Raw genomic sequence first — 288,358 nt, forward strand, 5'->3', positions numbered from 1 at the left:
TATGGGGAAAGTCATCACAATTTTTGGGGGTATTACTATGTATTACAGAAGTAGAGAAACTGAAACTTAGAAATTTGCTAATTTTTCCAAATTTGGGGTAAATTTGGTATTTTTTTATGCAAAAAAATTTATTTTGGGACTTTATTTTTCCAGTGTCATGAAGTACAATATGTGACGAAAAAAAAATCTCAGAACGGCCTGGATAAGTCAAAGCGTTTTAACGTTATCAGCACTTAAAGTGACACTGGTCAGATTTGCAAAAAATGACCTGGTCCTTAAAGTGAAATAAGGCTGTGTCTTGAAGGGGTTAAATGAAATCAATCTGTGAAAGTACAGTGCCTCTTTAACTCTGCAGAGTTTGCCGCAAAGGAACCTTTGGCTCCATGCCTTCCTAGCATATCCTCACCCTCTTAACACCTTGAGTACCACCACCCTACATGTATTGCGGAAGTGAGTGTTTTAAATATGGTGCAAACAGCAAAAACCTAGGACTAATCTCTGCGACCCTGCAATCACATACATTTAACCCTGTAGATGCCATGGTCCGGCTCCCATGCGACAATCAGGGGAGCCGTTCCTTCTCTCTGATGCGCTGTGTCTCTCTAAAGAAGCCCAGCGTATCAGAGCTGCAGTACCTATGGAGGCCTATTAAACTACAGTCTAAGCTAAAATAAATCTGAAAAAATCAGAATATAAAAAGTTAAATCACCCTCCCTTTCTTCAGAATTAAAATAAAGATGAATAAAAAACATAATGATCATGGGCATCACCGTGTCCCAAAACCCCTGTACCATAAGGGGAATGATGCCAATTTGCCTTTTTTTTATCACTTCACTTATCCAAAATGGTATCAATAAAAACTACAGTGTCCCGCAAAAAATGAACCCCTACAATGCTCTGTAGACATAACTATAAAAAAGTTATGGGGGGGGGGGGGGGTCAGAATATGGTGATGAAAAGCAAAAAACTTTTTTCAAAGTTTTTATTTTTTGAAGTATTAAAACACAAGAAAAACTATATAAATGTGGTTTCATTAAATTTATACTGACCCGGAGAATGAAGGGCACAGGTCAGTTTTACTGCATAGCGAACCACCTAGAGACAAAATCTGCTTCCCACTACCATATTATATGATGGCATTAGAAAGTGCAACTTGTCCCACAAAAAACAAAGCCCTCGTACTGCTATGTGAACACAAAAATAAAAAAAAGTTATGGTTTCAGGAAGACAGGGAATAAAAATTAAAACTCCAAAACCTCTGGTATTAATAATGATGTGTCTGCTATGCAGCTTAGTGCCCTCCAAATACTGCATTGTGAACCAACTTTTTACAGTGGCTCAAGCTGGTGCTGGATGATAAATTTGGTGCATATGACTAGACACTTTTGTTTAACTTTATATCAAGTATTGGCTTACGGTACTTTGCAACAGATTTTTACATCAGAAATGTGGTGCAATTTTGTCCCAAAATTACACACAAGACAATGTTGTTTCCCAAAAAAATCATGTCACTTTTTCCATTAAGCATCAACATTTGTTTCAGCTTACAAGGTCTAGGTGGACTCACATTTGTAAATTTGAACCAGTGCCTCACAGTAAATAGTGCCATACACATAGGGGCATTGGGCATTTTTGAAGTCATTTTTGATTGAGTCTGCTTTCAAAAGTAGCGAGACCTGTGTAAAATCACAAAGTTGTAGAAATGGCAGGCTGAGACTTACTATTAAAGCAGAAAACAGGCATGCAGAGCTTCCTATGCCCCCCCCCATGGTATCATTCAGTAAATAACACAATATAGAGTAGACATATAGGGCCATAACAAAGCAACCCATACAAATAGTACCATCCTATGTGAATCTGTGCCATATAGAGATTGCCCCAATTATGACCAGATTACAATACTTACCTAAGCTCAGTGCCATGCAATGCTTAAAAACTATGGGGGAGATTGATCAAACTGGTGTGAAGTAGAACTGGCATAGTCGCCCATAGCAGCCAATCAGATTCCACCTTTCATATTTCAAAAGAGCTGTGAAAAATGAAAGGTGGAATCTGATTGGTTGCTATGGACAACTATGGCTACTTTCACACTGGCGTTTTGGCTTTCCGTTTGTGAGATCCGTTCAGGGCTCTCACAAGCGGTCCAAAATGGATCAGTTTTGCCCTAATGCATTCTGAATGGAAAAGGATCCGCTCAGAATGCATCAGTTTGCCTCCGTTCCGTCTCCATTCCACTTTGGAGGCAGACACCAAAACACTGCTTGCAGCGTTTTGGTGTCCGTCTGACGAAACTGAGCCAAACGTCCGTGACGTCCTGACACACAATGTAAGTCAATGGGGACGGATCCGTTTTCTATGACACAATCTGGCACAATAGAAAACAGATCCGTCCTCCATTGACTTTCAATGGTGCTTAAGACGGATGCGTTTTGGCAATGTTAAAGATAATACAAACGGATCTGTTCTGAACCTCCCAATCATGTGCCAGTAACAAGTACCCCCATAGATGCCCCCAATCATGTGCCAGTAACAAGTACTCTCATAGATGCCCCCCAATCATGTGCCAGTAACAAGTGCCCCCATAGATGCCTCCCCAATCATGTGCCAGTAACAAGTGCCCCATAGATGCCTCCCCAATCATGTGCCAGTAACAAGTGCCCCCATAGATGTCTCTCCAATCATGTGCCAGTAACAAGTACCCCCATAGATGCCCCCCAATCATGTGCCAGTAACAAATGCCCCCATAGATGCCTCCCCAATCATGTGCCAGTAACAAGTGCCGCCATAGATGCCTAACCAATCATGTGCCAGTAACAAGTACCCCCATAGATGCCTCCCCAATCATGTGCCAGTAACAAGTGCCCCCATAGATGTCTCTCCAATCATGTGCCAGTAACAAGTACCCCCATAGATGCCCCCCAATCATGCGCCAGTAACAAGTGCCCCCATAGATGCCTCCCCAATCATGTGCCAGTAACATGTGCCCCCATATCATGTGCTTAGGCCTCTTGCACACAAATGGTTTTTTTTTCTGTTTCCATTCTGTTTTTTTTTGTGTACCGTTTGCGGAACAATTCACTTCAATGGGTCCGCAAAAACAACGGAAGGTACTCAGCATGCATTGCGTTTCTGTATTTCCGTTCCAAGATAGAACATGTCCTATTATTGCCCGCAAATCACGTTCTGTGGCTCCATTCAAGTCCATGGTTCCGCAAAAAAAACGTTTTTGCAGAACCATCTATTGAAAATGTTATGCCCAACCCAATTATGTACTAACTGTTTAAACATTATTGTATGCTTCCAGGTTCCAATCCTCAAAAAACAGATAACAAAGGGAAACCCTAACGGATTTCCGGAACGGAAACACTACTGAAACAAAAACCCGGAAAAATTGATCTGTTAAAAACGGACCTCAGAATACTGAAAAAGCCATACGATCGTGTGGAAGAGGACTTACTTTGTAGTGATCACAAGGTAAAGGGGTTGTCCCACGAAAAACATTCTAGTTTTCAAGCCTGCACCTGGATCTGAATGCTTTTAGAATTGCATGTAATTAAAAATGTATTATCACTACTGAATTATTCAATAAAATGTATGTGTATAGTGCCACTTATTTTCTTATTTCTTTGTCCTGCTCACTGAGAAGGCCGCACATGCTCAGTTTCATCCTTTACTGCCTCCTGAGCTGTGATAGGGAGAGCATGGACACGCCCCCTGAGCTGCAGCAGAAAAGACACTCCCCCTGAGCTTTCAGCTTGATATAAATCTATCAGAGCAATGAATGGGGAGATCTCTGGACCCATGGGAGGTACAGGGCTGGTTCTAGCTGTGTTAGAAAGGTATTGTCATGTACTATATGATAACTCATTTTATTTTTTTAGCTTAATCATGGGATAACCCCTTTAAGTCAAGATTTCTTTTTTAATTAATGTCTGAAGCTTTACTCTGATTTGTGCACTGTGGTAGCTAGAATTTACATTCTCTTTTCTAGAGAAAAAGTACTTTTAATCCATATCCAAATGAGAAGCTAAGTGCACTGAGGGCGTACTCAAGCCACTCTGCAACTTTTCTCCAGCCGCCTAATTGATTGACAGGGTCAGATTACTGCATAGCCATCTCCCCTGGCCATACGAATTAAGGAAAGGGGCTGTCAGGAAAAGAAGGAGCAGGAACATGGGTGCACAGAGCATCTTGGGCCCGCTTCCCAATGCACTTAAAAGGTACTTTAGAGAGACTTTTGATATGTCATAGTGACCTATTAAAGGGGTTATTCTGGAAAATATAATGATGCCATATTCTCAGGATAGGTCATCATTATCACATCAGTGGGGCTTCAAGTCCCAGCATCCCAATCTGATCAGCTCTTTAAGGGTACGGCTGCCCTTACGGAAGCCCTGATGAGAGATACAGGCTCCTGGCAACTTCCCAAGCACAGCGCTGTACATCATATAGTGGCAGTACTTGGTATTGCAGCTCAGCCCTATTGACTTGAATGGGGCTGAGGTGCAACTATGCCACGGGACCCATGTACAGTGATGTCACTGGCCTAGAGAAGAGGCTGCAGCGCTCAAGGCCTCTTCTAACAGCTGATCGATGAGGGTCCCAGTTGATGCACGTCTGCAGATCTGATACTGATGACCTATCCTGAGGATAAGTAATAAATATCTTTTCCTGAATAAGCCCTTTTAAATGTTTTGATTGGTAGGGGTCCAAGGGCTGAAACCCCCACCAATAACCAGGAGGAGGAGAAAGAAGCACTCACACAGAAAGCTGTGTCTCCTCACTGCAGGAGACAGACTCAAATACTTTCTATTGAGCTTATCTTCAGCAGCGAGGATACAGAGAACGCTCTGTGTAGTCGCTTTCTCCTTGTTTTACTGATCAGTAGGGGTCTCAGTTAGAGATGAGCGAATTTCCGCTTATGAAATTCGTTCACACTTAGTTTTTTGGTTAAAGGTTTATTGCGTTATGGATTCCGTTACCACAGACCATAACGCAATTCTATGACGGAATGCCTTTAGAGGCATTCCGTTATTCATTCTGTCCTAATAGAAGTCTATGGGCTGCCTAATGGATCCGTCCAGTTTCCGTTATGCAGGGGAGTCCTCTCCCCTTACTGACCAACCATTTTTCTTCCTTTTTTCATTGTTGCCTTCCAAGAGCTATAACTTTTTTTATTTTCCCATCTAGGTAGCTGTATGAGGGCTTGTTTTTTTATGGGACAAGTTGCAGTTTTTATTGGTGTCATTTTGGGGTACATATAACTTTCTGATTAACTTTTATTAACTCTTTCTGGGAGGGAGATAGGGGAAAAAACTGTATAACAATATAAAAAGAGATTTATATTGACGGAACTCTATGCCAGAAAAGAAAAACGCAAGTGTTAAAGTACTCTTACATGCAAAGCAAGATATTTCAAGCCCTTATTTGTTATAATTTGGATGATTATGGCTTATAGCTTATGAAAACCCCAAATTCACAATCTTCGAAAATTAGAATATTGTGAAAAGGTTCAATATTCTCGACTCCATGTCACACTCTAGTCAGCTAATTAATCCATTAAAACTGCAAAGGGTTCCTGAGCCTTTAAGTTGTGTCTCAGTTTAGTTCAGTAGGAATCACAATCATGGGAAAGACTGCTGACCTGACAGTTGTGCAGAAAACCATCATTGACACCCTCCATAAGGAGGGAAAGCATCAAAAGGTAATTGCAAAAGAAGTTGGATTTTCCCAAAGTGCTATATCAAAGCACATTAATAGAAAGTTATGTGGAAGGGGCAAGTGTGGAAGAAAAAAGGTGCTCAAGCAGCAGGGATGACCGCAGCCTGGAGAGGATTGTCAGGAAAAGGCCATTTAAAAATGTTGGGGACTTTCACAAGAAGTTGACTGAGGCTGAAGTTAGTGCATCAAGAGCCACGACACACAGACGGGTCCTGGACATGGGCTTTAAACTTTCATATTCTTCTTGTCAAGCCTCTCCTGAACAACAAACAACGTCTGAAGCGTCTTACCTGGGCTAAAGAAAAAAAAAAGAACTGGTCTGTTGCTCAGTGGTCCAAAGTCTTCTTTTCTGATGAGAGCAACTTTTGCATCTCATTTGGAAACCAAGGATCCAGAGTCTGGAGAGGCACACAATGCAAGATGCTTGAAGTCCAGTGTGAAGTTTCCACAGTATGTGTTGATTTGGTGAGCCATGTCATCTGCTGATAGTGGCCCACTGTGCTTCATTCATTAAGTCCAGAGTCAACGCAGCCCTTTTGCCATTTCAAGAAAGAAAGGGCAAAAGAAAGAAAAAATTGCCATATACGGTAATTATGTTGGAACATTTACTCTTAGGCTGGGTTCAGACCTGAGCGTTTTACAGCGCGTTCCTACGCGCTGTAAAACGCTCAACAAGGAGAAACCAATGCTTCTCTATCAGCATGGTTCTCACCTGGGCGTTTTACAGCACGTACAATCGCGCTGTAAAACGCCCGACGCCCCAAGAAGTACATGGGCTTCTTTGGGGTGTCTTGTCGCGCGTTACCGTACATAGACTTCCGGGGACGCGCGTCAATGGGCGTTCGCTTGTCTCTGTATGCGCGATTGCAGACGCCCGTACAATCTCGCATACAGAGCGCTCCATCGCGAATTCTCAGGTGTGAACCCAGCGTTATAACTCTGATTTGCTATTCCTTTATTATTCCTACTAAAAGTTAAGAATGACTTTATAGTAGTTTGCAATGAAGGTCATAATGGATGTTCCCAGTTGGGTGTGTGTCCCTGCTCAGTATGACACCGGCAACAGTGATTGGATATTGTCAGACTGTGCAGGGACACATTCACAACTGGTATCACCTGAACGACATTTATTGCAGACTGCTGACAATTTATTCACAAACTTTGAGTAGGAATAAATCAAAGAATGGCACAATTTACCGTTATAAAAATAGATGTGCAGAATTGTTATTACATGGGGCAAGTAGTTACTAAAACAGACTTTTCCGGAGCTGCGACAGGTCCTCTTTAAAAGAAAAGAGAATCTGCCATACTTGAGAGCGCGATATGATAGAGGGAGAGATGCTGAGATCGGTGATATATAGGTTTATATGAGTTGCAGCAGGATTGCTCAGTAAAACGAGTAAATCTTAACAGGACTCCTAGGAGAGACCTGAGAGGTTCCATTTAAATGAAGCAATGAGAATGGGGAATACCTTAGCCACTTCTTTAGGATTTATGGAATTATTTAGGAGAGTCCCGTTGGCCTTTCAGTTCTATAGTTTGAGGTTGTGACATTGTCTCCAAGAACCTACAGTATGTTTTTATTCTATTAGTTACCAGGTGTTCATTTAATGGGAAGCCTCACAAATAAAAGGGACACATTTAATTTCTGCAGTTTCTCACACACAGTAATAGCACCACACAGGATGTGCAAATAAATTTAGTAATCAGCAACTGTAAATGGTTTTAACAGCTAAAAGAGATTTTTACAGTGTATAACAGGCATGCTTGGTATATATTACTTTCTTTACATACAAGGGAAAATGTAATGTCAAAAGAAGCACAGCTTTAAATGGAGAAAATGGATAGTTAATACTACAGTATAAATATTCACAGTATAATTTTGAGCACGGTTAGTGTAAAAAAAAAGAGAATTAAAAACCAATGCAGAAGAAAAGTATATGTGATGAGGGAAGGCATGTTATTATAACATTGTATTCATGTCAGTTGTCCAGAAGGCCACACACATCGACAATTGGGCCATAGAGAGAGCCGCTACTGAAGAGCTTCTTATTGCTGAAAATCAATTATGATATGTTCACACATGGCAGATTAGTGGCAGCAACCTCGGTGACTATCCAATTTCTGTAAACGAGGCATGCCCACCCTTATAAGATCCTGTTCTCATACATGTTGAAAGCAGGAGAATCAGCTCCCACCACAAGGAATTAAGAAGAAAGTCAAAAGATTTATAGTGAGATGAACAATGACACCTTAAAGGGAAACTGTTAAGTTGTACATGCAGTCCTGTCTGCAGGCAGCATGTTACAGAGAAGATAAGCAGACTGATAAATATATTTGTGTTGAAAAAATAAATAAAAATAAATCAGATTACCATATTTTAATGATTCAACCCCCTCTTTCTATGCTTAGGAGTCCAGTGGGCGGTCTTATCAGTAACTGAAAGCCTCTCCTGTATGACTGTACATAGAGATAGCGGTCAATCACTGAACAGGAACACCCACTGGACTCCTAAGTGTAGAAAGAAAGTGCAGAGGTTTAAATGAATGAAATACAAGATAAACTAAATATTTTCTATATATATATCTCAATCTGCTCAGCTCCTTTTGCCTTTTGCTCAATAGCATGCAGCCTACAGAGTGGACATGTTCAACAAGACAGGTTCCCCGTCCAACACCATTTTACTGTTTTAGATCATCTCATCAATGTATATAAAAATTTGAATAACTCTTTGAATACATGGCATTACTTATATGCACTGACTATCTGGAGCTTCATTCACAATTCTGCGGTCTTCAGAGCTGAAACCTCTCCCTGCTGATTCCAAGTCTGATTTGCAACAGTAATCTGATGTAAGAAAAGCTACCCCACTGCATTCTAGGAACCCAGCTCAGGGATATGCGTTAGGCCAAACATGTGGACTATTTCCAGTGACAACCGGCAAAACTGTGTAACTTCCGGTAAGTACAAGATCAGAAATGCAATGCCATTCACTAAGATACTCAACCTTTTATATGAATTATTTCTAGATATAAATTGTGTTCAATGTCGGACATACCCTTTCCAGGAAATCTCAGATATTTGATGCAATCATAATACTACTTATCCTTCCTAACATTACTCAGTATACAGGAAATATAGATCCTTTATTTGCCTGAATTGCATATAGCATGAAGTACAATTCTCTGGAAAACAGATAAACAAAATGAAAAATCCCAAAGGCGCAATATAAAACTCGAGGAGCTTGTGATGGTTTCTTCTACAAAATGTTGGAAGGATTTAAAACAGGAGTGGACTGTTGTGGCCAGAAACCTCTGTGGCTTTTTACAGCTCATCCCGGATCCTTTTGTCCGTAGTTTTGATGTTTAAGTCCAGGTTGTCCACCTTTCCTGTCAAGCGGCCAATTATATCATCCTGGTCATCAATCTCAGACTGCAATCCGAGAGCTAGATTTTTCAGCCGACCCAAGCCTAGAGACATGTCATCTGTAAAATAAACCAGAGTTTAAAGCGACCATTTATTATTCTTTACGGTAAGAGCAGTGAGAATATGGAACTCTCTGCCTGAGGAGGTGGTGATGGTGAGTACAATAAAGGAATTCAAGAGGGCCATGGACGTATTTCTGGAGCTTAATAATATTACAGGCTATAGCTACTAGAGAGGGGTCTTCCTCTGGATCAACTTGCGGGATAACAGGCCGAACTGGATGGACAAATGTCTTTTTTCGGCTTTATGTACTATGTTACTATTAGGAAGTAGCTGGTAATACTCTCCAACTTAAGTGCCCCCACTTTGGACTAGTCTACTTTTCAGTCTTGTTAAAAAAAAAAATCCAGCTTGGTGACCCCACTATAGCGGTCATAAGTCCATATTGCAAGGGGCCAGAAAGTAGAGACTGGCAAGGGACCTGGGAAGTATTGAAATCGGAGGACCAGCGAGGCGATCATAACTTATATCTTATTTTACTACATTGTAGGCTGATTGCTAATCCCAGTTAGCTGGCAAACACTGTTTAATTATACATTGTTTTACATAATTTCACAAAGGCAAACCAGGAGGGTAAGGCTATGTTCATATATGCACTGAAAGCACTTTTCTAAATTCTGTCTTATTTGTAGGGAAAAATGGTATTATTTTTCCAGCCAAACAGAGGCTTCTTTCACACTGGCGTTAGGATTGTCCGGCAGGCTGTTCCCCTGCCAGATCCGTATAACGTTTGCACACGTGTGCTGCAAGAAGTCTGCCCTGGCCCCATTCACTGGGGACAGGTCGGAGATGCGGCCACAGCACAGCAAACTTGTCGAGAGGTGGCCGGACAAAAACCACAGCGTGCACAGGGGAGGTGTTATCTTCTTAAAATAACCTGAAACCATGAAAATGCAGTCCAATCTGCAGGCTGCATGTTATAGAGCTGACAGATTGATATATAGTGTTGTAGGAAAACATTAGTAAGACTTGTAAATTTAAATTAAATACATTTAAATCTTTGCTATTTCTGACTACAGTTGTACATGTGCAGGTGTTATCAGTTATTGATAGTATTCGCTGTGTAAGTGTGTACACAAAGATAGCTGTCAGTCACTGATAGCTGTACACAGGGGAGGTGTTATCAGTGATCGCATTCTCTGTGAAAGTGTGTATACATAGATAGCTGTCAGTTAACGATAGCTGTACATGAGGAAGGTGTTATCAGTGAATGATAGTATCCTCTTTGTAAATGTGTATACATAGATAGCTGTCAGTCACTGATAGTTGTACACAGGGGAGGTGATATCGGTGATTGATAGCATTCTATGTGTAAGTGTGTATACAGAGATAGCTGTCACTCACTGATAGCTGTACACGGGGATGATCTTAAAGGGACACTGACAGGCCCAATAACCATAATTAGCTGTACATATGCATGCACAGGTCTTCTAATGTGCATTAAAAACATATAAGTATCCCCCCTGTCCACATTATGAATACAGTAAACTCACGTTTTATAACCTGAAGTAATCGCTTTTCTTTCTGCCCAAGGGGCGGGGTTTCAGCTCCACTTGCGCCCAGCCAGCATTAGCCCAACTGCCGTTTTGAAGCGCCGCTCAGCTCATCAATATTCACTTCGCTGGGCGGCTTCTGCTGTCCCCGACCTTCCGAGATCCGGCGCATGCCCAATAGAAAGATATGGGCATCAGACTCGCTTTCAGCTTCTGCCCATGCGCCCGGCACCCATAGCTTTCTATTGGGCATGCGCCGGATCTCGGAAGGTCGGGGACAGCAGAAGCCGTCCAGCGAAAAGTGAATATTGATGAGCTGGGCGGCGCTTCAAAACGGCGGTTGGGCTGATGCTGGCTGGGCGCAAGTGGAGCTGAGACCCCGCCCCTTGGGCAGAAAGAACAGCGATTAGTTCAGGTTATAAAACATGAATTTACTGTATTCATAATGTGGACAGGGGTTATACTTATATGTTTTTAATGCACATTAGAAGACCTGTGCATGGATATGTACAGCTAATTATGGTTATTGGGCCTGTCAGTGTCCCTTTAAGTTCATAAAAAGCAAAGGCTTAAATGTATAAATGACTAGTTTTACTGAATATAAAATAGTTATAAAACTATATATCAATCTGCTCAGCTCATCCTGCTTTACAAGATGTTGACTGCATGCAATTTCATGGTGATAGGCTCGCTTAAAGTACAGTTACAGGAGTAAGGACAATGCCAATAATTTTACGTATGTATATCTTTCATGATCAGTTAGAAAAACATGGTTACCCAAATTATTGTCCATTTTCTGGTGGTAGCCTCTCAGAGCTGGATGTTTTTGTTGATACTCAGAGCTGGTTGCACCTAAACCTCTGTTAGTATCTAGAAAAAAAAAAAAGGAACAAGTACATGAGTATACCATGCAAATAAAACTTTACAATACAATCATCTACTTTATTCCATGATAGATAAACTGGGAGCTGGTTTGTATATAAGTGAACAGTGCACACAGTTGTCAGAATGCAAGCTCCATGTTAGCACTTAAGTCACAAAGATCACAAGGAAACGATAGAACAAATGCAATAACCCAATTCTTCCAAAAATAGGCTCAAACTCCTTTCAGATTCCGAACTGTGGGCTTTCTTCATTGAAAACTACATTTAAAGTGTGCAGATGTAGTTTCTGATCATGTGGGCTCCATTTTGGATCTGGTCATATTAAACTTCATTTTGTTTCTGTTAGAGCCAATGCGGCCTGTGAATGATCTAAAGATTTGTTTAGTGTGAATATATTTTCAAGGTTGATTGGGATTCTGATTCATTGCTAATCTGGAATGCCAACAGATGAACAAGAGGTACACAAGTGACCCTTTAGGCTACTTTCACACTAGCGTTCGGGCGGATCCGTTCTGAACGGATCCGCTCATAATAATGCAGACGGAGGCTCCGTTCAGAACGGATCCGTCTGCATTATTTTTAGCATAGAACAGCTAAGTGTGAAAATAGCCTAGTACGGATCCGTCCAGACTTTCAATGTAAAGTCAATGGGGGACGGATCCGCTTGAAGATTGAGCCACATTGTGGCATCTTCAAACGGATCCGTCCCCATTGACTTACATTGAAAGTCTGGACGGATCCGCACGGATCCGCACGCCTCCGCACGGCCAGGCGGACACCCGAACGCTGCAAGCAGCGTTCAGCTGTCCGCCTGTCCGTGCGGAGGCGAGCGGAGCGGAGGCTGAACGCCGCCAGACTGATGCAGTCTGAGCGGATCCGCGTCCATTCAGACTGCATCAGGGCTGGACGGCTGCGTTCGGGTCCGCTCGTGAGCTCCTTCAAACGGAGCTCACGAGCGGAAACCCGAACGCTAGTGTGAAAGTAGCCTTATACTGCGCATGTCCTGGCTACATTCCACTAGGGAGTGGAGTTCTTTGTTCAATCTGTCTAAAGCTGTACCCCTTTAGGGAAAAGGTCAAAGCTCATCCTACAGGTCGTGTTTTTTCCTCAATGAAACAGGGCTTCCCAGCTGATGTGCCGCTGTCAGATGATGTCAACTCACAATGACGTCAATAACTTCATTCTGGATGTAGTCAGGACTCCAGTTGAAGTGTTGATGTCATTGTGTATTATGTTCTATCCTTTGTATATAGATAAGTGCAAAAGAAGGATGTTATATCGCCATATGTACTGTATATACTATTGTTATTATATTTAATAAAATCATACTATTAACATTCAATTAAAGTGTAGTTGTAGTTTCAGTTAAGAGTCTATTTAAGGAGCATCCAATCCTGAAGTCTTGCTCTTAGGTCATCAATATTAGACTCCCGTCACCCCTGCCGATCAACTGGTTGAAGAGAAGGCCACGTTCCGTGTGAGCGCAGCTTTCCCTTCATCATTTACTTGCTCGCCGTCGACTTCACAGTGGTGAGCAGGTGTAATTACAAGCCGTATGATTTACTTCAATGGGATGACTCCTTTCTATTCAAGTGTATAGGAAGGAGCAGTCCTTTTGAAGTGAATGGGAAGGCTTGCAATTACACTTGCTCACCGCTGTGATGTCGAAAGTGAGCAGGTAAAGAATGAAGGCAAAGCAGCTCTTCTTTTCAACCAGCTGATTGGCAGGGGTGCCGGGTGTCAGACCCCTGCCGAACTGATATTGATGACCTATCCTGAGGATAGAACAACACATAGTGCAACAGCACTCTACAAACCAAATAAAGTACAAAGACATATTACATTGCAAATGCTATGCTAATAAATTAGAGATGCTTGGCAAATATATTTTGTACAAAAATATTTGAGCCCGTCTGCCGCATGTCAAGGCAATCTCTATAAGATTGGAACCTAACACTAAAGTTCACCTGTTATGTGCCATGACAGCGACCATGAAGTTCAGGAGGTGTAGGTTCCACATGCATGCTGGCCCCTTTTGGTTAATATCTTTGTGGTGCCAAAATGGCCTCCATTGAATCCAGGGACTACAAGTACCAACATGCATGCCGAGCAAACTATATGCGCATGATAATTAAAATCAGCATGTGAGGCAAAACAGGCTACAGGAGTGCACGACCAAAAAGGAGTCAGCCACGTCTCCCATATAAACTACAAAGGAAAAGGGGATAGGTCATCAATAGAATCTCAGAAAACCCCTATAATGTTAGATCTAATTTCATAGGAAGCAGATTAACTCTCAGCATGTTTCTGCAGTATGGGAAGACACCAAAGAATGAAGAGAAAACCCATGCTAACACAGTGAGAACATAGAAATGCAGACATTCCTCTGGTCTACTAAGGTTACTTTCACACTCACGTTTGGTGCGGATCCGTCTTGGATCTGTACAGACGGATCCGCACTGATATTACAATCGCATGCATCCCTTTGTATTATCTTTAACATTGTCAAAACTGATCCGTCTTGAACACCATTGAAAGTCAATGTGGGACGGATCAGTTTTCTATTGTGCCAAATTGTGTCAGTGAAAATTGTCAGTGAAACGTTTGCCTCCAGAGCGGAATTGAGGCAGAACGGAGGCAAACTGATGCATTCTGAGCGGATCCTTTTCCATTCAGAATGCATTAGGGCAAAACTGATCCGTTTTGGACCGCTTGTGAGAGCCCTGAACGGATCTCACAAACGGAAACCACTGATAATACAACCGCATGCATCCGTTCAGAACGGATCCGTTTGTATTATCTTTAACAATGCCAAAACGGATCTGTCTTGAACACCATTGAAAGTCAATGGGAGGACGGATCCGTTTTCTATTGTGCCAGATTGTCAGTGAAAATGGATCCATCCCCATTGACTTACATTGTGTGTCAGATCGGATCCGTTTGCCTCCGCATCGTCAGGCGGACACCAAACCGCTGCAAGCAGCGGAACGGAGGCAAACTGATGCATTCTGAGCGGATCCTTATCCATTCAGAATGCATTAGGGCAAAACTGATCCATTTTGGACCGCTTGTGAGATCCCTGAACAGATTTCACAAACGGAAACCAAAACGCCAGTGTGAAAGTAGCCTAAGTCACCATGCTGAGAACAGGTAGATGTCTAACCCACGTAAGTCATCTGCTTGTGCCAGCTGCCTCAAGATATGATAATTTATCAAACTGTCCTTCTGGATCTTAAACTAACAAATGTGGAGTAAAGAAATGATATTATAGTGAAGGTATACATAGAGCCGTTCCCTCAACACTTGGCTCTTCACAAGATCGCCTTTGGTATCAGTGGAGGATAAAAACAGCTATCGAGCTATTTTAGTACAAAGATGTTCAAGGTTTAGTATAGTTTTACCTAGCTAGGGGAAAAATTTCAGCAATCCTGCATATTTTACCTTCAGCGAAATCAAACCCGGTTTAATGAGTAAACAGAGCTAAACCTGATGTAAGCAGTACGTACTGCAACACATAGGCCAGGGCTGTGATATAAAGACTTCATTACTTTTAACCTATGTGGAATGCAACCTTAGGGATAATGATTCTGTACAGCAAAGTCCACTGAAAACAATGCTTTCCAAATGGCTTTGGAAAAGTAGCAATCCAAAACTGACAGCCCTCACTACCAGTCTCCAGGTGCGACTGCTACCTCTGTGCACCCAATAGTTACACATATGATAAAAAGTTGAAAATGTCTAAAAGTCAATATCCTCTTCCACCAGATCCCCCCCCCCTTCCCATACCTTTCTGTGCATTCTAAGTGGACCCTCCTTCGCACCCCAAAGCATCTCCTCATGTTTGTTTACAGGCAGAAAGTCCTTGACCTGAAGCTTCTTATCCGGGTACCCACCAGGTCCATGATTCCAAGCCCAGTCTTCTTAGCTAGTGCTATTCCCACCCGACACGACACCCTCTCTGCTTCTGACAACCTCCCACTCCTTCCTGAAAGGGCCATCTTGAAAAACCCAGAGCCTAGCATTTACATTTTGTAACGCAGACACTGGCCATCACGTACAGTACAGTGACATCCCATAAGACGTCCCGCACACTACACAGTGCTGAACATTGCATGAGCTCTCCTTCCATGCCATCTCCCACAGAGGCATGTTAGCGGCGAAGTCCCGTTCAGTTTACAGTATTGACCAGCACATGTGCAAGGGCTCTTGTGCATGTGCTGTTCACAGATGTGCACTGAATGGGACCTTCCTCTGTCGAACTGGGTTGAGCTCTCCTCACATAGAAGGATGTCCCGTTCAATGCACAGCGCATGCGTAACTGAGCGCCAAGCCCCGCATTCCTCCTCTTCCCATTAACTCAAGTCAACGGTGAGGAGCCGTTGAAACCCCTTGCTCTGAAGAGAAGGCTGCAGGGATTGAACATGACGTCACTGGAAGGGAAGAAGCCTGCTTCACGTGGATCAGGAAAACGGCATTACATATGGAAAGCATGTCACTGCATAGTGTAAATGATGAGATAATCAGCCAGACTGGAGAACCCCTTTCATGACTACTTGAGGTCCTGGTTGCTTGGCCTACTGTTATTTTGCAGGACATATAGTCCAAAATATTACTCACCTAGAGTATCGCGCTTCAGCAGGTTCGGATGTGTGGCTTCATACTTGTCTTCTTGTTCTTTGCTTATTGACATGGCATCCTGTAATCTAAATGTATAGGATGATGAAAACATGTTATTATAAGTACCAAATATGTGGTCTTTTTCGATTTCTGCTACATTAATACTTGGAAACAAAAAGGCAGTACCAGGTCTAGGCACTGAATGTCTCATTTGACTAAATGGCCAGGCAGGACAAGGTGGTCTCATATAAAAGGGGTTCTACAGGATTAGGCGCAAATGGAAGCTTTCTTTTAGAAACCACACCATACATGTCCACGGATTGTGTCTGGTTTAGCAGCTGAGATCTAGAGAAGTGAATAGGGCTAAGCTGCAATACCACACTTACATAAGTTTTTTTTTTTTTATCCTATTCAACCCTATTTAAGGACCTTTAGAATTTGAGTGGCTGTGGATGTGGCCACAGTATCCCCATTGGCCAATTAGCTCACCTGAATCCAAAATTATGGCGCACTCGAGTAGCTAAAAGATGTCCTATATTAGACGGTTTTACTGTTTCCCTTTAAAGATCTAGTCACGTGGCGTATACACTGTGGATTTTCTGTAACGAATTTGCATGCAGAAAATCTGCAGCATATTACAGTATCAACAAATATCATCCACACGTGGTCAGAAAAACAAACAAACAGAAGTTGCACGTAGCTTGGCCAACGGTTCAGATTATAAATCCGCAACATGTCAATTTATGCTGTAAAATTCTGTCATGGATTTCACAATATAAGGGTGGAATCTGCTGCAAACAGAGTGTTTTTACGCCATATATTCCACAATTTAATCTGCACCATTTGGTGTGGATTTTGCTGCTGCTGATTTCTGCCACATACTCTACGGACCCGTCCTGAAAGGATGCATGCTAAAAGTCTTCTGCAGCAAGGGCAGCGTACTATAATTTAGGCAAGCTATAAGACGCCTGAATAACCTAGAGGTTTAATTGTATGAGGCTGTCCAGGATTTTGATATTGATGTCCTATCCTCAGGATAGACAATCAATATCGGATCAATTAGCAGTTTCAGAGTAGCTCAGGGAGTCAGCGCAAGAACTACACCGCTCTGACTGCAGCACTTCAATGACAGCAGCACTCTCGTTACCAGCTACTCCAACAACTGTCAGACCCCCGTCGATCTGATATCGACAGCCGATCCAGAGGATAAGCCATAACTATTGAAATTCTAGAAAAGTCTATGTAATGTGTATTTGATGACAGCTGATGAAAAAACTTTTCAGAATATTACATGGAGCACGGTAACCCTGCTATGTTTTTATAAGTCTCCAACATTCCTTTCCATGCCATAGGCTGCGGAAAAAATAGTGACATAGGCTGCGGAAAAAAAACTGGTTGCTTCTTTTATCACTGATGTCACTATTAAAGGGGTTATCAGATATCTAAAATATCCCCCCCAATGCTCGGGCCCTTTGTATGGATTATAGTTACCTGCTCCCCGGCACCCATATTGCTCCAGATCCCTGCACGGCCGCCGCTGCCTCTCCCCATCGCTCAGATCAAAACATCTGGCGACAGGGGGGGAGCAGCCAATAGCAGGCCGCGATGGAGACGAGCCCACATGAGGGATATTTTAGATATCTGATAACGCCTTTAATCTAAACTTTCAAGTATTCCTACTTTAAAGGGAACCTGTCACCTCCAAAAGTGATAGAAAAACGGCCAGCATTACCTTATAGCAGCCCCCAGTATGTAACTGATCATGTGTGTGAGCCAGAAATTCGTTAATCCATACTTTTTTGTAATCACCCTGAGCGCTCTGTCTGCAGTCAGGCTTGAAGTCAAGGGGGCAGCGGCCTCCTTGCTTCAAGCCAAGCAATGCCCGCCTTTTCCCCACCCCCTCCTGACTATGATTTACATATTAACTATTCCTTGGGATTGTGCCAGTCTGGCGCCCGTGCCGCTTGTGACTGCACAATCCCATCTCGGGCTCCCAGTAGTCAGCCGGGCATAATGTTGTAACTGCGCATGCGCCGGCCGGCTCGATTCAGCGCGCGTCGGCAATAATCAGCGTGCTCGCGTCGGGGAGTTATATTCACAGTGCGAGCGTGATCACTGGCTTGCCTGTGAATATAACTTGCGGGCACGAGTGTGCATGCTGATTATTGCTGGCGTGCGCACCGAATCGAGTCGGCCGGCGGACGCGCAGTTACAACATTATGCCCGGCTGACTGGGGGAGCCCGAGATGGGATCATGCAGTCACAAGCGGCGCACCGTGCAGGCGCCAGGCTGGCACGATCCCAAGGAATAGTGAATATGTAAATCATAGTCAGGAGGGGGCGGGAAAAGGCGAACATTGCTTGCCTTAAAGCAAGGAGGCCGCTGCCCCTTTGACTTCAAGCCTGACTGCAAACAGAGCGCTCAGGGAGACTAAAAAACCCTTTTTCTCAAGTAAGGATTGATGAATTTCTGGCTCACACACATGATCAGTTACAGACTGGGGGCTGCTATAAGGTAATCCTGGCAGTTTTATATAACTTTTGGAGGGGACAGGTTCCCTTTAAACAAACATTTAACCTCATAAAATGCTATGCCGACACATCCTTGGAGGACAAAAAAAGAAAACATGTTTTGCATTAAAGTAAGACTGCATTTTTAAAATATAAATAATTAAATGTATAATATATTAATTTACTTGCTGCTAGCCGTGTAGTCATAGGCTCCATTCTGAGGTGGGGTCTCTGCAGGTTTGGCTTTAAAGTAATTTGTGAAGCCACTGAAGATGCTTTTTATGCTATTGATATGCCGTTGACTGGTCTTCATATCTTGTTCCATTTTGTCCACCATTTTTTCTGTGCGTTTCAAAGCTTCTCCTTGCCGCACTAGCTCCTGTGCAGAAAGAAAACAGATAGAGGGTAAGATTGTCCAGTTTCCCTGGGCGGACACGGGTACTGCTTGACTCACCCTGGTGCCTCTGTCCTGCGGCAGATTCCCACTGGCCCTCCTTTACTCTGGAGTAGAAGGCCGCACCACCAGAGTCCTGTGTCCTCTGTTGCAGGCCAAAGCCTGCACTTGTCTCCTAGGTCTCCTCCCAGGGCACTCATGTTCTCCTCGGCTCTTATGGGGCCAGAACACATGCATCCTAAACTGAATTTTTCCCTGGGAAGAGGTGCTTGAGCAATAGGTTTACTAGCTTGCTAGATCCTGCCAAGGTGCACTAAAATCTGCTTGTCTGCCTGTGTACCAACTTCTGCCTGATTCCCAGATTCTGATTCTCACTGTGCTGCCTGCCCTGACCTTCGGACTGTTCCGCGGATTTGCAGAAACTCTGCCTCCCCTGACACAGGCACACTACAACTCCATTCACACCTGGACCTCTGTTCTCATTATTGGTGAGGGTCCCAGAAGTCAGACCCCCAGCAATCATACATGTTATGCTATTTCTCTATTATTTCTACTAGAAGCTTATGAATGAGTTGCCGGCTGTCTGTTATAAAGGTCCAGCTGGGTGTTACTGGTCTTGGATGTGTCCCTGCACAGTCTGACACTATCCAATGAGTGCCGTCAGTGACAGACTGTGCAGGGACACCCCCACCCAAACTGGTGACACCCTCACTGCAGACTGTTGGCAATGCACTCATTACTGAAAGTACTAATAATCAGAAGAAAGGCAGGAAGAAGAAGTCTTTTCCTTTTCCTAAGAATGTGTTTTAATGCTGCAGTCAGCGAATAGCAAACACACACAACAAACAGGAAACCGTCTGCCGTGACAGTAACCGGATAAATAGTAGATTCAAATGTGAATAACACCAACGGTTTTCAGAGGAATTGTCACCTACAGATTTGAGATCCCAGAGATTTTCTGACTTTTACTTTTAAATTAACGCCATAAATTAAAGGAACAGATTGAGCATCAATCTGGGAACATGAGCTGGGCTTGTAACCATGAGGCACACGTCTGTTGGTTGGCATGAAGGACCTCCAAAGTACTGCCAAGATGACAACCAACGACTGCCTTCCATCTGCATCCCTTACACTAGTTTGTGTCACAGAAAAAGGGACCAACAACTGGCAGAAAGTGTTCTGAAGTGAATCATGGGTGTATGGACCCGTCACCTCTCCCTACAGAGAAACTGCTTTCATTGCCCCTGTAATAACCAATCTGGAGCATCTGGTCTTATCACTATGTTGTGTCATTCCTCTGCTATTCCTGCTTTATGAATGAATTGTCAGCAGTCTGTAATAAAGGTCCATCTGGTCAGGACTGACTGGATAGTGTCAGACTGTGCAGGGACACCCCCCCCCCCCAGCTGGTAACACCCAGAAGGACCTTTGTAATAAAGTGCTGGCAATTCATTCATAAACTATAGCAGGAATAATAGAGGAATGGTGCAACTTACAGCCATATGAGTAGATGCTCCAGAATTGTTATTACATGGGGAATGCATGTAGTTACTAAAACAGACAAGTCAGGAGCGGTGATCGGTCCTCTGTGGACAGTAAATCTAGACTACAATATGGCTGTGCTGGCGGTAGGGATTTAGCTCCTCACATACTGTAGAAGGGCAAGAGACTCAATATCACTGACATTTTTAACATAATAGGGCAATTTTCACTAATACATTTATTTGACAATAAAAATTTGAAATACAGTTAGTAATGGGCCAGATCTTTAAAGGGGGTGTCCAGCTTCTAGCACACTTGTATCTATGTCCTGGACAGCGCTGTACATAAAATAGAAGTAAAAAAAGAGGTACTGGCTTGTTCCCTTCCAGCGCCGAGGGCTCAGTCCACAGCGTGTAAACTTTGGAACAGGGTCATGTGCACCACTGTTGCCAATCAATGGCCTTAGTATTGACGTGTCCAGTACACACTAGAGATGCACTGCAGTAAGACGGCCGGTACACACTAGAGATGCACTGCAGTATGACGGCCGGTACACACCAGAGATGCACTGCAGTATGACGGCCGGTACACACCAGAAATGCACTGCAGTATGGCGGCCGGTACACACCAGAGATGCACTGCAGTATGACGGCCGGTACACACCAGAGATGCACTGCAGTAAGACGGCCGGTACACACCAGAGATGCACTGCAGTAAGACGGCCGGTACACACCAGAGATGCACTGCAGTAAGACGGCCGGTACACACCGGAGATGCACTGCAGTATGACGGCCGGTACACACCAGAGATGCACTGCAGTAAGACGGCCGGTACATACCAGAGATGCACTGCAGTATGACGGCCGGTACACACCAGAGATGCACTGCAGTATGACGGCCGGTACACACTGGAGATGCACTGCAGTATGACGGCCGGTACACACTGGAGATGCACTGCAGTATGACGCCCTGTACACACTAGGGATGCACTGCAGTATGACGGCCGGTACACACTGGAGATGCACTGCAGTATGACGGCCGGTACACACTGGAGATGCACTGCAGTATGACGGCCAGTACACACTGGAGATGCACTGCAGTATGACGGCCGGTACATACTGGAGATGCACTGCAGTATGACAGCCGGTACACACTAGAGATGCACTGCAGTATGACGCCCTGTACACACTAGGGATGCACTGCAGTATGACGGCCGGTACACACTGGAGATGCACTGCAGTATGACGGCCGGTACATACTGGAGATGCACTGCAGTATGACGGCCGGTACACACTAGAGATGCACTGCAGTATGACGGCCGGTACACACCAGAGATGCACTGCAGTATGACGCCCTGTACACACTAGGGATGCACTGCAGTATGACAGCCGGTACACACTAGAGATGCACTGCAGTATGACGGCCGGTACACACTAGAGATGCACTGCAGTATAAATCACCTAGTGACCTAGTGTATAAAAGAAAAAACATTCTATATACTTTATAGATATAATGATGCCGTCTCTAATCACTATTTTTCAGATCTTCCCCAGCTAGTGTTCTGGTCTGCTGCATAATTCACACTTCAGTGCCTCTGTATCTTAGGCTACTTTCACACTTGCGTTTGGAGCGGATCCGTCTGGTATTTGTACAGACGGATCCGCTCCTATAATGCAGACGATGGTATCCGTTCAGACGGAACCGTCTGCATTATATTTTACTAAAAAAGTCTAAGTACAATTTGTATTCAGACGAATCCGTCCAGACTTTACATTGAAAGTCAATGGGGGGCGGATCCGTTTGAAAAATGCACCATATTGTGTCACCTTCGAACGGATCCGCCCCCATTGACTTCGGGTGTCCGCCTGCTGAGCGGAGGACACACGGTGCCAGACAGATGCATTATGAGCGGATCCGCATCCACTCAGAATGCATTAGGGCTGGACGGATCAGTTCGGGGCTGCTTGTGAGAGCCTTCAAACGGAACTCACAAGCGGAGCCCCGAACGCTAGTGTGAAAGTAGCCTTAAGTTAAAAGAAGATTGGATTACACTTACCGGTAATCAGTTTTCTTTGAGCCTATGACAGCACCCCTGGAGAGACCGCCTCCACCTCCTCAGGGCAGGAAACAGGAACCAGAACCGCCTTTTAAAAGGAGGGATCATCCCCTCTATCTCCAGTCCTTTTCTCAAGAACTAAGAAACAGAACATCTTAACAACCTAACAATATATCCATTCCATATGTGGAATTATATACATAACAAAAAAGTGTGAAACAACTGAAAATATGTCATATTCTAGGTTCCTCAAAGTAGCCACCTTTTGCTTTGATTACTGCTTTGCACACTCTTGGCATTCTCTTGATGAGCTTCAAGAGGTAGTCACCTGAAATGGTTTTGACTTCACAGGTGTGCCCTGACAGGTTTAATAAGTGGGATTTTTTGCCTTATAAATGGGGTTGGGACCATCAGTTGTGTTGTGGAGAAGTCAGGTGGATACACAGCTGATAGTCCTACTGAATAGACTGTTATAATTTGTATTATGGCAAGAAAAAAGCAGCTAAGTAAAGAAAAACGAGTGGCCATCATTACTTTAAGAAATAAAGGTCTGGGTTTTAGTTGGGCAGGGAGGGTTGGTTTCCTGTTTATGATTTATTGGATGGGAAAGGTGGTTCTGTACCAGATATACTTTGTAACTAGATTACATGATTTTATGTGCTTCTTGTACCATGGTTTATGTTACTTGTGATACTTATGTAAGTAACTATCTGCCCGATCGTGTAATGCTATGGTATTTTTGTCATCAACTGTTGCATGTATGCTGTACAGAAGGTCTTCCTTTTGCTTTTTTTGTGATTTTCAGAAAAATCAAATAAAAATTATCTGATTTAAAAAAGAAATGAAGGTCAGTCAGTCCAAAAAATTGACAAGCGCTACAAAGAAGCTGGCTCACATGCGGACCGCCCCAGGAAAGGAAGACCAAGAGTCACCTCTGCTGCGGAGGATAAGTTCATCCGAGTCACCAGCCTCAGAAATCGCAGGTTAACAGCAGCTCAGATTAGAGACCAGGTCAATGCCACACGGAGTTCTAGCAGCAGACACATCTCTAGAACAACTGTTAAGAGAAGACTGTGTGAATCAGGCCTTCATGGTAGAATATCTGCTAGGAAACCACTGCTAAGGACAGGCAACAAGCAGAAGAGACTTGTTTGGGCTAAAGAACACAAGGAATGGACATTAGACCAGTGGAAATCTGTGCTTTGGTCTGATGAGTCCAAATTTGAGATCTTTGGTTCCAACCACCGTGTCTTTGTGCGATGCAGAAAAGGTGAACGGATGGACCTGGTTCCCACCGTGAAGCATGGAGGAGGAGGTGTGATGGTGTGGGGGTGCTTTGCTGATGACACTGTTGGGGATTTATTCAAAATTGAAGGCATACTGAACCAGCATGGCTACCACAGCATCTTGCAGCGGCATGCTATTCCATCCGGTTTGCGTTTAGTTGGACCATCATTTATTTTTCAACAGGACAATGACCTCAAACACACCTCCAGGCTGTGTAAGGGCTATTTGACCATGAAGGAGAGTGATGGGGTGCTGCGCCAGATGACCTAGCCTCTACAGTCACCGGACCTGAACCCAATCGAGATGGTTTGGGGTGAGCTGGACCGCAGAGTGAAGGCAAAAGGACCAACAAGTGCTAAGCATCTCTGGGAACTCCTTCAAGACTGTTGGAAGACCATTCCAGGTGACTACCTCTTGAAGCTCATCATTAGAATGCCAAGAGTGTGCAAAGCAGTAATCAAAGCAAAAGGTGGCTACTTTGAAGAACCTAGAATATGACATATTTCCAGTTGTTTCACACTTTTTTGTTATGTATATAATTCCACATGGGTTAATTCATAGTTTTGATGCCTTCAGTGTGAATCTACAATTTTCATAGTCATGAAAATAAAGAAAACTCTTTGAATGAGAAGGTGTGTCCAAACTTTTGGTCTGTACTGTCAAATATATATATATCTACAGTGGATATAAAAAGTTTACACACCCCTGTTAAAATGTCAGGTTTCTGTGATGTAAAAAAAAAACAAACGAGACAAAGATAAATCATTCCAGAACCTTTTCCACCTCTTAAAGTGCTTCTGTCACCCCACTAAACTTATTTTTATTTTATTTTTTTGGGGTACTTCTAATCCCTATACTGAGATATATCTATACATTATGTTATTAATCATTTTCGTTCAGTAGATAATGCAAAAAACATACTTTTATAATATGCAAATTACCTGTCTACCAGCAAGTAGGGCGGCTACTTGCTGGTAGCAGCCGCAAAAAACCGCCCCCTCCTCCTGTTGATTGACCGGGCCAGCAGCGATCTCCTCCTCCGGCCAGCCCTGTCTGCATTTCAAAAATCGCGCGCCTGTCTTGATTCGGCGCAGGCTCTCAGAGAAGGAGGCTCGCCTCCTCAGCACTCCCTCAGTGCGCCTGCGCCGATGACGCCACCGAAAGAGAAGATGTCATCGGAATTATAAGTACCCCCAAAAAAAAAAGAAGAGTTTAGTGGGGTGACAGAAGCCCTTTAATGTGACCTATAAACTGTACAACTCAATTGAAAAACAAACTGAAATCTTTTAGGTAGAGGGAATAAAAAATATAAAAATAAAATAATATGGTTGCATAAGTGTACACACTCTTAAACTAATACTTTGTTGAAGCATCTTTTGATTTTATTACAGCCCTCAGTCTTTTTGGGTATGAGTCTGTCAGCATGGCACATTTTGACTTGGCAAGATTTGCCCACTCTTCTTTGCAAAAACACTCCAAATCTGTCAGATTGGGAGGGCATCTCCTGTGCACAGCCCTCTTCAGATCACCCCACAGATTTTCAATCGGATTCAGGTCTGGGCTCCGGCTGGGCCATTCCAAAACTTTAATCTTCTTCTGGTGAAGCCATTCCTTTGTTGATTTGGATGTATGCTTTGGGTCATTGTCATGCTGAAAGATGAAGTTCCTCTTCAGGTTCAGCTTTCTAGCAGAAGCCTGAAGGTTTTGTGTCAATATAGACTGGTATTTGAAACTGTTCATAATTCCCTCTAGCTTAACTAAGGCCCCAGTTCCAGCTCAAGAAAAACAGTCCCAAAGCATGATGCTGCCACCACCATGCTTCACTGTGGGTATGGTATTCTTTTGGTGATGTGCAGTGTTGTGTTTGCGCCAAACATATCTTTTGGAATTATGGCCAAAAAGTTCAACCTTGGTTTCATCAGACCATAACACCTTTTCCCACGTTCTTTTGGGAGACTTCAGATGTGTTTTTGGCTTGGATGTTTTTATTCGTAAAGAAAAGGCTTTCGTCTTGCCACTCTACCCCATAGCCCAGACATATGAAGAATACGTGAGATTGTTGTCACATGTACCGCACAGGCAGTACTTGCCAAATATTTCTGCAGCTCCTTTAATGTTTCTGTAGGACTCTTGGTTGCCTCCCAGACCAGTTTTCTTCTCGTCTTTTCATCAATTTTGGAGGGAACGTCCAGTTCTTGGTAATGTCACTGTTGTGCCATATTTTCTCCACTTGATGATGACTGTCTTCACTGTGTTTCATGGTATATCTAATGCCTTGGAAATTCTTTTGTACCCTTCTCCTGACTGATACCTTTTAACAATGAGATCCCTCTGATGCTTTGGAAGCTCTCTGTGGACCATGGCTTTTGCTGTGGGATGCGACTAAGAAAACATTTCAGGAAAGACCAACTAGAGCAGCTGAACTTTATTTGCGGTTAATCAGAGGCACTTTAAATGATGGCAGGTGTATGCTGACTCCTATTTAACATGATTTTGAATGTTATTGCCTAATTCTGAACACAGCTACATCCCCAGTTATAAGTGCACACTTATGCAACCACGTTTTTTTTGTTTTCTTCCCTTCACCTAAAATATTTCAGTTTGTTTTTCAATTGAGTTGTACAGTTTATAGGTCACATTAAAGGTGGAAAAAGTTCTGAAATGATTTATCTTTGTCTGATTTTTTTACATCACAGAAACCTGACATTTTAACAGGGGTGTGTAGACTTTCTATATCCACTGTATATTACGATTATGTTAGTAATAGAGTATTCTATTGATTATTTTTACGATTAATCGAGTACTCCAATAAGAAAAACCTTCTTAAAATAACTTATTTCTTTATAAAAACAATATTTTTATTTCTTACAGTGGTATAGTACATAATTGCACACACAAGGCTTCTTTCACTGCTGCAATATACATTCAGTCAGAAGAACAGCCAGAATGTACCATATCGGGTATAGCTGGATTATCTGCCAGCTGCTGCAGCGATTGACTAATGGCGTCCGGCCTTGTTACAGCAATCAAGCTGGGTTTTGGCCAGAAAAAAAAAAAAAGAAAAAAAAAAAAAAAGCTTTGGACGATAGCCAGCATGTATGCCGACACAAGGCCAGATGGCTTTGGACCACATTATAGTCAATGAGAGCATATAGCTGGTTGTATCCAGCAGGCTATTCTTCTGCCAGAATGTGTATCTAAGGTTATGTTGTGAACTCCGGCAGTGTGTTCCGGTGGAGGAACATTGTGCCGGAGTTCACTGGCTGCATCTGTCATAGCTGGATGCCCATTGACTGTAATGGGGATCCGGACAAAAAATGCTGCACAGTGACACAGCATTTTGATAAGACCCCTCCCAAATCAGTCAGCCTTGCCCTCAAATCAGTCCCCCCATGCCGCAAGCCCGCATCAGACCCCCATGCCACCATGATCAGAACCCCAGGATGCCACCATCAGACCCTCCCTTACTGCAATCAGAGCCAGACCCCCATGCCATACATTGCCATGTCCCCCACTCCCATCAGATCAGACCTTCCATGGCATGTCCCCCAGTGCCCCCATGATGGCACTGCCATCAGCCCCTCCATGCCATCCAGATTGCCATGATGTCCCCCTTCGCCAGTGCCTCCATGCCATCCACCATGTCCCTTCATGCCAAATCACAGGTGCCCCCCGCCGCTAACTATATAATTACCTTTCCTTGCAGTGCAGAGTGCGCTGACACATGGAGTCTGCAGGAGACGCGTCTTTATCCCAGCATGCACTGGGAGGGACCTGACATCACACACAGCGTCAGCCAGCGCACTGACGATGTGTGCACCCAATGCCCTGGCCAGTGCAGCGCGGAGCCGTCGGGAGGCCACGGAGCTGTGAGTGAGAAGCTCCACTTCACTCACGCTTCGTGGTCACGTGATTTCAACAAATCCTCGATGCAGGGAGGCTGCTTCGTGGATTTTTTTGCCTCCATTACATTGATTAATCGTTTCAGCCCTAACTATATACCTCTATACAAATTTTATATAGGGATGGGAATTAACCGGGTGCTGTCATAGGCTCAAAGAAAACCGATTATCGCTAAGTGTAATCCAATCTTTCTTTTTCGCCTATGACAGCACCAGTGGCGTACATAGACAAGTAAGGGCCCCATAGCAAGGATCAAACCGGTATCCCCCCCAAGGACATAAGTGTTTCTGCCTAATCAATTTTCAATGATCCTTGGGCCATTTTTCCACTGTCTCATTTGCTAAAAGTTGTTCTTTTAGAACAGGGATGCCCAACTCCCCAACCTGCGGCACCCCAGCTGTTGCAAAACTACAACTCCCAACATGCCCCAATAGCTGTAGGCTGTCTGAGCATGCTGGGAGTTGTAGTTCTGGAACAGCTGGAGGGCTGCAGGTACAGCATCCCTGCTTTAGAGGGTAGAGTCACCTCCAATGGAAGAGGAGATGATCCCAACTAAGACTGGGCCCCATCTTGCCCTGGGCCCCATAGCAGTCGCATAGTTTGCCGCTATGGTAGTTACGCCCCTGGACTAGCACCCCTGGAGAATAGGCAAGAATTTGTCTATGGTGGGACCATAGCCTCAATAACCAGGCACTCAGGTGCATATTTTTCACCTCTGGGTGAAAAACTGGAGCTTGGGACAGAAGCTCCTGAGAGTCTTGAAGCACCCATTTTTGCAGAGCCAGGAATATCACACCCTTCTCGGCCAAATGGGAGCTATAATTATTACCGTATAAATAATATATATATATACACACACACACACACACACACACACACACAGAAGAACCCTGCTTCGGGTATATTTCATTTAATGTTTTGGAGTGTCATTAAAAGATATTGACAGTATCCCCCATAAGGGTGACCTCTATAGCACCCGCCCCCTCAACAGTGAACTCTACAGCCCCCCACCCCTTAACATTGTCCCCCTCACAGTGCCCTGCCTCCTTAAAATGGGACCTCCACAGCAGCCCACCCCCTTAACTTTGACCTTCAAAGCAGCCTGCCCCTTTAACAGTAAATTCCACAGCACCCCACCCCCTTGACAGTGACCTCTACATCACCTCGCCCCCTTAACACTGACCTCTATAGCAGACCATCCCCTTAACTGTGACCTCCACCGTTCACTGCCCCCTTAACCACCTCAGCTCCCCTAGCTTAAACCCCCTTAATGACCAGGCCACTTTTTACAATTCTGCACTACACTACTTTCACTGTTTATTGCTCGGTCATGCAACTTACCACCCAAATGAATTTTACCTCCTTTTCTTCTCACTGATAGAGCTTTCATTTGGTGGTATTTCATTGCTGCTGACATTTTTACTTTTTTGACATTAATCGAAATTTACTTAAATTTTTGCAAAAAAATGACATTTTTCACAAAAAAAACTACATTTCTATATACATTTTTCTCAAAATGTATTGTTCTACATGTCTTTGATAAAAAAAATGCAATAAGTGTATATTTATTGGTTTGCGCAAAAGTAATAGCGTTTACAAACTATGGTACAAAAATGTGAATTTCCGCATTTTGAAGCAGCTCTGACTTTCTGAGCACCTGTCATGTTTCCTGAGGTTCTACAATGGCCAGTCAGTAGAAAACCCCCACAAATGACCCCATTTCGGAAAGTAGACACCCTAAGGTATTCGCTGATGGGCATAGTGAGTTCATAGAAGTTTTTATTTTTTGTCACAAGTTAGCGGAAAATGATGATTTACTTTTTTCTTTTTTTTTTCTTACAAAGTCTCATATTCCACTAACTTGCGACAAAAAATAAAAACTTACGTGAACTCACTATGCCCATCACGAAATACCTTGGGGTGTCTTCTTTCCAAAATGGGGTCACTTGTGGGGTATTTATACTGCCCTGGCATTTTAGGGGCCCTAATGCGTGAGAAGTAGTTTGAAATCCAAATGTGTAAAAAATGACCTGTGAAATCCTAAAGGTGCTCTTTAGAATTTGGGCCCCTTTGCCCACCTAGGCTGCAAAAAAGTGTCACACATGTGGTTTCGCCGTACTTGGGAGAAGAAGGGCAATGTGTTTTGTGGTGTATTTTTACATATACCCATGCTGGGTAAGAGAAATATCTCTCTAAAAGACAACTTTTCCCATTTTTTATACAAAGTTGTCATTTGACAGAGATATTTATCTCACCCAGCATGGGTATATGTAAAAAGACACCCCAAAACACATTGTCCTACTTCTCCCGAGTACGGCGAAACCACATGTGTGACACTTTTTTGCAGCCTAGGTGCGCAAAGGGGCCCAAATTCCTTTTAGGAGGGCATTTTTAGACATTTGGATTCCAGACTTCTTCTCACGCTTTAGGGCCCCTAAAATGCCAGGGCAGTAGTAATACCCCACATGTGACCCCATTTTGGAAAGAATACACCCCAAGGTATTCCGTGAGGGGCATGGCGAGTTTATAGAAGTTTGTTGTTTTTTTTTGGCACAAGTTAGCAGAAATTGATTTTTTTTTTTTTTTTCTCACAAAGTCTCCCTTTCCGCTAACTTGTGATAAAAAGTTCAATCTTTCATGGACTCAATATGCCCCTCAGCGAATACCTTGGGGTGTCCGAAATGGGGTCACATGTGGGGTATTTATACTGCCCTGGCATTTTAGGGGCCCTAAAGCGTGAGAAGAAGTCTGGAACATAAATGTCTAAAAATTTTTACGCATTTGGATTCCGTGAGGGGTATGGAAAGTTCATGTGAGATTTTATTTTTTGTCACAAGTTAGTGGAATATGAGACTTTGTAAGAAAAGAAAAAAAAAATAAAAAATAACATTTCCGCTAACTTGTGCCAAAAAATAAATAAAAAATCTTCTATGAACTCGCCATGCCCCTCAAAAGTTATCTTTTTATAGCGCCGCATCGATTTTACGGTGTTTTTGCAGTGATCAGAAAAAAAATAATAATTCTGTCACTGCGGTGGGGCGGATTGAATGCAGGTGTGCGCACAAGATCAGGCCTGATCAGGCGAACACTGCGTTTTTTGTAGAGCCTATAGAATATGTCCTTTTCTTGTCCGCAATTGCGAACAAGAAAAGGCATTTTCTATATAGTTCTGGCAATGTGTGGATCCGCAAAATGCGGAAAGCACATTGCCGGTGTCCGTGTTTTGCGGATCCGCGGTGTCCGTGATTTACGGATCTACAAAACACATACGGACGTCTGAATGGAGCCTTACGGGGGGGGTGATCAATGACAGGGGGGTGATCAGGGAGTCTATATGGGGGGGTGATCAGGGGTTAATAAGGGGTTAGTGACGGGGGGGGGGGGGGGGTGTAGTGTAGTGGTGTTTGGTGCTACTTTACAGAGCTGCCTGTGTCTTCTGGTGGTCGATCCAAGCAAAAGGGACCACCAGAGGACCAGGTAGCAGGTATATTAGACGCGGTTATCAAAACAGCGTCTAATATACCTTTTAGGAGTTAAAAAAATATATAAAATTATCGCCGCTGGCAGGCTGTAGATGCATTAGTTTACCTGGCGATCCTGTGAACGCGCGAGCCTGTGTGCGCGCGGTCACAGGAAATCTCGCGTCTCGCGAGAGGATGAGCTGGCGCGCCCAGGAGGAATTACAGGACCGTCGCCAGGACGCGATCCTCCGTACGGCGGTGCTGTAGTGGTTAAGAGAGACCTCCATAGCACCCTCCCCTTTAACAGTGACTGCCACAGTACCCCGCTGCCTTAAAACTGACCTCAACAGTAACCTGCTGCCTAAACAGTGACCTCCACAGCGGCTGCCCCTTTAATAGTGGCCTCCACAGTCCCCTGCCCCCTTAACAGTGACCTCCACAGCGGCCTGCTCCCTTAACAGTGACCTCCACAGCGAGTGCCCCTTTATTAGTGACCTCCACAGTACCCCGTCTCGTTAACAGCGATTTCCATAATAACCCGCCCCACGGCTTTTCTCTTAGCGTCTGACAACAATCGTCCAATCGAATTCCTTTTCTTACCGGGCATTAATCTTTTTAATTGACAGTATATAAAACCCCACTGAATTAGTATACACTTAAGGTCATGTGAGGTACATCAGCCTCCACAACAATGTTGGCTAAGCGTCACAATAGAAATCATTAACTCACACATAAGCCGTCTTATACTAAGAATGTCCTCCGTTGCCTATAGCAACCAATCAGTGCTCATATTAATGACCTGTAGCAAAATAGAAGCTGAGCTGTGATTGGTTGCTATGTACAACCTGATGAATATCCAGACTAAGTGCCACAACAGCCAACAGACAATGGCTCCTGTAGGTTCGGCGGTTAGGTTACTAAGTGTATTTTTTGGCAAATAATTGGAAAGGCAGGGTGAAAATTTCCTCTCAAAACATAGTCTATGAGGTTCCCCAAGTCACAGTAGGCGGCTGTGCAAAATTTTGTGATTGTAAATGCGACGGAGCAGATTCCTTTAGCGGACATACATACATACACTCAGCTTTATATATTAGGTTTAATACTGGTGGAAAAAAGTGAAACTAGCCAATCTGATAAGAGTCACTTTCCTGAGCCATGTTTTGGAAGATGGCAAATAGCCAATCACGTGCCCTGAACAAATACATTCAGGAAATGCATAAACATTCACACTCTGGAAGTGGAGGTCAAGCTAATGTACAAAGGCATGCAACTTCTCCCCCTGGCCAACAATGGGGGCAATTATCAGGAAGGAGCAGACACATAAATCACAGGCAGCAGCAGATCATCCTGTCTAAACCATGATTCTCTACAGGGATGAGCAATCACAGCAGCGATCACTCATCCCCATACAGCGGAGGAGATCTGTGCATATAAACGCAGCTCTCATCTCCTGTAACAAGTAGGCAATTATTGGGACTGAATAGATTGTTTCTGATAGTTGCCTGCTGTGTTGGCCTGTAATAAGGGGCCTTTAATATCTGTTCTAAACAAAACAAAGGGTTTGAGAAGATGTAGAGGTAGGAGACCCCAAAAGGTCTAAGGGGATGTTCACACAGCGGCTTTTTAAGCAGAATTTTCGCGAAGAAAGCCACAATGAAATTTTGCAGCCTTGCCGATAAGGGCCAAGTCCTTTCTCAGCAAAGCAATGGCTTTAAGCCGCGGCTCCGCAATCCTCAGCGCTGCCTCCCATTGAGATATATGGGAGGCAGAAAGGACGCGGCCGCTGGTGGGTTTTTAACGTGACTGTCTGCGCCAAAATTCTGCTTAAAAAGCCACCATGTGAACGTCCTCTAAGAGTGCATGGTGTAATAAACAGGGCACAAAATCTGCAACAGGGATTCTGATGCAAAACGGTTTGTATTGCAGATTTCGGAGCAGAATTTCACCTAGCATTGAAGCCCCTGGAGTGGGCGCCATTCTTAAAATCCCTACTACCGTCACATATAGTAATATAGCGGTAGGCTAGTGGTTAATAATGGGTTATTTAGGTTAAATTTAATTTATTTTTTCCTTTGACATGTTGTATGACTGATATACCCGCTGCCTTGCCTCCTCAGGGGCGGGCCCAAGCCCACAGGAATTTTGGTGGGTATTAAAAGGGAACCTGTCACCAGTTTTATGGTGTCCTAACTAAGAGCAACATAAATAAGTGACTTATTCTCTTAACAAAATGCTGGGTCACTTTCTTTAATTGACCCAGTCAATCTGCCAACATCTTGTATTGAAAAGCTCCAGCTGATAATGATGAGTCATGAATATTCATGAGCTCCTGACTCTCCCCGCCCACCTGCTGCTGATTGACAGTTTGTTTCCATAGGAATCAGCAGCAGGTGGGCAGGGGAGTGGCTATAGCTCTGAATGAAATATACGCTGGACTCAATAACATCACGCTGGACTCGAATCAGCTCATTAGCATGTGGCATCTTTGTGTGTATATTATGAGGCAACCATCTGTCCCACCAGTAAGTGAATACATCTAAGGTACTTTTTAGTAGTTAATGATTGTATATAATTAGTTAGATTATAATCAAATATCCACATGACAGGTTCCCTTTAAGTCTGTAATGGTGCTCTCCTTGTGAGAATGGCACATATTTATTAGGAATTTTAGGACATTTTATAATCTCTGTCACATACCTAACTGTTTTGCAAGCCCTCATGTAGGTGAGACTCGTGCTCATTTAATTTTCCAATTCTTAAAGGGGTTATCCATCTGTCTGTAACTGACGACCTATCCTCTGGATAGGTCATCGGCATCTGATTGACCCCAATCTATTAGATGCTGATGACCTATCCAGAGGATAGATGATCACTCTAAAAAAAAAAAAAAAAAAAAAAAAAAAAAAAAATTTTCATAAGGCTGCTTTCACACTAGCGTTCGGGTTTCCGTTCGTGAGCTCCGTTTGAAGGAGCTCACGAGCGGACCCGAACGCAGCCGTCCAGCCCTGATGCAGTCTGAATGGAGGCGGATCCGCTCAGACTGCATCAGTCTGGCGGCGTTCAGCCTCCGCTCCGCTCGCCTCCGCACGGACAGGCGGACAGCTGAACGCTGCTTGCAGCGTTCGGGTGTCCGCCTGGCCGTGCGGAGGCGTGCGGATCCGTCCAGACTTACAATGTAAGTCAATGGGGACGGATCCGTTTGAAGATGCCACAATGTGGCTCATCTTCAAGCGGATCCGTCCCCCATTGACTTTACATTGAAAGTCTGGACGGATCCGTCCCAGGCTATTTTCACACTTAGCTTTTTTTAGCTAATATAATGCAGACGGATCCGTTCTGAACGGAGCCTCCGTCTGCATTATTATGGGCGGATCCGTTCAGAACGGATCCGCCCGAACGCTAGTGTGAAAGTAGCCTTATAAGGTGTAGACATGAGCGAAGTTTTGAAAAATCAGATACAGCTGCTTGGCTGAACTTCAGCAAGAAATTCTATTCGTTGCGAATTACTTGCTCCTGGTCACCACCGCTGCTTCTCCCCATGCACGGATGAAAACATCCGGTGTCGGGGACGAGCAGCCAACGGCAGGCGGGGACGAGCCTCCCTAGCGTCACCTGCGATTCTAGGGAGGCTCATCCCCGTCCCCATCGCCGACCAGGAGTGGGGTAAGTATATTCCCTGTGAGGGGACAGGAATATGGGGGGGGGACGGGGGGGGGGGCAGTTTTTAGTATTGGATAAACCAATTGGATAAGCTGTTCAGGGGTTAATAAAAATTAAAAAAAATGATACTCACTTCATCCACTTGCTTGTGGAGAGGCCATCCGCTCCTGTCTTGATTGAAGAAAACCCACCAAAGGACCTGCAGCGAGTGTGATGACCTCACCACGTGATCACGCCACAAGCGGACGGCCTTTCCGTGAGCAAGTGGATGAGGTGAGTATAATTATTTTTTTCTTAACCCTTGATTAACCCCTGAACAGCTTAATGTGAGTCACAGATGCCGCGATCATCATTGAAGGTAGCATCTAAGGGGGTAAAAATTGATTAGTTACCGAGAAACGCAAGGAAATTCGGGTTTGTGGCGAATCTAATTTTTCCTGAAATTCGGATCAAAGTCCACCTCGCTCAACACTTATAGGGTGTAGAGAAAGGAGGTGCCTGCGTGTTTTTACGGCTATGTACAAAGAGGCCACTCACCTCAGCAGTTTCCACCCCGACTTTCTCCGACTCATAGATCAAGGACACAGATCTATTGCTGCTGTCCACTGCCGACTGCGCCCTCCTCATCACTTCTTGCTGCAGGGACCTCTGCCTGTCTGCCTCCTCCCGCCTTCTCCTATCCGCTGGGGATTCATAGGGGTCCTCTTCACTGTTCCACTTGACAGGCTTGAAGTCCTCATCCTCCTCTTCATCGAAGGGGTTATAGTTCCTAGACATGACGATGAATCTGCAGTGTGGAAGAAGACACAAGTCACGTGACATGAAGCCCCTCAGACCACACATGTACATCAGTGACGCTGTATAGGCATCTTACCGGTAAACAACCCCGGCTGACAAGCCTACAACACCCCGGAGCTCAGCACCTGCTGCTCGCCTGACCGTTCTAGCTCACTTCCGCCCTTCTGCTGACGTCACCACAGTCTGTAGAGTCAACTTCCGCCCGCACTGCTGTACCGTAAAGCGAGTAAAAAAAAAAAAGAGAGAGAATACGTTGGTGCTGGCAACTGAATACGGTAATTGCTGTCATTAGATGTGTGTATATACCTCTGCTTAATCCATGTTTTTGTATAGATACCGGAAGTAGCTTCCTGTATGTCGCCCGGATACAGTTGCCACGGTAACGAGGGATGGAAGCCCTCCTCCTCTTCTTTACTGGTCATGTGATCTGGTCATGTTGACGTCATCTGACGGCTCCGGGAGAAACATGGCGGCCAAGGGGGGCAGCAGTAACTCTCGGGGGTTTTATTTTAACACAGTGCTGTCCCTGGCCCGCTCCCTGGCAGTGCAGCGGCCGGCGGCCTTGGAGAAGGTGAGGCGGGAGCGCGCTTTTGGGGAGGTGTTGGCTGCAGGGGGAAAGTTACTGAAGGAGTCCCCCTCCCGGGGCAGAGGAGTCCTGGGGAGGGGGAACTGGTGCGTGACTGACATTAACCTCTTACTTGCCGGACTTGTTTCCATTCCGGCTGTCAGAGTGGGAGGAGGGAAGCTGTGTGCCTGTCACTGACTGCCATTACCTGTCACTGGGCGAGTCCATTCATGGCTTGCACTCGTCAGGGAGTATCACCTCCTAGAGTAAAGATCTGGTCTGGATCAGATGCTATGATGAAGATCTGATTGTTTATAGGGGGTTTTTGACCCCTATTTGTCTAAAAATTGTAATATGCAGACCCCCGACTGTTACTGGACCCCAGGACGCGGAGGCGACCCTCCCCCTGAGATTGCTAGTCTTGCTTGCGGATGCAATACATTTTTCACTGAAGATTCATTCATTTCTAGGGGTCAGGGCTGCGTGAAAAACGTAGAATATAGAACATGCTGCAATTTTTCACTCAGCGCAGAACTGATGCGTGAAAAAAACTGCTCATGTACACAGACCCATTGAAATGAATAAGTTAGGATTCAGTTTCGGGTGCTATGCGTTCATGTTACGCATTGAACCCGCGTGGAAAACTTGCTCGTGTGAGAGGGCCTAAGGCCTCATTCATACTGCTGTAAGTGGTTTGTGGCCTGCAAAACACGGTTACCGGCTGTGTGCATGCCGCATTACGGTGCAGTCCCATTGACTTCAATGGCTCCGTGCTCCGAATGTTGTGGCAAAGCATAGGACATGGGCCTATATTTGGTGGCGGAGCTCCATGGATTCCTTCGGTGTGTCTCCGCATCCATGCGGCCACGCTCAAAAAAACATAGGACATGTCCCATTTACTTCACCACAACATGTGGAACACCGTCTCACAGGAGCTCTCGTGCCTTTGCAAAAAGCTGATCGGCGGGGGTCCCGGGTGTCAGACCCCCACCTATCCTGAGAATATGTCATAAGTATAAAAATCTCAGAAAACACTTTTAAGGTTTCTACGCTTTTTCCCCCATCATGCTCAACAAGGGGGCGGAGCTTCATGGGATAGTAGGTGGGGCCTAAGATGCACAATTTGTTGCTGTAAATTCACAAAATTTCTAGCTTAAAAATCTTTCTCAAAGTAAGGCCTAATTCACACATCGGTGATTGTGAGCCAAAACCAGGACTGGAGCCTCCACAGACAGAGTATAATGGATTTCTTTGTAAAATGGTCACAAGTCCCTGTTTTTTTAACTCTCCGTGCAACAGTATAGTCACACATCCGGATTTATGCTGTGTCCACCAGTTAGGCAGGGCGAGTCAGGGGCTGTGCCAGGGTCTCCTGCCCGAGCAAGTACTAACATTTCCGGGTGTAAACGTTAGTGAACAACTACGCCAGCTGCAAGAACTGCCACAGATGCACCTGATTTATAATTCGGCCCGCGCCTCATCATAAAGTAGACAAACCTAACAGCAACGCAGGGGGAAAACTAATACTGGCGTAAAAAGCCTCACTGTGATAATAAGGCCTAAGCCAACCAATGGAGTCCTAAGTGTCTATCCCTGCACCAGATGTATCATCCAGCCCAAGCACCTGTCTGGTGCAGGTCTCCAAATCCTGTCTAACTTTATGCCATTTTTAGGATTAGTAAATCTGGGCCATCATTTTTACGCAGTGCGTGGATGAGAATTGAGGGTTTTCTTGGAGTAGATTACTGATGACCTCAGGATAGTCCATCAGTCGGTGGAAGTCTGACTGCTGGCACCTCACAGCATACCCAGTACAGCGCTGTAAATTGTATAGTGGCTGTGCTTGGTATTGCAGCCTAGGCCCATTCATTTGAATGGGTCTAAGCTGCGCCTAGGCCATGTGACATCACTGGCCTCTTCAAGCAGATGATCAGTGGGGGTCAGACCCTATTAGATATTAACGACCAATCCGGAGGGTAAGTCATCAATATTCTCCTCTCAGAAAACCCCTGTAAATCTCATCCATATTACTACTACTGTAAAATGCTGCAGATTAAACACCTGCAGCTACGCAGCGGAAGAGCCTACATAGTGTCATACTTTGATGCTACACGCTAGGCTGTTCCAAAACCACATCTCCAATCATCCTGATAGCTGCAAGCTGTCAGGGCATGATGGGTGTTGTAGTTTTGCAACAGCTGGAGAACCACAGGTTGGGGAACATTACACATAACCCTCTGTATCTGTTTTTGTCTGGCGTGCTCCAGTTCCTCCTCCTGTTGACTACCAGGCAAGGAGCCATTTTATGAAGTGATGCAGAGCATGTGTGCAGCGCGCCCTGTGCAAGTCTATAGGAGACGCAGAGAGGGCCAAGTGAGCAAGAGCTAATCTGTTCTGGAGACCGCTGCTATACTACTAGAATATCTGAATTACACGTTGCAGGATTAAAGCAGTGAATCGGCCATTGAAGTTTTATGGGGTGTTAGGATATATAGGTATGCATCAGATTTCTCCAGGTCACTTGCCTTGCTGGGTTTAGTTGCTTGCTGTTATATAATACAACTGCCGGCTGCAAAATGTGAATGCTCGGTATCTGTGATGGTGATAAAACCCTTCCAGTTTGACATGTGATATGCAGCAAGTGTGCCCTGACCATGCCCTCATTCATCTCATCTCATTACAACGTAAAGGCTGTGCCTAGTGTTAATGTGATTACTGGCGTGCTGCTCTAGTGCTTGTAAATGCCTTTCTTATATATATATATATATATATATATATATATATATATATATATATATATATATATATATATATATATATATATATATATATATATATATATAATTATAGTATTGGGCAGAACGTGAAATTATAAAAGCGCCATGTGCCTCTCATCTGTTGTCATCTGGGCACTGCTGATGAGGTGACTGGTCACTGTGCTCTTGGACAAAAAAAATCACAGAAAAAATAAAAAACATAGAAGCCCAATGGCTTAGGTAGGTTTAGCGTAGGACCCGCCTGACCTGAGACCACTTTGGCGCTTGGTAGGCAGGCTCAGATGTGTTTTGATCAAAATACAGTACAGACCAAAAGTTTGGACACACCTTCTCATTGAAAGAGTTTTCTTTATTTTCATGACTATGAATATTGTAGATTCACACTGAAGGCATCAAAACCAACAGTCTTGAAGGAGTTCCCAGAGATGCTTAGCACTTGTTGGCCCTTTTGCCTTCACTCTGCGGTCCAGCTCACCCCAAACCATCTCGATTGGGTTCAGGTCCGGTGACTGTGGAGGTCAGGTCATCTGGCGCAGCACCCCATCACTCTCCTTCATGGTCAAATAGCCCTTACTTTCAAAGTTTTCCCAATTTTTTGGCTGACTGACCTTCATTTCTTAAAGTAATGATGGCCACTCGTTTTTCTTTACTTAGCTGCTTTTTTCTTGTCATAATACAAATTCTAACAGTCTATTCAGTAGGACTATCAGCTGTGTATCCACCTGACTTCTCCACAAGGAAACTGATGGTCCCAACCCCATTTATAAGGAAAGAAATCCCACTTATTAAACCTGACAGGGCACACCTGTGAAGTGAAAACCATTTCAGGTGACTACCTCTTGAAGCTCATCAAGAGAATGCCAAGAGTGTGCAAAGCAAAAGGTGGCTACTTTGAAGAACCTAGAATATGACATATTTTCAGTTGTTTCACACTTTTTTGTTATGTATATAATTCCACATGTGTCAATTCATAGTTTTGATGCCTTCAGTGTGAATCTACAATTTTCATAGTCATGAAAATAAAGAAAACTCTTTGAATGAGAAGGTGTGTCCAAACTTTTGGTCTGTACTGTATATAGTTAAGAACTTTAATTACAAATACAAAATAAAATAAAAAATAAATTGGAGGTAGTATTACAAATACATAAACTGTGTGACATAGGTCCCCTGTGGTAGGGAGTCTAGAATCCTAGTCTCGTATAGGGAGGCCGCTGTGCCAGACACAAGGCTTTCTACTTCCGTGATAACTTGGGTATTATCTTCAGATGTTATTCCATTCGGAATTCTCCACTACACCGTGATCTGTGTGGAGAGAATGGTTTTACCGTAACACTGTACCGTTGATGTCTATGTAGCTAATCCTATCGCAAACACATGCTATTAGGATACAGTGTTGTCAGTATGCATTTGATTTTCTCTGACCTAGCATTAAAGCTTAGGTGGGTATATGCAGTGATATCCAAATAGGTATATGAAGATAATGTCCGTATCAAATACTGAGCAGTGTACCGCAATCGCCAATGTGTGTATTCAAGTGTTAAAATCTCACCTAAAAATCCATGCATGGAATAAAGGATGTGTGTCCGGAGATCTCTGGCAATGTGCACACGGATTAGGGCACAGTCTTTACTCTCAGTTTGATGTGCCTGCCGTGGCGTCCCACGTGGTCTTCGGCACAGAGAGATCTTATCTCTGGATATTCACTCTTATCCGTGAGTCCCAAAGTAAGTATGCTTGTCTCGTGTGTCAGGAAAGATGCCGTCCGCGTGGTAAGTGGAACCGAGCCGGACCGCCTCTCAGATTCAAATGAGAGCAACTCTGGAGAGATCCATAAAGGAATGGTCATGAAGAAATAGCCATATCAGGACACTTGTACATAAGGGGTAGCCAAACCAAACGCGTTTCGGAACATACACTTGTTACTTCTTCAGTGGTTAAACCCCTATGAGTCAAGAGATTTATCTAAAACGCACCATTTGAACCAGATACGGTTCAAGTGCAGTTTTCATGCAATTCTTTGTATATATGTATATTCCACGTAGAGTTGTTGCGATACCAAATTTTTTATTCGGTTTCGATGCCATAAAAAAGTATTGCGATACGCTATACCATTCAAAACCACGCGAAAAAAATAAACCAAAAAAGCCACGTGCATTCCACATTTTAAAAAATGGCAAATCGCACAGTTTTTATTTATTTTACCGCATAGATTTTTTATATTTTAAAAGTTTGTACTTTTTCTGACATGGCGATATGTAATATGTTTTATTGTTTATACATTTTATATGTGAAATTGGGACAGGGGGTGATTCATACTTAATATTTTGGTGGGTTTTTTTTTTTTTTTTTTACACTTGACGTCAGAGTTCTCCTCAGTGTCCCGTAAATCCCGCGCCGTCCCTTTTAGTATTCGGCGCAGGCGCAATGAGGAAGACGGCAGCAGGAGCGCGTCCTTCACCTACTGTGCCTGTGCTGAATACTAAATGGGACTGCGCAAGCGCCGGATTTACGGGACACTGAGGAGAACTCGGACATCAATCAACTGGACCTGGGCGTGCCAAAGGGTGAGAAGACGGAGCCTCTGGGTGCTGCAGCAATGCCCCAATAGCACCTAGAGGCTCATTAGCATATTATAAAAGTCTTTATTTTGAGAGAACGGCAGCAGGCAGGCAGGGAGTTATAAAGCATACTGTCATGTACTGCTGACATTAACACAACGCTATTTTTTTTATTTTTTGTGAATTTTTAGACCGCAGCACAAAAGCAATGTGTAAACTTGGCCATTGTGTAAAGCACCTGAAATATAGTTATACTATTTGCAGAACTTCTACATTTTGATGAGAATTGTGTCATGTTTGGAATTTTTATTAAGAATGTAGGCATTCCATTGCGGATTTCATCTGATTACCAAGTTCAGTAGTGCCTACAGATTTAGGATCCTAACTCAAATGAATTAGCCTCTGGCATTTTTCAACTTTTTTTTTTTTTTTTACCTAAAGTTTTTTTGGGTGTTTTTTTGCACACACTGAGGATCATTTATCAATGGACTTGAGACTAGTTTAAAGGGATTCTGTCACCTCGTTTTAGCTTATAGAGCTGCGGACATGCACGTGGCTGCCGCAATCAGCTCCTTCCAGTCACCACCTGGATGTGGGAGGAGAGGTTGCGACTAGCCTATATAGACATGGCCAGTTGGATTTCTGATTAGTCACGACTAAGAACATGTTTGTTCGAAATGCGTAGACGTTCATTTGGAACACTGAGGTGATGCTGTCACTGTATGGATCTGTACTACACTGAATAAAGAAACCCACAATATTTTCTAAACTTCGATGCTGGATTGATCGCTTCATTTCTACATGTTCGCGATATACCTGTCCCATAGGGCTGTGAGCTTCTATTGTGTTAAAATGATTTTATAGATATGTAAATGAGCCTGGTAAGGAGCCCAAGGGGCTGTACTAACCTTCTTGGCGTCCAGCCACGCCCCCTGTGAAGGAGCCCAGCTCCGCCTGCGTCCTCCGACTCTCCTCCTTGCTCACAGTTAGATCGCCGTAATCTCGTGATGCGCGAGCGCAGTGCCGGCATAGTGTTCCTTCCCTGTGCTGGCATCAGCCTCAGGGATGGAACTGCGCATCGCGAGATTACGGCGATCTAACTTTGTGAGCAAGGAGATTTGGAGGACGCAGGCGGTGCTGGGCTCCTTCACAGGGGGCGTGGCTGGGCTCCAAGAAGGTTAGTACAGCCCCTTGGGCTCCTTACAGGCTCATTTACATATCTCTAAAATCATTTTTTAAACAATAAAAGCGCACAGCGCTGTGGAACAGGTATATTGCGGACCTGCTAGCGGCGATCTAGCCGTGCATCTCCGCATCTCTATAGGCTAAAACAAGGTCACAGATTGCCTTTAATTGTTAAAGTCTCAAGTTCCTTTTTTTTAGTTGCACAAGTTTCATGCCGTGTTCAAAATGGGAAACTGGTGTAAATGTTGCAAAATACTACTCCAGCCAGGAGGTGGAGTGCTTTTTACACCAGGTGCATGAACTGCCATTGATGTGCCTAATTTATGATGAGGAGCACCCCAGTTGTATCCGCATCCACAGTATCGGTAAAAAAATGCCATAATCTTTATTAAATCACTGTAAAAGTATAGTTAATAAGGGGTACTAAGAACTGACCTTGTGGGATACCTGCTCAGTGTTTTAGTGCTGCTTTAGGGACGTTTTGTAATTGGTTTACAGTGTGCTCTTAGTTATGTATTTTCCAGAATAGCCCCTTGTTGTCATGTGGGTATATGTCTGTATTTTAATTATAGAGATTTTCTATGCTTAGAAAGCTAATACATATTGCTGATTTATTCACAGGTACAATATATGAGTATAAGGCCCCTTTCACACAAGTGAGTTTTCCGCGCGGGTGCAATGTGTGACATTCATGTCAATGGCTCTGTGTACATGAGCTTTTTTTCACGCATCAGTTCTGTGTTGCGTGAAAAACGCAGCATGTGCTATATAGTGTGTTTTCACACAGCCCTGGCCCCATAGAGTTTAAGGCTTCAGTGAAAAACGCATTGCATCCGGAAGCAAGTTCGGATGCCGTGCGTTTTTCACTGATAGGAGATGTTTGTAAACCTTCTGTTTTTTTTTGTCACGCGCAAACGCATTGCATCAGTGCGGAAAAAACTGAAACACTGAATGCAATCGCAAACAAAACTGACTTAATTTCGAGCGTGACTGAGCCAATCCGTCACGCTTGTGTGAAAGAGGCCTAAAGACACCAGTAAGGCTACTTTCACACTGGCGTTTTGGCTTTCTGTTTTTGAGATCCGTTCAGGGCTCTCACAAGCGGTCCAAAACGGATCAGTTTTGCCCTAATGCATTCTGAATGGAAAAGTATCCGCTCAGAATGTATCAGTTCGCCTCCGTTTGCTCACCCTTCCGCTCTGGAGGCAGACGCCAAAATGCTGCCTGCAGCGTTTTGCTGTCCGCTTGACGAAGCGGAGCCAAACGGATCCGTCCTGGCACACAATGTAAGTCAAGGGACGGATCCGTTTTCTTTGACACAATCTGGCACAATAGAAAACGGATCCGTCCCCTATTGACTTTCAATGGAGTTCAAGATGGATCCGTCATGGCTATAATACAACCGGATTCGTTCATGACGGATGCATGCGGTTTTATTATTGTAACGGAAGCGTTTTTGCAGATCCATGACGGATTCGCAAAAAACGCTAGTGTGAAAGTAGCATAATATGTATTAGCTTTCTATTCTCAATATTGTAAGGCTATAGCCACTATTATGGGTTAAATGAGGGAGATAAAATAGAAAAGAAAATGTAAGTCTTTCCTTGGATTTGAACCTGGAACATCTACATGCAAGACTGATCACTTAACTCCAGGCTACAGCCTTATCATATATTTTTTTTTTTTTATAAGTATAGATTGTGCCTGCGAATAACTCTGAAATATTGATTAGCTTTCTGAGCATAGAAAACCACAATTCCCAACATAGCAAGGCTATAATACGTAGAGTATATTATATGTACTAGGACACAGCTCTGCTCTCAGCATGCTGATGTCTAGCTCTGTCAATCAAGGAGAGGGGGAGTGTGCAGAGCACAGTGGGTGTTACACAAGCAGTGCTCCAAGGATTCAGCCCCGCACCCTGGTCCTCCAACGTGCTCATTTGCATATGAATAAAACACAGATATATATGCAGCTTTTTAGCATAAAGACGGGTGTCGTTTTAATTAGCATGATGAGCCCTATCAGGTAGCATGCCTGGGTTAGTAGGGTTAATCATGCTGACAGAGGCTTCTTAAATGTGGGACTATTCCTAATAATAATTCCACCGGACTGCTCGAAATTCATTCATCTTGCCTGTCATTCTTCTGCGTGCTCCTTCAGCCAACAGCAGATTATAAGTGTACGGCGTTTGGGAGGAAAGTATTACTCCCTGCTTCCTGGGCAGCGCACCCCATAGTCACAGGACCTGGACTGAATACTTTTGTAATTACACGTAACTAAAAATTTAGTATAGTCACTGAGCTGTTCAATGAAATCTTTATACCGCCACCTACTGTTTGCTCTTTTTCTAATTTCTCTGTCCACTGTTTCGTCCTTTGCAACCAGCTGCAGCAGACAGGACATGCCCCCTGGGCTGTCATAGGGAGAGAGCGGTAGCAGAAAGGACCCGGACCCTGAGATGCCAGCTTGAAATAAATCTATCCGAGCAATTGGTTCTAACTTTGTTAGAAAGAGATTATCATGTCCTATATGATGTCTTATTTTCATTTTTTACATTTATCATGAGATACCCCTTTAAATAGGACAGCATGGCCGCCGCTGCTTTTCCCCGTGCGAGGATGAAAACATCCAGTGCTAGGGAGGCTTGTCCCTGTCACCGCCTACCATTGGGTGTGGGGACCAGGAGAGTTGCGGTGAGCCAGGTAAGTAGAATCAGTGTGAGGGGCCCGGGCATGTGGGGGAGCATCTCCAGGCTCGGATGACCCCTTTTAAAGGCCAAGACAGTGTATTGTGCAAATAGTAGTTATGAAAGAATACAGTGGACTTATGCATATATAGTTATGGGCCTGCTGTCATCAGGGCAGGGCTTCTCTACCTCCGCCCCATCCTGTCTCAGCAGTGACTGAGGGGCTGCTCTGTATCTGTATATAACTACAGTATGTCCGCTATATAGTTTGATAACTAATCGTGGTTTTTTTTTTTGTGTGTGTAGTTTGAGTTAATGGCAGATAAGACCAGTTTCCATACTGTGCTGCCCTTAAACAGTTAATGGAAATGAATGCAGGTTCCTAGGCAAAAGACTAGTCAAATGTCAGAATGATGTCAGGTTTTGAATAACCCAAATCTCTGAGTAGTGCTAGATAATTAAAGGGAACCTGTCACCGGGATTTTGAGTATAGAGCTGAGGACACGGGTTGCTAGATGGCCGCTAGCACATCCGCAATACCCAGGCCCCATAGCTCTGTGTGCTTTTATTGTGTCAAAAAGACGATTTGATACATATGCAAATTAACCTGAGATGAGTCCTGTCCCTGACTCATCTCACGTACAGGACTCATCTCGGGTTAATTTGCATATGTATCAAATCGTTTTTTTGACACAATAAAAGCACACAGAGCTATGGGGACTGGGTATTGCGGATGTGCTAGTGGCCATCTAGCAACCCGTGTCCTCAGCTCTATACCCAAAATCCAGGTGACTGGTTCCCTTTAAATTAAAAGTGTAGTCCCATTACGACATCCCCTATCCACATAAGGACAAGTGTCTGATTTAGTGGATGCCCCCACTGATCACGAGAACAGATGCCCGTGTTCCCCTGTGTAAATGGAGCGGCGGACACAAATGTGTGCTGTCACTCCATTCAACTATTTAGAGCTACCAGACATAGCCGATTTGCTTTTTAAATCTGTCAGTCCAATGCTTGTTTGCTGCTATTATTTTTGTTCTGCTTCGTTATAGGAGCAGAAGAACAAAATTAACGGAAGTGGCGGATTTGGCAAATAACTGACAGGAACAGAGCCTAACGGACTGTTATGGGATGCATTAGGTTTACTTTCAGGAAAATGTTTTTTTTTTTTTGTTTTTTTTTTACGGTGAAAAATGTCCTTTTCTCTCTATTTTTGACGAATTCTGTGATGGAAGCTTCCGACACAAATGTTAAAGCCGACTTATTGTCATTGTAGTAATGCTCATGAATATAAAACTTATTTTGGTAGCCCTGCCCTGAAAGCTCCAAGTCTCTACGCCTGTGCGCGCCGCCATCTGGGGAATATAAGTTCCCTATTGATATGTCTTTTGAGTGTAGGAGGAAACTGGAAACCCACGCAAACACGGAGAGAACATACAAACTCCATGCAGATTAGTTGGATTCAAACCTAGGACCCCCAAGCCACTGTGCTGTTCACATTGGACCCTCTTTCTCATGTTCACAAAGCCTGCAGCATTTGGACCCCTACAGATCAGACACTTATTCTATCTTGTGGATAGAGTGAAGTTGTTGTATGGCGACAGCCCCTTTTAAGCACTGGACCCTTTCATTCTGGACATCAGTGGTGGTCTAGGATTACAGAGTCCACCAGTAGGGTCTTCTCACATGTATCTATGACATATTTTGGCTGGATTTCATTGTAAAGATGATGTTCCTTTTGGTGCAGGCTTCTGAGCTCTTGCCTGCGGAGTTGTTTCTTCATTCGTAGAAAGTAATCAATTAGAACCTAGAAGATTGTGTGTGTGTGTGTGTGTGTGTGTGTGTGTGTGTATATATACAGATGAAACTCGAAAAATTTGAATATCGTGCAAAGTTCATTTATTTCAGTAATGCAACTTAAAAGGTGAAACTAACATATGATATAGACTTATTACATGCAAAGCGAGATATTTCAAGCCTTTATTTGTTATAATTTGGATGATTATGGCTTATAGTTTATGAAACCCCAAAGTCACAATTTTGAGGTACTCTATGCTTAGGTGATATGGATTACTTAGCCTGACTAGAGTCTGACACTTTGAGCCTAGAATATTGAACCTTTTCACAAAATTCTAATTTTAAGCTGCATTAATGCAATTCCTTTTAATTTGCATTACTGAAATAAATGGACTTTTGCACGATATTCTAATTTTTCTAGTTTCACCTGTGTGTGTGTGTATACAAAATTTGTGTCAGTGTCCAAATATATATATATATATATATATATATATATATATATATATATATATATATATATACACACACTCACCTAAATGTGTGGCCAACATTTCTAAAGAATGCTATCAGCACCTTGTTGAATCAATGCCACGTAGAATTAAGGCAGTTCTGAAGGCGAAAGGGGGTCCAACACCGTATTAGTATGGTGTTCCTAATAATTCTTTAGGTCAGTGTGTGTGTATGTGTGTGTGTGTGTGTGTGTGTGTGTGTGTGTGTATATATATATATATATATATATATATATATATGTATATATGTGTGTGTGTGTATATATATATATATATATATATATATATATATATATATATATATATATATATATATATATATATATTTGGACACTGACACAAATTTATTTATTTTTTACCCGTTTACTAAAACATATTCAAATTATAGTTATATAATGGACATAAAGTCCAGACTTTTAGCTTTCATTTGAGGGTATCCACATTAAAATTGGATGAAGGGTTTAGGAGTTTCAGCTCCTTTATGTGGCACCCTGTTTTTAAGGGACCAAAATTAATTGGACAAATGACTCAAAGGCTGTTTCATGGGCAGGTGTGGGCAATTCCTTCATTATTTTGTTCTCAATTAAGCACATAAAAGGCCTGGATTTGATGTGAGGTTTGCTGAGAAGTAAACATGTGGTCAAAGGAGCTCTCCATGCAGGTGAAACAAGCCATCCTTTATCTGCGAAAACTGAAAAAAAACATCAGAGAAATTGCTACACTATTAGGAGTGTCAAAATCTACAGTTTGATACATCCTGAGAAAGAAAGAAATCACTAGTGACCTCAACAATGCAAAAAGACCTGGATGCCCCCGGAAGACAACAGTGATGGATGATCGCAGAATAATTACCATGGTGAAGAGAAACCACTGGTTTGGCTGTTGTGAAGAGAACAACACTCTCCAGGATATAGGCGTATGAATATCCAAATCTACCACAAAGAGAAGACTGCATGAAAGGGTTCACTGCACGGTGCAAGCCACTCATCAGCCTCAAGAATAAGAAGGCTAGATTGTACTTTGCTAAAAAAAAATCTTAAAAAAACAGCACACTTCTGGAAGAACATTCTTTGGACAGATGAAACCAAGATCAACCTCTACCAGAATGATGGAAAGAAAAAAGTATGGCGAAGGCATGGAACAGCTCATGATCCAAAGCATACCACGTCACCTGTAATACACGGCGGAGGCAGTGTGATGGTTCGGGCATGTATGGCTGCCAGTGGCACTGGGTCCCTAGTGTTTATTGATGATGTGACACAGGATAGAAGCAGCCGGAAGAATTCTGGGGTTTTCAGAGACATAATGTGTGCTCACATCCAGCCAAACTGACTGGTCGGCGTTTCAGAATACAGATGGACAATGACTCAAAACATAAAGCCAAAGCAACCCAGGAGTTTAATAAAGCAAAGAAGTGGAATATTCTTCAATGGCCAAGTCGGTCACCTGATCTGAACCCAATAGAGCATTTCACTTGTTAAAGACAACTTCAGACAGAAAGGCCCACAAACAAACAGCAACTGAAAACCGCTGCAGTAAAGGCCGGCAGAGCATTAAAAACGGAGGAAACACCGCGTCTGGTGATGTCCAGGAGTTCAAGACTTCAGGCAGTCATTTCCAATCAAAGTATTAGAAATTAACATTTTATTTACAATTATTTAATTTGTCCAATTACTTTTGAGCCCCTTAAATGAAGGGATCGAGTTTAACCACCTCTGGACCGCCTAACGCAGATGTGCGGTCCGGAGGTGGCAGCGCTGCGCACAGTCACGCATATACGCGTCATCTCGCGAGACGCGAGATGACGCGAATATGCGCGCGCGCATGCGCAGTTCGCGCCGGCATTTCGCACAGGAGTATTTCATCAGCAACCTGCCAGCCAATGATCGTGGCTGGCAGGTTGCTGATTTTTAAAAAAGCCAATCAAAGTGCCAGATATCAGATCATATTAGTAAATATGATCTGATATATGGCTGCCTGCTCCTCTGCTGGTTCTTTTCGTCGTTTGGATCCAGCAGAGGAGCAGGCTTCACAGTGAGTACACCAAACACTACACTTTAGCCCCTGATCACCCCCCTGAACCCCAATTAACCCTTTGATCACCCCTGTCAATCACAAGTGAAAAGAAAAAAGTGATCAGTGCAAACTGTCACTTTTTTTTTTCACTGTTATTGACCGTTAGGTTTTAGGTATAGTTTAGGTCCCTTGGTTAGGTAGTTAGCGATCAGTTAGCGCCCAGCCCACCGCACCGCAGTCCGTTATTCGCTGATTAGCGTATCGCTAATCAGCATTTGTACTTTTATAGTATCTGGAAGTGATCAAAACTGATCACGGTCAGATCTATAATAGTACTAGTGTCACTTTAGTTCGCCCTCCACCCAAAACGCAGTGTTTGCCCGATCAGGCCTGATCGGTCGCCCACACGTGCGTTCGCCCACACCCGCCCCACCGCAGTGACAAAAAAAAATTTTTTTTTGATCACTGCACATTCACTTTACACGCACTGCGGCGATAAAAAAATCAGTTTTGATATTTTTTATCAACCGCAGCGGCCTCCGGTACTTCGCTAGCCTCCCCTTTGTAAGACAGGCTTGCTTTTTTTTTCTTGGGTAGTCTCAGGGAATACCCCTAAATTTAGTTGCCCACATGTCTAACAGGGGGTATTCTTCTGAAGAGGCCTACAGGCTTCTGACCCAGTCGGATGAGGAATGGGAACCCTCATCTGATGAATCCAGCGGGTCAGAATACGAACCTGTAGAAAGCAGTGGCTCTCTGACCCAAAGTTCGGACGAGGAGGCTGAGGTCCCTGATACCACCAGGCGTACCCGGCCCCGTGTCGCTAGACCGCAGGTTGCGCAGGATCCGCTTCAAGAGCAGCAGAGTGGGGCTGGTGCTGTCGGATTACGTGGTGAGGCATACACCAGCAGCCCAGCCCTCCCTGGACCTAGTACCAGCACTGCCGTACAACCTGGTGAAGTAGCGAGCACCAGAAGGGCAGTTGAAGCTGGCACGGTGGCACGTGCAGTAGTGACCCCGTCGCAGCCACCGCAAAGACGTGCCCGTAGAGCCCCTAGAATCCCAGAGGTGCTGGCAAACCCTGATTGGCAGTCCCCAACTTCAGCCGCACCTGTAGTTTTCCCTTTCACTGCCCAGTCTGGAGTTCGGGTTGAGACAGCTCAGATCGGTTCGGCCCTGGGATTTTTTGAGCTGTTCTTGACTGCGGAGCTTTTAGACATAGTTGTGGCCGAAACAAACAGGTATGCCACACAATTTATCACCGCTAACCCGGGAAGCTTTTATGCCCAGCCTTTCCGGTGGAAACCAGTCCAAGTTTCCGAACTTAAAACTTTTCTGGGCCTCCTCCTCAACATGGGCCTGACAAAAAAGCATGAATTGCGGTCATATTGGTCCACGAACCCGATTCATCACATGCCCATGTTCTCTGCTGCCATGTCCAGGGCACGTTTTGAGGCCATCCTGCGGTTCCTGCACTTTAGTGACAACACCGCCTCCCGTCCCAGGGGCCACCCTGCTTTTGACCGGCTCCACAAAATTCGGCCCCTCATAGACCATTTCAACCAGAAATTTGCAGATATTTATACCCCAGAGCAAAACATCTGCATAGACGAGTCCCTGATACATTTTACCGGGCGCCTTGGCTTCAAACAATACATCCCAAGCAAGCGCGCCCGGTATGGGGTCAAATTGTATAAGCTCTGTGAAAGGGCCACAGGCTATACCCACAAATTTCGTGTCTATGAGGGAAAAGATCAGACCCTGGAGCTGGTCGGTTGCCCTGACTACCTGGGGAGCAGTGGGAAGACAGTTTGGGACTTGGTGTCACCCTTATTCGGCAAGGGGTACCATCTTTATGTGGACAATTTTTACACAAGTGTGGCCCTCTTTAGGCATTTGTTTCTAGAACGGATTGGCGCCTGTGGTACCGCGCGAACTAGTCGCGCGGGCTTCCCCCAACGGCTCGTTACCACCCGTCTTGCAAGGGGGCAGAGGGCCGCACTGTGTAACGAAGAACTGCTCGCGGTGAAATGGAGAGACAAGCGTGACGTTTACATGCTCTCCTCCATTCACGCAGACACGACAATACAAATTGAGCGAGCAACCCGTGTCATTGAAAAGCCCCTCTCAGTCCACGACTATAACCTCCACATGGGAGGGGTGGACTTCAATGACCAGATGTTGTCTCTGTATTTAGTTTCCCGACGCACCAGACGCTGGTATAAGAAGGTGTCTGTATATTTAATTCAATTGGCTCTGTACAATAGTTTTGTTCTCTACAGTAAGGCTGGGAGAACTGGATCCTTCCTCAAATTTCAGGAAGAGATCATCGAGAACCTCCTGTATCCAGGAGGTTCCGTGGCCCCAACCACCAGTGTAGTTAGCCGTCTACACGAGCGACATTACCCCAATGTCGTTCCTGGTACCTCAACCCAACAGTCACCCCGAAAAAGATGTCGTGTCTGTAGCAGGAGTGGAATAAGGCGTGACACCCGCTATTTCTGTCCTAACTGTCCGGACCACCCTGCCCTATGCTTTGGAGAGTGTTTCCGGAAGTACCACTCACAGGTACACTATTAGCATAGGGATCATCTCACCAGGACAGGCACACAGGGCTATTAGGGCCCATTCACTCACTGCTGCTGCAAACGTCTCCTTTCACATGGGACAAAGTGCATAACGCACTTCGCCACATCTTTGGGCGATTTGCGCTTTGCACATTGACCCATGGGGAAGGAGAGGTTTGTTCTATAAAGGTAAAAAAAAAAAAACACACCAGTAAGCAAACACGTTAATGTTCAGTTAAAAAAGTTAAAGTTTATATGTTCTGTTGCAAAGTTAATTAAATTATTGCGTTGCGGCCTGGTTTTTTTTTTTTTTTTTTCTTTTTTTTCTTTTTTTACCTTCCAGGTGGACCAACCGATTGACTAGCTGCAGCACCGATGTGCATTCTGACAGAAATATTGCGCTGCTGTCAGATTACACGCAAGTCGGTGTATGCGGCGCTGCAAGACGGGATTTTCTCCTCTGCAGTGACAGATACGTTTGCCAAGGCATACGAGCTGAGGAGGAGGCGGCGTTCCTATGCTTTGGCAAACACTTTGTGTGTATATATATATATATATATATATATATATATATATATAAAAAATTAAAAAAATTAAAAAAATCCCGGCAATGATTTATTCATCCACATCGATTGATGTGAATGGAGAAATCTGGTTTGCCAGGGCATACGAGCTAAGTGGGTATGGATGTAGGGCGGAGCTCCTATGTCCTGGCAGACGCCTTTCCCCTCCATTTTTTTTTTTTTGGCAGAGATTTTTTCATCCACATTGATCGATGCGAATGAAGAAATCTGTGCCGTTCATTTTTTTCTTTCAGCCCAGAGGCTGAACGGAAAAAAAAATCTCATTACCTGTATGCTCAATATAAGGAGAATAGCAGAAACTCCTAATGCTGGCCATACATGTAATGATTGCGGAGACCCTCAAATGCCAGGGCAGTACAAACACCCCACAACTGACCCCATTTTGGAAAGAAGACACCCCAAGGTATTTGCTGAGGGGCATATTGAGTCCATGAAAGATTTAAATTTTTGTCCTAAGTTAGCGGAAAGACTTTGTGAGAAAAAATAAAAAATAAATAAAAAATTTCCGCTAACTTATGCAAAAAAAATAAATTTCTATGAACTTGCCAGGCCCCTCATTGGATACCTTGGGGTGTCTTCTTTCCAAAGTGGGGTCACATGTGGGGTATTTATACTGCCCTGGCTTTTTAGGGGCCCTAAAGCATGAGAAGAAGTCTGGGATCCAAATGTCTAAAAATGCCCTCCTAAAAGGAATTTGGGCCCCTTTGCGCATCTAGGCTGCAAAAAAGTGTCACACATCTGGTATCGCCGTACTCAGGAGAAGTTGGGCAATGTGTTTTGGGGTGTCATTTTACATATACCCATGCTGGGTGAGATAAACATCTTGATCAAATGCCAACTTTGTATAAAAAAATTGGAAAAGTTGTCTTTTTGCCAGGATATTTCTCTCACCCAGCATGGGTATATGTAAAATGACCCCCCAAAACACATTCCCCTACTTCTCCTGAGTACGGCGATACCAGATGTGTCACACTTTTTTGCAGACAAGGTGGGCAAAGGGGCACATATTCCAAAGTGCACCTTTCGGATTTCGCAGGCCATTTTTTACACATTTTGATTGCAAAGTACTTCTCACACATTTGGGCCCCTAAATTGCCAGGGCAGTATAACTACGCCACAAGTGACCCCATTTTGGAAAGAAGACACCCCAAGGTATTCCGTGAGGGGCATGGCGAGTTCCTAGAATTTTTTATTTTTTGTCGCAAGTTAGTGGAATATGAGACTTTGTAAGGAAAAAAGAGAAAAAAAAAAAATCATCATTTTCCGCTAACTTGTGACAAAAAAAAAAAATTCTAGGAACTCGCAGTGCCCCTCACGGAATACCTTGGGGTGTCTTCTTTCCAAAATGGGGTCACTTGTGGCGTAGTTATACTGCCCTGGCAATTTAGGGGCCCAAATGTGTGAGAAGTACCTTGCAATCAAAATGTGTAAAAAATGGCCTGCAAAATCCGAAAGGTGCACTTTGGAATATGTGCCCCTTTGCCCACCTTGGCAGCAAAAAAGTGCGACACATCTGGTATCGCCGTACTCAGGAGAAGTTGGGGAATGTGTTTTGGGGTGTCATTTTACATATACCCATGCTGGATGAGAGAAATATCTTGGCAAAAGACAACTTTTCCCATTTTTTTTTATACTAAGTTGGCATTTGACCAAGATATTTTTCTCACCCAGCATGGGTATATGTAAAATGACACCCCAAAACACATTCCCCAACTTCTCCTGAGTACGGCGATACCAGATGTGTCACACTTTTTTGCTGCCAAGGTGGGCAAAGGGGCACATATTCCAAAGTGCACCTTTTGGATTTCACCGGTCATTTTTTACACATTTTGATTGCAAGGTACTTCTCACACATTTGGGCCCCTAAATTGCCAGGGCAGTATAACTACTGGGGGGTTTTCTACTGTTTGGGCATTGTAGAACCTCAGGAATCATGACAGGTGCTCAGAAAGTCAGAGCTGTTTCAAAAAGCGGAAATTCACATTTTTGTACCATAGTTTGTAAATGCTATAACTTTTACCCAAACCATTTTTTTTTTTGCCCAAACATTTTTTTTTTATCAAAGACATGTAGAACAATAAATTTGGCGAAAAATTTATATATGGATGTCGTTTTTTTTTTTGCAAAATTTTACAGCTGAAAGTGAAAAATGTCATTTTTTTGCAAAAAAATCGTTACATTTTGATTAATAACAAAAAAAGTAAAAATGCCAGCAGCAATGAAATACCACCAAATGGAAGCTCCATTAGTGAGAAGAAAAGGAGGTAAAATTCATTTGTATGGTAAGTTGCATGACCGAGCGATAAACGGTGAAAGTAGTGTAGTGCCGAAGTGTAAAAAGTGCTCTGGTCATGAAGGGGGTTTCACCTAGCGGGGCTGAAGTGGTTAAAAAATGCTTTAGTTCCTTACATTTTTATGCAATCATTTTGTTCAACCCACTGAATTAAAGCTGAAAGTCTGAACTTCAACTGCATCTGAATTGGGGTTGTTCAAAATCCACTGTGGTAATGTACAGAACAGAAATTTGAAAAATGTCTCTTTCCAAATATATATGGACTTAACTGTGTGTGTGTGTATATGTATGTGTGTGTGTGTGTGTATGTGTGTGTGTGTATATGTATATGTGTGTGTGTGTATATGTATATGTATGTGTGTGTGTATATGTGTATGTATATGTATATATATATATATATATATATATATATATATATATATATATATATATATATATATAGTACAGACCAAAAGTTTGGACACACCTTCTCATTCAAAGAGTTTTTTCTTTATTTTCATGACTATGAAGGCATCAAAACTATGAATTAAAGGGCTTCTGTCACCCCATTAAACCGTTTTTTTTTTCTTTACTAATAATCCCTACACTGCGATCTCATCATACATAAGCTAATTAATGATTTTCGTTCAGTAGAATTTGTTAAAAATCGATTTTTGAAATATGTAAATTACCTTGCTACCAGCAAGTAGGGCGGCTACTTGCTGGTAGCAGCCGCATCCTCCGATGGTAATGACGCCCCCTCTGCTTGTTGATTGACAGGGCCAGCGGACGGGATTTTTCTCTGCTGGCCCTGCCTGTTTTGATTCAATATCTGGCGCCTGCGCCGCAGCCGTACCTCTCTTCAATCTGCGCAGGCGCACTGAGAGGCGGCCGCTCGCTCCTCAATGCGCCTGCGCCGGGTGTAGATGTGACGTCATCGGCGCAGGCGCATTGAGGATGGAGCGGCCGAGCGAGTGGCCGCCTCTCAGAGCGCCTGCGCAGATTGAAGAGAGGTACGGCTGCGGCGCAGGCGCCAGATATTGAATCAAAACAGGCAGGGCCAGCAGAGAAAAATCCCGTCCGCTGGCCCTGTCAATCAACAAGCAGAGGGGGCGTCATTACCATCGGAGGATGCGGCTGCTACCAGCAAGTAGCCGCCCTACTTGCTGGTAGCAAGGTAATTTACATATTTCAAAAATCGATTTTTAACAAATTCTACTGAACGAAAATCATTAATTAGCTTATGTATGATGAGATCGCAGTGTAGGGATTATTAGTAAAGAAAAAAAAAACGGTTTAATGGGGTGACAGAAGCCCTTGAACACATGTGGAATTATATTGGACACACCTTCTCATTGAAAGAGTTTTCTTTATTTTCATGACTATGAATATTGTAGATTCACACTGAAGGCATCAAAACTATGAACTAACACATGTGGAATTATATACATAACAAAAAAGTGTGAAACAACTGAAAATATGTCATATTCTAGGTTCTTCAAAGTAGCCACCTTTTGCTTTGATTACTTTACTCTTGGCATTCTCTTGATGAGCTTCAAGAGGTAGTCACCTGAAATAGTCTTGCAACAGTCTTGGAGTTCCCAGAGATGCTTAGCACTTGTTGGCCCTTTTGCCTTCACTCTGCGGTCCAGCTCACCCCAAACCACCTCGATGGGGTTCAGGTCCGGTGACTGTGGAGGCCAGGTCATCTGGCGCAGCACCCCATCACTCTCCTTCATGGTCAAATAGCCCTTACTTTCAAAGTTTTCCCAATTTTTCGGCTGACTGACTGACCTTTATTTCTTAAAGTAATGATGGCCACTCGTTTTTCTTTACTTAGCTGCTTTTTTCTTGCCATAATACAAATTCTAACAGTCTATTCAGTAGGACTATCGGCTGTGTATCCACCTGACTTCTCTTCAACGCAACTGATGGTCCCAACCCCATTTATAAGGCAAGAAATCCCACTTATTAAACCTGACAGGGCACACCTGTGAAGTGAAAACCATTTCGGGTAACTACCTCTTGAAGCTCATCAAGAGAATGCCAAGAGTGTGCAAAGCAAAAGGTGGCTACTTTGAAGAACCTAGAATATGACATATTTTCAGTTGTTTCACACTTTTTTGTTATGTATATAATTCCACATTTGTTAATTCATAGTTTTGATGCCTTCAGTGTGAATCTACAATTTTCATAGTCATGAAATGAGAAGGTGTGTCCAAACTTTTGGTCTGTACTGTGTGTGTGATAGAGAGAGAGAGAGAGATATATATATATATATATATATATATATATATATATATATATATATATATATATATATATATATATATATATATATATATATATATCTAATTTTACACACACATATCAAGAATATAAACACAACACTTTCGGTTTTGCTCCCATTTTGCATGAGCTGAACTCAAAGATCTGAAACATTTTTTACATACACAGAACACGTAGGTGTTTTGCAATCCACAAATTGCGGATCCACAAAACACGGACACCGGCAATGTGCGTTCCGCAATTTGCGGACTGCAATTCGTCGTCACTATAATAGAAAATGGCTTTTCTTGTCCGCAATTGCGGACAAGAATAGGGCATGTTCTATTTTTTTCGGGAACGGAATTGTGGAAGTGCAGATGCGGACAGCACATAGCATCCATTCTGGCCCCATTGAAAATGAATGGGTCTGCAAAATCCGCAATGGATCCGGAAAAAAATTACGGACGTGTGAATGGACCCTAAGTGAGCACTTCTCCTGTGCCGAGATAATCCATCCCACCTTAGAGGTGTGGCATATCAAGGTGCTAGACTGCCCACAATAAACGCAGTGCAACACATCTCCGTCGCACAGAGTTAATCAGGTTGTTGATTGTGGCCTGCGGAATGTTGGTCCATTCCTCTTCAATAGCCGTGCGAAGTTGCAGAATATTGTCAGGAACTGGAACACGCTGTCGTATACGCCGATCCAGAGCATCCCAAACATGCTCAATGGGTGACATGTCCGGTGAGTATGCTGGCCATGCAAGAACTGGATGTTTTCAGCTTCCAGGAATTGTGTACAGATCCTTGCAATATGGGGCCGTGCATTATCATGCTGCAACATGAGGTGATGGTCGTGGATGAATGGCACAACAATGGGCCTCAGGATCTTATCACGATATCTCTCTGCATTCAAAATGCCATCAATAAAATGCACCTGTGTTCGTTGTCCATAACATACGCCTGCCCATACCATAACCCCATCGCCACCATGGGCCACAACGTTGACGTGAGGAAACCGCTTACCCACACAACGCCACACACGCTGTCTGCCATTTGCCCTGAACAGTAAAAATTGGGACTCATCCGTGAACAGAACGCCTCTCCAACGTGCCAGAGGCCATTGAATGTGAACATTTGCCCACTCAAGTCGGTTACCACGACAAACTGCAGTCAGGTCCCGACCCTGATGAGGACGACGAGCATGCAGATCATCTTCCCTGAGACGGTTTCTGACAGTTTCTGCTGAAATTCTTTGGTTATGCAAGCCGATTGTTGCTGCAGCTGTCCGGGTGGCTGGTCTCAGATGATCATGGAGGTGGACATGCTGGATGTGGAGGTCCTGGGCTGGTGTGGTTACACATGGTCTGCGGTTGTGAGGCCGGTTGGATGTACTGCCAAATTCTCTGAAATGCCTTTGGAGACTGCTTATGGTAGAGAAATGAACATTCATTGCACGGGCAACAGCTCTGGTAGACATTCCTGCAGTCAGCATGTCAATTACACTCTCCCCCCAAACGTTGCGACATCTGTGGCATTGTGCTGTGTGATCAAACGGCACATTTCAGAGTGGCCTTTTATTGTGGGCAGTCTAAGGCACACCTGTGCAATATTCATGATGTCTAATCAGCACCTTGATATGCCACACCTGTGAGGTGGGATGGATTATCTCTGCAAAGGAGAAGTGCTCACTAACACAGATTTAGACAGATTTGTGATCAATATTTGAGAGTAATGGGTCTTTTGTAGATCAGCTCATGCAAAATGGGAGCAAAACCGAAAGTGTTTTTTGTTCAGTGTGTGTGTGTGTGTGTGTGTGTGTGTGTGTGTGTATGTATGTATATATGAAATGTCAGCCAAACTCGCTAACTTTTGGAGAGACCGTTTAACCACCTTGTGACAGCAGATGCCGGGGCAGAGAAGGATCAGTTAGTTGGATTTTAACATACCAAATCCTTTTATTCTTGGGGAGGTGAGCAGCTTTCTCCCCTCTCCCCATTCAGAGCACATGCACACTCAAGTGAGCTGAGTGTTCATGTGTATGGGGGGCGAAAGAGGCAGGATAGCAGTCAGATGGAAGCATTGGTCATCCTTACACCACTTTACTTTTTTATTCTTCTGGGGTGTTGTGGCCATGGTTGGAAATCTTTTAAAGGGAACCTGTCATCTGGATTTTGGGTATAGAGCTGAGGACATGGGCTGCTAGATGGCCGCTAGCACATCCGCAATACCCAGTCCCCATAGCTCTGTGTGCTTTTATTGTGTAAATAAAAACGATTTAATACATATGCAAATTAACCTGAGATGAGTCCTGTCCCTGACTCATCTTACGTACAGGACTCATCTCAGGTTAATTTGCATATGTATCAAATCGTTTTTATTTACACAATAAAAGCACACAGAGCTATGGGGACTGGGTATTGCGGATGTGCTAGCGGCCATCTAGCAACCCATGTCCTCAGCTCTATACCCAAAATCCAGGTGACAGGTTCCCTTTAAGGATTTATAGTACATGAGCAGGTCTGAACGTAATTTATCTGCCCTTTTAGTGCTGGTATGCTAAAGACCTTTTAACTGTCTTTCTACACACAGCGTTCTACTGATTTGCATAAATCTGTCTTGTTTTGGGGTCTGAATTGATAAAATAAATTTTTACTGTGTTCTCCAACAGGTGCAGAAGTTGCTATGTATGTGCCCCGTTGATTTTCATGGAGTGTTTCAACTGGACGAGAGGCGCAGAGATGCACTTATTGCTTTGGGAATTTTCTTGGTTGAATCTGACCTCCAGGTATTTATCTCTCTTCACCTCTGGCATTGCTGTGTCAATGGGCATTATTTGACTACATCATTTAAAGGCGTTGTCTCAAGGCACCCCCGAGAAACAGCTGATTTTGAAGAGGAAGCCGTGATCAATCATACAATTCCCCTGCAACAGCCACTGCAGTTTTGTGAGATCAATAGTTGTCCATGTAATATAAGGTCTTCTCTAGCCCTCCAGAACTGGAGCGGATTGCACAGAGTGAATCTCTGTTCATGCTGCTATAGGGGAGTCCTGAGCAGGGACCCCCTCCTCACTGAGCCCTAATAAGGCATATGGGCAGGGGTTGTCTTTATAAGGAAACCCCTTTAATATCCTATTAAGGCTAGGTAACGAACCAAGAATGAATGTTCCCTTCCACTCGCAACCTGCAAACATGGTAAAAGAAATCCTCTGTCCCTGTAATTAACCAGCTCCTGACCGGGCCATGTACCCCCCTCTCCTGGCCAAGCATATTTTCCGTTTTTTTCCGTATATGTGTCTTTGAACTCCATAACTTTTTCTGTTTTGTTATGTAAGGGTGCCTTCATATGCTGCAGAAAATTGTACCAGAAAATCCACAGGATTGTTGCAGATATTTTGGTGTGAAGTATGGTGCAGATCTTGTTGCAGATTTCCTGTATGAGAATCTCTCCGTTAGGTGGCAAACTGATTCTGCAGCAGAAAACGTCACTGAAAAATCTGCAACATAATCCATGTGGATTTTTCTGCAACATTTTCTACTGCAGAATCAGTTTGCCATACGATAACACGGTGGAAGTCTTGATTTTGCAAATTGTCTTGCAGAATTTTTCACAACGTGTGAAGGCACCCTAAATCGTTTTTGTAAGTGATACATGTGGCTTTATTTTTGTTTCATTTCTATTTTATTTTTTTCTATAACAAAAAATATTTTTTTAACTTCCCCTTTTCATAATGGTTGTTTTGACATATTTCATGTATGGGCTATTGTAGTTTGGGGCAGGGCTAGAAGCTGCATTTTGTTGCCTATTTGTTTTTACATTTTTTTTGCATTCTGTGTCCCTATAAGGTCTAATGTAATAGTCTCTGATCAGTTACTTATTAGTATTATTTTTCTGTGTTTTTAGCACAAAGAGAATATTGTACCATACCTTCTGAAGCTACTGAGGGGACTTCCAAAGGTACTATGGATAGAGGAGAGCACATCTCGAAAAAACAAGGGTATGTTTGTTCTCCAAAAATGCCACCTTGATGTATGGTTATATGCACCAGTGACAGTAAATCTACTATTTAAATTAATCACAAATATCATTTTTTAGAACTTTCTTTATATAGAGAATAAATGAGAACACAGTGGGGTAGATTTACTTATCCACTCTAAAATGTATATAGTGTAAATGCAGGGACTACCTTTCACAGCGGCACAAGATTTTTTCAGGGGGAGATTACATAAGCAGCATCAGTGTAAAGAGATGAAAGAACCCATGGCAGTCCCTGCAGTAGGATGGGGGAGAGATCACACACAGACCTCTGCAGAGGTAGAGATCATACATGTCTGTGTTGGCCCTGGAGAAAGCTTTCACAGCGCTGGTGAAGGCAGTAGCATCCTGGACACACAGACCTCAGATCCAGCCAGCATATACAGGTCCTTCTAAAAAAAATTGCATATTGTGATAAAGTTCATTATTTTCTGTAATGTACTGATAAACATTAGAATTTCATATATTTTAGATTCATTACACACCAACTGAAGTAGTTCAAGCCTTTTATTGTTTTAATATTGATGATTTTGGCATACAGCTCATGAAAACCCAAAATTCCTATCTAAAAAAATTAGCATATCATGAAAAGGTTCTCTAAACGAGCTATTAACCTAATCATCTGAATCAACTAATTAACTCTAAACACCTGCAAAAGATTCCTGAGGCTTTTAAAAACTCCCAGCCTGGTTCATTACTCAAAACCGCAATCATGGGTAAGACTGCCGACCTGACTGCTGTCCAGAAGGCCATCATTGACACCCTCAAGCAAGAGGGTAAGACACAGAAAGAAATTTCTGAACGAATAGGCTGTTCCCAGAGTGCTGTATCAAGGCACCTCAGTGGGAAGTCTGTGGGAAGGAAAAAGTGTGGCAGAAAACGCTGCACAACGAGAAGAGGTGACCGGACCCTGAGGAAGATTGTGGAGAAGGACCGATTCCAGACCTTGGGGGACCTGCGGAAGCAGTGGACTGAGTCTGGAGTAGAAACATCCAGAGCCACCGTGTACAGGCGTGTGCAGGAAATGGGCTACAGGTGCCGCATTTCCCAGGTCAAGCCACTTTTGAACCAGAAACAGCAGCAGAAGCGCCTGACCTGGGCTACAGAGAAGCAGCACTGGACTGTTGCTCAGTGGTCCAAAGTACTTTTTTCGGATGAAAGCAAATTTTGCATGTCATTCGGAAATCAAGGTGCCAGAGTCTGGAGGAAGACTGGGGAGAGGGAAATGCCAAAATGCCTGAAGTCCAGTGTCAAGTACCCACAGTCAGTGATGGTCTGGGGTGCCATGTCAGCTGCTGGTGTTGGTCCACTGTGTTTTATCAAGGGCAGGGTCAATGCAGCGAGGTATCAGGAGATTTTGGAGCACTTCATGCTTCCATCTGCTGAAAAGCTTTATGGAGATGAAGATTTCATTTTTCAGCACGACCTGGCACCTGCTCACAGTGCCAAAACCACTGGTAAATGGTTTACTGACCATGGTATTACTGGGCTCAATTGGCCTGCCAACTCTCCTGACCTGAACCCCATAGAGAATCTGTGGGATATTGGGAAGAGAAAGTTGAGAGACGCAAGACCCAACACTCTGGATTCGATAAGGCCGCTATCGAAGCATCCTGGGCCTCCATAACACCTCAGCAGTGCCACAGGCTGATTGCCTCCATGCCACGCCGCATTGAAGCAGTCATTTCTGCAAAAGGATTCCCGACCAAGTATTGAGTGCATAACTGAACATAATTATTTGAAGGTTGACTTTTTTGTATTAAAAACACTTTTCTTTTATTGGTCGGATGAAATATGCTAATTTTTTTAGATAGGAAATTTGGGTTTTCATGAGCTGTATGCCAAAATCATCAATATTAAAACAATAAAAGGCTTGAACTACTTCAGTTGGTGTGTAATGAATCTAAAATATATAAAAGTGTAATGTTTATCAGTACATTACAGAAAATAATGAACTTTATCACAATATGCTAATTTTTTTAGAAGGACCTGTATAGTTAGGTCCAAAAATATTTGGACAGTGATACAGTCTTCATGATTTGGGCTCTGCATGCCACCACATTGGATTTGAAATGAAACAACTGAGATTTCAAAGGGTTGAGCAAAAATATCCTGTGAAAAATATCCCATTTAGGAATTGCAACCGTTTTTTTTTTTTTTTTTTTACAAAGTCTCTTCATTTCAGGGGCTCTTTTGTATTCCCGAGCTCACCAGTGCACTTTTTTGTATTTTTTTTTTTTTTTAATCAGAATGTACCAAATTGTTAATTTTTTATTTTTTTTTGCCTAATGATGGTCTGTTTCACTTCCTTTTGAGAGCTCCGTTGACCGCATGTTGTGGGTTCACAGCAACAGTTTCCAAATGCAAATGCCACACCTCAGCTCTTCACATGTACAGGTTACCAGGCAAACGTTATGATGAAGTGAAGTCGGCAACAAACTCAGTTTAGACCAAGAATCTTGTTAATTGCCGTTCATCCTGCCACACCTAGCATCAACTCCAGACCTTTTACCTGCTTAATTGATGAAGGATTAATGAGGGAATAAGACATGCAGCCCATTAATTGAAAAAGAGGCAGCTACAGATTAAAGAGTAGGATTTGAATACCCTCAAATAAAGCTGAGAGTCTGCACTTTAAGCCCATATTGATAATATAACTGTATCTTGAATATGTTCTGGTAAATAGCTAAAATGCCAACATCTGTGTCACTGTCCAAATATTTCTGGACATAACTTGTGTATTAGCGGGAGTGACACATCCACATGAGAAAAGTCTGCAACTATGAGCAGGTTGAATATCGGGGAGTTTCAAAATGAACAATGATTGTAACTTGAAACAGTACAACTTTTTTAACCACTGACATATGTAACCATGTCGGAGGTGTCTTTAATAATCTCAAATTATTCTCTATTACATTTTAACAATCTTGTCTTCACCCCATGATAGGCATGCTTCCAGTAGCTGAGACATTCAGCTTCTGCCTTGTTACTTTACTCTCAGATGTTGCTCACAGAGATGTAACCTTAAGAGGACAGGTAAGACATTCGGGACATTTGGTTTAAAGTGGTTGTCTCATCTCAGACATTGGTGCCATATTGCTATATCAGATAAGTGTGGATCCAACCTTTGGGATCTGCTCCTATCTCTAAAATGGGGCCCCTGGAGTGAAGGAGAGTGGACCATGCAAGTGCGGCCTTCCTCCGTTTGACGCCGTAGGAGTTCCAAATATAGCCGAGCGCTCGCTCAGTTATTTCTGGCAGTCACATAGAAGAAAATAGAGGGGTGGCCATGCATGTGCGGTGCGCTCACCATTCAGCGACAAGCTATGTTTAGAACTCCCATGGAAGTAAATAGAGAGGACGCGTGGTGCGCTCTGCTTCACTTCGGGGGCCCCATTCTGGAGATTGGAGCGGGTTGGGACCCGCACCTCTCTGACATTGGCGGCATATTGCTATGGTCTGAGATTATACAAATAAGTGTGCATTATATAGGGCAACTGAGAAAATAATAAGTTGGGTGCCAGTCTGCAATCTAATGGTAATGGGCCAGATTTCATAACGTGTGATGTTACTACAGAGAAGTCTGTGAGTTGCGTCACTGTTGGTTAATTTGCAAGCCTGGTGTATCATTTACCCCACTAGATAACCCAAGCTTCAGCTGTGCAACATTTTTATATTTTTCCAGACAATTTATAGAACCTGTCTCTGGAAACAGTAGTGATAAATCTACCCTCATATTGCCTCGGCTCTTCACATGTACAGCTTACCAGGCAAACGTTATGATGAAGTGAAGTCGGCAACAAACTCAGTTTAGACCAAGAATCTTGTTAATTGCCGTTCATCCTGCTTGGGAGCTCCACTATTCTCTCACCTTATCTATGTGCGGGTATGGCGAACTGTAGATAGTATGTTTACCCGTGAGTAAAGGTGGTATATACCTGCATGGACTGCGAGTATGAATTACTAGACTCACTGGTAAACAGACTGTATACAATTTTCCATTCCAGCGGTGGTTGATGTCAGCGCAATTTGAGAAATGTCAAAGTTGCAGTCCTCTAAGTGTATCTTTTACTTTCTGAGACTGTGGCCAGTATTTGGTCAGTATTTTACATCTGTATTTGTAAGCCAGAGCCAAAAAGCATTGGAAAATACTGACCACGTGAATGTGGCCTAAGTTAGAAGAAGTTCAGAAGGCCATTTACATAGGCGTTATGTCCTTTTTATTTTAATGTTAGAAAAAATACCCCCCTTCCTCACGCTGTCTAATTTTGGATAAAACTATTCGATTCCAGGAAAATTTTAATTAGGATGAATCCGCTTTTAGAAGTACAGTAAAAATACTATATCTGATTCTTTTTAGCCATTTTTTGTCGCACTGTAAATACAACCTATTTACTGTAAAACAGGTTGTGGGAAGAAAAACACTTAAGGCCTCTTTCACATCTTTGTTTGGAGATCTGGCACAGAACAGCCTGCTGGATCCTCTACTTCACCAGCAAATCTCTATTGACTGCAGTAGGGTCCGGCGGTGATCCGGCTTAGGCTACTTTCACACTACCGTTTTTTACGGATCCATCCTGGATCTGCAAAAACGCTTCCGTTGCAATAATACAACCACGTGCATCCGTCGTGAACGGATCTGGTTGTATTATGTCTTCTATAGCCACCCGTCTTGAACACCATTGAAAGTCAATGGGGTACAGATCCGTTTTCTATTGTGTCAGAGAAAACGGATCCGTCCCTATTGACTTACATTGTGTGCCAGGACAGGTCCATTTGACTCCACTTTGTCAGGCGGAAAGCAAAATGCTGCAGACAGCGTTTTGGTGTCTGCCTCCAGACCGGAATGGAGACTGAATGGAGGCAAACTGATGCATTCTGAACTGAACCTTTTCCATTCAGAATGCATTAGGGCAAAACTGATCCGTTTTGGACCGCTTGTGAGAGCCCTCAACTGATCTCACAAATGGAAAGCCAAAACGCTAGTGTAAAAGTAGCCTAATTTTCTGTATAAATTCCAGGTTTCACCCAGACATAAAGCATTGCATGCAACAGTTTTTATCCGATGGGATCGCCTCCAGACCCCATTGTCGTCACTGAGGATCTGGTGGTGAAGTAGAGGATCCGGCAGGCTGCTCTGTGCTGAAACAGCCTGCCAGATCTCCAAATGGAGATGTGAACGAGGCCTAAAGGTTTTCCCTTTTGGATAAATGTCTGATTGGTTAGGGTTCCACCTCTGAGATCCAGTTCTGTCAGGAATGGGGCCTTGCCGTGCACTGCTGGAAATCTAGAGGAGGTTTCACATGCCCGGCTCTCTTTGTTAATCGATTTATTTATTTATTTTTGGAAGTTTTTAAAATGGCTCAATAAGCTTACTCTGCTATTATTGGAAGTCTTAGAGCAGTGAATGGAGAAAACTGGGCTTGCACGGGCTCCTCTCCATTCCCAGCAACATATGATTGGGCTCTGTTCTTGAGATAAAAGCTTTTTCGAGTCTATGATTGGAACTATAGAGATGGTATTGTGGTGGCTTAAACCTTGCTGTCAATTGCCGTGTTGCGGTCATTGTAGTACAGTCTGTTGCGGCAAAAACTTCCTGCAAAAGGTGGAATATGTTTTTTTTTATCAAAGAGAATAAATGTTATACCTCAGTGTAAGCTTGGCTTCATTTATTATGACTGATAGATATTTGTTGTTTGCTTTTTAATCCATTTCTTATCTGGAGGTAGTTTATGTACGTCTTGTGCCATGTGTCCTCAGATATTGGAGACAATCCTAGATGTGATGCAGTGTCTGCTGGGAATGTGTCAGTCCCCACAGATCCAGGACAAAGGTATGCTATTTGTATAACCATTACAAATCCAATGAACTTGCTGGCACATAGGCCCTCTTTGGTTTTGAAATAACTCTACTGACTTGGGTGTTTTAAATATCTATATGAAATAAATCTACCATTTTTTTTTACCACTGCCTGTAAGAATAGAATGACGTGCCAGATGAATACAAATGTGTAGATATTTGTCTTTGTCATGTTTTAGTCCACATTCTCTCCTATGCTGGCCTAAAAATATATTTTACATAGCAAAAAAAAATTACTTGGCCAAGTTTGCTTTTAAAGGGTATTTCTGGACCTTAGGGTAGGTGATCGATATTAAATCGGTAGCGGTCGGACTTGCAGCGCCCCTGCTGATCAGCTATTTGTTTTGTAGCTGCTGTGAGCCAAAACTAGCACAACTCCATATACTTGAAAGCTAAAGCACTTACAGCACGTTTCCTGGACACTAGTCTAAACAAAAAGCGAAGTCCAGCTCAGTCTCGCAGAGGTTCAATGGTACTTTATTGGTGCGGTTAAAAATACATCCTTGGTAGCTCGAAACGCGTAGACTAAGACAGTTTGTACTGGATGTATTTTTAACCGCACCAATAAAGTACCATTGAACCACTGGGAGACTAAGCTGGACTTCGCTTTTTGATTGGACTACAAATTTTTCGCATCAAAGTGCAGTATTTTTCCGTGCTCGCAGCAGAGAAGGGGCAGGTGAGAGACGTTATTTTTTACCAGTTGTTTTTCCTGGACGCTACACTGTGTATGGAGCTGTGCTGTTTCGGGGGCATTGCTGTGTGTATGAACTGCCCCTGGTGGTGTGCAGGCAGCTGGACCCCCATCAATCTGTTATTGATCACCTATCCTAGTTATTGGTCATGACCTGTATACAGTTGAAACCAGAAGTTTACATACACTATATAAAAAGACACATATGTATGTTTTTCTCAATATCTGACATGAAATCAGAATAAACCTTTCCTGTTTTTGGTCTATTAGGATAACCATAATTATTACTATTTGCAAAATGCCAGAATAATAAGAGAGAGAATGTTTTAAGGCATTTTTATTACTTTCTGCAATGTCAAAAGTTTACATACGCTAAGATTACTATGCCTTTTAAACATCCTGTACTGCCCATATGATGATGTCATGTGTTTGGAAGCCTCCGTTAGGTCTGTTGGCAACATCTGAGTTAATTATAGACACCCCTATGTAAATGCACGCCTGAAACACACTGCTTCTTTGTGTAGCATCATGAGAAAGTCTAAAGAAACGAGCCAAGGTATCAGAAAGAGAATAGTGGACTTGCACAAGTCTGGCTCAACCTTGGGTGCAATTTCAGGATACCTGAAGGTGCCTCGTTCATCTGTACAAACAATTATACTCAAGTACAAACAAGATGGGAATGTCCAGCCATCATACCGCTCAGGTCGGAGACTGGTTCTGTGTCCCCGAGATGAATGTGCTTTGGTCCGACATGTGCATATCAATCCAAGAACAAAATCAAAAGACCTTGTGAAGATGATGGCGGAAGCTGGTAAGATTGTGTCAATATCCACAGTGAAACGAGTACTGTATCGACATGGGCTTAAAGGCCACTCTGCCAGGAAAAAGCCATTACTCCAAAAGAAACGTAAAAAGGCCAAATTAGTGTTTGCCAATGCACACAGGAACAAAGATCTACATTTTTAGCGACATGTCCTGTGGTCTGACAAAAGTAAAATTTGAACTTTTTGGCCGTAATGACCATCGTTACGTTTGGAGGAAAAAAGGAGAAGCTTGGAAGCCTAAGTACACCATCCCAACTGTGAAATACGGGGGTGGCAGCATCATGTTGTGGGGTTGTTTTGCTGCAGGGGGGTCTGGTGCGAGGAAAGAAGATTGTGTGGAAATACTGAAGCAACATTTCATGACATCAGCAAGGAAGTTAAAGGGAACCTGTCATCAACTTTATGCTGTCTTCACTGAGGGCAGCATAAATTAGTGACAGAAATGCTGATTTCAGCTGTGTGTCACTCATGAGCTAAAAGTAAGCTGAGAACCAACATCATAATCATTGCAGCCCAGGCCTTGAAAAGAGTCAAATCCACCTGAGAAGAGTCATGGTTATTCATAATCTCCTGCACTCTCACCCATCTTAGCAGGTCTCTCCTAGAAAGAAAGGGAGAAAACTAGGTAGAAGACAATCAGCAGGTGGGCAGGGAGAGCAGAAATTCAGAAATACCCATGACTCTTCTCAGGAGGCCGTGACTCTTTTTCCAGGCCTAGTCTGAAATGATTGTAATGTTGGTTCTTGGCAACCACTTACTCGCCTGTCTCTACTTTATGCTGCCATTACTATGGGCAGCATAAAGTTGATGACGGGTTCCCTTTAAAGCTTGGACGGAAATGGATCTTCCAAATGGACAATGACCCGAAGCATACTGCCAAACTGGTTACAAGGTGGCTTAAAGGGAACCTGTCACCAGTTTTATGGTGTCCTAACCAAGGGCAACATAAATAAGTGACTGATTCTCTTAGCAAAATGCTGGGTCACTTTCTTTAATTGACCCAGTCAATCTGCCAACATCTTGTATTGAAAAGCTCCAGCTCATAATGATGAGTCCTGAATATTCATGAGCTCCTGACTCTCCCCGCCTACCTGCTGCTGATTGACAGTTTTTTTCCATCTGAATCAGCAGCAGGTGGGCAGGGGAGTGGCTATAGCTGTTAATTTTATAAACGCTGGACTCAAATCAGCTCATTAGCATGCGGCATCTTTGTGTGTATATTATGAGGTAACCATCTGTCACACCAGTAAGTAAATACATCTAAGGCACTTTTTAGTAGTTAATGATTTGTATATAATTAGTTAGATTATAATCAAATATCCACATGACAGGTTCCCTTTAAGGACAACAAAGTCAATGTTTTGGAGTGGCCATCACAAAGCCCTATTGAAAATGTATGGACTAAGCTGAAAAGTTGACCAACAAACATGGCTCAGGTCCACCAGTTTTGTCACGAGGAATGGGCCCAAATTCCGAACAACTATTGTGAGAAGCTTGTGGAAGGATATCCTAAACGTTTGACCCAAGTCATACAGATTTTAAGGGCAATGGTACTAAATATTAATGAAATGTATGTAAACTTTTGACGTTGCAGAAAGTAATAAAAATGCCTTAAAATCTCTCATTATTCTGGCATTTGGCAAATAATAATAATTATGGTAATCCTAATTGACAAAAACAGGAAAGGTTTATTCTGATTTCATGTCAGATATTTAGAAAAACATGCAGATGTGTCCTTTTATATAGTGTATGTAAACTTCTGGTTTCAACTGTACCTCTTTAAGGGATGGCAGCCTGTGTTGGCTTGCAGTTCTTTGGACCCACCAACTTTCTATACAGAAAATGTGCACTTCCACTTTTTTATTGTATATCGGATCATCATTAAGATCTAATTTGAGTTACAAAGTGGTTTACAATTATTTATGAATGAACCAATAAGAATTAGACCCTATTGGCTGGTGATCAGCCGTTATCATGTCAGAGCCTGGGTCCACAGAGTATCCTCTGTAATTCTGATGGGCCAGTGATACTCCCTGGAGCGCCACGTCCCTTTCACTGCAGTTACTGACACAGTCATGTCCATATGAGTAGGACTGTGTCAGGTGCTGCTGCTGAGCAGATAAAAATTAAACTGGGTTCAGTGGTTGGGTTGTAATATCTGGCAGCAGACCCTTTTTTTTGCTGATTGTGGGTGTTTCTCAGAGTGACCCCTACCTATCATACATTAAAGTGGTATTCAAGCCAAACAAAAAGGATTGCAGTGGGATACTAATTGTGTGAAAAATAAAAATAGAAAATCTTGTACTCTCCCCACCGCTCCCCTACCACGGCCGTTCCATTGAAGCCTAGGCCCTCACAGCGCTATACTTCGTGCTAATGTTGGATAGGAATGCTCTCCAGTTGAGTCATTGCTGCCGCTGTCTGAATAGGAGCAGGAAGTAGATAAAAGATCATTTGTTTTTCACACCCTTTTGCATCCCATGGCAAGCCTTTTTTTATTTTCCTGAAGAGCCCCTTTAATTGTCTAGTCATAAATAGCATACTGTGGTTTTCTACAGCAGCATGAGTATTGTTTGCAAATGTTTTTGTGACTTCTCCTCTTTCATGATCTAAATTAATCAAACTCACTTTGACTGCAGAATACCTGTGCAAGTATGCCGTGCCATGTTTAATTGGTATATCCCGGGCTTTTGGAAGATATAGCAGTGAAGAGTCTCTACTGTCCAAGTTGTTTCCCAAGATCTCCCCCCAATCTCTGAAGGCTACGGAAGAGCTGGAAGGAATTCGTAGGCGCTCCTTCAATGATTTTCGATCTATTCTTCCAAATTCACTGCTCAATGTATGTCAAGGGGACTCGCTGAAGAGAAAGACTAGTAGTGTATCTAGTAGTTCACAGGTAAATGTTCAATTGCATACGGTTACTATTTGAAAGTAAACAAAGGCTTCAGTTCACTGACAAGAAGCACACAGATCAGTGAAATTGTACAGAATAGAATCTCTTAATTTTCCTTGTATAATTAGGCTTTATTAATGTAAAAGAGGAAATCCTGTTTACATGGTTAGTGATGCAGGTAAAAAAAATAATAATAATTTGGTATTAAGCACGAATGTCAAACTGTTGCCATTCTGATTGATTCATCATAGGTCAGCCCAGATCGTGTCGTTCCCCTGCCGGGATCTCCTGCTGGATCCACCATGCAGTATTTTGAAGGTAATGGATCACAATTGTTTTGAAAATACATTAAAGGGGTTGCCCAGCTTTGGAGCCAACAACCCCTTTGTCCAGACCTGTGCCACTGAACATAAAAATGTAGACACACCTGCCCATGGTCCCACCTCTGCTCCTTTCCCTGCCACTTTTGGTTCCTTCCGGACCAGGAAGGGTAGGGGTCCCATGACCACTGTGGCCATTCAAAAGCCTCAGTGGTGACATCTGCTTGAGCCTTACCTCAACGTTCAGCAGGGACCAGAAGCAGCCCGAAACGGAGCAGCAGTGGGACCATGGTCAGGTGCGTCTGCTTTTTTACGTTCATGATTGTCATACTGATTTGTTAATAACATGATGAGAAAAGTAAATTCACAAGTCTGCCCTTTTCTTGTCCGAGTGCAGTGTGTTGCATTGAAGCTAAACTGTTAGGTCACATGTCTGACAACAGAGTGAAGCTTAACTGTTGTCTGTTACCAGGGGCAACTAGTAGAATATTAGATTCAGCTGTGTTTATAAATAACAAGAAAAGCATTCATAATCAGTAAAACAGATGACGCAATTTACTCAACTTCGTATTTGGGTACAAACTATGTAATGTTATTTTCACTTGCAGTGGAAATGAGGAGACTGGAAGGGTTAATTAAATAGGTCAAACACTTGACTTTTCTATACTGTATACTGACTTTATTAGTTCTTGGATAGTTTGATCATGTAATTATTTTAAAACCTACAGATATGAACATCATTATTTTTTTTGCTGTGTTTTTCCTCTCACAGGGTCTTATTTACCAGATGGAAGTGCAGTAGATCCAGATTATTGCCTTACCACCATCAGCTCCAGCTTCTCTGTCTCCCCCTTATTTACTGGTATCAACAATAAAGACTTTGATATCCCTCAAGAAAACCTGCGTCAACTACTGTGCATGGTATAGTCTCATCATGGCTGCTAAATGTAACTTGGTCTTGTTATATGCTGTTACTGAGATTTGAGGATTCTGGATTCTTTGCTGCCTGTTTATGAATATTCATTTGATGAGGTTGGCCCAAAACTGTTCTAAAACAGCATCTAAAAAAAACTAAAAACTTAACCCTTTTAAAGGGCATCTGTCAGCAGATTTGTACCTATGAAACTGGCTGACCTGTTATATGTGCACTTGGCAGCTGAAAGCATCTATGTTGGTCCCATGTTCATATGTGCCCGCATTGCTGAGAAAAGTGATGTTTTGATATATGCAAATGAGTCTGCAAATGAGAATTACACCTAGAGGCTCAGCTCTGTCTGGAACTGCTGCATCTTGTCCACTTTTATTGGCTTTGAAGAAGTCTATCAAAGTGCAGAGGGTGCTGCAGTTGCAGAGAGCAGAGCCTCTAGGTTTAACGGCAACGCCCCCGTTGCTCCTAGAGGCTCATTGGCATATATTAAAACATAATTATTCTTAGCAATGTGGGCACATATGTATATGGAACCAATACAGATGCCTTTAGCTAGCGAGCACATGTAACAGGTCAGCCAGTCACAAATCTGCTGACAGATGCATTAGGACATTTTCATGTTTGCACTTATTTAAATTTTTCCTCCCCACATTCCAATAGCCATAGCATTTTATTTTTCCGTTCACATAACCATATGAGGGCTTATTTTTTGCAGCACAAGATGCATTTTTTTTATTGCACTATTTAAGGCTATATACACCTTTTGTGGACAATGTTTTTTATTATTGCACTGTACTCATTTTAAGCTTAAAATCATTTTTTAAATTGGTCTTTATCACAAATATGGAGCCCTTTTCTCTGTACAGAGCTGAGATGCTCTAATAGAGGGATCTGAATGTACTCTCTGCTCCGTCAGCCAGCTAATCTGACAGGCTCCTTATCTGTGATCTCGGACATTATAAACACTCATTATAGCTCAGTTCTTATCTTGCTGATTAGAATGTGGCTTAAATAAGTGTTTAGGACCTCCCAGTAAATTAGAGATGAGGTTTATTAGATGACCGGCACAAAGTGAAAGTACAACAGGCAATGGACTGCAAATTACCGTAAGTGGACGTGTAGACCCCCTAGTCGTCATCATGACTTTACAGCTTTTTTCAGGTGGATGCAGGCAAATTGTTTTAATGAATTGTTTTAGAAATTTACTAGTTACAACATTCTCTATTAAATGAAATGAAATTGTGTGACAGTACAGTGACTCTTTTAAGACCATATTACCTGCTGTGGGAAGAACAAAACGCATTTTATTCAAAGGTTACAAGAGCATCTCTAGAACATTGTAAAAGGCTACAAAGCCATTTTCACTTTTTTTCTTTTGCATTGCAGGTGAAGCAGATTGTTGCAGATCCATTTTTGAGCTCACTGGATTCTCTCATCACTGAAGTTACAGAGGTAATATCACTAAGTATGTGGATTACTGTACATTGAAATAGATCCTTTATCTACATCCTATTCATAAAATACATGAACTTTGGTGAGAATGGTATCTTAATAAGGTAACAGGAAACAATTTAAAATATACATTTTAAGATTCAAGGATTCTGCATTTTGAAAAGCCCCTTTTTCCCATTGTGAGTCCCCTGTCATATCAGAGATCATTGTGGTTCTTGCTTTATGAAGCTTTTATTGTGGAAAGATGGGAAAAGTTTTTATAAAGCTAGTTTTGGCAGCTCTAGTTATGTTTAGATTTCAGATTATTTTTTAATACTGCTTTTTTTATTGCATAATATAAGCTAACTTTATTTACTGATTTTAGGCTAATCCCAGCGCTGATCTTTTTTACAAGACATTTAGTGATCCTCTCTACGTAGCAATGTTTAAGATGCTCAGAGATACACTGTATAACATGAAAGGTAAGTGTCAATGTATTTGGGATTTATAGTTCTTGGTAAAGGGGACGGTAATGTTCCACCAAGAAAATACAAAACACATGTAATAGTATAAAAACTGAGTTTACTCACTTCTTAAAGTGATTTTATGACCATTAAGATAGAAATAAAATAAAAAAAGACTTACAATATTGTAAAATAATAGATCAAATCATCCTATTTTTGCCGATAGTTCGATGCTTGGCGGTCATGCCCTGGTTTCTACTTTCTTTTTCTCTCTAGACATGCAGGACCTGACCACTCAGTCAGAAACTGGCTGACCGGTCATTTTCTTTGGTATAGGCTGCTGGGGAGCCTGGAAGCATTGGAATGGGAGTAGTGGGGGATCGGTAAAGAGAGCCTGCCTTTTACTTATTTGGCCAGATGACCCCTTAAACGCTCCCACTGCTCCATTCTGAGTGCTCTGGTGCCCTCTTCCAGTCTTTGCTTAGATCCTGGGGCACTGCACTACCACTACAATCTAGATGACGTGCAGTTCAATAGTGAAGAGGTCGCCTCCTCTTTTAACAGCTGATCAGAGGGGGTGCCCTGCCGATCTGATATTGATGACCTCTCCTGAGGATAGGTCATCAGTATACTGGTGCTGCGCAACCCTTTAAAGTGCCAGGATAAGAAGTAGAACACATGGAGTGACTTAACGTCCAGTCCAGTATAAAATTAATATCCAGAGAACCATCCTCTCAGATTTGTTTGTATTTAAAAAAAATTACTGTACATTAAATATTCTCATATAAGCTGTTAATATGTGAGAGAAATACAAAATACATATACACAGATGCAGCTCCCTTGATGCCAGGTGTATTGAAATGGTGTTAAAAGATTTACATTCCACCTGGCATTGTTAAAACCAGATAATTGTCTAATTATATATAAGCTTTTATATTTTTGTGTTTTGGAAACTAAGGGGGTCATTTACTAACTGGTATGGCGATGAACTGGCGTACAGTATATCTGTTGTAGACTGTTACACAAAGTTTATTTGAGCCGTAATCTGTGTTTGGTAATCTGCGGGCCTAGATTTAGAGTGGCGGCGGACGCCTCACAGTTATGTAGAGGCCGATGCCTCAACATAACTTTGGCGGATCCAGCAGAGGTTATTAAGACCGCGTTTTACTAAATGACCCTGTAAGACTTTTTTATCATTTTACCTTTTTTTAGACCTCCAGACCTCCTTTGTGAAGGAAATCCATGACTTTGTACTTGAGCAGTTTAACAGCAGCCAGTCTGAACTACAGAAGTTATTACATGATGTGGATAGACTGCACAATGAACTAAGCCCTTTGAAGTTGAGATGTCAGGCTAATGCCGCTTGTGTGGACCTCATGGTATGGGCTGTAAAGGATGAGCAAGGTAAGGAAGATATTAGTGTACATTTACAACCATCATACTGTTCCATGTGTCCATTTCTGCTAGTTTATTGACCAATAATGTGACAACTTTATCAAAGGAACTGGACTCAATTTCTACAACAACAGTTTGAGACCAAGGGGGAAGTTCCCTTCTCTTAGATGTTATTAGTGCTGGATAATGGTAATAAATCCAGTAATTCTTCAGCAGTTATATTTACCGTTATACAGGGTGGCCTACGAAAAAGTAGCCCACTCCAGTATTTCCTAATCAAACTTCCTAATATTAAATCTGAGCCTGTAAGAACTGAAAGCTGAGCTCTGATTGGTTGCTATGGGCAACTAAGACGGATTTATTATTCAGTTTGATAAGTGTCCTATGGTGTCAGAAAGTTGGTGTTCTCCCTGGAACAGCGAATATTTATTGTGGAAGGTTATGTGCAAAGCAGATGGATCAAGGAAACACAAGACCTTTACCGGCAAGTACCCAGGAACAAACCCACCAGCTAAACGCTGTATTCAGAGGCTGGTTCAGAAATGGCATCACCCTGGCTCTGCTGCAAACATGAAGAAACTGAGGCCTCCATAGATCAGGACGCCTGAAATTAAGCAGCAGGTTGCAAGTAGCCCCCAAAAATCAACTCCAAGACGGTCTCAGCAAGTTGGTGTCTAAAGAGCGATGTGTCGGCGAGTGCTGAAATCTCTGATCCTGAAACCGTATCGAATAACATGTGCGCAGGAACTGAAAGATGACAGGGCTAAGCACTAAAATTGCCGTTTGGTGCGCATTGTCAAGAACACAAGTAGTGGGCCCAATTTTCTTCAAATCAACTGTGAAAACCTCAATTTACCTGGACATCTTTGAACAACCAACTAACACCAGAAGAAAAAAATGTCCTGTTTTTTCCAACAAGATTAGGCACATGCCGGATCTCAAGGAACTCACTGGTGCGGATACATGGACTGTGAGCAAGGGGTTATGGCCGCCATGTTCTCCAGACTTGTCCACATGTGATATTGTTAATCACAGTTCAGTTTGAAAACAATAAAATAAATAGGGTACATTTGGAAGTAGGCAGAATACTTTTTTCACAACATTATGGGGAATTTTATAACGACTGGCCTTTCATATGCCGGTCTTAAAAAAAAAAAAAAAAAAAAAAAACACTTGAGTAAGATGTGCCAAAGTGTAAGACAGCCTCTCGTTCTGGCAGTCATGTGCCAGGAAATCAAATCTATGCTAGCTATGAGCTGGTGTAAATTTGTTCTGTAATTATGCCAGTTTCTGGCATGAATTATAATAGATCTGTATGGTGGGAGAGGGTCCCATCGAGTCTCCTATGCTGGCGTTGATAATTTCCCCCCTATATGTCTAATTTTAAATAAAGCGGTTTTCCCATTGTGGATCATCACGTACCATTTCAGAGCCTCATTTTTCACTACACTACAGGTGCAGAGAATCTATGCATTAAACTGTCTGAAAAGCTGCAGTCGAAGACGTCTAGTAAGGTTATCATTGCCCACATGCCTCTCCTGATCTGCTGCTTACAGGTGAGCTTCTAGCAGTTGTGCAGAAGGATGGTGATATGCAGATTATGCCATTCCTTATAATATTATACGATGTGTTTTTCTTCCTACAAGGGATTGGGTCGTCTCTGTGAACGCTTTCCTGTTGTGGTTCATTCTGTAACTCCATCTCTTCGGGATTTCCTGGTCATACCTTCTCCAGTGCTGGTGAAGCTCTATAAATATCACAGCCAATATCAATCAGGTAGGCTGGGGTCATATTCAGTTGTGGGAACACATCATCAGTATAACAAAATAATTACTTTTGGGCTTTAATCTGTTACATCTATTTAAATATGGCATACAAAGTAAGGCCCTGTTTACATCTCATTTTGAGCCTTGTTGGATATATACTTTAGGAGGATCTCCCGTCACATTCCTCTAACATGTCCATAGGCCTCTCCATGCAACCAGTGTATGCCTTAAAAGTGCCTTTTAGTATGCTATGACTATTTCCTATGCAGAAGGACACTGTAGCAATAGGAGCCTATACCTGATATGTTCCACTTTGAGCCTTCCATCAGAGGCATACATTGAGGAATACCCCGACGTCTAACTGTTACATAGTCCCAAGATAAAATGTGAACATAGACTAAGCCTCAATCAGCAGGGCCTTTTTTACCATTCCATCACAGGGTGAAATTATCATGAGGGGAATTTTTGGAAGTCAGTTTAGCTTTGAGACTGTGTTGCTGTAATTTGCACCAAATGTATCAAATGTTGCACATTGATTTATAAATTTTGTGCATCTTTAAACTTTGCACTTCTGTATAGAGATCTTGCTCCAGTTTTTGTTTGCCACCCCCAATGGAGTTAAGATTGCACCTATTTTGCAACTTTTTAGGGTACTTCCACACTAGTGTTTTTCTTTTTCAGCACTGAGTTCTGTCAAAAGGGCTAAATGCATTCTGAATGGAGAGCATTCTGTTCAGTCATTTTGACTGATCAGGCAAAAGATAAAACCGCAGCATGCTACGGTTTTATCTCCGGCCAAAAAAACTAAAGACTTGCCTCAATGCTGGATCCGGCATTTTTTTCCATAGGAATATATTAGTGCTGGATCTGACATTCAAAATACCAGAATGCTGGATCCGTCCTTCCTGAGCAGACCGAAAAAAAAGGTGAAAAAATAAAATGCCGGATCTGTTTTGCCGGATGACACCGTGAAGATGGATCCGGCATTTCAATGCATTTTTCTGACTGATCAGGATCCTGACCAGTCTTACAAATCCCATCAGTAGGCATGCGGTTTGCCGGATCGATGGAACTAATTGCTGGATCACTCAGCCGCAAGTGTGAAAGTAGCCTTAGAAAGCCACAGATGATAAATCTGGCATGAACCTACCTAACATAGCCCACTTTTCCACCGACCTCAGCCATTGATTGGCTGATTGTGCAGACAAAGACATTTCCTGTGTGTTAAGATGGGGCGCAGGAAGTGGAGAGCAGAAGCAGAGACCAGAACCACGTCAGAAGGGCGACGACGTGGGATCAGTCATGTTCCTTTTTTTTTTTTTTTTTTTACCTATTCCACGCAATTATTTAGGATATTAACAACTCTGCTATCCATGGCTAGATAGGAATACCTGTATTCTGAAACAGCCTGGGTTATAGCAACAGCCGAGTGCACGGTTACAATTTTTTCATAGCTCACATTCATATCCATGGGAACTACTGAAACAGTGTAGCACTGCTCACTGAGCAAACAATGGACATGGCGATCTCTGTCATGAATGATTGCGATGGGAATACTCCTTTAACAAAAAGACATCTCAAATTTGCTTTTATTATTTTTCCTTTTAGTCTCTCACTTTTTTTCCATTGATAGTATTTTCAGTGGTTTTGTGAGTTGGACCAGATTTTGGTACCAAATGCCAGAGCTCTGTATCTATCCTTGGCAGACAAATTTTTTTTTCCACCTTTTTATTCACAGGCGGTAATGACATTAAGATCAGCATCACAAATGAGCACTCCGAATCAACAATGAATGTCATACATGGTAAGAAGAGCCAGCCCTCCATGTATGAGCAACTGCGAGACATTGCCATTGAAAACATCTGCAGGTATGCTTGATGCTTGCATGTCGCTATCTTAAAGGGGTTGCCTCATTTCAGCAAATTGCATTTATCATGTAGGCAAAGTTAATTCAAGTGACTTACTAATGTATTGTGATTGTCCATATTGCTTTCTTAGCTTGCTTGATTCATTTTTCTATCACAAATTTACACTGCTCGTATCCACGAGTTACAACCATCCTGCAATCGAGCAGTGGTGACCATGTTCACACACTCTAGTAAAAGGTGTCTGCTTCTCTGGTGGCCAGGACTGTGCGCTGCGCGTAGACTGGTGCCTTTTCGTATAGTGTGCAAGCACGGCCACCACTGCTGAATTGCAAGGTGATGGTAACCCCTGGATATGAGCAATGTATAATTTGGAAAAATATATAATAGAAAAATGAATCAACCATCAAATACTAATATGTCACAGAGTGCTTGTAGTTCATGATCTGTGCCATAATAGTATGTCATGGTTATAGCAGGCACCTGGCTTTCACTGCCAGGATTGCAGATATTATCCCGGGAGTTTAACACCCTCAAATGCTGCAGTCAGTATCGACTGCTACATCAGAGCGATTAAAGGGGTTGTCCGGGCTTTTTTTTTTTTATTTTTTTTTTTAAATCAAATCGTTTTTATTGATCACTTATAGTGAGCATTTTCAGTAATCTGATCCACATTACACTATAATACAAAACACAGTAATGTAAAATATCATAGTACATCTACAGGCATCAGACCATTGCGACAATGGACAACGTACATAATCCAGAATAACTGCAATGGTATACAAATTACATTTGCAAAACCTGACATGGTCCAAAAAATTTTAAAAGGCACAAACCAAATCAAGTCAAAGCCTTTGCCAACCCTTCTCCCCTCCCCCCCCCCAATGAATAGGGATAAGACAATCTCCATCCTATTTTATAGCACAATATGAGTATGAGACAACCACTCATTCCACAATTTCTCAAACTTCTGAGGACAGCCTCTCTTAACAAACACACTTTTTTCCATGACCAACATATCATTCACCTTTCTCACAAACTCCTCTATTGTTGGCGGACTCCCCTGGATCCACCTCTGCGCCACCAGTTTCCTGGCCACATACAGCAGCCTTCCCACCGCCACCTTGAGCAACTCACTCCCTCCAATTTCTGACACATACCCCAACACACAAACTTTAGGGTCCATTTGCAGACACAGCGCCAAGTTGTGATTAATCATAATCCGCACCTCATCCCAATATCGACCTATCACTGGACACGACCAGAGCATGTGTACCAGATCCGCTCCCTCCTCCATGCACTTCGGACACTTATCATCATACCTAACCCCAATTTTTTTTTTTTTAAATACCGGTGTTTTATATTCTCTGTGGATGATGAAAAGCTGTGACAACTTAGCCTGCTCGCTCAAAGACACTCTGTTGTTAAACTACAATTCCCACCATGCCCTGCTGTAGGCTGATAGTTGTAAGCAGTCTAGGCATGCTTGGAGTTATAGTTTTGCAACAGCTGAAGAGAGCCGCAGGTTGGCCAGCCCTGGTATAGATCATCAATATCAGATCGGCAGGGGTCTGACACCTGGCACCCTATCAGCTGTATTAGGGGGTGGTGCGCGCAGTGTGCACGTGCCGTCTCTTCTTTTTTTCCTGTCCGCTGTTGCTGTGTATGGCGAAGACCATAGATGGCAGCGGTGAACAGGAAGAGAGAAGGGAGACTGCACGTACGAGCCACAGCTGATCGCCGTGGTGCCAGGTGTTGGACCCCCGCCGATCTGTTATTGATGACCTTTCCTGAGAATAAAACCCGGAAGTAGCTCCTTATGATCGGCACCCTGAGAACGCAGTCATGTGGTACATGGCATGGCAACCAGGAGCCTTCTGAAAGGGCCATGTCACAGCCTCTGGCAGGATGCAATAGACTGCTGTTCTGGTTCTGACAAAGCTGCCAGTTCAGTTGATGTACTGCTCCAAATTAAGATACGTGCGCACGGAGAGATCAGACAGACAACTCACTACATGGAGTTAAAAAGGATCTCTGGTTTATTTCTAAGAAAAGACAATACATAGTTTTCACGAGAGGAGGGAGTGAGGGGGGGTGTAAGATAAAGTATATATTTTCTATTGGCTATGAACTCTCTACTTTTCTGTAACCTTGACGGCCAGAGGAAATTCCTCCTCACTCCCCCCCTTGTTCCTGGGTGAAACCGTTACTACTTTCTTTGTAGCTGCTTGCTTGAGCTGAACGGAAACCACAAAGAAACACATGATAAAAACACAAAGTAAGATTCTAGTTTATAGGTGTAGGCTGAATGCCTGGCCGCCATCTTAGCTCAACAAGCAAGTATCCATTTTGTATCAATAGTCCATAACAGTCCCCCCTTGGAGACTTGATTGTAGACTTTCCCTTTGCCTAGCGAATCCCCTGGGCATACCCTTCGTATCCTCTTCACCCGCAGTGGCGACAACCTACCCCTTATAGGTAGGCTCCCGGTTGCTCGGACTTGTGGTAATACCCTGGGATTCATATCACCCTATCTCAGCCAGGCATCATTGTGAGGAGGGGGAGCTGTGTTGAACGATGTTTCCTTCTGTCCTTCCTCATCGTAGAGGAGCATAATAGGTCGTTCATCAGTTTTCTTCATTCTTTTTGAAAAGCGGGTCACACAAATAAGAACGAGCTTAATCACTACATATATCACCAATATTATTAGGGCTACCTGCAATATTACTTGGACAATTCCCATGAGCCAACCCCCAATACCTTTGAACCAGTTATTGGGGTTAAGGGAAGAGAAGGTATCAGACCACCATGTATCTTTATCAGCTTTATGTGCATCCAGCCATTTATCTCTTAAATCCGCCATTTTCTCTATACCCACCTTAACTTGCAAATTACCCTGCGGGTCTATGTAATGGCAACAAGAGGGTCCCACAACCTGGCACATACCTCCATCTTTAGCTGTAACATAATCTAGAACTAATGTGTGTTGGTTGGTGACAATGATTAACTGGTTTTGCACAATGTTTGAGGTATTCATAAGTCTCATCACTTCCCATATTTGGTCATCCAGGTAGTCTGTTGCTACTACCAGATGATCCCACATCTGCGCTATCATGGGATATATGAAGATGGAACTAACAGTTTGTTGGAAATGCTCATCTCTACTACATGTGGCTTGCCATTTGGTCTGGGTGTGTTATCTTTGGCCCTACGATACAAGGTGTGTTTAGGTACTGCATTTATGTCAATTTCAGAGTGTGGTACTATAAAGGTGGCAGGAGTAAGCCTGGCGATGGTGCACAGTCCTGTGACATTCTGGGATAACCATTTGTATGCTTTGTGTCCACAAACTAAGTATATGTCGTCTGGAACTGCCACTGCTGTGCCATTGAATAATCGGGTAATTAGTTTGGCTAATTGTGTCCCTTTCACCAACTCATATCCTTTTGACTGACTTTCGGTGTCGTTAGCTAATATACCTGTCCGGAGATCCTGTACAGTACGGTTGTTACAGGGCAGATCCTTTCCGTTCTCAGCATCTACACCAATACACTGTACATGGCTGTCTGTTTTTGAATCATTGCAACCTGAGTGTATGTGTGGACTAAATGTCATACCTTTGGTTTGTACTTGGAGACAATAACAGTGTGTCCAGCTAGGAAAACATGTGACATTAGCCCAGTGTCCCTCTTGCCAAGGAGTAGAGCTATAATCTACCGAGGGTCCTGATCTGTTTATCATGAGCCATGGGGCATCTGCCCACCCTGCAACAGGTAAGGCTACTTCCCTGTCCTTGTTTGTACTGGATTTAACTTGGTGTATGCTAGTGAGAAAGATGGTAGAATTAGACAGGTCAATCAGTTCAGAAAGTTCCAAGGGAATTGCAACATAAGGCATACTGGTTGAACTCACGGGACTGTGGGTACAGATCCAACAATCTGAGTGTCTCAACCCCTGGACTAGAATTTGATGGTGCCGTGTCAGTGAATTGTCCCATTCATCACCCAGTGATGTGAACACTGCTGATATGCCTACAGTCAGGGCCGGCCTTTGGGGTGTGCGGGCTGTGCGGCCGCACAGGGCGCCATAGCAACAGGGGCGCTGGGCGGCTGACAGCTCGCAATGTAATATGCGGCAGGCGAGGCTGCACTTGTGTTCTCCCTCGGGGCGCCCCCTCCATCTCCCCCTCCCCTGTCTGACCTGATTCGTTCCTCCTCCCCTGTGTCTGACCTGCCTGCTGCCCCGCAGCTGCCAATAAGAAGAGACATGGGAGGAGGAGGGGAGGGGCTGAGGCCACTGCGCCACCAATGAAGATAACTGACCTGTAATACAAATACAGGAGGCGGGTGCCGGAATCAAATAGCCGGCACCCGACCTCTGTGACAGGGAGCTGCGATCAGCTGCGGTACCTGAGGGGTTAACTGCCGCTGATCGCAGCTCCCTGTCACAGAGGTCGGGTGCCGGCTATTTGATTCCGGCACCCGCCTCCTGTATTTGTATAAGAAACGTTGGTGGCACAGTGCGCCCCCCCCTCAACACCCCAGTATAAGAAACGTTGGTGGCACAGTGCGGCCCCCTCCCCCCCAACACCCCAGTATAAGAAACGTTGGTGGCACAGTGGGAAGTGCCAATGAGGGTTAAAAAATAATAAAAAAAATTAACTCACCTCCTCCAGTTGATCGGGTAGCTGCCGCCTGCCGGTCTCCTGTTTCACTTTCTTCAGGACCTGTGGTGACGTCACTGAGCTCATCACATGGCCCATTACCATGGTGATGGATCATGTGATGGATCATGTGATGCATCATGTGATGAGCACAGTGATGTCACCAAAGGTCCTTTGACAGGTTCTGAAGAAAGAACAGGAGACGATCAATTGGAGGAGGTGAGTTAATTATTTTTTTATTTTTTAACCCTCATTGGCACTGCCCACTGCGCCACCAATGTTTATTATATGGGGGGTGCACTGCGCCACCAATGTTTATTATACTGGGGTGTTGGGGGGGCACACTGAACCACCAATGTTTATTATATTGGGGGGCGCACTGCGCTCATGCTTGTTATATTGGGGGGGGCGCACTGCGCTCATGTTTGTTATATTGGGGGGCGCACTGCGCTCATGTTTGCTATATTGGGGGGGCGCACTGCGCCAATGTTTATTATATTGGGGGGGGCGCACTGCGCCACCAATGTTTATTATACTGGGGTGTTGGGGGGGCGCACTGCGCCACCAATGTTTATCATACTGGGGTGTTGGGAGGGGTGCACTGCGCCACCAATGTTTATTATATTGGGGGGGGCGCACTGCGCACAACGACGGGTTAGGGAAATTTCACAGCAGAGTGCGCATGCGCTGGGAGCCTCGCCGGCGGTTAGGGTAGGGAAAAATTATGGGCCAGTGCACAGGTGCGGTGATCGGATGGATGTTCTCAGCTGGACACCGGCCGACACTGCGCATGCGCTGGGAGCCTCACCAGCGGTTAGGGTAGGGAAAAAGCACTGGCCCGTACGTAATTTTTCCCTTCCCTAACCGCTGGTGAGGCTCCCGGTGCATGCGCAGTGTCGGCCGGTGTCCAGCTGAGAACATCCATCCGATCACTGCGCCTGCGCACTGGCCCATAGTTTTTCCCTACCCTAACCGCCGGCGAGGCTCCTGGCGCATGCGCACTCTGCTGTGAAATTTCCCTAACCTGTCGTTGTGCGCCTGCGTGGCGCTGCACACCTCCTCACGTCATGTCCGGTGCGACCGGAAGTGACGAGGGTAGGGAGATCTCACGAAGTAGGGAAGTATAACATTACACCGGCCTTTGGGGTGTGCGGGCTGGTAACTACTTGGTTGGATAGTCAGCCAGCCTATGCCATGATGCCAGCAACAAGCAGTGTTTTTTTTTTTTGGGGGGGGGGGGGGGCGCGCCACAAGGTTAGCTCGCACAGGGCGCCTGAACACCTAAGGCCGGCCCTGCCTACAGTCAAAGTCATGATCAGTATGTGAATCCTCATGGCTTATTGTTCCAGGGTCGTCGGGACAGCCTTTACTCTTTTACAATGTGAGGCGTGGATCCAGGTAAGCCTCCATCGAGTTTCACAGAGGTCGGGGTAGTCAGCAACACCTGGTACGGCCCCTCGTATCGTGGTTCGAGGGTGTTTCTGACGTGTTTCTTTACCACCACCCACTCTCCAGGTTTGAGAGTGTGTATTCCCTCTAGGGAGTCAGGATCTGGAATGGAAGAGAAAACTTGTGCACATATGTTAGACAATTGTTTACTATGGGCAATCACATATTTAGCAACAGATTCATAATGCATTTGCAATTGCTGTGGGAAGTACTGTCCCATCCTAGGCCGTGTCCTAAACAAAATTTGGTGTGGAGGCCTAGGGGTGTGTCTAACTGAAAATAGTGCTATTGGCAGGCATTGTACCCAACTGAGCCCTGTCTCCCCAGTCATTTTCAGCATCTTGGACTTCAGTACCCCGTTCAGTCGTTTGACTTTGTCGCTGCTTTGGGGTCTGTAGGGTGTGTGATAGGCTAAGTGTGACCCTACCATCTTCCAGACTTCTTGGGTTAGACTAGCAGTGAATGCTGGGCCCTGATCACTCTCAATGACCTCAGGTACTCCGAACCTACAGACAAGCTCCTGCATCAGTTTTTTTGCAGTAGTGGTTGCTGTCTGGTTTCGGACGGGGTAGGCTTCTGGCCACCCAGAGAACAAGTCTATCACTACTAGCACATATTGAAACCCTTGGCACATTGGCATCTGGATGTGGTCAATTTGAATCCGTTGGAACGGGTACTGGGCTTTGGGGAGACGTTTGGTTGGTGTAGGCTCAGGTCTTCCCGGGTTGCACTGCGCACAGATGAGGCAAGACTGAGTATGCCTCACCAGGACAGGGGTTATACCTGGGGCCATTGTCTATTAGTTCTTTCATGATGGTCTTAGATTGATGGGTGGGCCCATGAGCTATTGAAGCTATCAGAGGATAGAGAGCTTTGGGCAGAGATACTCTCTTTCCTTGGGTCCACAGTCCAGATTCTTTCTCTTCTTGGGCTGACTCTTTTAGCCAATCCAATTTTTCTTGTGGCGTGGCCTGCTTCTGTATTTGTTTCAGGAGGTCCCATGTGATTTCTTCTTGTTCCAGGTCTTCCTGTGTTATCATAATCTGGTCTGACTGGACTCTTTCCTCTTTCACTGCTGCTTCCTTCGCAGCTTGGTCAGCTAGGGCTTTTCCTCTGGCTTCAGAGGTGTCAGCTCGAGTGTGCCTGTAGATCAATAAAATCTTCAGATTCTCCAGTATACTCCCCCCTTGGAAGAGGAAGGAGTGCAGCAGGATGGAGGATGTGGCACCTCTGAATGTTGACATTATCTGGCAGAAGCAAACTACACGGAAGCCGGAGGTGGCGCTGTGCAGTGAGGTGTTTAGGTTGAGTCTGCTGGAGGATGGCAGAAATGTCATGGGGAGCCAGAATAGTGAGGGGATGACCCAGCACAACGTCAGATGTGACGTTTAGAAGAGAGTTGGCAGCATGGATAGCTCTGACACAGGAAGGGGCTTCTCTGGCTACTGGGTCCAGTCTCTTTGTATGGTAGGACTTTGGGGTCCTTCAGGGTCACAGTGACTGGTGGGACATTGAGGTATCCAATATCCTGGGGTCCTCTGGCCCAGAGAGTATTGGGGATGAGGTGCAAAATGGTTTGCAGCGAATCCCCTTGCTCATATAAATCAGTGCAGAATTTTATTGTCAGACATCCGGCAGCCGTGGGTGTCACATAATTTGAGTGAAAACCACAAAGACCAAGAAGCGAGACAGTTTCTTATCAGACTAACACAGCAGAAACTAACATTTCTGTGAAAAGAAAAAAGGTGGGGGTCAACTGATCCCCCGCAGCTGTCCTGCAATGTGGAATGATCTGCTATTTTAGCTTTTGTCCATTTCTGTAGTTGTTCTATAAAGAATTCTCCAGACTCATGATCCCGGGGGTCAAAGTTAGCATCTTTAAGTTCAGGGATGTGTATTTGATCCATTATCAGTGTGGAGTATTCACCTGTCTTGTTTTCCACTATACTTTGCAGGTCCGACCATGTGCACCCATAGGTTTGATGCACTTGGGACAGTTTCCTGAAAAAGGGCATGGGATGGGTCTCAGGGTCAGGCAGTAAATTCACTATGGTGAATAACTGTTGTGGGGTGAAAGACACATATTTTGGTGGTCCCTGTGGCCGGTTAAGTGCTAGGGCTTCTTTCAGTGTCTCAAGGTTTCCCTGCTCAATTTTCTGTAAGTTCTTTTGTAACTCTGTAATCTGACCCTGCAGTATTTGATCTTGTGAACATCGTGATGGGCGCACGGTCATGGGTACAGTCCACTGTGGTGCCAGGGGTAAAGTTGGCGGATCCCCGTAGTCTGTCGGGGTACCCCGCGAAGGAGTCTGCATATTACCCGGTGCATTTTGTATGTCCATTGTGGATTCTGCAGCACCGTCTGCATCCCCCTGTTCTGCTTCATCAGGTTGCCCCCTACCATTATAGGAGTAAGGGTGGCAGGTGAGTGGGGTAGCATGAATGTACCGTCCGGGTTTATCATCGGGTACAAGGTAGTAGGAAGGGGCAAGGGTGACATAGGAGTGACGGGGGGGTCCGGACCGAATGATATTAAAGGTCCGTTCATGGGCGTTGCCTGGGGACAAAATGGCGCTGTAGCTAACACGGGAAGTGATGGGACGTGCCGGGGAGTAGTTACCAAGGTGTGGTTTTGTGGGTGGGGAACCCCACAGGGAAGGCACGTATCACGGGAGGAGGGATTCTGTTGACCACATGTTTTGCAGGTCCACCCACCTGCTTTCTTCCCGGCGCCATTATAGGGTGGTGGCAATTCATGTATCAATGCAACACCAGGCTTACAGAAATATCTCTGTCTTTTCTCATCAAAATTTAGTTCCCCCCGGTCTGTTCAAATTCTTTACTACAGTCCAACCACACACGGACCATGTCTGTCAATTTATCATCTTCTAACTTCCCTCTCTTCTCGTTTAACAACACTTGCCAGGTAGCACTACATAGGATGCCTCCTTTACAGACACCTTTAACTCTTCTCCAACTTACTTAATCCTTTTATGAAACGTTTGCCTCTCCTGTCCGCCACGTACTGTTCAGGTGAACAGTAGCCCTTCGGGACACTTTCCTCATTTCCCATTATCTCTCGTACCTACTGAAGCCGCCTAAAGACCTCTGCATAGAGTAATCACTGGACGTGAAGACCTTTGAGTCCCGGTCAGCACACTCTGGGCTACCGCGAACCGCTCTCCACCCATCTGTGATCGTCCCCTTTATGGAGATTTGAGTCAGACACCGGGCTGAACTCCGATACAGGAACACAGGAGAACTCCGTGTCTCAGTCAATGATACTTGTCAACAGGGTCTTCACAACTTATAGGCACAACACAGTACATCAAGACTTTAAAAAAACATATGGGGTTCTTACTTTCATGCCCTCGAGGATGTCCCAGACTGCTTCCGCACCCCTCCCTCAGACGAACACCAAGAGGCTACACCAGGGGACACTTTATAGGCAAGATGACTCAATTTTCCTACCTCATATCACGGGTTGCGATCCCGGTGTCCGTTAGTGCGCCTCTCCTCGTCTGGTCTCTGGGGGTACGGGAACAGAGGGTCCAATCCTCGAGCCCCACGTTGGGTGCCAAAATTGTTCTGGTTCTGACAAAGCTGCCAGTTCAGTTGATGTACTGCTCCAAATTAAGATACGTGCGCACGGAGAGATCAGACAGACAACTCACTACATGGAGTTAAAAAGGATCTCTGGTTTATTTCTAAGAAAACAGACAATACATAGTTTTCACGAGAGGAGGGAGTGAGGGGGGGTGTAAGATAAAGTATATATTTTCTATTGGCTATGAACTCTCTACTTTTCTGTAACCTTGATGGCCAGAGGAAATTCCTCCTCACTCCCCCCCTTGTTCCTGGGTGAAACCGTTACTACTTTCTTTGTAGCTGCTTGCTTGAGCTGAACGGAAACCACAAAGAAACACATGATAAAAACACAAAGTAAGATTCTAGTTTATAGGTGTAGGCTGAATGCCTGGCCGCCATCTTAGCTCAACAAGCAAGTATCCATTTTGTATCAATAGTCCATAACACTGCCTGGCAGAATGACTATACACCTGTGTTTTCCCCTGTCATATTGTGGTTGGCGTCTGGCTTAGCTGCAAGTGACATTTATTCTTTTTTCACCTGGCTGCTGTCTTTCCCTCTTTCACTGGGATCCCATATTGGGTGGTGCAACTTTATCATACACCCTGGGCTCAGTGTAATGGACTAACAGACAGTTGATATGTACATATACATATAACCCCCCCCCCCCCCAGTGGCAGTAACTGGTGGGTAGTGACCTATAAGCATCATATTTGTCTACCCCCTGTGCTCAAGACATATATATATATATATATATATATATATATATATATATATATATATATATATATATATATATATTATAATTTTTTTTTTTTTTTTAAGTCGCTTTTCCTTTTTACAGGGTTTGACCCTCCCTCCCCTTATTTTAGTAAATATTTAATAAAGTTGTAGTTTTAGCGTCTCTATTTCAGTCCGGGGATGCATTAAAGTATCTAATTTACATTATTTAACCTGTTCAGTAAGTGCTGTAAAAAAAAATAAAAAAAGACAAAATTCGTTTTTTTTTTCTTAAACAAAAAAGTTTTTTTTGTTTTGTTTTTGTTTTTATTAAAGCATAACATAAACCTTACACATTTGGTGTCTCCATAATCTTTCTGTCATCACTACTGTTCAGTGAAGAACATAAAACCTAAACTCTAAAAACACTGGTGGAATTGCCCCCAAAAATATTTTCAAATATATGTAATTCACCTGATTTATACCCCAGCGCAGAGTGGTGCCGTTAAAGATACAACTTGATCCATATAAGACATGGTTCTGATTCTCCATAATATTTCACCACTGCCTTTCTGCTGCTTGTTTTCAGTTTGCAGCAGAGAAAGCAACTGCTGGGCAGAAGATCTACTCACTGATCAGCTGTTTGAGAAGGCACTGGTGCTCGTAGTAGCGCTGTGGCCTTCTCTCGGCTTTCGCTAGGGCATGTGACATCACGTTCATTGGTCACAATGGGGCAGAGCTGCAATACCAAGCAGAGCCAATGTACAGCGCTGTGCTTGGTTTCCAGAGAGAAGGCCATGGCGCTACTGCCACTTCTGGTGCTTTCTCAGACCCTCATCAGATTCAACAGACTATTAGTAGAGATACAAGGACATTTGGACACTATAGATGTGGCCCTTCTCCTGACCATGGTAATAACTGGAGTAGAGAGACTCCACATTGCTCCTTTGACCTTTGCAGAAGGAATGTGTATCTGGCCATAAGATTCTCTGGCAGTATCCACTGATGTCCCTTTCTTGGCCTACAAACTAGTGGACAAAAATGAATCTCTGAATGGTTGTGTGACAGGAATATGTAAGTGTTTTATTTTATCTCTCTATTTATTTTTTATAATAAAAGTATATAGTGGAAGAACCGGCACTCTACATCTATCAATAATGCTAAAGAGGCAGTATGTGGGATAGTAAAATCTGTATTTATTTTGTAAGGATATGTTTTAGGAGTGGGGAATAAAGAGGTGGAGGTTCTAAAAATATGTGGAGGTTCTAAAAATATGGAAGTCCAAAGGATGAGGTTCTCATAAATAAAAATAACAGTAAAAATAAAAATAATGTTTTGTCATATACAACGTTGCAGATGCACAATGCCAGAGATATGTTCAAAAATATGTGTACCAAAAATTATAATCACAAGAGTAGCAAAAATCACAAGAGTAGCAAAAATAGCAAATATATGCAGAGTCGAAGTGTGGCACTGCAGTAATTGTCTAGTAGCGGTTTTCACCTTCCGTGGATACAATGAGTGGTTGTGTCCATTTGTATGTAATCCATAAAAATTGATACAAATTGTCTATCTTTACCTCCGGTCTTGGTCACATAGGAGGTATATAATAGATGGAGCGGTGAAAAAAAGGGGCTAAAAATATGTATAGAATACGTATAGAATACAAAAATGTAAAAATATAAAAATGTATATAAATGGTATGTCAGTCGGGTGCTGTACTTAGTGTGGCGTCCCACACATTAAGGAAAACTGCACCCTGACTTTTCCTTAATGTGTGGGACGCCACACTAAGTACAGCACCCGACTGACATACCATTTATATACATTTTTATATTTTTACATTTTTGTATTCTATACGTATTCTATACATATTTTTAGCCCCTTTTTTTCACCGCTCCATCTATTATATACCTCCTATGTGACCAAGACCGGAGGTAAAGATAGACAATTTGTATCAATTTTTATGGATTACATACAAATGGACACAACCACTCATTGTATCCACGGAAGGTGAAAACCGCTACTAGACAATTACTGCAGTGCCACACTTCGACTCTGCATATATTTGCTATTTTTGCTACTCTTGTGATTTTTGCTACTCTTGTGATTATAATTTTTGGTACACATATTTTTGAACATATCTCTGGCATTGTGCATCTGCAACGTTGTATATGACAAAACATTATTTTTATTTTTACTGTTATTTTTATTTATGAGAACCTCATCCTTTGGACTTCCATATTTTTAGAACCTCCACATATTTTTAGAACCTCCACCTCTTTATTCCCCACTCCTAAAACATATCCTTACAAAATAAATACAGATTTTACTATCCCACATACTGCCTCTTTAGCATTATTGATAGATGTAGAGTGCCGGTTCTTCCACTATATACTTTTATTGTTACAAACCGCTTCCTGATCGGGTGAATCAGTATAGAACCAGAGCACCTATACATTGTACTGATAAGGTGAGCCACCAATAACATACCTCTATTTATTTTTTGCCTTTTTTACTCTTCACTCTAGGTGTTTAAAGGCAGGATTGACTATTGATCCAGTTATTGTCGAAGCCTTCCTTGCCAGTTTATCCAATCGTCTTTATATATCACAGGAGAATGAAAAGTAGGTTTTGCTGGTTACTGAATAAAACAATGTAAATTACTAATCTATTAAGGGGTATTGTATACAAAATAGTGGGTGTTCGGTAGCCTAAAAGGATAAAGAAGGGGTTCAAGCTCATGTTTGAAAGACCTTTTATATTATTCAATTACAGAAAATACACAGTCGAGTCCCATTATTATGACCACTTGATACTTTCGACGTTGGCAACGTGTAGCTCATAAAGGATGCCACTGGTCATGGGCTGGCTTGGTGGGTATATAAAGTGTGCGATAGGCTGTCTGCACACATATCGCCCATTGCTGTCATGGGTAAAAGGGGTGATTTATCAGAGTTGAAAAAAAGGGATCATTATTGGTGTTGGAACACCACGTGCTATTGGAGTGAGTGGTCTGGGTCATTCTCTGGGCTCGCTCATCCATGTGGAAGGCACTCTCAACCCATTTGGGTATGAATCCATCCTTGCAGATCACGTACACCCATACATGCTGATTGTCTTCCCTGGGGCGGATAGGAACTTTCAGCAAGACAATGGGACATCAGCATGGCTCCAGCTACCTGTGACAACCTACTAGGACCTTATTGAGTTACTCCCAGCCTGTCTAGCTGCTGTCCGTGCTGTTACTCTAGATATTAGCTGGTCATAATAATGTGAATTGATGGTGTGGTGACAGTTTGTAAGGCTGAAGAGACACATACATCCAGTTTCAGCCTGTTGCTGAAATTGATACAGAGGAAGGCAAAAGAAACCCTCATGAGGTACAAGCCAATTTTCCACATTTTAGGTGAAAAAAAATCCTTCTCGACTCCAAAACTAACAATTAGATTAACTCCCTGGATTAACGACCCTTCAACAGTAAACAACTATAACCTGTAATATTTTATATAGATAATTGCATCCAGTACCCTCGTCCTAGTACTGGGGATAAATAGATCTCAGTACTGACTCCTGATATATTTATACATAGTTACTAGATCTCCACTCGGTCATAACCCTTAGCTTGATAATCTTTCTGGGTACTGTAGTTCACCCATTCCATTTATTCGTTTTCTTGCCACCTTTGAATCCTCTCTAGCTCTGCTATGTCTACTGTGTTCACAGGAGCAAGAATTGCACACAGTATTCAAAGATTTGTAAACAGCTGGATCCTCTATATACTTCTATAATGAAGTGTCCATTCTCCTTCTGTTCTCAGGGATGCACATTTGATTCCTGACCATACAATCCGTGCTTTGGGTCACATTGCTGTTGCCTTGAGGGATACACCAAAGGTTATGGAGCCTATTCTTCAGATCCTCCAACAGAAGTTTTGTCAGCCACCATCACAGCTCGATGTGCTCATCATAGACCAGCTGGGGTGTATGGTGATAACTGGCAATGTAAGTAAATGAGTGGACCTAAACTGTACAAATGACCGGCCACCAAGGACAAGGCTTGGGCTGATTTCTGCCTGCTAACAAGCATTGATCGAAGGCGCAGCATGTATCATATATGGGCAGTCATTGAATATTGTACTTGCAGCAATCATTCTGAGTATGGGGATGAAGAATTGTTAATGTGATTATTTGTCCATATCCTGGTTTCATCTGTTGGCAGCATTTCCTCTTTTTTTTTACACGGGGCGATGTGCTGCCAACGAAAGGGGATTTTTAGTGCTACACAAAGGATGCAGTCATTCGACAAACAAGCTTATTTACTAGTGCCCTTTTAGGCTGCATATTTACTTTTTATTTTTTTTTAGGATGGTAAATGAACATAAAACATTTTTTGCCATTTTGTAATGATCATCATAAGGGTTAAATAATGTGCTCACTTCACTGTGAGATTGCTGATGCAGTAATTTTTTATTTATTTTTTTACAACTATAAAGGACTTTAAGTGAAAGACATTTTATTTTCTTTAATTTTCTATTTAAATTTTTTTCTCAATGCTTTTTTTTTTTTTTCATTGCTGGACTTGCACATGCGATCCTTTAACTGCTAGTAGAATGTTACATCTGTATTGGAGTGTATTATGTCTGTTACTGTAAATCTGACAGGCTTCGGTCCTTCCAAGGGCATGTGACATGTCACTAAGCATCCTGCATTGCAACACACTGCACCATTGTCAGTTTTCTGGACGCAGTGCAGAATGCAGTGTGTTGAGTTTGATCACATACTCCATCTAAGGCCTTATTATAGATAGCAGAGGGCAGTGGCACGACACATCACTGTGAATGAGCAAATACTGCACAGAACATCCTACCTCTTCATGCATGGATGGAGAAATGTGATTATAGCATAAACATCTTTAAGGGATGTATATAAGCGTTTGTGTCTGTGTAAATCAAATCTTTTTATGTTGTCTTGTCTTTTCTGCGCAGCAATATATTTACCAGGAGGTTTGGAACCTATTCCAGCAGATAAGTGTGAAGGCCAGTTCAGTGGTGTACTCTGCTACCAAGGACTACAAAGATCATGGGTATAGGTACGTTGTGCTTATTTCTCATCCGTATCATTGGGGGACACAGGCTTAACCTTGGATATAGCTGTTGCTCCTCCCTCCAGCTATACCCTTTCTACAGGGACTAAGCTAAAACCGTTTTAGCTTAGTGTCTGTAGGAGGCAGACCTCTGCTGATTATTTATTTTTTACTTATTTTGATTTTCCTTTTTTTTTTTTCTTTTCTTCTAACGGGATTACAGGCAGCACTTCTATATAAGCTCATTCTGCTGAGGATTAATATCTCAGGTATATACTCTTTTGCTGGACAAGTTTTTAGCTGGGTTTCCGCTGACGCGGATGATTAAATGGGAAGAAGATTTAGGCACCATTTCCAGAGATCAGTGGGAGGATATATTAGAGGCGGTTCCTAAAGTGTCCCTAAGTGAGCACTCTTTATCATCCACAGAGTATACAAAACGCTGGTATTTTTGCGGAAGGTTGGTGTTAGGTCTGACGACAAGTGTCCGAAATGTTTGGAGGAGGGAGCGGACCTGTTGCATATGCTATGGTCTTGTCCAGTGATGGGGAGATATTGGGATGAGGTGCTGAACCTGATTAACAACATTTTGGCGATTGGGTTGCACAAGGACCCCAAGTTATGCGTTTCGGGCTATGTATCAGAAATTGGTGGGAATGAGTTTGTTAAGGTGGCGGTGGGGAGACTGCTACATGTGGCCAGGAAGTTGGTGGCTCAGCGTTGGATCCAGGGGAGTCCGCCGACAGGGGGCGAATTTGTGCGGAAAGTGCATGACATGTTGACTATGGAGAGAAGTGTGTTTGTGAAGAGAGGCTGTCCTCAGAAATTTGAGAAATTGTGGAATGAATGGTTGTCGCATACTCGTATAGTGATATAAGATAGGTTTGAGGTGTTTGCGCGTCCGTTTATAGCAGGGGGATGGGTCTGGGAGGGGTGGGGGGAGGGTTTTAGTCCTATGTTTTCTGTCTGTACCATGTATTGTTTGCTCTTGGTCGTGTACACTGGTATTTTGATGGATCGCTCTGTCATTGGATGATGCTGACTTCTGACAGTTCTGATAGTTTTTCTGTATCGAGTCTGATTTACTGAAGAGTCGATGTACTTTCAGATATGTTTATTATAATAAAAAAATGATTTGATTCAAAAAAGATGATGCATGTTCTGAGGATAAGTTGTCAGACGCTGACTTTGTCTCACCGGAGGACCAGCCTTCCAAACTTTCCGCTATGTTAGACAATCTCATTGCAGCGGTCAAAATTGGAATCTTTTGCCAAATCTGCCTTTGAAGCAGCTGGCACTGCCCTGCACCTGGTTTTTGCCTCTACATGGATCAGCAAGGCTATGACCGAGTGGGCAAACAAGCTACGTCAGGGCCTCGCCTCGGGGGACTCCTTGGAGGAACTTTCGGATATTGCTGTGCAACTTTCCCACGCCAGCTCTTACATCTGTGAGGCCTCTCTGGATGCGGCCAGACTTTGGGCCCACTCTTTAGCCCTTTTGGTGGCTATTCGCCGTACCCTGTGGCTATCTTACTGGACGGCGGATAATGCTTCTTAACGGGCCTTGACGTCCTTCCCCCTTGCAGGTAACAGACTTTTTCGGCAAGCGTCTGGATGAGATTATCTCTGATGCTACAGGGGGTAAAAGCACCCATTTGCCGCAGAGTAGGACATGCTTCAACAGCTCTAAAAAGTGCAGACCTCTTTTTCGGCCCTTTCGGAGTTCCTCCAGCCCGAAGCAACCAGCCGACAAATCTGCCCCAGAGCAGAAGCGCAAGCCATCTTTCAAGCCTCACCCTCACTGGCGTCCTCGCCAGCAGGGCTCCAAGTCCTATGCTGCCATATAATCCTCTGCATGACGTGTGGTCTCTGGCACCCCCCAGTTGAGTGGGAGTTCGTCTTCATCTGTTCCAGCATGTTTGGCTAGCTCACATCTCTGACACCTGGGTACGAGAAGTCATCTCTGAGGGTTACAAACTGGAAGCCCGGTCCCCACCTCCGTCCCGTTTTTTTTTTTCGCTCGTCCCCCCTGACCTCTCCCTCCGCCGACCACTCCTTTTCAGGCTATTCTTACCCTTCTGTGGCAGGTAGTGATTGTTCCGGTTCTGACAGTTTTTGCGGATTCTACCCCAATCTCTTTGTGGTCCCCAAAAAGGAGGGTACGGTTCGTCCCGTCCTAGTCCTCAAAACCCTCAACCGCTTTCTTCGGCTCCGCCGTTTCCGCATAGGGTCCCTGCGATCGGTCATTGCATCCATGGACCCGGGGGAGTACCTGTCCTTAATGGACATCAAGGACGCTTATCTCAATGTTCCCATCTGCGTCAGTCACCAGAAATATCTTCGGTTCGCAGTGGGACCTTTTCATTACCAGTTTGTGGCCCTCCCGTTCGGTCTTGCCACAGCTCCCAGGGTCTTTAACTAGCTTCTGCCCTCAGTCATGGCTCTGCTTCATGCCAGGGGGATAGTGGCGATTCCATACTTGGACGATATCCTGATCAGGCTACGCATCGTCCGGGACACCCTGGAACACTCCGGGTGGGTTCTGAACCTGTCAAAGTCATGTCTTCACCCATCTCGACAGCTGACATTTCTGGGCATGCTGTTCGACACCGATCGGGCCAAGATATTCTTGCCCCCGGACAAACTCTCCACTCTGTCGTCTCAATTTCTTCCCATTCGCTAATCCATGACGGCTCTGGGCTACATGGTCTCTTCCTTCAAAGCAGTGCCCTTCACGCAGTTCCATACCAGGGCTCTTTAGCGGCACATTCTGACTATTTGGGACCGTTCCCCATCCTCCCTGGATCGACTCATCCATCTCCCTGTCCCGACGCGCAGAGACCTTCGGTGGTGGTTGATATCTTCGATGCTGACATTGGGCTGCTCCTTCCTTCCCCTTCTCTGGATAGTGTTGACGACGGACGCCAGTCTCCAGGGCACGTGGTCCCTCGAAGAACGCTCCCTTCTGATCAATATTCTAGAATTGTAGGCGATTTCGCCTCTCTGGTTCATTGGACAGACCGTCTACTGGGGTGTCCAGTTCGGGTTCAATCGGACAACTCCACAGCAGTCGCATATCTAAATCACCAGGACAGCACCCGGAGCCCTGAAGCCATGTCGGAAGCAGCGCTCATCCTCTCCTGGGCGGAGAGACATGTTCCAGCTCTGTTCGCGGTTCATATCTCTGGTGTTGACAACTGGATCGCCGACTTTCTCAGCCGAGAGAGACTCTATCCCTGTGAATGGGCTCTGCACAGGTCTTTCTCACGATCTGCAAGCGATGGGGTTGGCCGGATGTGGATCTCATGAAGCCTCCCACTTCAACCGCAAGGTAGAAAACTTTGTTGCGAGGTCCAGGGATCCTCTGGCTCGGGCGTCGTTCAGTTTACGTTTTCCTTACGGGTTCCCTCCTCTTCCGCTCATTCAGCGTCTTCTCCGGAAAATCACGTCTCAAGGTCTGCCCGTCATTCTCGTAGCCCCGCACTGGCCATGCAGAGTATGGCATGCATCCCTAGTCTCCATCCTCACCGACGAACCCTGGCGTCTTCCCCTTCGGGATGACCTCTTGTTGCAGGGACTGATCTTACACCTGAATTTAGGGTCGCTACATTTAACGGCATGGCTGTTGAAGCCACCGTACTAAGGGCTCAGGGTTTTTTGGATGCTGTTGTCCAGACCATGATTAGGAAGCCATCGTCCTCCCGGGTCTATCACCGGAACTGGAAGTCCTACTTTAGTTGGTGCGATCGCCACCAGTTGTCTCCCATTCTGTTCTTGTTGCCGCAACTCTTGTCTTTCCTGCAGTCGGTCGTGGACTTGGTGTTGGTTCTCAATTCCCTCAAACTGCAAGTTTCAGCCCTTTCTATTCTTTTTCAGCGGAATTTGGCTTCACTTTCTGTGGTTCAGACCATTTTGCAGGGGGTGGCGCACGCTGCACCCCGTTACCGGCCTTCGTTAAATCCTTGGGACCTTAATCTGGTGCTCAGCGCTCTCCAGTCCTCTCCGTTTGAGCCTTTGCAGCAGGTGTCCGTTTGCTTTCTGTCCTACAAGGTGGCCTTTTTCGTGGCAGTCACTTCCATCCGTAGGGTGTCGGAACTAGCGGCTCTTTCCTGTCGGTCGCCCTTCCTTATCTTCCATTAGGACAAGGTAGTCCTTCGTCAGGTCCAGTCCTTCCTTTCAAAGGTTGTGTCGGCATTCCATCTCAATGAAGAGATCATTCTCCCTTCCTTTTGTCCTGCCCCATCTCATCCTCGTGAGCAGTAGCTCCACACTCTGGATTTGGTTTGGGCCATTCGCATCTATCTATCTTTAGACATCCTCTTTCTGATGGACTGATTCGTTATTAGTCATTCCATGGGGACTGAGACGAGGCCTAGCTACGTCCAAAGTTTCCATTTCCTGATTAGTTTGGCCATTGTGGAAGCGTACCACATCAGTGACCTGGCTCCACCCTTCCAGGTTACTGCTCCTTCTGCTCGGGCAGTGGAGGCCTCTTGGGCAGTACATCATGGGGCTTCGGCCCTTCAGGTGTGCAGGGCAGCTACCTGGTCGTCTTTGCACACCTTTTACAAATTTTACAGAGTGCACACCATTGCATCTTCTGATGTTTCTCTGGGGCATAGAGTTTTTCTGACGGCAGTTCTCTGATTGGCCGGATGGCTTCTTCAGTTATGACCCACCCCTGGGACTGCTCTGTAACGTCCCAAGGTCAAGCCTGGTGTCCCCCAATGATACAGATGAGAACCATATTTTTGTACTTACTGTAAGATCTGTTTCTCTTCCGTTCATTGGGGGACACAGCTCCCACCCATTCTCTCTAGTTACGGGCCTTGTTGTGGCCTAGGTGATTCTTGGTTTGTATATTGTTTTGTTTTGGTTTTCCTGTTTTTGCTTTTGCTTCTCCTACTGCTTTTGCACAAACTGTTTTAGCTTAGTCCCTGTAGGAAGGGTATAGCTGGAGGAAGGAGCTCACACTTTTGTGCTTAGTGTCGCCTCCTAATGGCAACAGCTATACCCAAGGTCAAGCCTGTGTTCCCCAATGAACAGAAGATAAACAGATTTTACAGTAAGTACAAAAATCTAGTTTTTTTGGGTCGGAATGCAGCTCAGATGATATTAGATGTTAGAATATATCCGCTTATAACAGTTTTAGTGTATTTTCATTTACAATGATTGCACATTCACCCAATTTTCTTTTGTCAGACATTGCTCATTAGCGGTCATTAACGCCCTGGCAAACATAGCAGCCAACATCCAAGGAGAACAGCTGGTAGATGAGCTGCTGATGAACCTACTGGAGCTGTTTGTGCAACTGGGACTAGAGGGCAAGCGGGCCAGTGAGAGAGCCAGTGAAAAAGGTCCAGCGCTCAAGGTGAGACATTTTAGGATGGAACAATCAGAATAAAAGATTGAGTGGCAGAATTTGAGGGGTTTAGCTGTGCATGTGGAAAACCACCATTGTAGTGTCAATCCAGATTTTTGACCTTTAAAGAAGGCACCTTAGAGTCTTGAAAGCTTGCCTTATAACATCAATTATTTTACTTAGCTATTAAAAGGTATCAAATTACATTTTTTTTTTTTTTATATGGTTTCTTTTTTTTTTTAGAGCATCAAGACTTTTTTTTTTTTTTTTATATTACATTCAAACATTTGTTAGCCTGTACAAGTTTAACAACCTGCTGCTTCACTCCAACGTTCAATAGCTGACCTTGACTGCAGACTTGTTTTTGCCTTCCGGTCCACGCTGCTCTGGAACAGTTTACAAGTGCCGTATTTCATTCTTATGCTCATGACAGACCTTTATTCCAGATGTCTTGATCTAAACACCCTGTTGTTTCTTTCACATTCACCTCCCCATACCTTCCAGTAATCAGACATCAACCCCTCCTGTCCATTAGATGGCTGCAGATGTAATCATGTCTCCATGGAAATGCAGTACGCTCATCTCCTGGGTCAAAATGAACTGGAACTTATAAAAATATTTGATTAAATAAAGCTCTGATAAAGGAGATGCCTTTTTAAATTGAAGCCCATGTTGGCAATCTCTTACCCCCCAGCGATCAGATGTTACTGCCCAGAGAATCCACACCTGACTGCTGCATGAGAAATGTAGTGTAACGTGGTGGTCATTATCTGGCTGCTAAAGAGGTGCCCTTCATGTGTGCTTCCTTTCTACCTCCATGTACCCTGATAGGGTAATAAGGTGTTGCCTTCATGAGACAACTCGTACTGTACTTCTAGGCATAAAAATAAACTGTCCACTCTGAGTTTATTTCACTGGGCTTAAAAAAAAATATTTGATCCTAACAAGAATTGTCCCCAGTTAGGGTGGTTCTTACATCTGAAATGCACGCTTCTGAACTTTTCTAATTGAGACTAGAGATGAGCGAACTTCTGTTTTAAGTTCGGCGTCTAAAGTTCGGGTTTGGATTAGCGGAGAATCCCGATCTGGAACCGGATATGGATTCCGACTTCCGTTGTGGTCCGTGGTAGCGGAATCAATAATCGGCCATTATTGATTCCGCTACCACGGACCATAACGGAAGTCTGAATCCATATCCGGTTCCAGATCGGGATTCTCCGCTAATCCAAACCCGAACTTTAGACGCCGAACTTAAAACAGAGGTTCGCTCATCTCTAATTGAGACTCCTAAATGATACTGCGGCTTCCAAAAGGCGGTTAGGCATCTCTTCTTTATATCCTGTTGTAGTACTATTAGCTGAACCTTTGTGGTTTACTAGGTATGTGTGCTCTTTTCCTACTTAATGCTATGTTTTTGTTTCAATAGAGTTTTGTGTACTAAAATGTCCAAAGATCTTCCGAATGAAAGTTATACTGGGAAACCGCAGTCCTGCCCCAGTACAATTAGCGGAACATTTTTATATAAAGTCAAATCTTTTTTGAATGCAGTCAGTATGGGACATGTCACCTAGCTCCTTTACTTGTCATAGTAATTATTACTTTGTCATGATTAGTTATCCACCGGCCAACAATTCTGATTATGAAGCTTGCAGCTTTTCATGTGGCATCTGAGTCAAGGTCTACACCCACACTAGAATGGGGCAAAGTCCCGTCACAGAACTGGGAAGGTTACTTTGATCAATGCCCTGTTTATCTTTGTGCTTACATGAGAATTTGCCGTCACTCATTGACCTAATATTCTGTGCATACAAGCATGCTTCATGAAAGCCAGTGCTGAAAACCAGGAACTCTGTAGCCATTTCAGTGAACTTGTATTGCAGTTTTTGCATTTAACATGCATTGTTATGTATCCAAAAAAATGATAGTTGCGGCATATATAGGTGTAAAGGTCCTCGTTACATATTAGTGTATTGCCGGCCAAACATGCTAATGTGTACGGGGAGCAAATGATGTGGGGGAGAGAAGGATCAGGCAAAATTAATATTTTTGCCCCATCCTTTTGTTCTCCAGGGAGATAATCCACCACCAGAAGTGTTCTATGGGGAAAATGGAGAAAGCCACTGCCAGCCACATCTGTAAGGGCTTGTCCACACGTAAAAGATTTACTGATTCCAGATTTGGAATATGCACAATTAGAAGCTGAACAACACATTTAAGGAGAACCCTTCACTTTGTCACGTCTGTTTCAGTAACTGCTTGCATTCCCCATGTAATAACAATTCTGGAGCATATATTCTCATAACTCTGTGTTGTCTTCCTCTGTTATTCCTCCTGAATATTTATGAATAAATTGGCAACTAGGTGTTATCATTACCCTTATCGAGGGTGTGTGTCCCTACACAGTTTGAAACCATTGCCATTGATTGGAGCGTGCCAGCCTGCAGGGACACACCTAACACCCGTCTATCAATGTATTCATTTATTTTGAGGAGGAAGAACAGAGCACCAGAATAACAGTTATAAGAATGGATGCTCCAAAATCGTAATTTTATGGGGAATGCAAGTAATTTTTTTAATCAAATATACTTTTTATTAAAATCAAGTTTTTCTGAAAGAACCGCATTTGAAGAGGGTACAATTCTTCTGAAAATACAGCATCTAGAAAGAGTACAATTCTTCATGATGTCAATCATGTACTCCATGTAGAAGTGCTATTGTCGCAATATTTTAACAGCATTATAGAACAGTAAATGCAAATACAGAAAAAACGGAAAATTAGAGCGGCATAATACATTTCTAGTACAAATGGCTGACAAGAGACAGAATGTTATGATACGATAGGCCTTTCGAAAGGGTAATTCTGCAAATGAGTGCCTATATCGCATTGTGCTATGTCAGCTGCCCCGTCGGGGACAATTGCCCCCTCAGACAGTCCCTCATTGGAGCCACAGATGCCATAACAGGAACTGCAAACCAATCCTGCAATATTGACATAAATTTACCTAGGCATCTCCTCTTCATGTACACCCCTCTTTCAAATCGTAAAACTGTATTTAATCTATTTATATACTCCCTGCCTAGTGGGAGGCTTCTCCTGTATCCAGTGTTGGGCAATTAAGACTATAGCCTGGAAGAGCATTCTTTGGATACTCAGATTTCTTATCATCCACTCCCAGTGAGTCTAAAATGCCCAGTACACAGAGTTTGGGATCTCTAGGTCAGTGTTTCCCAACTCCCAGGCATGCTGGGAGTTGTAGTTTTGCCACAGCTGGAGGCACACTGGTTGGGAAACACTGCTCTAGGTATCTGTATTTCAGATGTCCTTGTTATGATCTTTATCACCTCCTCCCAAAACTCCCCCAATTTTATGCAGTCCTAGAACATGTGTATTAATGATGCCTCTGTTCCTCCACAGCGGAGGCAGGTTGAGTCTCTAAACGCCATCATATCTTAAATAGGAATTTTGGGGTTCTATATAGTCTCTGAATCAGATATAACTGAGACAATCTTTGGGATTCACTAAGCGTGAGACTAGGGGTCAGGGCCAGAACATTGTCCCACTGCTCGCCCATGTCTTGCTACCACTTTCTCTTAACAGGCAGGGGGTCCGATGTAGTACATTTCTGAAATAAATGTTTATAAAGCAGCGATATCAGACCCCTAGCAGTGCTACCGCCTAATAACTGTTTCACAATAGAGGGGGAGGCGGACAGTTGCAAGCCTTCCTTAAATTGCTCCTGAAAAGCATGTTTCAACTGCACATATTGGGAGAACGTGGTTCTAGGTAGTCCAAATTCCTCCTGTAGCCGGGTGAAGGATTTCATCACCCCCTGTGATTGTACTTGATATAAAAATAAAATACCTTTGTCTTCCCAAGGGGAAAGGCTCTCCAATCTAAATATTTCTTGTAGTTGATGGTTACGCCATAACGGTGTCTAATCGTTAAACCCCACCAGGCCTTAATTCTTAAAATTTCGACCAGAACTTTGTTATTAATGTAATTGTAGGACCGTTCCTAGCGCAAGACTGCGGTCTTCCCAGTTCCACTAATGTAATAGGTGTTTTCTGTTTCATGACTACGGAGGCACTTCTGGCAGAGGGGTCTAGCTCTACATGTCGTCCCCATCCTCTAAATTGTTGTAACTGTGCAGCCATGTAGTATAGCCATGGATTTGGGATTGAAAGGCCACCTTCCTCTTTCCCTTTCTCAAGCGTTTCCATTCGGATTCTAGGTTGTTGTTTTTTCCAGATCAAGGAGCGAAAGATACTTTGTATCTTGTAAAATATACGCTGGGGAATCTATATAGGGGAATTATGTATCACATAGAGCAATTGGGGCATCAGTATAATTTTGATTAAGTTGCTACGGCCAATGACAGAGAGAGGCAGCTTGCACCAGGTATTAGTTTTCTCAACAAATTTAGAAATCAGGGGGTCTACATTCCTTTTGACATATTTTGATGGCCTTGGTGTTATCATAACTCCTAAATATTTAAAGCTACTGGTCATCTGTAATTGGGTATTGGTAAGATTGAACTGTGGAGAGGGAGGATCAAGTGGGAGAATCACAGATTTGTCCCAATGTATTGTTAAGCCTGAATATTTCTCAAACTCAGTGATATCTTTCATAATAGGAGTAATGGAACGTTGCAGATCACCCACATAAAGGAGCAAATCATCTGCATATAAAGTGACTCTCTCTTCCTGGGATCCCAGTGGGAAACCTTTCCATTCAGGGGAGGTATGCAAAAGGCAGGCCAAAGGCTCCATAGCTACCGTGCACAGCAGAGGGGACAGGGGGCAGCCCTGCCTCGTACCCCTATGTAATGGAAATTGGGCAGAGAGTATGCCATTTGCTTTGATTTTTGCTACCGGTGAGTTGTTCAGTAATTTGACCCAGGACATAAAACATGATCCAAATCCCATAGCCTCCATTACTGCCCATAAATACTCCCATTCCATGCTGTCAAAAGCTTTGGCAGCATCTAGGGATATTACAGCCCTACAACCATCAGTGTCCATCGACCTCTGAAGATTCAGAAATAGTCTTCGGAGGTTGATTGAAGTGCTTCTGTCTGGCATAAACCCTGATTGATTTACGTGTATAAGGGGCAGGATGACCTTATTGAGTCTGCAGACCTTCGCTAAAACCTTCACATGAGTTGGCAAAACGGAGATGGGTGTAAAGGAATCGGGTACAGTCGGGTCTTTTCCAGGTTTGGGAATTAGCACAACTACCGCCTTCCTCATAGACGCTGGCAATTTCCCAACTCTCAGAGCGTCCTTGAAAGTTTCTAAGAGGTGGTGTCCGGGAGGAAGCTGGTCTTGGTATCTTTTGTAAAACTCTGCTGGCCGACCGTCCGAACCCGGTTCCTTCTCATTAGGGAAATATTTGATGGCTAGTTTAGGGTACTCTAAGTCCAGGGGCCTATCTAAGTATGTAGATGATTCAAGGGACAGCGAAGGTATCAATATTTTGGCAAGATAGGATTTGATAGAATCCGGGTGTGATGACAATTTTGAGGAGTAGAGTTCCTTTTAGTAGATCTAAAATTCATTAAGAATTACCGAATCCTCTACTGAGAGGCTTCCCCTTCTAGTCCTAATGGTTGCTATTCTAGCCGTACCCACCTGTCAACGAATCACTCTAGCCAATAGACTCCCTGCACTCTCCCCCGCCTCAAATACTTCTGTTTTAAGAAGAATCGTTTATTGTCAGCTATGTGTAGCAGATGGTCGTTAAGTTTAGCTTGCGCAGCTCTCCACGCGGAGTCCGTGCACGGGAAAGGTGCCCCTATATAGGCAGCTTCTCGGTCTCTCACCTCCTGCTGCGCAGCCTCGGTGAGTTTCCTAGTTTTCGCCTTGCGCGGTTTAATTTTCTGTATATACAAGCCCCTTATATATGCCTTCATGGCATCCCATACCGTTCCCCTAGCAGCGGAACCTATATTGGTGCTAAAAAAACTCCATTATCCACTGTGTAAGAGGATCCCCATCATCTAATAGTTGTATCCAGAACGGATTAGGCCTCCAGAGAGAAGCCATAGGACGACCTCTATACCTGTTAAATTTCAGTCCTATATGTATAGGGGAGTGGTCTGACAGGTTAGGTCTCTAGTGACCCAATAGGTAAGTCTATTCTGGACAGGGAATTATGTGAGGTAGAAAAACAAGAGTATTGACGCTCCTGCGGATGCCGGATTCTCCATAGATCATGTAGATCTAATTCTTGTAGTAACTTTGCCAGGGACGTTTCAATAGCATTTGTTGGCAAGGGGCCTGGGTGAAATTTATCTAGTTGGGGCTTTAAGTGTTTATTAAAATCACCAACCATAAACATGGGTACATGGGGACCTTGCATCACAAAAGCCATCACTTTTTTTTTTTCAATATAGCACAGGAGTAAGGTGGAGGGATATGTACGGCAATCAGGAAAAATTGCACCCCACATATAGAGCAGTGCAGACAGACGTATCTGCCCTCTGGATCAACGTCACTAGAGTGGCATTCAAAAGGAACGGTCCTATGCACTAGGACACTAACTCCCCTAGCATATGTAGAAAAGGTGGAATGGTAGGCGTGGGAGATCCACGGTTTGTGTAACGGTCACTAGGATTGTTTTAGACAGATGCGTCTCCATAAGACATAATCTGGCCGGTTGATATTTTTGTGTAGCCATAAAAACTGCTTGACGTTTCGTGGCATCTCCCAGGCCCCTGACATTCCATGCTATAATTTGCACCCTATCCGCCATCATTCCTAGGGATACATAGAAGTGTAACAGGATTACCCGTATAGTTGGATCGGTGTCTCCTAAACCAAAAAGGATGTGTGCAAATCGTCTCCCCACAGATTCCCTTCCTTGTAAACCAGTTAACATAACATTCCCCAACCAAAATCGTGCCTGAAAACTGGTAACATGAGGCACAGAAAAGTTCCTGAAACCAACAATAACAAAGGCAGCAATAGTTCCGCTGTCACTGAAAAAATAAACAGTATGGAAAATACAATTCTGATGGTATAGCCCTGAGCGGCACTAATACACATATAACAGTAGGCATCTTGATCATCTATCACATATATATACCTAGCCTAAGGGCAGCGGATTTACCACCCCTCCCTGTTATATACTATAAAGGGCACCAAAAAGAAACAGTGTACTTGGGTAAAGCGACGTAAAGAGGAGAGAGATGCTCATCGACATCCATCATGGAACGGCCCAGTTGTCCCCTTTAGAGTCCATAATGCAGCGTCTCTTTTCCTTCCAGTCAACCAGTTGCATTGGGCTACTGCAGGGAACTTTCATTCAGGTCCACCCATTGGGAGGCCTCTTCCGGCGAATAAAAGAAATGGACCGTATCTCCCGCCACCACCCGCAGTCTGGAAGGGGTAAAGCATGGAGTACTGTATGTTCTTCAGAAATATAGAGATTTTGCGACCACCGATGAGTAGATCCGGATGGTCCCTTGCTTTACAGAGAATGTTGTCTCTGTCTTGAAAGTGTAGAATTTTCATCAGCATGGGCCTAGGGGGAGCACCCCGGTGGTCGGAACAGCACCCTGTGTGCCCTTTCAATTGCAAACAGGGGGGGGGGGGGGGGGAGAGGGAGTCGCGACCAAATTTAGTCTTGAACCAGTCCTCAAAGAATTGGACAGCATTAGCGCCTTCTGCTTTTTCAGGGACCCCCACCAAGCGAAGATTGTTGCGGCGTGATCTGTTCTCTAGATCTTCCGTTTTGTTAAGGAGGGTGATTATTATTGATTACTTTAGCAAGATCGCGTTTTATAGTAGGTATCTGGTCTTCTACTTGCTAACTCTCTCCTCAACCCCAGTCACTCTTTGGCTGACTTATCTGAGGTCTTGTCTAATAAGATACACTTCCCTGCAAGGACCCCATGGATGTATTCAGGGTCATTAGTGTAGCGCTGCATTGCTGCACAGCCCGGTATATAGCTGCAGATTAAGGTTATGATATATTCAGCAGGGCCAGGTGAGGGGAGCCCACTTGTATTGCAGCCAGTGATAGTGTGTAGCAGGGAGGTCGCCCTCACCGGAAGACGTTTCTGCCAGGCAGGTGACGCCATCTTGTGTGCCGTCCTCATGAGGGGCAGCATCGGCAGTAAGTCCCAGTACCTGATCTTCCTGTGCCCCGAGCACACCCTTCACTCTTCCGGAACCATCTCCTGCAGGCGGTACACATGTAAATTGTTCTAGGCGCGCCTCCACAGATTTGGATGTGGTGGCGGTGCCATGTTTCGCTGGCGTTGCTCCCGGCCCCTCGTTCTCCCTTCTCGTGGTGTGGGCCTTGGCTGGAGATGTTCGCAGGGAGGTCCCCCCCCACACTTGTGTGCTGCCGTTCGGCCGAAAAGGAGGATGTAGCCTCAGGATGGAGAAGGATTAGTGCAGCTGACGCTCAGGAGCTCACGCGTGCATGTCCTTCTACATTGCTGGCCAAGCCCCCTGGGAATGCAAGTAATTACTGAAACAGACATGTCAGGAGAGGTGACAGGTCCTCTTTAACTTTGATTGATCCACATGCAGCTTAATTAAAGGTTTGTTAGTGTGTGGTGTTTGCATAACAAGTCAAATGTCTAGAAATGATCGTAAATGCATTTCTGTGTCTTATATTCTTGCTGGTCTGATGCCATTAAACTATGTTACTTTTTCATTATTAATATATATTTTTATTTTTTTCCCTAGGCTTCTAGCAGCGCAGGGAACCTGGGGGTCCTCATACCTGTAATTGCTGTGGTGAGTATTTCTGATTTCTAATATTACGGTCACAATAATGCGTCTTTGTCATAAAAGTGCAGGTGAGATTCATTTACTACATTTCTAGAAAGGAGAAGCCCTACAGAGCATTCAGGTTGTAGATTCCTGGTACTTTATATCTAACAGTCCAAGAAAATCATCCTTCTGGATCAGACCTACAGACCTGGGTTTTCTTGGCCTGGCTACTACATCAGAGTTTTTTAAAGTGATGTCCTAGACCGGCAGTTTTTTATTTCTCTAGTCATCTCAAAGAAACTGTTCCATGGAAGCCATTCACATAAATGTTGGTTATTAAAATTGCTGTAAAGTTCAGTGTATATAAACCGATCATCGATTGGATTTTCAGAAATGCCGTAAAAGGCAGTGTACTGGCACGTAAAGCTCTTAAACTGGTTACTCCTTACTCCAGCACGCACGGTGAAGCCCCCTTCGCTGTCCATGGATACCCTGTGTGAATACTGGCCACAGAGTCCACTGTGTACGTAATTCCTATGATAGCAGCAATCGCCTGATTTGCTCACGTGACCTCTTTCCTTACTGCGTCCTCTGTTGGACCGGCACTGAAGCGTAGATTCTGGCACAGTATCTGGCATGTGCGTGAATGTTTTCAGCGCTGGCGCAGAAGAGCGCCTAGCTGGGGAGGTGGTCATGTGGGTAAATTGTGCTACGCCTTCCATCTCAGGAGCTATGGATGCAACATTCGTCACCTTCTGTGTTTGAAAAGGAGACCCATGGACATCGTGGCGTTTCAGCATGCATTCTGGGTTAATTAGCGACTGCTTTTAGAGCTTTAAATGTCAATAGGCAGAGGTGCATGCCATTTCTGAATTCTCAGTCCTCCTCTTACTTCATGTTTTGTGTGCTGTCACTGTATACTCAACTCTTGGGTAACTTTTCCAGTTAATAGCTTAGAGGACATTATACATGGGGTTAATGGTTACTTTGTTAGCAGGAAAGCAAATATTTAGTAAGTTTGCATAAACCTTGAGTCAAAATGCTGCCAAACGCAGCTTCATCCGAATTCACTGTAGACGCCTTAGGATCAAAAGACAAATATTTTTATGACTTGCCTTTTATTAAAGATAATGCATTATACGAATACTGGTAGTACATCAAGTAAGAATTATTTTGTACACTGTCTATGATGACATTTGCCTTTTTCTGGTTGCATTATTTTAAATGGTTATAACTCTGGAGAGACTACATCTTTATTGTATATGGACATAACAATGCAATGGATGCAATCGGATCTTGGCATTTTGCCACATCCAATGACTTCTCGAGAGCTTTTTGGGAGGTCAGAATGTTAGATAGACCTTATTTCTGTTACATATATAATAATATAGAATAATCTGAACTAAGTGAGAAGCATAGGCTCAGTTACAGGGGCTGAATCATGATCTAGTAGGATTGGCGACTTTTCCAAAAAATACAAGGCAATCTGTGCGATGCTCATATATAAGAAACAGGAAAGGGCGGTCGGCAATGAAGCGTGTCTGGATGGACAACGGTGTGAATCCCACCACAGTAACAGCTCCTGCCTGCGTGCCTTCTTCATTCACTGTGATGCTGCCTTGTTGCTGAAACTGCAGAACGTTATGTTATGTTAGCAGCAGAAGTTCATAAAGAAAAATCACAAGTTAAAATAGGCAGGTCCCCGTATCTTTCTAAGATTAGATTATGGGTACATTCACACGACTGTACGTATTTTGCGGTCCATGAAATATGGATGACGTCTGTGTGGACCTGTGTGCTTTTGGGAGCCATATGTCCGTTCAGCAAAAGGTAGACCTGTCCTATTCTTGGCCGCAAATGCGGAACATGGACCCATTGAATTCGAGTGGGTCATCCAAAAAATTGGATGTCACACTGACGTCATGCGTTATTTTGCGAATCTGCATTTTTCAGACCACAAAATACATACGGTCATGTGAATGCCCCCCATATAAAGGGTAATTGTACATCTTCCGTTTATTAATGCTTAACTCATAGATTCCATGTGAATACCACCATTGTAGTTAAGGACACTGTGTCAGGAGCTACAATAACTCTTTGATATGGCTAAAGGTAGAAGGCCTGTAGGCGCTCTTACTATAGTATTTTAGTGGCCTAACCCTTGAAAATGCAGGTGGATGGACATTTGCTATTTCCAGCTCATGTAGTGTGAGTAAAAGGTTGGCAGCCATGAAAGCTGCTTGGTAAAAATGAGTACCAAAACATCTCTGGTTCTGGATTTTGAATGCGACCCCAAATGTATGCAGCTGTAACCCATGGCCACACATCAACTGTAATGAACTCCCATGGACAACACAGCCACATACTCAGTAAATTAAGGCCCTATGCACACAATTGTGTGTGTGTGTGTGTGTGTGTGTATATATATATATATATATATATATATATATATATATATATATATATATATATATAATATAATAATTATTTTTTTCTGCATCCGATCCACATTTTTTGCGAGTCAGATGTAGATCCATTCATTTCAATGGGGCCGCAAAAAAATGTAGATAGCACACTGTGTGCTGTCAACATCCTTTTATATCCGTTCTGCTGGCCCACAAAAAAGATAGAACAGGTCCTATACTTGTTGTCCTTTTTATGGACATAACCATTGGACATTTCTATAGAAGTGGGAAGAAAAAAAAGGCGGCATACATATGGAATCTGTGGTTTGCAAGCTTTAAATCGCATTGCTTGACATTATGACATTACAAATCTAAAGGCTGATTTTTCTGGATATTTATTCAGAAAAAAAATATTGGTAGGATAAGGGTACTTTCATACTAGCGTTATTCTTTTCCGGCATAGAGTTCCGTCCTAGGGGCTCAATACCGGAAAAGAACTGATCAGTTTTATCCTAATGCATTCTGAATGGAGAGTAATCTGGTCAGGATCAGTTTGTTCGTATGACAAACGGACAGAAGGATTCGTTCTTGCAATGCATTTGTGAGATGGATCTGGATCCGTCTACAAATGCTGTCCGTTTGCATGCAGGTTGCCAGATCCGGCAGGCATTTCCAGCAACGGAACTGCTTGCTGGATCACCCTGCCGCAAGTGTGAAAGTACCCGTAGTAAAATATTAATACGGCAAGAAGAACAAAAAAAAAGAAAATGATGGTTTTGCGTTGTTCGCTTTCATTTTCCCATTGTAAGGGCTGCTCATCTTCTCCCCCGCTCATAAAGTACAGTTTCTTTCCAGCCACCCTAAAAGTGTTCTATCAGTGCTCAAAGTGGTCAATTCAGCGCTTTCTATTGACATTGCAGTAGCTAGCTGAAGACTAATTGACTCTATAAACCATAAAGCGGGGTCAGTATGCAGGTGGGCAGTACTTTACTTACATAAACGCGTCTATACTCACCAAGCCAATGCTGATGTCTTCATCTGTAATGCCTGAGAAATCTGCTCTACTGGTGAACAAGTCCTTTACTCCCAGGCTGCTCAGCACGTCCTTCAAGTTGTAGTTCTTTTCTAGCTTGAAACGTGGCAGATGAACTTCTCTTGTCCTATGAAACAAAAGTTATACTTGATCTGTTGGGCACGTGAGAAAGTATTTGAGCATGGTCTATAGTCATGTTCAAAAGGACTGTCTTTTATTACTTCAAAGGAGAGCATACGTGATCCTCCATCTTCTGTTTTCTTGATGACCTGCATGAAATTTGCCTGTAGGATTTCTAAAAAGTATGGCAACAATGGATACTGCCCAGAAACTGACTCCATTCCAGCAGCAAATGCAGTGCAAACAGATGTTCTCATTCAGTGCAGTCATATGACATTTTGAAAGAAAAGAGGTGATAGAGAAGAACAACCCCTTTAGGATTATTGCTATTATAGCTGGCCATAGCATTTATTAACATGCTGTGGATTTAAAATCTACACCCCAGGTCAATTACCATGGCGGCAAAGTGGAGAAGGCACTGCGGTTGCGGAGAGTGCAGAGCCACTAGGTGTAATGGTAACACCCGCATTGCTCCAAGGGCAGTGATGGCTAACCTTGGTACTCCAGCTGTGGTAAAACTACAACTCCCAAGATGCCCCCCTTGCTTGGCTGCTCTCAGAACTGTATAGAAATAAATGGCGCATGCTGGGAGTCGTAGTTTCACCACAGCTGGAGTGCCAAGGTTAGCCATCACTGTCCTAGGGGCTCATTTACATATATTAAAACATCATTTTTCTCAGCAATGCGGGCAAATATGAACATGGGACCAACACAGATGCCTTCAGCTGCCAAGTGTGTATGCAACAGGTCAGCCATTTTCATAGATACAAAACTGCTGACAGATGCTCTTTAAAGGACATCTGACACCAAATGATCAGCATTTATCCAGCTGACATGCGATGTATGCATGTCAGCTGAATGTTATGCTTTAAGTCACAATTCTTTATATGGCCTCAATGTGCTTAAAATCTTTTATAATATGTAAATGAGCCCCTCAGTGCAACGAGGCTGGTACCGTTGCAGTAGAGGTTCTAAGCAAAACAGTGTCTCTGGACGATACGCATCTTGTCATGTATCTAGTTCAATGGATTGCTATTTTATCTGTTTTGAGCATAGTTTGTCCAAAGAGGGTAACACTGTTTCTTATCATTTTTTGTATTTTACCTGTTTGTCATGCTCTTATGCCATCGGTCTATCAAGTGTGGGCTGAGCTGCTTCTCAAGGAGCTTCATACCGGATAGTTTGTGTGGCACCACTATCAGCATGCTGATATTGCCAACATAGGGCAGCTGCAGAACTTCACAATCCAGTTCAGAATCCAAAGCAAACAGAAAACTTCCTTTGAGCTTCATCATAGGAACCTTTACCACTTCTTTCTCACTCACACGGAAGTTTGCATTGTAGGTTTGCTCTAGTGGAAACTTATTCTCCCATGTCCCTGCGTGAAATGAGAAGACATTCATACACCTTGGTTTTACGGACAAAGAAAAGGGGAATTGGGAAGATTTAATAAAACTTGCAAAGGAAAAGTTGGGGACTCACAAAGTAGCCAATCAGATTCCATCTCTCATGTCTTAGAGGCTTTGTAAAATAAAAGATGTATCCAGATTGGTTGCTTTGGCCTTTTCCTCCACTTTTGGATGCATAACTGAGTAACATTAGCAAGTTACTACTTACCTTTGAAATAGATACAGTTAATAAGTAACATTAGAATATTAGGGTTCAGGTTGGCAAGTGCTTCGTTTATCAGTCCTTTGGTGAGCTTCTGAATGCGCTGGTTAACCTTGTGGAGAAAAGTTTTGTCTGCGAAATCACCGACTTGAGCCTCCGCATAGTAGAAATTTTTCAGGTTATCCTGGAAGTCCTTATTAATAGGAAAATCTTCCCGTACGTAGATGTCATTGACTGATCTTAAGGTATAGCCAAAGTTTCTCCGAAACAGTCTGTGAGTTAATTTGCGGAAGACTGAGTGAAGAGTGGTTACGTCGTACTTGGTGCTGGCGTTGATAAATTCTTTGAAGCCTAATGTGGAGAAAATTTCATTTTGAGTCTGTGCTTTTGTTCCCATTGATATGGTAGCCATAGCTGTGGACACTCCAACAGGTGCCAGCAAAACGTTATCGGTTGCATTCGTGTTCTCTCTAATGGCACGGTAAAGGTTGAAGCCAAACTTTGCATTCATAATGTTAAGTCTCTGAATCCTAGTTCTTCCAGGAAACAGTTCATATATATTTGGGGTTTTATCATTGCCTTTAATTTCTGGAAGAGCATCAATGGTTTCTGTGTAGTCTTCATCTTCACCAAATATTTGATCAAAGTCTAGGTAGTCCTCTTCGTCATCTCCTTCAGGTATAAGGTCTTTGGTCACTGTATCATCTTGCAGACTCCGCTCACTTTGCAGAGGAAGACCTCTTGGCTCCAAAGAACCTTCCCCATTGCTTTTCTCAAAATGCTCATGCAGGTCTTTGACACCACAGAATGCTGAAGAAATGAGGAGTAAGCTCGTAGCAAGATGTAGAAGGCTCATCTTTGGAGCAGTGATTCTAGATAAGCAAAAATAGTTTAAAATGCTTTTAGAAAAACCTGCAAATATGTATCTATAAAACTATCAGGCGAGTTCTTTACAGACCTGCACACAATGGTGTCCAGAAAAGTAATGTGAAATGTTCTTACCTGGAGGCTTCTGGCTGCAACTGCCAGATGAGGAATATAAAGCTGAGGCTCAGAGGAGCCAAAACCTAACCTTTGCCACTTCCCAGAGTAAACAGTCCAAAACATCAAACATATACAGAATTGCCTGGTCAGTTGAAGTATTTCCTTCTCTGGGGCCCCCTGATATCCCTCCCTCCCTTCTATTCTTCCATTATATTTCCTGTGTTTCATTGTCCTATTTATAACAGTTTTTGTGGAGAAGTGGATTATTTTTATTGTTCTTGTGGGGAGTTATTCTGATTGCCTTATTGGAGTCGGGAAGGAATTTTCCCCCCTTAAGTGAGGAAAATTGGCTTGTACCTCATTTTTTATTTTATTTTTTTGCCTTCCTCTGGATCAACTTGGATAACAGGCCGAACTGGATGGACAAATGTCTTTTTTCGGCCTTATATACTATGTTACTATGTATGTTACTTTGTCAGTTCTTCGAAACGTTAAAGTAGCAGCCACATAATTTTAGTTTGAATGCTGCAGACCAAGTCTTTTTGGGCTTTAAAGAGTCTGTCCCACGAAAAATTGTGCAGTTTTCAAACCAGCACCTGGAGCTGAATACTTTTGTAATTGCATGTAAATCAAAATTTATATAGGGAGAGAGCAGCAGCAGAAGGGGCACAAGCCAGCTTGATATAAATCTAGAGAGCAATCTGGACCCGTGTGAGGTACTGGGCTGGTTCTAAGTTTAGAAAGAGACTGTCATATACTATATGATGTCTGATTTAAATTTTTATATTAACCCCTTCCCTACTGCCATACGGCTATGTACGTGCTATCTGCACATACCCTGTGCAGATAGCACGTATATAAACGTCATGGCAGCTCTTTAATCCAAGCACTGCAAAGCGCTTTGATTAAAGCTTCTGCCTCTGCACTGCCGCTGTCAGGGACAGTGCAGAGTCCAGTAATGTCGGCAAGGGACCAATCTGAGTGATCCCTTGCCGGCGATCGCTCTGATTGGTTAGTCTGTGCAGACTAACCAATCGGATCGCTGCAGTGTAAAAGTGCCAGTTTCAGACTCTGGTTTGCACTCTGCCTGAAATCAGGTAGTGTGTGCTCCCTTCCCCTGATCTCTGGGCCCTAATATGTGAGCCCCCTGCCCCGATATGTGCGCCCTGCCTCTAGCTTTGCCAGCCGTGTACTGTGTATGTGCCGGCAACTGTGCCCGCCTGCCCCCATCCATGTCCCCTGCCATCTGTGCCCCCTTGTGTGGCGCCCCTGCTGTATCTGATGGCGGCAGTTCTGTTCCTGAGCCGACACCATCAGCAGCGAGTGTCAGCTGTATGCAGCGGGTGTCAGTTGACACTCTGCTGTAACCCCTTAGATGCCGCTGTCAGCGCCATCCAGGGGGTTAACAGAGGGAAGGGGCTCCCTCTCTCAACCATCGGGCTGCCGCGCTAAGATGGCAGTGGCCCGATGGTTGCCATGGCAACCGGACACCTAGCAAAGGCGTCCAGTGTTGCCATCTATCTGTGTAAAACTGATAGTATTATACTTTGCGATGCAAGAGCATTGCAAAGTATAGTACAGCCATTGAACCCCACTGGATGTTCAAGGGGGGAGGGGAAGGTGTGAAAATAAAAAAAAAAGTTATAAATAAATGTTAAATAAAATGTAAAAAAGTAAATGTAAATTAAAATTAAAATAAATTGCCTTTTCCCACATCAGCTCATTTATAATAGATTAAAAAATAAAGTAAACTACACATATTTGGTATTGCCGCGTCCGTAATGACCTGATCATACAGCTATATTGACGGAAAAATAAATAAAGTTATGGGTTTTGTATTTTGGTGATGCAAAAAAAAAAGTTAAATAAAAAGTGATTTTATGATTTAAAAGTGGTAGAAAATGAAAAAGAAAATACAATTTTAGTTTCGCCATAACTGAATCATCCCACAGAATAAGATTATGATAACAAATATACCACATGGAGAACCCCAAAAAAATAGAAATAAAAAAACACAGACAGAAATGCAATTTTTGCTCGCTTCACCTCCTAAATTTTTTTATTAAAAGCACTCAAAAAGCCATATAGACCCCAAAATTGTACCAAAAAAAATTACAGCCTGTCCTGCAAAAAAGCTCTCACGCAGCTACATTGATGGAAAAATCAAAGTTATGGGTCTTTGATGTGGTGGTGCAAAAAAAAAAAATAAATAAAAAGTTTAATAAAAAAGCTTTTTTTTTATTTTTTTTTATATAAAAGTGAATAAAACAATATAAATTTGGTATCGCCAGAACCGTATCAACCCACAGAATACAACCATCTAATCAAGTATACCACATAGAGAACACCATAAAAACTAAAAATAAAAGAATTGCATATTAGACACTTCACCCCATCTTATAGGGCGAAAAATACGGTCCAGTGCAGCAGAGACCATAGAATATAACATATAATATATTTTAATATGCACCTTGTGTTTTGTTATGCGCGTGAATCGGTCAGCCCCGCCCACCCCCTAAGCCCCCCCCCCCCGGTACCTGGGAAAATTGTCTTGCATGAAACCGGTCCTTGGTGCAAAAAAGGTTGGGGACCACTGATGTAGAAGATACATTTTATAAATTTAAGTTATTTTTATTTTATTCAGTATATATGTGCAAGAAGGTATATTTTATTCAAAATAATTGTGCAAATATTTAAAAAAATTGTTTTTTTTATATTTTATTGACAAATTTTTGATTACATTTTATAATCCCATTAAAAGATAGTTTTACATGTTAAAACGTATAATGTATATGTCTTCTTTTGTATGCTAAGACATTATGATCTGTGTCACTAGGTAAATAGAACAGCTAAATGAACAGCTATTCCTCCTGACCAGCATGCATGGTCAGTTTGGCCCAGCCAGCATGCATATGTTCTCAATAACCAGAGGGAAATAAATCCTTGCCAGACACCTATGGTGATGGTTTATGTCCCTTGAGAACAAAATGAACAGGATGTTGAAATGTAACCTAACCGGCCCTTCTCTCCCCGACATCTGCTGTCAGAAGAACGACGGGATACCCTCATACACATTTATGGGCCATACACGTTAGAAAAGCCTCATCCAAACTGGACAGAAGCTGTTGTTAGGGCAACTGTTAGGCCCCTTTCACACGGGCGAGTTTTCCGTGCGGGTGCGATGCGTGCGGTGAACGTATTGCACCCGCACTGAATCCTGACCCATTCATTTCTATGGAGCTGTGCACATGAGCGGTGATTTTCACGCGTCACTTGTGCGTTGAGTGAAAATCGCAGCATGCTCTATATTGTCCGATTTTTCACGGGACGCAGGCCCCATAGAAGTGAATGGGAAGCGTGAAAATCGCATAGCATCCGCAAGCAAGTACGGATGCGGTGCGATTTTCACGCACGGTTGCTAGGAGACGATCGGGCTGGAGACCCGAGCATTATTATTTTCCCTTATAACATGGTTATAAGGGAAAATAATAGCATTCTGAATACAGAATGCATAGTAAAACAGCGCTAGAGGGGTTAAAAAAAATAATAATTTACTCACCTTAGTCCACTTGATTGCGAAGCCGGCATCTACTTGTGTCTCCTCTGCGCTGATCAGGACCTGGGGACTGGGGTGAGCATTAAATAGAGGTTAAGGACCTTTTGATGACGTCACTCCGGTCATCACATGGTCTTTTACCATGGTGAATCACCATGGTAAAAGATCATGTGATGACCGGAGTGATGTCATCAAAGGTCCTTAACCTCTAGTTAATGGTCACCCCAGTCCCCAGGTCATGTTCAGCGCAGAGGAGACACAAGGAGATGCCGGCTTTGCGATCAAGTGGACTAAGGTGAGTTAAATTTTTCTTTATTTTTTTTTAACCCCTCTAGCGCTGTTTTACTATGCATTCTCTATTCAGAATGCTATTATTTTCCCTTATAACCATGTTATAAGAGAAAAATAATACAATCTTCAGAACATCAATCCCAAGCCCGAACTTCTGTGAAGAAGTTCGGGTTTGGGTACCAAACATGCACGATTTTTCTCATGCGAGTGCAACGCATGACAATGTTTTGCACTCGCACAGAAAAATTGTGCATTTTCCCGCAACGCACACGCCTCTTATCCGGGCCAAAAATATGACGCCCGTGTGAAAGAGGCCTTAGGCCCCTTTTACACAGGCGAGTTTTCTGCGCGGGTGCAATGCGTGAGTTGAACGCATTGCACCCGCACTGAATCCGGACCCATTCATTTCCATTGGGCTGTGCACACGAGCGGTGTTTTTCACGCAACGCAGGTCCCATAAAAGTGAATAGGGCTGCGTGAAAATCGCATTGTATCCACAAGCAAGTGCGGATGCGGTGCGATTTTCACGCACGGTTTCTAGGAGACAATCGGGATGGGGACCCGATCATTATTATTTTCCCTTATAACATGGTTATAAGGCAAAAAATGCGGATCGGCTGCCGCCCAAAAAAAACTGTTGTGTGAATGGGTCCTAGAATTTCCCATATTAGAATAAACTACAATGGAGGAAGCCACGTGCATAGAGGTCCACCTCTAACTTATATAAACCTTTCTGGAGTGCCAAACAGGGGTCATTAGAACCCCCTTATTCCTAAATTGGAGGGCCCCAGGGGCAAATACACAGTACATCATTAGTATTTGCCTGTCCCTGTTCCTGTATTGTGTGCTACTGCTCTACTACTTGTGTACCTAATCGCGCGGGTTTGCCGCATTGCATCCGGACCTTATCCGGACACGCTCGTGTGAAGGAGGCCTTATGGTGGGTTTACACAGCCAGAGGAGCAACTGATTATCGGGAAGGAAGCGTTCCTCCTGACTATTGTGAGGACATTTACATGCAGTTATCACCTCCACAGTATGAGGATGAGTGACGTCTACTGCAATCCCTCGTCCTCCTACATCTGCATTGTTTCTGGGCAGCAGATGGCAGTTTAGACATCACGATCTGCTGCCCAGAAAAGATAATTTACTTGCCTGCACGAACAACCGGTTCACCCGATGAACTAGCATTTCACTTGGCTGCAACTTTATATGGGCAGATTGTGGGGAATGAGCGTTCGTAGGAACAACAATCGGGCCCTGTAAACCCGCCATTACTGTGCCGTAGCAGCCAGCTCAGTGTACAAAGAGCCCTAGGGTTCTTTCTAGGTTCCCTAGTCCTTGAGCACAGGAAACCCAGTGACACGTTTGAAGGAGGGAAAGGTCGCTGTTGAAAATATTAAAAGGTTCCTTTGTTCCCAAGCAATACTGCAGGAGCTAGGCTGTCTTACCACATATGCAGCATTTATTATACAATGCCATAAAAACATGGAGCTGTAAAGTAAGGCTCCTTAAAAAAGACATGGAGGTGGTCATTAAACAGTTTGTCTGGGCTACAGGTGAAGTATGGGTCCTTCATAGCTGCCTTGGCTTCATTGTTTCAAACCATGGTACAGTACCTTCTGCCTACTGATACCCAACACGATATTATGCATCATTGTTGTATGGATGCATATTGGCCTGTACTGTACCTCTCGCTAACTCCAGTTTCATACGTAGGATTCTATTTTTTCATGGGTTCATATGGAATTTATTAAACACTGATTCCAACCCAAGCTTTATTATCGGGTATTCTCCTCCACAGTTTGCCACTAGGAATACACGGCAACATGTATCAAATGTTTTAAAGCTGCAAAAAATAACCAATTTTGAGCTAATATCAAATTGCAGTCTCAGGTGGCTTGGATTGTGGTCTGTGATGGCAAAATTTCTTGAGACTTGTGACCGAAAATCTAACAGTGTTAGAGTTTTGCATCGGTCGTGTCACAGTTGGTCATGTCACATTGCGATGCCATGCAATGCAACATTGCAATCTTCATACCACGCAACACGTGTTGCTATGTAGACGCACCCTGCAACTTAAAGGGGTATTACCAACTGAGACATTGATTGCATATCAGCACACAGTGTGCTGTCCTCCTTTCTTGCAGCCCCATTGAAAGGTATGGGTTTGCATCCAATCCGCAAAAAATGCGGATCGGCTGCCGCCCAAAAAAAACTGTTGTGTGAATGGGTCCTAGAATTTCCCATATTAGAATAAACTACAATGGAGGAAGCCACGTGCATAGAGGTCCACCTCTAACTTATATAAACCTTTCTGGAGTGCCAAACAGGGGTCATTAGAACCCCCTTATTCCTAAATTGGAGGGCCCCAGGGGCAAATACACAGTACATCATTAGTATTTGCCTGTCCCTGTTCCTGTATTGTCTGCTACTGCTCTACTACATGCCTTTATGTGTGTCGATAGTTGGGGGCTGCACAGAATGACATGATGGGCCACAGGTTGTGTACCATTGGCTTATTAAATGCAAGACCCACAATCATGGTGATTTAAGGTCCTTGGGCATTTTTAGCCCCAAACAAGTTCCTATCAACGGATATACAGGTTGTTATTACGATTGTTACTGTGATTCATTTTGCATATTGTCACACAAGGCGATGTGCTGGCAACAAAACTATTAAAATATTTGTTCTTTGTTTGCTGGGTCATCAGCGGCACGCGACATGCATATAGTGTGTATATCTATACAGATATAGATATATATCACATTGTAGGTGCATTCCCACTCCGAGAGACAGAATTTAAAATAAAAAATATCAGGAAATCACCTTGTATGATTTTTAAAGAATTTGTCTTGCACTGCTGTACATAAGTATTTGAACACCTGAGAAACAGCAAGAATTCTGTCTCTCAAAGACCTGTTACTGTGCCTTTGAAAAGTCCTCCTCTACTCCACTCATTAATCTAACTTGGTAGCACTTGTCTGAGCTCTTTAAAGACACCTGTCCACCCCACAGTCAGACGCCAACTACTACCATGGGCAAGACCAAAGAGCTGTCAAAAGACACCAGAGACAAATTTGTGGACCTCCACAAGTCTGGAAAGGGCTACGGGGCAATTGCCAAGCAGCTTGGTGAAAATAGATCAACTGTTGGCGCAATTGTTAGAAAATGGAAGAGGCTAAAGACGACTGTCAGTCTCCCTCGGACAGGCTCCATGCAAGAACTACTAGGGAGGAGCTGATCAATGACATGAAGAGAGCTGGGACCACAGTTTCAAAGGTCACTGTCGGTAGAACACTGCGCCGTCATGGTTTCAAATCGTGCATTGCATGGGGTTCCGCTGCTCAAGTCATCACATGTCCAGGCCCTTCTGAAGTTTGCCAATGAACATCTGGATGATCCAGAGGAGGCATGGGAGAAAGTCATATGAGACCAAAGTAGAACTTTTTGGTCTAAACTTCACACGTCGTGTTTGGAGGAAAAAGGAGGAGTTGCATCCCAAGAACACCATCCCTACTGTGAAGCATGGGGGTGGTAACATCATGCTTTGGGGGTGTTTTTCTGCAAAGGGGACAGGACGACTGCACTGTATTAAGGAGAGGATGAATGGGGCCATTTATTGTGAGATTTTGATTTTCTCAGGTGTTCAAATACTTATGTTCAGCAGTGCAACACAAATACATTCTTTAACCGCCTCCGGACCGCCTAACGCAGATGTGCGGTCCGGAGGCGGCAGCTCTGCGCAGAGTGACGCATATACGCGTCATCTCGCGAGAGCCGATACTTCCTGTGAACGCGCGTTCACAGGAACTGAAGGTAAGCGAGTGGATCTCCAGCCTGCCAGCGGCGATCGCTCGCTGGCAGGCTGGAGATGTGATTTTGTTTTAACCCCTAACAGGTATATTAGACGCTGTTTTGATAACAGCGTCTAATATACCTGCTACCTGGTCCTCTGGTGGTCCCTTTTGTTTGGATCGACCACCAGAGGACACAGGTAGATGTGTAAAGTAGCACCAAACACCACTACACTACACTACACCCCCCCCCCCCCCCTGTCACTTATGAACCCCTGATCACCCATGATCACCCCATATAGACTCCCTGATCAACCCCCTGTCAGGCTCCGTTCAGACGTCCGTATGATTTTTACGGATACATGGATCGGATCCGCAACACACATACGGACGTCTGAATGGAGCCTTACAGGGGGGTGATCAATGACAGGCGGGTGATCACCCATATAGATTCCCTGATCACCCCCTGTCATTGATCACCCCCCTGTCATTGATCACCCCCCTGTAAGGCTCCATTCAGATGTCCGTATGATTTTTACGGATCCACGGATACATGGATCGGATCCGCAAAACACATACGGACGTCTGAATGGAGCCTTACAGGGGGGTGATCAATGACAGGCGGGTGATCACCCATATAGATTCCCTGATCACCCCCTGTCATTGATCACCCCCTGTCAGGCTCCATTCAGACATTTTTTTTTGGCCCAAGTTAGCGGAAATTTTTTTTGTTTTTGTTTTTTCTTACTAAGTCTCATATTCCACTAACTTGTGTCAAAAAATAAAATCTCACATGAACTCACTATACCCCTCACGGAATCCAAATGCGTAAAATTTTTTAGACATTTATATTCCAGACTTCTTCTCACGGTTTAGGGCCCCTAAATTGCCAGGGCAGTATAAATACCCCACATGTGACCCCATTTCGGAAAGAAGACACCCCAAGGTATTCCGTGAGGGGCATATTGAGTCCATGAAAGATTGAAATTTTTGTCCCACGTTAGCGGAAAGGGAGACTTTGTGAGAAAATACAAAAAAAAAAATCAATTTCCGCTAACTTGTGCCAAAAATAAAAATTTCTATGAACTCGCCATGCCCCTCATTGAATACCTTGGGGTGTCTTCTTTCCAAAATGGGGTCACTTGTGGGGTAGTTATACTGCCCTGGCAATTTAGGGGCCCTAATGTGTGCGAAGTAGTTTGAAATGAAAATCGGTAAAAAATGGCCGGTGAAATCCTAAAGGTGCTCTTTGGAATGTGTGCCCCTTTGCCCACCTAGGCTGCAAAAAAGTGTCACACATGTGGTATCGCCGTACTCAGGAGAAGTTGGGGAATGTGTTTTGGGGTGTCATTTTACATATACCCATGCTGGGTGAGATAAATATCTTGGTCAAATGCCAACTTTGTATAAAAAAATGGGAAAAGTTGTCTTTTGCCAAGATATTTCTCTCACCCAGCATGGGTATATGTAAAATGACACCCCAAAACACATTCCCCAACTTCTCCTGAGTACGGCGATACCAGATGTGTCACACTTTTTTGCAGCCTAGGTGGGCAAAGAGACCCACATTCCAAAGTGCACCTTTCGGATTTCACCGGTCATTTTTTTTACAGATTTTGATTGCAAACTACTTCTCACACATATGGGCCCCTAAATTGCCAGGGCAGTAGAACTACGCCACAAGTGACCCCATTTTGGAAAGAAGACACCCCAAGGTATTTTGTGATGGGCTTAGTGAGTTCATGGAAGTTTTTATTTTTTGTCACAAGTTAGTGGAATATGAGACTTTGTAAGAAAAAAAATATCATCATTTTCCGCTAACTTGTGACAAAAAATAAAAAGTTCTATGAACTCACTATGCCCATAAGCGAATACCTTAGGGTGTCTACTTTCCGAAATTGGGTCATTTGTGGGGTTTTTCCTACTGTCTGGGCATTGTAGAACCTCAGGAAACATGACAGGTGCTCAGAAAGTCAGAGCTGCTTCAAATAGCGGAAATTCACATTTTTGTACCATAGTTTGTAAACGCTATAACTTTTACCATTAAAAAAACATTTTTTTTTTTTTTTTGCCCAAACAATTTTTTTTAGTCAAAGACATGTAGAACAATAAATTTAGCAAAAAATTTATATATGGATGTCGTTTTTTTTTGCAAAATTTTACAGCTGAAAGTGAAAAATTGTCATTTTTTTTTTTTCAAAAAAAATCATTAAATTTTGATTAACAACAAAAAAAGTTAAAATGTCCGCAGCAATGAAATACCACCAAATGAAAGCTCTATTAGTGAGGAGAAAAGGAGGTAAAATTCATTTGGGTGGTAAGTTGCATGACCGAGCAATAAACGGTGAAAGTAGTGTAGTGCAGAAGTGTAAAAAGTGGCCTGGTCATTAAGGGGGTTTCAGCTAGTGGGGTTGAAGTGGTTAAAAATCCTCCAATGTGATTTCTTGATTTTTTTTTATTTTTTTTTTTACGTCTGAGTGGGAATGCACCTACAATGTGAATTTCAGACCCCTTTATGATTTCTAAGTGGGAGAACTTGCAAAATCATATATATAGGTTATATTAGGAAGGCGCAAGGGTAGGTATGTGTCACCGAGGTTCCTGGCCTCGGTGAAGTAAGAGCCAGTATTTTCAGGTGTCAGCGTGTCAGTGTCTAATGCTGATTGACACTTTGCTATTTTAGTATGGCTGTATAGCTGATACAGGACGGCTCTTACTGGGAGTAGCCAAAGTGATGGGTGGGTGACTACTTCCCACGTTCCATCCCGGGTCTTGACTGGCCTATAAAAAACCCAGCCAGCAGTGTCAGCTGTAAGTGAACTACTCCTCTCTGACAGTGGAGCTCTGTCAAACCCTGTGTTGGTACCTGGGAGTTTGGGCCTGGATTAAGGCTTGCTACCTTGTTGGTGTGAAAGCAGGTGGATTCGGCTTTGTCCAAGGACTTCTTCTTTGCCGAATGGTGTGAACGTACACCAGAATCACAAGGTGACTGTTTTCCTTGAAACAGACTTTTTGTTTTGTCATTTACTTAATGTGTGAATAAACACTGAACTGTTTAATTCAAAGACTTTGTTGTTGCCTCTATACTGTGTCCGGTAACCTGCCTACCAGAGCGAATCCCCACAATATATATACCCCCACACACACACACAGTGGAATGCAAATGTTTCGGGAACCCCTGGTCAAAATTACTATTATTGAGAACAGTTTTGCAAGTTAAATATGAAATGATCTCCAAAAGTTACAAAGTTAAAGATGACACATTCCCTTGTATTTTAAGCAAAAACAACTTTTTGTTTACATCTTTTTAATTTTCAAAATAACAAAAAAGAAAAAAGGGCCTGAAACAAAAGCTTGGGCATCCTGCATGGTTATTACCCTATTGGCATGTATCACTGCATGTAAATGCTTTTTATAGCCAGCCATGAGTCTTTCAGTTCTTGTTTGATTGATTTTTATCCATTCTTCCTACAAAAAGTCTTCCAGTTCTGTGAGATTCCTTGGCCGTCTTGCACGCACTGCTCTTTTGAGTCCTACTAGCAGCTGTAATTTCAGAGACAGCTGCCCATAGGATTGGTAGAAAGGCAAATCTGGACCCCCTCTTGACTGCAAAAGAACTTTAGGAAGATTTAGCAGAATGACTCTATAACACTCTCTTTTCCATGACCGCTCACTGTCTTTGTGATTGTTTTACAGTTAACAAGAAGATTACCACCAATTAAAGAGGCCAAACCAAGACTTCAGAAGCTCTTTAGAGATTTCTGGCTGTACTCTGTTCTGATGGGCTTTGCAGTGGAAGGGTCAGGTAACTCATAATAATGTACTTGAACTACAGTTTTTTTTGTGTATATATAGGGAGATTTATCAAGACCGGTGCTTTCTGCGTTGGTCTTGATGTCTCCTGCGCTGCTGGAGGATGCGCAGGCCTATTCATAAATTAAACGCATCCTTTGGCAATCAATGCGCCTAAACAGAAATCTACGACAGCTCAGAGCTGCTGTACATTTCTGGCTTCATTTGCACTAGAAAACTGTCTTAAATGAAGATAAATTACCGTAGTCTCGGTTGTTTGCCACGCCCCTTTTCCACCCTTTAAAAAAAGAAAAGTGCAACAGCACAACAGTGGGATTGTATAATGGTGGTGCCCGCTGTGTCAGGTAACAGTCCGTACATACCCCGTCACTTCAAATAAAATTAAAATGTTCAAAATATACTGCAGCACTCTGTTTTCTTCATCAATTCAGTATTTATTTACCAATTCTTAGCTAAGAATTTTCCACCCTTTGTCACACCCTGAGGGCAGCGTAAAAAAAAAGAGGCACTTGCAACATTTTTTTTTTTTTAAGTCACAAACACACAGCTTGCGACTTTCTAAAGCCAGTTTTCTGTCCCAGGGGAAATAATAAATATCCCCTCTTGTGAAGTTTTGTATATAATAATCTTCACTACAGTGCGGATCATGATAGGTACATAATTATAGATATTTAATTTGTGTTAGATGTTGTTCAATGTAACACTGCAAGTCTGAGTGCACTTATGTTACTAAAAAGTTTAGTTTAGTGTAAATTCCAGCTGCCTGTTACATTTGAACATAGTCTTGGCAATTGGTCTTCAGTGTTCACAAAGTGTATCTGCTCCGTTGTTTGTGTGGCCAGCAATGGACCAACACACAACAGAACATAAAATGGACTATATAACAAATGGTCACTGTTAATGAATTTTTCCTCAATCAATAGTACAAGTGAATAGAAGAAACTTTGTAATATACTTTACCTAAGAAAAATGCCCCTCTCTACTTATTAAGTTAGTTTTAAATATTCACTACAAATACTTCTTTATAATGTGTTCTATGCTGCTGGTGGTCCTATATATGAGTGATAGTGATTTGGGAGCAGTATCTCCTCTTCTTTGTGTGCACTGTATGAGAGACATCATAGCAGCTAGTCTCTACTCACTAGTCCAGGGAAAACTGAGAAACGGATGGGACTTGCAGAGAGGAACACTGGAGAAGATGCCAGCTGCAGGTCATATAATGGTCAGATATAGTGCTATATATCTGAAGAAACAGGTACGTTTTAACTCTGCCCATGTTTTTCATTTTTTTAGGTAGCATTTTGAGCTCAGCGTTTTGGTATATTTCTATGTGTGTTCCACAAATGCCAATCTTAGAATTTTCAACAGGTCTATGGCCTGAGGAGTGGTATGAAGGAGTCTGTGAAATAGCTACCAAGTCACCATTGCTGACATTTCCTAGCAAGGAGCCTTTGCGGTCAGTCCTGCAGTACAACTCTGCTATGAAGAATGATACTGTGACAACGGTAAGAACGTCTCAGAGTGTCGTCTGTTTCATAAGGTTTGATTTGTTTCTGGCATATATATATATATATATATATATATATATATATATATATATATATTTATTATTATTATTATTTTTTTTTTTAAAAAATTTTTCTCTCTGCCTTTCCTTTATAGGCTGAACTTAATGAGCTAAGGAGCACAATTATAAATCTGCTGGACCCGGCTCCGGAGGTATCTGCACTCATTAACAAGCTAGACTTTGCCATGTCCACCTATCTGCTCTCTGTCTATCGCCTGGAACAAATGAGGTGGGCATAACTTCAGAAACACATGCCCATTCCCACTAACATGTTTTGATTGCTGTATGTATTATATATTAATTGTGTACACCTCTGTTTCTTTATTAGAGTTTTGCACTCAACAGATAAGGATCGGTTCCAAGTGATGTTCTTTTACTTTGAAGATAAAGCTATCCAGAAAGATAAGTCAGGTGTGTGTTTTATCCAGAAGATTTTTTTTCTTTTTGTAAAGTCACATGAGTTTGTGACTGCTTGTCTGACAAAAACTGACTGTATCATAGTGATCTGTAATTCTGTGGGCTACCACATTGTACTAACCTTTGCAGTGCAGTAAAATAGTATAGTAAACATAAGAATTAAAGTTTAAAAAAATAAAATAAAAATCTCCAAGTTGAAAAAACGGCACCTTTTTTCCATTGAAAAAATGCTTTTCAAGGGAAATAAAATTGAAAAAAATAATCCCCTCTGTATATTTGGTATCACCACATCCATAGTGACCCTAACACAATTATCACGTAACTTACTGCACACAATTAGGGTCCATTCACACGTCCTGTTTTTTTCCATCCTGAAAAACGGTCCGTTTTTTGCGGATCCGTTGTTCCTGAAAATGTTTCCGTATGTCATCCGTATGTCATCCGTTTTTTGCGGATCCGCAAAAAACGGGAGCATGTATACATTTCAATAATCAAATAAAGTTGTTTGGATTTCTTTGAAAAAAAATTGAAAAAATAAAAATAAAAAAATAAAAAAAAAATTGTTATGTGTTTCCAGGAACGGAATCCGCAAAAACGGATGACATACGGAATGACATCCGAATGTCATCCGTTTTTTGCGGATCCATTGACTTTGTATTGTACCAGGATCCGATTTTTCAGGACAAGAATAGGACATGTTTTATATTTAAACGGACATGCGGAACGGAACAACGGAAACGGACAGCACACATTGTGCTGTCCGATTTTTTCCAGGACCCATTGAAAATGAATGGGTCCAGATCTGGTCCTGATCTGTTCCTGAAAAAACGGAACAGATCAGGAAAGAAAAAACGGACGTGTGAATGGACCCTAAACGCGTAAAAAATAAATAAATAATGCAAGTCGTCCTGCAAACATCAACCCCTTTACATAGCTCAGTAGAAAGAAACCTGATAAAGTTATAGGCCTTGGAATGCGGAGGTGCAAAAACATTTAGCTTTATTAAAAAGTTTTTTTTTTTTTTTTGGGTACAAAACTAGTAAAACTTAAAAGTAAATTTATGTATACTTGGTATCACTGTAATCATACTGACCCAGAGAATGACGTAACCTTAGTGGCATTATTGTTGTCCCCCCTCCCCCCCCCTATAATACTTCCATCCTTGGTGCCCCAGTAAATGAAGTGCCCTCTTTAGTGCCAATTAGCGCCAGTTATATATAATGCCCTCCCTTTGTTGACCCCAGTATATAATGCTCCCCCTTTGGTGCCTCCAGTAAGATGATGCCCCCCTTTTAAGTGATAAGTGTATATATAATGCATCCCCACTTGGTGCACCAGTAAATAATGCCCCCCTCTTTAATGCCAGTTATATATAATGCTTCTCCCCTGGTGCCCCCGGTAGATAATGCCACCCTCTTTAGTGGCAGTTATATATAATGCACCCCACTCCCTTCCCAGTCTCCCCAGTAGATGATGACTCCCTTTTTTAGTGTCAGTTTTATATAATGCTCATCCCCCCCCCCCCGGCCCCCCCCCCCCCCCCCGGTGCCCCCAGCAGGTGATGACTCTCTTTAGTGCCATGTATATATAATGTTGCCTCCCCCTTGGTGCCCCAGTAGATGATGCCCCCCTCTTTAGTGCCAGTTATACATAATGCTTCCATCCTTGGTGCCCCGAGTAGATGAAGCCCCCTCTTTAGTGCCAGTTAGCACCAGATATATATATATTTATATATATTTATTTCCCCCAGTAGATGTTGACCTCCTCTTTAGTGTCCGCTATATATAATGCTACCCCCTTGGTGCCCCAGTAGATAATTATCCCCTTTTTAGTGCCCGATATACAATGCTCCCCCCTCCTAGGTGCCCCGCTCTGTAGTGCCTTGTGTATATATAATACTACCTGCCCTCCCCTCCTTGCTGCTCCCAGTAGTGGTGACCTAGTGTAAAAAAAAAAAAAACACCTCACTTCCCCTGCAATATGTGATGCAGGCCACTGCCTGAGTTGTAGCCTGTGATGCTGTGTCCTGATGACATCACCGATCTTGTGCCGGGTTTCGCACGATGACGTAATCACGCGAGACCCGACGCAGGAGGTCACAGTGATATCATCACTACCTCTTGCGCCCGTCTACTGCCTCATGGCGCCTATGAGGCTGAGCAGCTGCAAAAGCAGCCGTGATTGTGCCCCCCATTATAGGTGGCACCATAGGCAGGCACCTACTCATCGTTCCGGCTCTGAGAGAATCAGTTTTTGTTTTTTATGTTTTTACTGACTCCGTAGTCCTTGGGCAGCTTAGGCTGGGTACACATCATGTTTTGCCCCATCCAAAAACATAAACATTTGTTTTTGTTTTGTTTTTTTGTTTTTTTTACAATGGAACTCCATGGTGATGGATGCCTTTGTATGACATCCTTCGGAGGCGTCTGTTTAACGTGTATGTTTTGTGTATGTTATTTTGTATATGTTAAACTTAAAGGGGTTGTTTCTCTTCAGCAAATATAATTTAATATGTAGAGAAAGTTAATACAAGGCACTTACTAATGTATTGTTTCCTTTGCTGGCTGGATTTAATTTTTCCATCATATTATAAACTGCTCATTCCATGGTTACGACCACCCTGCAATCCATCGGTGATGGCCATGCTTTCACACTATGGAAAAAAGCACCAGCCTATGTGAGTTCCCATGTTCCCGTCCACCAAAGAGGTCAGAACTTTTTCCTATAGTGTGCAAGCACAGCCACCACTGATGGACTGCAGGGTGGTCATAACCCCTGGAAACGAGCAGTGTATGATGTGATGGGAAAATAAATCAAGCCAGCAAATGAGGCAATATGGACAATCACAGTACATTAGTAAGTGCCTTGTCTTACCGGTAATTTTGTCTACATGATAATTGACATTTGCTGTAGTGAGACAACTCCTTTAAAGGGAACCTGTCATCTGGATTTTGGGTATAGAGCTGAGATAGTGGGTTGCTAGATCGCTGCTAGCACATCCGCAGTACCCAGTCCCCATAGCTCTGTGTGCTTTATTTGTGTAAAAAAAACAAACGATTTGATACATATGCAAATGAACCTGAGATTAGTCTAATTTGCATATGTATCAAATCGGCCTTTTTTTTTTTTTTTTTTTTTTATAACACAATAAAAGCACACGGAGCTATGGGGACTGGGTATTGCGGATGTGCTAGCGGCCATCTAGCAACCCATGTTCTCAGCTCTATACCCCAAATCCCGGTGACAGGTTCCCTTTAAGACAAAAACTTGATGTGAACTCAGCCTTAGTCTTGCATGTTGATGGTGGGATTGCTCGTACAAACGATTGATCCCACAGATGACTGATCTTCCTCCTGGTGTCTGATCATTGTCCCGTGTATGGCCTAGGAGTTTTCTACCTTCTAGATATAGAGGTCTGCACTGAGTATTTGGAGTTTGTTGCAGGAAATTTAGCACAGAATGTTGCACCTAAAAAGGAGATGGTGTTGAAAGGTGGACGTTCACTTTAGTTTATGGGGTACGGGGCTATGGCAGTTTATTGTTTTATGATGAACAAAGGTTGCTACCACCGTAACAAAACATAAAAAAGTAGAAAATTGCTTTAGTGAAGTTACCATTTTGTGGATTCGTCCTCATTTACTGTAAATGAGCAGCAGTTTTACACAAAGTGATGGGGGTGGGTTAATATTTTTTCTAGGCGTTACCTATTCATTTGTTGTGCTCATGTTATTTGTACGTCACTATTGAAACACAAGAAATATGAATGCAGCTTTGATATGTTCTGGATATAGGATTGTAATCCATTCTTGCTCTTTTCAGGGATGATGCAATGTGTTATTGCTGTAGCTGATAAAGTATTTGATGCCTTTTTAGCAGTGATGGCTGATAAGGTAGGAGATATGGCTTCTAAACTCTCTTATATGAAAGCCAAGCGCTGTTTTTTTTTTTTTGTTTTTTTTTTTAATACTCGTTTGACCAACAGCTATTTCTCCCAACCGCCATATGCATGCATGCTTTGCTGAGCCTGTGTGTGCTCTGAATGGGGAGAGGGAACTAAAGGCCCCTTTACAGGGGCTGACTCAACAGGCAATTGTTGTGAGTGATCCCTTCATTCCCTTTAATTGTCTGCTTGGCAGAGGAGGTGAGAGCTACCAATCGCTACTCTGATCATTTGCCCCCATTATATAGTCATTTGGGGAGATTTATCAAACTAGTGTAGCAACCAATCAGATTCCACCTTTCATTTTTGACAGCTCCTTTGGAAAATCAAAGGTGGAATCTGATTTGTTGCTATGTGCAACTAAGTCAGTTCTACTTTACAACAGTTTGATAAATTGTTTAGCCCATTGTTTCTGAGCAGTAGGTCGCTGTGTACACAGAACGATCTGCTGCCCTGATGTTGGTGTCCACATCCCCAATGCTTTCACCCGATGAACAGTGGCACCTTTACACAGGGCCATTATCTGGAACAAGTGTTGCTTTGGAACGCTCCTTCATGATAGTTGCCCTGATTATTGGCCGGTGCAAAGTGGCCCTAAGCAAAGTGGCCCATAGGTTGTGTCTGGTATTGCGCTCTGCTCCACTGAAGTAAATGAGACAGGTCTTCAATAATACAAAGAACACATGGACAGTTGAGACACTGTTTTGGGGAAGGTAAAAACAAATCTGCTACTTTTTTCTCATCTTGTACAGAAGCTTTAAAGCAAGGATGCCCAACCTGCGGCCCTCCAGCTGTTCAGAAGGCCTGGACAGCCTACAGCTATCAGCCTACAGCATGGCATGATGGGAGTTGTGGTTTTACAACTGCTGGAGGGCTGCAAGTTGAGCATGCCTGCTTTAAATGGACACAAAACCTAGAAATACATTGAGTGCATGAGACATTACTTATGACTAGTGCTTGAATTAAGTTTTAATGGAAGCTATTTGACTCCACTATTAAACACTCTGTTCTCTTAGGCCTCTTTCACACGGGCGTCATGTTTTTGGCCCAGTTAAGAGGCGGGTGCGTTGCGGGAAAATGCGCAATTGCAAAACATTGTAATGCGTTTTGCACGCGCGTGAGAAAAATCGGCATGTTTGGTACCCAGACCCGAACTTCTTCACAGAAGTTCGGGTTTGGGATCGGGGTTGTGTAGATTGTATTATTTTCCCTTATAACCTGGTTATAAGGGAAAATAATAGCATTCTGAATACAGAATGCATAGTACAATAGCGCTGGAGGGGTTACTTTTTTTTTTTTTTTTTTTAACTCTCCTTAATCCACTTGCTCGTACAGCCCGGCATCTCTTATGTCTTCTTCTTTGCTGATTGCAGGAAAAGGACCTGTGGTGATGTCACTCCGGTCATCACATGATCTTTTACCATGGTGATGGATCATGTGATGACCTGAGTGAAGTCACCACAGGTCCTTTTCCTGCAATCAGCAAAGAAGAAGACAGAAGAGATGCCGGCTGCGCGAGCAAGTGGAATAAGGTGAGTAATTTTTTTTTTTTTTTTTAACCCCTCCAGCACTATTGTACTATGCATTCTGTATTCAGAATGCTATTATTTTCCCTTATAACCATGTTATAAGGGAAAATAATAAAATGATCGGGTCCCGATCCCGATCGTCTCCTAGCAACCGTGCGTGAAAATCGCACTGCATCCGCACTTGCTTGCGGATGCTTGCGATTTTCACGCAGCCCCATTCACTTCTATGGGGCCTGCGTTGCGTGGAAATCGCACAATATAGAGCATGCTGCGATTTACACGCAACGCAGAAGTGATGCGTGAAAACTAACGCTCATGTGCACGGCCCCATAGAAATGAATGGGTCCGGATTCAGTGCGGGCGCAATGCGTTCACCTCGCGCATTGCACCCACGCGGAATACTCGCCCGTGTGAAAGGGGCCTTATACATTGTGTGAACTAAACAAAAGTCTTCTATTTGTGTAACAGTGTTTTAATTCTACACTAAATTCTGCCGCTCTTTGGTATCATGTATAATTGTATAATTGTGCTATGTCCCATGCCAGCTGAAGGTATGTATCATAATGCTGGCACACATACATGGTTAGTGGAGGTTCACATGGTGGGTTATTGCGGCAGAAAACACTGTGAACTCCACAGACCTGCCTGTGGTTTAACACCACTGAGTGGAGCTAATCTCCGAGCAGACACCCGCTGCAGCTTTAAAGGCTATGTACACCTTTGGGGGCATTTTTTTTTATTATTATTGCATTGTACTTATTTTGAGCTAAAAATCATTTTTCAGTTGGTCTTTATTAAAAATATGGAATCCTTTTTTGTGTACCTAGCTGAATGCTATAGTAGCAGCCTGTGGATTTTCTGTCTTCCGTCATTTGGGGAGCTGACGGGCTCCTTATCTCTGCTCTATTACATTATTAACACTCGATATTGTTCAGTTATTATCTTACTGATAAGATTGTGGCTTAAATAAGTGTTTCTGACCTCTTAGTAGTTTAGAGATAAGGGACAATATTTTTTATTAAGGACAATTGAAAAATATTATTTTTAGCCAAAAATGAGTAAAATGCAATCATAAACAAAAATTGCCTCCGAAGGTGTACATATCCAATCTGAAAGCCCATTGTTATAGAGCAATAGAAGCTGAGCAGATTGATATATATTTCTGGGAAACCATTCAGTGAAACCTGTCATTTATACATTTCCCTTTTCTACCTCCTGCGAAGAGCTGTCGGTACAGGAGGAAGGTGTTATCAGTAATTGATAGCATTGTGTGTATAAGTGTTCATCGAGAGATAGCTGTCCGTCACTGATAACACCTCCTCTCTGTAGTTCTTCACAGGAAGTGGGGAAAAAAAGCACAGATATAAATGTATAAATTACATGTTTTACTGAATCTTGTCCCACAGAACTATATATCAATCTGCTCCCCCTTTCAGATTGCACTGCACTTTTTGGGGATTGCTCGTTGTTAAATCACACCGAAATTCCACCATCAAAAGACCCTGTGTGAACGGGCCCTTATTGGTGCCAGTATAAAGTGTGCTGTTTTTTAAATCTTATATTATATGTTTCTTATTGTATGTCTTATATTTTCTTCTTATAGCCTAAAACCAAGGAGAATGAGGAAGAGTTGGAACGTCATGCACAGTTCTTGCTGGTGAACTTCAATCACATTCACAAGCGCATCAGGAGGGTCGCCGACAAATATTTATCTGGACTGGTAGACAAGTGAGTATTAAGTGTTCACAAGGTTTAGAGTGATGCCTAATTACCTGGTGGATGTACACGTCTTTAGAGTTCTTAAACTGAAAATGAATGCAAAAAAGACATATCAGTTCTGGGTAAACTTTTTGCTGGAATGAAGTATTTACCATATGTAGTGTATATTTAAAGTTTTCCCTTTTTTGTGACTTCTAAGTGCTCTTTGCTTTGTTTTCAGGTTCCCGCATTTACTATGGAGCGGTAAAGTGTTGAAAACCATGCTTGATATCTTGCAGACTTTGTCTTTGTCACTTAGTGCGGTGAGAACCAATTCACGGTATAGTATTTATAACTAACCACCCCTGTTGGATCTAGGTGACATTAAGGGAAGACTCCCAAAAGAAAATCATTGGGCCTCAAAATAGAGAACACCCAAAAAAATAATCCTGCCCTGTACTGGGCATAACAGTGTATCAGTTTTTCTTGGAGTTTTTGTGCATTTCATTGGCAGTGAGTGGATGGTAGAGTTAGGCCTCTTGCACACGACTGTATGCCCTATGAGACATACGGTCCGTGAGCGGGCCATATCTCCCGGAGCGGCATTGATCGTGCAGACAGACGCACGCAGCATCATAGATTACAATGATGCTGTGGACGTCAGGCCACCCGTGGGGCTATTGTCCCGCACTCATAAAATCATATGAGTGTAATCTATGATGCTGTGTGACCCCATGTGCACGATCAATGCCGCTCCGGGACATATGGCCCGCTCACAGACCATATGTCTCAGAGGGCATACGGTCATGTGCAAAAGACCTTAGAGAGACACCACAGTTCTTTTTTTTTTTTTTACTACTATACTGCATTGCTTGCAGGTAGGCTGTGTTTTTATCATGTTAAAGGGCATCTGTCAGCAGCTTTGTACCTATGAAACTGGCTGCACTCGGCAGCTGTAGACATCTGTGTTGATGTTTTAATAAATGCAAATGAGCCTCTTGGAGCAACTGGGGTGTGGCCGTTACACCTAGAGGCTCAGCTCTCTCAGCAACTGCTGCTCCCTCGGTACTTTGTTCGACAGGGTCAGGTGTGATGATGTTTTCAATGCCTGGCTCTATCAAAGTGCAGAGGGTGCCACAGTTGCAGAGAGAACAGAGCCACTAGGTGTAACAGCAACGCTCATAGAGGCTCATTTTGCATATATTAAAACATCAGCCAGCAATGTGGGCACATATAAACATGGGACCAACACAGATGTCTTCAGCTGCCAAGTGCACATTTAACAGGTCAGCCAGTTGCATAGGGTCATATCTGCCGAGGGATGCCCTTTTATTGTCTCGTTTGACATATACATTAAGAGCTTTTCCTGGTTTATATTAGCAGTTTGTATTATTATACTGATGAGGGCACATGTTGTATCATATTTCAGGACATTCACAAGGACCAACCATATTACGACATTCCAGATGCTCCATACAGAATCACTGTGCCTGATACTTATGAGGCCAGAGAGGTAAGGGCATTCTCTGCCTCTGCAATGTGCTGCCGATACTTCTTTCCTCAATGAACCCTAATGAATCTTACATTTTTTATGTTACATTTTTTTTTATTTAGTACTTTGCCCAGTACCATCAAGTGTAATTGCAACAGTCAACAAAAGATTTTAATTTGCTTTATTGCAGAGCATTGTAAAGGACTTTGCTGCTCGTTGTGGGATGATCCTGCAAGAAGCTATGAAATGGGCACCATCTGTGACAAAATCCCACTTGCAGGTATTAACTAGGATCTTGAGTTGTGGTTAACTTCTTCATTATTAGTTAAATTTGTACCGTATGACATTTTTCAACGATTTTTCCCCACAATTTTCCTCTATGGCATAGCAAATGGGTGTCCGAGTGTGATCTGTGAAATTTTTCTATATGCAGATCAGAAAGTGAAAAAAATCACCCTTATACCAAAGTCTTTGGTTAAAGCTCTATCCCTAGAATAAAGCCGCATTTGCGCAGCACGTTGCTTGGGCCATTTTCCGGAACAAGTGTTCCTGATGTTCGGCCATTTAAAGGTGCCGCATATTACCTGAAATGTGAGGTGCGGGCACGTCAATCATCATTCCTGGGCAGCAGATCGTGATATCTAAACCCTACTTACTCTGCTGCCCAGGGACAATGATTTTGTATGGGGATGAGCGATAGCAGCAGTCGTCACTCATCCTCCTACTGCGGAGGTGATGGCTGTATCTAAATGTAGCGCTTCACCGCCACTTAAAGAGCAGCCAATTGTTGGGAAGAAACACTTTCTTTTTTCGACAGTCACCTGCCCCTTGGCCAGAAAGGTGGATCTGTGAAAGTCTGATTCCCAACGATCAACACACAAAAGGGGTTTGAACAGTTCTTAGAGCACCACATCCTCTTTACCTACTACAACTGAGGGCACCATACATGTGCATGATTTGTGGAGCTCGACCGCAATCTTCGCTGATTTCTGTGTTGAATTGGGAAGCAGAAATCCCCTTATAATATGATGATATCCAGTTTTACGTGCTGTGTGTTGTTGTTTTTTTTTTTTTTTTTTTTTAAATCTGTGCCCCTTTTGTTGACTGTTTTTGATATGATTTAATGAATTAGCTTTTTCTATTCACTTCTTGTACAGGAATATCTGAACAAGCACCAGAACTGGGTATCTGGCCTCTCTCAGCACACTGGACTGGCCATGGCAACTGAAAGCATATTGCATTTTGCAGGCTACAATAAGCAGAACACAACTTTAGGGGTGAGTGACTATCTTGCTGATTTTAAGGGGCATTCATCCATGCAGTGCTAATAATTGCTGAGTTTTAGTGAAGATGTGTCTAGAAACAGGGTGGCTAGATGGATGGAGCTATGTATGTGCCATGTCAATGATACAGTTATAATCAAAATCTTCCAAAGTAATGACCAGCAGAGAAATGTATGTCTTGAAGTTTAATTTATTCACTTAGGCTGATAGTGTAATCACTTTTGCATCAGTTGAACAATATGTACTGAAACATATAGTGGATGCTGAAGGTCAGTTTGCACTATTACTGCATATTTGTATATAAATATATTAATGTGGAGCTGAGAATAATGTCTTGCTGGTTAAAAGGGGTTTCTGAATTATGATTTTTTTTACTGATGTCTTATCCTCTGGACAGGTCTTCAGTGTCTGATCGGTGGGGGTCCAAGACCTGGGACCCCCGCTGATAAACTGTTTTGAGAAGGCAGTGGCGCTCCTGTGAGTGCCGCTGCCTTCTTACAGCCTAGGCTACTTTCACACTTGCGTTTGGTGCGAATCAGTCATGGATCTGCCCAGGCGGATCCGTTCAGATAATACAACCATCTGCATCCGTTCAGAACGTATCCGTTTGTATTATCTGTAACATAGCCAAGACGGATCCGCCTTGAGTACCATTGAAAGTCAAAGGAGGACGGATCCGTTTTCAACTGTGTCATTGAAAACGGATCCTTCCCCATTGACTTACATTGTGCGTTAGAACGGATCCGTTTGGCTCAGTTTCTTCAGACGGACACCAAAACGCTGCAAAGCGGAATGGAGACTGATCGTAGGCAAACTGATGCATTCTGAGCGGATCCTTTTCCATTCAGAATGCATTAGAGCAAAACTGATCCATTTTGGACCGCCTCTGAGAGCCCTGAACGGATCTCACAAACGGAAAGCCAAAACGCCAGTGTGAAAGTAGCCTTACCAAGCACAGTGCCATACATAGTATAGTGGCTGTGTTTGGTATCGCAGCTCAGCCCCATTCAATAGGACTTCTGAAAATAGCCTAGCGTGTATGCTCAGCTTTTTTCAGCACCCCCATAAAAACTGCACTTTGCGGGCTGTGTTCTAAGGATAGGTAGTACCCACACCTATCAGACATTGTAGGCATATCCTAGCGATATGCCCCGAATGTCTAAGATGGGCCAACACTGTTAATTCTTGGGCTCCTTTTCTGCCATCCATGATGACTGTACTGCTTGTAAGACTGCCTGATGCACACTGGGCATTTGGTAACCCAAGACACTTCCTGCTACAATTGATTTGGCCAACACTGCTCATGTGAACACTGCTGGCCAGTCCAAGGGCAGTAGGAAGTGTCTTGGGTTACCAAATACACAGTATACTTCAGACAGCCTGAAAAGCAATGTAGCCAATGTGGATGGCAGAAGACCCTGGGGACTGACTGATCTGCAGCTAAAAAGATGAAAAGGGATCACAATGTTTTCTGTTCCCCAGTTAATGTGATTTTTTATTTTTTTTTCTCTCGAGTTTGAGGGTCACTTTAAAATTAAGAAGGTGTACTCTCTTTGTTAATTTCTGCTAGTCCATTAGTGAATGGTGGACTTCTCCACTATTAATATGAGCCTGAGAAATCCCACTATGGATTATTTTCAGAGACTCCACATTGAAGTGATTTCTCAGCACTGCATGGAGGACTCATGAATAAGTCCGACTACGAATAACTAAAAAGGCTCTAAATAACTCTCTATAATACAATTTACATGTACCACACACTATATTAGGACTTCGGTATCACGGATGTTACAATGCAGAAAGAAGATTTGTATGTAGTTTCAGCTCGCCAAGTCCTATGGAGTCCCCATGTCTGTACGTGGATACCATGTCAGTTACATGTGCATGATCCAAGGGTAGAAGTTAAGTCCAGCACCAGGTCTAGCGATAGGTCACTCCTTTATTGAAGCATAAAATCAACTGTAATCCTCAGAGGCGTTCTTCCATTCAGTGCTAATAATTGCTAAATTTTAGTGACGATATGTCTAGAAACAGGATGGATAGATGGAGCTATACGCATTTCCAATGCATACCTCGTCCTGAACTATGGCACAATTTTAATATGCTTCAATAAAGGATTGACTTTTATTTCCAGACCTGGTGCGGGACTTAACTTCTATGCAGTTTTTAGAATAACTGTGTAATGGCACATTATATAATTTCCCCTTCACAGTGTGTGGCTAGAAACATTTTTTTCAGTTTGAAGATTATTTACTGATCACATCACATTTATCTTATTGTTCCATGTATTCTCTCTAGAGGAAGCTTACAAAGAGAATCTGTCACTAGGAAATTCCCTGATAAACCAGACACATTGCCTTGTAGGTCTAGCTCACCTAAATGTATTGATACCTTTCACTTAGCAATCTGTTTTAGAGAAAAGTGCTTTTAATCAATATGCAGATGAGCAGTTAAGTGCACAGAGGGCGGGCCCAAGCCATTCTGTTCACCTTTGCTCCTCCTGCTTCCTCTGCAAGCCCCGCCTCCCACCTCCATGACACTGCATTGTCATCTGGGCCTGGTTTTGTCAATCGGGAAAGAAAGAGGAAGCAGGAAGAGCATGGGTGAAGCAACGGATTGCCTGGTTTCAGGAGGATTTTTTCTTTGTGTTAAATTTAGAGCGTGAAACTAAGGTCTTGTTCACATCCCTGTTGAAGGCTCTGCTAGACACCTCCGTCACAAATTCCATGGGAAAAAAAAAAGCCAGAAAAATAGAGTAGCATGCTGCGCCATTTTCGCCAGTAAAATGTTGGGCTTTCGGACAGAAACCTGACTGACCTCCTTTTATAATTTGCTTGAGGTTAGACAGCTCACGATACGTGCGTCGCTCTGCGCCTGAAGGGGCGATCCCCACGGTCAATGTCAAAATAATCTCAGCAGGCGTGTTGCTCTCAGCAAGGTTTATTTTTTATTTTCATATCCAATAAGAATATTTTACAGTGAGTGAGCGCCAGCCTCCTTTATAGTCAGTGGGTTCGTCGGTGATGTTTCCCAACAGAGTAGAGCCTCCATTATCTTCGTTATTCTGCTCCTGTAGAAGGAATGTTCAGCACCGATGTGAACAAACCCTAAAGCATCATTTAACGATAAGCCCCCAGTAGTCGCTGTCCACTCCGATGTTTGTGTACTGTGGAGTGCTTCTTTATCTGTTAGCATGGCTATTTGTTTGTGCATGTGTTGTTCATTTTATTTCACGGTTATGTCACTTCACAATGTAACACCGTTACCTTTTCTTCCACTTCTGCACTGATGATGTGATCTCATTATCCATGTGTTCCTGTTGCCCATGCCATGCATTGTCTGTTGTTGCCCTCCCCTCCAGTCTCCAGCTCCCTATTTCCAGGTTTGTTCTAACACTCACCATTTGCCACAAGTCTCTCTTATTTCTTCAACCAAGGCTGCTCTTTTCTTCTCGATATCATCTTCCGGTTTTCCTCTGTTGGAACATTAATTCACTGTTTTTGGAATGAATGGTGAACAGCATTTCACTTTACTGCAGTCTGACCGGTGCACAGTAACCCTTTCCGTGGGGTCCCTGCTGGGTGTCTTTCTATTAACATTGCTGCCTTCTTACATGGATTGCCAGAGAGCAAATTGTCGGGGGCTACAGCTATTGAGTGTTAAAAATTGACCTCATGTACACAGTTTTTGCACATACATCTTGTGTTAAATCAAAAACCAGTGCAACCAATTGACTGTCAATCTGACAAAAAAAATTTAATCCATTTTGAAACGTTATGCACACCTATTGACTATGATATCACAGTTTACTGCAGGAGTTGGAAGAAAATGGCTCTGGAGCCATCAGAATTGTGAATGCAGCTCTGGATTACAATGGCACAATAAGGAGGTGCTGCAGTCTTTTTAGAGCTCCTCAACTTTTATATATTTTATTTTATTTTTTACATGTATAGACAGTAAATTGACCTGTTACTTGTAATTGTAGGCCACATCACAGCGATTCCTTTCAACAATTTTTCAATTTATTGTACTTTCATACAACCATTATAGTAAGTTAAAGAGGGCTGCATTACTTTCCAAGTCACTCTGGACCCAGTACAAATTTTTTAGAATGGCCTTTACTTGTTTTGTACCTTTTTAACTGATTTAAGATTTATATTCATTAGTATGGCTATAGCTCTGGGAATATAATCTGTGTACCCTGTGCTTTATTTAGTATCTGATATTGTTTTAATCACTTGTTTTTGAGATGGAATAGCCGCCTCCGACATTTCTCTCTTTTATTCACTTTCACTGTCTGCATCTTTTTTTGTTTTAAACTGGTGCAAACTGGGTAATGCAGAGCAGGGTTACCAGTCTTCAAGTATTACCAGTAAATGTTGCACTGCATTTCCAACAGACAACACAACTAACTGAACGGCCAGCCTGTGTCAAAAAGGATTATTCCAATTTCATGGCATCTCTGAACCTGCGTAACCGTTATGCTGGAGAGGTAAGTAGATTTCATGGTAGTGAAGCATAAAATTGTATCAGCCAATACATGCTGCTGTTCTAGTGCATTTTTTATTATATTGCTTTCTGACGTTTAAGGGGTTTTCCAGTTTAGAAATGTATTTTTCATACACCCGGTTAGGGAACCCTGAGTTAATGGAGGTAGATCCTCTTTTCAGGACCCTCCTCTCTTGGCTAGAAGAGCAGTTTCCATTGTGTTTAGTAGTGACAGGTCCTCTTTAAACAGATTGTGCTTTTGCTAAAACTTTGTATACAATTTATCATTTACTAGAACACATGAAGCTTAAAGGGGTTGTCAAAGTTATATTTATTGATGACCTATCCTCAGGATAGGTCAACAATATCAGATCGGCTGGGGTCCGACACCAGGCACCCCTGCCGATCAACTGTTTGAAGAGAAGGCACACGCCGTGCCAGCGCTGCCTCCTCTTCATTGTTTACCTGCTCGTCGTTGCATCTGCAGCAGTGAGCAGGTGTAATTACACCCAAGCCGTCCCACACATTTCAATAGTACGGATCGCTCCTATACAAGTGTATAGAAGCGATCTGTACCATTGAAATGAATGGGACGGCTTGGATGTAATTGCAGATGCAACGGCGAGCAGGTAAACAATGAATAGGAGGCAGCGCTGGCACGGCTGCGCACCGTCTCTTCAAACAGCTGATCAGCGGGGCTGCCGGATGTCGGACCCCAGCCAATCTGATATTGATGACCTATCCTGAGGATAGGTCATCAATAAATATAACTTCGACAACCCCTTTAATAAATAGGGATTCTGATTCAGATTTACCACTTGGGAGTCTGTAGGCACAGATTTCCTTCTACTCCACCCATCAAAAAGGCTAGTCATATTTGTCCTTAAAACATGTCTGTTTCCCTTCCCGAGCATCTTCCTGTACTCCCTTAGTACTTTGAATGTTGACTACACATTGCTGAGCCTTCAGGCACCCTTCCCACATGTTTGTCTACTGTGTCTATTGGTAAATCCTGCCCTGGTCAAGGCATATACTGGATTTAACAGAAATAGTAGACCACATTATGAAATCCCAAGAAATCTTAATCTCAGATTCTCCCGGTAGGTTGCTGGCATGATCGAGTTCTCCAGAGCCACTAGTCGGACCTCTGATTTGAACACGTTAATGCTGAAAAATCTGAATAATGCGTTGGATTCAGACCAGCCAGAAGCATACACCCAAGTCATGTTCAAACTCGCAGCCATGCTCATCAGCAGCAATGGTAAGAGTTCTAGATTTGTTGCAAAAAGAAGCAAGACCATGTGTTTCTAATCTGACATATAAAAATGTCTATGTTCTAGATTGTGATGCTCAGCTTCTACACCATTTATGTTGGGCTCCTCTTCGTATGTTTACTGACCATGGAATGGAGACAGCCATTGCTTGCTGGGAATGGCTTTTGGCAGCTAAGAATGGGATTGAAGTACCGGTAAGGAACTAATTGGCGTGACCAAACCTTATGGAGAAAATTTATCATTGATTTAGTTGGAAAAGCCCCATGTCTGAGCATAATAAAATGTTTTCTTTCTCGTTGCTGGAGGGTTCATGGGTTGTAAACTGAATTTTTAATTATTTACTGTGCTTCTGTATCTGTGCTGTGCTTTCCCTAAACTCATTGTATTCTCACAGTTCATGCGAGAGATGGCTGGTGCTTGGCAAATGACAGTGGAGCAGAGGATTGGGCTGTTCTCACCTGAGCAGAAGGAAGCAGACCCTTTGGCTGCCTCAGAGCAAAGCCAACCTCATCCATGTCCTCCAGAAGTGAATCCCCATTACATATGGATTGATGTGAGTTGTAATTTGCCAACTATACAGATTTCTTCATACTGTCCAACAATAGCAACCAGGCATGTTAGGGTGTACTCACACTGTGTTTGCAATCTACCTAAGACATATGCAGCGAGAAAGCTCCTAGTGCATATACGGACTATGGGGCACATTTATTAAGACCGCCATTTCTCGCCCAGTTTCCTTGGGGGACACAGAAGACCTTGGGTATAGCTCATCTCCATAGGAGGCGTGACACTAAGTGAAAACTGTTAAGCCCCTCCTCCACAGCTATACCCTCAGCCTGGAGAGAGAGACTGCCAGTTTTTGCTTAGTGTCCAAGGAGGCAAGACACTCCCTGCTACTGCAGGGCTGTTTTCTCCTTTGTTTAATTTTTTGATTTTTACTTTTTTATTTCTTTTTGTTCCAGATCATCAGGGACAACAGAGTCGCACTAGACCTCTCTGTTCTCCCGGGGTTGAGCTGCGCCAGTGCCGGGCTCCCGCACTGCTGCCTCCCCCACAGAAGGCAAGGTGGACCAGGGCAGCCCAGCTCCCCTGCATCCCGCCAGCGCAAGGGTCGCCCGCACGCCAAGTCCCTCGCCAGCGTCCTGCCACTACGGTGCCAGTAGCTGAAGGGGCGACCCTGCTGGAACGGACCGAGGGTGAAGACGGCTGTGGTAAGAGAGAGGCTTCTCCAGCCCTACGTCCCCCTCCCTGGCGATCCTGCGTGCTGGACTCCCATGCTGGTCCCGGCGGACCTACGCTGGCTCCTGGGCTAGCTGTTGCCCAATAATTATATAGCCCCACACCACCACCATACTGGTGGCCGCAGGGCGACAATACAATGCCCCTCCATAGGGGATTGCACAGGGGTGAGCATGGCATTGCTGTGGAGGAATATAGGGCCAGAGACCTGCTCCTAGCTGCCCCTAACACAGGGGTTATGCCGTCCATCCCCCTTGCCGGTCGCAGTTCAGTAGGGGGCCCACGCTAGCTGCCCCTGTCTCTCTCTCCCTCCTTAGGGGAACTACAGATGTCCATTAGGGCAGGGGGTGCAGTGCTGGCTTCCGGGGTCTCCCTCCTTACCGGTGTGCTAGAGCCAAAGGGCCGCTCCAGGCGCTGCCAGACGCAGGGCCTCGCGGCCTGCACGATGCTCCAACAGGCCCCGGCCGACTGCTGATGCTTCCGATCGGCCGGGTGCCGCAGACTTTGACCCAGGCTTTGGCCTGCTGCTCCGGACCTCTGTCTCTGCCGGCCCGCGGGTTGGGCACCCGCGGCCGTTTGGTACATGCGACAGCCGGCTCCCTCCAGGTCCCGGCTCACCGTCGTTGCCTCTTGGCCGGCCGGGCGCCGCAAAAATCTAGGCCCCGGCTTCGGGTCCTACTAGGCCGCAACATCCCGGCCTCTGTTGGAGGGGGCGGGAACGTCTCGCGGCGCGAATTCTTCCCGCCCGCACGTCCTCCGCCCCCCCAGAGGATCGCAGCGCCGCCCCCCAGGCCGGATCTTTGTTAACCTGTTGGGTGCCGGCTATCTCCAAGGGCCGGCTCCCTTCTGGAGGACCCCCTCTATGTCCTGGTGGGCTTCCTAATAAGCCTATACGAGGCTATGTCTCTCAGTGCCTTGGGAGGACTGTATGGTGGCCCTTTCTTGCCTCAGAGTGGCTATGTTTAAAAAAAAAAAAAAAAAAAAAAAAGGGCTTCCATGGCGGAGTTATTAAATAACGGAATGGCTGCGCAGGACGCTGCAGCATGATACAGTGGTGCTGGCTGCATGCTATGCTTCCCTTCCGTAGGCGGCATGTCGCGTTCCCCGGCTGCGGTGCTGACCGGCTGCAAGTCTCCTCTTTAGGCGGACCCTTGCCATCTACCGGGATACGGCGCTAGCCAAGTGTAGGCGCCCCCTTTTCCGCCCGTTCTATGGCAGGACATCACCTTTCCAGTTATGGTGCTGGCCATGGGCATGAACCCCTTCCTGAGTGGAATTCTGCGCTCTCTGGCCGCAGGCTAGCCATGTGCATAACCCCCTTCTATAGGTGGAATACTACATTCACCGGATCGGTGCTGACCATGGCACGACACCCCCCTTCCTTAGGGGAACGCTGCACTCACTGGTTGTAATGCTGGACAGGTGCATGTCCCCCTTCTGGGGCGGAATAATTGCACTTACCGGATTCAGTGTTGGCCATGGGTACGACCCCCCCCCCCTCCTTAGGGGAACGCGGCACTCTCACTGGATTCCCTGCCGGCCATGTATGTAACCCCCTTCGGCGGAACGCTGCACTCCCGCTGTGTTCGCTGTCGGCCATGTGTATGAAACCCTTCTATAGGAGGAATTCCGAATTCTCGCCAGATGCGGTGCTGGCCATGTGCACGTCCCCCTTCCATAAGCGGAACACTGCTCTCTTACTGGATTTACTGCCGGCCATGTGCATGACTTCCTTTCGTAAGCGGACGGCTGCACTCTTATTGGTTTGCATTTCTCGCGGTAGGTTGCTGGCCACGTGCCTGAGTGCTTGCACTCTCACCAGATCCGCTGCCGGCTATATGCATGGCCCCCTTCCGTGGGCGGTGTTCCGCACTCGCGCTGGATTGCTGCCGGCGTGGCCATGCCTCTTCTCCTCAGGCGACATTCATGCACCTTTTTTACTGACTGGGTGTCATTGTGCCAGCACGTTGCCGGCCAGGTGCATGACCCCCATCCATGGCGGATGCTCGCGCTCTCCTGGGATGCGATGGTAGCCTTGTGCACCCCCCCCTCCCCCCTTTTTGTTTGGGTCACTGCATTTTCACCAAATGCGTTGCGGGCCGTGAGCATGGCTCTAGCAGGTGTGCGCTGCTTGCACCCCCTTTGGGAATGGTGCTGGCCTTGTGCTTCATTCCATGGGCGGAAATTTGTACGCTCACGAGATTCACGGCTGTCCGTGTGTATGCTGTACTGGACGTTCCCCTTTCATGGGCGGAGTAGTTGCACTCTCGCGAAATTCGGTGTTGGGTAGATTATTGCACAATCTTTTATTGCTAGGATATCCGGTGCATGCCCCCCCTTTTCAGGGCCTTTCCACTCTTGCCATCGGCAGAGTTGCCAGGTACCTTCCCCCCCTTTTTTTCCGGGCGGACTACTTGCGTTCCTTCGCATGCCGGTACTGGTCTTGTGCATAACTCCCTTTCGGGCTGCACTTTACACTTCCGTGGATACTGTGGGACGCTGTGGCTGTGCGCTCTGTGCGTTGTTTTGGGCCGTGTATGCCTTCTCCTCCCTTGGGTGGGTTGGCCTTCTCGCTACCTGCAGGGTTGCTAGTACGTATGCCTCCCTTCTTCCTGCGACATACTTTTTTTTTCTCTCTGGGGTGTGTTTGCTTGTCGCAAGCTTGCACTTTCTCTGAGGAGATCGTTCTGTCCACTTGTGAGCCTAAGGTGTTGTTGTCCGACACGCGACAATGGATGCTCAATGTATTCACAGCTGTATATCTTGTATGTACGTAGACGGGCTCTGCTGGCTCGCTACTGCACTGAGCTGAGTGGTACCCATTCTCCGGTGGGGTCCCGTTGTTGTCGGCACCCACCATGTTCGTTGGCCTTTCCACCTGGGGAGTGTTCGGGGTTCCTTGATGCGTACCCATTCGTCATTTAGTGGCATTGTTTCCCTACGCAACCGGTCGGGGTCGAGAGTGTTGTCTACAGTGCCGCTCGACCTCTACGTTGGCTCTGGCGGGACTACGGTTCCCTCGCCTACTACCATTTCCTCTTCTCGGATGCAGTGTGGTGTGGGTCCTTCCTATTGGCGCCCTTTGCGCTCCAGTCTGTTGCTGCCAGGTTCAGACTGCTCCTCTCGGGTAGGTCGCCCAACTCTTCTTGGGTGCTTGATTGTCCAGGTCCTGGGGACCTCCACCTTGGTTTCTTCAGGGTATTCGCCTGCTGCGACGGTGTGCAGGTAGTCTCACAGAGTAGAGGGGATTCGGCTCTTCCTTTCCTCGCCGGCTCGGTTTTTTTGGCTTCTGCTCTGGGTTTGTCGTTCCAATGTGGCTGCTGCCCCGGCCAGGCCTCAGTGGCTGTTCCGTCGTTGCCCCCCCCCCCCCCCCCCCTCCTCTGGGGTGAGCATGGTTGTTCGCTTGGATGGTTCCGGTGTTACTTGCGGTCTCGTACCATCTCCCTCGTTCTCGCTGGCGGTGCTAGCGGTTTGCCGGGCCTACCGCGTTTTGTCCTCCCACTGGGTGCAGGTTGCCTTTCCGTTCTGGGTGTATGGTCCTGTGGGACTTACTTTCTCAGTGCCTTGGGAGGACTGCCCTTCGGTCAGGATTGTCCTTGGATCTCCCACACGGGGCTGTGGAACTCCTTTCTTTGGTGGCTACATCGACTTGGACTTGGCCTGTCTGGTTTGGGCATCTGTCGGATGCTGGGCAGACCCTTCGGGTTTCTTCCGTCTGTCCTTCTGCTCCCCCACTCCGGTCGGATACGGGGCTATGTTGTTCGGGGGCCGACAGGACCGTGGTTTCCGATCCTTCGGCCGTGTTACTGGTCTGCGCCTGATCCCATTGGGTTTTCTTCCGCTTACTGGGTGATTCCTGCGAGCACGCTAGTGTTCGCTCCCGACTGTTTAGTACAGGTTTGGTTGTCGGGCTTAGGGTTCTTACCTGGGGTTTTGTGGGAAGCGGGGCATTCCCCCACTCTGCCTTCTCGCCCTTGGTTCTGTCTTTCGCTAGTCCGGCCTGACCCTGGGACTTCTGTTACTTGAAGTGTCAAGTGTCTGCGCTGTCCTTCCCCTTCCAGCGTTTCCTGGCCCTCTTAGGCCTTGTCATGTCCTTCTGCCACAGAGTGGCTCTGTGGTTCCTCTTTATCGTTTCCTGGTTCCGCCCTGGGAACTACATACTGAGCTCTCTGCGCTCCGGTCTTTCCCTTGGAGCCGTTGCAGGAGTTCTTCCTACTCCTTCTGTCTTGTACGGTTGTGTTTCTGTTGCCATCATGTCTGACGGGTGCCTGATTGATGGCCCTTCGTGTTCTGTGCCTTCTGTCCTTTTCCAGGACAGGGCTGTTCTCCGTCCTGTTCCTTTCTTCCTTCCTTCCTTCTGAAGGTGTTATCTGCCTTCTTATCAACGAGGCTTTCGTCCTTTTCCACCCATCCCCGGGTACGGACGCTTTGCCGTTGGGAGGTTGTTGGACCTTGCGGTTGTTTACTTGGAGATCTCCGACTCCGGTCGGCGTTCGGTCTCTTGTGTTTCCAGGAGGTCAGTGCAAAGGTTGATGGCCTCCAGGGTGGCCTCCTCCGCTTTCTCAGTGTGGCTTTTTGCTGTGGTTATCGCACCAATGGCAGGGTTCTGCTTTCGGTGTCACCGTTCATTTCATCAGAGCAGTCGGTGCCTCCTGGGGCGGGGGTGTTAGGTTTCGGCCATTCATTTGTGCAGGGCGGTCACTTCTTCCTTGCACACCTTACCGAGTTCTACTGGGGGCATACTCGGGCTTCGGCGTATGCTGCCTTGGGCCGCCTGGTCTGCAGGCGGTGTTTTCTTGATGCCTTCGGGTGCTTCGCCTTGGTGCTGTGGTCCCTCCCCTCTTGGACTGCTATTGAACGTCCCAAGGTCTTCTGTGTCCCCCAAGGAAACTGGGCGAGAAAACGAGATTTTTGTATTACTTACCAGTAAAATCTCTTTCTCGCTCTTTCCTTGGGGGACACAGCACCCACCCATTCTTGTTTTTTCTTGCACGGTTTCAGAGTTTGTTTTACCCGTTGGGTAGTTGGCTTGTTGGTTCCACTTTTGGACTTTGCCTTTTCTCACTGCTTGGACACGCAACTGGCAGTCTCTCTCTCCAGGCTGAGGGTATAGCTGTGGAGGAGGGGCTTAACAGTTTTCACTTAGTGTCACGCCTCCTATGGAGATGAGCTATACCCAAGGTCTTCTGTGTCCCCCAAGGAAAGAGCGAGAAAGAGATTTTACTGGTAAGTAATACAAAAATCTCGTTTTTAGACGCCGGTCTTAATAAAGCTCTAAGCTGGCGGTTGATCAGCTGGAGTTATGAAGAGGCAGCGCCAGTACTAAATGTAAGAGATTTCAAGTCTTACATTTAGACCATTTTCTACGCCTAAAACAGGCGTAGAAAATGGTCAATGAGACAAGCCTGCCAGACCGTCCTCTTCCCTTCCCATGCCACACCCTCAATTTAGAACTGGTGTGAGCGGGGCAAAGTTGCAGATAACCGTTGTGCCGCCATCTGCACCTGAAATACGCTTAATTTAGGCGTATTTCAGTGTAGTAAATGTCTCCCTATGTTTATGCTCCCTTGTTGATTGATCTGTGCCAAAAGAGAGTCCTTTTGGCATACACGTGTGAAGTGTATGTCATTGTACCTTTTTTTTTTTTTTTTTGTTAGCGTGGTTAAAGGGGTTGTCTGGAGCTTTCAACTGATGCTCGCAGCCTATTGAAAGAATTATACTGTACTAACTTTCTCCCTGCTGCTCTAGTCCTGAGCGCTGACTCCTGCATGTCCATCTTTCAGTCTGCAGCTTATTTCATTCCTGGCATGGGCATGGTCACGTGCTCCACTGCAGCCAACTGCTGGCTTTAGCGGTGACGTGTATCTTGTGGACATGTTACCACTAGAGATGAGCGAATTTCATGTTATGAAATTCGTTCACGCTTCATTTGGTGGTAAAAGCAGAATTGCGTTATGGATTCCATTACCACGGACCATAACGCAATTCTATGGTGGGATGCTTAACGGAATGCCTTTAGAGGCATTCCGTTATTCATTACGTAATAATAGAAGTCTATGGACTGCATAACGGATCCAGGACGGATCTGTTTTGCAGCCCATAGATTTCTGTTATGACGGAATGAATAACGGAATGCCTCTAAAGGCATTCCGTTATGCATTCAGTCATAGAATTGCGTTATGGTCCTTGGTAACGGAATCCATAACGCAATTCTGCTTTTACAAAGCGTGTACGAATTTCAAAATATGAAATTCGATCATCGCTAGTTACCACTAAAGCAAGTCATTGGCTGCAGCGGGAGCTGGTGCAGACTGAAAGATGGACATGCAGAAGTCAGAGATCAGGATTAGAGCAGCGGGGAGCAAGTAAGTATGAGTCCTTCATCAATCATTTAAACAATGTGGATTGGTGAGGACACATTAGAATTACAACTTACTTGTTTTTCCTCCTTTCTAGTTCCTGATGCAAAGGTTTGAAATTGCCAAGTATTGCAGCTCCGATCAGGTAGAGATATTCTCCAGTCTCCTGCAGCGATCACTTTCCCTAAATATTGGAGGGGCAAAAGGAAACATAAATAGACATGTGGCAGCTATCGGACCCCGATTTAAGTAAGAGTCTCTTTTACCACTACTTGAAGAATAATAACTGCTGTTTTATATATATTATTTTCTTAAATGAATGGGACACGCGAATATACAAAACTTTGTAATATATCTGATCAGATAAAGGTGCTTTCTTCTCCTCTTATCAGAAACCTGCTCCACCCTTTACTAACTCTCTGTTCACTGCTCAGACCTTTGGCCAGTGAAGACAGACTGCCTGCTCACTGATGGATGAAATTACATAGAATTGTATGGAGAGGGGAGGATGAAGGGATGGGCTGCTAGAGACAGGCCATGGCAGAGAGACTGACTGCTGGTTTATATGTCATTTACCGTCTTGCTTAACTGCTGGATTTGCATCTAACCTGCTTAGTTCAACTGTATAGCATCCCCCATTACTGCTGTTGCGTCTGAGGGCGTGCTACAGAAAGTTTATCGGCAGAATCTCCTCTTTGTCTATGTCCTGTGTTTGGGCAGACATAAAACCAACTGATTTCTGTCCTGTAGCAATGAAAAAGAGTATTACAGACAAATTGCAGTGGGAAAAACTGTTAAAATGCTAGAAACAGGTCATATAATGCCTACATATAGTGTTACTCATCGTGTACACTTATATGGCAGCTTATTCTGAAAAATTGCCTAAAACAACAGATACACTCAAAATCAAATGACCTAGATTTAATGTTTAATGTGTAAAGTTTATAACACACAAAACTAGGTTATTATATAGGGTAGTGTTTTGTGATATATATTTATCTGTTGATGTTGCCTTGCTTTACAATTCATAATAGCAATCGGGAAAACGGCAATCCTCTTTCTGATTTTGTGGTGTATTCATCTATTATCTGTACACAGTGGTCTGTTCCACAATACACAGGACATCTCATTGGCTGACTACATTATTATACCACTGTACACAAATAATGGAGGGGTTCTGACTACACTAAGAAGTTTTTAAGGAAGTTAGTGTTTTCTTCAAATTAGTATACAGCAGTGCAAATAAATACCTAGTATATTGCTGAAAAATATTTACACTGCTCTAAATTGTAGGATGAAGGTACACTATGACACTACTTTCAGATTTATATGAATTGAAACTTTAGTTTAGACTATTGGATTTGTTTGCTTTACAAGTTGGAGTGACTTCCCACTAAAATCAATGGGACCGTTTTTAACAGTCACTTAGACAGGAATGCACCCATCTAACGGCTATTAAAAATGGGTACACTAATGAAAAATTGCATTTTAGCGGTCAAAAAAACAATTACTGTATTCATGTCCTCCACTTGCATGCTCAGAAACAGTTGCTCTTCACTTGATGCAGAAGGACCTGTGCCCCTTGCATGATGATGTCACCATGTTGGGAGCGCAGGTCCTTCTGCATCAAGTGGATGAGGATGTATTTTCTTTTTCTTCGCATACTATAGGGGAAATACTATGGCCCACTATGGTGGACGTTATTAATTCTGGGGGCCACTATGGGGGACATTATGTATGCTGCAGGGTTTGGGATTTAAATTAAAAAGCCTATAAAAATCATCAATTTTTAGTGGCTGGCTGCAAAAATAAGTGTCCGTTTTCCATAGCCATTTTTTTTCACATGTGGCCAGGCAGTGCTCCCTGGGCAAAATGTTCCCTAATTTACAATGTATTGTGCAGCGTTATGTCTGTAAATTAAACAACTTGGGTAATTACTACTAGTACTAATAATATGATAGTTGAAGTAGCTTCAAAGTTTGCATTTAAACAGTTTTTTTCATCATGTCTACCTAATAAGCGAATGCCTAAATTGTTTGTTTGTGTCCACCCTTTTCTGCAGGCTGCTGATTCTAGGCTTGTCATTATTACATGCAGATGTGGTTCCTAATGCCACCATTCGTAATGTTCTTAGGGAAAAAATCTACTCAACAGCATTTGATTACTTCAGGTACGGTATTGAATGCCTTTTTTCTGCTTTTTTTGCAGATGCATCTTGATGAATTATTTGTTCTAATTAGGCAGATTCTTTTTTTGTTATATAAATTTTATTATGAGTTATACGTTTATGACCATGCATTGGTTCGGTGTAATTAGGGATGAGCGAATTGACTTCGGATGAAACATCCGAATTCGATTCGCATAAAACTTTGTTTCAATGCTCAAAGTGGTTCAAGTGGTACCTTGGAACCAAACCCAAGTTCGGGAAATAGTTTTTTACAGTAGAAATCTATTTATGAAGTTATTACCAGAAGTTTCGAGACACTTAGGGTAATACTTCGGCTCTTCGGAGCCAATACATTCTAATACTGTATGGAGAGCTCGCCATGTACTTGATTGAAATAAAATTTTATGCGAATCGAAGTCAATTCGCTCATCCCTAGGTGTAATATATAAGGTTTGTCTTCATGTATGAACAACATCTATTCTTTGTACAGTTCTCCTCCTAAATTTCCAACACAATCAGAAAAGCAACTCCGAGAAGATATAACCATTATGATTAAGTTCTGGACAGCCATGTTCTCAGACAAGAAGTACCTTACAGCCAATCAGCTGGTTCCTCCAGGTGAGATTCTTCCAAGCGTAATCTTATTGAACAGTAGGCATTTACTTTCACATTACATACATTGGATCAGATTGATTTCTTATAGACATGCTCATTAAATTGAGTATTAATAATTAAGAATATATAATATATGACTTGTCTCAGATGTTGTTGGGGGAGGGGGGTTCAGAGTCTACTAACTGCTCTACCTAAGGGCTCATGCACACAAATGTATTTTCTTTCCGTGTCCGTTTATTTTTTATTGCGGACCGCATGCGGAACCATTCACTTCAATAAGTTCAGAAAAAAACCTGAAGTTAGGCTCCATTCACACGGAGCCGCGGATCCTCAAAACACGGAAAGCGGCAATGTGCGTTCCGCATTTTGCGGACCGCACATTGCCGGCAGTATAGAATATGCCTATTCTTGTCCGCAATTGCGGACAAGAATAGGACATGTTCTATTTTTTTCGGGAACGGAATTGCGGACCCGGAAGTGCAGGCCCGCAATTCCGTCGTGCTGCCCCATAGGAATGAATGGGTCCGCAATTCCGTTCCGCAAATTGCGGAACGAAATTGCGGACGTGTGAATGGAGCCTTACTCCGCGTGCATTCCGTTTCCGTATTTTTGTTCTGCAAAAAAATAGAACATGTCCTATTATTGTCAGCATTACGGACGAGGATAGTACTGTTCTATGAAGGGCCAGCTGTTCCGTTCCCCAAAATACTGAATGCACATGGATGTCATCCGTATTTTTTGCGGATACGATTTTTGCGGACCGCAAAATACATACTGTCGTGTGCATGAGCCCTAAGACTGTGTAGTAACTCTAGAGGTGAGCTCTAAAACAAGACCAGAGACACATATCTAGTTGCTACAGAGCAAGACTCTAGCAACCAGGTCTACAGTGAAATCTGCCGGAAAGTATGAGGTGCAATTATGCGATCCTGATCTCGTTTAAAGCTTGTGTTCTTGGCTTTAAAACAAGAACTGGCTCAGGTCTTTAGCTGCTTTATAACCTGTGATAAAACAGACTGACGTAGCCTCACCTGCAGCAAGCTCTCATGTCAGTCAGCATAGTGGAGGCGACTGCGTACAATGGAGGCTGTTTTGAGGGGGCACAAATTATCCCTGTAAATTGCCCCGGGGGGATGGGTTACCATAGACGTCTGCATGTTTTCACCCCTTCCCCATCAATCTGTTTTGCATGGGTGTCTTTAAAAAAAGACTGAAAAGTTGAGCATTTGACACCACAACCAAGACATTTATGTGTGTGGATCACGGCAGTAGAAAAGTTGCACCAAACATACAAACGTTTTTTAAAGTTTACATCTTACACAGTCCCTATCCAGGGGTGTAGCTAAAGGTTCATAGGCCCTGGTGCAAGGGTTCAGCTTGGGCCCCCGTTTCCTCAGTGCTTTGAAACGCCTTGACCAAACCCCTTCCCTCCAGCCAGAGGTGTAACTTGAAGATTCTGGGCCCCAGTGCAAAATCTATAACAGAGCCCTCCCACCTCCTATTATACCAGTGTCTTCTTATACAGCACAAGGGTCTTTGGGCCCGGTAGCGACTGCACCCCCTATAGCTACGCCCCTGTCCCTATCCTGTCCATTCTCAATGTGTATTGTACAGTATATACTGTACAGACCGCTTTTTTGTGCTAAGTGTAAAAGATATACCCTATCAGTAAAGGTCTGACTACTGGGGTCCCATGTTCATGTCCTGACGGAGCGACACTCCAAGCATGTGCCCCGCTGATCCATTTATTCTCTATGGGAGCCAAGTACAGCGCTCAGCTATTTCTGGCAGTCTCATAAAGAATGAATGGAGAAGCAGGGTGCATGTTCCGCCATCAGGACAGGTGCATGTATTGTCAGGATTGGTGAGGGTCCAGCGGTCAGACCCCACCGATCAGTTTGTTATCCCCTATCCTGTAAATAAAGGATAACTTATATACTTGGCACAGCCCCTTTTAAGAAAGTTGTCTTAGACATGATTGAGTGTTTTCCAGGATTAAAAAAAAAAACAAGTCTGCTTTTTATTGTGAGAAGCAGCACCACTTTTGTACAGCGGTTGTGTCTGGTATTGCAGCTCAGCCCCATTCGAGTGAATAGCATTGAACTACAATGTCACAGTGAACAAGAGTGTTGCCATTTCTAGCCGTTTTAGGAAAGCAGATCCTTTAGGGAGAACCTGTCACTTAGAACATGTAGTCAGATCTGCCGGAAACATGTTATAGAACAGTTAGTACTGAGTAGATTGAAATATATATCGGGAGATTTATCAAAACAGATGTAAAGGAAAAGTGGTTTAGTTCCCCATAGCAACCAATCAGCTTCCACCTTTTAATTGCCAGAGCACCTTCAGAAAATGAAAGGTTTTACTTTAAATCTGTTTTTATAAATCTCTCCCCCCCCCCCCCCCCCATGTTTTGTTGAAAAAGATTTAGTACAACTTGTAATTATTGATCTAAATCTTTTCTCAATCCAAGCTTAGGAGTCCAGCGGGAGGACCTATGCACTGATAGATCTTACTCCTTTGACTGTGCACTCAGAGATGGCTGTCCGTCATGGATAAGACCTCCTACTGGACTCCTTAGCCCAGAACGAGCAAAGATTTTGATCTATATCTTGCAAACTGTGCTGAATCTGTTCCCTCAAAACTATATATCAGTTTGCTCAGTTCCCCCTGCTCTGTAAGACGCTGCATATTCAATGTGACAGGTCTTATTCCTCTATTTCTGAGACACGGGGCAATGAAGCCTGATTATTCTGAACTGTGTAGTACACTTCCAACCTGATGTGTCCATTTATATTTTTAGTTATTGATTCTAGTCTTTTGCTATTGTTTTTCTTCTAGATAATCAGGATCCCTCAATGAACAGCCTGTCTGTAATGGTGGATGTGACGCGTAGTAATTTAGATGTAACGGTTGGATCACGGCAACAGACAACCCAGGGCTGGATAAATACGTACCCTTTATCCAGTGGCATGTCTACAATCTCCAAAAAATCTGGTAATTTATTTGTATTTTCACGGAGCCTCTTATATTTTTCTAGATTGTCTTTTCCAACAGTAAAATGTTATTTATTCTTTAATGTAAGCTTATATTCTATTGTATACATTGTTCTGTTCTCAGGATTGACCAAGAAAACAAACCGAGGGACTCAGTTACACAAATACTACATGAAAAGGAGGACTCTGCTTTTATCCCTCTTGGTATGAGCGTGAATGAAGCTTTGATGTTTAGTATCCTTACTAAGGGTCTCTTTACACGGGACGATACGGCGGCAGGTTGTCGGGGAAGAAGCGTTCCTTCCCGACGATATGCTGCCAGTTGGTGGAAGAGCCGCTGGGGAAGAGCGTTGTCCCTATACTGACTCTGTTTACACAGCACGATCTGCTGTGGGCAAACTATAGATCATTTGTGCGGTGACAAAAATGATTACCCGACAAACAAGCGTTTCGCTCTTTCATCAATTAATCGGCGGTACATTTACATCGGCAGATAATAGCTAACGAGCATTTTCATGAACGCCTGTTAGCAATTATCTGTGACATTCTCAGCCCATACAAAGGTCCCTTAAAGAAGAACTCCCGCAAAAGAAAATGTATTCTCTGACCTGTTAGGGCGGGTTCACATCAACGTTATGAATTCCAGACTGATCCGTTCTGCTTGCCCGTAGAACTCTATTATGACAGATCAAAATGGAATGCCTCCAAAGGTTTCCATTTTGAATTCAGTCTTATGGATTCCGTTATTTTCCATTATAACCATGTTATAACGGAAAGCAAGAAGGGAATTCATAACGTTGATGTGAACCAGCCCTTAAGAAAGATACATGATGTAATCTGTAGTGAATGTAATCTTTGTACCAGCATCTATATACCGTACGTGAACTATCCTCTCCCTTCTGATTACATTCACTACAGATTACATCATGAACCTTTCTAACAGGTCAGAGAATAAAAATATGTTGTCGGAGTGCTACTTTAAGAAGCTGCATGGGCAACCAGCTGCAAAATGTACAGATATATAAAATATATGGAAAATTCCAAAGATAAGTAGTGTGTTTATTACACCAGACGCAACGTTTCGGTTCTCTCTATGGAACCTTTTTCAAGCAGAGAGAACCGAAACGTCGCGTCTGGTGTAATAAACCCACAAACACTACTTATCTTTGGAAGTGCCGTACAATTTTCATTTTTATTATTACCACCATCCTATATGGTGCCTCATGTGTCAGTCTGTTCTGCAGATTTCTGGTTCATGGTCTTAGCCAAGTCAATTCTAGGGTCTGCGAGAAACCTAGGACAGATCAGTAGAAAGACAATTATTCTATCATTGTGTATGAAATGTGCCATCAATGCTTTCCAAACCAAACCTTTCCTTATGTTGCTTTCCTAGGCTACTGAGATTGATGGCCTGACTACATGGTACAACCCTCTGTCTGCTCCCGAGTTGGAGCTGGATCAAACTGGAGAAAACAGTGTTGCCAACTGGAGATCGAAGTACATCAGTCTTAGTGAAAAGCAGTGGAAAGACAATGTTAACCTGGCCTGGAGTATTTCTCCTCATCTAGCAGTTCAGTTACCTGCAAGGTGAATGTTCTTTACAGAGACAAGATGTCGGTGATGTTCGCTTTCATGTATTGTTGGATTTCTCAGACTTTGAATCCCTGCACTAAGAGTCATTATATCAGATCAAGTGGAGAATTTGGAGTAAAACTTTGTTAGGAAAGATATGTGCCTTTGTATATATGTGGGTTGTCCTTTGATATGTTATGACCTTTCTATGGTTTTTTTGCCTGTAGTGAAAAAGGGTACCCTTTAATTTTCAGATTTAAAAACACTGAAGCTATTGCTGGAGAGGTGACTCGGCTAGTGAGACTGGACCCAGGTGCTGTAAGTGACATTCCAGAGGCCATCAAAGTAAGTGGTGAAAAGGGCAGACATGTTACCTCCTCAGCATTTTCTCTCGATCACTGATGCATTATTTTGTATTGCAGTATCTGGTAACCTGGCATACGATAGATGCAGATGCTCCTGAGCTCAGCCATATTCTATGCTGGGCACCAACTGACCCACCTACCGGACTGTCTTATTTCTCCAGCATGTACCCTCCACATCCACTAACTGCCCAATATGGGGTCAAAGTACTGAGATCATTCCCTCCGGTAATGACTCCCAACCCTGTGTTAATGTTCGTCTTAAGTAACTATTCTCTTCATAGCTGATTCTTACTTTTCCATTTTGTCTCCTCGCCTTTTTTTTTCTTTACTTTCTTTACTTTATTTCTCTTTTAGCCTTTATATCCTAATTTGCTCTTTGTGTTGTTTTTCTTTTTGTTTCTCTCTTAATTTCTAGGATGCCATTCTTTTTTACATTCCACAAATTGTTCAAGCTCTGCGGTATGACAAGGTGAGTTCTCTCTACTGATCCTCCCATATATTACCAGTTTATTTTCCAAAAGCTTGTCAAATGATCGAATGAACCAAAGTCAAATAAAGGTGCTCCATTAACTGTATGATTAGCTATAATTTGCATTGTTTAAATCTTATCTAAGTAAATGATGAAAAACCAGTATCTGGTACATTTGGAAATTAATATTTTCTGGATTTGTCAGTATGTGTCACTTAATTTGTCATCACTATTGTTCATTCTTTAAATATACCATATGGACAGATTAAAAAAACATTCTTTATTGCCATTTAGTATATTTGTAGCATAACTGTGGGTTTGGTGGGAAATAAATTATTTTGTGCACACAGATGGGTTATGTTCGGGAATACATTCTGTGGGCAGCTTCCAAGTCCCAGCTTTTGGCTCATCAGTTTATCTGGAACATGAAGACGAACATTTATCTTGATGAAGAAGGACACCAGAAGGACCGTGAGTAATGTTGAGCTTAATAAGAGATTTCCATAAAGTGGTTGTCTCACTTCAGCAAATAGCGTTTATCGTGAAAACAAAGCTAATACAAGGGACTTACTAATGTATTGTTATTATCCGTATTGCCACCTTTGCAGGCTTGATTCATTTTTCCATCACATTATACACTGCTTGTTTCTAGGGGTTATGACCACTGTACAGTTGGATACTATAAGAAAAAGTCTATTCAATCCAGAAAATAGAGTTACAGGTGGCACTGCCGATATTTACCAGCACACCCGAGTGCTTAAAAAATGCCTCTTGATACCTCCCAAAAAAAAACGCTTATTGCAAAGGGGTTACCCAGAGAAATTACTAGATGAGAAGATGGAGAAGGCAGGCAAGTTTTCCCAGTATGAGCTGTTAATAGGAAAAGGAGAAAACAAGGTGAGAGAACAACAGAAGAAAAAAAAAAAAAAAAGAAGAGTTGTGTTTTCGTACAAATTTAGCCCAATGGCTGCTAATTTGATACGAACGGCAATATTTAAACATTGGGATATTTTGAAAAAAGATTTTGGCTTGAAGGGTATAGTGGATGAAAAACCGTTGATAACCTATAGGAGAAGCCACACAATCAAAGACAGGATTGTTAGAAGCAGATTCACAGAGGGGGAAAAAAGAGCAACTGGTTGCAGGAGAGGTTGCCTAAGGGCAGCTACAAATGCGGCAGTTGCTCTTTTTGTAAGTGCAATTCCCAAAAGAAAATTTTAGAGATAGGTCCCATAACTCAAAAAGTAACCAGTTTCATAAACTGTAGAAGTACATATGTGATTTACCTATTGATGTGCAATTGTGGCCATTTTTATATAGGAAAAACAATCAGGCGTTTATTTGAAAGTATCAGAGAGCACTTTAACTCCATAAAAACGGGGCAGACTAATCGACCGTGTAAGAGAAGTGCATGGAGGAAGTGTACAAGCGCTTCAATTTGCCAGAGTGGGGATAGACATAGTCTTCTCTTGCAAAAGGAAGCGAAATGGATTATATGCACAGGAGCACTAGGGCAGTTAGGTCTGAATGACCGAAATGATCTGAATGTGTTTTTGTAATAGCGCACTTGCGTTTGATCATTGTTTTTATTGACCCTTATGTGTGTTGCGTCTGGGTTGTTTACGGTTTCTATGACAACTGGATGCCTAGTATAAGAGGTCAGCACGTAGATACGTGCTGACTTAGTGACCTGAGGAAGCGCGATTGTTCGTGCGCGAACGGCCATCGCCGCTGTATGTGAATCTGGCTAACTGCTACTCAGCCGCTTGTAATCTGCTATTATGAACTAAAAGAAGAAAAGAACCAGTGGTAAGTGCTGCCTATTTCTTCGTCTTGTCTTGGAAGACTATAAGAAAAAGCGCTGACCTCTCCGGTAGCTGGGACCATGGGAGCACGCATAGGCACACATACGCAGCAGCTCATATCTGTGCTGCAGTGGTGGCCATAACCCCTAGATAACAATAATGCGATGGAAAAATGAATCAGGCCAGCAAAGGAGGCAATATGGACAATTACAACATATTAGTAAGTGCCTTGTATTAACTTTGTCTACCTGATAAATGCCATTTGCTGAAGTGACACAACCCCTTTAATAGTAATGTATCATCACAAAATGACCTATTGTCTAAATTGAAGTTTTTATGTTAGAGATATTTTTAAAGAATTTTTGGTGATATGTTTAATTTTACATGTTAATATTTATATTTTAAACATTTTCTAAAATCCTGTATTTTTTGCACTGGCCACTAAGCCCCTTCATACCGACACACATCCTGTTCTGTAGAGATCACTTTCTAGACAGGTCACACAAGTCAATAAACATCTCCATGTGGTTGCAGTACAGCGTATCTGTACACATTATCTTGCCATTTGCGGTGTTCTTTTTAGGCTGCTTTCACACTAGCGTTCGGGTTTCCGTTCGTGAGCTCCGTTTGAAGGAGCTCACGAGCGGACCCGAACGCAGCCGTCCAGCCCTGATGCAGTCTGAATGGAGGCGGATCCGCTCAGACTGCATCAGTCTGGCGGCGTTCAGCCTCCGCTCCGCTCGCCTCCGCACGGACAGGCGGACAGCTGAACGCTGCTTGCAGCGTTCGGGTGTCCGCCTGGCCGTGCGGAGGCGTGCGGATCCGTCCAGACTTACAATGTAAGTCAATGGGGACGGATCCGTTTGAAGATGCCACAATGTGGCTCAATCTTCAAGCGGATCCGTCCCCCATTGACTTTACATTGAAAGTCTGGACGGATCCGTCCCAGGCTATTTTCACACTTAGCTTTTTTTAGCTAATATAATGCAGACGGATCCGTTCTGAACGGAGCCTCCGTCTGCATTATTATGGGCGGATCCGTTCAGAACGGATCCGCCCGAACGCTAGTGTGAAAGTAGCCTTAAAAGGGAACAGCAGTGGTGCTTCTGTTTGTCATGTCACTATCCACAAATGCAAATATACCCCAAATATACTCCCTTGTAGTGATTCAGCAGAAAATGCTGTAGATCACTGTAAAGCTGAACCTATACATAAATGTTCCCATGGCCATCTTCTGGATTCTGGATTTTCAGTGATGCAGCTAATAACAATACAGTTGCAAGAAAAAGTATGTGAACCCTTTGGAATGATATGGATTTCTGCACAAATTGATCATAAAATGTCATCTCATCTTCATCTAAGTCACAACAATAGACAATCACAGTCTGCTTAAACTAATAACACACAAAGAATTAAATGTTACCATGTTTTTATTGAACACACCATGTAAACATTCACAGTGCAGGTGGAAAAAGTATGTGAACCCCTAGACTAATGACATCTCCAAAAGCTAATTGGAGTGAGATGTCAGCCAACTGGAGTCCAATCAATGAGATGAGATTGGAGGTGTTGGTTACAGCTGCCCTGCCTTATAAAAAAAAACACACACCAGTTCTGGGTTTGCTTGTCACAAAAAGCATTGCCTGATGTGAATGATGCCTCGCACAAAAGAGCTCTCAGAAGACCTACGATTAAGAATTGTTGACTTGCATAAATCTGGAAAGAGTTATAAAAGTATCTCCAAAAGCCTTGCTGTTCATCAGTTCATCAGTCCACGGTAAGACAAATTGTCTATAAATGGAGAAAGTTCAGCATTGCTGCTACTCTCCCTAGTAGTGGCCGTCCTGTAAAGATGACTGCAAGAGCACAGCGCAGACTGCTCAATGAGGTGAAGAAGAATCCTAGAGTGTCAGCTAAAGACTTTTAAAAGTCTCTGACATCTCTGTTAGCGAATCTACGATACGTAAAACACTAAACAAGAATGGACTTCATGGGAGGATACCACAGAGGAAGCCACTGCTGTCCAAAAAAACATTGCTGCACGTTTACAGTTTGCAAAAGAGCACCTGGATGTTCCACAGCAGTGATGGCAAAATATTCTGTGGACAGATGAAACCAAAGTTGAGCTGTTTGGAAGAAACACACAACACTATGTGTGGAGAAAAAGAGGCACAGCATACCAACATCAAAACCTCATTCCCAACTGAAGTATGGTGGTGGGGGCATCATGGTTTGGGGCTGTTTTGCTGCGGATTGCTATCATCGAAGGAAAAATGAATTCCTAAGTTTATCAAGACATTTTGCAGGAGAACTTAAGGCCATCTGTCCACCAGCTGAAGCTCAACAGAAGATGGGTGTTGCAACAGGACAACGACCCAAAGCATAGAAGTAAATCAACAACAGAATGGCTTAAACAGAAGAAAATACGCCTTCTGGAGTGGCCCAGTCAGAGTCCTGACCTCAACCCAATTGAGATGCTGTAGCATGACCTCAAGAAAGCGATTCACACCAGACATCCCAAGAATATTGCTGAACTGAAACAGTTCTGTAAAGAGGAATGGTCAAGAATTACTCCTGACCTTTGTGCACGTCTGATCTGCAACTACAGGAAACGTTTGGTTGAAGTTATTGCTGCCAAAGGAGGTGCAATCCGTTATTAAATCCAAGGGTTCACATACTTTTTTGACCTGCACTGCAAAATGTTTACATGGTGTGTTCAATAAAAACATGGTAACATTTAATTCTTTGTGTGTTATTAGTTTAAGCAGACTGTGATTGTCTATTGTTGTGACTTAGATGAAGATCAGATCACATTTGTGCAGAAATCCATATAATTCCAAAGGGTTCACATACTTTTTCTTACAACTGTATATTATTAATTGGCGCCTGCAGTTCTATGATATTTCACATACATTTTTTTTTTTACTAGAAGAACCATTAAAGTGTACCTAAACTTTTAAATACCTGTATTATAAATTATTCTAAAGGCCCTAAAATGCATTTTTGGTAATATACTTTTTTTTCACATTTTACAGGCACCTAAATATAGCTCTTTGGAATCCGTACACTTGTACACCGCTGACATGTCAGAGACGTTCCGGAGTATGAATTCCACTGTGTGCGTTGTAAAGGCAGGAGCACACATTGCTGCTCCTGCCTGAGCAAGTTCCTCTCTGGTAAAGCCTGACATAGCACATCTGATGTCCTATGTCAGGCTTTAGCAGAGCTGGTGCAGGCAGGAGCAGTGAGGTGTGCTCCTGCCTGTACAACGCTCACTGTGGCCCCACAGTGGAATCCGTACACCTCTGACATGTCTGCATTGTACGAGTGTACGGATTCCAAAGCTCTATATGCACCTGAACTTGAGGTGCCTATTTTGTATGGAAAATGAGAAAACAAAAGTATATTACAAAAATTCATTTTAGGGCATTAAGAATCATTTTAGTGATGCAAATGTTTATGTAAAATAAAATCTATAACAAAAGGATTTATTGCTGCACTGGTTTTGTCTACTGTTCTACCATTGTTATTCCTGTGCTAGTTTTGTCTACTATTCTAACATACCAGTCAGCATTGGGCTGCACTTGACTTTGGTTTTGTTTGTTGCTCCCCTACAGCTGACATTGGAGATCTGCTGGAGCAGCTCATGGAGGAAATCACAGGATCCCTTTCAGGGCCTGCCAAAGACTTCTACCAGCGGGAGTTTGACTTTTTCAATAAAATCACCAACGTGTCTGCCATTATTAAGTAAGTCATCTTCTCCATCATTAAAGCTTTTGAAGAATACTCCTAAAGCTGGGTTCCCAAATATATGGCCATCCTTTCTAATATTATTATTATTATTTATTATTAAAGCGCCATTCATTCCATAGCGCTGTACATATGAAAAGGGGTATACATACATAATACAGACAATTGCACTAATCATAAACAAGACGAGTTACAGACTGGCACAGAAGGAGAGAAGGCCCTGCCCGTGAGGGCTTACAATCTACATGGTATGGGAGAAGGACACAGTAGGTGTATCCTTCCAGTGTGGTCCAGAACTGAACCCATAGTTTTCTGTGGGATCAATTCTTGCATCCAACACATCAGTTGTAGCTGCAGATGTCTCCCAGTGCTAGACAGAAAAATGTAACTAGCTTTTTTTTTTTTTCTGTTAAGCTCTTTAAGTCTATGGACTCTGGACTAGTGCAACAGTGCACAAAATGTCATCAATCGTGTCTGAGCCTAAAACAACTGGGCAGACACAACTGATGTATGTAAACCCAGCCTAAATCCACTCACAGGTTGGGATGAACCAAAACATCACTGTGGATGAGTAACTAAAAGAAGTTTCTTCTACTTGTGGAGATACTTCTGCTACTCATGCTATCAGAGCCAATATTAGATCGCAGCACCCTCCCTGTCTGGGGTATCAGATGATTGTAGACACTTGCAACACTGGCAATAACATAGCATTTACTGGGGAAAATTGTTAGTGAAAGTTCATATTAATAGCTTAAGAAGAAGCAAGTGTTTCACTCTGTAAGCCCATTTGAGTGCCCATTCTGCAGAGGTCACACTTTCTATTGTCATTTTTACTACAGATGTGCTTCACAGGTAAGGGCAGTTATTGAGGGCAATTGCTTTAAAAGCTACACTTTATAATGCTTTATTAACCATTACAGCACCCATGAGACTGAAAATCTGTTTTACTGCCTGAACATAATAATGTGTCAGGTGGTTTAATTTACTGTGGAAACCTGTGGGAAGCCATCTGGAGCTGGCATGTTATGTGCATCACTAATCCCACTGCACCTTTTCCCTTATGTCGAAGAAACCTGGCATTGATGTGTAATTATTGTCATTGCTTAATCAGTAGTGTGCAGGGAAATGAGGCGCAGGGGCAACACAAAGTTGTCCCATCAGACTCATTAGTCAAGTGCACTGAATCCAGTCACACAACTGTATAAGGCCCCATGCACACGGCCGTGTTTCACAGCCGTGTGCGGGCCGTGGAACCGCGGCCTGGATCCCTCCTGAGAGCAGGAGCGCACGGCGTCACTGGTTGCTATGACGCCGTGCGCTCCCTGCTGCAGGCACAGTACAGTAATACACTGGTATAGATCATACCAGTGTATCACTGTATTGCGGCGGCAGCAGGGAGCGCACGGCGTCATAGCAACCAGTGACGCCGTGCGCTCCTGCTCTCAGGAGGGATCCAGGCCGCGGTTCCACGGCCCGCACACGGCTGTGAACAACGGCCGTGTGCATGGGGCCTAAATCTGGGGAAAATTGTTTATGGGAATTATTCCTAAAATATTACACTCTAAGGAATACGTAGTGACTTTTTCCAGTGAGTTTTTTGTAATCTAGGGACTGGTATTATAAGGTACTTTATTCCCTTGTGGCGTTACTCAGCCAGTTGATCCAAATGCATGTAAAACAAGTCTTTCACATGGCACTGTGTCCCAAGTGGTTGTCTTTGAATTAACCCATTTGCTACCAGACCTATATAATGCTTTAAATATGGGTCAGTTTTATATTCTTATGGATTTTCTTCTTGGTTTTAACCAAAGAAACCATTAAACCAGAAACCCTCCCTTTTTTTTTCTGTGTGTATATCACTGTATTGTAATTATAGCCTTCCTTCTCTTACCAGACCATACCCTAAAGGAGAAGAACGTAAAAAAGCTTGCCTTAATGCCCTGTCTGAAGTCAAGGTGCAGCCAGGTAAGACCCCCTGCGTGTTACTTTCTGATTTCATCATGAAATATATTTTGAGATGTTTCAGGATGTACAGTACTTGTTTTGTTATAGTCCGTTAAAGAAACCCTGTTACCATGAAAATGTAGTGTAATCTACCAGCAGCATGCTATAGAGCAGGAGGAGCTGAGCAGATTGATATATAGTTTTATGGGTAAGGATTCATTATAAGTTGTATTTCATTCATTTAAATTCCTGCTCATTCTGGGCTTTGAAGTCAAGGAGGCGGACCGATCAGTGATTTTTTTTTTTTTGATATTTTTTTTTTAAATCGGATAGTTTTTATTACAACATTATACAAAAAAATTTGACTTTCTTTACATAATATATGACTTCTGATCACATAATAGACAAACAGAGCCATCATGAAAACCAAAAAAAGTGAAAATGGAAAAGAAATCCAACCAAATCCCCCCCACCCGCTAGCGAAGAGACGGTCCGCCCTCTCCTCCGGACACCTATCAGTCCATATATAGAAAGGAAAGAAACCTTTGTTTTCTATCTGTATGAAGAGCCTTGTAGCAATTAGTGCTATCCTTTTAATTCTGTCCACCTGGTGCAGTTCCTAGACATACTCAATTCCCCCCTCATCACTTTAATTCCAAACGCATGTCTCGAATTATCATCTTCTTGTATTTGAGGCCTCTGACAAAATAAGTGGATATGGTCCTAACCCTAGCTGAGAGCCACCTGTCCCATATTGCTTTTAGATATACCCCCCTTTTGAGGTGTAATATGTCGGTCACTCTGTTAAAGAATTCTGCTAGCGAGGGGATGTTGAGGACGGATCCAGTACCTGGCTATCAATTTACGAGCTTGAAATAATAGACGTTGCACCCCAAGGCATATTTCCCGATCTCCAGTGATCATCACCCCCAAAAGACAATCTCTACGAGTGGCTGGTATCTTCACGCGTCCTTAATGTTTTGTAGCACTCCTGCCCAGAAGCTCGAAAGCTCCTCATATTCCTAGAACATATGTAGTAGCAGTGCTGGTCCCCGCCCACACCTCGGACAGGAATCATTCACTCTAGCCCATATTTTTAACAGAAAGGACAGGGTTCTATATACCTTATGAATCGGCAACAATTGAGATACTCTGTGTCCCCCACATATTGATAACTGCAGGGTTAAATCCAGTATTTCACTCCGCTCCTTATCTGAGACTGCACCTAAATCATCCTCCCACCTCTTTCTAACTGGCAGTGTACCCTCATCCACGGATTTCGCAAAAAGATTCCTGTAAATTGAGGAGATCAGCCCCTTTGTAGAGGACCTAGTAAGAATCTGATGCAGTAGTGGGACATTTACACGTCATTGAATAAATAGCTAGCTTGTGTCTAAAAACGCGTGCCTCAATTGTAAAAATTGATAAAAAAGCGGTACGGGGAAGGGAGAATTCCTCCCTTAGCTGCTCAAATGACTTGAGTTCCCCGTCTTTCTGCAGTTGATGTAGAAAAATCACACCCTTCTTTTCCCATGGAGAAAACCCTTCCACTCGAAGTATCTCAAGCAACTGAGGGTTATTCCAGAGTGGTGTAACCTGAGTACAGCCCGTTATGGACAACATCCTTTGGCATTTTTACCAGACCTTACTGATCAGGTTGATAGTCTGCATTCCCACAACACTAACTGATAAAGCACCCTGTTCCAATACTGCTATAGGGGATTTACATTTTATAATGTGGGCTACTAGTCTTGCCGCTGCTCCTCCACCTCCAGGAGTCTGTCCCCATCCCCCCAAGTGCTGCATCTGCGAAGCAATAACATACGGCCAAGGGTTAGGAAGAGACAATCCCCCTGATTCCTTTCCTCTTTGCAGAGTCCCCAACCTTATCCTAGCAGATTTTTTTTTTTTCTCCATATCAAACATCTAAATAGGCTTTGTGTGTTAAGAAAATCCTTTGCAGGATCCACACCGGGGAGTTATGTAAAACATATAGTAGTTTAGGCAGCAAGATCATGGACCTATCAGTGATTGACAGCCTTCCATCTATGACTGATAGGTCCACCTCCTCAACTTCAAAGCCCAGAATTTATCAGAGATATTACTGATTGAAATACAACTTATAAAGAACCTTTTTCTATAAAACTATATATCAATCTGCTCAGCTACTCCTGCTCTATAACATACTGCCTGCAGCTCAGATACCATGATCAGTGTGATAGGTTCCCATTAAGTGATGCCCCGACCACCAGTAAACAGAAAATTGGGGTGTGGTTTCCAATTTGGTGTAACACCAGTAAAGTTAGAGTGTTGTTATATAACTGTATTAGTGTCTAGTGATAAGTATTCTCTTACGTCCTGTTTTCAGGTTGTTACTTGCCCAGTAATCCAGAAGCTATAGTTTTGGATATTGACTACAAATCTGGAACACCCATGCAAAGGTGAAAATTATCTGAGAATATTTTTTTTATACATAAAGTCTGTCTTCTTATAACATGACAAAAGTTACTCGAGACCACCAATGATCAGTACGACAAAAGGCTATCATGACACTGTTGGGCTACAGACCATAATGGTATAAGAACCGCTTTTCCTAGTAAGGCCAAAAAGCACAGTGATCTGAACAATAGGTTTGTTCTAGCGATTGATGAGGGTCTCAGCTCTGAACTTCCACCAAGACTATCTTCTGAGGGGGGATACATTTTTGTGCACATGCACTTTAACTGTTCCTTGTTAAATGAAGTCTTCCTTTTGAATTGATAGGGGAAAGTGGATGGGAAATGCTTCAATGCAACCTCATTGTGTGAATGTGGACTAAAGCCAGCTGTGTTAGGTCTCCTGTGTTAGTTTGTCTGAGGGCAGGATAATAAGGAGGGGGAAATGTTTTGAGTTTTTTTATGCACAAAGCTTTAGGTTCAGTGTGCTCCAGACAAAAAAAAAAAAAAACTACTTAGGAGCCATTGGCTGCTAAGCTTAAAAATTTAGGAGCCAAATTAATTTTTAGTCACCAAATTTTAAATACATACTATAATTAAAAAAAAAAGACTTGCATGACAAGTGCACATTAGTGAGCCAGGTCTACATACATACAGTGGATATAAAAAGTCTACACACCCCTGTTAAAATGTCAGGTTTCTGTTATGTAAAAAAAAAATGAGACAAAGATAAATCATTTCAGAACTTTTTCCACCTTTAATGTAACCTATAAACTGTACAACTCAATTGAAAAACAAACTGAAATCTTTTAGGTAGAGGGAAGAAAAAATTCAACCATATTATTTTATTTTTATATAAGTGTGCACACCCCTAAACCAATACTTTGTTGAAGCACCTTTTGATTTTATTACAGCACTCAGTCTTTTTGGGTATGAGTCTATCAGCATGGCACGTTTTGACTTGGCAAGATTTGCCCACTCTTCTTTGCAAAAACACTCCAAATCTGTCAGATTGGGAGGGCATCTCCTGTGCACAGCCCTCTTCAGATCACCCACAGATTTTCAATCGGATTCAGGTCTGGACTCTGGCTGGGCCATTCCAAAACTTTAATCATCTTCTGGTGAAGCCTTTCCTTTGTTGATTTGGATGTATGCTTTGGGTCGTTGTCATGCTGAAACATGAAATTCCTCTTCATGTTTAGCTTTCTAGCAGACGCCTGAAGGTTTTGTGCCAATATGGACTGGTATTTGGAACTGTTCATAATTCCCTCTAGCTTAACTAAGGCCCCAGCCCCTGAAGAAAAACAGCCCCTTGGCATGATGCTGCCACTACCATGCTTCACTGTGGGTATGGTGTTCTTTTGGTGATGTGCGTTGTTGTTTTTGGGCCAAACATATCTTTTGGAATTATGGCTAAAAAATTCAACCTTGGTTTCATCAGACCATAACACCTTTTCCCACAGGCTTTTGGGAGACTTCAGATGTGTTTATTTTTTCAAAATGTAGCCTGGCTTGGATGTTTTTCTTCATAAGAAAAGGCTTTCGTCTTTCCACTCTACCCCATAGCCCAGACATATGAAGAATACGGGAGTTTGTTGTCACATGTACCACACAGCCAGTACTTGCCAGATATTCCTGCAGCTCCTTTAATGTTGCCGTAGGCCTCTTGGTAGCCTTCCAGATCAGTTTTCTTCTCGTCTTTTCATAAATTTTGGAGGGACGTCCAGTTCTTGGTAATGTCACTGTTGTGCCATATTTTCTCCCCTTGATGATGACTGTCTTCACTGGTATATCTAATGCCTTGGAAATTCTTTTGTACCCTTCTCCTGATACCTTTTAACAATGAGATCTCTCTGATGCTTTGGAAGCTCTCTGTGGACCATGGCTTTTGCTATTGGATGCGATTAAGCAAAATTCAGGAAAGACCAACTAGAGCAGCTGAACTTTATTTGGGGTTAATCAGAGGCACTTTAAGTGATGGCAGGTATATGCTGACTCCTATTTAACATGATTTTGATTGTGATTGCTTAATTCTGAACACAGCTATTTCCCAAGTTACAAGAGGGTGTGCACACTTATGCACACATTACCACATTTTTTTTGGTTTTTGTTTTCTTCCCTCCACCTAAAAGATTTCAGTTTGTTTTTCAATTGAGTTGTACAGTTTATAGGTCACATTAAAGGTGGAAAAAGTTCTGAAATGATTTATCTTTGTCTCATTTTTTTACAGCACAGAAACCTGACATTTTAACAGGGGTGTGTAGACTTTTTATATCCACTGTATATGAGAATACAGCAACATATACCTCCTGTATCCAGTTACATCTCTATTTGACCCAAATCACCATGACAGTGTCACGCTTCGGTGTGGGAGGGAAACACCACACAGAGCATAGGAGGGAAGTGGGGAAACAGGGAATCAGGCCTGAGAACTAGGGAAGGAAGATGGACACCTCCTAGTGAAAACCCTAACCAAAATTCTGACTGACTACCAGTATGAATATACAGTTCTGATTAGTCAACCGTCAGATGGTCGTATAATAAAGGAAGTGGAGATTAAAGAGTAGAGTTCACTGATGACACCACTAAAACTTAACTTTTAATAGAGATAAAGTCGCTTATAAAATCATTGTTCACTTGACTATTTGTATAAAGCTGGGTACATCAAAGAAAATCGAATAAAGGAAAAAAGAAAAACAATTCCCTATCTCTCACCCTATATCTATTTAAACCCTACCTAAAAACGGAATGGCCGCCCGATGGGGGCGATCCCGTGTCAGGAACCTCCTGTTTGCCCTGTTGGGTCCCTGACACAGTGATAGATCCCGTCACCAAATAGTGAATAATGTATGTCTGCCAAGTAGGGTATATATAGACACTAAGTCACTAACAATATACATACACTTATGATAAGACGCTCACACATAACACATTGACAAATCCTCAGAAAGTAAAAATGGCGGTCTAAGATTGTACAAACCGGATTCCAAAAAAGTTGGGACACTAAACAAATTGTGAATAAAAACTGAATGCAATGATGTGGAGATGGCAAATGTCAATATTTTAATTGTAATAGAACGTAGATGACAGATCAAACGTTTAATCCGAGTAAATGTATCATTTTAAAGGAAAAATACGTTGATTCAAATTTTCACGGTGTCAACAAATCCCCAAAAAGTTGGGACAAGTAGCAATAAGAGGCTGGGAAAAGTAAATTTGAGCATAACGAAGAGCGGGAAGACCAATTAACACTAATTAGGTCAATTGGCAACATGATTGGGTATAAAAAGAGCTTCTCAGAGTGGCAGTGTCTCTCAGAAGCCGAGATGGGTAGAGGATCACCAATTCCCACAATGTTGCGCAGAAAGATAGTGGAGCAATATCGGAAAGGTGTTACCCAGCGAAAAATTGCAAAGACTTTGCATCTATCATCATCAACTGTGCATAACATCATCCGAAGATTCAGAGAATCTGGAACAATCTCTGTGCGTAAGGGTCAAGGCCGTAAAACCATACTGGATGCCCGTGATCTCCGGGCCCTTAAACGACACTGCACCACAAACAGGAATGCTACTCTAAAGGAAATCACAGAATGGGCTCAGGAATACTTCCAGAAACCATTGTCAGTGAACACAATCCACCGTGCCATCCGCCGTTGCCAGCTGAAACTCTACAGTGCAAAGAAGAAGCCATTTCTAAGCAAGATCCACAAGCTCAGGCGTTTTCACTGGGCCAGGGATCATTTAAAATGGAGTGTGGCAAAATGGAAGACTGTTCTGTGGTCAGACGAGTCACGATTCGAAGTTCTTTTTGGAAATCTGGGACGCCATGTCATCCGGACCAAAGAGGACAAGGACAACCCAAGTTATCAATGCCAGACCACAAAAAGATCAAAGATAATGCCAGACCACATTCTGCATCAATCACAACATCATGGCTGCGTAGAAGAAGGATCCGGGTACTGAAATGGCCAGTCTGCAGTCCAGATCTTTCACCTATAGAGAACATTTGGCGCATCATAAAGAGGAAGGTGCAACAAAGAAGGCCCAAGACGATTGAACAGTTAGAGGCCTGTATTAGACAAGAATGGGAGAGCATTCCTATTTCTAAACTTGAGAAACTGGTCTCCTCGGTCCCCAGACGTCTGTTGAGTGTTGTAAGAAGGGGAGATGCCACACAGTGGTGAAAATGGCCTTGTCCCAACTTTTTGGGGATTTGTTGACACCATGAAATTCTGATTCAACATATTTTTCCCTTAAAATGGTACATTTTCTCAGTTTAAACTTTTTGTTCCGTGATTTATGTTCTATTCTGAATAAAATATTAGAAGTTGGCACCTCCACATCATTGCATTCAGTTTTTATTCACGATTTGTATAGTGTCCCAACTTTTTGGGAATCCGGTTTGTACCTTCAGTTACGGATATATCTCAAACCCCAAATTTGTATCCAAATCAAGATATCAAGTTTCACTGTAAATAAAGATCTTCATATGCCCTTAAAAAGGTTAGCATCAATATTGATTTTGGTGACAGTGACGTTGACTTTTGGTGGTGCTCCATTGGGGGCATCCAATTGTTCATGTCTCGAAGTTCATCTAAATAAAGTTTTCCTGTATTGGTGAAAATTCGCCACCACTGAGGCAGCTATGGGATCGCAATTGCCGGCATCGGCACCACTTCTGAACACGACGCCACACGTCATCAGGTCACGTGATGGTAACGTGACCCAGGCGGCCGTGTTCTTGCAATACCCATCCCCATGCGCATTTAAAAAGCGGCGCGGGGACTCAGAACGCAGCGTCTCATTCTGCTATCTACGTCACTGATCCTGCTATTTTACCATGACAGCAGTGCTTTCCCTTGGGATTTGGTGACTATATGCCGGCTCTTTAGTATCGCAAGTATTGAATCATATGTTGGCCCTTAGCAGTTGTCTATACTTCAGTATCTATGTACCTTCCTAATTATTGAACATCTAATGGGGGCCTCATTTCAATGATAACTATTCCTCTACCTGTTGGGCCTCCCTAGACATGTATGCGGCTATTGGCACTGATTAGTGCATGCACGTGTTTTGGCATACTGGCAGAACTCCAATCAATATATCCTTAATTATATCTGTCCTTTTTATGTTGTGGGATCTCTTTTCTGAGTTAGTATTATCATTGTTATGGTTTCCTCAGTATATCATTCATGTAAGTTTGTCCCCTGATGATCTGGTGCCTGTAGGCTTAGTGTTGCCTCCTAGTGGCAGCAGCTATACCCATGGTCTTCTGTGTCCCCCAATGAACTCAGCGAGAAAATGATTTTACAGGTAAGCACAAAAAATCCTATTTTTACCCCTAGTAAAAATGCCATTATACTGCCCCCAGTATTATTAATGACCCATATGGTGCCCCCAGTAATAATGCCTCTGTACAAAAAATTTCTTGTATGCCCATAGTGTCTCCAGTAATATCCCATATAGTGCCTTCATATTGAAAAATGCCCCACTAATGCCCCCCATAGTATCTGAGTATTAAAAGTCCCCTTTGCCACCAGTAATGCACTTTATACTGTCCCCGGTATTAAGAATTCCCCTAGAGTGCCCCCAGTAATGCTTCCAGTTATGTCACCCGCAGTGCCCCCAGTAGTAATGTCACCCGCAGTGCCCCCAGTAGTAATGTCACCCACAGTGCCCCCAGTAGTAGTGTCCCGCACAGTACCCCCAGTAGTAATGTCCTCCTCAGTGCCACTAGTAGTAATGTTCCCCACAGTGCCCCCCAGTAGTATTGTCCCCCACACTGACCCACCAGTAGTAATGTGCTCCACCGTAGTAATGAAACACACAGTGCCCCATAGTAATGTCCTCAGGACTATGAGGGTGATCAGCGGGCAGGGAACTATTCAACTGCAGCATTGTGGCGGGTTTAGTTGCAAATAGCGACCAGACTAAAAAGTCTTGTCGCCTGTTCTGCCTCTCCAGTCTAAGCATTGAAAGTGTGATCTCTGTAACTTAGTTGTGATGAGATAGCGGTAATCATCAATCTTAGTTGAATTGGCTGACAGAGACTCGATCCAAATGACACCTTGTAGATCATGAAGAAGTTTATTCTAAACTGTGCAGATCATACACCGATGAACAAATGGATAGGTCAAAAAATCATGGTGTGAGCAGCTAACAGGATACATGTGGCTGAGATGAAGAGTGAATGCAAGGGAGAGAGGGGAGGAGACTTTACAGAGAGCACAGAAGGAGGGGAAGAGAGAAGGGACACATTGAATAAAAAGGCAAACCATGCATGGGAACATGACACTCCCTGTCAAAATCTATGATTTCTAATAACAATAATAAACTTTAGATAAGTCCATGAATAATAGATGTTTCTTCTTCTGGAAAATATGCAAAACAAAAAGGCACAAAAATTCAACAAGGAAAACATTACTACAATACTTGTAGACATGCTCTTTAAAGTGTTGACAGCGTTAGGAGGAAGATAGATCCGTGAGTCGATCTTCAGAGGGGAAGGCAGCAACATGCAGCAGTCCTTCTTACCTCCCTTTAATCAAGTTGACTTGAAGGGCTGTCTTCAGAGGGGAAGGCAGCAACATGCAGCAGTCCTTCTTACCTCCCTTTAATCAAGTTGACTTGAAGGGCTGTCTTCAGAGGGGAAGGCAGCAACATGCACCAGTCCTTCTTACCTCTCTTTAATCAAGTTGACTTGAAGGGCTGTCTTCAGAGGGGAAGGCAGCAACATGCACCGGTCCTTCTTACCTCTCTTTGCATCAGGTCGGTGGGAGGAGTTAATCTTCCTGTTTAGGCAGAAGCAGTACCAGCTCGTTTATGGGTCTGAAGTAGTGTCTTGCAGAACCTTCTTTCATTACCTTAACTTTTGCTTTCCGCACCTTGCTGTCATTACTTGGAATAGTCTTTGTAATAAGACCCATAGGCCAATTGTTACGATGAGCATCCCTTTCTTTCAGGAGAACTATGTCCCCGTCTTGCAGTTCGGGTTTGCTGACTTGCCATTTTCTACGACTTTGAAGGTTGCAAAGGTACAACATCTTCCAACTGCTCCAAAACTTTTTAGCAAATCCTGAGAAGGAAATAGTGGCTATTCCGATTTTTTTTTGAGTTAGAAGGGTGGCTGGATTTAGCAATACTGGAGACTCTGGGTCTGAGGAAACAGGAACAAGTGGTCTTGCATTGATTATGGCAGACACCTCCGCAAGGAAGGTGACCGAGACTTCATGTGTGAGCTGGGAAGATTTGGGGTCCAGCAGCATAGAGTCCAGGATTTTTCTCAATCCCAATTATGCGTTCCCAAGAGCCTCCCACATATGAGGAATGTGGCGGGTTGAATTCCCATTTACACTTGTTGGCATTGAAGAAGTTGTCTATCTTCTCTGCTCCTGTAAAATTTGTCCCGCAGTCGGATCTAAGTAACTTTACAGGTCCGCGTATGGAAACAAATCTTCTGAAGGCGTTAATGAAGCAAGAAGAGTACATTGATTCTATAACTTCGATATGCACTGCACGAATGCTCAAACAAGTGAATAGCGCGGCCCAACCCTTGTTAACGACTCCGCCAAGAGTCTTACGCGTAACAACGGTCCAGGGGCCGAAAATGTCTATGCCGACATTGGTAAAGGGTGGTTCAGTGCTTAATCTGTCTGTTGGAAGCTCTGCCATCTGTTGATTTAGATGTTTTCCTCTTCTTTGGCATTTGACGCATTTATGGAGTATGGAGGATATACATCTTTTCATCCCGACTATCCAGAAACCTGTAGACCTTACTGCTCCCTCTGTGAAGTGACGGCCTTGATGTTGCACTTGCTCATGGTAATGTCTGACTAGCAGAGCAGTAATGTGGTGATGTCCTGGAATGATGAGGGGATTTTGCTCTTAACTCATAACATTAGACCTTATTATGCGACCACCAACTCAAAGTAGTTTGTTCTGATCAATTATCGGATTCAATTGGTATAGAGGGCTATCTTTAAATAGGTTGAGTCTGACTATTGTGAATCTCTTGCGAATATACTTCATGTTGGACACATTGAATGATGATCCTTTCCGCTTGAGCAAACTCTGCAATTGTGGGGGGTCCTTTACAGATGGGCCACTTACGACACTCTTGATTAGTGTCACCGCTGTTTGCAAAGTGATGAGCAATGTGAATAAGACGTGCAGTCGCTCGTACAGCAGAAGACCACTTGGAAAAACGTTCAAAACTGTGAGATTTCAGTTTCACCTTTGCCTCCACGGAGGTATTAAGTGTAACTACAATGGCCTTGATTTCCTTATCTGACTCTGGATGGATAAGTTCAAAGGTAGACTACAGGGCTTGAGAAGAATTCGTCATTCAAGAGTACTGGTGGAGATATCCATGATGTATCCAGAAAAGCAGCAGCAGGCACTGCACGACTGCCTAGGTCGGCAGGGTTAAGATCAGTGGGTACATAGTGCCATTGCTCGGGAATGGAGAATTTCCTAATGCGCTCCACTCGACTGCCGACATACACATGGAACTGTCTTGTTTGATTGTGTATGTATCCTAGCACGATTTTGCTGTCTGTGTAAAAGTCAAAGGAGTCAATGTTGAAGTCTGTTTCATGCTTTATAAGCTCAGCAATTTCAACAGCTAACATGGCTGCACAAAGTTCAAGCCTTGTAATAGTATATGCAGGCTTTGGAGTTAGCTTGGCCTTGCCCATGACGAATCCTACACCTATTTCACCGTTGGGGTGTACAACAGCTATGGCTTCCATGGATGCATCAGAAAGGACATGGATCTCTAGTCTGGTGGCATTCTTCAAGGACGCAAGAGTGTAAGATCGTGGTATCTTAAACTGTTCCAATGCCTGGAGGGACTGCTTCCAGGATTCTCACCTTTGTTGTTTCTCTTTGGGTAAAGGGGTATCCCAGTCAGTGTTCTCTAAAGTAAATTGTCTGAGTAATATCTTGCCCTGAATAGTAAAGGGTCCTATAAATCTCAAGGGATCATAGATACTGTTTACTGCAGACAGTACTCCTCGTTTTGTGAAGGGCTTGTTACAGACTGATGTTTGAAATGTGAACATGTCTTGTTCAACATCCCACAGCAATCCAAGGCTGCGTTGCGTGAGGAAAAGGTCAGGCCCTAGTTGGAATTCCTTAGCACTGACCGCATGATCATCAGAAGGAAATGCTCTCATTACCTCATTGCTGTTGGAGATGATTTTGTGTAGTCTGAGGTTGGCAGTAGCGAGCATGTTCTGGTGAGAAGGTCGATGACTTCTTCTTCCGTAGGTAGAAACTTGAGACAGTCGTCTACGTAGAACTTCTTTTCAACAAACTGAACGTGCATCAGACCCGAACACTTGTTCGCCTTCTTGGGACGTTTTTCTCAGTCCGTAAATAGCAACTGCGGGGAAAGGACTATTACTGAAAACGTGTACTTTCATCCGATAGTCTATAACCTCGTAGTTGACATCATTATTGCGGTACCATCGGAACCGGAGGAAGTTTCTGTTGTCTTCACGGACGATTAAAACAATGAAACATTTGTTGGATGTCGGCCATAATGGCAATTGATTCTTGTCTAAAGCGGAGTAAAAGTCCTAGGAGGTTGTTATTCAGATTAGGCCCAGTAAGAAGATTGTCATTGAGAGAAACGCCTTCATGACAAGCACTTGAGTTGAAGACCACCCTAATCTGGTCAGGCTTGAGAGGATGGTAGCCACCAAAACACGGGAGGTACCAGAATTCTTCTCCTTGTGTAGGAGGGGATGCAGGCTCAGCATGATCTCTCTCAAACACCTTCTGTATAAAGTCGACAAAATGTTTCTAAATCTCCGGTTCAGGTTGCGTTCTAAAGAGATGAACTGTAAATCTGTATGTTGTCTATTATTTGGAATTCTCTTCCTTGGGGTGCAAAATGGTAGCGGTGCCACCCAGCTGTTGGAATCATCTTGGTAGAACTCTTTACTCATGGTTCTCAAGAATTCTTTGTCTTCCATCGTGGCTGCTAACTCGTTGTCTCTTGTGGTTACCTTAAACACTGTGTTTCCAATGTTGTCATCTCAGAAGATAAATGCTTTCCTATCATCTAGTACAGGCATCCTCAAACTGCGGCCCTCCAGCTGTTGTAAAACTACAACTCCCACAATGCCCTGCTGTAGGCTGATACCTGTAGGCTGTTTGGGCATGCTGGGAGTTGTAGTTTTTCAACAGCTGGAGGGCCGCAGTTTGAGGATGTCTGATCTAGTATGATGTGCTCTTGCGTACCTTTTGTCACACAGCTTTTCTTTCACACTGTAGTGATGTCGTAGTGGAAAACAAGTAGTGCGTCTATTTGACAGAACGTGTGTTTTAAAGGAAGAAACTGAGAAAGGTTTCCTAGCGTTGCTAAGGCAGACATTGCCTATGACGACCCAACCTAGATCCAGACGCTGGGCGTAAGATGCATCATGTGGGCCGTTATATGATGGCAAACCTTGTGCACCCTTAAAATGTCTCTCCCGAGTAACAGCAGGATATCAGCATTTTCATCAAAGGCTGGTATCTGGTTAGCTATGTCCTTCAAGTGAGAATGGTGCAAGGCAGGTTCAGGAGTGAGGATCTCATTCTTGTTAGTTGGGATCTGATTACACTCGATGATAGTAGGCAAGATTATTTCCATGTTGCTATTGAGTAGAGCAACTACGAGGCCACTGGCTCTTCTACCCAAGACTTTTGTAACAAGTACCTAGGGTATAAGGTAGAGCATCTCCTGCTATGCCTAACAGATCAAAGGACCTTTGACTTGCAAGAGATCGGTTACGCTGATTGTCAAGAATGGTATACAGTCTTATGTCCTTCCCCACAGACTTCAGTGCATGTAGAGAATACTGGGGTGGAGGCTTTTGTTTGTTCAGTGTGCTCCCCGCCATGCTTTGCCCCGGGAGGGATGTCTGTGGATGGAGTAGAGCTGTGTTGGTACAGATTAAGGGCTTGTACGTGGTTGTCACTACCGTATTCCATGCATTTAATGACAGCCTTACAGTCTTTTGCACAGAGTTCTGTGGATGCACGGCATCTGACACAAACTCTAAATCCCTTTTAAAAGTTCCTTATGTTCTTGTAGAGGGTTCTCTTCACTGTTAGGGTCCATTCACACGTCCTTTTTTTTTCATCCTGAAAAACGGTCCGTTTTTTGCGGATCCGTTGTTCCTGAAAATGTTTCTGTATGTCATCCGTATGTCATCCGTTTTTTGCGGATCCGCAAAAAACGGAAACATGTATACATTTCAATAATCAAATAAAGTTGTTTGGATTTCTTTGAAAAAAAATTGAAAAAAAAAATTGTTATGTGTTTCCAGGAACGGAATCCGCAAAAAACGGATGACATCCAAATGTCATCCGTTTTTTGCGGATCCATTGACTTTGTATTGTACCAGGATCCGATTTTTCAGGACAAGAATAGGACATGTTTTATATTTAAACGGGCATACGGAACAACGGAAACGGACAGCACACATTGTGCTGTCCGATTTTTTCCAGGACCCATTGAAAATGAATGGGTCCAGATCTGGTCCTGATCTGTTCCTGAAAAAACGGAACAGATCAGGAAAGAAAAAACGGACGTGTGAATGGACCCTTACTGGGCCCCTGCGGTCTCTGTGTGTTATAAGTGTGTTTGCAAGTCCTAGAGGAGGTGGACTAAGAGGGTTACAGTCACCATAGAAGAACCTTGGGTCATTCTTTAAGTCCGCGTTTTCCTTTATGAAGTCACAGAAGTAGGAAAAAGGAGGAAAGGCAACTCCGTATTTTTTCTTGTAAGTTGATCCCTGACTAACCCGTTTTTCTTGAATGCCATATGGTAGCTTAAGGACAATAGGGTTGATGCCATGAGGGGTGTTGAGGTAACTAAGTCCAGGTAGGAGGGTGTCAGCCTTAGCTAGTTGAAGCTCTAGTAGAAGATCACTGAGTTCTTGAAGCTTTAGATTATCTTTAGCTGTAATCCTTGGGAAGCCTTGCAACCTTTTGAATAAGGCATCTTCGATGGCCTCAGAGCTGCCAAAGCTATGTTCAAGTTTGTCCCAAGCAGCAGGATTGGAAGTGTAAACAGTTTTGAGTCTCTTGATACGTTCGGCAGACTGGGGACCTAGCCACCTGATGAGTAGATCTAGTTCTTCTGCAGCAGTGATGTCTAGCTCGCTGATTGTGACTTTAAAGGTGAATTTCCAGCCTCTGTAATTTTTAGGTTTGTCATCGAACGTGGTGAGGCCCGTCCTAGGGAGTTCTCTGCGAAGCATGTATTTAGCAAACTGTGACTTGTCTGTGTTTTCAGACTTTGGGTATACAGTTGCAAGTGGGACAGAGTTAGTGGCAGTGGCTGGTACACTGATGTTGAATGACTTGGGCACATAGGATGGTGCTAAGGCATTCAACACTGGATCTGGTGTACAGTCCAAGGGTGGGTTTGTTAGGAGGTAGCTGGTTAGTGCCATAGTAAGGTAGAAAATATTTTCTATCCATACCAGTTTCTGCCGCTTGAGAAATTGCAGTAGGTGCAGAGAAAATACCTTGGTTGAATGCTTTGGCTGCTATGACAAAGTGATGGAGTTCTGAAGAGGTCTGTGATGAATCTGATGTATAAGATGTAACAGAGTGACTGCTATTAATACCTCTTTCATTATAACTTGCGGCCTGCTTTAAGACTCTTAGTCTTGCCATGTCTTTGGCATGCTCACATTGTTTTTCCAAAACTTCCATCTGTGCTTTCTTCCTTGCAGTTTCAGCTTCCACCCGTGCAGCTTCAGCTTCCATCTCTGCTTTCTTTCATGCAGCTTCAGCTTCCATCTCTGCTTTCCTCTGTGCAGCTTCAGCTTCCATCTCTGCTTTCCTCTGTGCAGCTTCAGCTTCCATCTCTTCTTTCCTCCGTGCAGCTTCAGCTTCCATCTCTGCTTTCTTCTGTGCAGCTTCAGCTTCCATCTCTGCTTTCTCTTGGGCGATGGCTGCCTGGATTTTAGAAGCTTCTGCATCAGCGCGGGCTTTGAGTTTTTGGCTGAGAGTAGATGTTGATCGTAAGGATTTGGAAGATCTTGTGGAGCACCTAGACGTTGTGGAGAGATGGGATCTGGATTCATGGAGATGTGCGATTTTACTTCTGCTTTTGTCTTTGTATTACTAAATCGTCTCTTTAAGAAAGAGCTCATTCAATTCCTTTAATTCTTGTAGGGAATCTTCTGTGTTGTACTGCTTTAAGAGATCAGCATATTTGGTAGACAGTCTTTGATAGTTGTCATAAGCAGCATTCAATTACTTAACAGTGCCATCTAGGTGCAATACCTCATTAGTTGGTTAAGACTAACTATGAGCTGACCATAAGTGACACAACACTTCCTCTTTGTCAGCCTCATAGTTCTGTTGAACTTTCCAAGTTGGTTTTACTAAACGTTTTTGTTTTATGTGGCTTATAGGATCTAACTTCTGATCTGAAGGAAGTTCAGGTTCTTGCTGTGTATTAGGCTCCACAGCTTGTAAATTGCCTTGCTGGTGCATTGTGATAATAAGCAGAGGGTTAAATTACAAGGCTTATGTTTGCATAGAAATGTATCAATGTTCTGACTAGAGGATTGGGTTTCCTAGGCAACCAGTGGGGAGCGGAGCAAGAGGGAATAGTATAGTAATGGCTGCTGCAAAGTTACTTCCGTTTGCATACAGAGATTAGATTCACTTACAGATAAAAATGAATGTGGAAATACACAGACACAGTGTAGAAGCTGATTATATAACCGTTGCATGAACAGTCCTAGCAATCAATCTGTGCTGAAAACTGATGAATTATATGCTGAGATTTGCTTGCTGGATGGAGTATGCAGGCTTGCACTGTGCTTTGCTGCTATGTTCCAGTGTCCATATACATCTCACTATACATGCATAGCTAGCAAGGATCCTTTGAAAGATATTTGGCTGATCTTCTAAGATCCTTTCACAGATTTTTTTTTTTTTTTTTACTGTTCTGCCTCTCCAGTCTAAGCATTGAAAGTGTGATCTTTGTAACTAACAGTTGTGATGAGATAGCGGTAACCATCAATCTTAGTTGAATTGTCTGACAGAGACTCGATCCAAACGACACCTTGTAGATCATGAAGGAGTTTATTCCAAACTGTGCAGATCATACACCATTGAACAAATGGATAGGTCAAAAAATCATGGTGTGAGCAGCTAACAGGCTACATGTGGCTGAGATGAAGAGTGAAGCCAGAATGCAAGGGAGAGAGGGGAGGAGACTTTACAGAGAGCACAGAAGGAGGGGAAGAGAGAAGGGACACATTGAATAAAAAGGCAAACCATGCGTAACATTACATCACCATTTGCAATTTTTCAGTTGCATTGGTGTCCATTTTGGTCACCATTTGGAGAACTGAGGTTCCAATCCTTTTTTTGGCTTACAAATAATGATGTAAAATACTGGTCAAATACTGACTGTGTGCCTGTGAGTCCTGATTCTCCCAACCACATAGTGTAATTTACATCTTTCTATGTAAACAAGTGCAGTGCCAATCACTGTATGTGTGAGCAAAAGCTTTCTGTAGGGGTGCTGGCAGCAAAATGCATTTTTAATTTAAAAACTTCCTGTATAATCTGTATAGACATTGCATCAACGTGTGTGAGTTTATGGCAGTTGCAATGAAGGATTTAGAAGGGCTATACAGTGTGAGGATATTGAATACCAGTGCTCAGGATAGGTCATTAAAGGGGTTCTCCGGGAATAAAGAAATTAAAAATACTCAAATATTACATTACTATAAATTCCTAATTACCTTTCATTAGTTATAATGGCTCTTTTTGTCTAGGGAGCAATCATTAGGAGAAATAAAATGGCTGCTGTCCTATAAATACACAAAATCTGTCACTACTTGTTGCAGATTATGATCCTGAATACAGCTGATAAGATCTTCAGCTGAATCTCTGTACGAATTGGGTTCATGAGGAGACATGAAGTACAGAGGACGGACAGGACAGACTGTGGTAATGTGGAGCTGTGGTAATGGAGACTACATACAAGTGCTGCACCCCCACCTCCTCTCTGTACTTCATGTCTCCTCATGAACCCTATTCCTAGAGATGCAACTGAAGATCTTATCAGCTGTATTCAGGATCATAATCCCTGACAAGCAGAGCAGAGAGGAGGATGAGGCGGCTCTTTACCTCAGTGTTGTGAAGTAATTTGTCCTGCTGTGTGATTAGGACTGGTTTCGTGTGTACTAATCGGATATCGGCCATTTTATTTTCCCTGATGATTGCTCCGTAGACCAATAATGAGCCATTTTATAACTAATGAAAGGTACACCTTCTTTCCATCTTCTTATGTTGTGTGGAATATTAAAAGAGGTTGTCTGGACTTTACTGTTGTAAATGTATGTTCTTATTTTATATTTGATGGTCAAATAATAAATAACTGGCCATATCTTCATATTGGGGTTTTATATTGATGACCTATCCTCAGGATAGGTTATCAATACCAGATCGGTGGGGGCCTGATACTCAGCAGCCCTGCGGATCAGCTGTTTAAAGAGGAGGTGGCAGTGTAGTGTACTTTCAAGTACTCGCTCCAGTCAAATGAATGGAGAGAATATTTATAATTACACTCGCTTTCGAGATGAAGCGTAGTGTAATGAAGAGGAACCAGTGCTCGCATGAAGCGCTACCTCCTCTTCAAGCAGCTGAGGATAGGTCATCAATATAAAAACCCTGCACAACCTCTTTAAGCCCTGAGAGGCATATTTCTTCACTGACTATCTACAGATTTTCCCATGACATCTGAACTGATTGCCTAATTGCAAACAAATATGGTACTGGGCTTCGATGAGGATATGGATTAAATGTCATAAAGAATTTCTTATTCTTTAACTTTGGTCGAGAGCAGAAATGGTTCAACTTATGACCGCGCATCAGTACAGAGCGTGCTAAGGGAGAATCTCAGAAGGATATTGGGTGTGCTGAACTAAATGTTAATCATCCTTCAAATTCGGATTAGAATAACAGAGCCAACTACCCTTGCTCTTATGGGAAGAAGAGCAAGGTTGGTGGCCGGAGCTTAAGGTTAAGCTCCCCGGTGGGACAGTAATAGTAGTTCCACCAAATGGGTATCTGTCCAAAAAAAAAGCCAAATGCCAGTTGCCTTAACAAGTGTCATGAGCAGCTACCATGCCATGCTGCAGGAATAAATATCAAATGCAAATTGTGAAACAAGAATGGGAAATCTTAAAGGGGTTGTCTCGCTTCAGCAAATGGCATTGTATTGTGATTGTCCATATTGCCTCCTTTGCTGGCTTCATTCATTTTTCCATCACGTTATACGCTGCTTGTTTCCATGGTTATGACCACCCTGCAGTCCAGCGGCGGTGGCTGTGTTTGCACACTATAGGAAAAGGCACCGGCCTCTGTGGTGGCTGGGACCGTGGGAGTGTGCATAGGCCAGCTCTTTTTTCCTATAGTGTGCAAGCACGGTCACCGCTGATGGATTGCAGGGTGGTCGTAATCATGGAAACAAGCAGTGTATAATGTGATGGAAAAATGAATCCAGCCAGCAAAGGAGGCAATATGGACAATCACAATACATTAGTAAGTGCCTTGTATAAACTTTCTCTACATGATAGATGCCATTAGCCGAAGTGACACAACCCTAAGGACACTGACAGGCCCTATAAACATATTTTGATATTCCTATGCTGTCCTAGGTCTATTAAAGTGTATTCCAATGATATAAGAGTACCCCCTGTCTGCCTTTTATACCATGTAAAAACAAGTTTATATTCATCTGTCAATCACATTCATTGGTGCCCAAGGGGCGTTTTTTCTCCTACCTTCCTACCGCCGCCCAGCTCATTATTATTCACTGCGTTGGACGGCTCTTACATTCCCCGATCTTGTCAGATCCCGCACATGCCGATAGAGACTTGTGGGCATCGGCCTCAATCGGACCATCTGCACATGCGCCGGCACCCTCCCAAGCCTGAAATTGAATGCGCCTGCGTCCTGTTTTCTTCTATGCGGCTGCTCTCTGTCTCCTGCTGCGCCTGATCTCTCCTCCAAGACACTCGTATCCAGCGCTTCAGAGCGCTGATGTAATCAGAAATTCGGATAGTTAATGCGCCTGCGCCGGCCAAGACACTCTTCTGTCCGCCCTCATTGTCAATGTAAGAGCCGCCCAGCGCAGTGAATAATAATTTATCTGGGCGGCGGTAGGAATCAACAGTTGAGGCGCGGCTGGGCACGAAGGTAGGAGAAAAAACGCCCCTTGGGCACAAATGAATGTGGTTGACGGGTGAATATAAACTTGTTTTTACATGGTATAAAAGGCGGACAGGGGGTACTCTTATATCATATCATTGGAATACACTTTAATAGACCTATGACTGCATAGGAAGGAATATCGAAATATGTTTATAGGGCCTGTCAGTGTCCCTTTTTAAGCTTTGATATGTGAACTATGAGTATATTGATTTTATCATTATACTGCAGATACTTGTGAATTTGGATAATGGTACTTTTGCCCTTGTATATTTTTGGATTCTTTGTTTGTTACATGAAAAAAGTTAGAGAAATGGTTTAACATGTTATATTTCTGAATTGATTTGTATAGCAGGTTGAGCCTAGAAGTATTTCCCACTTCCTGCTAATAGTCCAGTTCAGTCTGTATCAATGATGTTGTGTGTGTCGTATGCCATTGGTTATACCCATGTCATTGCTGCAGCAGCCGATAAATCTTTGTCTGCTTTTGTAGTGCGGCAAAAGCTCCATATCTTGCCAAGTTCAAGGTGAAGAGATGTGGAGTCAGTGAGCTGGAGAAGGAAGGTAAAATTAAACTGTTACTATTGAAGTAACCATTCTTGTATTGCTTTAAAGAAATCATTCATTTTTTGTAACTCTGAATCTCAGGCCTTCAGTGCCGCTCAGACTCCATTGATGAAAGTGAAGAGGAAGATGTGGATAAAAAGATATGCTGGCAAGCGGCCATCTTTAAAGTGGGAGATGACTGCAGACAAGTGAGTGACTGATGTATAAAAAAATAAAATAAAAAAGTAGCAATTTTCTACCACATAATAAATTGTTAAGGGGACGTCACATGACCTCGGCAAAGCTGCGAGCACCAGTGCCTTCTCAAACAACTGATTGGCGGGGGTACTAGTTGTCAGACCTCCACTGATAAAAAAAAAATAAAATAAAAAATTATTCTCATAAAAAAAACTTTAAGAAACCGCAGGAAATGTTTTAAAAAAAACATAGAGCTATCCTACCCTGATAACAGGTCATCAGTATGTGACTCCTTTAAAAAAAAATTTGTATTCTGTAACATTTCCTGCAGCTAATTTCATCTTGTATACCCTGGCAAACCCTAAATATGTGTCTGCACTAGAAGTGCTAACACTGGAATATGCATTAGTAGCTGACATAGTGTTTTACCTATAATCTTATCTGTAAGGGACATGGCAAAGTTTATTCCTTTATGAAATATGGTTAACGTGGATAGCTCACCACGTTCTCAGAATGAAAAAGGTGCTCTAGTCTTGACTGATCACCCAATCAGTAAGAAGTGAAAATGGAAAAAATGTATATATGTGGGTCATATAAGAGGTCACAATTTAATGTATATTTTACAACAATAAAATCAAAGAATAATAAATAACAACACTATAAAAATTCATGCTGAGTGGGTCTGCTTAAACCAACTCTAACCATCCACAGTTCCGGATAAGCTGTGTGTCTGTGGAAGATGGAGTGGAAGCAGAATATGAAATAACAATCGCAATAAAATCGCAATGTAATCGCAGTAAAGTATAAGACCCTATACATGAAATCCATTGAATCACTGTAGCGGAGGGGTCTTATGATTGTCATATGAGAAACATCCTTTTAATCCTGACGGTATCTGCTTGAAAAATGGCACTAAATAAGCAGCAATATGTTTAAGTACCCAAATGTTCGCCTGGAGGAGAAAATCAGTCCATAGACTGTACACAGTGGGCATGCAGCGGTTCGATCCGGCAGAAACGGTCACTGTTGTCAGGGCTGATATTTGCCAAGTGTATCACTGGCGGTTAGGTGTAGGTGGTGAGTAGTGCGGTATTAAGTGTCTTACCGGTGGAGGATCAAAGCCTGTAGTTGGAAGTCCCGTCCCGCAAACTTCTACTCACCACACCATGCGGCTATGTCTCTTTCCGTCGGCGTCCTCGCTCGCCAATGCATGTCACGTGGTTGCCGTCGGAAGATCGCAAGAGTAGCCTTTCAGTCCCGTTTCATGGATAGAACAATTCTCAAGATAAAAAGTTTTGGAGCGCTCCAATCTTTATTTATTCGGTGTTCCGCGGTATATCCAGTTGGTACAAGTGCAGGGGTGGATTACGCCAGACGCGTTTAGGGGACTTCTTTCCCCTTCCTCAGTGGCTCTGAGAGCCACTGGATATACCGCGGAACACCGAATAAATAACAAAGATTGGAGCGCTCCAAAACTTTTTATCTTGAGAATTGTTCTATCCATGAAACGGCACTGAAAGGCTACTCTCGCGATCTTCTGACGGCAACCACATGACACACATCGGCGAGCGAGGACGCCAACGGAAAGTTGCAATTTTATCGCGATTGTTATTTCATATTCTGCTTTCACTCTATCTTCCACAGACACACAGCTTATCCGGAACTGTGGATGATTAGAGTTGGTTTAAAGCAGACCCACTCGGCATAAATTTTTATAGTGTTATTTATTATTCTTAGATTTTATTGTTGTAAAATATACATTAAATTGTGACCACATTAAATTGTGACCTCTTATATGACCCACATATTGAGCGCCAGTCTTATATACATTTTTTCCATAGTTTATTCCTTGTTTGTAAGGGACATGGCAAAGTATATACCTGTGCTGGCTAACCTCCTGCCCTCTAGCTGGGGTAAAACTACAACTCCCAAGATGCACACTTGCTTGGCTGTTCTCAGAACTCCACAGAAATGAATGGAGCATGCTGGCAGTCGTGGTTTCACCACAGCTGGATTGCCAGAGGTTAGCCATCACTAGTATATAATTTCTTTGTCAGGAACATGGCATAGCGGGTGTCAAGTATACAACAGGGTAGTTGTTTTTAGTTAATAATTTTATATATCCATAACTTTTCTCCATGGCAGGATATGCTGGCCTTGCAGATAATTGATTTATTCAAGAACATTTTCCAGCTGGTTGGGCTTGATCTCTTTGTCTTCCCGTACAGAGTAGTGGCAACAGCTCCTGGGGTGAGTAGATATTACAAATGGAAATGTTTAATGGAAATTTTTATTTGACAATTACTCATTTAACAACGTTTGCCTGTTCTCGCTAGGCATATGAGATAATTCTCCCATATTGTTATAGGGCTTCTCTGATACTAGGGATAATTTATAGTTGTTTTATGTGCATTGCTAAATCTTCTGTGAGTGCAGTAAAGAACGTTGTCCTTTTGACAGTTTACTTACAGAATCATAGGGATTAAGTATCTGATCAGCGGTGGCCCGACTGCCAGAGATGGGTAAGCGCTGTACTGTGCCATCTCCGGCAGTCCCTTAGAGAATGAGTGGCTCAGCAGCACTCATGCGTCGGTCTCTCTATTCATTACATGGACTTGGGCCTCTATTCTAGTGATCGTGGGGGATCTGCTGCTGGGAGCCCCACCAATCAGATACTTGTCCCCTATTCTGTAGATATGTAATAAGTTAATTTTGCACAGTCTTTAAAGGGGTTATCCAAGACTAAACTTTAACGAACCTCTTCAGAGCAGCTGGACCCACTGTGGGGTTCATACTTACCTGGTCCCTGCTGCTGGAATGCAGCTGCATTGCTCCATGGCCATCTTGGCAGGTCCAGGGTCTTTAGGAGTCACCCATGTGGCAGGTGACCAAGTCAACATATAACATACAGGTGACTCTGTGCGTCCAGCGTCTCTGAAGAGGTCTGTTAAAAAAGTTAAGTCTTAGAGAACCCCTTTTAATGACTCAGGATCAAAACAACTAAATAATATAATTTATTTACAGCCTGTATTATAGTCTAGAGCTGCATTTACTATTCTGCATGCCGCAGAGCTAATATCTATCAGTAATGCCTGCATAAGTGTCTGCATAGCTGCAGACTGGAATTGTGGAAATGTAGTGCTTACACCAGGCACCGTACAGTAGTACGATTGGATTCAGGGTGCTCTGCGTAAGGTGCTGTCCAGATCCATACAGATAACAGATCAGAAACTAAAAATCAATAAGATGTGTGGACTTCCTAAAATGACTGCAGTGCAGGTAAGCCGTAAGTGCTGCCTGCAATTCCCAAGGTCTTTCTGCCCATGTGATGGAACATGGAACTGCTTTGTGTATTGCACTATATGTGACCACAAGAAGGATGCTGAACTCTGAGCAAGTCTTCAGGGATTCAGACATCATATTACCCCATTAGAAGTGGTATCTTGTGGTCTTTGGAGGGGTTCATAATTGTAAAAATATGTGAAAAAAAATCAAACATTCATGAATGCTGAATATTTATTGTATCACAGTGTGGAGTTATCGAGTGTATTCCAAACTGCACCTCGCGAGATCAGCTAGGCCGACAGACAGACTTTGGCATGTATGACTACTTCACTAGGCAGTACGGAGATGAGTCTACTCTGGCATTTCAAAAGGTACAGTATTTCTACACCGCCTTCTACTTACAGGGGTTATCACATGTAAAAAAATTAAAATCAGACATTAATATCTAGAGCCAGTGCTATACCTCACATGGATCCAGAACTCCCCCCTTTCATTGCTCTAATTGCTCTGGTAGATTTATATCAATCTGACTGCTGCAGCTCTCTCCCTATCACAGTTCCGGAGGCAGTTGAAGAATGGCACTGAGCATGTGCGTCCACCTCGGTGAGGTGGACAGAGAAATAAGTAAAAGAACAAACAGCAGGTGGTGCTATACAGATACATTTTACTGAATAACTCGGTGGCTATACCAATTTTTTTATTACATGCAATTACAAAAGTATTCAAATCCAGGGGCTGGTTTGAAAACTGCTGAATATTTTTCATGGGACAACTTCTTTAAATAATTAATCTCTCTTCTTGTAATGAGAGATGACCAAAAAATAATTTTTATCTAAATGCCACCAACAATTTAATGTGTATTGGGTGAGTCACTAGGACTATCCCACAATATTTTGCATTAGGAAAGCATGGATTGGGCAGCAGAGCAAGCGGTGGTGGGCAGCAGCTTGTTCCCAGCAATCCAATGTTTATCGTGGATTCAGGGTGGATGGCTGTCAGCTTAGGCGTATTTCACACTAGCGTTAGGCTTGTCTGACAGGCTGTTTCGGCAGGGGAACAGCCTGCCGGATCCGTACTTAGGCTTGCACACATGTGCTGCCAGAAGTCCGCCCCGGCCCCATTCACTTTAATGGGGACAGCAGGAGATGCGGCCGCAGCACGACAAACATTATAGTGAATGGGGGCAGCACACGTGTGCAAGCGTTAGTACAGATCTGGCAGGCTGTTCCCCTGCCTGAGCAGCCTGGCAGACGAGCCTATAGCTAGTGTGAAAGAAGCCTAACCTGGCTTTCAGCTGGCAGCTATCTTATGTTTGTGGCCTTACTATTGACTCTTCTATGTATTTAATTGGATTTTAATTCTGCATCATCATTTGTTAAGTAATATTATACATTTTTCCCATATTCTTGTTCTTCTTTCTTGACAGGCTCGATATAATTTTATTCGGAGTATGGCGGCCTACAGCCTTTTGCTGTTCTTGCTTCAAATTAAAGATAGACACAATGGCAACATCATGCTGGATAAGGAGGGGCACATCATTCATATTGGTTAGTGCGGCCAGTAACCTAATTGCCTGTTTTCCCTCTTCTTTCTTCAAAATACCAGTCTGGTCTGAAAAACCCTTTGCCCAAGCATTCGTCTTCTCCATAGTTAATACACAGAGGGAGCCTGCATGTGGTAATTTGTAGCTTCTCCTGCGTGTTCCTGTTTCACATCAGTGTCCCAATACCTCGTCTTCATTCAGCCACTTCTCTATTTACTTATTCTTTTATTTTTTTCTTCTTGCGTTCTTCTCCTCAGTTCCATGATAAACTTATACTCCTCCCCATTTCTTCTCTTGCACAGATTTATACAGCCATCATCAGGGGCAGACTGGGAACTTAAAGTGGCCCTGGAAAAAAAAAACTTTACGTGGCCCAATGTTGAAGGGTTAGGATTGGGGTCTACACAAGTAGACAGGCCAGAAATACCATAGTGTAGCACACAATGTCACCCCAGCAGAACCAAACATCACAGTGCAGAACAATATACTGCCCCAGCAGAACCAAGTACCACAGTGCAGCACAAAATATCGCCCCAGCAGAGCCAAATACCTCCACAGAAGCTACTTGCTCCTCCTTCTTCTCCAGTTGTCTCCAATTAAGATATGGAGGAGGGGGCTGAGGAGGTGAATGCAGGCCACAACACTGAGCCAGCCCTAACTTCAGCATGCTGCCTGGTTTTTCAGTGCTGCCAAACATACAGGAGAATAATAAAGGACTACATACCTATTTAGTGACATCTCCTTAAGATGTAGAAGTTCTCTTTTCTCATCTCCGTTCAACCCAGAACGCCATGACGACTTCTTTCAGCCACGCCTTGTCTCTACAGAATTTGCCACACATACATGGCTTTCAAAGAAAGAACAAGGCTTAAATGTGTCTCTGTGCTCCAAAACTCTGGAGTATTCTAAGCCAGCAAATAGGCAGTGTAAACGTAGTCTAGACAGTCTTAGCCTGGGTTCACACTTGAGCGTATTTGATACACGCGTTTTTGTCGGACGTTTTCAGGGCGTATTACAGCGCGTTTTGGGAAATAGGAAATGCGCATCGTACACTCGTTCTTGCGATTGACCACAGAGGCGTCCAATGAAAAACAGCCATGTCTACACTGGGGTGTCCAATGAAAGAGACTTCCTGCGGAGCACCATCACCCTTTCCTGTGTGGTTATGTACAGAGGAGAGCGTTCCCGCTGAAGTCTATGGGCGCGAACGCGCGACAATACGCCCCAAAGAAGCTCCTGTACTTCTTTGGGCTTAGGGCATTTTACAGCGCGTTCGTACGCGCTGTAAAACCCGCAGGTGAGAACCATGCCCATAGGGAAACATGGGTTTTCGCCTGTTGAGCGTTTTACAGTGCGTAGGAACGCGCTGTAACACGCTCAGGTCTGAACCAGGCCTTAAGGTGCGCCAGAGTTAATATCCAGCATCGGACAGACACTGTGATAAATCTGGCACACTTTAAGACTTTTACACGGTCTTACTTTTAGACAGTTTTAGTACACGTGGGCCAATGATCTAAGTTGACTAAAAGTTGGACTGTCCTGTATGTATATGGCTTCTTCTTGCCTGACATTTTCAATTGTTCAATGTACATGTTTATTTTCAGATTTCGGATTTATGTTTGAGAGCTCCCCTGGGGGCAATCTGGGCTGGGAACCGGATATAAAGTTAACTGATGAGATGGTGATGATCATGGGGCGCAAAATGGAAGCTACACCTTTCAAGTGGTTCATGGAGATGTGTGTACGTGGCTACCTGGCTGTCAGGTGAGGGATATGTTAGACTGCAATCTTCCTTCTTCTTTTTTTGTAACTTGAAACCAGACAGAATGTGATTGATTCCAGCTCTCTTCCTCCCATCAAATCTTACAGCTTTGATGACCTGACAGGGCCTCAGACGCAAATGTGAACATATTTCAGTTCTTTGCTAGAAGCAAGTGCTAAATGATCAGACTTTCTTGATTACTAGATATGTAGGGGTTTGGCCAATATTATAGACAAGTCCAAATATTAGACTTGATGCTAATCACACAGGCAGAGGCTTCCACCTCAGACATTGATGCACCACGCATTTTGACCTTTAGCTTCAGGTACCCCTGGAAAAAGTCAGGGAATAAGACAAAAATCTTTGTGTTTGCCTTTCACATAATGCTTATTGGGAAATATATTTCATATAATACTTTACGACTTGTTCTCCCTTCTCTATCATCTTTCAAATTTTACATATCTGGGACTATACGTTATGTAAAATTTCATAAATTTGGCAATCAGATCCTGTATTATTTACGATCAGGCAAAAAGTTTCACTTAAAATTTGTCTCCATTTTTTATGTCCATGATACCACTTGTATAATTTCCATGCCTGGAGTGGACTGACTGATCTTCTGTGACGTCCCCTCCCTCCTGGTCTAGTTTGCAAACCGCGCACGTCACACATGTGTAGTGCAAACTTTAAAATAAAATCCGTGACAGCGTATTTTCTGTCATATACTATGGACAGCAGAAAAAATGTTTTTTTTTGCAGTAAATTTACAGACGGTTGGTAACTCTGCCTTGCAGGAAAGCTAATGCAGTGAAGGCTGCAGAACAGACTGATGTTTTTCTTAATTGTATTATCCATTCCGTATTTGTACAACAGGCCTTACATGGATGCTGTAGTATCTCTGGTCACACTCATGTTGGACACAGGGCTTCCTTGCTTCCGTGGGCAGACAATAAAATTGCTGAAGTAAGTTACTAGTGCATATTCTAGAGAAGCAGTTGATTTTTCTGTTTCTCATCTAGTCACTCATCTTGGCTGTATTTTATTACACAGGCACAGGTTTAGTCCTAATATGACCGAGAAAGAGGCAGCAAATTTCATCCTGAAGATAATTCAAAACTGCTTCCTCAGCAACAGGTTGGATATATTCCTTTCCAGATTTCCTCATCCAGTGGATAATCTTATTCTGTCTGTCTGTCTATATTAGAGGTTCAGTTTGTCAATTCGGACGGTATAAATGCAGGTATGCAGTTCGCTCCCTCTAGTGGCAGCTGTGAGAATTCTTATTAGTGACAGCCACTGGCAAGAGGGAACAGGGGACCTGGAGGGAAACTGAATTCGGAATCTTGGAATAAAAGTGTTATTTGATTTTAATATTTGAAGTTATTTATTAAACAATCAGCTGTATGAGCCATGTTACAGAATATTCATCAAAAGATATTCTTATATTAAGAAGTTTTTATCATCCTTTTCGCTTTTTAGCAGCATCAAAAGCAAGGCCATGTTTGACCTTTAAAGGGTAACTAAACCTTTGTTGAAAACACGAAGGGGCAGACTTCTGCTTTTAACTGTCCTGCTCAGCTTTTCGAGCGTGAGGAGTACAAATCCAATATATTTCCTATGGCTCTGTACTCCACACACTCGAAAAGCCCAGCAAGGTGAATGAAAGCCGAAGGTGTGAAGCCATCTAAGCAATACTTTATTTTTATTTTTTTTACATATTTAGATTTTAAGACCATGAATTTTTTTTGTATTGTTTTTTTTTGTAATTCATTTATGTTAATTTATTTGTACTACAATTTTTGTTTTTTTTATAATAATTTACTTGCATATATACATATGCCTTAATAACATGCATCACAAACAGACAGCCTTAGGGTCCTTAGTAGACTATCAATGGGTATTAATTGCGTCATAGGTAATCGCCGTACTGCAGTCAAAGGGGATCCTTCCATTGCCTGGTATACTGCAGCCTTCTTTGATCGTTGCCTACCAAGAGTTAAACTACATAGATCATAGGTTTCTCTGAGCGATGTAGATTGAGCGGGACCACGTCTGTTTATTACACCTGTGGTCCTGCTCCCGATTTTATGGGCATAGCGGCAGTGCCCATCTAGTACGCTGCATGTCCTGTACAGACTCCTGCTTGAGCTCTGCTATTACAATGCAAGTCATCTAGAGGTTAAATCTGCACAAGAAATCTCTACTTCACCTTTACATCAGTCCCGCAATATATTAAGTGGGTTTTAGGATTGATAATGGCTAAGCAGAGTTGAGTTTTGCTTCTGTTTTTTCTCCTTCGGCTTGCTCATCATCTCTGTACTTCTATCCCACAGGAGCAGAACGTATGACATGATCCAGTACTATCAAAATGACATCCCTTACTGATCTCCTCCTGATCAGTGCATCCTTCCCGTGTGTGTAGTGATCTTTAGTCCCGTGTCTCTGCACACTGTAAATCTACAGGTTAGGGGGATTGCAGCAAGTGTGAAATCTGCAGATATTGTGACTTGGGAGGTGATAAGAGTCAATCGGATTACATTGTGGCGACAATTTAGCCAATTTTTGCACTGGTTTGTTGAGTTCCTTCTGTCCATAATACATTTGTAGCTGAATCACGAGACTGTTCTGTTTGTAAGACTAAAGTGCAATATATGTTAATGCTGAGTTCCCAGAACTGAGCGTGTTATTTCGCTGAAGTGGCCCTGGGCTAGGGAGCACAAAATATTCATATTTATTAACTGAAATGCAGATATTATTTTACCTAACAAATAAACAGCATTGCCAGCATACTTTTTCTTTTACATTTCACACTCAGTACTCCAGCATCTATACTGTGCTTCTGTTAGGCATAACTAGCAGGAAGAAGATGGACTGCACAATGCACTGCACCTCCAAATGTAAGGAGCCTACTTCTGGCAGGAACAATGAAGGAGGTTAATTTCCTTTTGTGTGTAAAAACTTTATGGAAATGTATTTAATATGTAAGATGTAATTAAATAAAATTCTAAAAAAAAAAAAAATTGTATTTCTCTGCTTGTGTCACAGTGCTAGTGCTTTAATCCGTAGGATACCAGCGCCGTACATGTGCTGGAAAGTAGGTCAGAAATCCCAGTGCCGTACAGCTACGGCGCTGTATACACCCGGTCCCTGAGCGAAATCGCTCGATGACCGGGGTACGATGGCTGCTCTGCATGGCAGGCAGCCATCTTTCCTACAGGAACAGGTAGGTTTTTCCGACCCCCTGCAGCCCTGAGAGCTGCCATTGTCTCGTTTCTGCAGACTGTTTCTGCAGATCCTATCATTATAAAAATTGTTGTGCGACAAAATGTCGCCATGTAGCCCTAGCCTTAAAGGGGAATGGTGCTGTGTCACTGTTAAGGGGGCAGAGGCCACTATTAACGGGGCAGCTGCTGTGGAGGTCACTGTTAAGGGGCAGGGGCCACTATTAAAAGGACAGCTGCTGTGGAGCTCACTGTTAAAGGGGCGGGCACTGTGGAGGTCACTGTTAAAGGGACGTTCACTGTGGATGTTACTGTTAAGGGGGCAGGCTGCTGTGGAGCTCACTGTTATGGGGGATACTGTCGATATCTATCTTTTAACAACACACAGAAACATTACAAACGTTGCAAACAAATACCTGCCTTCCCAGACAAAACCCCTCACTGTGTCACTAATATATATATATATATATATATATATATATATATATAGTACAGACCAAAAGTTTGGACACACCTTCTCATTCAAAGAGTTTTCTTTATTTTCATGACTATGAAAATTGTAGATTCACACTGAAGGCATCAAAACTATGAATTAACACATGTGGAATTATATACATAACAAAAAAGTGTGAAACAACTGAAAATATATCATATTCTAGGTTCTTCAAAGTAGCCACCTTTTGCTTTGATTACTGCTTTGCACACTCTTGGCATTCTCTTGATGAGCTTGAAGAGGTAGTCACCTGAAATGGTCTTCCAACAGTCTTGAAGGAGTTCCCAGAGATGCTTAGCACTTGTTGGCCCTTTTGCCTTCACTCTGCGGTCCAGCTCACCCCAAACCATCCCGATTGGGTTCAGGTCCGGTGACTGTGGAGGCCAGGTCATCTGGCGCAGCACCCCATCACTCTCCCTCATGGTCAAATAGCCCGTACACAGCCTGGAGGTGTGTTTGGGGTCATTGTCCTGTTGAAAAATAAATGATGGTCCAACTAAACGCAAACCGGATGGAATAGCATGCCGCTGCAAGATGCTGTGGTAGCCATGCTGGTTCAGTATGCCTTCAATTTTGAATAAATCCCCAACAGTGTCACCAGCAAAGCACCCCCACACCATCACACCTCTTCCTCCATGCTTCACGGTGGGAACCAGGCATGTAGATTCCATCCGTTCACCTTTTCTGCGTAGCACAAAGATACGGTGGTTGGAACCAAAGATCTCAAATTTGGACTCATCAGACCAAAGCACAGATTTCCACTGGTCTAATGTCCATTCCTTGTGTTCTTTAGCCCAAACAAGTCTCTTCTGCTTGTTGCCTGTCATTAGCAGTGGTTTCCTAGCAGATATTCTACCATGAAGGCCTGATTCACAGTCTCCTCTTAACAGTTGTTCTAGAGATGTGTCTGCTGCTAGAACTCTGTGTGGCATTTACCTGGTCTCTAATCTGAGCTGCTGTTAACCTGCGATTTCTGAGGCTGGTGACTCGGATGAACTTATCCTCCGCAGCAGAGGTGACTCTTGGTCTTCCTTACTTGGGGACACTTTCAACGTTTTCCCAATTTTTCGGACTGACTGACCTTCATTTCTTAAAGTAATGATGGCCACTCGTTTTTCTTTACTTAGCTGCTTTTTTTTCTTGCCATAATACAAATTCTAACAGTCTATTCAGTAGGACTATCAGCTGTGTATCCACCTGACTTCACAACGCAACTGATAGTCCCAACCCCATTTATAAGGCAATAAATCCCAATTATTAAACCAGGGCACACATGTGAAGTGAAAACCATTTCAGGTGACTACCTCTTGAAGCTCATCAAGAGAATGCCAAGAGTGTGCAAAGCAGTAATCAAAGCAAAAGGTGGTGTGAGACAGTGAAAGGTCTCACGCAGGTTAGAGGCAAGGAAGGGGTGGATAGTTCGGTCCACACCCCTATTCCACCACAGTTAGAGCCTAGCCGGGCAAGTGTTTATTATTTTATGTGGATGTCACATGTGTTAGGTGAAGCTGCGACTTCATGATAACCTGTATTGGTTGGAGTGTGCACAATAAATGCACGGTTTGGACCTGAAACCTGGTGTCCTAAAGTCGTATCTGTGAGAATGACCCCCAAATAAGAGGCGATCCCTTAACAATTGGTGTCGGATGCGGGCAGGTGTCTCTGCTGAGAAGTGAAAGTGCTGGAAGCCTTCTAGTTTGCAGGAGCAGGGACTGCTGGTGTTAATCTGGACATTGTTTTTTTTTTTTTTCCTGTGGCGCAAACAGTGCAGGATTTAAAGGGCCAGAAGCCCAGTACAAGAGACTGATCAGTGGAAATGGCTGCAAAATGGTATAGCCCGTGGGAGAAATCCTGCGATTTAGTGATGGGGGGAATCCCGCTGGGGGTCATTCTAGACTCCCGCCAGCAAGTGTCTCTGGTCCTGCCTGAAATTCTGGACTTTGTAACAAAAACTACAGTGTCACTGACCTTTGTGACGGACTATGGCTCTGTGCAATGGGAGCTGTTAAAATGTGAGACACTGGAAGTGGAATTTGTACTGGGCAAGGACTTTCCATTGTTTGGGCAGTTGTGGAGCGGAGTTCCTGATAAAAAGCAAAGACATGCCGTTGCCAAGGGCAACCTTCGGGAAGACAAAGAGGTGGAGAGCGGTGCAGTTCTCAGGAGTACATATCTTCTCTGCGACTGTGCACAAGATTCTAAAGGGTGCTGCTGGAATGACCGTCCAGGAAAAGTCTGGATTCAAGGCCAGGGCGTTTCCAGTAGCAACGGTTACATCACGGAGTCTGCAGGTGATCGTGGTACCAGGAACCAGGGGCAGTCTTCCAAAGTCCGGAAGAAGGATGATGATCTCGGTAGAGATGTCCCTGGAATGTCCTCGGCTCCCAAGACTGACAAACCCGTGGCATCAGGGGGTAAGAACGTTTTTGTTGATTGTGTGGCAGACCCCATTACAGTGAATCGGCGGCAGTTGCTACCTGTTGGGCCGGTATGGGGTAAGACACCCAGTCGAGAAACTGCTACAAAAATATGTGACAATGTGAAAAAAGCAGTGTCTGAACAGGCGGATAAGCCTGCTGTGATTGCTCCCTCGCAGAAATCTTCAGAGGAGAAGGTTTCTGTGTTACCTCAGTTGCCCATGACCAAAGCTAGTTTTGGGATGACAAGGATCCGGGTTCCCATGCTAGCCCGGGTAAGAGGTAGCACAATATTGAAACCTGAGGCTGGTAAAATATTAAAGGTGCTGGACAGTCATGCGGATAAGGACTATCCGCTGATTTTCACTGAGCGTGAGACTCCAATGAGAACAGGGACTTATGAATTTGATGTTACAGATACGATCATGCATGAGGGAGTATTGGGCCATGATATCTGTTTGTTGCTGTGGGGTAAGGTAGACACTTCTGCAGATAGTGACGAAACTCCTGCAGAACCTGTACCTGTCCCTTTAAGTGAGGATCTAAGGGAGCTGCACTTTGACCTGCATGGGGAAAGAATATTGACCATTGGAAACAATGGTGCTGGTCAAGTGCAAAGTGCGGAAAGGCATAAGGAAAATGTGATGTCATATGAAATATGTGGTGACAGAGATATATCTTTTCCGTTGCAGGTTGTGGTCAGGGGAGACACGCCCCCTGGTGGTAAAAATGTAAATGATGATGAAACTTTATTTTCGGCATCTGCTATGTTTCATGAAGCGCGATATGACTTAAAGGGATTCTGTCACCTCCCCTCAGCCAAAAAACGATTTAAAAGCAGCCATGCAGCACAGCTTACCTGGATTAAGCTGTGCTCTTTTATCTTGAAATCCGTCCAGCAGTTACTGCAAAAAACGACTTTGATCGATATGTAAATGTGTCCTGAAGGTGCCCAGAGGGGCGTTTTTTTCTTCTTAGTGGGCCCAGTACCGCCCCTCTTTCAGTGCCCAGCCCGCCTTCCTTGTACTTTCTAACCGCCGCCCCCAGCCTGCCACAGCCTCCCCTCCCTCTCCTCCCCCTCCCTCACGCCAAACGAAGTCTCGCACAGGCGCAGTACCCACTGAGGGCTGCGCCTGTGCGATCATCAGGAGACTGAGGGCGGCAGCTTCATCTTCGTCACTGGGCATGCGCCGAGCCCAGTGACGTCCGATGTTAGCTCTTTCCCTCAGTCAGCCTGGTAGGAAGCGGAGAGGATTGCCGATCGGCTGCTGCACCCTGCGGTTTCTCCAGTCTGCCTGCCACAGTGAAGACGGCCAGCGATTTCTTTCCCCACCCTCCCTTCAGGAAAGAAATAAGTATTTGTTTTTGCTCAGTGAAAATGTATAAATTCAGTAAAGCTTTACTTAATATAATAATACCTAATTCGCCCCAACAAATACTTATTTCTTTCCTGAAGGGAGGGTGGGGAAAGAAATCGCTGGCCGTCTTCACTGTGGCAGGCAGACTGGAGAAACCGCAGGGTGCAGCAGCCGATCGGCAATCCTCTCCGCTTCCTACCAGGCTGACTGAGGGAAAGAGCTAACATCGGACGTCACTGGGCTCGGCGCATGCCCAGTGACGAAGATGAAGCTGCCGCCCTCAGTCTCCTGATGATCGCACAGGCGCAGCCCTCAGTGGGTACTGCGCCTGTGCGAGACTTCGTTTGGCGTGAGGGAGGGGGAGGAGAGGGAGGGGAGGCTGTGGCAGGCTGGGGGCGGCGGTTAGAAAGTACAAGGAAGGCGGGCTGGGCACTGAAAGAGGGGCGGTACTGGGCCCACTAAGAAGAAAAAAACGCCCCTCTGGGCACCTTCAGGACACATTTACATATCGATCAAAGTCGTTTTTTGCAGTAACTGCTGGACGGATTTCAAGATAAAAGAGCACAGCTTAATCCAGGTAAGCTGTGCTGCATGGCTGCTTTTAAATCGTTTTTTGGCTGAGGGGAGGTGACAGAATCCCTTTAATCAAAAGGTTTGAAGACATGCATATAAGTAGTGTGGAGCAAACCCCAGCTCCAGCTCGGTGTTTGAAGGTGCAGGAAAATATGATCGGGTTAGAGGGTGTACCGCACGTACCAGAGGTGGAAATGCAGTCTCCACAATGTTGGTCGGTTACTAAGGAAGTGTCCCAGGTGGGGATTAGCTCATCGGTGCCCCTAGAGATCAGAATTAATAATGACACGAGCAGTATAGGTGACGTATGTGCTGTGACCGATAGCAACTCAGAGAGTGAAGCTACCATGTCAAGGTCCTGTGAAACAAAGGTGGTTACTAGTAGCGACCAGACAGTTATATCTGACGAGATGAGAATTAAGTCGAGTGACATCAGCCTAAGGTTTGAAGCCCATATCCAGACAGTTGTAGGTGACCTGACACGACAGTACAGCTGCAAACAGGAGGATGATCTCTCTCTCTCCTCACGCTCCCTAGAAATGTTAGAGACGGGACTAGCTGTCTTCACAGAGCAACTGAAGAAGGTTTCAGAAAGGGCAAAGAAGGAGAGCCAGAAAGAGAATGGTGATACTCCTACATCTGCTGCAGCAGAGCCGAGCAAGGAGCAGCTGGAACCGGAGGCCCAAAAGCGGGGCACTTCCCACAAGCTTGTGCAAAAAGCTGAAAAGAAACTGCTGAAAAACATGGAGTTAGTGGTTCAGCGCCTGGAGAAACAGGAGAAGTGTGACTGGCTCCTAGCTGAAGAGAAATACATCTCGGCTCGATATGGTGAAAAACGTGACCAAACAGAGACTGATGCTTGGGAAAAGGAGACCAAGGCCCTCTCATTGGCTAGAGCCCTGGAAGAAGCGCTTGAGGAGCATGCTGAATTGGAGAGGGTGAACAAGCAACTCAGAGCAGAGACGGAAAATCTCATGAGCTTAAAAGATGAGTTGGAGAAACCTGAAGAGGAGAGTTCTCTGGAAGACGTCAAGAAGCCAGAGCCTGTTAAAAATGGGACTGGAGAGGGTGGCACTGTGGTGCTGGCTGTGGCAGAGAAGATGGAAGATGCTTCTGCTAAACCAGTTGATGGGGCTGATGTGGATGCCGAAGACCACAGACCAGTGGTAGCGTGTAACCTAGGCCTGGAAGACGTCCCCTCTGCATACAGGGCCTTCCAAATAGCCAGCAGGCTGCTAGGGAAGAAGTACAAGGAGGTGAACGATCAGTTTTCGGATCCGGGCTATTACGATGGGCTGTATCTCCTGACTCCTCCACAAAAGGAGAACAGTGTCCTGGGTAAGCCTCTGGAGAAAATGACAGAAGACGAGGAGCCTGCTGAAGACCCTGGTGCCTCCTGCCTCAATGAGAAAGAGGGGGAGGGGTTAACAGGGCAAGTGTATGGTGCCATGTCTGAGAAGGATGAGAAGGTGGTCAAAGAGACTGGAGACTTCAAGAAGACAAAGACTGAAAAAGTTAAGGCCGATGTGTTGGTTGACGTGAAGTCCCCAGGTGCTACAGAGACCAAAATTAAGCCAAAGGGAGCCGCGGCCGAAGTGGAAAAAGCTGCTAAAGAAGCAGAGGTCTTTAAAACTGCCATAGTAGCTGGGGTAACTACTGCTGGAAAGAAGGAAGAAGTGACCCAGATGCACGTAAAAGAAGAAAGTAGGGGCAAGCATGCTCTGCTGAAGGAGCCCTGCAAAGCAAAGGAGAAAGTGTCGGGATATGACCATGACTGGGAACAGTTCAGGCAAGAGCTGCAGCAGTCCAAGAAAGGACGTGAGGCGCATGTACAGGAGCCAGAGGATCTAAAAAGAGAGAGAGAGAGAGAGAGAGATCAAAATATACGACAGCACATCATTATCACTCGGAGAAAAAGTAGGAAAAGAGTATCTGGTCATGAGATGGGCACATGAGGCCTTTAGGCAGTTTCGGTTAGGCAAGATGTTGGTTTTGGTGATAAACCAAGCTCTGCTGGCGTGGGTCTGGCAGAACAAAGGGAAGGTACGTGTCACCGAGGTTCCTGGCCTCGGTGAAATAAGAACCGGTAATTTTCTGTGTCAGCGGCAGCTAGTGCTCGCTGACACTGTTACTTAGTGTGGCTGTAAAGCCAATCTGGGCCGGTTCTTATTGGGAGCAGCCAAAGAGCAGGGTGGGTGGCTGTTCCCCACGTCCAGGCCAGGTGGATGCCCTCTCACCAGCCTCCCGTGGTTATGCAGGTGTTCACCCTCACGGGCTTGAACAAAGGGGGGGGGGGGGATATGTGAGACAGTGACAGGTCTCACGCAGGTTAGAGGCAAGGAAGGGGTGGATAGTTCAGTCCACACCCCTATTCCACCACAGGTGAGACCAGCTGGAAGTAATCAGGCTGGCACAAAGCACCTCCCAGGGTGTCAGTAAGGAAGGGGAGGTGTTGCCTGTGGACAGAGGCCTGGAGGCTCTGTGTTGTCCAAGCCAGGAGGGCTGAGAGACCACTATTCCCCATGTGTGCTGAGACACTGGACTGGAGGCAGTGGGCGTTCTGTGCTCTGTACAGCCAGGAGGCTGTGGGACATTGGCTGAGAAAGCCGCCTGTGTTCACAGGGTGTGAACAAGGACTTAGGTGAGTCAGGAAACTCTGTGTGTGTTAGAGCCTAGCTGGGCAAGTGTTTATTATTTTATGTGGATGTCACATGTGTTAGGTGAAGCTGCGACTTCATGATAACCTGTATTGGTTGGAGTGTGCACAATAAATGCACGGTTTGGACCTGAAAAATGGTGTCCTAAAGTCATATCTGTGAGAATGACCCCCAAATAAGAGGCGATCCCTTACAGTGGCTACTTTGAAGAACCTAGAATATTACATATTTTCAGTTGTTTCACACTTTTTTGTTATGTATATAATTCCACATGTGTTAATTCATAGCTTTGATGCATTCAGTGTGAATCTACAATTTTTCATAGTCATGAAAATAAAGAAAACTCTTTGAATGAGAAGGTGTGTCTAAACTTTTGGTCTGGACTATATATATATATATATATATATATATATATATATATCCGTTAGTGTCAGTTTAGAATTTTGCGCGTACACACCACCTGCATGCGTGCATTTTGCAACCACTGAGCATCGACTAGTAGTGTCCATTACTGATCGCGTCTGCTCAGTTTGCACTGCAATTTTTTTTTTTTTTTTTATAAAATCCTTTTTTTTTTCTAAATTTTAATTTCAAATTTATTACAAGCCCCTTCACGTGTGAAAACACAACATACACACCCCTTACACATTTCACACCCTAAAAAATTTTAAAAAAATGTCCCGTTTACCCTAATGAGTATCCTCAGCTGAAGAGGCGATACTTTCCTCTACTCCTCTACCCCCTTATCATCATCATCCGCTGATGAGGGACCCTCTAGAGGTAGCCCCCCAGAGTGAGCTCACATGGAGCCCACCCCCTATTTTTTTAAATATATTTTTCTCTGAAGATTTTATAAGTTTGATGGTAACCCAAACAAATTTATACGCTCAGCAATTTATTTCCCAGAACCCCACAACACCATAGGTTGGACCCCAGTAAATGCAGCAGAGATGATGACCTTTTGGGGGCTCTTGCTACATATAGGCATTATTTAAAAACCAAAGATTAAACAGTATTGGAGTGTGGATGTCTTGTACCACACTCCAATTTACAGTAATACGATGGCCCGTAATCGATTCCAATCAATACTTACGTTTTTGCATTACAACGATAATGCACAGTGCCCACCCCAAAATGACCCCACATTTGACAGTCTGTTTAAAATTAGGCCTGTCCTTGACCACTTCAACGCAAAGTTTTCAGAAGTGTACATTCCAGAATAAAATGTTTGCATAGACGAATCCCTATTACTTTTCGAAGGGAGGGTAAGATTCCACCAGTACCTGCCCATCAATCGGGCAAGGTATGGCATAAAACTGTATAAAATCTGTGAGAGTAGCTCTGGGTACACTCACAAGTTCTGGGTTTATGAATGGAGGGACACCCGGATTGAACCCCCAGAATGCCCCCCCTATCCTAGGAGTTAGTGGGAAGATTGTGTGGGACTTATTGCACCCACTTCTGGATAAGGGTTAAAATCTATACATGGATAATTACTACACAAGTCTACCACTGTTCCGGTCACTAAGTTCCAGAGGTACTGTGGTGTGCGGCACAGTATGCAAAAATCAGAGAGGCCTCCCTAGATCCCTGGTAGGGCAACCACTAGGAAAAAAGAGACAGCCGTGCTCTCCGAACATGTTGGTGGTTAAGTACAAGGACAAGAGGGATGTCCGTTTGCTGACCATCATTCACAGTAACACCAGCTCCCCTGTCCCTGTACGTGGTACCACAACCACTGTCCCCAAACCAGACTGCAATCTGAACTACAACAGAATATATGGGTGGAGATGATCTTTCAGATCATGTTCTGAAGCCCTACAGTGCCACATGAAAAACAAAGGTGTGGTACAAAAAACTGGCCGTGCACATTGTACAGATGGCGCTATACAATGCATACGTGCTATTGAGATCTAGAGGACAGACAAGAACATTCCTACTATTTTAAGATAAAAGCCCTAATTTTTCCAAACCAAGCAATGGGGGGCCCCAGTACTTCTGCAAATTACGGTGCCAGAGTTGTACCAGTGCAACATTTCCCTGGTGAAGACCCCCAAACAGCGAGGAAGGGAAGGACCCAAAAAAGATGCAGGGTGTGTTCCAAAAGGGAGATAAGAAAAGACACAATTTACCATTGCGAAACCTGCCCTGAAAAACCTGGCCTGTGCATCAAGGACTGTTTCAGAATCTACCTCTCATCCATGTAGTTTTACCACCTTACATATCCACTTTTCATCAACCACTACATATTAATTTCTGTGAAACACCTGTTATGTAAAAAGTACCCTTTCCACCCTTTAAAATGTTCGAACGGGGTGCTCTTTCCAAAATGGGGTCACTTCTTGGCTCCCCCTGTGCAGCGGGATGCACGGACCCGGCTCTAACAGCCCGGCCGGAGTGCCGATCCGGGCTGTTTAACCCTTTACATGCCGGGCGCAATGGCGCCCGCTGCATGTAAAGTGGTGACAGAGGGAGCGGACTCCCTCTGTCTCCCATCAGCACCCCGAAAATGCGATCGCGGGGTGCTGATGTGTTGGGAAGCTTACCTTGCTTCCGATCAGGGCCCCGAGCCTGTCTTCAGTTCTCTCCAGCAGGCTATGCCTCTCTGGCCCAGCCTGCTGGTCAATGTTTGAAATGCATTGCTATTGAAATGTAATGCATTATAGAGATAATGCATTACATTTTAAAAGCAATCAAAATACTGTATATTATAGTCCCCTTGTTGGACTATTAAGTGGTTAAAAAAAAAATAGAAAAAAAAAATACACATTTATTAAATTTAAAAAAATCCATAAAATAAAAAATATGCTTTTTTTTCCAATGAAAATACGCTTTTCAATGAAAAAAATTGCAAAAAGAAAATATCCCCCATGTGTTTGGTATCGCCGCATCCGTAACGACCCGGACTACATAAATATTACATAAATTATCCCCTATGGTGAATGCCGTAATAAATAAATAAAAAAAAATGACAGAATTTCTAATTTATTCTTAGTTTCCACTGAAAAAAACTTAACAAGCGATCAAAAAGCGCCACTTACTTTAAAATGATACCAATGAAAAATACAAGTCATCCCTCAAAAATCAAGCCCTCACACAACTCCATAGGGAAAAAAAAAAAAAAGTTATGGGTCTTGTGAAGTGGCAATGCAAAATCATTCTTTTGGTTAATAAAAGGGGTTTTATTGCAAAAAAATAAAAGTAGTAAAACGTAAAAAAAAGTATTTACTATCACTGTAATCGTACTGACCCAGAGAATAAAGATATTATGTTATTTGTACCTGAAAATGAACGCCGTAAAATTGATCATGTAAAAATGCAGTGGCAGTATTGCTATTTTCCCCCATCTCCCTCCCAGAAAGGGTTAATAAAAGTTAATCAGAAAGTTATGTATACCCCAAAATGGCGCCATTAAAAACTACAACTTGTCCCGTGAAAAACAAGCCCTCATAAAGCTATATAGACAAAAAAAAAAAAAAAGTTATAGCTCTTGGAACGAGACCATGAAAAAAGGAAGAAAAACGCTTGGTCATAAAGGCCCAAACAGGCCCATATTTTGCACTTTGCCTCTAGAGCCCCGCTGTGCACCTATACAGCAGGCTACAAGCACATATAGGGTGTTTCCTGAATGGAGAGAAAATGGGGAACACTGGGGGTGCATTTTCTCCTTTAACCCCTTGTGAAAGTGAAAAATTGGGGTCAGCTAGTAATATTTTCATTTTTACAAATGTGTGCTTTGAAATCCTTTAACAAGTGTTTCTGCCTTTTGTGAGACACCTGTTTGCTGCAAAGTACCCTTTCCACCACTTAAAATGTTCGTACGGAGGTGCTCTTTCCAAAATGGGGCCACTTCTTTGTGTTTAAAATTTCTGGGGACCTCAGGAATTTTTTAAGGGTACTTTAACACTAGCGGCAAGGAACTCCGGCAAGCTGTTACGGCGGGTTAGGCTACTTTCACACTGGCGTTTTGGCTTTCTGTTTGTGAGATCCGTTCAGGGCTCTCACAAGCGGTCCAAAACGGATCCGTTTCGCCCTAATGCATTCTGAATGGAAAAGGATCCGCTCAGAATGCATCAGTTTGCCTCCCTTCCGAATCCATTCCGCTCTGGAGGCTGACACCAAAACGCTGCTTGCAGAGTCAAACAGATCCGTCCTGGCACACAATGTAAGTCAATAGGGACGGATCCATTTTCACTGACACAATTTGGCACAATAGAAAACAGATCCGTCCCCCATTGACTTTCAATGGTGTTCAAGACGGATCCGTTTTGGCAATGTTAAAGTATAACTGTCATTTTTTTTTTGTATTGGATTGTGGTGATTAATATCACCTTGGTGGCCCTATTTCAACTTTTCACTGTGTATTCAATTACCCCTTAATTCCACAGTTTTGTTCCCTGTACTGCCTGCTTTTACCTCTGCTTAAAATCAGGTTGCTATGCAGGTGAAGAACGGAGGACGCAGAAGCAACTGTAAGTAAATGATAAAAGCCAGATCCTCCCCAACAGCTGATAACAGAGCCTGGGCTGTGTGCACTTCTCCCTGTCCCTGCGCTTGGCAGACTCTCCCTCACTCAGCAGAGCTGGAGAATGCAGAGTTGAAGCAGCGCAGACCAGGGAAGGGAGATCTGCCGTCTGCTCAGTGTATAAATTAAAGCAACGTGCTGCAGGAGATTAACCCTTTAGGGGAGAGGGCTCTGGTTACTGACACTTTTGGGGGGCTATTGTTACTGGCTAGTGAGGGCAGGCGGGATTAGCCTCAGGATGAGGGCAGTGGCGGCCATCTTAACTGAATAGTGAAATTGCAGTTTTATGCAGACTGGTTGCTAAGGGCTGAATCTTATTAAATATGGGGTAAGTCAGTCTAATAGTAACTGATTCTGGAATATCATGTTATTAGTAACTACATATATGAAAATTGAAATTAGGGTCTAAGGCCCCTTTCAACGGGCGTTGCGGGAAAATGTGCGGGTGTGTTGCGGGAACACCCGCGATTTTTCCGCGCGAGTGCAAAACATTGTAATGCGTTTTGCACTCGCGTGAGAAAAATTGCGCGTGTTTGGTACCCAAACCCGAACTTCTTCACAGAAGTTCAGGCTTAGGATCGATGTTCTGTAGATTGTATTATTTTCCCTTATAAAATGGTTATAAGGGAAAATAATAGCATTCTGAATATAGAATGCATAGTAAAATTGCGCTGGAAGGGTTAAAAAAAATGAAAAATAATTTAACTCGCCTTAATCCACTTGATCGCGTAGCCCGGCATCTCCTTCTGGCTCCTTTGCTGAACAGGACCTGGGGTGAGCATTAAATACATGAATAGGACCTGTGATTACGTCACTCCGGTAATCACATGATCCATCACATGATCTTTTACCATGGTGATGGATCATGTGATGACTGTGATGTCACCAAAGGTCCTTGTTACTGCACAAAGCTCAGATGAAGACAGAAGGCGATGCCGGGCTATGCGAGCAAGTGGATTAAGGTGAGTTAAATTTTTTTAAAAATTTTTTAACCCTTCCAGCGCAATTTTACTATGCATTCTGTATTCAGAATGCTATTATTTCCCCTTATAACCATGTTATAAGGGAAAATAATAATGATCGGGTCTCCATCCCGATCGTCTCCTAGCAACCGTGCGTGAAAATCGCACTGCATCCGCACTTGCTTGCGGATGCTTGCGATTTTCACACAGCCCCATTCACTTTTATGGGGCCTGCGTTGCGAGGATTATCGCACCGCAACGCACAAAGAGGAGCATGAAAGCTGCGATTTTCACGCAACGCATAAGTGATGTGTGAAAATAACCGCTCATGTGAACAGCCCCATAGAAATTAATGGGTCGGTATTCAGTGCGGGTGCAATGCGTTCAACTCACGCATCGCATCCGCGCGGAATACTCGCCCATGTGAAAGGGGCCTAAGTGTGACAGTTATCCTTTAACGATAATACAAACGGATCTGTTCTGAACGGATGCATGCGGTTGTATTATCGGCGCGGATCAGTCTGTGCAGATCCATGATGGATCCGCACCAAACGCGAGTGTGAATCTAGCCTTAATGGCAAACATGCCGAGAGGCTGCCGGAATAAAACTACGACATGTTGTTTTTTATTCCGGCCGCCTCTCGGCATGTTTGCCGTGCTGCTGCCGAAACTCCGGCCCGCCCCCATTATAGTCAATGGGGCCGAAGTGGTAGTCCGGGGGCAAGTGTGCACAGCGACAGCACGTTCACCCGCTAGAACAGCCTGCCGGAGTTCCTTACCACTAGTGTGAAACTAGCCTAACATGCAACATGGCACCTAAAATCCATGTCCATGAGACACCTGTTTGGTGAAAAGTACTACTTCATGTTGGCATCATTTTGTAAACATCATTTTATTTTTTAGGACGTTAGAAGGCTTTGAATTTTAGAAGCAATTCTTAAAATATTTAAGAAAATTTCCAAAACATAGTAGAAACCACCCATAAATTACCCCATTTTAGAAACTACACACTTCAAGTTACTCCAAACTTTGTTAACCCTTTAGGTGTTCGACAAGAATGAAAGGAAAATGGAGGTGAAATTTCCCCTTTTTTTTATTGCAGATTTCCATTTTATTCTATTTTCTCCTGTAACACAGCAAGGTTTAACAGCCAAAGTAAACTCAATATTTATTACCCTGATTCTACAGTTTACAGAAACACCCTATATGTGGTCGTAAACTGCTGTATGGGTACACAGCAGGATGCTTGATTTTGGAGAGCAGATTTCACTGGGATAATTTTAAGTTGCCATGTCACATTTGAAGACTTCCTTAATCACCCCTAGAGTAGAAACTCCCAAAAAGTGACACATTTTTTAAACTATGGGATGAGGTGACTGTTTTATTGGTACTATTTTGGGGTAAATATGATTTTTGATTGCTCGATATTACGCTTTTTATGAGGCAAGGTAACCAAAAAATGGCTGTTGTGGCACAGCTTTTATTTTTTGTTTTTTACGGAGTTCTCCTGACAGGTTAGATCATGTGTTGCTTTTATAGAGCAGGTTGATACGGACGCGACAATACCAAATATGTGTATTTTATTTTATTTTTGTTTCAGTTTTACATAATAAAGTATTTTTGAAAACAAAAATGATGTTTTTGTGTCTTTATTTTCTGAAAGGTACATTTGTTTTATTTGTCTGCCGATTGTCTGGTGCAGGGGCTCTTTTTTTGCAAGAAGAGCTGACATTTTTATTGTTACCAATTTTGGGTACATATGATTTTTTTGATCATTCAATATGACACTTTTTTGGGGCAAGGTAACCAAAAAATTGCTATTTTGGCACAGTTTTTATTTATTTTAACAGCGTTCAACTGAGGCTACTTTCACACTAGCGTTCGGCTAGCGTTCGATCGGATCCGTTCTGAACGGATCCGATCATAATAATGCAGACGGAGGCTCCGTTCAGTACGGATCCGTCTGCATTATTTTAGCAAAAAAAAGCTAAGTGTGAAAATAGCCTAGTACGGATCCGTCCAGACTTTCAATGTAAAGTCAATGGGGGACGGATCCGCTTGAAGATTGAGCCACATTGTGGCATCTTCAAACGGATCCGTCCCCATTGACTTACATTGAAAGTCTGGACGGATCCGCACGGATCCGCACGCCTCCGAACGGCCAGGCGGCCACCCGAACGCTGCAAGCAGCGTTCAGCTGTCCGCCTGTCCGTGCGGAGGCGAGCGGAGCGGAGGCTGAACGCCACCAGACTGATGCAGTCTGAGCGGATCCGCCTCCATTCAGACTGCATCAGGGCTGGACGGCTGCGTTCGGGTCCGCTCGTGAGCTCCTTCAAACGGAGCTCACGAACGGAAACCCGAACGCTAGTGTGAAAGTAGCCTTAGGGGGTAGATCATGTGATATTTTTATAGAGCAGGGTTTTACAGACACAGCGATACCTAATATGTCTACTTATTTTTTATTTTTATTTTTTTTATCAATAAAATTTTTATTGAAGGTAATTTTTTCATTAGTCACAATGACCAATTACAGAAAAGAAAAATGTACAGAAATAATATCTAAAACAATAACAAGGACAAATAATAGACAAAAAGGGTTCCGCACATGAGTACTGAAAATATGACAATCAGACAGTGTAAAACTATACTAGCCATGTACAATAACAATAGCAGAAGCAATAACCGCCCCGCACACTAGTGGTACATTATGACATTCTATTCAAAGTACACTTTAATACCTTATATTAGCAGATAGATAAATTTGGGCATTAAGAGGAAGGGACAGAACCCGAGTAGCCACACCCCAGGAAGTATGAGCATTAATACCTACAAAGAATGTAGTTAAAGAAGGTAGTGTGGCATAGTGTCTGCAAATGGGCTGGACAACCAATATAGCCATCTGTTGTGTAACGCTATTCTTTCTTTCACCGACGAGGCAAATGTGAGCTCACAGAGCATATGGAAGTTCACCCCTTTAATAACGTCATTAATTAATGGAGACCGAGCATCTTTCCACTGGCGAGCAATTACTTTCTTCGCAGCAAATAAAATATGTGATACTACTCCTCTACTTTTAATAGGTATGCCCCCTAGACCTATACCCAGAACTGCCAACTCCGGGGTTAATATTTCTTTAATCCCAGATTCCTCTGCCAGAACCTTAGAGACCTAGCCCCAAAATTCAGTAAGATTGGGGCACGTCCACCACATGTGGAATGGGGAACCTATCTGACCACAACCCCTCCAACACATCGGAGAATAGCCAGGGGTGGAATGAGCCAACCTGTCTGGTGTGAGGTACCAGCGTAGTTGCACCTTCCTTTCCTGCTCAGTATGATTAATGCACTTCGGGCACTTCATGGACCAGTACATAGCATCCGACCAGTCGTTCAGCGAGAATTCCTTCCCCATTTCAGCCTCCCATTTAACCATAAAAGGTTGTTTACACTTTTTGCCTGAGGACAGCAAAAACGCGTACCAGAATGAGAGGTTAGAATGAGAGGTAGCCCCCCCCCCCAACAATTTAGCTAGTGACCCGCATTCAGGGCCGGTGCTACCATAAGGCAGACCAAGCGGCCGCCTTAGGGCGCACCCTGGGGGAGGGCGGAAAAATGTGACATGGAGGGGGAGAAATGTGACATGGGGGTCTGATGGCTGACATTGGGGGCTGATGGCTGGGGGATGATGTCTGACATGGGGTTCTGATCTGAGGTCTGATTAACATTGGGGGTCTGATTGGGGAAGTGAGCTGAGGTCTGATTAACATTGGGGGTCCGATTGCTGGTCTGACCTGAGGTGTAATGGAAAATATTTTTTTCTTATTATCCTCCTCTAAAACCTAGGTGTGTCTCAGAGGGCGAAAAATAGGGTCCTCAAACCAGCCATTGTCTGAAGCAGAGAGAAGATACCAGGACCACAGAGAGGAGAAGCGTGGGGGGGGGGGCGCCAAAATGTAGTTTCGCTTGTCTTGGCAAAAATCCTTGCACCGGCCCTGCCCGCATTCATCTCCCTCCCCACCATTCGTGAGAGAGGAGATAAAATGTCGTAATTGTAAATATTGGTAAAAGAGGGAATTAGGGATCAAATATGTGGAGTGTAGTGTCACAAATGTTTTCATGGTGGAGTGGTCAAACAGGTTCCCCAATGAATCAATTCCACAATTAAGCCAGCTAGTGACTTGAAGTGTGGGGATATGATATTCAATAGCCGTGATGGGAAGATGCTTTTTCTCCAAGGGAAAAGATGTTTTAGTTTTGAAAACATGTGTCCATGCGAATATGGTCGCTTGCATCGTACTTAAGGGCATAGAAATACCTAATTTTTTTTTATGTATTTCAGTTTTACACTATTAAAGCATTGTCTCCATTTTCTGAAAACCATATTTTTTATCATTTGGGCGATTGTCCTATGTAGGGGCTCATTTATTGCAGGAAGAGATGACTGTTTGACTGGTACTATATTGGTGTACATGTCTTTTTTTTAATGCTTGGAATGACACTTTTTGTGATGTATAGTGAAAATTTTTTTTTTTTTTGGTACAGTTTACTTTTTTTTTTTTTGTAAATTCTTTATTTAGAATTTTTCAATTTTTCAATTCAATACTCGACATGAATCAGATATTGAACAGGGTACATTAAGTAAAGCGAACAACCTCGCCATGGCAATTTAAGTCAAATAAGCACAATACCCAATGAGATAACACAGACATATAAAGGAAAGGAGAGAAAGAGAGGGGAGGGGCATATTAAGGAGGGAAGGGAGGGAGGGGAAGGAGGAAAGGGAATGATTAACAACAAACCTCGCTCTCACGACTGGGATAAAAGAGACCTACATTCAGCGGAGTCATAGAATTCCAACCAATGACTCCAAGTTTTAGTAAACACCTTCTCAGTATGTCTTATTGACGAGGTGAGGTCTTCCATTCTCATGGTCTCCTGGATTTTGCTGATCCACATGGCTACAGAGGGAACAGTCGATTGCCTCCAAAGGCATGGGATACAAGCTCTTGCGGTGTTCACCAGATGTCTTACCACAGATTTTTTATAGGCGGAGAGAGGAATCTCGCACTGATGGAGCAGGAAGAAAGCAGGCGTCTTAGGAAGGGTATATGAGGTGAATTTTGACGTAATCAACCACACCGAATCCCAGAAATCCGACAGATGTGGACAGCTCCAGAATGTGTGTAGGATAGTGCCTCTCTCGGAGCCACAACGCCAACACAAAGAAGAGACTTGAGGAAAAATGGAATTAAGTCTTGTAGGGACCCTATACAAACGGGACATAAGTTTGAATCCAGCTTCTTGGACATTGCTAGCAATAGATGTTTTGTGAATGCACGTATATAATCTTAATCTTTGTTCTGATGAGAGTGCGATATCTAGGTCTGCTTCCCACTGAGGGATATAGTTGGGAGGAGGTTGGTCAGGAGGATTGAGTAGTAAGTTGTACATTCGAGAAAGGGTACGTCTCGACACCCCTGATTGATTGCAAAGAAACTCAAAATCCGTCTGGTCACGGACGAAAGATTCTGCTGGAGGAAGAGTGGCCATGTAATGTTTAAGTTAGAGTGACTGCCAGGGATTAATGTTAGGGGAAACATCCATCTCCGAGATTTGTTGGGGGGAGAGCCATAAATTCGAGGCGATCAGATGATGGGCCCTGAATTTATTGCTATTCACCAGAACACGAAAAGGTCCGTGTTCCATCCCAGGGGGGAATTGTGGATTACCCAGGAGAGGGAACATAGGAGAGGGGGATGGTGAGATATTGGGGAGATTTTGAATAGTAGAAAAGACCTTCAGGGAAGGACCTATAGTCGGATGTAAGCGAGCCTCCAACGGTATGTGATCAGCCAACCAGGGAGTAGCAGGCAGAGGAGTAGACAGGAAAGATTGTTCAACCGAGATCCATTGCTTATAGGCTTTGTGACGGCACCAATCCACAATTCTAAGGAGATGTGAAGCCTTGTGGTAGGACAGGAAGTCTGGCAGCCCTAGACCCCCTTCTAGTTTGGGGCGAAAAAGTGTCGACCTGGCTATTCTGACCGGTTTGCCGGCCCAAATAAAGTCAACATTTTTAAAAGGTTGTGAAAAAAGAGCCTAGGAATGTGAATCGGAAGGGCTTGAAAGAAGAAAAGGATTTTTGGTAATACATTCATTTTAAAAATCGAAATCCTCCCAAACAATGAGAACGTGCTCTTATGCCACCTGTCTAAGTCTGCTTTTATGGCCCGTAGAAGAGGCGGGTAGTTAACCTGATACAGGTTGGAGAGTGTAGGGGTCAGGAATATACCGAGGTACTTTAAAGACGAGCGAGACCATTTAAAGGGGAAGTTCTCCGAAATGGATGTGACCGTGGTAGACGGGAGAGCAGTTTACATTTTTTTTATGGTGTTCACCTGAGGGGTTAGGCCATGTGATATTTTTATAGAGATGGATGTTATGGATGCGGTGATACCTAATATGTATATTTTTTTAAAATTTATTTCAGTTTTACACTATAAAAGCATTTTTGAAAGGAAAAAAAATCATGTTTTAGGTCCCTTTCACACGGGCGAGTTTTCCGTGCGGGTGCAATGCGTATGGTGAACGCATTGCACCCGCACTTAATCGAGGCCCATTCATTTCTGTGGGGTTGTGCACATGAGGGGTGATTTTCACGCATCACTTGTGCGTTGCGTGAAAATCGCAGCAAGCTCTATATTGTGCGTATTTCACGCAACGCAGGCCCCATAGAAGTGAATGGGGCTGCATGAAAATCGCAAGCATCCGCAAGCAAGTGTGGATGCGGTGCGATTTTCACGCATGGTTGCTAGGATGAAAGTCTATTCACTCTATTATTTTCCCTTATAACATGGTTATAAGGGAAAATAATAGCATTCTGAATACAGAATGCTTAGTAGAAGGTCAATTGAGGGTTAAAAAAAATTATATATATAAAAAATTAACTCACCTCCTCCAATTGATCCCGTAGCTGCCGGTCTCCTGTTCTTTCTTCAGGACCTGTCAAAGGACCTGTGGTGACGTCACTGTGCTCATCACATGATACATCACATGATCCATCACTATGGTGATGGACCATGTGATGAGCACAGTGACGTCACCACAGGTCCTGAAGAAAGAACAGGAGATCGGCAGCTACGCGATCAATTGGAGGAGGTGAGTTTATTTTTTTATATTTTTTTTTTAACCCTCAATTGACCTTCTACTAAGCATTCTGTATTAAAGAATGCTATTACTTTCCCTTATAACCATGTTATGAGGGAAAATAATAAAATTTACAGAATACTGAACCCAAAAAGAAGTCCGGGTTCGGGTCTGGGTACCAAACATGTCGATTTTTCTCACGCGCGTGCAAAACGCATAAAAAAAAAACGCTTTGCATTCGCGGGGAAAAATCGTGCATGTTCCTGCAACGCACCAGCATCTTTTCCCGCAAAGCCAGTGTGAGACCAGCCTTAGTGTCTCCATTTTCTGAAACCCATATTTATTTATTTTTTTTGACGATTGCCTTAGGTAGGGTCACATTTTTTGCGTGAAGAGATGAAGGTTTGATTGGTACCATTTAGGGGTGTGTATGACTTTTTGATCACTTGGAATTACACTTTTTGTGATGGTGACAAAAAAAATGGCTTTTTTAAGGCGTTCACCTGAAGGGATAGATCATGTTATAGTTTTATAAAGCAGGTGATTACGGACGCGGTGATACCTAATGTTTTTACATTTATTTCAGTTTTGCACATTAAAAGCATTTTTAAAGAAAAATAATGTTTTAGTGTCTCCATTTTCTGAAAGCCATATTTATTTTTTTATCTTTTGGGAGATTGTCTAATGTAGGGGCTCATTTTTTGCGGGAACAGATGGTTTGATTGGTACTATTTTGGGGAACATATATCTTTTTGAATGCTTGATATTACACTTTGTGATGTAAGGTCAGAAAAGGCATTTTTTGCTCAGTTTAAATTTTTCTTTTTTTATGGAATTCATCTGAGGTGGTAGATCATGTGACATTTATATAGAGCAGGTTGTAACGCGGCGATACCTAATATGTCTTTTTTTTTATTTTTAAAAACACTATCTTATGGTGAGGGACCTTTTTTTTTTTTTACTTGAAACTTATCATACAAAAAAACCCACTTTTTTAAACTTTTTTTTTTACTTGCCACTGACTGTGGCATATGAAAGGGTTAATCCGCTGGCATCACTGCATACAGCGATGCTGGTGGATACAGCAGGGGCCTGGTTATCAGTAACAGCGGGGCCCGTGCTCCCGCCCGATCACATCACGTACATGCACGTGAGGAAGTGAAGAAGCCGCATTCCCCTTTATGTACATGTACGTGAAAATGTGTGAAGGGGTTAATAATATAAAAATACTTGTATCTTGTGTTCTGGTACTATTTAAAAAAAATGTCCTCTTGAAATATTTTGCCTTTTTTTTTTTTTTTTTTTTTTCATAAATGTAACAAATATTCCACAACAATTTTATAAAAGAAGATTGCCCAGACATTTCATTTACTTGTTTCTCTATACTTGTCAATTATTAAGTTAACATGCGTTCCTAAGAGCACTCGTTCCCATTCATCGGCTGCTGAAATACCCCACCAGTCAGCTGATAAAAGGAGTATGAACTTGTTTCTCTTCTGGCTGATTGGAACTTTTATGTTAAAAAATAATCTTTGTTGACAGCATATCATCCTGTGTAAACAGATATGCTGCCAGCAGCATGCAGTGCCTTGAAAAAATACTAATACCCTTCAAACTTTTCCACATTTTTTCACGATACAGTCACAAACTTGTGATGTATTCTGTATTTTATTGGGATTGTATGAGATAGACCAACTCAACTTGGAAAGCATGTGTGAAGCAAAATGGTTTTCAATATTTTTAAAAATAAAAAATCAGAAAAGTGTGGCATGCATTTGTATTCATGACCCCCATGAGTCAATACTTTGTAGGACCACCTTTCACTGCAATTACAGCTGCAAGTCTTTTGGGGTATTTCTCTACAGATTTGCATATCTAGAGGCCGAAATGTTTGCCCATTCTTCTTTGCATAATAGCTCAAGCTCAGTCCTATTTTCAGATGATGGATTGTACAGTGCTCTGTGAGAGCTTCAGTGCTTGGGATATTTATTTTATAACCTAACCCTGCTTTACACTTCTCCACAACTTTATCCCTGACCTGGTATATTGGTTTTCATGATGCTGTTTGATCACTAATGTTCTCTAACAAACCTCTGAGACCTTCACAGAACAGCGGTAGTTATACTGAGAATAAATTGCACACTGGTGGACAATTCATCATGTTCTTTTCACTTCATGCATTTTGATACTTTGTATTGGTCTATCATGTAAAATCCCAATAAAATACATTTAAGTTTGTGGGTGTAACATGAATTTTTTTTTGAAAAGTTTAACGGGTAGGGATACTTTTTCAAGGCACTGTACACAATATGGGGAACTGATGATTGCCCAATACAGTTTGTATTGGTACATGTAAAACGTCGATCAACTTGTTATACTGTTAATTGCTGCATGTTAGGCCACCACATTAGCCAGTGTAAAAGGGATCTTAAGGCCCTTTGTACACAGGGTGCAGATGAAGGCAATTATTGGTAGTTATTCTGTTGCCATGCTAGACCCAATATCAGAACACTTTTGGCTGTGTTTTAACATTGCTCCTCTGCTAAACTCCAGAACATACTGCCGTCATCCTCCCTCCTAGCATCAGTTGCTTAGCATAAACATCACAGGCTGAAGTTGGTAACCAGAGACCATCCACTGTTCATTCCCGAGATCTAGAGCGCCAGTATGGTCGTTGACAGAGAGCTGCGTAGAAGGTTGCCGCCAAAGCAGGACCTGGACTATCAAGAGCACCAACACCGGGAGCAACCACATGCCGCAACCCAGTAACAGATAATGCCCCCCCCCCCCCCCCCACTGGCTAATTAATAACATGCTGCAACAATGGGCTCTCAGAGGAGCCTTAAGGCTATTGAGTTCTGTCGTAGGGGCTCAATACCGGAAAAAAAAAAACGCATGTTTTATCCTAATGCATTCTGAATATAAAGCAATCCGTTCAGTATGCATCAGGATGTCTTCCGTTCCATCCCTTTTATGGTATTTGGCCGCAGAAAATACCGCAGCATGCGGACAAAATTCTGGAACACTTGCCGGATCCAGCATTAATTTCCATTGAAATGTATTAATGCTGGATTCGGTACCAAGTGTTCATGAAATTGCCGGATTGACGGATCCGGTTTTCCGATCTGCGCATGTACAGACCATTAAAAATGTGGAAAAAATAAATACCGGATCCGTTTTTCTGGATGACACCGGAGAGACGGATCCGGCAACGGAACTGCCTGCAGGATTCTTCTAACGCTGGTGTGAAAGTATCCCAACTCATGTGGCGATCTAACGTATATTATTGGGTTCTGAAAGCTATCTTGGCTATGGAGCTTGAAATCGGTAAGGGTCCATTCACACGTCCGCAATTTCGTTCTGCATTTTGTGGAACGGAATTGCGGACCCATTAATTTCTATGGGGCAGCACAATGTGCTGCTTGGATACGGAATTGCAGACCGACACTTCCGGGTCCAGAATTCTGTTCCCGAAAAAAATACATGTCCTATTCTATTAGTGTCGGCAAAATGCGGAACGCACATTGCCGCTGTCCGTGTTTTTGCGGATCCGTGGATCTGCAAAACTCATTGCGGACTTGTGAATGGACCCTAAGGAATCTTGCAAAGGTGCCAGTCCGATATAAATCCTTGTATGTCTACTCCCAGCAAAAGGACTAACTCACCAGCTTATTTGCTAGAGGAGATCCACATTTGGACTTGGGAACTAGGAGTCAGGAGCTCCAAGTGGTAAGCCTCCTTGGCATATTTGTTTAACCCCTTAGGGTTACTGTATATTGTTTTAACCTTAGTGGCCTTAGCTCCTAGTAACGACAAGAAGTGACTGCTTTACCTTACTGCTCTTCCACACCCTGAGACGTGGCAGAAGATCGAACTGGCTCTTAACCCCTTAATTTTTTTGTGTGTAAGCAGTGAACAGGTACTTTTTAGTAGATACTCTGCCATCTAGTGAAATCTTACAGAAAAACTGGCAACTTTGACTCTCATTTGCATTTTTTTTTTTTTTTAAAAGCTCCTACATACTGCCTCATAGCCTATGACACAGGTGCCTACCCACGTGGACCAATATTGATATCTACTCCTGAGGCACAAACCTTACTTTGGACAGTTTAAGTGGGAGTGTTGCAGACATCAAAGACATGTACTTGATAGCTACACTTGTGATGTAATCACATGACTCCTTCCACTTTTTTTTTCCACCTCTGAGACTTGTAGGGTAGGCACCAGATAACGAGGACATAGACAAATATATTACTAAACCCAGCAAGCACTTACATACCGTGTGACTAGACATTCTCCCCCAACTGCATCTGACACAACCACTATGACCAAGCCAAACAAAAAATGTGAACACTCCCAAAGGAACCAGGGTTCCTGAGCCCCAACAATTAACTTCCGAATCCCAGGAACTGCTACCAGGGGACAACATTTCCCCCTTCCTCATCTGCCCTCTTCTGCTAGCCCTCCAGCATCACCTAGCCCATAGGCAAGTCAGGCCATTGAAGTCGCTCAAGAGGTTTCAAAGATATTTTTTTAAAGGAACGTTTATTCAATGAAACAGAAAAAAACATACAGCATTCAGGGCAAAATCTCAAATGTCGCTAAGTGGTATACAGTCAAAAAATATCCCAAAGAAGGCCTAAGAAACCAGTAACTCTGAATTGGTGACAGAACTTGTCAGCCAAGGGCGTTAGACCTTATTAAACTTGTCAGGGCATCCACACAATATATAGGTAAGTTTATACAGCAAAGTATTTTGTTAGCTTCCTTCATCCAAAAAGATTTAGCGGGTCTTTTCTGGGTGATTCCAATTAAATGGAATCACTTTTTGCATAATGCACTGTATAGTAATTTAAATAAGAGCATAATGCTCTATAGAATGAAGATAGTAAGCACCTCATCTAGGGATCCTCTGCCTAGAGAAAAATGTTCATAAATGAGAGCATTAGTCCTGACCCTAAACTGGTGTTATATGAATTGCACCCATTTAAGAAATGTTTGGCTAAAATCAAAACATCTTCTCACTGCTTATAAATACCTCCATTCCACAGAATCAAACGCTTTGGCCTGATCAATAAAAACTAAAGTGTGTACTGCAGTTGTCATGTGTGAAGGAGAGATTAGTATAAAGTCTATGCAAGGTAATATCCATATTCTTTCCAGGCATAAAGCCCAATTGTCCAGGACATTAGCCAGGAATTTCATATCACTATTCAACAGTGAAAAGGTCCGGTACAATCCACAGCCCGTGATTCCTTTTCCAAGATAGACTTTATTCTTCTATTGAACACTTTATACCATAACATACTAGATGTGACAAATACCCGAATATTATCTCAGATCACGCACCAGTCATAGCCTTAGGTGATGTCCTACACTGCATGTTTACTAAAACCTGGACATTTCCATAAACCATATCGCGGTCAGATGACTTTGAATCCTTTGAAAAAATGCCCTGGGCTACCTGATAATCCTCCTTTGTAACTTGTAAAGTTGTCATGAGGGGACATTATAAAAATATATGGCCCACATAAGTAGACAAACAAAAGAGAATTTCCAATCCCTTCACACAGCAGTTTTAAAAACGCAACATGATCATGCCTAAGGCAGGCCTCTTTCACATGAACAATATGGATTCTCTCAGGATACATTAAGTGAAACTCGCACCATTTCGCAAGCAAGTTCAGTCTGTTTTGTCTGCAATTGCGTTCAGTGTTTGTTGTTTTCCATGTGGATGCAATGCTTTCTTTTTTTTTGTAATTAACAATTTTTATTGTTTTATATGCATATTGACACCACCAAGGCTTGTACATAGTATATAGGTAGTTACAGGTAAGGAAAACAGGCACAAAGAGTAACTGAACAAACAGTATATCAACAGGTAAGGCATGGGTGAATAAGGACATAGATCTATAATTGAAAAGAGATATCATCCAAAATATGGCACAAATGCTACCTTGAGAAGGTAGGGGTGTTCAGGAGAATTGTCTGCATCTTTTCCAAGGAGCCCAAATCAAGAGGAAAGTGGAAATCTCGTCCAACCTGTAGATCTGGTCTACTTTATTGGTCCAGTGTTCTCTACTTGGTATTTCGGGAGAGAGCTAAAAGGTAGGCAAAAGCACCCTAGCAGCGGCTAACATAAGGGAAAAGAGAGAAGCTCTATGTACATTTACTCCTCTAATGTCAAAAATGCTGTTATTGTGTAAAACTTAAATAAATAAAAAGTATACATATTAGGTATCGCAGCTTCCGTACGAACGCGCTGTATAAATATATCACATGAACTAACCCCTCTGGTGTACACTGTAAAAAAAAAAAAAAAAAAAAAGACTTTTTTTTGTCACCTTACATCACAAAAAAAAATAATACCGAGTGATCAAAAAGTCATACGCACCCCAATATCGTACCAATCTCATCCTGCAAAAAATAAGAACCTACCTAGGACAATCGCCCAAAAAATAAAAAATAAATATGGCTCTCAGAATATGCATTTATGTTTCAAAAATGCTGTATACATATTAGGTATACACAAGAATCTGCTGTATGAAAATATCACATGACCTAAACCCTCAGATGAACACCGTAAAAAAAAAAAAGAAAAAGTGTCCAAAAAGTTATTTTTTGTCACCTTACATCACAAAAAGTGTAATACCAAGCGATTAAAAAGTCATGTGCACCCTAAAATAGTACCAATCAAACAGTCATCTCATGCTGAAAAAAATGAGCCCCTACATATGACAGTCGCTCAAAAAAAAAAAAAAAAAGAATTCGGCTTTCAGAGTATGGAGACACTAACAAAATATTTTTTTTAGCTACAACCAAAAAAAGTTGGCATATTTAATAGTGTTGCGTCCGTAACAACCTGCTCTGTAAAAATACCACATGATGATCTAACCTGTCAGATGAACATTGTAAATAACAAAAAAAAAAAAACTGTGCCAAAACGGATATTTTCTGTTACCTTGCCTCACAAAAAGTGTAATATAGAGCAACCAAAAATCATATGTATCCTAAAATAGTACAAACAAAACTGCAACCTTATCCTGTAGTTTCCAAAATTGGGTCATTTCTTTGGAGTTTCTACTCTAGGGGTGCATCAGGGGGTTTTCAAATGTGACATGGCAACTTAAAATTATCCCAGTGAAATCTGCCAACAAGTGAAATTCTGAAATGTCATCTACATTTGCCTTTAATTCTTATGGAACACCTAAGGCCTCTTTCACACGAGCGTGAAGGATTAGGTCCGGATGCGTTCAGGGTGCATTCAGTGAAACTCGCACTATTTTGCAAGCAAGTTCAGTCAGTTTTGTCTGCGATTGCGTTCAGTTTTTTTCCGTGCGGGTGCAATGCGTTTTGATGCGTTTTTCACACGCGTGATAAAAAACTGAAGGATTACAAACAACATCTCTTAGCAACCATCAGTGAAAAACGCATCACACCCGCACTTGCTTGCGGATGCAATGCGTTTTTCACTGAAGCCCCATTCACTTCTATGGGGCCAGGGCTGCGTGAAAAACGCAGAATATAGAACATGCTGCGATTTTCACGCAACGCAGAACTGATGCGTGAAAAACATTGCTCATGTACACAGACCCATTGAAATGAATGGGTCAGGATTCAGTGCGGGTGCTATGCGTTTACGTCACGCATTGCACCCGCGCGGAAAACTCGCTCTTGTGAAAGGGCCGAAAAGGGTTAAGGAAGTTTGTCAAATCAGTTTTGAATACCTTGAGGGGTGTAGTTTCTAAAATGGGGCCATTTATGGGTGGTTTCTATTATGTAAGCCTCACAAAGTAACTTCAGACCTGAACTGGTCCTTAAAAAGTGGGTTTTGGAAATTTTCTTAAAAATTTCAAGATTTGCTTCTAAACTTCTAAGCCTTCTAACGTCCCAAAAAAAGAAAATGTAATTTACAAAATGATCCAAACATGATGTAGACATATTGGAAATGTAAAGTAATAACTATTTTAGGAGGTATCACTATCTGTTTTAAAAACAGAGAAATATACATTTTGAAAATTGCTAATTTTTCCAGATTTTTTGTAAATTTGTTTTTTTTTATAAATAAAAATTAAATATTTTGAATCAAATTTACCACTATCATAAGGTACAATATGTGACGAGAAAACAATCTCAGAATGTCTTTGATAAGTAAAAGCATTTTAAAGTTATCACCACATAAAGTGACCCATGTCAGATTTTCAAAAAATTCTCTAGTCCTTAAGGTGAAAAATGGCAGGGTCCTTCACATCTGGGCCATTTGCCCCCTTCCTGACCAGGCCAAATCTGACATATCTCACTTTATGTGGTAATAACTTTGGAGCGCTTTACATATCCAAGCCATTCAGAGATTGTTTTCTCGTGACACATTGTACTTCATGCTAGTCATAAATTTGAGTCAATATATAGACTTTTATTTATGAGAGAAAAAATCCCAAATTTACAAAAAAAATGAAAAATTTTCAATTTTCTACATTTCTATTTCTCTGCTTTTAAAACAGAAAGTGATACCTGATAAAATATTTAATACTTAACATTCCCCACATGTCTACTTTATGTTGACATCATTTTGGAAATGTCATTTTATTTTTTTCGGACGTTAGAAGGCTTAGAAATTTAGAAGCAATTCTTAAAATGTTTAAGAAAATTGCCAAAACCAACTTTTTAAGGACCAGTTAAGATCTGAAGTCACTTTGTGGGGCCTACATAGTGGATACCCCCGTAAATGACCCCATTGTAGAAACTACAACCTCTCAAGTTACTTAAAACAGATTTTACAAACTTTGTTAACCCTTTAGGCGTTTCACAAGAATTAAAGGAAAATGGAGATCAAATTTTTAAATGTCACTTTTTTGGCAGATTTTCCATTTTAATCCAATTTTTTCTTTAACACATCGATGGTTAACAGCCAAACAAAACTCAATACTTATTACCCAGATTTTGCGGTTTATAGAAACACCCCACATGTGGTCATAAACTGCTGTATGGGCACACGGCAGGGCGCAGAAGAAAAGGAGCACCACGTGGTTTTTAGATGCCATGTCCCACTTGAAGCCCCCCTGATACACCCTTACAGTAGAAACTCCCAAGAAGTGACCCCATTTTGGAAACTAGGGGATAAGGTGCCAGTTTTATTGGTGCTAATTTTGGGTACATATGATTTTTTTATCATTCATTATAACACTTTATGGGGCAAGGTGACAAAAAAAATTGTTTTAGCACAGTTTTTATTTATTTATTTTTACAGCGTTCACCTGAGGGGTTTGGTCAAGTGACATTTTTATAGAGCAGATCGTTACGGACGTGGGAATACCGAATATGTATACTTTTTCTTATTTATTTAAGTTTTACACAATAATAGCATTTCTGAAGCTAAAAAAAATTGTTTTAATGTATCCATGTTCAGAGAGATATAGTTTTGAAATTTTTTGAGCGATTTTCTTATGTAGTGGCTCGTTTTTTCCCGGATGAGGTGACTGTTTTATTGGTACTATTTTGTGGGACATATGCCTTTTTGATCACTTGGTGTTGCACTTTTTGTGATGTAAGGTGACAGAAATGGCTTTTTTTGACAGTTTTTCTTTTTTATGGTGTTTATCGGACTGGGTCGATCATGTAATATATTTATAGAGCCGACTGTCACGGACGCGGCAATACCATATATGTCTTTTTTATTTTTTCTATTTTTAAATTTTTTTTAATTCCTTACTTGGGGAATTTTTTTTTTTTTATGTGTGAAACCTTTTTTATTTAAAAAAAATTTTTTTTAACACTTTCTTTTTATTTTTTTATTTTACACTTTGCATCCCCCATAAGGTCATCCCCCATACAAGACCTCTGAGAGACATGTAACTTCACATATTTTTTTTTTTTTCACTGTTCATTTCTCCTGTAACTAGGGCTGACATAGTAGCCCCAGTTACAGGAGAAATACACCCCCCAGAGAGGCTGTACAGCCTCAGTGCAGGGCTGATCGAGGTCTCTGAAAGACCTCGCGGCTCCTGCACTCTCCTTACCCCGGCGATCACTTGACCGCCGGGCCGGAACAGAAAGCGCATAGCGCTTCCTGCACTGTGCGAATACAGCGATCTAGAAGGCAGGGACACCTGGGAGCTGTCCCTGCCTTCTCTCTGGGTTGCCCTGCTGTCACTGACAGCGGGCAACCCGATCAGCAGCTGCACGATTAGCGTGCAGCTGAAGTTTCTGAATGGATGTTCAGGAACGTCCATTCAGAAATATAGAACCACCTCCCGGACGTTTTTTGTCTATGGGCGGATGGGAGGTGATTAAGGGGTTTAAGAACATGCTGCGATTTTTCCTGAACGCAGAAATGATGAGTAAAAAACAATGCTCATGTACACAGACCCATTGATATAAATGCGTCAGGATTCAGTGCAGGTGCTATGTGTTCACGTCATGCATGGCACCCACGCTGAAAACTTGCTCGTGTGAAAGGGGCCTAATGCTCCTCTCCAGTCACAAAAGATAAATACTGACGCAAAATCCGTCTTAGGCCCCATTCACATGTCCGCAATTTGGTTCCGCATTTTGCGGAACAGAATTGCGGACCCATTCATTTCTATGGGGCCGCACTTCCGGGTCCGCATTTCCGTTCCCGAAAAAAATAGAACATGTCCTATTGTCCGCAATTGCGGAACGCACATTGCCGGTGTTTGTATTTTGTGGATCGGCAAAACACACTACAGACGTGTGAATGGACCCTTAGACAAATTTTTAAGAGGCATGGCGAAGACTCAAGGCAGGTTCTCTCAAAATAAATACTACAAATTGGGAAATTGGGTGGGACATCTCTTTGCCTGTCTAATACTGCCAAACACTTTCCATAGGCCTTTTCTTAAAATAAGAGACCATAACATGCAGAAGGAGATCTCTTATCTTGGGGGCATAAAAACTGTCTTAGTGGATTACTGTGAGAATCTCAACAGAGTGGATTCTACTAACCTGCCACAGATTTGAGTCCTTTTTGGATTCCCTCATCCTCCCTAGCCTTTCAGATGAACAAATAGCGATAATAGAAACAGAGCTAATGGAGGAAGAAGTTAACCAAGCAATTGCAGCCTCCCATAATGGAAAAACACCAGGCCTAGATGGCTGCTGAATATTATATAATCTTGCAACTAGACATGGTTCTAACACTTCTATGTAATGTCATATACAAACACTACGCCATTCTTTATAGATTCACAGATGCCTTAACTATTTTACTTCCAAAACCACACAAAAGTCTAACTTTATTAAACCATGATTACAAATTCCTATGACATATTCTGGTCAACAGACTTCAGTTAATTCTCTCATCAATTATTAATCCTCATTAATTAGGTTTAATTACTAACTGCTATTCTATAAAAAATATAAAAATGGCAGTCGCAGCCACAGTGGCGGCAAAAGATCCAGCCCATCCTCTTTCTATATTACTCGGTCTTGACACCGAAAAGGAATTTGACAAGGTCTCTGTGACGAAACCAACCTCGCCACGGTGTTTTGGAGGGGGCTGGTTGCCAGCCTCCTGCCTCAGGATTATGGCCCATACTAACTTTAAAGAAGACAGGCCGGCCGCACAGCTTAAATCTGTCTTTGGAATTGTATTTTGTTATGTGAGGGTACCCAGATGGCTAGTTTAATTGTATTCGTGTGGTCTGAGTGCCATTCACCTAATGATATGCACTCAGACTTGAGCTATCTGGGAATATGTTAAATGTCTGTGGTTGCTGGGAGGGTGTGACATTGTGTGTTTAAATGGTGATTTCTGTCCTGTTGTCCCCACATGTGTATTGGCGATCTCCCCTTTGTCCTGAGAGATAATTGGATTATCCCTCGGTTGTCTCTGGGGCAGAGAGGAGGAAACCATGATGCATTGTGGGGATGTGTTGTATCTGTTCGGTGTGTCGCAGTCTCCATTCTGGTCCCCTGGGGCGTGTCCACCAGATGGGGACCTGCATAAATACGGGCGGGTAGTGTTCCTGTTTTATCCTTCATCATGTTGAGACTGGTGTTTGGATAACTGATCAAAACTGGGGGATTGCTATACGCTGAAGATTTGCTATACTCCCCCTGCATAACTACTAGCTCTTGTAAGAGCTGTTCCTGCTCTCTGGCGGTAGGAGAGGTTCACCCACTGGAGCCTGGAGCCTTGTCGTAGGTCCAGCGTGGGTGGAGGACGGTGAGACCCCAACCAAGCTGCGGCGGTTCGTGGGGTCTTCAGTGCGTACGGTGTCAAGTGGAGTGCTTGGAGTCCTCGGAAAGCACTAGGAGCATCTAGCAACGGAGGTACTCAGTCGGGGTGCCAGGTGATCCGTTACAGTCTCTTGGCCCTTTCTACTGACAACCATGAGAAAAGGGAGATATGGCATCACTTTCCTAACACTCATGCAAAAACACTACACCAGTCTCCTAATGGATTAGTCCCAAAAATTGGTAATATAACTTCTCCACTTGAAATATCCTGAGTAAGCAGATAGGGATGTCTTCTTTCACCATTATTATTTAATCTAGCCATCGATCTTCATTTGTACCATCTTCAATGTACCTCCACTTTCACTGCCATTAGATTGGGACCTTTGCCGATGATCTCTAACCCAAGACAACATTTCAAACCGTTATTATGAGAGAGCCAAACAGTAGGCGCGTTATCAGGTTTTTCTTTGAATCTTGATAAGTTTGAAGCTGTCATGGGGTTGTACAAAAGCTGTTAGGGGTTAAAATAACACGCATGACAAAAATCTTATATAGCTATTAAATCTCTCACTATACTTTATTCTCTTCCTCAAACGCTAACAACCTGGAAGCACTTTTCCATTTCCCTCATAGGCAGAGCCAACATCTTTATATTGGTAGAATTTCTTAGTTGGGGGCGGAGCTTGACTGCGTGGCTGAAAGGCCGCATGTGTTTGAGCTCCTGAAACAAATTGGCCAATTAAACCTCATTTTAGGCTACCCTCCGACTAAAAATGGGGAAAAGCAGCGGGGATAAGTCCAGAGACTCCCGGGAGAACACTCCAGCCTGGACTAAACAACTGAACTTAGAGAAATTTCTCAAAAAGAGTCCCACATTGCTGACTGAAGATGCGGTCAAGATGGCGCCGGAGAGAGCGTGCCATTCAGATGCGGATGACCTCTCCGAGGCAGGTAGCATGTCTGAAACTTCAGAGGGGAGATTTGCCCACAAAGACCTCCCGGTATCTAAAGAAATCCTTAAAAATGTTCTTGAATTAGCGCTCTCAACCCTGAAAAGGGACTTGTCTGAGATCAAAGAAGATCTGCGTCACCTGGGGCATAGAGTCATGGCGCTAGAAAACACCCAAGAAGCAATTCTCCAATATGGTGAAGAGACAAAGACTGCTCTCCGGGCCCACAAAGACCTTCTTAATGATGCCTTCCTAAGGTTAGAAGACCAAGAAAACCGTAGCCGCAGACGGAATCTGCGGCTGCGGGGCCTACCTAAATCGGTGACGCCTGAGGCGCTTCCAGCCACTGCAAGGGAAATTGTTGGCTCACTACTGGGGCCTGATGGAGCCACCTCAATTGTCATAGAGAGAATACACAGTGCTTTGCGCCTGAAGCCCAAGCAGAACGAGCCACTGAGAGATGTCATCTGCGGCCTGCTAAGCTTTGTAGACACTGCTGCATTTCTGAAGGATAGCAGGGAGGCCTCCCAGCTTAAGTACGAGGACGCTGATATTTCAGGACTTAGTGGACTCTACGCTGGCAAAAAGCAGGCTACCGCGACCCATTCTAGAGGCCCTGAAGACATCGGCCACCCCTTTTCGCTGGCTGTACCCATTTGATCTGGCTATTATGAAAACAGATCATCATCCAGTCTCCAGGTGACCTTTAAGCGGCTTGGGAACTACTAGGTATCTCACCCATAGATCTTGCATTTTGGATGCCCGCGGACGAGGGAGGCCTACTCCCATCTCCTCCTCAACGTAAAACATGGCACCTGGTCTCCCCAGGAAAAGCAGAGAGAGTCGGGCGCAGAAATTCCTCCAAAACCAAGACCTGAGTGAGTCAAGATACCTCAAGTTCACTTGCTGGACTATGTTCCCCTTTAAGGCATATGAGACAGTTTATGGCAGTTTTGGACCTAGCGTGCGACAACGCTGATCTCCAACTTTGATTGTTTTTCTTATTTTAAGATTGTTTTATATCTTTCTCCTATATCTCTTAATAGTGAAATGTTATTTTGGAGGTCAGCTGTCCCGCGCATTGCAGTCTGGCACACCTCACAAATATATAATATAACCGAGCCTGCGCCTGGCTGGATTGACATCTCTGCCTTGGTTGGGACTTTTTCCTGGCCTGTCTTAGCCCTGAGCACTGTAAGCCTGGTTGTTTTCATAACATTTTATTTTTAGGTTCCTGTCGGAGGGACCACCACCTCACAATATCCTTTATACTCTGTATTATTCTTGATGTTTTATCGCTGTTGTGACATGTATATGTTATATTGAGGCTTCTTATTTTTCTCTTCAAGTATTCTTATTTTTCTATCTGTACTATCCTCCTCCTTCTCTTCCTTTCCCCTTCCCATTCACGGTGAGCCTATGTATTAATTACCATTACCTTTTTATCCCAATATGGTATGTGTTGTAGTTGCATCACTGAATGCTAGAGGTCTGAACAGGCCATGCAAGCGCTCACAGGTCATCTCCCTCTTGTGCAAAGATAAAGCTGCAATTGTGTTCTTTCAAGAATTGCATTTCAGGACAGACAAGGTACCACACCTACCTTCCAAACATTATTCCCATTGGTTTTATAGCACTTATTCCTCTGCTAGCAGAGGTGTTAGCATTGCTATACACAAACAAATTCCCTTCAAGCATACAGCTGTTATAGCCTATCCTGAGGGTCGGTATCTTTTTGTTAAGGGCGTAATTGCAGGTACCCAAGTCACATTAGCTAATTTGTATGCCCCCAACAACAGTCAAGCACAGTGGCTCGTTCAGACACTCAGATTGCTCTCCTTTTTAAAAGAGGGCATTGTAATATTAGGTGGAGACTTCAACCTCTCTTTGGAGCCCTCGTTGGACTCCTCCACTAAACGCTCTCGCATTTCTTATAAGCTGTTGGGCCGACTCCAGAGGGCTCTGAGGGACCTACAGGTCACTGATGTGGGGAGGACTTTAAATCCTTTAGAGCTAGACTACACCTTCTTCTCACATACCAGCACCACTTACCATAGACTAGACTACCTTTTCTTATCATCCCCCCATTTAAATTTTGTAGAAACAGCAAAGATAGCGAGTATCATGCTATCTGACCATGCCCCGATCTTCCTCACTCTATCCCTAGGAAGTCTCCGCCAGATCCTGCCCATATTGCACTTGTTAATTGCGGATCCTGCCCATATTGCACTTGTTAAAGCTTCATTGCTAGAATATTTCAAGCTCAACGATACCCCCCAAGTATCCCCTCCTATTCTGTGGGAAGCCCCAAATCAGTGATTCGAGGAGAATTAATAGCCCTTGGCTTCAGAATCAAAAAGAAATGCTCAGCCGCAATAGATTCCTTATTGTCCCAAATCTCCAAGCTGGAAACGACATAAAAGGACCTCTGCTGAATTGACGGCACTAGAACTCGCAAAACTTCGCTCTGAGTTGAAAGAACATGCTTAATGTTGCCTCAGCAAAGACTCTATAAAATAAAATACCAGATCAGTTTTTCCGGATGACATCGGAGAGACGGATCCAGTATTTCAATGCATTTGTGAGACGGATCCTCATTCGTATCTGTATACAAATGGTTTCCGTTTGCATACAGCTTGCCGGATCCGGCAGGCAGTTCTGGCGACAGAACTGCCTACCGGAATCCAGCAACGCAAGTGTGAAAGTACCCTAGTCCACCCCAGACATTGCAAAAGCTTTCCAACGGTATTATCCAGCCCTTTACAACCTCTCTACCCCAGATACATCTTCCTCAATTTCAGTGACCTCTGCCACAGGGAACTTCCTTTCATCACTCCAATTACCTAACCTTTCACAGACAGACGTAGATCAACTGCTTGCACCTATCACTGGGGGGAACTACATTGGGTCCTGGCTTCTATACTGTTGGGAAGGAGCCCTGGGCCAGACGGCCTCCCCATTCAGTACTATAAAACCTTCAGCGATATTTTAATCCCACATTTCCAAAACATGTGCAGCTCACTCCTCCAGGGCAACAAACTCCCGCCTCAGGCTTTAGAAGCTCATGTTACTATCATACACAAAGAGAAGAAAGACCCTCTAGACCAGTGATGGCTAACCTTGGCACTCCAGCTGTGGTGAAACTACGACTCCATTTATTTCCTTGCAGCCAAGCAAGGGGGGCATGTTGGGAGTTGTAGTTTTACCACAGCTGGAGTGCAAAGGTTAGCCATCATTGCTCTAGAATGTGGGAGCTATCGCCGAATTTCACTGCTTAACACTGATGTTAAATGGTGGTCGAAAATGTTAGCCTGTCTCCAAAAAATACTCCCCCGCATCATTGGTAATGAACAAGTGGATTTGTTTCCGGCAGACAGGGTAAAGAAAATACCATTCGCTTGAAACACCTGATTTCTTGGGCTAAACGCACTAACACCCCTATTGCACTGCTTAGCACTGACGCGGAGAAAGCATTTGACAGATTAAGCTGGCTTTTCATGGAGTCGGCCTTGCTAAGATTTGGTATACCTCAGTCCTTTATCAATGCAATTCTCACATTGTACGCTGAACCCTCTGCCAGAATTCCCTAACATCTTTCCCAATATTATTTGACGTCTTCAAGGAATTTGGCTTTATATCTAATTTCAAAATCAACTATAATAAGTCAGAAGCGTTAAATATCTCCTGCCATACTACCACTATTCAACAACTTAAGAGAAAAAAAAACCTTTGCCTGGGCGTCAAAAGGCATCCGATACCAAGGGTTACGTATCTGCGCAAACCCGGAAGAGCTGATGACCTTGAATTATACACCTCTTTTACAATCAGTGCGTGTACAGCTTAGAACTATAAAGATCCCATTCATCTCCTGGATTGGGAAGAAGAACTTCCTCAAGACATATATAGTCCCCACGTTCCTATATCTTTTGCAAACATTACCTGTATGGCTTCTCCTCTCCTACTTTTGCGAAATCTGCAAACTTTTCTTCTCTTTCCTCTGGGGGAAGGAGGTCCCTTAGAATCGCCTATTCAATTCTCACTAGAGAAAATAAATTTGGAGGTTTTGGGTTACCTGATTTGCACATATACTATAAAGCAACACAAGTGTCCAGAGGTATCTCACTATATACACCCCACTACCTCAATCTTTGCACCAATGTAGAAAAACAGCTCCTGACCCCAGGGGAGAAGTTAATCCTGCGGGGGGATAAGACAAGACATTACTAACATCCCTAACGTGTCCCCCATGTTGAAAGGGCTTTTAAAGCTTTGGCCCTCATGTTCTTGAACCCACTGGAGTATGGTCTAAGTTGGCTAAGGTCCCGACAAAGGAAATCCTTCAGATAGATGGGAAGGTGCTTTGGGATAAGATTTTAAATCTTCCCAAGACTCTTGAAGCACTTTTCTTACATCTACTGAACTTTCGTAGGGATGTGAGGAACCTTGCACTGCTTGACCAGTCTCTTGACACCACCACCTGGCTTGAGAAACTAAATTCGCAAGAAAATTTTGCTAAACAGCTTCTATCACTCATCTACAAATCGCTCCTATCTACTAGACCCCCCCCCCCCCCCCAATTTATATTTCCTCACAGCCTGGAAAACTGAACTTGGAATCAGCCTCACACGAAAAAGCTTTCATATTAGCTCACTCTCATGGCTTTAGTAGGTGTATTATGATACAAGAAAATTCATATAAACTGCTTACTAGGTGGTACATGACCCCAGTGTTTCTTCATAAGTTAAATCCGGAGATATCAGATGCCTGTTGGAAATGCGGTGGGAACGCTGGGACTTTGTCTCATATTTGGTGGGACTGCCCCATTATCCAACCATTCTGGTCCGAGATAGAAAGGGTAATAAACCAGATTTGGATTAACTCAGAGATCATTTAATTGATTTGGTGACTACACGTGCTAGAGGGTTAACTAAATTAATAGGTGTAGCTAAAATATAACTTTTATTGGATATATGCAGTGTCCCAGGGGGTCAGTAGTGTAGCTTTAGGTATGCTGGGCTTTGTAGTGCAGGGTAACCCACTAACCTGGGACTCACTGTCGTCTTCAAACGGGTCAGCACTGGAACAGGCAGGTGACGAATGTCGTGACGCCAGTGTCAATTGAACGGTGACACACCGTGTAATGATAGGTGGAATAATGGAGTAACTCAGGTATTCATACAACAGGTCAACTTTACTGCATGAATATGTAGTAGGGTAAACAGCCAGATAACACAGTTCCAGAGCTATTTCACACTTTATCATGCAGTTAACAGTGGTGGTTCAGGTTTTCACCTACAACAAGGTTAACTTCGAGACAGGCCTCTTAGGTTCAGGGATTTCCTCTTACTCTACTTGCAGAAACCCTCAAGGTCCAGACACCTAATTCTTGGTAATAACCCTTGAGCAAATACTTGGTAGAGGTCTTCTTCCCTCCTGACGGCTGGCTCTGTCTTTGGAGTTCTTCAGGTATCACTAACCTGGAAAGCTGGGTGGGTATGACCCTCCACACCAGAGATGCAATCTCTGCCCTGCTGACTGAGCTCTGACCCTCTCAGCACTGAGTCTAGAAACTTCTGAACTCTCCTGGGCTAGGCCCTAGCCTATTTATACTGAACTGGGGGCTCCCTCTGCTGGCAGTGACAAGGATTGCCTGAAGCAGGCCTGACTAGCTTAAAGGGAAACACATATTACAATCTAGCAGTGTCGGGTAGCCTACCCGTATGCTGCATATATATTAAAATCATTGGGGAAAATTATCATAGATTGTAGTCCAATCCCCCTAATTTCTCAGGGATAGTCCAACTTGCAGGCACCACTATCTCCCTAGGGACAAAGTTGATGTGGGGGAGGAGGAATATATGAACAGACCAGACGGCAAAGTATGTCCAATAATTCCTCACCACATTGAGTGTATAATAACACTATTACCTAATGTGTGCTTGGACCTCAGTATGTCATTTAAAATGGCAGACTTGGTTCAGTGCAGGAATTGTTGTGCATTTATTTCATGTTCCACTCTTTGGAGATTCGGATGCTGTCAGATCTGTAGACAGTTCTCCTTACTGCAGCAGGAAATTGCATTTTTAAAATCTGAGATATTTAAATTATCTGTTAAACAAACTCCAGCTAGGACTGCTGCAATGCCACTGCCACAGAGGACCCCCAGAAATGGCAGATGGGTTACTGTAGGTTCTGGAAGACTTGGAGTGGTGGATAGAAGACATGTCCCACAGTCGGTGATTCTCCAAAATTCATTTGCAGCACTCTCAGAATGTAAGGACAACATGGTTATGGACTCAAGCGTAGAGGGTGAGAAACCATCGACTCCTATGACTAATGTAGGCAAGACTGCAGCCAAGGACAAAAAAGATAAAGTGAAGTCTCAAAGGAAGCAGCTGTTGCTGGGTGATTCAATCATAAGAAGTGTGGAGCTTAAAGAAAATGGTTTTGTGAGATGTCTCCCTGGGGCTACTGCTAGAAGAGATAGAAGACGTATTATTAATATTGTTAAGCAAGCAAAGCAGGAAGGGGACGTGGATGTTCTTGTCCATCTAGGGACAAATGACCTGGCTTGCAATGAAGTGTCAGAGGTGAAAAAATCTTTTATCACACTTGGTAATGACGTACAGGATTTTGCATCCACCATTTCATTTTCTGAAGTTCTGCCTGTACATAATGTTCAGAATGATAGGCAGAGGCGCATAAAGGAGTTTAACATATGGCTTGGTAAATGGTGTCAAGAGCAAGGATTTGGCTTTGTTTCTCATAATAGCTCTACTTGGAATAGAAAGGAACTGTACAAAAAAGATGGTTTGCATCTTTCTCTCAAAGGAACAAATGTACTTAGTGAACAACTCCAAGAATTTGCGAAAGAGTATTTAAACTAGGAAGGGGGGGCAAAAGAGTGAAAATAAAAGAGTCCAATTGCCCCCCGAAACAATGCCAGAACAGGTCAGATGCACAGAGGTTAAGAAATGATAAGCTCAGAGTCCTCTCTACAAATGCTCGCAGTTTAGGTAAAAAAATCAATGAACTTGGGTCAATAATGGCATCTGAGAATGTAGATTTAGTGGCTGTTACGGAGACATGGTTTAATGAAAGAAATGACTGGGACATAACCATACCAGGGTACTCTTTATACAGAAGAGACAGAGAAGGCAAGAAAGGAGGAGGAGTGGCCCTGTATGTGAAAGATAGCATTAAATCTAACCTAATACAAGTTGGTGAGGCCAACATAGAGTCAGTTTGGGTTACGTTGCAGTTTGCTAATCATGCAGTAACTCGTGTAGGTGTGATATATAGACCACCTGATCAAGTTAAAGAACTAGATGATCTACTAGTTGAAGAAATAGCTAAAATGACAATGAAAGGAGAAGTTATCATTATGGGAGATTTCAATCTTCCAGATATAAACTGGAAAACCAAAATAGCAAGTTCTACCAGGAGTACAGATATTCTAAATTCCCTACTGGGGTTATCCCTACAACAAATGGTTGAGGAGCCAACCCGGAGGGAGGCCATTTTGGATTTGATATTCACAAATGGGGATTCGGTATATGATGTCATTGTAGGCGAAACCTTGGGATCTAGTGATCACCAGTCAGTGTGGTTTAATATAAGAACTGTGAAAGAGTCCCACCACACAAAAACAAAAGTTTTAGATTTTAGAAAAACAGACTTTTCAAAAATGAAATTAGTCATAAATGAGTCCTTATCAGACTGGAACGGATTACATGGAGTCCAGGAGAAATGGGACTACTTAAAAGGTGCATTATTGAAGGCAACAGAAAATTCAATTAGACTTGTCAGTAAAAGCAAAAAAAGGAAGAGACCACTGTGGTACTCGGCAGAAGTGGCCCAAATCATTAAAAATAAAAAGCTAGCATTTTGTAATTATAAAAAAAACCAGAGCAATGAAGATAAGGAAATCTACAAGATTAGGCAGAAAGAGGCCAAGCAAGTTATAAGAACTTCTAAAGCGCAGGCAGAAGAAAAACTAGCTCAGTCTATGAAAAAAGGGGATAAGACATTCTTCAGATATATAAATGAAAAAAGGAAATTAAAACAAGGAATAACTAAATTAAAAACAAAGGACGGAAGGTATGTAGAAGAGAATAAAGGGCTAGCCGACTGCCTTAATGAATACTTCTGTTCAGTTTTTACAAAAGAAAAAGAAGGAGAAGGACCTCCACTAGAAAGGATGACTAATAAATCGTTTGATGCATGTGTCTTTACAGAGGAAGATGTTCTAAGTTTGCTGTCTAAAGTGAAGACAAATAAATCACAGGGGCCTGATGAGATACACCCAAAATTATTAAAAGAGCTTAGTGGTGAGCTGGCAAAACCGTTAACAGATTTATTTAACCAATCATTAGTAACAGGAGTCGTCCCGGAAGATTGGAAATTGGCAAATGTCGTGCCCATTCACAAGAAAGGTAGTAGGGAGGAATCAAGCAACTATAGACCAGTGAGTCTGACATCAATAGTAGGCAAATTAATGGAAACTCTATTAAAGGATAGGATTGTGGAACATCTAAAATCCCATGGATTGCAAGATGAAAAACAGCATGGGTTTACTTCAGGGAGATCATGTCAAACAAATCTTATAGATTTTTTTGACTGGGTGACTAAAATAATAGACGGTGGAGGTGCAGTAGACATCGCTTATCTGGATTTTAGTAAGGCTTTTGACACTGTCCCACATAGAAGACTTATCAATAAACTGCAGTCATTGAGCATGAACTCCAATATTGTTGAGTGGATTAGGCAGTGGCTGAGTGACAGACAACAGAGGGTTGTAGTCAATGGAGAACATTCAAAACAAGGTTATGTTACCAGTGGGATTCCACAGGGATCTGTACTGGGACCAATTTTGTTTAATATCTTCATAAGTGATATTGCAAAGGGCCTCGATGGTAAGGTTTGTCTTTTTGCTGATGACACAAAGATATGTAACAGGGTTGATGTTCCTGGAGGGAAACGCCAAATGGAAAAGGACTTAGGAAAACTAGAAGAATGGTCAGAACTCTGGCAACTGAAATTTAATGTGGATAAGTGCAAGATAATGCACCTGGGGCGTAAAAACCCAAGGGCAGAATATAGAATATTCGACACAGTCCTGACCTCAGTATCTGAGGAAAGGGATTTAGGAGTAATTATTTCAGAAGACTTAAAGGTGGGAAGACAATGTAATAAAGCAGCACGAAATGCAAGCAGAATGCTTGGATGTATAGGGAGAGGTATAAGCAGTAGAAAGAGTGAAGTGCTTATGCCGCTGTACAGAACACTGGTGAGACCTCACTTGGAGTATTGTGCGCAGTACTGGAGGCCATATCTCCAGAAGGATATAGATACTCTAGAGAGAGTTCAGAGAAGAGCTACGAAACTGGTCCATGGATTGCAGGATAAAACTTACCAGGAAAGGTTAAAAGACCTTAATATGTATAGCTTGGAAGAAAGAAGAGACCGAGGGGATATGATAGAAACTTTTAAATACATAAAGGGAATCAACTCGGTAAAGGAGGAGAGCATATTTAAAAGAAGAAAAACTACCACAAGAGGACACAGTTTTAAATTAGAGGGGCAAAGGTTTAAAAGTAATATAAGGAAGTATTACTTTACTGAGAGGGTAGTGGATGCATGGAATAGCCTTCCTGCAGAAGTGGTAGCTGCAAATACAGTGAAGGAGTTTAAGCATGCATGGGATAGGCATAAGGCCATCCTTCATATAAGATAGGGCCGGGGCTATTCATAGGATTCAGATATATTGGGCAGACTAGATGGGCCAAATGGTTCTTATCTGCCGACACATTCTATGTTTCTATGTCATGGATACTATTCACATTCAGTTAGTAGACAATGGCCTCTCACACACACTTCCTTTTCCACTGCTCACCTCCAAAGATTTCCCCCACCAACTATACTATAGTGCTGGCTATGAACACATTAGCTCTAGCTGTCTCGCTTTCGCTGTTATTAGCTCTGACTGTTAGATGCTATCATACACTCATGCACTCAACGCGTTTCTCATGAACATTAGCCTCTTCATCAGGAGCGCTAGTTTTGACAACAGACAGACAAACACACTAAAATGCTGCACGCCATTAGTATCATGTGTGCAGCACATAGAAACATAGCCTGCGGCACTGAGATGGCCGTAGCACGGCCGCTCGATGTGCCTGTTTATAAAGACCTGTTCCCGCCCCCTCTAGGCTGTGACGGCATTGCTGAATCCTGTCAGCGACATACAGGGACAAAGTTGGCATTAAAAATGATGAGTCAGGAGAAATATTGTGTGGTGTGTGTGTGTCAGCCCCTTTCCAGGGGAATACATGAACACATTCACAGCAGGCAAGGGGAACACCATCTACTGAAGTATAGAGGTGTCAAAGAGATGAATATTAGACTGCATATCTTCTGAAGTATAGAGGTGTCAAAGAGAGATGAATACTTGACTGTATATCTTGATGGCGAGTTTTGAGCTTGATGCGACTTTTATGTCGAAGCGATCCTATTTTGCACAGGACCACTGGAAACAGCATCCTTAGATAAAACAGGCATAGGATTTAAATTTATTGAGCTCCAGTGGTTTCACCGTTTGAAGGGTGAACATCCACTGGGCCTCCTTACGCAAGAGGAGATTATCAATATCCCGCCCTCTGGGAGACGCTCTAATGTGTTCTATGCCCTGAAAACGGATGCAATTTGACAAATCCTGATGATATCAGGCCACATTTTGGGCTGTAGGGGTTTCAGCCATGTTTTCAATGTCACATAGATGTTCACCTATCCGCTGTCTGAATTCTCTTTGTTTTTCCTACATACTGTAGGCTACATGTGCATGTTGCAACATATATGACTCCAATAGTTTTACAGTTTATAAAGGATCTAATCTTCTAACTCCTCTTATTAACACTGCTGATGATGGTGTTCCCCTTTTTGATCGACTTACACGCCACACACCCGCTGCACTTAAATGTCCTGGACGGTTTGTTAGACAGCCATGTGACCAATACTGAAGTAGAGAACGCACTGAGCACTAACCTGTCCCTGAGGTTACCCCCGCGTCGATAAGTGATTAGGGGATACTCCCCAACAAGATGGCCTACGTCAGGGTCTGATCTCAATATACCCCAGTGATCTTTCAGAACTTCACGTATTTCTTCATGTGCCTCATCAAAAGTACCAATGATCCTAACTTTAAAATCATCGCTAGTGCAGCTCTTGGGATGCAAGAGGTTCTCTCTATTACAGGCCGCTGCATGATGAAATGCCTGCCTCAGGGGCTCATTTGGGTAGTCCCTCTGTCTAAACCTGGCCTGTAGTTCTGTTGCAACTGTTTTTAAATCTATCCACTCCGAGCAGTTTCGTCTAGTTTGTAGGTACTGCCCTTTCGGAATACCACATTTTAACGGCAGCGGGTGGCTACTTTCCCATCTGAGAAGCATGTTGGTGGCCGTGGGTTTCCTGAACATTTTAGTCTTAAGCTTCCTGTCCGGACCCACACTAATAGACAGATCTAGGAATGTTAATTTGACCTCGTCTATCTCGCTGGTGAAAAACAAGCCTACTTTGTTAATATTCAGAGATGACACAAACTGTTCAAAGGCTGGTCTCGTGTCATTCCAAAGAATGGAAAAACTATTGGAGTCGTATATGTTGCAACATGCACATGTAGCCTACAGTATGTAGGGAAAAACAGAGAATTCAGACAACGGATAGGCGAACATCTACGTGACATTAAAAACGAGGCTAACGCCCCTATAGCCCAACATGTGGCCTCATATCATCAGGAGTTAAAATTGCATCAGTTTTCAGGGCATAGAACACATTAGAGCGTCTCCTAGAGGGGGGGGGGGGGGGTATTGATAATCTCCTCTTATGTAAGGAGACCCAGTGGATGTTCACCCTTCAAATGGTGAAACCACTGGGGCTCAATGAATTCATATCGTATGCCTGTTTCATCTAAGGATACAGTTTCCAGTGGTCCTGTGTAGTGACGGACGAACATCAGCCGGGATGGTTCGCGAACGCGATCAATTGTTCACAAACCGCAAGTTCGCAGCGGGCCCCATTCACTATAATGGCAGGAGAACCAGAAAAACCTTCAGCTCATTTGCAGCCACCAAATACTTAGTAGAAGTGTACAAATAGTCCCACAACATGGACAGTGACATACTAGAGGGGTATCAATGACAAAAATTCCAACAAAAAATATGCATCTTCGTCAGGGGACATTTTTATGCGTCTTAAAGGGAAATTCTCTGAAATGTGTCCTGTTGGAGCCTAGAAAATTTATATTTTAGGCCACGGGAGTACGTTGTTCCAATGTCGTTTGTCACTAACTGTAGCTGAGGTAACACAGCAAAACCGCAAACCAATGCTGCTCTACCCAAATGCACTATATAAAAGTATATAATTGGTATACAACACCCTGCTTCAATCATTTTTTCGGGGGGGGGGGGGGGGGGCTACTATCTGTAGCTGAGGTAATGCAGCTGAACTGCAAACAAATGCTGCACTACCCAAATGCACTATGTATAAAGTATATAATTGGTATATAACACCCCTGCTTGAATCATTCTTTGGGGGGGCAACTGGTATATCACACCAGTAGAAAATATTTGTTCCAATGGCGTTTGTCAGCTAAACCGCAAACAAATGCTGCACTACCCAAATGCACTATATATAAAGTATATTATTAGTATATAACACCCCTGCTTCGAACAGTTTTTTGGGGGGGCAACTGGTATATCCCACCAGTAGAAATTATTTGTTCCAATAGCGTTTGGCACTCTGTGTAGCTGCAGTATAGCAGCAGAACCGCACAAAAACTGCTGCACAATACAAATGCACTATAATATACCTTCTATGTTAGAAAGTATATTATAAGTATATTACACCTCTCAGTATGTCACACCTATCGATAGCACACCTATGCCAGTCCTTAAGAGGACCTTTGTGGCCCTATTAGCTAGTGTTTGGTGTCCCTAACTGTGGTGAAACCAACCTCGCCACTGGGTTTTGGAGGGGCCTGTTTGCTAGTCTCTTGCCCCAGGATTATGGGCCCTCTCATCATTCAGGCCTCCTTTGTTCACAAAGGACTTGTACTAACTTGAACCCCTGGTCTAATTCGTGCCATTTTGGGATGTTAAATGTCTATGTGTATTGTAAAGGGTGGGACATTGTATACGTTGAGTAGTGAGGTCTGTTCCATTGTCTCTCTGTGTGTATTGGCAAAGTCCCTTTGTCCTGAGAGATAATTGAATTACGTCTCGGTTTTCTCCAGGACAGAAGATATTGTGTATTCTCCTGCCTGTGATGATTGCATCAAGCCAGTGTGAGGTAATTGTATCACAGGCAGAGGGGAGGATTTTGTGTGGGAATGTCTGAGTGTATTGTGCGTGGTTATTGGCTGTTTTTACAAAACCCTGTGGGTGGTAACCTTGTTGGAAGATGTGTATAAATCAATGCTTGTGTGTTCAAATAAAGAGTTCCTGCTTTACCCCTTCATGAAGTTTTGGCTCATGTTTGGGGAATGGGATAACTACACTCTTGGGGATTGCTATATCACAATACTCCCCTGAGTATAAGCTCTTGTAAGAGCTTGTTCATGGTTCCTGCTCTCTGGATTTAGGAGAGGTTCACCCACTGGAAGCTGAAGCCCGGTCTTGGGTCCAGCGTGGGTGGAGGACGGTGAGACCCCAACTAAGCTGCGGCGGTTCGTGGGGTCTGTGGTGGTTATGGTGTCAAATTGAGTGCTTGGAGCCCTCGGGAAGCACTAGGAGCATCCATCGACGGAGGTACCCGGTCAGGGTCCCAGGAGATCCGTTACATTGGTGGCAAGCAGTGGGATGGCGTCCTAGTGAGAGGAGAAGCAGCTCGGAGACACCGTTCGTGGATTTACAAAATTTAGGGCAACGCTAGTATCCGTACAGCGCCCCTGGCTACAGCAGGATGGAATCGGCTAGTCTTTGGACAGCGTTCTATGACGAGGAGGAGGAGGCAGCCGCAGACTACAGAGATACAGACAGAAAATAAATCTGGTATGATGCCCTGGAAAATGCCCAGCGGCGGCGAGGTGAGAGCCTCCCCAGTTATGTGCAGCGGCTACAGAAGTGTGTGGCGATGCGTCTGGGTCTCTTGGGAGAGCAGCCCCTGGATGAGTGGGTGACAGAACTGGAGAGCCTGGTATGGAAGGAGCTTTGGCTAGACAACTCCTACCAGGCACTCTGGTGGGATGTGATTCGGCACTCCCCCTGGATGGCTGAGCACGACAGACCCTAGGGTGAGGATTATGATGGCCCTAGCCTGTTGTTTGAGGCCTTCGCAGAACCGGAATTCGGAGATGCTGGAGAGTCCCGGTTCTGGGATATCTATGACTACAGGGAGGCTATGCATGATTTGGCTACAGCGAGAGAGGTGAGACAAGACCTGGCATCTCTAGTGACAAAGGAGTGGGAGCTGGAGCAGGACTACCAATACTTCTTCAGCTCAATTCGGTCCCAAGATACACTGCCAGAGAGCTGGGTGGCCGTCCTAGACCTACAACCCTACACCTGGGAAGACCCAACTGAAGTATCCCCTGCTTCAGTACCAGCTACAGAGGTAGGGGACCTCATAGACTGGTCCTCGAGGAAACCCATATGGCAGGTGGAGATGGGACCGAGATCTCTCCACCGGCCCTACAGGGATGCTGGGCAGTGGGCCCAGATCCCCGATGGCAGCCGGAGTTTCAGGGAGTAGGGACAGTTGGTCCTGCTCCCCAGCGGAATTATGTTTTGCAGGGAGAGGAGAGCATCGTCTCCATTCCCCAGCGGCAGTGTACCTTGAAGGGAGAGGAGACAATCGGTCTCTCTCCCCAACCACAGGGGGACAGCACCCCTAACTCCGATGGGGCAGATGGGACCGCAGTCTCTACATCAGGCCTACCGGGATGCTGGATGGGCCGGTACGGATCCCCCACCAATCCCGCAGGAATGCCAGGAGGAGGAGGTAAGCGATCCCTCCTCTCCACAGCTGATCCTCAACAAGGTCCTGGGGGTAGGATTCCCTGACCCCCATCCCAGCGGAAGAGCTGGCATCTGGGCAGAGCGCAGTTGGCCTCTGCCCTCCCCTATCCTCTTCTCCAGAGCCAGACTTCCCACAGGCTACCCCAGCGGAAGAGTTAGCATCTGGGCAGAGCGCAGTCGGCCTCTGCCCACCAAGTACCTACAGCTCCAAGCTAGAGAACAACAATGAAGCAAGGAGTAGCAGATGCCCACTCAACAGCTGGGGACATACAGAACAGAGCCAGGCCCCAAAATTCAACAGGTCTAGTATTTGGTTGTGGGTGGATGGCCAGACTAACTCAGGTACCGACTGTCGTGAGGTCAGGTATCTGGTTAGTCTTCCATGGGAGGGGGAGATGTGTGGCGAAACCAACCTCGCCACTGGGTTTTGGAGGGGCCTGTTTGCTAGCCTCTTGCCCCAGGATTATGGGCCCTCTCATCAGCCAGGCCTCCTTTGTTCACAAAGGACTTATACTAACTTGAACCCCTGGTCTAATTCATGCCATTTTGGGATGTTAAATGTCTATGTGTATTGTAAAGGGTGGGACATTGTATACGTTGAGTAGTAAGGGCTGTTCAATTGTCTCTCTGTGTGTATTGGCGATGTCCCTTTGTCCTGAGAGATAATTGAACTACGTCTTGGTTGTCTCCAGGACAGAAGATATTGTGTATTCTCCTGCCTGTGATGATTGCATCAAGCCAGTGTGAGGTAATTGTATCACAGGCAGAGAGGAGGATTTTGTGTGGGAATGTCTGAGTGTATTGTACGTGGTTATTGGCTGTTTTTACAAAACCCTGTGGGTGGTAACCTTGTTGGAAGATGTGTATAAATCAATGCTGTGTGTTCAAATAAAGAGTTCCTGCTTTACCCCTTCATAAAGTTTTGGCTCATGTTTGGGGAATGGGATAACTACACTCTTGGGGATTGCTATATCACAATACTCCCCTGAGTATAAGCTCTTGTAAGAGCTTGTTCATGGTTCCTGCTTTCTGGATTTAGGAGAGGTTCACCCACTGGAAGCTGAAGCCCGGTCTTGGGTCCAGCGTGGGTGGAGGACGGTGAGACCCCAACCAAGCTGCGGCGGTTCGTGGGGTCTGTGGTGGTTATGGTGTCAAGTTGAGTGCTTGGAGCCCTCGGGAAGCACTAGGAGCATCCATCGACGGAGGTACCCGGTCGGGGTGCCAGGAGATCCGTTACACTAACAGTCTGCCCCTGCTCCACACAGCAACCTCTCCCTACACTGGCAAAAGACTGAATGTAAAATGGTGGCCAGATTAGGTTTATTTATAAGGTAGGGGGTATGTCCATGTACTGAAATGTCTCAATTGGCTGTCTTTTACCACCTAATGAATGTGTCATGGGTCGAAGTTCTTCAAAATGTAAAAGAATATGGCGCCGGCGGACAACGCCATATGTTCGCCCATTTAGCGAATGGCGAACGAGCAAAGTTCGCCACGAAACGACCGCCGGGCGAACCGCAAGGCCATCTCTAGACCTGTGCAAAATAGGATCGCAAAACTCGCCATCCGCGACGTATACAAAGATATAGTCAAGTATTCATCTCTCTTTGACACCTCTATACTTCAGTAGATATGCAGTCTAATATTCATCTCTTTGACACCTCTATATTTCAGTAGATGGTGTTCCCCTTGCCTGCTGTGAATGTGTTAATGTATTCCCCTGGAAAGGGGCTGACACACACACCACGCAATATTTCTCCTGACTCTGTCAATTATTGACATCATCTTTAATGCCAACTTTGTCCCTGTATGTACTTGTGGTACCTTTATCCTAGATCCAAACAAAGTTGTAACACAGCATATATTTTTGATGTTATGTGGATCAGCTACTACTGTGGTGGGAGCTGGTTATTTGAACTGAGCCCCCTGTTAATTCTCCGGCCGTTTGTGGGGAGCAGTATTGCCACTGTACTAGGTATGAGCCGCCTCTAGTCACTTCAATCACTACTTACCCTCCGGCACTCCAGCAATGAAGAGGCGGTACGGGTGAGTGTTGGACCTGACACTCCCCACGCTAGTAGGATCCCGCCGATGTTGGCACAGCCTGGAGGGGGCGGGAATAGGTCTTTAAAAAAAGGCCCATCGAGCGGCCATGCTATGGCCATCCCAGTGCTGCAGGCTATGTCTCTATGTGCTGCACGCATGATACTAATGGCATGCAGCATTTTTGTATGTTTGTCTGTTGTCAAAACTAGTGCTCCTGATGAAGAGGCTAATGTTCATGAGATGCCTCAGAAACGCGTTGAGTGTATAATAGCATCTAACAGTCAGAGCTAATATCAGCGAAAGTGAGATAGTTATAGCTAATGTGTTAATAGCCAGCACTATAGTATAGTTGGTGGGGGGAAATCTTTGGAGGTGAGCAGTGGAAAAGTATGTGTGAGAGGCCATTGTCTACTAACTGAATGTGAATAGTATCAGTGACATACTGAGGTCCAAGCACACATTAGGCAATAGTGTTATTATACACTCAATGTGGTGAGGAATTATTGGACATACTTTGCCGTCTGGTCTGTTCATATATTTCTCCTCCCCCACGTCAACTTTGTCCTTGGGAAGATAGCGGTGCCTGCAAGTTAGCTGGCTACCCCCCTGGTGAATAATCCCTGAGAAATTAGGGGGATTGGACTACTGTTCTGCTTCGCGTTATTGACTGTTGTATAACACTAGTCAGACAGCTTAACAATAATTCAGAAGTCAAGAAACGTGAGACATCAGATCTGTTTGTATTCTCTTTTCTGAATAACTTTGTAAAACTACAATATAAACATAAACAAAACATATGTATCAGTACATTACACATAATACAGTAGCCTCACTTCATCAGTGAGAGTACTCACAGACAATTCCACCATTAGTCCAGGAATAAATCAAGAGCTCCTCTGCATGCAGCCTGCAAGATCCAGGAGCAGTGATGAAATGGAGGAAATACAGTTCCAGGTTAAAGGTTACTGCCTCTGGCTCAGAGAACAATACACTTCCTGTAAAGTTCTGGCGAAGAAGAAACTAACTTTGACCACTAGATGGCAGCAACGTCAAACATAATATTTCAGTACAATCTTTACAGCACATTATAATGCAAAATAGGCGGAACACTCCCTGTCTGGCATAATTATTATTATGTCACTACCTAAATAACTACTGCTATGCAGAAAAAACATATAAACAGGAAATGGAATCCTAGCTAATCTGAAACCAAAACTATTACGTCAGTTATAGGTCTAAGATACATTTTGGAAGTCCCATTCTTTGCAATCTTGACCTCTACCTTCCTAACATTGCCATCCCTGCTTGGTAGAGCATTGACAATAAGTCCTACAGGCCACTTGTTCCTGCTCTCTTGGCTGTCCTTCAACAGAACAACATCACCCACTTTTACATTTGGGCGATCCTCAGTCCATTTCCTACGGCGTTGCAGATTCGACAGATACTCCCTCTTCCATCTTTTCCAAAAGGTGTCTGCCAAGCATTGTACTTGCTTCCATTGTTTAGCATGAACTTGTGTTGTACTTATGGTTGCGGATGGAGCAGACAAAGAGTTCACCTTTTGAGTCAACAACATTGCTGGGGTAAGGACCATAGGTGTATCTGGGTCTGAGGACACAGGAACTATAGGCCTGGCATTCATAATAGCTGTAACTTCTGCCATAAAGGTGCTTAAAGTCTCATGGGTCAAGTGAGCAGTTTTAGTTTGTAGCAACATAGCGTCCAAGATTCGCCTGGCAATACCTATAAGTCTCTCCCAGACACCACCCATGTGTGAAGAGTGTGGAGGATTAAAGACCCATGTACATCCTCTGTCTTGGAGAAAGTTTTGCAATTGTGATTCGCTGGCACAAATGTTAAGTTCCTTGCAGGCTCCTACAAAGTTTGTTCCTCTGTCAGAACGGAGCAGTTTTACTGGGCCACGAATTGAGAAGAATCTCCTCAAAGCATTAATAAAGCTTGATGTTGACATGGTTTCAAGTAGCTCTATGTGTACAGCTCGGGTGGACAAACAAGTGAAAAGGACTGCCCATCGTTTACTGTCTGCGCTGCCTCCTCTAGTGCGGCGGGTTAAGACAGACCACGGACCAAATACATCTAAGCCCACATTGGTGAAAGGTGGTTGAGCAATTACTCTGTCCTCTGGTAGCTCTGCCATCTTTTGACTTTGTAACCTTCCTCGCAGCTTGCGGCAGATGACACATTTGTGTATAACAGCTGATACCAAGCGTTTGCCACCAAGAATCCAGAAACCTGCGGTTCTAATTGCACCCTCTGTGATGTGTCGCCCTTGGTGAACTACTTGTTCATGATAGTGCCTAACAAGCAGTGTTGCAATGTGGTGATTATAAGGTATAATGACAGGCTGTTTCTCTTCCTCTGAAAGTTCTGCAAGAGACAAACGTCCACCTACTCTCAACAACCCATTTTTGTCTAAAAAGGGGCTAAGCTTCCTAAGACGGCTTTGTTTTGGGAATGTCTTTTGTTTTTTGATGCAGTCAATTTCCTTCTGGAAATGTTTGCTTTGAACAGAAGAGATTATAACAGACTTTGCCTGAGCAAGTTCTTCTAGATTGATTTGTTCATGGAAACTTTCCCACCTTCTGACCTGATTGCTGCTGGTTTCCCTCTGGAAGGTTTTAGCGACATGGATGAGTCTGGCTAGGGTCTTAACTAATATCTTCCAGCAAGAAAATCTATCAAAGCAATGTGAGTGAAGTGTGGCTTCAGAAGCTCTGGTGCTGAAGCTTGTAATCTCAAATCTGATTTCAGGGTCAGCTTCAGGCCCTATGAGTGGAAAAGCATTAGCAGTGTCTATATCCTCCCAGTGTGGTTGGTACAGAAAGGTTGGGCCTGAGAACCAAATAGAGTTCTGAAGGCATGCTGCTTGAGTAGGCCTAGTGGCATAATCTGCAGGGTTTTGATCTTCTATAGAGAGGGCCTGTTTATCATCATCTTTAGTTCTCTGAAATACTGTTATCCCTAGATTGTCTGTCTCAATGTTGGAGTTGACTTCTTCTTTACCATATAGTGTAGAAAAGTCACAGTGTTGTGTTGACCTGCCAAAGCTTTCCTTGACAATGAAGTTGTTGTGACAGGGACTGAGAAGGGATGTGCGTCCATTTGTTAACACAGACGTCTTCAAAGTGCTAACGTTGTCAGGCTGGTGCACTGTCCCCAGGCAAACTTCTCCTACAATGACCCATCCCAGGTCCAGTCTCTGTGCATAGGGGGCATTATAAGGTCCATTGATTTGCTGGCGCACCTTGTGTACCTGAAGGATATCTCTTCCAAGAAGTAGAAGGATAGGAACATCTGGCTCAACAGCTGGGATTAGGTGAGCAATTGAGCGGAGGTGGGGGTGGTGATGAGCTACTTCTGGAGATGGAATCTCAGTTTTGTCGTCAGGTATCATGCCACACTCTATTAGGGTAGGAAGTGGGAACTGCACTTTCTTATTGAAGGATTCAATGGTAAAGTCAGTAGCTCTTCTCCCTGTGGTTTCAATTGTCCCTGCACATGTCCTTAGAGTGTATGGAACTGCACTTGCCTTAAGGTTAAAGATATCAAAGAAATCTGACTTTGCAAGGGATCTGTTACTCTGTTCATCTAGCACTGCATACATTTTCACCGCCCTTTCTCTCTTGCCAGTGGGCTACACAGTCACTAGACAGATTTTAGAGCATGATCGTGCACTCTTGCCTTGTCCACATACTTCGGTGCAATTGGACATTACAGAGGAGAGTGAGGTCTCTTGTTGCTCCCTGCCCTGATCTTTCCTGGGTTCTACAGTCTCTAGTGGGGCAGGAGCAGGTGTGACTTCTGAAGGTACAGCTGTTTTGTGTGTGGATACATAGGTCCTACCGTGAGGTCTGTGAGGTCTCTCTGGTCTGTGTGATTGATTGCCGCTGGTGGTGAAGGCGAAACTGGGATCACTTCGGATTTTCGCTTGCTGTCGGACAAACCTAGAAAACACAGAGAAAGGGGGAAAAGAGACTCCATAATCTTCTTTGAATTTACCTCCCACAGACATCCACTTGTCTTGCAGATTTGAAGGTAGCTTCTCTACTATGGGATTAGTGCCTCTAGCTGTATCTAGATACGAAAGTCCTTGCAAGTAGCCATCCTCTTTGGCATATTCTATCTCTAGTAGAAGATCACTTAGTTCTTGTAGCCGCACGTTGTCTCTGTAGCCCACCTTGGGAAAGACTTCAAGTTTTTTCAACAGTGCTCCTTCTATTACCTCTGGGGATCCATACGTTTCTTCTAGTCTTTTCCAAGTCATGTTGAGTCCTGCTGCAGGGTTGAACAGGTTTGCTCTTCTCATCCTCTTAGCATGCTCTGCTGACTCGGTGCCAAGCCATTTTATCATTAAATTAAGTATTTCTGCTGGTGAGAAGTTCAGACCTTCAGCGGCATTCAGAAAGGAAGATTTCCATGCCCAATAGTTTTCAGGACAGTCATCAAATTGGAGAAAGCCTGAGCTAACCATTTCTTTGCGGATGAGATATTTGGTGACATCCACTGCACATTGTTGTCCGCGCATGTAATCTATAGGTTGAGGTGATGGGAACACTTGTTTTTTGTTCTTAGGGGTTTCTGGTGCTTCCTTCTTGGTTTGCTGGCAGTCGCTGACCTCATGAGGTTGATTGGGCCTGCTCAGGGGGTATGTTGATCTCGGCCTGAATTCCTTTGCTTCAGGTTTAAGAGACTGTTCCTTTGTATGCGCATCAGTAAGGTTCTGGAGGTACTCATTTGTACGATCTGCAGAGAATAGAGGTTTTTCTGGAACCTCTGAGTCTTTATATGATCTTTCACTTCCTGACCGACTTGTTCCCATGTAGGCAGCGGCCTCTGCTTCAGCAGCAGCAGCTGCAGTCTGTCGCTGCAGGATGAGCAATTTTGATTCTAAAACCGCTTCTTCTTGTGCTATGGCAGCTTCCCTAGCTGCTCTTTCTTGTGCTATGGCAGCTTCCCTAGCTGCTCTTTCTTACGCTATGGCAGCTTCCCTAGCTCTCTCTTGTGCTAGGGCAGCTTCCCTAGCTGCTGTCTCTTGTGCTACGGCAGCTTTCTTTGCTGCTAACTCCTGCATCATCATGGCTTCTTTTTCTGCGTACTGTAGCTGGACGCGGGCAGCTTCTGCCTTGGCACGAGCTCTAACTGCTGAGGAACTTGCTGAGGACATCTTGCTAGCCCGTGAAGTTCTGGACACATAAGACTTTGCATCGTCTTGCTGGGCACTGGGAATGTTCTCCCTGCCTTGCTGTGTCGGCGGTAGCGTGACATCAGCCTGGTACTTTGTTCCTGATCTTAGACTCATGCTGCAGTAATGGCGTCTCAGTTTATTCCAGACCGCCACGTGGGTTGTCTTTTTACTGTTCTGCTTCGCGTTATTGACTGTTGTATAACACTAGTCAGACAGCTTAACAATAATTCAGAAGTCAAGAAACATGAGACATCAGATCTGTTTGTATTCTCTTTTCTGAATAACTTTGTAAAACTACAATATAAACATAAACAAAACATATGTATCAGTACATTACACATAATACAGTAGCCTCACTTCATCAGTGAGAGTACTCACAGACAATTCCACCATTAGTCCAGGAATAAATCAAGAGCTCCTCTGCATGCAGCCTGCAAGATCCAGGAGCAGTGATGAAATGGAGGAAATACAGTTCCAGGTTAAAGGTTACTGCCTCTGGCTCAGAGAACAATACACTTCCTGTAAAGTTCTGGCGAAGAAGAAACTAACTTTGACCACTAGATGGCAGCAACGTCAAACATAATATTTCAGTACAATCTTTACAGCACATTATAATGCAAAATAGGCGGAACAACTACATTCTATGATAATAATTTTCCCCAATCATTTTAATATATATCCAATAAAAGTTATATTTTAGCGACACCTATTTATTTAGTTAACCCGAATAAACCAGATTTGCTCACAAACCTTTCTTTGGATCCTAAATTGGTCCTATTATGGTGCCCTACCTTAAGCTTTACACCTACCTCCCATAACTTACCTACTTTGCTTCTCACAGCTGCGAGGTTGTTCATTCCATTTATGTGTAGAAGTAACTCGTCGCCTACACTATCAAACTGGTTAGAGAAAGTTGATCAACTTTACCACTTTGAAGAACTAGCTCACTGGGAAACCCATACTAGGTCAAGGTTTTTGAAAATTTGGAGCCCATGGAAATCACATAGAGGTGTTGGTCCTTGATGTCTAATATGTGGTCGGTCGGGCTGCGTTAGAGTGCATTTTCCTTCTGTTTGGCTAAATTTCACAGAGATAAATGTAGAGTTGGGAATAACATGAGGGGTATGTTATTGTGCTCCTATGGAGTTGTTGGCACAAGTACCACCTTCTAATATCTTTACTAGTACACGGTCCAGATCCTACAAGAACTTCACTTATGAGACAATGGGCTTTACCAGTTCTATCCCTTACACCTTCTTTACCCTCCCCCCATCCTACTATCCCTCTGTCTTTTCACTTGTCATCCTCCTTTTTGGTTATGAATATTTATTTGCCAGGTCACACCCTGAGTTTCCTTTCCACCCCCCAGGAGGACTGCCTACTTGTCATATTTGCACTTATTTGATGACCAAGTATTTTGAATCTTGTATATGGTGCCTAACTATGGACCTTTTATTGTGATGTTCATGACCTATTTGTGTGCTATACTCTGTATATCTTTGCTTATGACTTTTTTCAATAAAAAAGAGAATTATAAAAAAATAATTTCTTAGCTCTATGTACTGCAAAGCCTTCTTCTTTATTTATTCCCATGAGATGAGACACACGTTAATTATCTTTATAGGTCGTTTATTTGGGGACGGGGTAAACCAAGAATTCCCCACCATGTTTTACAACAACCCAGGCTGAATTGGAGTCTCAACTTCTCTAACATGAGGTGTTATAATCTGATGACTCTAGCCCGTTATATTACGGATTGACTTCAATCAACGACATACCTAACATTCAGATTCAACCATAGAAAAACTATTTATTCCTAGTATTTCTCTAACAAACTTATTACATGCCTATCACCTCTCTTTCAAAAGAGGCTAAATCCCACTGACTGCTTATGACTACCTGGCATGCATGGCATAAAATACTCTCAGATATCTCAATCCCCTATACTCTAACTTTCTCACTTTACTATTGAATCTACAATTCCAACAGGGAACCTCACATCCACTATTTTGAGAATGGAAGTGGAGAGTCAGACCTTATATAGCATCCTTATTACACCATCTACACCCCCTGATCCTATCAGAACTACAAGAGAAATTCCCTAACATTACATTCACCTTCTTCCACCACCTTCAAACTTCTAGTTTGTCCCATGTTATATATATTGAGGCACCTCAAGAATGGACCTCTAAATTCAAATGGCTTATGATTGACTCGTGCTCTCGTAGGGATTCCATCTCACATATATATAGGTTTCTCCACACTTCAATTGCCAGTGAAAAATCTAGTCTTTCAATTATTAAATGGCACTTAGACTACCCTAATCTCATGAGTTCCCTCATCCTTCACTCAGTGGTGCAAGCCCTTCACTTACTCCTGGTAGCTAGATATGTATAGATGCTTCTTAAATTAGTCCACAGAGCATATATAACCCCTACTAGCAGATTTAAAATGAGTATCTTCCCCACCTCTAATTGCTTTAAATGTGGTGCCCCTGAGGCAAATCTATATCATTGCATCTGGAAGTGCCTGCATATGCAATTATTCTGGAACAAAATACATAAATATGCAGTCCAACACTCGAAGCCTAACACTCCCTTAAATTTAACATGAGTGATGTTAGGTTTTCTAGATAAAACACTATGTGACATTTTCTTTCTCGAGAAATTATCTTTCATTATGCAAATGGATTGGATTGAAGCTGCTCCAAAAAAGGAACGAAAGGTTAAATCTTTGTTTATAGTAGTGGGTTTACTCCCCAGGGAAATCCATTCTAAGCTTCATTTGTGTTTTTCTACTATTACGTTGTATCAAGAATGCTTATTGGCAAATAACCCCACTGTAAATACATTCTGAACCCTGTCTTAAGGTCCTAATTACAATTAACCTCTCACCCTTATCTTGTATCAAAAATAGATGGAAGTCGATGCAATAAACACGCACCCATTGTCAGGGGTGTCCTGAGACCCAGCTGGTTTACTGGGTTACCTAGCTCCTTTGACAGTAAATCTGTGTGGGCTGGGTAAGCGTTATTAGTTGGTTATTTGATTTAACCTTTATTTCCTTTCCTAATTGCAGTGTTGTATGGCTGTGATGTCTTTGCCACTACCCTTCTTTGGGCATGCCTCTGTAACCATTGTATTCTTGGAGAATACTATCTAAAATCCGATATAATATCACTTCACACACCATGAACCATGCAGCTTTTTTTCTCCTTCAGGTTTCCCCAGTGTGATTAGCTCATCTCCCATAGAGATGATCCCATTAATACTACTTTACAATTATCTTTATTGGGTCTGTCCCCAATAAAGGGCTCCAGGGAGATTCTAAAATCCAAGCCCTATATACATGGGTTCTGCAAGCCCTCATAACCTGAGGTTCGCTGACCTGTAATTGTGTTGACTTATTATATCGCTTCTTTAAAGATGACTTTTCTAAGACCTCTACTCCTTTCAACTACATTGACACCAGTTGCTTCTTTATGCTGTAACTATCTTTGTTCTCTCTTTGTCATCACTCATAAGCTGTATGACTGCATTTTGGATATGTTACTATTACTTGTATTTAACTTCTAAAAAGTTAATAAATACAGTAAAAAACAGAACACTTATGGATTTTTATCATCAAGGTTAAAAACAATATTCCTTGTGTCTGTGTTGGCTCACCTTGTGGCAAACATATCAAATAGCACACGTTTGTTAAATTTGACTCATCTTGAGACCTTTTTGCCTATAACACCACTGCAGTTTTCTACCCGAGAACTTTTGAGAGGAAAAGTTTCTACCTAGACTAGACTCTCCTACTAGCCATAGGCGCTGGGGTTCCCAGCTTTATAGAACAGTCCCCGAGAAAGTGAGGCTTATCATTGCAGTGCAATCACAAATAGGCATTCTTCTACAGAGGGCTTGAGCCTTTCTACTTGTGTGGATTCCTCTTGAGAAGCAGGTGCACAAGACTGAAGAGGTCTTTGAAAATTAGGAGTTAGCAGAGGCACGTGATAGGTACAATTAATTTTCCCTCGTCTTTCCTGGAGTCTGATGTCAATACAGTTGGGTAAAGATATTAGTTCATTCAGTGGCAGTCCAGTTAGCTTATCTTAAATCTTACCAGAAAGTCGCTATCAGTGCCCAGTTATTCCAGTTCAATTCGGTGATGACTGTGCAAAACTAACTGACATGCAGTCCCACAATAGAGGTACCTTGATGCTGAAAGAGGATGCTATAGATTAAGCACGACTTGGTTCGTCAAAGACTTTTATGAAGAATCTGTCACCTCGATTTTGGACCATTACAAGTAGTACTACAGATACGGAGTCCAGATCACAATTAATTTATTTTTTTCCTGCTGCCCCCCCATTCCCCTGCTATCAGCATTCAGAACTGCTTTGAAATACATTGGCAGGACTGCTGTGCATGCACATGAGTCCTCTCCATTATGTTAGAACAGCACAGCAGTCCGGACTGTGCATTTCAGTACAGCTTTGAGCGTTGAGAGCAGCAGGAACTGGAGGCAGTAAGAAAATAAAATATTAGTGCTATGGACTCCTTATCTCCAGTACTAAACATGTATTACTTTAGATAATAGTCCAAAACCAGGCTGACAGATTCCGTTTAAGAAAATGCTGCAGATTAGACACAACAGGATTGTTCCGCTCCCGAAGTGGAGATGCCCCACCAGTGCTTCTCTATACAGCAAAGGCAAGATGAACGGCACCTTTGCTCTATCAGATGGAAATTGATGTGCCAGGACTTTACAATGTATAGGGCATTGATTAACAGAATCCTCTGCAAGACTTCGGTTTGCCATCATAGTGAAGAGGTATACACAAGTGGGGCCAGAACTCCTGGACACTGGCAGAGGTCATGGCGTTTGGACAGGACACTAAATATAAGCTGAAACAGGAGCGTCACTTCTTCCAAACAATAAGAGATGTTTTGCAGGATCTGGAATAGCTGGTTTTGGTAGCTTTGCTGGCAATGTCATACACCTCAGGCAAACGAGTGTCAGCAGGATCCATAACCTGAACAAACTGACACAAGGTCTGCCTGAAATTTTTGGAGAACTTGTAACAGAACATCAGAAATATGCATAACGCCCGAGTGTGATTAAGTTCAACTTTAATTTGTGTGAGTAAAATGCAAAGACGACAATACCAGTGTTTTTTTTTTTTTTTACGATAAGCCACGCCTATAATCCCCTCCAATCCCCTTTGCGCCCCTCACATAGTAATTGTTCCTAAACACAATAAAAATGTCACCTTAGTGCCACCTACAATATTAATATGCCTTCCCACACAGTATAATGCCCCTTTGGTTAGCCCCCACAGAGTAGGATGCTCCTAAATGCATGTCCACTAGGATGTCCGTTAAGTGTCCCCCACACAGTGATGACCCCTTAAATGGCCCTCCACACAAACTAATGTCTCCTTAAGTAGTACCCACATAGTAATGCCCCTTAATTCACCCTCCACTGAGTAGCATCCTTTAAGTGCCCCCACACAGAGTAATGCCATTTACGTGTCCCCACACAGTGATGCCCTCTTAAATGCCCCCCACAGTATGATGTGCCCTTAAGTGGCCCAACACAGGTGTGATGCCCCATATTACCTCTAAATACTCATCTACCCCACATTTCCCAACTGTCAGCTCCCCCCTTCCCTGCTTCTCTATTACTCATCAGTTGCAGCACTGGCAGGCGAGATTAAATTACATCATCGTGTCTACGACACTGAGCCAAAGATAGCACAGCTCGGAGCAACCTTGTAGATAAGCCCCCTTAGTGCCCCCTTACACTAGATATGCCCCTTTAGTACCCCTCACAATAGATATGCCTCTTTAGTACTCCCTTACACTAGATATGCCCCCTTACACTACATATGCCTCTTTAGTGCCCCCTTACAGTACATATGCCCCTTTAGTGCCCCTCATAGTAGATATACCTTTAGTGCCCTCTCACAGGAGATATGCCCACTTAGTGCACTAATAGCGATGCAGTTTTAATAAAATATAAACAGCACTACTTGCCTAGATCCGACTCTGCCGATGATCACAGCACATCATCCTGCTTCACCATGGTATTTAGCTGTAAGTGCGTGCTCAGGTCATACATACATCTGGATGTAGGACACGCAGGGGTGCGGACAGCAGGCATCTGCGATCTGGATTCGGACCTCGGTCCCCCTGTTGAGTACAGAGTGCTGTCCGCATCTTTTGCGGCCCCATTAAAGTGAATGGGCCCACACCGAGCAGCAAAAACTGCGGCTCGGATGCAGACCCGAAAAACAGTCGTGTGCATGAGACCTTATGCTGTGTTCACATGCAGCAGATTATGCTGATTTTCTGTACTAAGTCTGCACCAAAATTTCACAATAAGGGTCCATTCACACGTCCAATGAATGGGTCCAGATCCAGCATAATTGCGGAACGGCTGCGGACCCATTCATTTTCAATGGGGCCGGAAAAGATGCGGACAGCACACAGTGTGCTGTGTGCTGCGGACAAGAATAGACATTTCTATTGGGGTGCCAGCCCGGTGTTTTGCGGATCCACAAAATACTGCAGACGTGTGAATGGACCCTTAAAGGATAACTGTCATATTTTTTGTTATTTGCTAGTTTATTAGAGCTAGGCATGTATACCTGAGTTAGTCTGTCAATGATTGCCAAAAGATCTGTAATTACCTTATAATAACAGCTTTCATTAATGTCTCCTGTCCCTTTCCACTGCTCCCTTAAAAGACCATTGCTATGGCTTGTCTGTCTCCGGCTAGGAAGACAGAGGGGCGGTCCTTCATACTGCATGCCTGCATTAGGCTTCAGAGTGAGGAGGCGTGTCTCAGAAATCCAATCTGATTGTCTGGCAGGGAGCTACAGCAAGTGTGTATGGGAAGTGAGGGAAAGCAGTTTTGGCCTCAGAGAACTGGCAGAGCCATCTTGAGAAGATCCTCATAATGTAGGATTCAAAACAGCCGTAACTAAGGGGAAAACTCAAGGAAAACAGTGGTGAGTGAAAAAACTAAAGATTTTCGTATGCATAATGCTGCTGCAAACTACAAATTGGCATGGTATTAAAAAGCAGGAAGTGCTCAACCCCATATGCAGTGGTGCATCTATACTGGGGGGGGGGGCAGATCCTGCACTTGTGGCCCGTTGCTAATGGAAATCCCCAGCAAAATGCATGCCTGCAGCGGACCACAAGTACCACAATGGACATCCTACACAGGATAGCAATTGTGTGGATGTGATAAGTAGTCAAAATAACATAACAAAAACAAAGACAGGTGCACTATGCGGTCTTACTAACCCTCGTACTGGTGTAAAATTGAGAATTAGCCAACATATCCTGCTTGGAGGATATGTCTGAGCCCGAGCACCGCGCCAAGGTTTCTCAAGTTGCTCGGGAACCTAACGCTAAACCTACCTGGGCCGTATGGGCAATACCAGGAGCCAGTGGTCCGCTGCAGGCATCCTCCATTGTATATCACATCCACACAATACCAGGAGCCAGTGGTCCGCTGCAGGCATCCTCCATTGTATGCATTTTTGCTGGGGATTGCCATTAGCAACGGGCCACAAGTGCAGGATCTGCCCCCCCAGTATAGATGCACCACTGCATATGGGGTTGAACACTTCCTGCTTTTTAATACCACGCCAGTTTGTAGTTGTATTTTGAATTTTTGGAGGTGTAGAAACTCCTAGTCTGAATGTGCCTTTATTTCCATCCACAGGCAGCATTCTGGTGCACATGTGAGGCCTGGGCTATATCAGCCAGTCTTGGGTGGGGCTCAGAGCTCTCTGCCTCCTCCCATTGTATGCATGGTCACATGCTGGAGGTTACAGGGAGATTGCTGTGAGTCGGACCTTGCGCACCTGTAATTCGCCCACTGGCTCCTGGTATTGCCCACAGGGCCCAGGTAGGTTTAGCGTTAGGTTCCCGAGCTACTTGAGAAACCTTGGCGCGGTGCTCGGGCTCAGACATGTCCTCCAAGCTGGATATGTTGGCTAATTCTCAATTTTACACCAGTACGAGGGTTAGTAAGACCGCAGAGTGCACCTGTCTTTGTTTTTGTTATGTTATTTATAATGCTGCTGCAGCAGTAACATATGCTAAAATAGATTTCTTTAATGAAAATATGACAGTTATCCTTTAAACTGCATTACAATGCATGCGAATAGGTAACAAAACTGCATAGATATGCTGCAATGGATCTTTTAATTCTAGAGCATGACCTATCTCTCTTAGGTTTATTTCCAGATTTTCCAGTGGAATTCAACCATTTTAAGTAATATGAACATGGCCTAACATTCCTAAGAAATATAACTTTTCATATGGTAACTATTTGGGAAAAAATACACTACTGGTTATACTATTTGTATACCAACCATACTGAACTAGTTCTAGAAAAGTAGTGAATTCAAACTATGAATATCCTATTATTAGTTCCGGCAGGCTGTTCTCTGAACGCTCTGGATTCCCATTATAGTCAATGGGGCCAGTGGTCATTGCAGTAACATCCGGCAATACTGAATTCAGAGATCTCTGGTAGGCTGCTCCCTACCCGAACTAAAAACGCTAGTGTAAAACTAACCTTATGAGCTAAAGCCAGCAGTGGATTCAAAAGGAAAGAGAAATATATAGGAAGATGTGAAAATATGGTGGATCACTCTGTTTATAGTTATGGAGTGGGTGCTACTAAGCCTAATATGACTCACCCAGTCATAAAAAGTAAAGGACAATGTGAAGGATATAGAAAGGCTGAGCACTCACCATCTGGGCCAGACAGAGACACAGACCATTTGATAAATGACAATGACAATATTTATTACACCTATTTATAATCTAGACAATTAAAATATATATTTAAAACAATAAGGTATTAATAATGAATGAATAATAAAACAATCGTAAGTGCTAAAAATCGCATATTATTAGGATGCACAAAATACATTGATACATCTATTACGATAACAATGTAGAAAGCTAGAAGAATAAATATTATCGGTCAAATAGAATAAAAAATCGATAAGAACAATCGATGGAATGATCGATGGAGAATTCGATAGGAACTTCGCCAATGAAATGCATGAAATGCTCGATATTTATGCAGATGGAGCTGTAGACAAAATTTGTGATCTTTAAAGTCAATTCGATCGTTTGTGGTCAATTCGATCGTATGAACAAAATCGACATAAAATCAGTTAGTGGATTACACCTCTTAGTATAGTTCAATTGCCGTCTGACATGAGTTTGCGGTGGCGTCCCACGTGGCTCACAATGTCAGATCCGGCGGTACCTGATTCCAGTTGCTTTTTTGGAGTAGTTCGGGTAATCGTATAGTCCCCAATATGGATAGTCTCCCGATGATGTTCACCGATTTTAGAGTCAGGACCTGATTTGTAAATATCGAGGTGTTCACTCCACGCTGAGAAAGTCGAAATTGCGATGAAGTTGAAGTCCAATTGTCAGGATGTTGGGGTCTTGTAAATGTTCATCAGCTGATGAACATTTACGAGACCGATAATATTATGACCGATAATATTTATTCTTCTAGCTTTCTACATTATCGTGTGCATCCTAATAATATGCGATTTTTAGCACTTACGATTGTTTTATTATTCATTCATTATTAATACCTTATTGTTTTAAATATATATTTTAATTGTCTAGATTATAAATAGGTGTAATAAATATTGTCATTGTCATTTATCACATGGTCTGTGTCTCTGTCTGGCCCAGATGGTGAGTGCTCAGCCTTTCTATATCCTTCACATATTAGTCATATTAGGCTTAGTAGCACCCACTCCATAACTATAAACAGAGTGAGCCACCATATTTTCACATATTCCTTAAAGATCTGCGCCTATTCTGTGTTTAGACCCGCACCTGGTTTTGGCTCAAAATCACTGATGGAAATCACTAACCAAAATACCGACGTGTGAATTAGGCATAAGATGCACTTTTTTCCCCAAAAAAGTGGTGGAAAATGGCAGTGCATCTTATAAAGCGGATACTAATGAGAACCTTCATTATGAAAGCGATCACTAGTATCCAGGAGGAGCAGAAGCTGGTCTTCCTCCGGGCCGCGGGCTGCACTGTGCTAACTGTGTACAGCATCAGGATGTAGTGTGCACACTATGACCTAACGTTGTATGCAGTCAGGTCACAGTGCAGTGCGGTCTTATTTTCAGGTCCGTCTTATAAACAGATAAATACAGTATATATTTATTTTCTGCTGGAACCACTCCTGGCTTTGGCTCAAAAAATGCATTTTCAAAGAAAATCTGTGCATGAAACAGCACTTACCACCGTTCACAATGATCCACCATTTTCATCATGTGCTTGGATAGGTATGCTATATAATGTACTTTCACACCAGAGCAACAATTTGCTGTAGGCAAGCTATAACTTTCTATAACTTTCCCCTGCTGACTGGTGTTCACTGGATTTCCACAGCGGGCAGAAGGCTATTTTTCTTGATTTGGTTTCAGGTTTTGCAATAGACCATGGTGTACACTAGATGGCGCTGTAGATTTAAAGAAGGAAACCGTGTAGAAACATTTACTGGCTGTAGCTAGTCAATACATTCACATATGGGAGGGAATTTATAAAGCTCTACTTTATAAAGAAGGCTTTGCAACTTTTTGAGAATCCTTGTGCGAAAAAAAAACTGGTATAATGAGGTATAGGCCAAATTTAGAAAATGAAAAAGTTGCACAAATGTCACCAGTTCACTTCAGGAGAGTAATAGAGTAATATCACTACACAGATTTAGTAAAACTGCATCAACTTGTGACATTTGATAATTTTGGTGCAGATAATGGCAATGCAGACTCAAGCAAAATTGACTTTAAACATGTCCCTCATTATAAATTCCACCCACATTACTTTTTGTGTATTTTCCAGGTAACTGACAGCAATGTACCTGGAAGCTGTGTGGATATTCAAATGTCTTTCCAACCAGCCCTTTAAAGTCTCATACGAACTCCAATTGGGGGTTATGCTAAAGTCCTAATTTTCCCCCCATCATTCTGCACTCAGTACCCCCATAATGAAAATGTAAAAATAGAAGGTTCAAAATTTTATGAATTTATTGAAAAGTAAAAAATGAAATCTTGCCTTGACATAAGTATTCGGACCCTTTACTCTGTACTTAGTGGAAGCACCTTTGCCAGTGATTACAGTCTCCAGTCTTCTTGGGGATGATGCCACAAGGTTTACACATCTGGATTTGGGGATTTTCTGCCCTTCTTCTCTGCAAATCCTCTCAAGCTCTCTCAGGTGGGATAGGGACCGTCAGTGGACAGCTATTTTCAGGTCTCTCCAGAGATTTTAGATTTAGGCCTCATGCATAGGACCGTTGTTGTGTTCCGTTCCGCAAAATGGGGTTCAGTTGTTCCATGATCCGTTTTTGTTTCAGTGTGTCTTCCTTTATTTTTGGAGGACCACCAGACATAAAGGAATGTAAAAAAAAAGTCTAAGACAGGTTTGCCATGCAAATGATAGGAAAAAAAAGGACGCGGATGACAATCTTGTGTGCCTCCGTGTTTTTAGCGGTCCCATTGACTTGAATAGGTCTGCGAACCGTTTTCCACAAAAATAATAGGACAGGTTATATTTTTTTTACGGACTGGAACCACGGATCACGGACACAGATGGCAAACTGTGCATTAGCCGAGTTTTCAACGGACCTATTGAAAATCAATGGGTCCGCAGAAAATCACGAAAAACGGCGCAACGGACACGGAATAAAGCAACGGTCGTGTGCATGAGGCCTTACTGCACTACTCAAGGACATTGCGTTTTCCCTAAGCCACTCCTGTGTAGTCTTGGCTGTGGGCTTATGGTCATTGTTTTGTTTGCCAGTCTGAGGCCCAGAGCACTCTGGATCAGGTTTTCATTAGGTATATCCTTGTACTTGGCTCCATTCAGCTTTCCCTCAACTATGAGCAGTCTCCCTGTAACAGCTGCTGAAAAACACCCCCATAACCACCATGATGCTGCCACCATGATTCACCGTAGGCATTTGCCAGTGACTGGTCTCCAAATATGATGCTTAGAATTGAGACCAAGAAGTTTAATTTTTGTTTCATCAGACCAGAGAAACTTGTTTCTCACAGTCTGAGTCCTTTAGGTTCTTCTTTTTCTTACTCAGCATAGGCTTCTCTGTGGCCCACTCTGCCATAAAGCTCAGATTGGTGGAATGCCACAGTGATGGTTGACCTTCTGGAAGTTTCTACCATCTGCGCACAAGATTTTTGGAGTTCGACCAGAGTGACCATTGGGTTATTGGTTACCTTTCTTACCCTTCTCTCCCAATTATTTCATTTTGGGGGAGGTCAGTGCTAGGAAGAGTCCTGGTTGTTCCAAACATCTTCAATTTAAGAATTATGGAGGCCACTATGCTCTGGGGAACTTTTAGTGCAGCAAATTTTTTTGGTACCCTTCTCCAGATCTGTGCATCTACACAATCATGTCTCTGATCTCTACAGGCATTTCTTTCCTCCTCATGGCCTGGTTTTTGCTCTGATATACATCGTCAGCTGTGAGACCTTATATAGACAGGGGTTATATAGACAGGGGCATGTCTTTCCAAATAATCTCTATTCAAGGCGGAGAAACGTGTCAAAGATGATCAAGAGAAATGTGAAGCCCCCAGAGCTAAATTTCAAATGTCATAGCAAAGGGTGTGCATACTTATGTGACTGTCCAACTGCCCATTTTTCAGTTTTTCCTTTTTAATAAATTTGCAAACATTTTGGAAATTCTCTTTTCAATTTCCCATTAAGGGGTATTCAGAGCAGATTCATGGGGAAAACGTGATTTATTTATTTTTTCACATAAGGTTGCAAAAACTGAATGCACTGCATCTCTTCCGACTCTCCTAGATATGTTTTTCATGTCCCAGGATAACAAATGCATCAGGCGTTGAAATTTAAGGTGCCCAATCCTTCTCTTCCCAGGCATCATCTGTTGGGGGGAGAGATGGGAGCTCCCCGTACACATTCCCTTATGGTACAGTGAATGCAATACACCTTATAGAAAACAGCGGCATAGCTGTATCCTGGATGCCGAAAGCAGGGGGCATCTACAAGGCACTTTGCCTTGGCCGGAGTATTCAGATACAGGGCTAGGGCTCTGCATAAATCAATAACACACACACACACGGCCAACTACCTTTTTAATGCTACATGGTATATTATGTAGTAGTTAACCCTTTGCTCCTGGGTCTTCTGTGTGCTGGTCATACATAAAAGGCTACTTTCACACTCGCGTTTTGGCTTTCCGTTTGTGAGATCCGTTCAGGGCTCTCACAAGCGGTCCAAAATGAATCAATTTGCATTGTAATGCATTCTGAATGGAAAAGGATCCGCTCAGAATGCATCAGTTCCGTCTCCATTCCACTTTGGAGATGGACACCAAAACGCTGCTTGCATCGTTTTGGTGTCTGTCTGATGAAACGGAGCCAAACTGATCCGTCCTGGCAAACAATGTAAGGCTAGTTTCACACTAGCGTTTGTCGGTCCGCTCGTGAGCTCCGTTTGAAGGAGCTCACGAGCGGACCCGAACGCCTCCGTCCAGCCCTGATGCAGTCTGAATGGAGCGGATCCGCTCAGACTGCATCAGTCTGGCGGCGTTCAGCCTCCGCTCCGCTTGCCTCCGCACGGACAGGCGGACAGCTGAATGCTGCTTGCAGCGTTCAGCTGTCCGCCTGGCCGTGCGGAGGCGAGCGGATCCGTTCAGACTTACAATGTAAGTCAATGGGAACGGATCCGCTTGAAGAGGTCACCATATGGCTCAATCTTCAAGCGGATCCGTCCCCCATTGACTTTACATTGAAAGTCTGAACGGAGCCTCCGTCTGCATTAATATGATCGGATCCGTTCAGAACGGATCCGATCAAGCGCTAGTGTGAAAGTAGCCTAAGTCAATAGGGACGGATCCGTTTTCACTGACACAATCTGGCACAATAGAAAACGGATCCGTCCTCCATTGACTTTCAATGGTGTTCAAGACGGATCCGTTCTGAACAGATGCAGATGGTAGTATTATAGGAACGGATCTGTGATGTCACAAAACGCGATTGTGCAAGTAGCCGATTTCATACACTTCTGCAGATAAAAGTAGAGGGGGGTAGATATGTTGCATATGTGATGACTGATTAGTTCCCCGTTTTATTTACTCAGTCCTGGTGTTCTCTGAGTTTTTCAGGTCATTTTTACCTTTTGTCACATCATTGTAGGTAGCAGACAGGATGACTTTCATCTGCTCTTTTCAGTAGATCGGGTAAACACACAAGTAGTCAGAAAAAGAGGGATACAAGCTCAGGAAGGAGAAGGACAAGTCTTGGCCTGCGGGATGAGGGGAAGGAGAGGCTCCCCCCCACCCCATGCCCTGGAGGAAGTAGAGATAGAATACATGCTCACTGGAGCACAAGAATACATGCTCACTGGAGCACACCATATGATAGATTGAAAAGGACGCTAAGACTACTAATGATAGGCAGCAGGCTAATTAACCTTCTATCCTTTGGCAACAATGTTACCAGGAAAGTTGGCATCCCCTAGGCTGTGTAGGGAGTGTCTCCAGAAATACCAGGTTTCTGAACGGCTTTTCCCCAAGGTGCTGATGCTTGAATGCAGAAAGCTGAGTGAAAAGGCAACTATTATGCCTAGAGCAGAGATCAGCAACCTTCAGCACGCCAGCTGCTGTGAAACTACAACTCCCAGCATGCAAACATGCTCGGCTGCTCTTCTAATTCCCACAGAACTAAATGAAGCATTCTGGGAGTTGTAGTTCCTGAACAGCTGGAGTGCCGGAAGTTGCTGATCCCTGGCCTAGAGTCTCCCTTGTAGCCACCTACAATGCAGATGTGGCACAATCACTTTTTATGTATCCACACTACGTTCTGGATATCTGCTCCCCTGTAAATCCCTTTTCATTAAAAGTGGGAACAGATTCCAGCAGAAGTAAAACAATACCACATTTTTCTTCAGTGTAAGATTCTATTCCCCTTTGTACCAGGATCCGTTCCCATCTTGGGTGAATTTTTTTTAAATAAACACAAGAGAGCAGATTTCCAGAACGTATTTCAGTAGTGTAGACTCAATGCATTTTCCCAATGCACCTAAAGAGTTAAATAACAAATGCAGTACCAGTCAGCTTAACATTGCACCCATGAACCATTGAAATGTCAGGGAAACGGCTAGATAGATATGAATAGACTCTTCTGTGACTTTGGCCTTTGGTATGGTGACACACATCAATGCCCTTCCTTTAGTGTGTATTTTCTGGGGTGTTAACCCACGGAGAGATATGGCAACACCACATTAACATCTGCTGATCAGAGATGCACAGCAAGCGCCACGCGCAGCCTGACACCTCTCTCCCCCTGATCATGTCAGAGTAGAGCCAGGCTCCCTGCCAGGGGAAGCTTTATCTAGGGCCTCCCTGGCTGGCAGGGTGCCCTGCTCTTACATACACATGTGTGATCGTAAACTCTGGGGCAGACAAGTGGCAGCTGCAGCACTGCAGGGAAGTGTGCCACCACCCCAGCTAACACTGGCACAGCAAGCTAGCCCCTGAAAGGCTACCCCCACTCTTTTCATGACAGCAGACGTTAACATGATGCAATACGCTTCCTTTTTGCTTTGAAGCTATTTGTGTAATGCGTTTGCATGAGCAAATATTACAGCACAATGGGCAAAAATCAGTGTGTAAATAGAGGGCTTACCTTACCTTATGTAAGAATTGTGCACTGACTACTGGCTTTGTATTTTCTACCAGGAAGGGAGGGGTTATTTGTGTTTTCTTTAGGTTTTAGGCTTTAACTCTTTCGTGGACATTGGCAGTACACCTCGCAATCTGGGATATACAGTCTGAGAACTGGTGTTGCTACATGGTGCAACATTGGTGCGACGAAACGTTGCAGTGTAGTTGTGCCCTATGTGTCGCGCGACTTATTGTCGTGTAGCCCTAGCCTTAAGGTCTGAGCACCTTGTTATAGCAGCATTTTGTGGGGGGAATTTTTCATGAGGAGAATTTCCGAAGTCAGGTTGACATAACTTGAGCTAAATTTTTCAAACATCTACAAATAAGGGTGCATTCAAATGACCGTATTTTCAGTCGCGTGGATCGCACAAGGACCCATTCATTTCTCTCAGTCCGGAGAAAATGTGGAAAGCGCATGGAGATCATCTGTATGCTGTCTGCATCCGTGCAGCTGAGCCACAGATTATATTGCATTTTGCGGACAAGAATAGGCATTTTTTTTCAATGGGGTCTGCAAAAAGTGCAGTTGTGTAAATGTTCCTATTTTTTTAAGCCTTCTCCCTACCGGAGTAAAGATTGCACCTTTTTAAAATGTCACAATTTATAAATTTGGCGTTTTTTTTTCTAATTAAGATAACTAAAGAAAGATGCCCTTCAAGAGCGAAGATACCGGGCAAATTTATCATTTTCCCCACACCAGTTTTCTGGTGAAAAATAGTCACAAGTGGGCATTTTTTGCCGCTCTCGCCACTTTCCAGAAAAGGAGGTGTAGTGAGGGCAGGGAGGGGACGTGGCCAGCAGGTCTGGCACATTTATGTTCTTTTACACTAGTTTTCTGGCGTAAAAGACTGAAATCTACCTCAACCCCGGGTCCCTCAGTTTAGACACAATGAGTGTGCATAATTTATGACGAAGCATGTGCCTTGTCATAAATTGGGCACATCTTCTGGTAGTGCACAGAAGAACATAGACCGGTCTAAAATGCTGGTCTATGATAAATTCCCCCTCAAAGTTTTGGGGTGCTTCAACCGGCTCCTTTTGTTCTCCTGAAAAGGATTGGCAGGCAACACTTCAGGAGGAAAATCCTGTCAGTTTACATCTCTCCAGTAATTATTCTTAAAGGGGGTTGTCCCCCCTGGATCTGAATACTTTTGTAATTGCATGTAATTAAAAATTTTGCATAGTCACTGAGTTATTCAATAAAATGCATCTGTATAGCATCACCTGCTGTTTTTTATTTCTTTATTTCTTTGACCTGCTCAGTGAGATGGCCGCACATGCTCAGTTTCATCCTTTACTGCCTCCTGAGCTGTGATAGGGAGAGCATGGACACGCCCCCTGAGCTGCAGCAGAAAAGACACTCCCCTTGAACCGTCAGCTTGGTATAAATGTAGCAGAGCAATGAATGGGGAGATCTCTGGACCCATGTGAGGTACAGGGCTGATTCTAGCTTTGTTAGAAAGAGATTGTCATGTACTATATGATGGCTGATTTTCCTTATTTACATTAATCGTGGTGTAACCCGAGCATGCAGCAATCCCAATCCCTGAATGAGGTAGCTGTACAAAACTTTCTGCTTTAATCCTTAAAAGCGAATTTAATTTGGCACCAGGTGGTTTGTTTTCCCCTGTGGATATGGTACCCAGGGGAAAGAAGGGAACGGGGCGACATGATAGAAACCTTTAAATATGTTAGGGCTCTTTCACACTAGCGGATCCCATGCGGGTAATCCGCTGCGTGAAAGAATGCCAAAACCCTCTCCGGACAGCAGAGACACGGAGCATTAAAGGGACACTGACAGGCCCAAAAAGCATATTTAGGGGTATATATGACAGTATAGGTCTTATAAAGGGTATTAGAATCATCTAAGTATCCCCCCTGTCCGCCTCATAAATACAGTAATCTAAAGTTTTATAACCTGCTTTCCTGGTGTTCAATCTGCCCAATTGCGCGTCTGCTTTATGCGCATGCGCTGTGCCCGGCGCGATCCCGGCCAGTGAGGGTGCCGGGCGCATGCGCTGAAGATGGCCGGGGACACTAGTACAGCACTTCAGAGTAGCCGCCCAGCTCAGTGAATATTGATGAGCTGGGCGGCGCTTCAAACGGCAGTTGTGGCGAGGCTGGCTGGGCGCAAATTGATATGAAGCACCGCCCCTTGGGCAGATTGAACGCCAGGAAAGCAGGTTATAAAACTTCTTTTTACTGTATTTATGAGGCGGACAGGGGGGATACTTAGATGATTCTAATACCCTTTATAAGACCTATACTGTCATATATACCCCTAAATATGCTTTTTGGGCCTGTTAGTGTCCCTTTAACATAATTAACATTTTACTGCAAAATCACAGTGAGATAAAGTTGTCACCGTGATTTTGTAGTAAAAAGATCACAGAGAGGCACGAAGTATTATCAATCATGTTAATGCTCCGTATCTCTGCTGTCTGGAACGGGGTTTGGCATTCTTTCATGTAGCGGATTCCACGCACGAGATCCGCTCGTGTAAAGGGGCCTTAACGGTATTAGGCCTCAGGCACATGACTGTATGTATTTTGGGGTCAGCAAATTGTGGGGATCTTCAAAATACGGATACCGTGCATGTTGCATCCACATTTTTTGTGGACCCCTTTATTTCAATGGGTGTGTTCCACATTTTCTAATTTTCTAGTATAGAACATGTTCTATCTTTGTGTGGTATGCACATGGAAAGCACACAGATCATCAGTATGATTTCTGCATCCATGTGTCCTTTCCGCAAAGATAGAATATGTCCACAAAATACAAACCATTGACCCATTGAAGTACATGGGTCCAGAAAAATAAAAATGCAAACGGCACATGGACCACATCTGTATTTAGCGGATCTGTAAGTTGTGGAGCGCATAATGGATATGATCTTGTGCATGAGACCTACAGTTGCAAGAAAAAGTATGTGAACCCTTTGGAATGATATGGATTTCCGCACAAATTGGTCATAAAATGTGATCTGATCTTCATCTAAGTCACAACAATAGACAATCACAGTCTGCTTAAACTAATAACACACAAAGAATTAAATGTTACCATGTTTTTATTGAACACACCAATGTAGACATTCACAGTGCAGGTGGAAAAAGTATGTGAACCCTTGGATTTAATAACTGGTTGAATCTCCTTTGGCAGCAATAACTTCAACCAAACGTTTCCTGTAGTTGCAGATCAGACGTGCACAACGGTCAGAAATAATTCTTGACCATTCCTCTTTACAGAACTGTTTCAGTTCAGCAACATTCTTGGGATGTCTGGTGTGAATAGCTTTCTTGAGGCCATGCCACAGCATCTAAATTGGGTTGAGTTCAGGAATCAGGACTGGGCCATTCCAGAAGGCGTATTTTCTTCTGTTTAGGCAATTCTGTTGTTGATTTACTTCTATGCTTTAGGTCGTTCTCCTGTTGCAACAGCCATCTTCTGTTGAGCTTCAGCTGGTGGACAGATGGCCTAAGTTCTCCTGCAAAATGTCTTGATAAACTTTGGAATTCATTTTACCTTCGATGGTAGCAATCTGTTCAGGCCCTGACGCAGCAAATCAGCCCCAAACCATGATGCCCCCACCACCATACTTCACAGTTGGGATGAGGTTTTGATGTTGGTGTGCTGTGCCTCTTTTTCTCCACATATAGTGTTGTGTGTTTCTTCCAAACAACTCAACTTTGGTTTCATCTGTCCACAGAATATTTTGCTAGTACTGCTATGGAACATCCAGGTGCTCTTGTGCAAACTGCAATTTTTTGGGGGACAGAAGTGGCTATCTATGTGGTATCCTCCCATGAAATCCATTCTTGTTAAGTGTTTTACGTATCGTAGATTCGCTAACAGGGATGTTAGCATATGCCAGAGACTTTTGTAAGTCTTTAGCTGACACTCTAGGATTTTTCTTCACCTCATTGAGCAGTCTGCGCTGTGCTCTTGCAGTCATCTTTACAGGACGGCCACTCCTAGCAGTGCTGAACTTTCTCCATTTATAGACAATTTGTCTTACCGTGGACTGATAAACAGCAAGGCTTTTGGAGATACTTTTATAAACCTTTCCAGCTTTATGCAAGTCAACAATTCTTAATCGTAGGTCTTCTGAGAGCTCTTTTGTGTGAGGCATCATTCACATCAGGCAATGCTTCTTGTGAAAAGCAAAACCACAACTGGTGTGTGTTTTTTTTATAGGGCAGGGCAAACCCAGAACTGGTGTGTGTTTTTATAGGGCAGGACAGCTGTAACCAACACCTCCAATCTCATCTTATTGAATGGACTCCAGTTGGCTGACACCTCACTCCAATTAGCTCTTGGAGATGTCATTAGTCTAAGGGTTCACATACTTTTTCCACCTGCACTGTGAATGTCTACATGGTGTGTTCAATAAAAACATGGTAACATTTAATTCTTTGTGTGTTATTAGTTTAAGCAGACTGTGATTGTCTATTGTTGTGACTTAGATGAAGATCAGATCACATTTTATGGCCTATTTGTGCAGAAATCCATATCATTCCAAAGGGTTCACATACTTTTTCTTGCAACTGTATATAAGGCTCAGGAGGGGAGTGTTTGTAATTAAAAAAAAAAAAACTCAACACAAGAACAAGAGTACACTATCAACGAATTTTAGGAAATATTTTTACCATCAGATGTGGGAAATCTACAGTAAGTGAATTTAAAGGGTTCCTATCACCTCGTTTTGACATAATTAGCTATCAGACACTAGCGATCCGCTAGTGTCTGTTCTACCAAACAATGCTATTATAATACCTTTGTGTGCAGCCGTTTGCCTAAAAAACGAACTTTTATTGATATGCTAATGAGCCTCTAGGTGCTGTGGGGGCGTCTTTTCAGCACCTAGAGGCTCGGTCTACTCACACAAAATGCCGCCCAGCGCGTCCCTCCAGCCCGCCCATCTCCTCTGGAATGCAATCCTCCCTCTGAGCCAGCGGACGAATTCTCGCGCCTGCGCCGTGCGCGTCTGTATTCGGCGCAGGCGCAGTGAATGTCTGACCGCTCTCTGCACAGACATCTCCACTGCGCCTGCGCCGATTACGTCAGAGTGCTCCGAGGAACAGACTGCGCCTGCGCCGAATACAGACGCGCACGGCGCAGGCGCGAGAATTCGTTTTTTAGGCAAACGGCTGCACACAAAGGTATTATAATAGCATTGTTTGGTAGAGCAGACACTAGCGGATCGCTAGTGTCTGATAGCTAATTATGTCAAAACGAGGTGATAGGAACCCTTTAAACATGCCCATTCTAAGATAAATAATGATATGGGGGCAGAGTAGATGGACCATGTGGTCTTTTTTTGCTGTCAATCTTCTATGTTTCTATGCATTGGAAAAGGGAACTGTATAGTACCACCATAGATTTTTTTTTCACCAGCGAGCTTTCAGATTGAGACAGGTCTCAGAGACGCCAGTCTTACCACATTACCCCCATTGCGTCAAGGAAAACAGGCACGCTATGATACATCATTAACAGTGCTCAAGTACTGTCACCCAGTGTATTTTTTGGAGCATCCAAATGTCACATGTAAATGAAATGATCTAAATTCTCATTCACAGTTTCTAAGGGTTGCCCTAATTGAGAAGTGGGAGAATAAATCTGGCAAAAATTCAGTTGCTCCACTGATGAAACACATAATTGAGGTGTTCTATTATAACAGTTCTCAGAACGTTCTCTAGAAGTGATTTTCATTAGGAACATATGTTGCTTGCCTACTGTGGTATACCATTTCTATTGAATGGTTATTTCAACCTCATAAAATGATGGTGTATTGCTAGAATGTGCCATCACTGTATTATGGGTTTGGTCTGGAATGCCCTGAGAATGGAGTGGTCACAGTGCTGAATTTAGTCATGAGTCCCCTTCACTGTTTTCCGACCACCTGATGTACAGCAAACAGCACATCTTCATTCATAGTGAAAGGGGCTGGCTACAGTTCTCAGGGGTAGCCAAGAACGCCGATCATAAGGTACTGGCATATTCTAGCAATATGCCATCGCTTCACAAGACAGCAATACCCCTTTAACCACTTCCCCAAATCTTTTGTAAGTACACATTGATGTTGAGAAGTACTTGCTGCAACATGACATGCATGTACATTCCGCTAACACCCTGCCAATTACTCCAAAACTGACTGGAGAGCACCTACCAGAGACTGTGCATGCACCGCTACACTTCTGGCTAGCGGTGCACGAACAGTCACTGCTTGGGAAGCTGAAGCAGAGCCTCTGCAGCGGCGCAGGCATGAGAATACTGGGGCTGGCCGAAGCTTCGGGGACACCGCCTCACAAGTGTAGAATTCTGGTTGATGAGATGAAACCATTTGTACAAATCAATTCACTCATCTCTAATCCTGACCATTTAATGTTAGTGTCCAAAAGTATAATATAAAAAAAGCTATATAAACTTGGTATTATCGTAATTGTACTAAGGCACAGAATAATGTCATTTATACTGTAAAAATTAAACATAAAAAATTGCAGCACTGTTGTTATTTTTTTTATTTTACTCTCCTCCCAAAATAAACATTTTTTTCAAACATTAGATCGCCCAAAATGGTAGCATTGAAAATACAATTCTGGCTATAAAAATGTGGCGCTGAAAAACATAAAACTTTGCTACAACCTGAAGACCAAAACAGGCCACGTCCGAATGGGTTCCTTTACACATAGTTTGGTTCAAGGCATTTTTTTCTGGGTCAAAATAAAGCCCAAAAAAATGCAGTTTTTGGAGCATTTTTTTTTTAAAGGGACACTGACAGGCCCAATTAGCATATTTAGGTATATATATGTCAGTACAGGTCTTATAAAGTCTATTAAAATCATCTAAGTATCCCCCCTGTCCACCTTATAAATACCGAAATATAAAGTTTTATAACCTGCTTGTCCGGTCACCAATCTGCCCAAGGGGCGGCGTTTCATCTCAAAATGCGCCCAGCCAGCCGCTCCCAACTGCCGTTCTGAAGCCCCGCCCAGCTCATCAATATTCACTTCGCTGGGCGTCGGCTACAACTCTCCCGATTCAAGTGCCCGGCGCATGCGCATAAAGCAGGGGCTGCAGCGCTCTGTACGCAGGCGCGATGTGACCCCGGCCGGGCGCATGCGCTGAAGATTGGACGGAGGACGTGCCCAGAGGATTGAATGGGCCGTGCGCAGGATCTTGAGTCAGGAGAGTTGTAGCCGCCGCCCAGCGAAGTGAATATTGATGAGCTGGGCGTGGCTTCAGAACGGCAGTTGGGAGCGGCTGGCTGGGCGCATTTTGACATGAAACGCCGCCCCTTGGGCAGATTGGTGATCGGACAAGCAGGTTATAAAACTTTATATTTCGGTATTTATAAGGTGGACAGGGGGGGATACTTAGATGATTTTAATAGACTTTATAAGACCTGTACTGACATATATATACCTAAATATGCTAATTGGGCCTGTCAGTGTCCCTTTAAGGCTTTTTGCCCATATAGTGTCTTTCAGTACCTCCCGTTTTTCAATGGCAGTCCTTGCATGCCTGTTGATGTTTTTAGAATAAAATGTGTGCCCCTTGAGATGTCACTGTTGCTATAAAGCTGTATGAGGAAAAACGTTATTTGAAATGACAGTTACACTTTAAAGGCTATGTACACCTTTGGGGACAATTTTTTTTTTTTTTTATCATTGCATTGTACTGTATTTTGAGCTAAAAATAATTTTTCAATTGGTCTTTATTAACAATATGGAATCCTTTTTTCTGTACAGAGCTGACATGCTCTACTAGCTGCCTGTGGATTTTTTGCCTTTTCCGTCATCTGAGGAGCAGAAGGACTTCTTGTTTCTGCTCTCTCACATTAAAAACACTCATTAAAGCTCATTCCTTGTCTTACTGATAAGAATGTAGCTTAAATAAGTGTTTATGACCTCTCAGTAGTTTAGAGATCAGGGTTATTAGAGGAGGCACAAAGTTAAAGGGACAGTGTCACCTGGATTTTACTTACTGAGCTAATAACACCACATCAGTCTCCACGATTTACATTAAAATATATTAGTATAACTGCCCTGTGTCTTTTATTTTGTCTATTAAATTGGTTTTAATAATATGCAAATAAGGAGCCCAAGGGGACGTCCCTCCAGCAGTTTGAGCCCAGCCGCGCCCATTACTTCGGAGGCCAGCACCGCCCCACTGCTAATTTATTCACTCCTCTTCGCTGACGTAATGTTTGTGCAGCGCCCGTAATCCCGCACAGTGTCCTGGCATCGGCCTCATAGAAGTCATTGCGCATGCGCCAGCTTCGCAGCTCCTGCTCATCCATCCGCCCGGCAAGTCGCGCCACTCCGCTCCTCTCTTCCTTTCCGGGTCGAGCATTAATACCGGATCCGGCCCCAAGTGTTCTGGAAAAAACGGATCCGGTTTTGAGGTCTGCACATGCGCAGACCTTTAAAAATGTGAAAAAGAGAAATACCGGATCTGTTTTTCCGGATGACAACCGGAGAGACTGATCTAGTATTGCAATGCATTTGTGAGACGGATCAGCATCCGGATCCGTCTACATACAGACGTGACTGCCTGCCAGAATCCAGCAACGCAAGTGTGAAAATACCCTTAAATATTTAGTCATATGACGTGTCAGGATTAGATATCCAGCTCGGCAGGCAGTATCACACAGGATAGGATATTAGATACACAGCTCAGCAGACAGTATCACACAGGATAGGATTAGATACACAGCTCAGCAGACAGTATCACACAGGATAGGATTAGATACACAGCTCAGCAGACAGTATCACACAGGATAGGGTTAGATACACAGCTCAGCAGACAGTATCACAACATAAGATTAGATACACAGCTCAGCAGACAGTATCACACAGGATAGGATTAGATACACAGCTCAGCAGACAGTATCACAACATAAGATTAGATACACAGCTCAGCAGACAGTATCACACAGGATAGGATTAGATACACAGCTCAGCAGACAGTATCACAACATAAGATTAGATACACAGCATCACACAGGATAGGATTAGATACACAGCTCAGCAGACAGTATCACACAGGATAGGGTTAGATACACAGCTCAGCAGACAGTATCACAACATAAGATTAGATACACAGCTCAGCAGACAGTATCACACAGGATAGGATTAGATACACAGCTCAGCAGACAGTATCACAACATAAGATTAGATACACAGCTCAGCAGACAGTATCACACAGGATAGGATTAGATACACAGCTCAGCAGACAGTATCACACAGGATAGGATTAGATACACAAATCAGCAGACAGTATCACACAGGATAGGATTAGATACACAGCTCAGCAGACAGTGACGCGGGGTACTGTAGAGGTCACTGTTATGGGGAATACTGTTAATATCTTTTAACGACACACAGAAACATTAAATGAAATAGATGAAATATACCCATGCGAAGCCGGGTCCTTCTGCTAGTATTTTTTAATAAAGACCAGTAATAAAAGAAAATTGCCTCCAAAAGCCTTTAAGGGAGAATACCTTCAAATATACAGAGCCAAAAGGGGTATGCCACAATTTATTTTCTGTTGTATTTGTTTGAAATCATCAAAATAACAAATACACTCTGTAGCTTGCGGAGAAAATTTGAGACATACAGAGAGATACGGTGATGGCCCATACATTTATATGGGTGTTATATTACGGCTCTGTATAACTAGTAGGTTATATGTACCCTTCAGGGACGGATTTGTCATTTCTGATGTCCCCGTAATAAAGTCTCCTATAATGCCCCATGTAGTAAATAAGGCCACCCTATACTATATCAGGGAATTCCTGGAGATGCAGTTTTTCAACATAATACTGTATGTAAATCATGTTTCCATATGTCACCGACTACTTACAGTCGCTTGCTGGACCACTGCACCGCACATAACGTCACATGGGACTCAGGCCCAGGCGGTGGTAGTAAGGGCTCTTTCATAAAACATTTTTTGTTTTAGTGAAAATCACTAGTTTTTACTCCAAAAACTGATCGGTTTAACTGACACATGGAGGGACGTTTATCAAGGCTGGCGTGCCCATACACCACTTTTGATCTTTCTGCACTGGCGTGAGATGCACCTAATTTATTAAGAGGTAGATGCCGCTTAAGAAATTTGGCGCATCTCTGCCCTGCTGTGCCCCAGATAATGAAGTCTACGCCAGCTACAGGCTGGCATATACTTCAGCTATAACTTATGCAATTTTCTGGCGAACGTTATAGTAAATCTGGCGGGTGGTGCAACGCCTGCCCTCTCCCGCTAAGCCACATTTCCTCAGTGCTTTGGAAAAGTGCTGGAAAGCTTAAAAAGTAAAAAATTAATGAGTAAATATGGCGTTCTCCAACTTTTTAACGCCACAATAGTGGCATCGGGTTCCGTCCTGAGTACTGGTATTTTGCCAGATGATTTACCGCTGCATTCTAAAGTACGGTATTCTGTCCTTTATTTTCGGCAGAATCTGGAGGTTTCTGCTGTAAGTTCTACCACAGATTTGCACATAGCCTTAGGCTGGGTTCACACAGGCATGACGGATTGGCTCAGGATGCGTTCAGGGTGCGTTCAGTGAAACTCGCACTATTTTGCAAGCAAGTTCAGTCAGTTTTGTCTGCGATTGCGTTTAGTTGTTCAGTTTTTTCCGCGCGGGTGCAATGCGTTTTGATGCGTTTTTCACACGCGTGATAAAAAACTGAAGGTTTACAAACAACATCTCTTAGCAACCATCAGTGAAAAACGCATCGCACCCGCATTTGCTTGCGGATGCCATGCGTTATTCACGCAGCCCCATTCACTTCTATGGGGCCAGGGCTGCGTGAAAAACGCAGAATATAGAACATGCTGCGATTTTCACGCAACGCAGAACTGATGCATGAAAAACAACGCTCATGTACACAGACCCATTGAAATGAATGGGTCAGGATTCAGTGCGGGTGCAATGCGTTAACCTCCCGCATTGCACCCGCGCGGAAATCTCGCCTGTGTGAACTCAGCCTTATTTTTTGCATCACTTGTCAGGATCAGTTTTTGGAATGGATCCATTTTCTATATAAAACTGATTCGGTGCCTGAACAAAAAAACATGTTAAAGGAGCCTTAGGCCTCTTTCACACAAACTATATGGATTGTGTCAGGATGCGTTCAGGGTAAGTTCAGTGAAACTCGCACCATTTCGCAAGCAAGTTCAGCGTTGTCTGCATTTGCGTTCAGTGTTTCAGTTATTTCCGCGCAGGTTATTCACTTTGGATGCGCCTTTCAAGTGCGGGAAAAAAAAGGTTTACAAACAACATCTCCTAGCAACCATCAGTGAAAAATGTATTGCATCCAGGTGCAATGCGGTTTTTCACTAAAGCCCCAATTCACATCTATGGGGCCAGGGCTGTGTGAAAAACGTACAATATAGAACATGCTGCGATCCTCACGCAACGCAGAACTGAGGTGTGAAAAAAAAAATGCTCGTGTGCACAGACTCATTGAAAGGAATAGGTCAGGATTCATTGCAGGTGCTATGCATTCACTTCACATATCGCAGGATGCAAATACAGCTTAAAGTTGTGTCAGGGGGGTCCCACACAATTGCGTAGCTCGTGTGGTGGTAACCAGTGATGGCCAGTTCGCAGTGTTCGCCCGCAAACACATGCGGGCTGCCATCTTGACTCACAAGTCCGGCGATGCATAGGTAAGCCCTTACCTGTGCCTGTGTGCGAGCCGGTCTGAAAACAAATGTGGTCACCGGGAGCAGGCAGTTCCGAGAATAGCCCGATGAAGGCCCCCGGCAGCTGTTCTCGGAACTGCCTGCTCCCGGTGACCGCATTTGTTTCAGACCGGCTCCCGCCACAGGCACAGGTAAGGGCTTACCTGTGCATCGCCGGACTTGTGAGTCAAGATGGCAGCCCGCATGTGTTCGCGGGCGAACACTGCGAACTGGCCATCACTGGTGGTAATGACCATAATATGGTCTTTTGCATGAGCCTAATTTGTGAGAAATATCTGTTGTATCATGAGGGGCTTAGTGCCAGCTAAGTAGAATCTGATTTTCAATATCTCATGTACAAAGTGCAGAAATTTTCCACTGACATTCAGCGCAGATTCTAAATTCTGCAACATGTGAATTGTTTGTGTAGATTTTACGCTTTGCATGGTAAGATTTGGGGCAAATCCACAACATAATCTGCATGTAACACATGTGGATTTGGTGCAGAAAAGCTGTGAAAACTGCATGAACATCTGCATAAACTAAACTACTACAAATCCTTAGAGGGGATGAGAAACTTTGGGTAACAGCCTCATGGCAGTCACTGTATCCGACATTTCCACGCCTGCTATTCATACTCCGCTCCGCTGGGAAACACCTTCATTAATATATAGCTTAATTGCCATGTTAAATTCTTGAAACGAAGGCAAGTATCCTCAGGCTAACTGTGTGCAGGCGCACACTACCTCAAAACTGCATCATTTACTGTCTGTGCAGAAGATGGCAGCACCTGACGTCTGCAGCAGGGTCACTTATTGGGAGCTGCAAATGATATGTCAGATGAACGCCATGGCCCCCTCCCCCATTTCCTCTTCCAGCGGTTCCCTCATCCTCTTCCAGATGCCAGTGCTGGCTGCAGGGTCCTCTCATGTTATGGAGGAGGCGGGGTGCTGGAGTATATTTTGTTATTCATGCTTATACCTCTCTCATCTTGCATTCTGCGCCCGCCTGAACATGAAGCTGTGTAACCACAGCAACCAGGCAGCTGGGACCGGGAGATGGGGGATAGCAGAGGGGGTGGAAGAAAGATGGCATTCACCCCTTCACTGCCAACAACACAGGAGAAAGCGGCAGCCTCTGGAAAAGGAGGGGTTAACGTGCTCAAATGAGCTAGGCTCCCGGGTACGTGCGCTGCATCTGGGGAGGAAGTGGTTAAAGCGGTGTGACGTCAGAAGAGAATATTATAAAGAAAGAGGGGCTTCAGAAAGAAGCTGAGGTATTTCTGCCATGGCATTCGGCCATAATGAAATATTGTACCATGTGTCTTCATCAATAAAGGTCACTTTTGCGTAATAAAAACATGTGTGTCATGGCCTCAAAAGAACGCCTGCACATAAGATGGTGATTCCATTATCCAGCTTAATGGCGGAGCCACACCTGGATTACTGGATTGAGCAGCACACCCACAAGGTGCCCATAGCTTGTAAAGAGGTGTGACATGGCCAGGTGTTGGTTTCATGTTGGAAGGGATCACCTCAGATCACTACAGCGATTTGCAATGTATTTTAAAACTTTATCCTGTCCACAGTACTCAGGGTCATGTCATTACGTGTACATTTCACAGTTTCAGTTGTGATACTGCTAAATCCGCAACATAGCTATTGAAAATGGGGTAGGACACAAACTTTAGGAAAGCTACTACACTATAGGTCTTACAGAGGTCTGTTGGAAAAACTGGAAAACAAGAGGTCACACATATGTGGGGTAATTTATCAAACTGGTGTAAAGTAGAACTGGCTTAGTTGCCCATAGCAACCAATCAGATTCCACCTTTCATTTTCCAAAGGAGGTGTCAAAAATGAAAGGTGGAATCTGATTGGTTGCTATGGGCAACTAAGCCAGTTCTACTTTACACCAGTTTGATAAATGACCCCAATAATGATTGCTTGATGCATGCACATAGGGCCAGATCACCTGAACGCTGCACACCATCTATGCTGGGGCATATGGAAGTCACAGAGCGAGGTCTCATGCTTTGGACTCCTACAAAAAAGTCACTCACTTGTTACTTAAAAAAAAAAAAAAAGTTTAGTCTTGGATAACCGTTTTTTAACAGACCTCTTCAGAGTGGCTGGACCCGCAGTGAGGTTCATACTTACCCGGTCCTTGCAGCTGGATTCCGAGTGCCTCCACAGGTCCTGGGTCTGAGAATCAATATCCTGTTGACCGGCGTCACGTGACCACTGTAGCCAATCACTGTCATCAGCAGTAACATGACACTCATGCAGTACATTACTGAGTCACATGCCACACAGGTGACAGGCCATTAATTGGCTGCAGGGGTCACGTGACATCAGTCAACAGGATGTTAATTCCCCAAGAGGCCACCAATCAGAACCAATTGAGGCAAGCCATGGGACCAGGTAAGTCCTGGATAACCCTGCCATATATGCTGTACTTCATAAATGTACACACATGTATAACTGGACACAACTTTCCAGAATGATAACAGTGATGGACAAGAGTTTCTGAAGCCATTTCCAAGTAAATGGGAGAAGACGCTGTAATTACAATCTAGTTGGCGTGCAGGTAAACAATGAAGAGCATGCAGCCCTCGCCCAAGCACTGTGCCCCTTACATACAGCTGTGGGGTGCTGGCTCTCAGACCCCGCCCATCTGATATCAATGACCTATCCCGAGCATAGAGCATCAATATCTATATCCCAGACAAACCCTTTATTGAGGCGACCACTTTCATGGTAGGTTTGCCCACAACAATTTTCTAACACCAAAATAAATGGTAGTGTGCTCAAGGCAAAAGTGATAACTAAGTGGCTTGATGAACAAATTGTTGAAATCAGTCAGGACTTGGCCAGAAGCTGATCCAGCATGCCAGGGCGAAGTACAGAAGTCTTGAAAAAGAAGGGTCAATACTGGAAATATTGAGTCTTTCCATAAACCTGGTGTATCTCAATAAAAGTAAAAAAATAAATAAAAAATTGTGAAATGCTTAGGCTAATTTCACACTTGCGGCAGAGTGATCCGGCAAGCAGTTCCGTCGCCGAAGCAAAAAATATGTCAATTGATGCCGGCAAAACAGATGTGCAGGATGTGCCGGCAAAACATATGTCAATTGATGCCATTTGTAAGACTGATCAGGATCCTGATCAGTCTGAAAAATGCATTGAAATGCCGGATCTGTCTTTCTGGTGTCATCCGGAAAAAACAAATCCGGCATTTATTTTTTTCACCTTTTTTTCGGTCTGCACATGCGCAGACCGAAAGGACGAATCCGGCGTTCAGCCAAGTCTTCATTTTTTGGGGCCGGAGATAAAACCGTAGCATGCTGCAGTTTTATCTTTTTCCTGATCAGTCAAAAAGACTGAACTGAAGACATCCTGATGCATCCTGAACGGATTGCTGTCCATTCAGAATGCATGGGGATAAAACTGATCCGTTGTTTTCCGGTGTAGAGCCCCTAGGACGGAACTCTATGCCGGAAAATAAAAACGCAAGTGTGAAAGTACCCTAAAAAATGGAGTTCAGTATACTACAGAAACATCAAACAAAAAGATTTAAAAAAAACACTGAAGCAGTCTGAAAACTTTTGGCCACGCTTGTCAGCAGAGAGATACGTTGACACAAAACTCCTATAATACAAAACTTCAGAACAGATAAGTAAAGATGCACACCCTTTTACACAGATTATAGCAGTACTTCAGTCTCCTGGTTTGGAGTACATGCAAAAAAAAATAAAAAAACACACTGACCCCATGCTCTGGATACAGAGGCATTGGTGAATGATGCCAATATCCTCTGCCTGCCCACTTCATAGGAAAGATAGTTGCTAAAATTTTCATACAGTGACTCAGCTCCAGATATTTTATGAGAAGTGACCCCCTGGTCTCGGCCTCTACATCGGCGGCTCCACTGTCACTTCTATATCTACGCCAGCTCCCTTGCTGGTGTGCATTAGACAATTTTCTACGCCTAAAAGAAGCATAGAAAATAATAAATGAGATGGGCCTGCCACATCCTCTTACCCGCCCACACCACGCCCACTTTTCAAGATCTGGCGTAAGCTGGGAAAAGTCTCAGATTGTGGTGCAAAGAACTTCTGCGCCGCAATCTGCACCAGAAGGAATCCTACTATACCATATTTTTCACCCCATAAGACGCACTTTTTGCCCCCCAGAGTGTGGGGGGGGGGGGGGAGGGAATGTTCCTACGTCCTATGGGGCGAATACTAATGAGCGCTTCCATTATGGAAGCGCTCATTAGTACCAGAGGACCAGGAAGCGGTGAAGGCTTTGTACTCACCGCAACCTAGTCCTCGGCTGTGAAGGCGCTCTGTGACCTCACGCTGTGCACGCCAGTTTACAGCTCACCCGGCGAAGGAAGAAGATCGCGGGTGGTGAGGAGTGGTGGTGTCCAGGAGCAGGAGAGGTAAGCGCTTTATTTATTTTGTGATCTGAGACTGGGGGCTACTGCATTATGGCTGGGGACTGAATTATATATGGCTGGGGGCTGATATGAGGCCCGATTGGGGGTCTTCTTTATAGTGGGCTCTGATCTGAGGTGTTATTAGTATTGGGGATCTGATTGGGGCTGTGAGCTGAGGACTGATTGGTGGTCTAACCTGAGGTGTAATGAAAAATATTTTGTTCTTATTTTCCTCCTAGGTGCGTCTTAGAGACCACTGTGTCTTATCGGGCGAACAATACAGTAGATGTATTTTTGTTAGTAAATAACACCCAAAGTGTGTTGAAAAGTGAACTCCTTTAAGCTGGATGTCATCAGTCTGCTGAGTGGGCACCTCAAAAGTAGAATCTTTAATCACATCGACAAATTATCAGAAATAAGGTATGTAGGCAAGAGAGTACAACGAAAGAGCTCCCAAATAGGATGGGTCTACTTGTGGGTGCCTCTTCTAAAACCACACAGATGTGCAGGAAATGGGTGCGATAACCTATACCCTAGTGTACTGTACATGGAAGAAAAGGTCTAGAATGTAACAGCTCTCCATAAATTATCTGTCATGCCAGCTTTAGTGGAGGGCAGCTAGCACCACCTTCACAGCCTCCCTCCCGTACTGTCGCTTCCCCCTCTACATGCTGCAGGCTTCTTGGGTGAGTCAGACCCTGTATATTGCTGACATCATCTTAGATGAGGTCAGGAGTTCAAGAAAGACACTGGCAGGGGTGGAGGAGACCGTACAGAACTACTACATGGGTGTGCCCACTAATGGGCTTTGCATTGTTCCCTTTCTGTTTCACTGTAACAGAGCGAAAATTATCCATATTTATTACTTTAATTTCCATGATCTCATAACACAAACTGGTATATATAGCGAATATTTAGTTAACTAGAAGTCTGGGATCTGTGTGTGTGTGTGTGTATATATATATATATATATATATATATATACATACTTTTACAGTGTAAATGAATGTAGATATCACCCACCCGTGACTGGTCGTGTTTAGGTACTCAATTATATAGAAACCAGATCAACAAGTCTAACTAGATGATGCAGGAGGGTGGGATATTATTTCCAGGCACGGCAATAACCTCCCTATTAATGCTCTTCCGAATCCAAAAACATTAAAAAAATACATATATAATCTCCCAAACTGTAATTGGGAACACCCAGTTACATGTCACCTTTGGACATACGCTATTTAGCTACCGTATATCAAGTCCTCATGCCTTTACGTACGTACAGCATGCAGACATATAACAATTAATTTTAATTTATTAAATTCCCATCCATTTTATTTTTGCCATTTTAAGAGTATTATTTTTTTTAACAATGCTTTTGCTGCACCAATTAATTGTGAATGTTTAATGGTGCTCCGCCAAAATCTTCTTGTGGGTTATTCGAACAAAAATAAAAGGTTAATAAATACCTGTACTTTTAAGCAACTTTTGATATGTTATTCTACAGCAGGCATGCTCAACCTGCGGCCCTCCAGCTGTTGTAAAACTACAACTCCCAAAATGCCCTTCTGTAGGCTGATAGCTGTTCGGGCGAGCTGGGAGTTGTAGTTTTGCAACAGCTGGAGGGCCGCAGGTTGAGCATGCCTGTTCTACAGGGATCAGCAACTTCCGGCACTCCAGCTGTCCTGGAACTACAACTCCCAGAATCCTCTTTTCACTTCTATGGGAGTTAGGCTACATGCACACGACCATGGTGTATTTTGCGGTCCGCATAACACGGATAGGCGTCCGTGCGCGTTCCGCAATTTGTGAAACGGCACGGACAGCCTTTAATATAACTGCCTATTCTTGTCCACAAAGCGTGGACAAGAATAGGACATGTTTTTTTTTTTGCAGGGCCACGGAACGGAGCAACGGATGTGGACAACACACGGAGTGCTGTCCGCATCTTTTGCAGCCCCATTGAAGCGAATGGGTCCGCCTCCAAGCCGTAAAAACTGCGGCTTGGATGCGGACCAGAACTACAATCGTGTGCATGAGGCCTTACAAGAACAGCCGAGCAAATGTGAATGCTGGGGGTTGTAGTGTCACAGCAGCTGGAGTGCCGAAGGATGCTGACCTGTCATAGAGATGTATGGTTTATGGACATATCAAATGTTTTGATCGGTCAGGGATGCTAAAACAAGCAACTAGAAGAGTTCACACAGAGCGTGGTCTCTCCTCGCTGCTGAAAAGAACTGGAGACCGACTCATAGGAAAGTCTCCTCTGCTCTGAGGGAGCTCCTCCATCTCCTCATTTTAGCAATTTGGGGGGGGGGGGGGGGGCTTACCACTCTGACCTCCACCAAACAAAACTGTAATATGTCACTATGAAATATCAAGAGTTTTTTGTTTTTAAAAGAGTCCAGTTACACTTTAAGAGTATATGCACATGGTGAGCATTACATGCCGAAAACGTGCAGTCTAATACGGTACCAGTTAAGTAGAG

General features: G+C 43.4%; 3 protein-coding genes across 5 annotated transcripts; 1 reads left to right on the forward strand and 2 right to left on the reverse strand.

Moving 5' to 3' along the window:
• Positions 1–7,405: 7,405 nt before the first annotated feature.
• On the reverse strand, positions 7,406–35,962 carry SNAP29 (synaptosome associated protein 29). Its single transcript, XM_044275548.1, has 6 exons — positions 35,829–35,962; positions 35,492–35,741; positions 18,898–19,091; positions 16,202–16,287; positions 11,478–11,570; positions 7,406–9,206 (listed from the first exon to the last, which is right to left on the reverse strand). The coding sequence occupies exons 2-6, from the start codon at positions 35,729–35,731 to the stop codon at positions 9,046–9,048; spliced, it is 774 nt and encodes a 257-aa protein (XP_044131483.1). The 5' UTR covers positions 35,732–35,741; positions 35,829–35,962; the 3' UTR covers positions 7,406–9,045.
• A 210-nt stretch (positions 35,963–36,172) lies between these two features.
• Positions 36,173–198,227, forward strand: PI4KA (phosphatidylinositol 4-kinase alpha). Of its 2 annotated transcripts, XM_044275544.1 has the most exons (56): positions 36,173–36,323; positions 60,211–60,327; positions 61,446–61,539; positions 64,525–64,613; positions 67,338–67,410; positions 71,594–71,850; positions 72,099–72,165; positions 72,940–73,088; positions 74,482–74,547; positions 74,912–75,008; positions 76,203–76,394; positions 77,841–77,941; positions 78,032–78,161; positions 79,890–80,019; positions 92,971–93,066; positions 94,260–94,443; positions 95,427–95,530; positions 100,726–100,894; positions 109,586–109,636; positions 127,107–127,215; positions 128,592–128,728; positions 128,886–129,019; positions 129,119–129,201; positions 133,027–133,097; positions 136,280–136,404; positions 136,616–136,697; positions 137,804–137,887; positions 138,057–138,146; positions 139,024–139,143; positions 142,511–142,531; positions 143,549–143,641; positions 144,742–144,898; positions 144,978–145,105; positions 145,306–145,464; positions 152,607–152,758; positions 154,572–154,679; positions 155,167–155,294; positions 158,133–158,288; positions 158,412–158,491; positions 159,681–159,874; positions 160,114–160,204; positions 160,282–160,449; positions 160,640–160,693; positions 161,044–161,164; positions 166,116–166,245; positions 168,143–168,213; positions 170,561–170,633; positions 188,367–188,437; positions 188,522–188,628; positions 190,763–190,867; positions 192,148–192,273; positions 193,329–193,449; positions 195,050–195,209; positions 196,081–196,170; positions 196,258–196,341; positions 197,541–198,227. In XM_044275544.1, exons 1-56 carry the CDS (start codon positions 36,186–36,188, stop codon positions 197,590–197,592), a joined length of 6,339 nt encoding a protein of 2,112 aa, XP_044131479.1. In that variant the 5' UTR covers positions 36,173–36,185; the 3' UTR covers positions 197,593–198,227. The 2 variants fall into 2 exon arrangements, with proteins under 2 accessions (XP_044131479.1, XP_044131480.1); XM_044275545.1 differs by lacking the exon at positions 142,511–142,531.
• On the reverse strand, positions 110,714–115,922 carry SERPIND1 (serpin family D member 1). Of its 2 annotated transcripts, none has more exons than XM_044275546.1 (5): positions 115,784–115,922; positions 114,788–115,653; positions 114,275–114,548; positions 113,033–113,177; positions 110,714–111,243 (listed from the first exon to the last, which is right to left on the reverse strand). In XM_044275546.1, exons 2-5 carry the CDS (start codon positions 115,635–115,637, stop codon positions 111,052–111,054), a joined length of 1,461 nt encoding a protein of 486 aa, XP_044131481.1. In that variant the 5' UTR covers positions 115,638–115,653; positions 115,784–115,922; the 3' UTR covers positions 110,714–111,051. The 2 variants fall into 2 exon arrangements, with proteins under 2 accessions (XP_044131481.1, XP_044131482.1); XM_044275547.1 differs by lacking the exon at positions 115,784–115,922 and adding an exon at positions 115,740–115,759.
• Positions 198,228–288,358: the final 90,131 nt, after the last annotated feature.

Source organism: Bufo gargarizans, chromosome 1 (genome assembly GCF_014858855.1).
Source record: "Bufo gargarizans isolate SCDJY-AF-19 chromosome 1, ASM1485885v1, whole genome shotgun sequence".
NCBI classification, from domain to species: domain Eukaryota; kingdom Metazoa; phylum Chordata; class Amphibia; order Anura; family Bufonidae; genus Bufo; species Bufo gargarizans.

Excerpts from the sequence above, each read along its gene's own strand:
- SNAP29 (XM_044275548.1), bottom strand. The coding sequence starts at position 35,731 with ATGTCTAGGAACTATAACCCCTTCGATGAAGAGGAGGATGAGGACTTC. Across the intron at positions 16,288-18,897 it reads GACTACACGGCTAGCAGCAA|ATTACAGGATGCCATGTCAA; the intron begins GTAAATTAATAT and ends CTATACATTTAG. Across the intron at positions 11,571-16,201 it reads GCTGAAGCGCGATACTCTAG|ATACTAACAGAGGTTTAGGT; the intron begins GTGAGTAATATT and ends TTTTTTTTCTAG.
- PI4KA (XM_044275544.1), top strand. The coding sequence starts at position 36,186 with ATGTTGACGTCATCTGACGGCTCCGGGAGAAACATGGCGGCCAAGGGG. Across the intron at positions 129,202-133,026 it reads TATCCAGAAAGATAAGTCAG|GGATGATGCAATGTGTTATT; the intron begins GTGTGTGTTTTA and ends TGCTCTTTTCAG. Across the intron at positions 160,205-160,281 it reads ACATTCCAGAGGCCATCAAA|TATCTGGTAACCTGGCATAC; the intron begins GTAAGTGGTGAA and ends TTTGTATTGCAG.
- SERPIND1 (XM_044275546.1), bottom strand. The coding sequence starts at position 115,637 with ATGAGCCTTCTACATCTTGCTACGAGCTTACTCCTCATTTCTTCAGCA. Across the intron at positions 114,549-114,787 it reads TAACTGTATCTATTTCAAAG|GGACATGGGAGAATAAGTTT; the intron begins GTAAGTAGTAAC and ends CATTTCACGCAG. Across the intron at positions 111,244-113,032 it reads AAGACATCAGCATTGGCTTG|TTTCAGCAACAAGGCAGCAT; the intron begins GTGAGTATAGAC and ends AACGTTCTGCAG.